The sequence below is a fragment of the Muscardinus avellanarius genome (assembly GCF_963383645.1).
Source record: "Muscardinus avellanarius genome assembly, chromosome: 3".
Classification (NCBI taxonomy): Eukaryota; Metazoa; Chordata; class Mammalia; order Rodentia; family Gliridae; genus Muscardinus; species Muscardinus avellanarius.
Window position 1 is genome coordinate 13,347,416 of NC_137788.1, and position 282,050 is coordinate 13,629,465.

The window sequence follows — 282,050 nt, forward strand, 5'->3', positions numbered from 1 at the left end:
CTCTAGCATCTAGCAAGAGCCACATCTCCAGCCCAGAAGCTCCTCCTCCTCCTCCTCCTCCTCCTCCTCCTCCTCCCCCTCCTCCTCCTCCTCCTCCCCATCCTCCTCCCCATCCTCTTCCTCCTCCCCCTCCTCCTCCTCCTCCTTTTCCTCCTTTTTTTCTTTGTGGTACTGGGGATGGAACCCAGAGCATTCGACCTCCGAGCTACACCCTCTGCCCTATTTTTTATTCTTTATTTTGAAGCAGGGTCTCGCTGAGTTGCAGAGGGCCTCACTGAGTAGCTGAGGCTGTCCGCAAACTGTGATCCTCAGGTCTCAGCCTCCGCAGTACTGGGGTTACAAGCGTGGCCACCACGCTGGCCAGAAGCTGCGTCTTTAAGGGTCCCTCCAAGGAGGTTTTTCTGCATCTGAATGTATGAGAGGTGCTGCTCAGGCAAACACTTTCCTGGAGGAAGGCCCGTGTGCTCCGAGAGAGCTGCTGGTCCATGCACCTAGGGAGGAGGGCAGGATGCAGGACACTCCGTGGCCGAGCCGGCCCAATGAAGACTGAGAATTAGGGAAATTCAACAAACATCTGCTGAGCCTTTGCCCCGCCTGTGGCAGCCAGTGCACCGCCTCTTCCTGAGGGCCTCGGAGCCTGGGTGATTCAGTCAGTCCCCGACCCTCAAGAGGCCAAAAACCACTTCCTGATTTTGCCTCCAGCTGGCTCCACGGTTCCTCCTTTGGTATAAGAGAGGCCGGAGAGCTGGGCGTGGTGGCACAGGCTTGAAATCCCAGTACTTAGGAGGTGAGACAGGCTACTTAGCCAGGCCCTCTGCAATTCAGTGAGGCCCTCTTTCAAAATAAAGAAAAAAAAAAAAAAAAGGCTATGGGTGTGTGGGGGTGTGACTTGGAGGTAGAATGCCCCTGGGTTCCATCCCTAGTACTGCAAAAAAAAAAAAAAAAAAAAAAGCTGGTCATGGTGACCCTAGCTTTTGTAATCCCAGCATTTGGGAGGCTGAGACAGGATAACCCAGGTCTGCAGCCAGCTTCAGCTACTTAGGCCCTTTGCAACTCAGTGAGACCCTGCTTCAAAATAAAGAATAAAATATAGGTCTGGGGGTGCAACTCAGAGGTAGAATGCCCTGGGTTCCATCCCCAATACCCAGAGAGAGAGAGAGACCGAGAGACCAGAGGAGATGTGAAAAGAGAACGGGCACATCTTGGGAGTTAAATCTAATTTTTCAGACCCAGGGAAGAGGGGATGGAAATCATTTTCATCTTCGTCTCTGTGTTAGATGCGACCACCAGCCTCCTCCAATTCTGCACGAGGATTTGCATTCACGTTGCGTCCTGACTTGGGATGGAGGCACAGATTCTAGGATCGGTCTCCAATCGATGCACCGATGGCTCGCCAGTCGTTTTCTAAGACTTGCTTATCCAAGCTTGGAAATAAAAGCTACATTCTACAGAGTCTGTTTATTTTTATTTTTTTATTGTTTATTTTATTTATTTATTTATTTATTTATTTTTGCAGTACTGAGGTTGGAACCCAGGGGCATTCTACCTCCGAGCTACACCCTCAGCCCTATTTTTTTTATTATTATTATTCTTTATTTTGAAACCGTCTCACTGAGTTGCAAAGGGCCTCACTAAGTACCTGTCTCAGCCTCCCGAATGCTGGGATTACAAGAGTGTGCTACCACGCCCAGCTTATTTTTTATTTATTTTGACTTTACTCTTTTTTTTTTTTTTTTTTTTGGTGGTACGGGGTTCCTGGAAACCCTTCTACTTCTGGGCTATACTCCCAGACCTATTTTTATACGTTTTTATTTGGAAACAGGGTCTCTTAAGCCAGTGCGGCTGGCTTCGAACCTGCAAGATCCTCCTGTCTCTGCCTGCCAAGTGCGGGGGATTACAAGTGTGCGCCACCACGCCCGGCTGACTTTACTCTTTTTAAATTTTTTTGCAGTGCTGGGGATGGAACCCGGGGCATTCTGCCCTCCCCAGTGCTGGATAACAAGCATGCACCATGGTTTTTTATTTATTGTGTGTTTGTATATGTGTGTATGTGTGTGTGTGTGTGTGTGTGTGTGTGTGTGTGTGTGTGATACTGGATATTGATCCCAGAGGCATTCTATCTCTGAACTATACTCCTAGAACTATTTATTTTATTTTTGTTTTGAAACAGGGTTGCATTAAATTGCTGAGGCTATCCTCAAACCTGCAATAGCCTCGTGTCTCAGCCTCCCAAGTACTGGCATTACAGGCATGCAGCACCACTCCCAGCCGTTGGGGTTTTTTTTTGTTTTATTTTGTTTTTTTCTGGCAGTGGGCAGTCTGGATGTGTTTTTTGTTTGTTTTTGGTCTTGGGGATGGAACCCAGGGGGGGCGTTCTACCTCTGAGCTACACTCCCAGCCCTATTTTTTATTCTTTATTACACCCCGGCCCTATTTTTTATTCTTTATTTTGAAACAGGGTCTCACTGAGTTACAAAGGGCCTCACTAAGTAGCTGAGACTGTCTGCGAACTGCGATCCTCTGGTCTCAGCCTCCCAAATTCTGAGATGACAAGCATGCGCCACCATGACTGGCTTCCCAGTTACCTTTTTTTTTTCCCCCCCTTGGTGGTACTGAGGGTGGAACCCAGGGGCTTTCTACCTCCGGGGTATACTCCCAGACCCATTTTTTTTGTATTTTATTAGAAACAGGGTCTCATTAAGTTGCTGAGAGCCTCACTAAGTAGCTGAGGGTGGTTTCAAACCCGTGTAATCCTCTTGTCTCAGCCTCCCAAACTCAGGGATTACTAGCGTGCGCCACCATGCCCAGCTTCCCAGTTCCCTTTTTAAGGACTCTGTTTCCAGATACAGTCATCAGTCTGTGGTTGCAGGACCCCCATGGGTGCTCAAGTTCCTTATAGAAAGTGGCATTAGCTGGGTGTGGTGTCACATGCCTATAATCCCAGTGCTTGGGAGCCTGGGACAGGACTGCAGGTTCAAGACCAGTCTCAGCAATTTAGCAAGACTGTTTCCAAAAACACAGGGCCAGGGGTGTAGCTTGAAGGCAGAATGCCCCTAGGTTCAATCCCAGCACCCACAAAACTAATTAATTAATTAATTAAAGATACTCAGGTGCTGTCCAGGCCTTGCAAAGGTGGAGGAAGGAAGGCCACACCGAGCCTTGCCTTCTGTCTGCCGCCTTCCCCAGCTCAGTTCTTCAGCCTTTGGTGGGCTGTGACCTCTGACTGTCTAGAAAAATCCCCTGTGAAGGGAAATGAGGGGCCAGGGCAGGAAGTAAGCCCATCTGCCTGCGTGCACACATCGGGTTGAGTAAGTGGGGAGGTAGCCGGACATGGTGGCGCATGCCGTGGATCCCAGTACCTGGGGGGGGCTGAGACAGATGGACTCAGGTTCGAGGCCAGCCTCAGCAACTTAGTGAGATTCTCGGCAAGACCCTGTTTCAAACTACAAAAAAAAAAAAGGCTGGGGGTATAGCTTGGCGGCAGAATGCCCCTGTGTCCCTGGGTGTTCCATCCCCAGTAAAACAAAACAAAAAAGAATACCAGTGGGGAAGTGATTCTGGGCCCCAGAAGCGGGAAGCTGGCAGCCAGAAGACGAGCCTTGCCAGCGAGAACTCGACCTTGGCTCCCCTCTCTGGTCCATGTGTAGGAAATCTGGAAGGTCGTTTGTGTGACCAATAGGCACCGAGGGAAGCTGCCTCTTCTAGCTGTAATCTGACCCAGAAAGCCCGGCTGGACGCAGGAAGGGCGGTGTGCAGCCCCTCGGCCCGCGGCTCCTCCCCACCGCCACCCGGAGCCTTCTGACATCCAGACCACTCATTACTTTTTATCTTCCGGGTAGTTTAAATCACTATAATTAGCTACACGTTTTCCCAAAGAGTCCGTTTGTTACCAAACCTCATTAAACTGCTGGAGACTGGGGCTTGCTCCCCTTCCTCGTCTGCCTTGAGGGAAGGGAGGGACTTGGCGCTGCTAGAATCCCCCCCACCCCACCCCCAATCCACATAGGGCTACCCAGCGCCCTGCCTCCCAAACGGGGTACTGGGGTGGCCGGGCTACTGCTCCCATAGGGAGGGGGTTTCCAGACGACTCCAGGAGCGGGGGTGAGTGCCCGTGACCTTGAGACCACAGCAGGGTCCTTCTGCGGAGGCTGAGACTGAGCGAGACTGTTGGGGGGACATGGGGAGAGTTCTGCCACTTGCTGTGTGATCACAGGTGAGAAACTGCCTCTCTGTGCCTCGCTCCCCTCCTCTGTAATGGGAATGGTGACAGCCTGGAATGATTCTGCTAGTCTCAGAATGGTGAATGGTGCTTAGCAGGGTACGTGCTGTGATCAGGGCCCTTAAGAGGACGGCCCCTCCAGTCCTTGGAAGGCTGAGTCAGGAGGGTCGCAGGTTCAAGGCCAGTCTCAGCAATGTAGCAAGACGCTCAGAGAGACCTTGGCAAAACAAAAAATAAAGGCTGAGGTGTGGCTCTGAGGGAGAATCCCACACCTGAAAGGAAGGCGGGGGCGATGTATGTGGACACCTGTAATCCCAGCACTTGGGAGGTGAGACAGGAGGGGGGAAGGCTTGAGGCCAGCCTCAGCACCTTGGCTCACAGCAACTTCAGTGATGCCGTGTTTCCAAATAAAATATAAAAATAGGACTGTGGGTGTAGCTTGGAGGTAAAACCCCCAGGGTTCAGTCTTCAGCACCACAGATACACACAAAAAGGACAGCCCCTGGATGCAGAGACAGGGCTAAAAGCTCGGCTCCAACTTCGTCAGCCCACCTGGGGCCGCTGCCTGCACCCCTCTGGACCTCGGTCTATCTCGGGCCTGAATCCGGGCCTATTCACAGATTGTTTTAAGGAGCCAAGAACTTGGAGCCAGCGCCCAGCAGAGAAAGAGCCCTGGAGTAAGAGCCAAGACTATTGTTCATTCATGAACCATGGGAATCCTGTTGGTCTCACACAATTTATTACTCTCAGAAAATACCTGAGGCGAGGGAACTTTTCTGAAGAAAAGGTTTTTTTGGCTCACACTTCTGGAGGTTCAAGGGCTGCATATGGTGATGGCCTTTTTGCTAACAGAGTGAGTCCCAAGTCAGCGCAGGGCATCAGTGGCAAGACACGGGGTGCGCACAAGTCTGTCCTCTGGCTTCTCTCTCTCCTTATGAAGCCATCAGGAGTTAATCATGGGGCGCCACCTGGAAGATCTCACTTAACTCTAAGCATTGCCCAAAGGTTTTTACCTCTAAACAACAGCCGGCTGAGGGTTCTACCCCTTTTTGAGAGGAAGGGTACTGGGGATGGAACCCAGGGGCATTCTACCTCTAAATTACACCCCCAGTGCTTTTTTATTTTTCACTTTGAAACAGTCTCACTAAGTTGCTGAGGGTCTGAGTTGCTGAGGCTGGCCTCAAACCTGTGATCCTCCTGTGTCTGCCTCTCAAATACTGGAATTATAGGTACACACCACCGTGCCCGGGTTCTCCTAGGCTTTCTCCTGGGTTATACTGTGTGTTTTACATTCAGCTTCCCGGTCCATTTTGAGTTTGTTTTTATATAAGGTATCAGGTTGAGGTCCAGTTCGTATTTAGGTCACTGTCCTTGCTGAGGAGTCTGGCCTTCCAACCACAGCAGGCTGCCACCTCTAAGCCTTAGTTGCTCCTGTTCTCTGCAGGATATTTTTTGAAGCAAACGGCCCACTGCTAAAATAGTTTGAAACCCGCTGAGCTCTTCTTGAAAGTGCGGACCGTCATTGTCGAGGGGCTCCGGGCTCAGCAGCAGCCCTGTAGGGGCTGCTGATTCCGCCCCCAGGCTCCAGGTTCAGCTGGCCAGGCCCCTGGGGCCACTCTCCTCACATCTGGAGCCTCCTCCCTAGACCCGCCTCTCAGCGAGGGAGAGGGTCCTCCAGAGAGGCTCTTTAATGGTACAAACAGCGTCCCTGGCGAGGGCCCAGGGCCTGCGGGAAGCTAGCAGCCCCCTGGCTCGGCCCAATTACCAGCCCACATCTAGGAGGAGGGGGCGGAGATCAAGGAGGAGCTGAGCCTCCGAGGTAGGCCTTGAGGGCTTCCAAGTGAGCCTTGAAAATTAGAATTTAAACAGTTGCCTCCGCCCACTGGGCTCCTCTGGGCCCTTTGAAGCCAAGAGAGGACTCAGCCCCTCGGAAGACCTTGAGAATGCAGAGCCTGCCAAGAGCAGAAGGGGAGCCGGGAGCCGTCCTCCACCCCAAAAGCATGTGTAGCCTGTTCCACCGCCCAGATTCCGCCACTACCTGAGGACTCCTTCCGCCTCCCCCCTCAACCACCTGCAGCAAGCCCCAAAGGTCACCTATCAAAATCCCTTTGTTTCAGACAAAAAGGGGCCACTGTAGAGAATGCACTGAAGCCAGGCGTGGGGGCGCTCACCGGTCTGTCATGCCAGTACCCGGGAGACTGAGACCAGAGGCCCGCAGGTTCGAGGCCAGCCTCAACAACCTAGTGAGACCTTCAGCAACTTTAGCAAGACCTGGTGGTTTCCAAAGAAAAGACAAAGTAGGAGCTGGGAATAGTGGCTCAGGCCTCTTAATACCAGTACTTATGAAACGGGGGGTTTCTTCTGAGCCCCCAAGATGAAGCGGGGGTTTCTTGAGAAGAAACTCGGCATTTCCTTACCGGGTTCTTGTCTAGGGTGAGCGAAGAATGACACCCGCAGACTGCAGGAAGGGGAGTAAATGGTTTATTGGAAGCAGCAGGGAATAAGGAAGATGGCTGAGCACCCCAAAGGGAATGTCGGAACTCTGGTGTCCAGTAGTTGCCTTTAGGTCACTACCCGAGTGTTGCCCGAGCCAAGTGCCGTCAGTTGCAAACTACTTTCTCCCAGAGTCCACGTGATCTGCCAGAAAAGAGGAGTAGGTCACCCCTAGGGACCCTGGTCAGCCTTGATGTCCAGCAGAGGCCTTCAGGCCACTACCTGAGTGTAGCCCGGGCCACGTGCCCTCAATTGCACTCTGCCTTCTCTCAGGGCTAACATGATCTGTGAGAGAGAGAACAGCTCCCCAAAAGGGGAGGGGAGGGGGTCCCCGAGAGGGAAAAACCCCAATTTGGTGGCCGGTCTGAGCTTTTACCCGATGTCTGCGTGTCCTCTGTTTGGTTGTGATGAGTTTGGGATCCTGGGAATTCTGGGAAGCAACTCTCAGAATTTGCATAGGGTACTTGCAAGTCCTTTGAAGAGTCTCCTTTCAGTAGTGTCAGACTTGCTCCAGTGATGGCTCCTGGGTTTGTTGATTAGTAACCAGATGGCTTTGTGAAGCTTTGGTCCTTCTTATCTCTGAACTTGGAACAGCTGATCTCAAAAGCCTTGGAAGTTAGTATTCCTGGCCCCTCAGGAAATTGACTTTTTTTCTACCCAGGCCTCTTCCCTATCTGCCTATTTCCTTTCTATCTCCTCACTTAGGAGGCTGAGACTGGGAGGATCTCGGGTTCAAGGACAGCCTCAGTCACTTAGTGAAACCCTCAGCAATGTAGCAAAACCCTGTTTTAAAACAAAAATTAGAAAACAAGGGATGGGGGTGTAGCTTGGAGGTAGAATGCCCCTGGGTTCCATCTCAGAACCAAGAGAGAAGAAAGAAAAGAATATCATTCTGCTCATTAGTGAACTTATATTACAAAAACTTTCCACTTGGAGTTTGGGGTGTATCTCAGTGGTAAAATATGTGGTTTGCATGCCTGAGGCCCTGGGTCTGACCCCCAGTGCACACACATACAAATATCCACATAATTATTATTATTTAATTTATTTTTTTGTGGAACCCAGAGGTATTCTACCTCCGAGATAGACCCCCAGCCCTATTTTTATTTATTTATTTATTTATTTATTTATTTATTTATTTATTTTTGCTGGTCTGGGGATGGAACCCAGGGGCATTCAACCTCCGAGCTACACCCACTGCCCTATTTTTTATTCTTTATTTTGAAACCGGGTCTCACTGAGTTGCAGAGGGCCTCACTAAGTAGCTGAGGCTATTCACAAACCGCGATCCTCCAGTCTCAGCCTCCCGAATGCTGGGATTACAAGCGTGTGCCACCACGCCCGGCTCAATTCTTTTTTATTTTTATTTATTTATTTTATTTTTTGCAGGTCTGGGGATGGAACCCAGGGACATTTGACCTCCAAGCTACACCTTGCCCTATTGAAATGGTGGTTTCTTGAGAAGAAACTCGGCGTTTCCTTACCAGGTTCTTGTCTATGGTGAGCGAAGAATGACACCCGCAGGAAGGGGAGTAAAAGGTTTATTGGAAGCAGCAGGGAATAGGGAAAAGTGGCCGAACACCCCGAAGGGGCTGTCGGAACTCTGAAGTCCAGCAGCTGCCTTCAGGACAATACTTGAGGGTAGCCCAAGCCAAATGCCTTCAGTTGCAAGCTGCTTTCTCCCAGAGTCCACACGATCTGCCAGAAAGGAAGTACAGGTCACCCCTAGGGGCCCTGGTCGGCCTTGATGTCCAGCAGAGGCCTTTAGGTCACTACCCCAGTGTAGCCCAGGCCAAGTGCCTTCAGTTGCACCCCACCTTCTCTCAAAGCTAACGCAACCTGCGAGAGAGAAAAAAAGCTCCCCAACGGGGAGGGGTTCCCAGAGTGGGTAACCGTCCTGGTGACTGGTCTAGGGGTTTATATATCTCTGTATGCCCCTGGAGGTACAATGCTCCTGAGTTAAATTTTCAATGCCACAATAAATAAGTTAATTTTTGTGGTACTGGGGATGGAATCCAGGGGCATTCTACCTCTGAGCTATACCCCCGGCCCTATTTTTTTATTCTTTTTTTTTTTTTTTTGCTGGTCTGGGGATGGAACCCAGGGACATTCGACCTCCGAGCTACACCCTCTGCCCTATTTTTTATTCTTTATTTTGAAGTCAGGTCTCACTGAGTTGCGGAGGGCCTCACTAAGTAGCTGAGGCTGTCTGTGAACCACGATGCTCCGGTCTCAGCCTCCGGAATGCTGGGATTACAAACTTGCGCCACCACGCCCGGCTATTCTTTATTTTTGAAACAGTCTCACGGAGTTGCAAAGGGCCTCACTAAGTAGCTGAGGGTAGGTGGAAATCTGTGATCCTCCAGTCAGTCTTAGCCTCCCAAGTACTGGGATTACAAGCCTGCACCACTACACCTGACTATATTAATTAATTAATTAATTAAAATAAAAAAACAAAGGGCCGGGGGTTAGTGGGATGTGGTGACACAGGTTTGTAATCCCAGCATTTTGGAGACTGAGACAGAAGGATCTTGGTTCGCAGCCAGCCTCAGCTACTTAGTGAGGCCCTCTGCAACTCAGTGAGACCCTGTTTCAAAATAATCAGCATTAGAGCTGGGAGTGTAGCTCAGAGGTAGAAAGCCACTGGATTCCATCCCCAGTACCGAAAAAAAAAAAGGGGGGGTGGGTGCGGGCTGGGGATGCAGTTCAGGGGCAGAGCATCCCTGGCTTGAATCCTAGTAACACACACACACACACACACACACACACACACACACACACACATACACACACACTCACAGCCCAGAACCCACCTTGGGGGCTTTGGGAAGACACAGAGAAGAAAGTGAGTGGCCTGAAGAGGGGCCAGCAGCTCCCAGGGGAGAGAGGTGAGAGGTGAGAGGTGAGAGGTGAGAGGTGAGAGGTGAGAGGCAAGGCCACACATCTGTGCTGGTGACCAATCACCACTACAGGGTCTTTCACACCCAACATGAACGGGACCACCAGGAGCATCCTGCTTTTGAGGTGAGGGAAGCTCCTTCCCCTAGGAGAGGCAAAGCCAGGGTTGGAACCCAGGTGGCCCGCTGTCCAAGGCCAGGCCCACCCCAGCCCTGCGGACCGGCTCTGCGGTACATTGTGCAACAGCAGGCAAGTCCGGCTTGTCTGCCTGCTGCAGCAAAAGCCAGGAAGCTGTCCTGGCCCCACCTAGGCTGCTGGGAGCTGGGAGAGAGGAGGGAGGACTGGGAAGGGGCCCCCTGGGGTGTGGAGGTTGAGGGTGGTTTGTTTCTGAATCTGGGTGGCCTTGAGTTTGTGAAAATTCATTTTGTTGTATAGGTAGCAAACCGTGAAAAGTTTAACCCAAGCCAGGTGTGGTGGCGCATGCCCCCACTTGATCTCAGTACTTAGGAGGCTGAATCAGGAGGAGCGCAAGCCTGAGGCCGGCCTCAGCAAGTAGTCAGACTCTCATTAACTTTCCAAGACCCTGTTTCAAAATATAAATAAAACAGGGCTGAGGATGGAGCTCAGAGGCAGAGGTAGAATGCCTCTGCTTTCAATCCCCAGTGCCACAAATACCACCCCCAACACACACACACACACACACACACACACACACACACACACACACACGGAAAAAAGTTTAATGTGAGCCAGGTGTGGTGGCGCACGCTTGTAATCCCAGCATTCAGGAGGCTGAGACTGGAGGACTGAGGTTCGCAGACAGCCTCAGCTACTTAATGAGGCCCTTCGCAACTCAGTGAGACCCTGTTTCAAAAAAAAAGAGTAAAAAATAGGGCTGGGGTGTCTCTGGGGGTAGAATGCCCCTGGGCTCAATCCCCAGCACCACCAAAATAAATAAATACATAAATACATAAAATAAATAAATAAATAAATTTTAAAAATAGGAGGGCTGAGCGTGTAGCTTGAAGGTAGAAGGCCCTTGGGTTCCATCCCCAGTACCGCAAAAAAAAAAAAAAAAAAAAAAAAAAAGTTTAACAGAAAATTAAACATCTGCCTGGGGGGAGCTTCTGCTGCAGAGGCAGCTTCTGTTCCCTGCAGAACCTTCACAAGGTGAAGGCCCCTACATTTATCAGCCCCCAGCCTTCTTACAACCCAGCCACCCTAAATGTCGATTTTCAGCAGGGCGTGGGGCGCAGATTTATAATCCCAGCATTCAGGAGGCTGAGACCATAGGATTGTGGTTCACGGACAGCCTCAGCTACTTAGTGAGGCCCTCTGCAACTCAGTGAGACCTGGTTTCAAAATAAAGAAAAATAGGGCAGTGGGTATAGCTCAGAGGTTGAATGCCCCTGGGTTCCATCTCCAGACCCGCAAAAAAAAAAAAAAAAATTAATGTCGATTTTCCCCACCCACACCAAATGCACACTCCAAACACCACCCCATGGCAAGCCTGTATGTCTAGAACATATGTTCGCCATCCGCCAAACTCCTATTCACGCTTCAGAGTCCTTTCCAAGGTTGCCCAGAGGAATCCTGGGTATGCCAATGAGGAGAACAGTTTTCCAAGTATGTTTGTATTTAATGCTCACCATCACTTTCCTGATCAGACCTCACTGTTACTGGCAGTCATTTACCGAAGGGGAAACTGAGGCTCAGAAGTCAAAAGCCCAAAGTTGAACAGTAGTAATGGCAGCCAGGTGTGGTGCCGCACACTTATAATCCCGGTACTCGAGAGGCTGAGACAGCAGGGTCACAAGTTCACAGCCAGCCTCAGCAGCTTAGTGACGGTCTCTGCAACTCAGTGAGACCATGTGTCAAAATAAGGAATAAAAATAGGGCTGGGGGCAGAGCTCGGAGGTAGGATACCGGGGCTTCCATCCCCAGTACCAAAAATAAAATAAAAATAAATGAATAAATAACTAGTAAAGCAGGGTTTGAACACAGGTAAAACTGATTTCTAAGTGGACAGTCTCAACTGCGTGTCCTGTTTCTTTCAGAGTAAGAGCTAACCCTTTCACAGATCTGTGTTCAAAATTTGTGTGTGTGTGTGTGTGTGTGTGTGTGTGTGTTTTGTTTTTTGGGTTTTTTTTTTTTGGTGGTGCTGGGGGTGGAACTCAGGGGTTTTTCTGCCTCTGGGCTATACTCCCAGACCCATTTTATATTTTATTTGGAAACAGGGTCTCACTAAGTTGCTGAGAGCCTCACTAAGTAGCTGAGGCTGGCTTCGAACCTGTGCGATCCTCCTGTCTCAGCCTCCCAAGCATGGGGATTACAAGCATGCGCCACCACACCCGGTATGTGTGGTTTTGTTTGTTTTGTTTTGGTCCTGGGAGTTGAAGCCAGGGGCATTCTACCCCAGAGCTACCCCCCAAGCCCTATTTTATTTTTAGTTTGAAACAGGATCTTGCTAGACTGCTGAGCCTGGTCTTGAACCTGCGATCCTCCTGTCTCAGCCTCCCAAGTACTGGGAGGACAGGCGTGTGCCACCATGCCCGCCCGGCTCTCCCAATACAGGAATTTGCTTTTGACAGTGCCGGTGGCTCCTTCCGGTCAGGTAGGTGAGCAAAGCTCCACCTGGTGTTAATCATGGCTGAGTGAGCGCTCTTGTGCCAGGCAGGCAGCGAGTTCAGTGCTTCCCAGATAGATCTCATTTGTAACTTGAGATACTATCTCATTTAATAAGCCTTTCAGGTTGGGGATTTATTATACTCATTTTTTGTATCTGGTCATGTATCTGGGGAAGTGAGCTGTCCTGTTACTGAAAATGTATTTGCTAGCCGGACATGGTGGCACGCTTGTAATCCCAGCATTCGGGAAGCAGAGACCAGAGGATGGTGGTTCACAGGCAGCCTCAGTTACTTAGTGAGGCCCTCTGCAACTCAGTGAGACCCTGTTTCAAAAATTAAAGGACTAGCAGGGCGTGTTGGCGCGCGCTTGTAATCCCAATATTTGGGAGGCTGAAACAGGAGGATCGCGGTTCACAGGCAGCCTCAGCTTCTTAGTGAGGCCCTCCACAGCTTAGTGAGACCTTGTTTCAAAATAAAGAATAAAATCGGGCAGGGGATGTAGCTCAGAGGTAAATGCCCCTGGGTTCAATCTTTGGTACTACAATAAAAAAAAATTAAATAAAAAAAATTTTAAATAGACTAAAAAATAGGGCTGGGGGTGTAGCTCGGAGGTACAGTGCCCCTGGATTCCATCCCCAGTACCGCAAAAATAAATAAATAAATAAATAAAATAAATAAATAAAAGTATTTTCTCTTTGTCGAGATGCTTGTATCTGCCCAATCACTCCTTTGATGACTCATGTCTGACACTGGGCTCCTTCCTGTACTAGGTGCCATGCAGATACCAATAAACTTCTATTTATTTTCTCTTCTTAATCTGTGTTTTGTTCCTCTCAGTTTCAGGTTCCAGCTTATGACTGAGATGGGCCTCTGGCTCACCTGCCTTCTCCTCCCATCCCCATCACTGGTACCCAACCACCCTGGCCTGGTGGTCCCCTTAGATGCACACTGTCTGGGCCGAGCCTCCCTAGTCTGTGCCATTGTTTTTTTTTTTTTTAATCTGTAAAATGGAATTTTTTTGTGTGTGTGTGGTACTAGGGATGGAACTCAGGAGCCTTCTACCTCTGAGCTACACCTCAGCCCTATTTTTTATTCTTCATTTTGAAACGGGGTCTCACTGAGTTGCAAAGGGCCTCACTAAGTAGTAGCTGAGACTGTCCTTGAACCAAGATCCTCCTGATCCTCCCGTCTCAGCCTCCCAAATGCTGGGATTACAAGCATTCGCTACCATGCCCGGCTCTAAAATGGAAATTTTTAAGTCTGGCATGGTGACGCCGCCTGTAATACCAGTACTTGGGAGGCTGAGATGGGAGGATTGCAGGTTCAAGGACAGCCTCAACAATTTAGGCCCTTGGCAACTTAGTGAGACCTTATTTCTTGTGTGTGTGTGTGTGTGTGTGTGTGTGTGTGTGTGTGTGTTACTGGGGATTGAACCCAGGGCCATTCTACCTCTAAGCTACACCCCCAGCCCTATTTTTTTATTCTTTATTTTGAAACAGGGTCTCACTGAGTTGCAAAGGGCCTCTCTAAGTAACTGAGGCGGTCCTTGAACTGCAATCCTCCTGTCTCAGCCTCTCAAATGCAAGGATTACAAGTGTGAGCCACCACGCCCAGCTTTTTATTCTTTATTTTGAAACAGGGTCTCACTAGGTTGTGGAGTACCTCACTAAATAGCTGGGGCTGGCTCCAACCTGCGATTTCTAGGTACTTGGATTACAAGCATTCACCATCACGCCCAGCTTATGAGAACCTATTTCAAAATAAAAAAATAAAAAATAGGAATAGGGGTAGCTCAGGGGTAGAATGTCCCTGGTTCAATCCTAAGTACCACCATAAATAATTTTTTTTAATGGGGACTTTAAAGGGCCCACTTGTTGGGTGTAGTGGTGCCCACCTATAATCCCAGTGTTTGAGACATTGAGATAGTAGGGTCACAGGTTTGAGGACAGCCTCAGCAACTTAGGGAAATTCTTTTCAAAATAAAAAAGGGCTGACATGTATCTCAGAGGTAGAATGCCCCTGGATTCAATCCCCAGCACATTATATATATATATATATATATATATATATATATATATATATATATATATATATATTTAGGAACATGCTAAGGGCCACATGTATTCAGTAAAGATGGGTATGCTGGGCCTGGTAGCGCACACCTATAATTCCAGTACTTGGGAGGCTGAGACAGGAGTATTGCAGGCTTGAGGACAACCTCAGCAAGCAGTGAGACTCTCATCAACCTCGTGAGACCCTGTTTCAAAATTAAAAATTGGGCTAAGAGTGTATTTCAGAGGTAGAATCCCCCGGGGTTCAATCCTTAGTACCCAGTAGCACTAAAAAAAAAAAGGGGGGGGGTTTGAGGCTAGCTGAGGCAACTTAGTGAGCCCCTGTGTTAAAATTTTCATGTAAGTAAAAAGAGTTGAGTTGGGGGTGTAGCTCAGTGGTAGAACACCCGTGGGTTCAGTACCCGGAGTACCCCACCGCTCAAAAAACCCTTAAAAATAGTCATGGCCTTTACCCCAGAGATTCTACTTCTGGCAGTCAAGTCTGGAAAAAGAAAGAATACTTCTAAATACAGAAAAGCGCTGATTTGTTCAGTCATTGATTCACAAGTTGTTCCAGCCCACGCGCCAAGCTTGGAGGGGAGCCAGTTTCTAGGGCAAGGTGTGTCAGGATGGTGGCCCAGGGCGTTTCCAGGCGGTCCCCAGGCCTTGGAGCACAGGGCCGTCACCTGCTGCCCTGTAGGAGCCCTGGGACCAACCTTGGGCATGGGGGGTTTTGCTCGCAGGGGGCGCAGGTGGCTGCTGGGAAGCCGGGCGGCCCAGCCCAAAGCCCGGCAAAGCAGGTCTGAGCCTGGAGGAGCCGCGGAGGCCCCGCCCTCACGACCACGCCCCTCAGGCTCCTCCCAGGTGCCCAGGCCCTTAAGGGAATCTGATTGGGTGGCAGAGGAGGCAGCAACCCCAAAGACGCACCAATGCCGTGGCAGAGCCCGGGATGCTCTGCCTTTTTTGTTTTTCCGTAGTACTGGGAATGAAACCTGGGCTTCACCTGTACTAAGGAAGCACTCGTTGTCATCGTAAAGAGTTTTCTGGTGTGTGTGTGTGTGTGTGTGTGTGTGTGTGTGTGTGTGTGTGTGTGTTTTAGTTGACTGAACCCTGGATGGATGGATGAATGGATTTGTGGTATGGTAGATTGTTGAACCCTTCTATCTCTAAACTATACTCCCAGCCCTTTTTATTTTACTTTTAAATTTTATTTATTTATTTATTTTTGTGGTACTGGAGATGGAACCCAGGGGCTTTTTACCTCCGGGATATACTCCCAGACCTATTTTCTATTTTATTTGGAAACAGGGTCTAAGTTGCTGAGAGCCTCACTAAGTAGCTGAGGCTGGCTTCAAACCTGTGCAATTCTCCTGTCTCAGCCTCCCAAGCACAGGGATTACAATCGCGTGCCGCCACGCCTCGCCACTTTTTATTTTATTTTATTATTATTATTATTTTTTATTTGCAGTACTGGTATTTAACTCAGGGGTATTCTACCTCCAACCTACACCCCAACCCTATTTTTAATAGCCCGGCTCCGGCGCTATTTTTTATTTTTGAAAAAAGGTCTCACTAAGTAGGTGAGGATGGCCGCAGTCTCCCAAGCACTATGACACTGGGATTAAGAGTGTGCACTAACACTCAGCTGTTCTGTCCCTTTTTTTTTTTTTTTTGCGGTACTGGGAATGGAACCTAGGAGCATTCTACCTCCAACTTACACCCCAGCCCTATTTTTTATTCTCTATTTTGAAACTTAGTCTCACTAAGTAGTAGCTGAGGTTGTCCATGAACTGCGATCCTCCTGTCTCAGCCTCTCAAATGCTGGGATTACAAGCATGCATCCAGCTGTTCTCCTATCCCTTTTGAAGTATTTTATTTTTATTTTTTGCAGTCTTGCGGTTTGAACCCGGGACATTCTACCTACCTCTGAGCTACACTCCCTAGACCTATTTTTTATTCTTTATTTTGAAACAGGGTCTCACTAAGTTGCAGAGGGGCCTCACTAAGTAGCCAGGCTGACTTCAAACCTGCAATCCTCCTGTCTCAGCCTCCCAAGTACTGGGATTACAAGCCTGCGCCACCACGCCCAGCCTAGCAGGAACCTTCCTGCTACCTCAGCTGGGTGCTGCCTGTTGACAAGCACTGGGGAGGGGGCTCTCCATTTGGGCATGGTGGGGATTCTCTGATCTGTTCATTTAACTTGTAGCAGGGGCTCTCGGGGGCCTGGGTCATCTTCCTCCGTGCACCCCTCCCTCCCCTGCCTTCTCCCCCAGATCTTGGGTCTCCCTCACAGACCCTCCTCTGTGCCACCACTTCCAGCCATCTCTGCTGCTCCAAAGCTGATCTCTGCCTTCTTAGCTCTGTAGGACCCCCAGCTCACTGCGGGTTGCTTAGGCAACGCCCCAGGAAGCAGGTAGACAGGGGCCAAAGGGCAGGGGTTACCCTCAGTGTCTCTCAGGCCACAGTCTTGTGCTTCAAGACCCGAGGACCGAAGGCGGCTGCCTGTTTTATGTAGTATTATTGTTGACTAGGATTTGAGGGTTTCCCTGTGACACCAGATTGTCAGGACAACCCTAGTGTTAGATCTTTCTTGGGATGTCCTTCCTTCCTTCCTTCCTTCCTTCCTTCCTTCCTTCCTTCCTTCCTTCGTGGCACTAGGAATTGAACCTAGATACATTCTACCTCTGATCTAAACCCCTAGTCCAATTTTATTTCTTTCTTTCTTTTTTTTTTTTTTTTTTCGGGTCTAGGGGTGGAACCCCAGGGGCATTTGACCTCCGAGCTACACCTCCTGCCCTATTTTTTTATTCTTTATTTTGAAACTGGGTCTCACTGAGTTGCAGAGGGCCTCACTAAGTAGCTGAGGCTGTCGGCGAACCGTGATCCTCCTGTCTCAGCCTCCCAAATGCTGGGATTACAAGCGTGTGTCACCACGCCCGGCTATTTCTTATTTATTTATTTTGCAGTACTGGGGATGGAACTTAGGGGCATTTAACCTCCGAGCTATAACCCCAGCTCTATTTTTTATTCTTTATTTGGAAACAGGGTCTCACTGAGTTGCAAAGGGCCTCACTAAGTAGCTGAGGCTGGCTTTGAACCTGCAACATCCTCCTGTTTCCGCCTCCCAAATGCTGGGATTACAAGCATGCGCCACCACACCCAGCTCTAATTTTATTTCTTATTTGGAAACAGGGTCTCACTAAGTTGCAGAGGGCCTTGCTAAGTTGTTGAGGCTGGCTTCAAACTTGAGATCCTCCTGTCTCAGCCTCCCAAGTACTGGGATTACAAGCGTGCACCACCATGTCTGGCTCGTGGGATGATATTTCTTTTTTCTCTTTTGAAGTACAGGGGGTAGAACCCAGGGGCATTCAACCTCTGAGCTACACCCCGAGCCCTGTTTTTTATTCTTTATTTTGAAACAGAGTCTCACTGAGTTGCAAAGGGCCTCACTAAGTAGCTGAGGCTGTCTGCAAAATGCGATCTTCCTGTCTCAGCCTCCCAAGTACTGGGATTACAAGCGTGTGCCACAATGCCTGGCTCGTGGGATAATATTTTTCTTTTCTTTCTTTTTTTTTTTTTTTGGTGGTACTGGGGTTCCTGGAAGCCCTTCTATGTCCGGGCTACACTCCCAGACCTATTTTTATATTTTTATTTGGAAACAGGGTCTCTTAAACCAGCGAGACTGGCTTCGAACCAGTGCCATCCTCCTGTCTCCACCTCCCAAGCGCAGGGATTACAAGCGTGCGCCACCACGCCCGGCTTGGGATAATATTTCTTAAACCGTCTTTTTTTCTTTTCAGGTGCTGAGGATTGAACCCAGGGCATTCTACCTCCCAGCTACACCCCTAGTCCTATTTTTTATTCTTTATTTTGAAACCAGGCCTCACTAAGTTGCAGAGGGCCTCACTAAGTAGCTGAGGCTGGCCGCGAACCCATGATCCTGTTGTCTCAGCCTCCCAAGTACTGAGATACAAGCGTGCGCCACCACGCCCGGCCTATCCTTCCGTCCTTTTTAATTTTTATTAGAAACAGTTTCTCACTAAGTTGTTGAGCCTGGCCTCGAACCTGATATCTTGCCTCAGCCTCCCAAGTACTGGGATTACAGACAGGCACACACCATCCTTCCTGGCTCTTGAAAAATCTTTCTGAAATGTGAAAACAGTTCGGCTCACCACAGAAGGAGGAGTAGCAAAATACAGGAAAGGTGATTGTGTGGGAGAAATGCCTTCTGCGGACACATGGCTCTGTAAAATGTTTTCCCCTTTAAAGCAACATTTACTCAGAGACATCAAGCCGGAGTGCTGGGAAGCAGGACGTGGTTGCACACACCTGTGATCCTGGTCCTTGGGAGGCTACCGGAGGATCATGGGTCCAAGGACAGCCTCAGCAACTTAGCAAGACCCTCAGAAACTTGGTGAGACCCTGTCACAAAATAAAAATATAAGCACCGGTGCACGCTTGTCATCCCAGCATCTGGGGGGCTGAGATAGGAGGATCATAGTTCGCAGACAGCCTCAGCTACTTAGTGAGGCCCTTTGCAATTCAGTAAGAAACTGTTTCAAAATAAAGAATAAAAAATAGGACTAGGGGTGTAGCTTGGAGATAGAATGCTCCTAGGTGTACCAGTATTGGGAACAGCCTAGGAAGATTTGGGAAAGCACTGATTATTAATATATTTCAAAAGAAGATGATTAGCCGGGCGTGGTGGCGCACGCTTGTAATCCCAGCATTCGGGAGGCTGAGACCAGAGGATCACGGTTCGCGGACAGCCTCAGCTACTTAGTGAGGCCCTCCGCAACTCAGTGAGACCTGGTTTCAAAATAAAGAATAAAAAATAGGGCAGGGGGTGTAGCTCAGAGGTCAACTGCCCCTGGGTTCCATCCCCAGACCCGCAAAAAAAAAAAAAAGATGATAGATATTTCAAAAATAGACATGGGTGAGGGGCAGATCTGTGCAAGGACTTGATTTCTGCCTAAAACAGGCAGCTATTCCAATGTAAATTAACCTAGCTCAAAGTAATTAACCAGTCAATAGGAGAGGAGAACTAGGCCTGTCTCTATCTAAAGACAGGTCTTAAGAGAGGAGAACTAGGCTTTTATTTAAAGACAGATCTACAAGATGATCCAGGGAGGATGGAGCAGGGTTTGACCTTGCCCTTCATGAAAGGAGACACCTCACCACGCCTTGCTGGGGGAGGGACATTCACTACGTCAGTCACGCAAACAAGATGGAGGTCGTGGGTATAAAAGGCCGAGTCCACGTGTAATTCCTTTGGTGTACTCATTCGAGTCACCCCTCCAGGTCAGTCTGGTATGGAGCTGTATTTCTATTTTCTGTATTTCTATCTTTCTAATAAAGTTCTTTAAATCTTCAGCAACTGTCCAAGCTATACATATTTATTCTTAGCTTAGGACAAGCATCCACGGGTTTTTCTTCTTTTTGGGGTCGTTTTGGGTTTTGTTAGGGGTTGGGGGAAAGTGTGTCCGGGACCCTCGCAGGGGTTCCCGGGGAACAGTTTCCACAAACCATATTCTCCCAATCCGTAACACTAGGTCCCATCTCCAGTCCTGCAAAATTAAATAAATAATAAATAAACACCGGGCATGGTTGTGCAGGCTTGTAATCCTAGTGCTTGGGAGACTGAGTCAGGAGGAGCACAGGTTTGAGGACAGCTTTAGCAAGTAGTAAGGTTGTCATCAACCAAGGAGATCCTGTTTCTAAATAAAATATAAAATAGGGCTGGGGTGTAGCTCAGAGGTAGAATGCCCCTGAGTTCAATTCCCAGTGCCACAATAAATAAATAAGTCAATTTATTTTTTCTGTACCGGGGATTGAACCCAGGGGCATTCTACCTCGCAGCTATACCCGAGCCCTATTTTTTTATTCTTTTTTTTTCAGTGCTGGGGATGGAACCCAGGGCCATTCTGCCTCCAAGCTACACCTCCATCCCTATTTTTTATTCTTTATTTTGAAACAGGGTCTCACTGAGTTGTGAAGGGCCTAAGTAGCTGTGGCTGGCTGCGAACCTGGATCTTCCTGTCTCTGCCTCCCATATGCTGGGATTACAAGCGTGCGCCACCACACCCGGCTTATTCTTCATTTTTGAAACTGGGTCTCACTAAATTGTGGAGGGCCTCACTCAGTAGCTGAGGCCGTCCGAGAACCACGATCCTCCTGTCTCAGCCTCCCAAGTACTGGGATAACAAGCGTGTGCACCACCACGTCTGGCTAAGTTAATTAATTAATTAAAATTCAAAAATAAGGGTTGGGGGTATAGGTATAGCTCAGAGGTAGAATGCCTCTGGGTTCAATCCCTAGCACCCAATACAATAGATAGAGAGAGAGAATAGATAGATGTAGATAGACAGACAGACAGACAGATAAAGCGAGGTGCTGTGTCTCACTGACCCCAAAGACATGAGCTTGGATTGGCAGGTCCTAGACCCTTCTTGGACCTACTAAGCGCATCTGTGGTCGGGCACCACTGTGCACACCACTAAGGGCTCTTTCATTCCTCTACTGGCTCTGGTTTTCCAGGCCTTTTTCCCACACGCCCCCAAACCCGAGCCCCCAACTCTACCCTCTGGAAGGGGCTCCTCTGCAGCCTGTGTTCCCTCTAGACCAGCTACATCTTTGCTCTGGTGGCCTTAATTTCTGTTTCATTTGTGGTGGTGGAAACTGAACCCAGGGCTCCCACCAAGCTAAGCAAGTGCTCTACCACAGAGCAACGTCCCCCATCCTTTTAATTTCCTATCTTGGGATGGGGTCTAGCTGTACATTACCCAGGTTGGCCTTGAACTTGAGATCCTCCAGCCTCCAGAGTAGCTGGGATTACAGGTTTGGCCAGCCCAGTCGGCCTTAATGTTCTTTAACCTAAACCCAACAATCTTGGCTTATCCCGTTCTGCGTTGCCCTCTGGGAGCAGGATGTAAGCACAGTTGTTAAACCTCTTATTACCACGCAGCCCAGGGTCTGGGCGCTTGGAATGCAGTTTAGCTCCCACCCTTTAGGATTCAAAATGCTAAACACAGGCTGATTTGGGGGAATTCCTTGCAAACAAAGGCCTGTTGTTTAGAGAAATCATCATAATTAAGCTCCCATTTTCCTAGGGACAGTAGGGTACTTTACACACATAATTTGATCTCTTCTTGGGTGGTAGGCTTGCTACTTCTAACAGGAGGAAGCTCAGAGAAGGGATTGATCAGCTTTAGTTTATATAGTTGGCATATGCTAAAAGCTATAGTTCTATTATTATTATTATTATTAGTAAATATGAGCACTTAGTAGGTGCTACCAAGTTTTAAGTACTACAAATACACAGAGCATATATGTGTGTGTATATATACAGACAGAAATATATGTGGTTGGGGTGTAGCCTTGTAGGGGTGCTGGAAAGCAGGCTGGAAGAAGTGCTTTCCCCCCCTATATGAGAAGTTAACTAGAGAAGTCTTCTCCCATATTAGGATTAGAAATAAGGTATTAAAATATAGTTAAGATAGAAGTAGGGTAGGATTGGAAATAAAATCAAGATCCATCCAAGGACAAGGGTAGGGGACCCACAAGGTCAAAGCCTCTAATCTCCAGCTTGCCGGCCAAGGTCTTTTAAATGGGACCCCCATCCCCATATCTCTGAGCTAGATCAGCAAACAAAGCCAGGCTAATCTGTTCTCCAGTGCAGAGATAATCTGTTCTTCAGTGCAGAGATAAGCCTGGCCCAGCCAAGGTGGGTGGGAAAGGCAGAGCAGGCTCTGACGTGTGTGGATGCATGTTTTAAAATTATTGGTTGTACTTGTTTGTCCTTGTATCTGATTGGTTGTATTCTAAGGTTGGCGGGCTCTGACTTGTGTAACCACTCCCTCGTGTGTAACCACTCCCTCCTAGGGTTATAAATTCAGAGCGTGGAGTGGGGAGGGGTCGAACCTCGGCCATAGTGTCTTGGGTGACCCCTGGCTAGCCGGGACAATAAACCTCGCTTGCATTCTTACATCTCTTGTGAGTCCTTGGATATTTGGGTTGGTGGGCAATTCTTGGACCCTTCAGCCTAGTGGAGACCCTGGGTCCCATCTCCATCATGGCCAGAAAAAGATATATAGGCTATTTTCCATTCCTGGTAATGAATCATTTCAGGCTTTTTTTTTGGTGGTACTGGGGTTCCTGGAAACCCATCTACCTCCGGGCTACACTCCCAGACCTATTATTATTTTTGGTACTGGGGTTCCTGGAAGCCCTTCTACCTCCGGGCTACGCTCCCAGACCTATTTTTACATTTTTATTTGGAAACAGGGTCTCGTAGGCCAGCGTGCGCGGCTGGCTTAGAACCTGTGCGATCCTCCTGTCTCCGCCTCCCAAGCGCGGGGATTACAAGTGTGCGCCACCACGCCCAGCTCATTTCAGGCTTTTCTCTGGAGTGTACACCCCTTTATCACAGGTGTGTGTGTGTCTGTAGGGGGTACTGGGGATTGAACCCATGGGTATTCTATCTCTGATCTACACCCTCAGCTCTTTCTGGTTTTTTTTTTTTTTTTTGGTTTGTTTGTTTTGAAACTGAGTCTCACTAGTTGCTGAGGCTGGACTTGAACCTGTGATCCTCCTATCTCAGACTCCCAAGTGGAACACACCTGTAACTGTGGAATGTGTGTGTGTCTGTGTGTGTGTGTGTGAGACTGGGAACTGAACCCAAGGGCATTCTACCACTGAGCCACATCCCCAGCCCCATTTTATTTTTATTTAAAGACAGGGTCTGGCCAGGTTGATGAGAGTCTCACTACTTGCCAAGGCTGTCCTCAAACCTGTGACCCTTCCTCCAGTCTCAGCTTCCCAAGTACTGGGATTATAGGCATGAGCCGCTACATCTGGTTGTTTTAATTAATTAATTAATTAATTAATTTTTTTTTTGTGGTACTGGGATTGAGCCCAGGGGCATTCTACCACTGAGCTATACCCCCAGCCCAATTTTTTTTTTTTTTTTTTTTTTTGCAGTCTTGGGGATTGAACCCAGCAGCATATTGCTTCTGAACTATACCCCCAGCCCATTTTATTCTTTTTTCTGAAACAGGATCTCACTAAGTTGCGGAGGGCTTCACTAAGTGGCTGAGGTGAGGCTATCCTCAAACCAGTGATCCTCCTGTCTCAGCCTCCCAAGTACTGAGATTACAAGCATGCGCCACCATGCCTGGTTCATTATTTTTGAAACAGCTTCTCACTAGACTGTGGAGGGCCTAAGTAAGTAGCTGAGGCTGGTCACAAATCTGTGATCTTCCTGTCTCCCAGTCTCCCAAGTACTGAGGAGATAGAAAGGAAATAGGCAGATAGGGAAAAGGCCTTGGTAGAAAAAAGTTAATTTCCTGAGTTTCCTGAGAGGCGACAAATACCTGAAACTCCAAAGGCTCAGAGATAAGAAGGCCAGAGCTTCACAAAGCCATCAGTTTACTAATCAGCAAACCGGGGAGCCCAAACCCAGGAGCAAGGCTGACACTTCACTGAAGGGAGATTCTTCAAGGACTTGCAAATACCCTATGCAAATTCTGAGAGCTACTTCCCAGAATTCTCCTTGGAAGTCACCCTAACCAGGAACGGACTTGCAAGCAATCAGGCCTTTGCCTTCCTCGATGGCAAAGGGGGGGATTTTCCCTCTCACTACCCCTCCCCCTTTTGGGGAGGGCCTCTGCTGGCCATCAAGGCTGACCAGGTCCCTAGGGGGTGACCTGTACCTCTTTTCTGGCAGATCGCGTGGACTCTGGGAGAAAGTAGTTTGCAACTGATGGGCACTTGGCTCGGGCAACACTCGGGTAGTGACCCTGAAGGCAGCTACTGGACCCTGGAGTTCTGTTCAGCCATTTTTGTCTATTCTCTTCTGGCAGATCGCGTGGACTCTGGAAGAAAGCAGCCTGCACCTGAAGGCAATTCGGCTTGGGCTACTCTCAAGTATTGTCCTGAAGGCAGCTGCTGGACCCAGAGTTCCAGCCCCTTTGGGGTGTTCAGCCACTCTCCCCCCCCATTCCCTGCTGCTTCCAATAAACCTTTTACTCCCCTTCCTGAGGTCTACGGGTGTCATTCTTTGCTCACCCGGTTTCCTCTCAAGAAACCCCCGTTTCAGTACTGGGGTTACAAGTGTATGCCACCATGCCTTCAGTACTGGGGTTACAAGTGCATGCCACCATGCCTGGCTTGTTTTTTTTTTTTTTTTTCAGCATTGGGCATGGGACCCAGGGGCATTGTACCTCTGAGCTACACCCTTATTTTTTTTTGTCTTTTTATTTTTTTATTTTTTTATTTTTTATTTTTGGTGGTACTGGGGGTGGAACCCAGAGGCTTCCTACCTCTGGGTTATACTCCCAGCCCTATTTTCTATTTTATTTGGAAACAGGGTCTCACTAAGTTTCTGAGAGCCTCACTAAGTAGCTGAGGCTGGCTTTGAACCTGTGTGATCCTCCTGTCTCAGCCTCCCAAGCGCGGGGATTACAAGTGTGCGCCACCATACCCGGCTTTAGTCTTTTTATTTTTGAAACAGGGCCTCACTACATTGCAGAGGGCATTACTTAGTAGCTGAGACCAGCCATGAATCTGCGATCCTCCTGTCTCAGCCTCCCAAGCACGGGGATTACAAGCGTGCGCCCCCACGCCCAGCTTCTCCCCATTTCTTTTATTTCTCCTATCCTTCCTCACTGGGGTTCTCAGGTATGGTGGACATGAGGGCTGGAGCATCCTTTTTGAGCTCCGTTCTGTGGTCCTATGTGCTGCAAAATGTTTAGCAATGTTTAGCCTCTCCAGATGCCAGGAGCATCCCTTTCTTCCAGCTGTGAAAACCAAAAATACCTCCTGACTTTGACAGAGGTTCCCTGGGGGCAAACTCGCTGCCCCCTTGTCGTTGACAACCATCAAGTTACTGGGGAAACTGTTTTCAGCTGTGTTGGCAGGAGCCGGGGCACCACGCGGGCTCCGCAGGGGGCGGCAGAGCCGTGGTGCTGAGGTCCTGAGCCGCCACTCGAGAGTCCTATCTCCAGGGGCCTCACACACCCGCTTCTTTTTCCAGGGTTATCAACCATCCTGGAAGTTGGGCAGGAGTGAGCAGGGAATGTCCAGGCTCCCTCAGGGCCAGTGGGAGGTGACAGGCACACAGATGTCTTGGCTAATAAAGAAAAGTCTAATTTGTGTGTGTGTGTGTGTGTGTGTGTGTGTGTGTGTGTGTGTGTTTGTGTTACTGGGAATTGAACTCAGGGGCATTCTACCTCTGAGTGACGATTCAGGCCCCATTTAACATTTAAAAAAAAATTCTTTATTTTGAAACAGGGTCTCATTAAGTTGTAGGGGGCCTCACTAAGTAGCTGCGGATGGCCGCAAACCTGCGATCTTCCGGTCCTAGCCTCCCAAGTATTGGGATTACAAGTGGATATAAGTGTGCGCCATCATACCTGGCTGGAAAGGTCTAATTCTATAGAGGGAGAGAGAGAGATTCTAGGATTGGCGCATGGCCCGCTCAAATGGCCTTGTGATTCCAGGCCAGTAATTTCTTTCCTTCCTTCCTTCCTTCCTTCCTTCCTTCCTTCCTTCCTTCCTTCCTTCCTTCCTTCCTTTCTTTCTTTCTTTCTTTCTTTCTTTCTTTCTTTCTTTCTTTCTTTCTTTCTTTCTTTTTTTGTGCTACTAGAGATTGAACCCAAGGGGGCATTCTACCTCCAAACTACATCTCCACTTTTACTCTGGACCAAGACGCCAGGCTTGATTGCTGCGTGGATTCCTGCTAGATGGCCTCGAGATGCTGGGCTTTCTGGAAGTAAAACCAAATGTGGGCTGGCCCACCCGGCGGGATTAGTGTCAGGTGATTACGCACTGCCAACCACAGTGAAGGCCAGGACAGTGCCCGTTTCTAGAAAGGATGGGAATGGAGTGGTTGGAAGGAAGCCTGGAATGGGGGGAGTGTCCCTAATGGCTTTAATGGCCTGCCCAACTGGTTCAAATGTTCTCAAAAAGTCTGATGTTTTCGTAAAAGTGTCCAGGACGTTAAAGAAACCTGTGCATACACACTGTGCTCTCTCTCCTCTCCCCTCCTCCCCCTCCTCCTCCTCCTCCTTTTTCTTCTTCCTCTCTCTCTCTCTACCTACCTCCCCCAGCCCCTGACTTTTAAAGAAAAGAGGCTTAGCTGCTGTTTAATACAGATTGCAGGCGGCTCTTGTTTTGGACTGAGCTTCTGCGTAGGCCCCAGCAGACCAGGCTGGACATCAGCGCTGCGTCCCTCCACATCATGGGCCTGAGGCTCGGCCATTTATCTGGCCTCGGAGAAACCAGCCAGGGAGCTATGACAGCCATTTCCCAGTCAGGCCATTTCAGGTAGCCTAGTAATGATGGTTCCTCAATCCTCACACGAAAGGGGCAACCCGGTGCTACCCAGTCGGTGACATGTTACTTTCTATGGATCTGTTCCCACAGAACAGTATAAAAGTAACTGTGAATGATCATTTTGATTCTAGTTTTGTTTTAGTTTGTCTAGTTTTTGGCTGAAACCCAGGGGCATTCTATCCCTGAGCTACAACCCCAGCCCTATTTTTTTATTCTTTATTTTGAAACAAGGTCTCATTAAGTTGGGAAGGGCCTCACTAAGTAGCTGAGGCTGGCCGCGAACCCTGATCCTCCTGTCTCAGCCTCCCAAGTACTGGGATTACAGGCGTGTGACTCCGTGCCCAGCTCATAGGCTCCTCGCTTGGGCCTACAACCCTTAGTGGGGAACTAGAAGCAGGATTAAGAGCTTGGCATCTCGGCCTCCCTTTGCTCCAGTCTTGGTCCCCTCGGGTTCTGGGAAGAAAATGTCTGCAGGATGAACATGGTGTGATGAAGGAAACAGCCCCACCCCCACACCCTGTGATACCTACTTTCTTAGGGTGCGGAGCCCTGCTTGGCAGTCCTGAGGGCGGGGTGGGCCAGACGGCATTGGGTGGAGATCGGCTGTTTTGGCAGCTGGGCAGACTCTCCAGCTGTGCAGCCCCCACCCTTGTCCTACAAAACTTCAAAGTCATACAGGGGTAATCTCAGCCTGGGCAATGTCATAAGATCCTTGTTTCAAAATAAAAAAAAGAAGGGTGTACTCATTCGAGTCATCCCCTCATGCCATTTTGGCATGGGGCTGTATTTCTATCTTTCTAATAAACTTATTTAAATCTTCAAAAAAATAAAAAATAAAAAAAGAAGAAGGGCTGGGGACAGAGCTGAGTGTTAGAAGGTCCCTAGCTCCAACGCCTGTGCTAACACACACACGTGCACACGCACACTCCCCAACCATTTTAAAATTTATTTATTTATTTTTGTGTGGAACTGGGTGTTAAACTTAGGGGCATTCTACCTCCAAGTGATACCCCCCAACTGTATTTGTTTAATTTTTGTGGTACTAGGGATGAAATCCAGGGACATTCTACCTCTAAGCTACACCCCCAGCCCTGTGTTTTATTCTTTATTTTTATTTATTTATTTATTTATTTTGTGGGTCTGGGGATGGAACCCAGGGGCATTCTACCTCCGAGATACACCCCCTGCCCTATTTTGTATTCTTCATTTTGAAACGGGGTTCCATTGAGTTGCAGAGGGCCTCACTAAGTAGCTGAGGCTGTCTGCGAACTGTGATCCTCCTGTCTCAGCCTCCCGAAGGCCCTTCGTGGCCTACCAATACCGTCTCATCCTTTAAGATGCAGCTCAGACACCATCCTCCATTTTTCTTCTATTTTTTGTGGTGCTAAGAATGGAACAAGCACTATCACTAAGCTGAGTTTGCAGCCGGGCTCACGTGTGTGTGTGTGTGTGTGTGTGTGTGTGTGTGTGTGTGCGCGCGCGCGCGCGCGCGCGCACATGTGTCTACAGCTCATCTTTTCTTGACATCATGGAAGATGGCTTGTGCCAATGGTCCCGGTCACTTAAACCCAAGTTAGTTTGGCCTCAGAGAATTGAAGTTCTGCGTCAGGCGACCCATCATGCAATGCAAATCACCTCCTCCAGGAAGCCTTCTAAGACACTCCAGACTCGGCCAGGCATTCCTCCTCAGTTCTGTGCTCCGCGGCCCTTTCATAAGTGTCCCATTTCCTCCGAGGGGAAGGTGAGCCCTGCAGGGATGATGTCTTGCTCATCTCAGCGGCTCCCTTGCTAGAAGAGGCACAGGGGAAGTGCCCAGTGAGCTGGTCCAGGCTGGACGCCAACCAAGTGCTCTCGGTGCTCTATCCACTTCCACCAGCAGAGGGCGCCGCAGCACCAGGCTTCCGCCCAGGTGGGTGTGGTGCCCGGGCTGGACGCAGCCTGAAGCCAGGCGACGCTTCCCTTGCTCTTTGAGAGCCAGGTCTCCTGGTGGTCAGGGGCCCAGGACGTGGACACAGATGTTCCAACTGTGTGAAATATAATATGAGAGAGGGAGAAAAATATAATTTTTTCTTTTTGGGGGTACTAGGAATGGAACTCAGGTATTCCACCTCCAAGCTATACTCCCAGCCCATTTTTTTTTTTTTTTTTAATTTTGAAATAGGGTCTTGCTAAGTTGCTGAGGCTGTCCTTGAACCTGTGATCCTCCTGTCTCAGCCTCCCAAATACTGGGATTACAAGCATGCCTGGCCTTTCTTTCTTTCTTTCTTTCTTTCTTTCTTTCTTTTTTCTTTCTTTCTTTCTTTCTTTTTTGTGGTACTAGGGATGGAACCCAGGGGCATTCTATCTCCGGGCTACACTTCCAGACCTATTTTATACTTTATTTTGAAAGAAGGTCTCACTAAGTTGCTGAGAGCCTCACTAAGTAGCTGAGGCTGGCTTTGAACCTACGTGATCCTCCTGTCTCAGCCTCCCAAGCACTGGGATTACAAGTTTGCGCTACCACGCCTGACCCAGCCCTATTTAAAAAAAATTTTTTTTATTGGTGCACTGTATTCATACATCATAACAGGATTAAAAAAAAAAAAACTTTTGTAGACATACATGCGCACATCGCCCAATTAGCCCCTACCCGATCCCCACTCTGTTCCCTCCCCATCCCTCCTTCCCATGCTTGGCTTAGTGGTTGACATCTAGTATTATAGCAATTTATCCAAAATTAACAATGATAATCTCACAGAACAGTTTCATTTGTCTGAAACCAAGCTTTTGATGACTTAAAGATAACATTTCAGTATTTCTTTTTGCTTTCTTTTTTACCAGAGAATATTTTTTTCTTTTTTTTTAGATGAAACTATCATACATTTATTTACTTATTTTTCAGAAAAAATCTATCCTAATGTGGAATATGGACTCTAGATACCCAAAACGATCTCGAAAAAGAACAAAGCTAGAAGATGTATATTTTCTGATTTCAAACCATATAAAGCTACAATAACTGAAACAGTATAGTACTGTTATAAAGGCAGATATATAAACCATTGGAGTTAAATAAAAGCCTAGAGATAAATTCTTCCATATATTATCAAGTTATTTTTGACAAGGTTTCCACAAACATTTGGTGGAGGAAATAATAATCTTTTAACTAAATTTTTTTTTTGTGGTACTGGGGGTGGAACCCAGAGGCTTTCTACCTCCGGGCTATATTCCCAGACCTTTTTTATATTTTATTTGGAAACAAGGTCTCACTAGGTTGCTGAAAGCCTCACTAAGTAGCTGAGGCTGACTTCGAACCCGTGTGATCCTCCTGTCTCAGCCTCCCAAGCGCGGGGATTACAAGCGTGTGCCACCACGCCCGGCATTAACTAAATATTGTTGAAAAATAATAATTACATGGAAAAGAATAAAATTGGACCCTTACCTAACACCATATACAAATATTAACTCAAAATAGATAAAAGACCTAAGTATAAATCTTAATACTATAAACTTTTAGAAGAAAATCTGGGTCATTAAACCTCACAACATTGAAATTGGCAGTGATTTCTTGGATATGATTTCAATGGTACAGGCAACAGAAGGGTAAACAAACTCCCTAAAAATTAAAAAAATATTGTATATCCAAAGACAATGTAAACAGAGTTAAAAGTTACTGATAGAATGGGATAAAAATACTTCCAAATGCTATATCTGAAGGTATATTAATATTCCAACTAGAAATACTAAAAATTAGCAACAATAAAAGCAAACAATACAATTTAGAAATAGGTTAAAGACTAACATAAATAATGAATCTCCAAAGATAACCAATCTTAGTTGTCTGTTGGATGGAAAATCTTGTTTCTCTGGTTCTGGTGTGTGTTACCTAATTCTTCTTTGTAGTTAATCTCTTTGAGTATTTTCTCTAGTGCTGGTCTTGAAGACATAAATTCCTTCAGTTTCTGTTTGTCATGGAAGCTTCTTATTTTTCCATCTAATTTGATAGAAAGTTTTGCTGGGTAGGAAACTTTTGGCTGGAAGTTGTTTTCTTTCAGAGTTTGGAATATGTTACTCCAAGCCCTTCTGGCTCTCATGACTTGGTTTGGGAAGTCTGGAGTGATTCTAATTGGTTTGCCTCTGAATGTCACTTGGCCCTTTGCTTTTGTTGCCTTTAAGATTCTCTGCTTGGCTTCCACATTGGTCATTTTGACAATTATGTGGCGTGGGGATCCTCTTCTCCGATCCTGTCTAAAGGGAGTTCTATAAGTTTCCTGGACCTGTGTATCGACCTCTTGGTCTATGTTTGGAAAATTTTCTGCTATTACTTCCTTGAAGAGATTGTTGATCCCTTTGGTTTCACTTTCTTTTCTCTCCTCTATTCCAATTATTCTTAAGTTAGCTCTCTTAAAATGGGCCCATATTTCTTCAATGTCAGATTCCTGCTGTCGGATTTTTTTTTTCTAATTTAGAAACTATGCGTTCATTTTTGGAGTGATCATCTTCTAAGAGTGAGATTCTATTTTCCATGTAGTCTAATCGGTTGTTTGTACTTTGAATTGAGGACTTTACTTCATTAATTTCATCCTTTATCTCTTTTTGGCTCTCTCTGAATTCTTTTCTAAACATTTCTATTATTTCTACAGTTATTTTCCTGATTTGATCTTCTAGAAATCTCTGAATTTCTGTTTTATCGGGTTCTGATGTTGTGGGGTTGTGGGCATTCATTGCTCCATTGTTATTCCTCTTTCCCATGATTTTGGAAGTTTGTGCCTTCTCTGGGTTCTTCCCTGGGTCACTACGACTTCAATTAAGGTGCTCTGGATCTTGAGTCTGTGGTATCTCGGTCCCCACTACTCCTTTACTGGGTTGTATCACAGAGTCTCAGACCCTGGGAGTCAATCGAGGCTGCTTTAGACCATGGGAGGTGCCAGGTTGGGCGTTCTCCTATGGTGTGATATCTCTGCCACCGCCACTCCCCCACTGGGTCAAGTCCCTGGGAGTACAGTACTGGGATTTCTCCTCTAGGGCCACAATTTGACTCACTGTTGTTGAGTGCGCAGATGAAGCTGTACTGGACTTGGTGAATTCGCTGCTGCCACGCCCTCGGCCGTGAGGCTGACGTATTTCTTCTCTGTTTTGAGCTCTGCTCTGAGTCCCTGCAGGGTGTGCTGAGCCCAGCCCCTGGGAGCTTTAGCTGTTCCCTGCATTGAAAAATCTGCTGAATCCCACCCAGCTGATCCGCAGCGGCTCACCTTGGCTTGCTGTCTGCCGTTCCTCTCTGGAGCCTGGTGGGCTGTTGAGCACGTTGGTCTGGTGCCATCTGGTGAACTCGCCACTGCCGCCAGCAGTAAGGCGCTGCTGCTGCTGTTGCGTCCTCGGCCGTGAGGCCGGCGTATCTCCTCTGTGGCTCTGAGCTTCGTTCTGAGACCCCCTCCTCTTTGGGACCTGGTGCTGCAAGAAAAGATGGCGCCCGCCGCTCCGTGCTGTGGCTCCAGCCGCAGCACTGCGATCTGGTTTCTTTCTGGTGTCTCGTTTTTTCCAGCCCTCTTTTTCTCTGTCCCTTGTAATTACACTTTTTGTTTCTCTGCTGATGGTGTTTTCTGCCTATGAAAGGCGCTGATTTTGTAGTAATAGAGATTGGTTGTTGGCGGGGCTCGTAAGCCCTGCTTTTCTCCGTCGCCATCTTCCCCCAGCCCTATTTTTTATTTTTCATTTTGAAATGGTCTCACTGAGTTGCAAAGGGCCTCACTAAGTAGCTGAGGCTGTCTTCAAACTGCGATCCTCCTTTCTCAGCTTCCCAGATGCTGGGATGACAATGTGTGCCACCATGCCTGGCTCTGGCTTCTGTTCTATAAGTTGGTTCTAATATCATGTCTGGGGTATTTACATATTTAATACAGTGATCACTAGGAGTGTCTGACCCAGAGCTTGGCCAGGATAGCACATCCAGCACTTACTAGCTGGCTGGCTGTTGGCCAGTGATTTTACCTTGCCGTGCCTCAATTAAGAGGTTGAGACAGGAGGATCTCAGGATCTGTGGGTGGCTATAATTTCAACTGCCTTCTAGGGCTGTCATGGGAATTAAATGGGTTAATATACAAAAACACTAAGAACAGTGCTGGGTTATGCCATTATTACACTTTATCTTTTTTGGGGAAGGTACCGGGGACTGAACCTAGGGGTATTCTACTTTTGAGCTACAACCCCAGCCCTATTTTTTATTTTTAATTTGAAACAGGGTCTCGCTAAGTTGATGAAAGTCTTAATACTTGCTGAAGCCGTCCTGGAACCTGTGATCCTCCTGTCTCAGCCTCCCAAGTACTGTGATTACAGGCATGTATCATCAAGTCTGGCTGTGTTTTATCTTTTAATTTTTTATTTATTTTTTGTGGTCCTGGGGATTGAACCTAGGGGCATTCTACCTCTGAGCTGTAATCCCAACCCTGTGCTATTTATTTTATTTTATCTTTTGTGGTGCTGGGGATTGAACCCAGAGACATTCTGCCTTCAAGCTAAACAGGGTCTCACTAGGTTGATGAGAGTCTCACTTCTTGCTAAGGCTGTCCTCGAGCCTGAGATCCTCCTGTCTCAGCCTCCTAAATACTGGAATTATAGGCGTGAGCCACACTGTGCCTGGCTTATCATCACCCTTTATTGTTATTATTATTGGTGGTGGCGGTCATGGCTAAGCTCCAGTTCCCGCCTGTCATACTGTAGGCGATTGTAGGTCCAGAGTAAGGCTGCCGCACCTTTGACTCCCAGGTCCCCTGATAGGGGAGGGTTAGAGTCCAGTTTTCCCTAGAGGCACTGGAGGAGGCCCTTGGTGCGAGCTGGGGTACCGGGAGGCCTCTGGAGGGTTGGCTCATCTAAGCTGGCTGCAGCTCATGGGCAGGAACAGGAATCCAGGGTTTCGCCACGGCCACACCACAGACACCTGGACTGCATGTGTCCCTGGGCAGCTCTGCCGATCACTGCAGGCAAGGGGCTGGAGTTTCAGGACAGCTGCTTTCTCTGTTTCTCCATCCACGTAATGGTGATGATTAGACTCTTGTTTTTTTCTCCATGGGTTGGTAGAGCGATTGTTCCATCCAGTAAAATTGGATGCAGGGAAAAGTCCACATTTTGCAGCCAATTTGGCTTTGAATCCTGACTCAGCTTCCTGCTAGGCCTGGGGCAGTGAGCACAAGGCTTCAACTCTCTGAAGCTCAATTTCCTCATCGCGATGCTGGGGGGAGGGGGCCGGAAATGTTATATCTAAAGTGGGTGCAACGGTGCGCACCTTAATCCTGGCTGCTCAGGAGGCCTGGCAGGAGGTCTGCAAGTTTGAGGCCAGCTTTGGTATTTTTATTCTTTTTTTTTTTTTGGTGGTACTGGGGGTGGAAGCCAGAGGCTTTCTACCTCCGGGCTATACTCCCAGACCTTTTTTATATTTTATTTGGAAACAGGGTCTCACTAAGTTGCTGAGAGCCTCACTAAGTAGCTGAGGCTGGCTTTGAACCCGTGCGATCCTCCTGTCTCAGCCTCCTAAGCGCAGGGATTACAAGCGTGCGCCACCACGCCCGGCCAGCTTTGGTATTTAGCAAGACCCTGTCTCAAAATAAAACAAAGGGCTTATTGGTGGAGCACCCCAGATTCAATCCCCAGTACTAATAAGCAAATTAAAAGAGTATCTGGGTAAGGTGGCACAGGAAGATAACAGGTTTACAGCCAGCCCCAGCAACATAATGAAGCCCTCCACAACTTTGTGAGGCCCTGTTTCAGAAATAAAATAAAATAAAAAATAAAATAAAATAAAATAAAATATGGCTGGGGTATATTTCAGAGGGAGAATGCTCCTGGGTTCCATTCCTAGTACCACAACACACTCAAAAAATGATTAAAAAATAAAATAGGGCTGGATGTAGCTTAGAGGTAGACTATCCCTGGGTTTAATCCCCAGTGTCTCAATAAAATAAAAAAGTTAAAAAAGTGTTAGATATATGTTCTGTATGTGTATTTGTTTTACTCTTGTGGTCATTATTTCATTTTATTATTTTGGTCCTGGGGATTGGACCCAGAGGCATTCTACCTCCAGGCTCCACCCCCAGTCTGATTTTATTTCTTATTTGGAAGCAGGGTCTCTCTCTCTCTTTGAACCTTCGATCCTCCTGTCTCAGCCTCCCAAGTACTAGGATTACAAGTGGGCACCACCACATCTGTTTTGTGGCCATTATTATTTTTCATTTTTTATTTTTTTGCGGTACTGAGGATGGAACCCCAGGGTATTCTATCTCTGATCAACACCCCCAGCCCTATTATTATTATTGTTATTGTTTTGAGGTACTAGGGATGGAACCCAGAGGCATTATACCTCTGAGCTGCACCTCCAGCCCTATTTTTTTTTTTTTTTTATGGGTCTGGGAATGGAACCCAGAGGCATTTGACCTCCGAGCTACACTCCCTGCCCTATTTTTTATTCTTTATTTTGAAACAGGGTCTCACTGAATTGCAGAGGGCCTCACTAAGTAGCTGAGGCTGTCTGCGAACCGGGATCCTCCGGTCTCAGCCTCCCGAATGCTGGGATTACAAGCATGCACCACTATGCCCGGCTTTATCCCCATATTTTTTATTCTTTATTTTGAAACAGGGTCTCGCTAAGTTGCAGAGGGCCTCACTAAGTAGCCGAGGCTGGCTGCAAACCGTGATCTTCTTTCAGCCTCCCAAATGCTGGGATTACAAGTGTGTGCCACCATACCTGGCTCCCAGCCCTATTTTATTTATTTATTTATTTATTTATTTATTTATTTATTTATTGGCGGTACTGGGGGTGGAACCCAGGGGCTCTACCTCTGGGATATACTCCCAGACCGATTTTTAAAATATTTTATTTGCAAACAGGGTCTCACTAAGTTGCTGAGAGCCTCACTAAGTAGCCAAGACTGGCTTCGAACCTGTGCGATCCTCCTGTCTCAGCCTCCCATGCACGGGGATTACAAGCGTGCGCCACCACGCCCGGCTCCAGCCGTATTTTTCATTTTTTATTTTGAAACTGAATCTCACTGAGTTGCGGAGCCTAAGTATTGCGGTCATTATTAATGATAGAAGTCAAATGGGTTTTTGCATAATCTCGAGACAAGATCATATTGTCAAGGCCAATTCTACACGAACTAGCGGTGGGACTCCGCCCTGAGCTTGGCAGAGAACAGACACAGTAGGAATCTCATCGGCCCATGGGTGGCCAGGCAAAAAGGTGTGAATAAGCGGGGCCTCCGAGCCTCTCAGCGGAGTAGCTCATCCTCTGGAGAATGTTTAAGGCCAGAGCTGTAAAGGGAAGAGACCTCCACGCCAGGCACAGTGCCTGTTGGTGACCTGAGCTGGCACTGGAGACAGGGTGACCTTGCAGTCAAGTGGCAGGTCTGTCCTCCAATCCTGGCCTGGCCACCTCCCTGTAAAATGGGGTGGCTTCCAAGTCAGGGCCACAAGAGGCCACAAGAGGCCCTACCCACTTCCTGTTCTCTTCCTGGACCGCTGTAACCATGATAGTACATGAACCTCAGTTAGGATGCTGAGGGACGAGAGACCCCATGGAGGAGAGCGCCCCAGGCCCGGCCGCCCCAGACCAGCCTGTTCTGAGCTGACCTTCCAGCTGCCAGCAGAGGCTAGAGCAGGCCAAGTCCCAGCCGGGCGTGGGGGCGCACGCTTGTGATCCCAGTACTTGGGAGGCTGAGACAGGAGGATCATGGGTTCACGGCCAGCCTCAGCTACTTAGTGAGGCCCTCTGCAGTTTAGTGAGGCCCTGTTTCAAAAATAAAGAATAAAATATAGGGCAGGGGGTGTAGCTTGGAGATTGAATGCCCCTGGGTTCCAACCCCAGTATTCCTCGCCCCCTAAAAGAGAGCAGGCCAAGTCCAGTTGAGATCAGCCTAGTCCAGCACAGTCAGAAAAACCAGTCAGCTGAACTATACGTCCATGAACCACATGAACCATAACAGATGCTCATGGTCTTCTAAGCCATTACGTTTGGATTGCTTTTTTTTTTTTTTTTTTTTTTTTGGTACTGGGGATTTAACGCAGGAGCAATCTACCTCCAGGCTACCAAAGCCCCAGCTCTTTTTATTTTTTATTTTGAAACAAGATTTCACTATTGGGGCTCTCACGGACGGACGCTGCTTGTTCCTAGTTCCGCCACAGAGGGTTGCAGCTCCCCCCAAATTGTTTCCTGGTTCCTGCTATGGCAGGTCGCAGCTCCCTGAAAATCGTCCCGTGGTTCCTACCACGGAGGTGGCTGGTCTCGGGAAGCATCCTGACACTCGTCTTTCTTGCACGACAACTGACATGAAGCCTGATATAGTGATTTTAAGAGAATTTAATACTTGGGGGGTCAGGGAGGGGATAGATGGCAATTCTCCCAGCCTCCTGTAGCCAGGGCCTTATTTTTATAGAAACTGTAGACAAGGCACGATAAAAGTTAATCAAACACAGAAGCTAACAATTGTCAACCGGAGAGAAGCTAACAATTACAATTGTCAACCGGGTTACAATAAAGATTAGCGAGACGCCGGGCGTGGTGGCGCACGCTTGTAATCCCTGCGCTTGGGAGGCGGAGACAGGAGGATCGCGCTGGTTCGGAGCCAGCCTCGCTGGTTTAAGAGATTCTGTTTCCACATAAAAAAAAATGTTAAAAAAATAGGTCTGGGAGTGTAGCCCGTGCGAGTGTATACCGGAGGTAGAAGGGCTTCCGGGAACCCCAGTACCACCACCAAAAAAAAAAAAAAAAAAAAAAAAAAAAAAAAAAAGATTAGCGAGGCAGGCCTGTGATCAGGCTCGGATTAGACATTACTGGGTGGAGACCACATCAAAACCACACCTCAGAGATGACACCGTCCGGGAATTTGTCTGCTTGATGACTAATCCCACCCAGCCAAATACCATGTATTCAAATGAGCTGGTCCAAGGTGATAATCTCAATGTCCATTCTAAGATGGTCCGCAACACCTCACTAAGTTACGGATGGCCTCGCTAGGTTGCTGAGGCTGGCCTCGAACCTCTGTTCCTCCTATCTCAGCTTCCCAAGTCTCAGTGGGATTACAGGCATTTGCCACTGCTCCCAGCTTCCCCCTCAGCCATTACAGAACAGAGACAGGCTGTCCCCATTGGACTGTGTCCAAAGTCCTGTATCTGCTAGCATCACACAATTGTGTGTTCTGTGCCGTGATGTTTTGGGGTGGTTTGTTATGAAGCAATAGGTGATCAGAACATCACCCACCTATGCGTCCTTCTGAACTCCCCTCAGTTCAATCCCCAGTACAACAAAAATAAATAAATTAACTAAATAAAGGCTGAGGGCGACTGAGTAGCTGGAATCATCTAGGAGCGTCCTCTCTCACATATTCATGCTGGCTGTGCCACGAATGCAGTGGGGCTGTTGACCAGAGCTCCTGCACGGGGCCTGTTTGGTAGCTTGGGCTTCCTTGTGTCATGGTGGCCTCAGAGCAGTCATTCTTTAAATGGTAATGCCACAGCCAGGCGTGGTGGCGCACGCTTGTAATCCACGCGCTTGGGAGGCTGAGACAGGAGGATCGCACAGATACGAAGCCAGCCTCAGCTATTTAGTGAGGCTCTCAGCAACTTAGTGAGACGCTGTTTCCAAATAAAAATATAAAATAGGCCTGGGAGTATAGCCCGGAGGTAGAAAGCCCCTGGGTTCCATGGACTCCAGTACCACCAAAAAAAAAAAAAAAGTTTACGCCACAGGTGAGCATCCCAGTTAATGGAACGGGATGACATGGCCTTCTCTGAGTTAGCCTTCACACAGCATTACATTTATAGCCTTTTGTTGATTAAAACTAGCCATCAGCTGGGCAGGGTGGCACATGCCTATAACCCCAGCTACTTGGGAGGCAGAGGCAGGAGAATAGCAAGGTCAAGGCCAGCCTCCACAATGCAGCCAGGCTCTGCCTCAAAATAAAAAATAAAATGAGCTGGTGGTGTGTAGCTCAGTGGTAGGGTACTTCTGGGGTTGATCTCCAGTATCACAAAAATAATTAATTAAACAAGCTGGATATGGCAGTGTATTCCTGTAATCCCAGTACTTGGGAGATTGACACAGGAGGATAGTAGGCTTGAGGACAGCCTCAGCAAGTAGTGAGACCCTGTTTAAAAATAATAATAATAATAAAAAGTTTGGCTGGGCGTGGTGGCACACGCTTGTAATCCCAGCATTTGGGAGGCTGAGACCGGAGGATCGCGATTCGCGGACAGCCTCAGCTACTTAGTGAGGCCCTCTGCAACTCAGTGAGACCCGGTTTCAAAATAAAGAATAAAAAATATTTAGCTTGGAGGTCAAATGCCCCTGGGTTCCATCCCCAGACCCACAAAAAAAAAAAAAAAGAAAGAAAAAGGTTTGGGGTGCATCTTGGAGGTAGAATGTCCCTGGGTTAAACCATGGATAATAATAAAAAAAGTAAATAAAACTAGCCACAGCCTGTCTGGATCCAGGCATTATCTCTATTTCTCAATGAGAGGAGAGTCAATGAATTTGTGGACATCTTTAAAAACTGCTCTAGCTAGAGGGGCATGACAGCGCACGCCTATAATCCCACCACTTGGGAGGCTGAGACGGGAGGACCACAGATTCTAGGCCGCCGCAGTAACTTAGCAAGATCCTAGCAACGTACCGGGATCCTATCTGAAAATAAAAACAAGCCCCCACAACTTCGTGAGATCCTGTTTCTAAATAAAGAATAAAATAGGGCTGGGGGTATAGCTGGGAGGTAGAATGACCCTGGGTTTAATCTCCGGTACCACAAATAAATAAGTGAGTAAATAAATAACTAAATAAAATAAAAAGAGCTAAGGGTATCACTCAGAGGTAGAGTGCCTCTGGGGTCAATGCCCAATACTACAAAAATAAATAGAAAGAGAGAAAGAAAGAAAAGAAAAAATTGCTACAGGTGGGCAGCATCAATACCTGACTGGCCCTGTGGCCGTGAAAAGCTGGGACCAAGAGCGTGGAGCCTCACGGGACAGTTCAGAGCCTGGGGTAGCATCCTTCTCAGCATCCCATCCCTGCCTCTCGGTAAACAGAGCGCTTGGTCCTCCGTAGCCCTGGCCCCACCTGACCAACAGGGGGCAGCAGATACCTCGAGGCCCATGGATGGAGGGGACAGGGGTGGACACGGTAGCCTCTCTGGACAGTCACCTTCCCTGCCAGCAGGGGGCTCTTGAGGGGTCTCCAGCTGTGCCCCCTGGCCCCAGAGGCACTGGGCGGGGTCCAGGGCTAGCTTTGCGGCTAGACAGATGGGGACTTTGGGTGATGACTTCTCTAGTTTGTTAAAGGGTGGGGGAGGGAAGAGAGAACAAGGGTGAGGGACCTAGGGCAGAACAGGCTTTATTAAGATAAAACCTGTGTGTGTGTGTGTGTGTGTGTGTGTGTGTGTGTATGTGGTGTGTATGTGTGTGTGTGTGGTGTGTGTGTGTATATGTGTGTGTGTGGTGTGTATGTGTATGTGTGTGGTGTGTGTATGTGTGGTGTGTGTGTGGTGTGTGTGTGGTGTGTGTATGTGTGGTGTGTGTGTATGTGTGTGTGTGGTGTGTGTATGTGTGGTGTGTGTGTGGTGTGTGTATGTGTGTGTGGTGTGTGTGGTGTGTGTATGTGTGTGTATGTGTGTGTGGTGTGTGTGTGGTGTGTGTGTGATGTGTGTGTGGTGGTGTGTATGTGTGTGTATGTGTGTGGTGTGTGTGTGGTATGTGTGTGTGGTGTGTGTATGTGTGTGTTTATGTGTGTGTGTGGTGTGTATGTGTGTGTGGTGTGTGTGTATATGTGTGTGGTGTGTATGTGTGTGTATGTGTGTGTGGTGTGTATGTGTGTGGTATGTGTGTATGTGTGTGTGATGTGTGTATGTGTGTGTATGTGTGTGTATGTGTGTGTATGTGTGTGTGGTGTGTATGTGTGTGTGGTGTGTGTGTGTGGTGTGTGTGTATGTGTGTGTATGTGTGTGTGTGGTGTGTGTATGGTGTGTGTATGTGTGTGTGGTGTGTGTATGTGTGTGTGGTGTGTGTGTATGTGTGTGTGGTGTGTATGTGTGTGTGGTGTGTGTGTATGTGTGTGTGGGGTATGTATATGTGTGTGTATGTGTGTGTGTGTGGTGTGTGTGTATGTTTGTGTGTGGTGTGTGTGGTGTGTGTATGTGTGTGTGTGGTGTGTGTGTGGTGTGTGTATGTGTGTGTGTGGTGTGTGTGGTGTGTGTATGTGTATGTGTGTGTGGTGTGTGTGTATGTGGTGTGTGTGTGTGGTGTGTGTGTGTGGTGTGTGTGTGTGTGTGTGGTGTGTGTGTGGTGTGTGTATGTGTGTGTGGTGTGTGTGGTGTGTGTATGTGTATGTGTGTGTGGTGTGTGTGTATGTGGTGTGTGTGTGTGTGGTGTGTGTGTGGTGTGTGTGTGTGTGGTGTGTGTGTGGTGTGTGTATGTGTGTGTGTGGTGTGTGTGGTGTGTGTATGTGTATGTGTGTGTGGTGTGTGTGTATGTGGTGTGTGTGTGTGGTGTGTGTGTGTGGTGTGTGTGTGTGTGTGGTGTGTGTGTGGTGTGTATGTGTGTGTGTGGTGTGTGTGGTGTGTGTATGTGTATGTGTGTGTGGTGTGTGTGTATGTGGTGTGTGTGTGTGTGGTGTGTGTGTGTGGTGTGTGTGTGTGTGTGTGTGTGTGTGTGTGTGTGTGGTCTCCAGGAAAGGATGGATCCATGTCCACTTATGGGCTGAGGGTTTATATAAATCAATTTGGAGGGAAATTCAACGTCCGACAGGTGGTTCTTAAGGCAGGAGAGCGGGGATGCTTGAGGCGGGGAAGGAGTAATCTAAAGGTCCCCTGCCGCTCGTGCCAAGCCAGGCATGGGGGAGTTCCAGTAATAAGATGGGGGTGCTTTTTCCATGAAGTGGAAAGCCTTTAGAAGTGGAGCTGCTTCTGTTCTGGGCCAACCAACAGTCTGAACATTGGAATTCCTAGGAGTAAACGAGGAGGTTGGAGTACCTGGTCCTCCAGTTTCCAGAATCCCTTCAGGAGCGCCCAGGCTCGCCCCCTTGGTGACTGCCATGCCCCGGAGCAGGCCAGGTCTTCTTGACCCTAGATGGCGCGAACAGAGCGGGCCCCCTCGCGAGGGCCTGGCTGGGATGCGCGGACTTACAAAAGCACGTGTGCTCAGTTGGTGGTCCGAGACAGCTTCTTGCTTTGCTCTGCTGGGGGGTTTACCAGAGCCACGGAGGCGGGCGCAGGGATCATCGGCCCCTGTGGTCTCCTGGGGTAGCATCCTTCTCAACATCCCATCTCTGCTTCTTGGTAAAAGTGGATGGTGGAGTGCAGTCCACCATGGCTCCTTGGATGCAGTTCCAGGGGCGGGCTCTTGGGCTCCCTCCTGTGGCTGCAGAGGGGGCTGAACAAGGTCTCTGAAAATGTTCTGTACAAAATGGCCTGTACAAAACGGCGCCATGGTGGATTGCAGGTGGCTTTTGGCCCAGGTGCACAGGGGCGTTGTGAACCCAGGAAGAGGCTAGAGACAGCGTAGGGACAGGAACAGCAGCCCCTCCTGGGAACAGAACGGGGCGAGCCTGCCACTTTGTTTTGGGGGAATCTTCCCAGCGACCCTCCAGCTCCTGCCTTGGGGTGAGCAACCTGAGGTCGCCCACTTTTCCTGATCCCCCATCTTGCCTTCACTGCTCTGCCACACGTGAGCTCTGAGACCCGCAGCATCGTAGCCTCCCTGGGACCCCCCATCACACCTGCGCCTTTCCTCCCCTCCTCTTCCCTCCCCCGGCCGCCCACCCCTCAGCTGGCCCCGAGGGTCTCCCTTGGGCCCTACCTCCCCAGGACAAGGACAGCCCCAGCCCCGGGAGCGAGGGCTGCTGCGGGCCGCTTTGGTTAGTGACATTTGTCTGATGAATAGAGGGCTGGCTGTTGTGTGGCCTCCTCTGACAACCTCTCTTGGCAGTAGCTCACTCTTTCCTTCCTTCCTTCCTTCCTTCCTTCCTTCCTTCCTTCCTTCCTTTCCTCCTCCTCCTCCTCCTCCTCCTCCTCCTCCTCCTCCTCCTCCTCCTCCTCCTCCTCCTCCTCTTCTTCTTCTTCTTCTTCTTCTTCTTCTTCTTCTTCTTCTTCTTCATCTGGTACTGGGGATGGAACCCTGGGACATTCTACCTCCAGCCCTATTTTTTTCTTTTATTCTGAAACAGGGTCTCACTAAGCTGCGGAGGGCCTCACCAAGTGGCCGAGGCTGGCTGCGAACCTGAGATCCTTTCTCAGCCTCCCAAGTACCGGGATTACAAGCGTGCGCCACCAGGCCCAGCCACCACCAGCACCAGCGCCACCACAACCACCACCACTACACTACTACTATTATTATTTGCAGGTTTTATTTGTTTCTGAAGTACTGGGGATTGAATCCAGGCCCTCCAGCATGCTAGGCGAGCGCCCACTACTGGTGGTCACTCTCTTCTGCACTTTTTTTTTTTTGGTACTAGGGATTGAACCCTGGGGCATTTTACTCCCCCCCCCCCCCCAGGTATCCCCTAGCTTTTTTAAAAAATTTAGAAACAGGGTCTTGCTAAGTTACTGAGGCTAGACTCACTTCTGCGATCCTCCTGTTTCAGCCTCCCTTGTGCTGAGCTCACACCACCATGCCTGGTTCCTATTTTATTTTTTATTTTGAGACAGGGCCTCATCAAGTGGCTGAGGAACTTGCTAAATGGCTGAGGCTGGCCTCGAATTTGCGATCCTCCTGTCTCAGCCTCTCAAGTACTGGGATACGCCACCACGCCTGGCTTCTGCACGTTTTTGATAAATTGACTTGGCCTGGCAGGGGTTTTGACAGGTCTGATTAACTGACAGATGAGAGTCTTCTGCTGTTAGCCCGGCCATCACGAATATAAATGGGGCTTCTCTATATGGCATCCACTTTTGCTTTCTTGAATGTATGACATTTGTTCATCGGTTCAGTCCATCTTTATTAACCTCCTACAGCGTGTCGGCATTGGGTCAGACAGCGAGGCTGCCCTGAATGAGACTCGAGGCTCCCACTTGTGTGGAGATTAGGACGGTGGAGGGTGCAGATAAAATCTAAGCAAACATACACATCTACCACATAATTATGAGTTGCAACGAGCGCTTTGGGGGAAACAAATTCATTGCTTATTAGAACTTGACACGAAAGTAAGCCCGAGCCATCCCCATGACAGCTGAGGCTTTTCCTAGAATGCTCAAACAACAACAACATCCTCAATAAATAACCAGCGCCCCCATAAATGGCCTGCTGAGGCTGCATCCAAGGGCTTTACGTGAGTGAGTAGCCTTCCGGTGGCCTGCACAGCTCACTCCTATTTTACAGGTCAGCAGACGGAGGTCAAGGGGCCAAATGGCTTGTCCCAGGTGGCAAGACTTGCTGATGGAGCTGGATTCCAGCTCGGGTTTGTTTGATCCGTCCCCCTAATTACAGGCCTTGTCCCGGAGGCCCCGGCTACCGTATTTATCGTGAAGCTTCCATCCTGGGCTGGCAGAGTGCTAGGCCTGTGGGCATCGCCTCCCAACAGGGCCAGGCTCCCAGCTAAACTTGAAGAGGGGCTGGAGGGCCGTGAGAACCTGGGCTGGGCCAGTCCAGCTGCTTGGCTCCTGTCAAACAGGAGCACGAGGTGTCTGTCTCCAAGATGCGTTGGCGGGCTGGCCCGGAGCGGAGCCTCTGGCCTCCGCCTTGTTGACAAGTCTGGATGTGGGCGATGGGGCAGGGGTGGGAGTCCCCTCCTGAATCCAGCAGCACCCAGCGCCCTGCATGTCTCCTGGCCTTGGCGGTGGACGCAGGCAAGCTGCAAGTCGGGGCTTAGGTGGGTAGGAGCCAATTAGAGGACCCCAAGCCCAGAATCCGACTCCCAGCCTCCCTGCCACGGGCAGCCCCAGTCCTGTGTCCATGGAGACCAGCTTCAAGGGCCTTGGTTCAAATACCACCCCCCCCCCTCACTTGCTAGCTATGTGACTTTTGGCAGGTTACTTAACCTCTCTGAGGCTCCGTTTCCTCATCTTCCAAATGGGCATCGAGTCTGTGTCCTGGGCTATCTGGGAGATTAAAGAAGAGTTATTAGCTGGACGTGGTGGCGCACGCTTGTAATCCCAGCATTCGGGAGGCTGAGACAGGAGGATCGCGGTTCACAGACAGCCTCAGCTACTTAGTGAGGTCCTTTGCAACTCAGAGAGACCCTGTTTCAAAATAAAGAATAAAAATAGGGCTGGGGGTATAGCTCGGAGGTAGAATACCCCCGGGTTCCATCTCCAGTAATGCAAAAAAAAAAAAAAAAGATTTATGTAGAGCGCTTTGCCCAGTTCCGGGATGATCATACGGCTCTCTCGATGACGGTAAAATCAATCTCTTTCTTCCGGAAGTTGGGGTGTGGGCATCATGTCCCCAGCTGACATGAAGAGGCTGTAAAACTGGGCGTGACCAGTAAATGTCTCTCCTCTGAGGTGGTCCTAACCGCCGGAGCACTTATCCTCGCAAAGGATCATGGTCTATTCTGAGGAGCCTCCGCAGCATCCCTGGACACACCTGAGCCCTGACCCTTCGGGGAACTTTGCTCTTGAAGTGACTTCAAAGCCTGGGGCCCAGCCAAGCTCTGAGGGTGGGTCCGGTGTTTGGAACTAACAAAGAATCTTCTGGATCCAATGCTGCTGCTAACTCTGGGTTCTGACAGGAAAAAAATGGAAATAAAATGCAGGGGTGAGGGCAGAGGAAGATTTTTTTCTACCACGGAAGGTCATGGGTCGGCTTTAAGCGTTTAAGAAATAAATGTGAAGCCGGGCACGGTGGCGCATGTCGGTAATCTGGGTACTTGGGAGGCTGAAACAAGATCACAGGTGAGCTGGGCGCGGTGGGGCACGCTTGTAATGCCGGCATTTGGGAGGCTGAGGCAGGAGGATCACAGTTCGAGAACAGCCTCAACTACTTAGTGAGGCCCTTTGCAACTCAGTGAGACCCTTTTTCAGAATAAAAAACAGGGCTGAGGGTGTAGCTTGGAGGTAGAATGGCCCTGGGTTCTATCCCCAGTACCAAAAAAAAAAAAAAAAAACCCACAGGTTTTCTCCCTCCCCCCCTCCCTCCCGCCCTCCCTCCCTCTCTCTCTTTTTTGCATTACTGGGGATTGATTTTTTTTTTTTTTTTTGGTGGTGGTGGTATTGGGGTGCCTGGAAACCCTTCTACCTCTGGGCTACACTCCCAGATCTATCTTACATTTTTATTTGGAAACAGGGTCTCTTAAGCCAGAGAGGCTGGCTTCGAACCTGCTCCATCCTCCTGTCTCTGCCTCCCAAGCGCGGGGATTACAAGTGTGCGCCACCACGCCCGGCTTGCATTACTGGGGATTGAGCCCAGGGGCATTCTACTTCCAAGCTACACCCTCAGCCCTATTTTTTTTTTTTTATTCTTTATTTGGGAACAGTTATAAGTTGCAGAGGGCCTCACTGAGCAGCTGAGGCTGACCATGAACCTTTGACCTTCCTGTCTCAGTCTCCCAAGTATCGGGATTAACAAGTGTGCACTGTCATGTCTGGCTTATTTTTTTATTTTTAATAAAAACTTAAACTTTTTATTTTAAGTTGCTGAGGGCCTCACTACGTAGTTGAAATTGGCTGAGAATTTGTGATCCTCCTGTCTCAGCCTCTCAAGTACTGGGATTATAAACTGAGCCACCATACCTGGGTCAAAATCACGGGTTGAGGACAGTCGCAGCAACCTAGCGGGGCCCTCCGCCACTTAGTGAGACCCTGCTTCAAAATAAAAGATAAAAATAGGGTTGGAGGTATAGCTCAGAGGTAGAATAATCCCAGACAGACAGACAGACAGACAGACACACACACACACACACACACACACACACACACACACACACACACACACTGCAGGCCAGGCATGGCGCTGCATGCCTGTAATCTGTAATCCAGTGCTTGGGAGACTGAGTTAGGAGGATCTCCGGCTCATGGCCAGCCTCCGCAATTTAGCAAGACCCTGAAAACTTAGCAAGATCCCATCCCCAAATAAAAAGTAAAATAGAGCTGGAGGTATAGCTCAGGGGTAGAATATCCCACTGCCAGCAACAACAACAACAAAAGCACATTCGCAATGCTGTGTGGCGATCGCCTCCCTTCAGGTCGAGAACTTTCCCATCATTCTAACAGAAACTTCATACCCATTAAACACTGAGCCCTCACCCTCCCTTCCTCAGGCCCTGGGAGCCATTGTGTGACTTTCCATCAGTACGATTAGAGGTCCTCTAAGTACTTTATGCCAATGGAATTACATAAAAGTGCCCTTTGGGTGGGCTTAGTGCACAGTTTTCAAGGTGGATCTATTTTGTAAAATGGATCGGAATTGACTTCCTTTTTGAGGCTGTCGAGGATCCCGTTTTATATATATATTAATATATATATTAATATATATATATATGTGTGTGTGTGTGTGTGTGTGTGTGTGTGTGTGTGTGTATGTATATATATATATATATGGATGCCCTGTCTTATCTCTGCCTCTCTCTTTGCACCGGGAACTGGGTTTCTCAGCCTCTGCCGAGGCGTGGCAGGGGGCAGACCCTCCGCGGCTTCCGAGCTCTGCTCACACTCAGTTCCGGCCACCGCAGAGTCCCAGCTCCAAATGTCCAAGGCAGAGGACAGGATGTCCTGTGCGTAGCCACGGGATGGTCACACGGCATCGATGGGGCACCTGGGATCCAACCCTGGGAATGGTCTTCAGGAAGGGGCAAGGAGACGGTTTGGGATTCGGCAACACCCCACAGTAAGTGAAGTGGGGCGGGGGCACCCCAATATGAGAACCTTCCCATTTTGATGAACCTCTGTGGAATCAATCTTCCTTCCTTCCTTCCTTCCTTCCTTCCTTCCTTCCTTCCTTCCCTCCTTCCTTCCTTCCTCCTCTTTTTTTTCTTTTTTTTTTGCAGTACTGAGGATGGAACCCAGGGGCATTGTAGCTCCAAGCTACACCTTCAGCCCTAGTTTTTAGTCTTTTTTTTTTGGTGTGTGGTTCTGGGGATGGAACCTAGAGGCTTTCTACCTTCAGGCTACACTCCCAGACCTATTTTTATTTTATTTGGAAACAGGGTCTCACTAAGTTGCTGAGAGCCTCACTAAGTATCTGAGACTGGCTTTGAACCTGCGTAATCCTCCTGTCTCAGCCTCCCAAGTACTGGGATTACAGGCATGCATCACCATGCCCAACTAGTCTTTTTATTTAATTTTTAATTTTTTAATTTTTAGTTTTCGGTGGTACTGGGGTTCCTGTAAACCCTTCTACCTCCGGGCTATACTCCCAGACCTAATATATATATATATATTGGAAACAGGGTCTCTTAAACCAGTGAGGCTGACTTCGAACCTGTGCGATCCTCCTGTCTCAGCCTCCCAAGCGTTTGGATTACAAGCGTGCACCACCATGCCCAGCTAGTCTTTTTATTTTTGAAACAGGGTCTCACTGACTTGGAAAGGGCCTCGCTAAGTAGCTGAGGCTGTCTGTGAACCTCGATCCTCCTGTCTCAGCCTCCCAAATGCTATTACAAGCATGTGCCACAACGCCTGGGTTTATTTTTATTTTGAACAGGGTCTTGCTAGGTTGATAAAGAGTCTCACTACTTGCCGAGGCTGTCCTTGAACCTGCAGTCATCCTGTCTCAACCTCCCCAAGTACTGGGATTACAGGTCTGCGCCACCATGCCTGGCCTCCTATATTTTTATTTTGAGACAAGGTCTCTCTAGGTTTATGAAGCTGGCTCCCAACTTGCGACCCTCCTGCTTTGGCCCCTTGGGCCATGCTCCTGACCTGGCTTGGAGACCTGCGGGCGTGGGGCCAGCTGGCTGGAGGTGGAGGAGGGGGCTTTGCAGCTGCCTCTGGAGAGTCTCTGTGGCTGGCGGTCCCCGGTCCTGGCCACCTCCACCCCACCATCCTCTCTCTGTAGAGCAACTGGTCGGCTCCCAGCTTCTGCTTGGTGAGCAGGAACCACTAATCACGAGATGTGGGCTCATCTCTTCTATTTTTAAACCTGGATTTTCTCATTCATAAAATGGTAAATAATACCCATTCTGCTTTCTTTGGAAAGTTGGGGTAAGGATCCCCTGAAATTGATGGCAGTGAGCAGGGGTCCTATCTGGGGCAGCGTGCCTCCTGGAGGGCATTTGGCAGTGTCTGGAGACATTGCAGGGGTGGGAGTTCTACTGACATCCAGTGTTCAGAGGCTGGGGTGCTTCCAGCACCTTATGGAGCTCAGAACCCTCCTGAAGCATAGTTCCCTTTCCGCCAAGTCGGCCAAGCTGAGGTTGACCCACCCTGGGCTAGACAGCAGGTTCGTTCATCCAGCTGATGTTTACTGAGCATCTTTGGGTGCTGGGTGTGGGCGAAGAGGGCTCGGTAAAGACACAGGGTGGAAAGGACTCAGCCCTCCTCTGTGGTCTGGCACACCCTGGGTACTTAGACATGATTTCTGCATCAAGGGTGGCCTCAGTTGGTGGGAAGTCCTGTCACTGCTTCTAGCCCCGTACAGATGGCCAAGAAGCCCAACTGGTGAGGCTTGGTGACTGGGGGCTCTTTGGGGCGCTGGCTCAATGGATAAGTAGGTGTGGGTGCACACAGCTCCTGTCCCGAACTGGTGTCCTCCGGCTACTTCCTGAGCAGAGCATTGCTTAGGAGACGCTTTTGCTAGGAGAATAGAAAAGGAAGAGCCGGGCGTGGTGGCGCAAGCTTGTAATCCCAGCATTTGGGAGGCTGAGACCTGGAGGATCGCGGTTCGCAGACAGCCTCAGCTACTTAGTGAGGCCCTCTGCAACTCAGTGAGACCCGGTTTCAAAATAAAGAAAAAAAAAATAGGGCAGGGGGTGTAGCTCGGAGGTCAATGCTCCTGGGTTCCATCCCCAGACCCACGCAAAAAAAAAAAAAAAAAAAAAAAAGAAAAGGAAGTTACTGCCTGAAGTGACCAGCCCCCACTCTCGGCTCACGACCACCCTTTAAAAAAAAAAGAATAAATAAATAAGCCAAGGGTGGTGGTACACACACTGGTAATCCCAGCATTTGGGAGGCTGAGACAGGAGGATCTTGGTTTGCAGACAGCCTCAGCTACTTGATGAGGCCCTTTGCAACTCAGTGGGACCCTATTTCAAAATAAAAAATAAAAAATAGGATTGGATATAGCTCGGAGGTAGAATGCCCCTGGGTTCCATCCCCAGTACTGCCATAAATAAATAAACAAACAAAAAAATAAATATAGACATGGGACATGGAGGTGGATTTTCTGATTTTGATTTTAAACTGGCAGCTCTTCAAATATTCAATCCTTCCCTGGCCACCTGGCGTTGGGATGGGATGGTGAGAGAGGAAGGGGAAGAGAGGACTTCAGGCCTCAGAGGGCAGTAGAGGAGATTCCAGAGGCCTCTGTACCCTTTGCAAGATGGGGTCAGGTAGCTGAGTGCGGTGTGTGTCTGTAATCCTAGTACTTGGGAGGCTGAGACAGGAGGACAACAGGTTCAAAGCCAGCCTCTGCTATTTAGCAGGGCCCTCCCTTACTTAGTGAGACCCTGTTTCAAAATAAAAAATAAATAGGGTTGGGGGCATAGCTCAGGGGAAGAATGCCCCTGGGTGCAATCCCCAGGACACACACACACACACACACACACACACACACACACACACACGAAGTTTGGCTGCCTCCCAGGAAGGGACTCCAGTAACCCAGGTTTATGTTTACTCTCCCAGGCTGCAGAACTTTTCAACCCTGCAAGAACTAGCTCATTTGGGTAACTAGTGGAGACAGAATCTTTGGATTGGGGATCTAGTGGTACACACCTATCATCCTCGTGGCTCCGGAGGCTAAGGAGGGAGGATTCCAAGTTTGAGGCCAACCTGGGAAACTAAGCAAGGGCCTGTTTCAAAATAAAACAGCAATTAAAAGGCTGGGAATGTGCCTCAGTGGTAGAGCGCTTGCCTAACACCTGCAAAGGTCTGGGTTCAGTCCCAAGTACCACACCAAAAACAACAAAACAAAACAAAACATCCACCCACTCTAGGCTCTCCTTGTGACCTGGGGCAAGTTACTGTTTCAGAAGCCTCAATTCTCCTCTATAAGAAAAGGAGGAAAACTTTGTTGTGAGCTTTCTATGAAATCATGCCTGCAGTGGCTTCTCGTCATAAAGCAGAGGTGCCTATATGGGGTATTCATCATCCTTGGACCAGGGCGTGGACCATCAGCTTTGCGTGTTCTGCAGTCTGGTCTCCACTCCAAAGCAGCTATGGAGATTAACTAGCAATTTTAAACTTGATTTATGAAAACCAGCGGTGGGCTGGATTTGGCCAGGGGCCGTAGCTTGCTGACCCAGAACTAAGAGCCTGGGGCTTTGACTACTGGGGTTCGGTGGGAAATTCAAGCGCCCACGTGCGCGCTGCTGTTTTGAGGGCATAGCCCGTCTGCCTTTGAGCCCCATCCCGGCTCCTCTGGGGCACAGAGGACAGGCTGGGCATTTTGGGTTAAATTTCCTGATGTTCAGATCACTCTTTTTGTTGTGGGGATGGAACCCAAGGGATTCTACCCCCACGCTACGTCCCCCAGCCCTTTTTATTTTTTCTGTTGAAGCAGGGTCTTGCTACACTGCTGAGGTTAGCCTCAAACCTGTGATCCTTCTGCCCGCCTGAGTACTGGGATTATAGGTGTACACCACCACGCCTGGCTGGATAACTTTGCTTGTGTGTGTGTGTGTGTGTGTGTGTGTGTGTGTGTGCGCGCGCGCGCACACGTGCGTGCGTTAGTGGGAATGGAACCCAGGGGCATTCTACCTCTGATCTATACTCCAGCCCATTTATTTATTTATTTATATTAATTTACATATGTATGTATGTGTTTATTTTTATGTATTTATTTATTGTGGTACTGAGGGTTGAACCCAGGGGTATTCTGTCTTTGAGCTCTACCCCCAGCCCTGTTTATTTTTTATTTATTTATTTATTTATTTATTTATTTATTTATTTATTTATTTATTGGTGGTACTGGGGTTCCTGGAAGCCCTTCTACCTCCGGGCTACACTCCCAGACCTATTTTTATATTTTTTATTTGGAAATGGGGTCTCCTAAGCCAGCGAGACTGGCTTCGAACCTGCGCGATCCTCCTGTCTCCGCCTCCCAAGAGCGGGGATTACAAGCCTGGGCCACCACGCCAGGCCCTGTTTTATTTTTTATTTATTTATTTATTTATTTTATTTTTGTGGTATGAGGATTGAATTCAGGGGCATTTTACCTCTGAGCTATACCCCCAGACCGATTTTATTTTTTATTGGAAACGGGGTCTAAGTTGTGGAAGGACTTGCTAAGTTGCTGAGGCTGGTCACAGACCTGCCATCCTCCTGTCTCAGCCTCCCAAGTACTGGGATTATGGGAGTATGCCATCACTTGTGGCTAGATACTTTTGCTTTTAATCAACTCAGATGTTGGCTAAAATATAGGGGTGATTAACACTGACGACAGGAACACAGACCAGGCCGGAGTCCTCCAAGCGTGGCCCTGTTGACTTGAAGCGGCATTTTGTAATCTTAGCCCCTGTTACCGCCTGACACTTAGGAGTCAGTGGCCCTCCTGTACACGGTCTCGCTTCATTCCCACGACAACTGTGTTATTACCTAGTTTAACAAGAGGTAACTGAGGTTCAGAGAGGGCGGACCACCTGCCTGAGGTCACACAGCTGCCTCGGATAGCACAGGGATTTAAAATGGATTCTTTCAGCCCGGCGTGGTGGCGCATGCTTCTAATCCATGCATCTGGGAGTCAGTGACCAGAGGACGGCGGTTCGTGGCCAGCCTCAGCTACTTAGTGAGGCCTTCTACAACTTAGTAAGACCCTGTTTCAAAAATAAAAGAATAAGAAATCCAGCTGGGGGTGTAGCTCCTGGGTAGAATGCTCCTGGGTTCCAGCCCTCAGTACTGGAAAAAAAAAAAAAAAATGGCGTTTTTTCCAACTTCAATACACGTGAGTTCTTTTCTACGGCCAGCGCTGGTTAAAAGCGCCCTCACTCACCGTGGACCACCCCCGGGGCCTGTGTCCTGTGTCCCATCCCAGGCAGCAGGCAGCGGGCAGAGCTCGGGCCTGCTGCTCAGCACGCCCTTAGAAACCTGGCCTTGGTTCATACTTTGCCTTCCTTGCTGGGCTTACCAGGTGGAGCTGATGGACAGCCCAGCCCAGCCCTGCCCAGCCCTGCCCAGCCCGGCCAGGCCTGACTCAGTTGAGCCCTCGTGGGCTGCCAGGGCCACCTCCTGTCCTCCCGCCCTCCTCCCCGTCCAGCAGGTCTGGCAGGTGCGTGACTCACACAGCTGGGAGTGCTGCACGCCGGGCCGGGCCTGCCAGCCAGATATCCACCCGGGCTCCTGCCCGCTCTGCCAGCTGCTTCGACCCGGGAGACCCTTCCCGCGGTGGGCCCTGTCCCGCTCACGGGCCCTGCCTCCCCCTAGGCAATCGAAGGCCTAGGACGCAGGTCAGTTGTTCTTCTTTTAAACCCTCTTTCTCTTGCTAAGCAGGAAGAGGATTCTTCTGAGGTCACCGGGGTGGGACCGTGGGGGTCCTGACGCCGCCTGCTGACACCCTTGGGCTTTGGACACCGCCAAATCCTGCTGCTTCCCAGATGGCAGGGGTGTGGGGGACACCTCGGGACAGCTTGGGGAAACTGCGGGCTGCGGCCTCCGTGGCATGCCGCTGACCCCATGGCTGGCAGGGAGACGAGCGCGTGGGACGGGGACTGCCGAGCGAGGGAGCCTGGAGGGCGTGCTCTGTGGCTCGCGGGGATTGTCCCCAGTCCCTCTTTAGGGCCACAGGGTTTGAGGGATGCAGCTTGAGGTAACCCCAGAACACCCAGCTGAGGAACATCATTTTGCAGCTGGGGAAACTGAGGCTCTGGGGATGGGAGGACGTCGGGGTCACTGGTGAGTTGATGGTGGAGCCCGGGCTGGAGGCAGACGGCCTCCAGGGAGCTCCTGGCTCCTCCAGCTCCTGTCCCCTCCCCCCTGCCGCACGGTCCCACCCTGACGCCCCTCTCCCAGGCCCACCCAGCTCCATCCTGGCTGCATCCCAGCGAGGAAGGCAGCCACTAAGGCTCCCCACCGGCAGGGCTTCGGTGGGCCCACAGCTGGGAGGCATCCTAAGGGTTCTGGTTGTAGATTCCTGACAGGTGGCTGGTCAGTCACAACCAGAATAGCTCCGGTGATGGAGAACTCATTACCTCTGGAGGCAAGCTCCTTCACCTGTGTGGCCGGTGTCCAGTGAGGGATGATGGAATACTTGCTGGGTGCTCTGTGCCAAGTATTTTTCTAACAAAACTTGGTGTGTATTTTTTTAAATTTATTATTTTTTTTTTAAATTTTAAACTGAAAATGGAAAAAAGTCTCTGGGGATCGAACCCAGAGACTTACAGCACTCTAGTCCCGAGCTATGCCCCCAGCCCTTTGTTACATAAGTCAATTCATTTAACCCTCAGGAGCTAAGTACTAGTCCCATCACTCCTAATTGACAGCAGAGAAACCAGGCACAGAAAGGTTAAAGGATTTAAGATTTCCCAGCTTGAGAAGAGCTGGGACTTGAACCCAGGCGTATCCGGGCCCGCCACTGCTTGCCAGGGCTGCATCCTGCCGGGCCTGGCGAGGCCCAGACTTTACGGAGACTGCTGCGGCTGGCCGGCCTCCCAGGGACCTGGGTCGCTGTAAATGTCACCGCTAAGGCTCCTCTTGCCTTTCCCACATTCACTCCTCGGCAGATCATTCCTGGACCCCTGCCCGGGTCCAGGCCTACGACACTGTAGGTACGTGAGGAGCAGCGGGGTTAGGGGCAGCTGGCCCGGGGGGCTCACACATGGCCGGGCGGTTTTCGTGGAGTCCCCTGGGCAAAGGAGAGGAGGTGGGGGGCGAGGCAGAGGGATGGGAGGGGCCCGGGCTTGAGGGCTCCCTGGCTTGCCTGTCTATCAAGGGGCTCTTGGTGAGACAAGGGAAACATCTCATCCCAAGGCACTTCACAGTTTACGGAGCAAACTGAAAGGTGCTTGCGGAGCTGGGCACAGTAAGAACAGCCACCCCCATGATGACTATTCCCAGAATTGAGTGGCAGAGGCTCAGAGAGGTCACACAGCCGAGAGATGGCACGGAGTCAGACCCTCCCTCCCGGCTCCTAACAGAGCGCGCTCCACACCCAGGCTGGCTCTTCCTCTCTGTGTTTTTCTCTCTGGAGGATCCTGGGACATCTAGGCAGCAATGTCAGAGGCGAGGCTGGGTCAGGGTCTCCCGATGCTGCACTGGAGCCTGGACACCACCTCTCTTCTGCCCCCTGAGGGCCGAGGTCCTCCGAGTGGACTCTTTTTGACTGTGTTTCCTCAGTTGGTAGACTTCGAGGATTTTGGGGGTGACTGGTCTGCCCCTGCTCATGTTCCCACCAGCTGGAAGGCCAGGGAAGAGTCTCCCGTGTCTTCCTTCAGGACAGCTGGGAGAGCAGGAGGTCACTGAGGGCCCCCGACCCCTCTGCTAGTGACAGTGCGGTAATAACAGTGGGCCAGTACCAGCCCCAGCGCTGGGGCCGCATTCCCGTCTATTGGACCTTACCGCATGCCAGGCCCGGTGCCCGGCATCCTGTAGCCACATCCTGTGTGGTCCTCTGACGACCCCCATTTCACAGATGAGGATACTGAGGCTCAGAGGGGTGATGTCTCTTGCCCAGGGTCACTCAGCAGGCCAGTGACCCTGACACGATAGTCACAGCGGCCACGGCCCAAGGTCATACACCCTGTGTCAGAGCTGCCGGGTCAGGGCCGGGCTCCAACCTCTGATTTCATCTCTTCCCACCCGGGGCCTCTGGGCTGAGCTAAGTGGGACTCGAGAACCATGGGTTCTGGTCTTGTTTCTAGATGCCGGGCCATGGGCAAGCTGTTCCACCTTTTGGGGCCTGGGTCGCTCCCGCTGGGTGCAGGGGCTGATTCTTCCTTCCCTTCATCTCAGGGAGGGCTGGGACGGTGGCTGGGAATGCATTTAGAACCTGGACGCTCATGCACGGGGAGGTGACGCCCAAGCCATGTCTCCAGGCCCTCCGGCGGCTGTGAGGGCCGTGACATTCACCCCTTGCAGCCACCTGGGCATGTGGGGACACAAGCCGTGACAGAGGGTGGGGAAGTTAAGACCCCAGGGCCAGAAAGTGGGGAGTAGGGATTGGAAGCCAGGCACCCCCAAAAGTGAGCACTGCTCTACACACCACAATGACAGTTCTCTGGGGAATGGGGGTCTCCCAGGGTACCCAGCTGCCGAGCAGGTTTGGAAACACAAACCCCTTGGGTTCCAAGAGGCCAGACTCTTGGGGAGAGGTCCAGGAGCTTAGCGGGTAGATCTGAGGCAGGTGGCCCGGTGCTGCCAAGAAATGGCAGAACCTCAGCTGCGAGCTCCGGCCTCCTCCCACCTCGCCCAGCCACGGCATGGGGGAGTCCCCTCCCCATCCTTCCTGGTCTCAGGAACAGAGGCAGCTCTTGTTCAAGGGGACCAGGGACACAGGGAGCCATCTCCCCTGGCCACACCACAACCTGCTCTGCGGGGAGCCCTATCCCTCCTCCTGGCCCAGGCAAGCCCAGCCCAGCCCAGCCAGGCGGGGACATCTGATGCCCCAGCAGAGGGAGGGAACTGGCAGGGTTAGGGAGCCCCCCTCCTTTCTCCCATCCCCCCATCTCTAGTTCTGAGCAGTTAAACCTGATAAGCATTCCTTCTATCTGATAAAAGGGGTTGCAATGTCAGGGCTTGTTGGAGCCCGGGCCTTAGTTTCCTGCTCTGGGAAAGAAGGGGCGCTGGCTTGGGTCATTCCTAAGGGCCCTTTCAGCTCCGTAAGTCTCTGGGTTGCTCCAGGGTATGCGCCTTCCCCTGCCCCAGGGCTTCCTGCCAGCTCTCCCTCCCTCTCTCTGCCCCTTTGCCACAAAGCCCAGGAAGTCTGGGGATTTGGCTTCTGGTCTGTGGGGGACGGGCAAAGCCGCAGTGGTCAGTGATCACATCTATTCTAGAACCAGTGTTTGGGGTATACTCAGGGTACCAGTGCCTGGCCCATTGTGGGAGAGATGCTACCTTGGTCCTTTCTGTCTCGTCAGCAGAAACAGGATGGACTTTGGGGTCAGGCTGGGGTTCAGATGCCGGCTCTGTGCCTGCCGCTGCTGTGAACTCTGAGTCACCGTCTTAGTTCGTGCACCTGCAAAGGAGGGTGCCAGTCCTGAGCTCACTGAGTTCTCCCAGGTGGGTCAGCCTGCTGCATAGTAGGTGTGCTCATTAAAAGGGAGGGCACGCCCTGGCACCGGTGGCATCCCAATGCACTGGTTTTGGCACACGCACAAGACCCTGGGTGGCAGGACACCTCATGGCGCTGTCTTGAATTGCAATGACATGGTCCCTTCGGACGAGCGGACGTCTCTAAGAGGGGTTAGTCAGGCTGACACTCTACCTTCTAGCTTTTTGTTCTTCCCCGACTTAAAATTGTTCTGGAAGCTAGTGGGCCGCGTGCCTGGATGCCTGCTCTCCTGGGGCCACTGTTTTGTTTTATCTCTGAGTCTTGCCTCCCCCACAGGAAACTGGGGACCCGAGGCCAGGGGTGGGAGCCTGCTTCACACTGATCTCACCCCAGAATTCGGGTCGGGATCCACGAGGTAGGAGGACTTGCAGGCCAGCATGAAGTCTCTGAAATAAACCCAAGGGCAAACCCTTACGGCCCTGGGCTCCTGGAGAAGTTCTAGGCGTGAGGGAGCCCATAGTTTGAAAGTGTTGGCTCCATCCAAACCCGCAGCTCAGTTCCCAGGCCCCGCCCCGGCCCACCAGGCAGGGGCTTGCTCTCTGGGCACAGCTTATGTGCCCCTCCGTTGGGAGACATGGGCGCAGGGGCTGAGTGCCTGTAGTTCCCTGGCAAAGTGCTGGTGTCTGAGACCAGGAGATGCCGGGTCAGCCTCTGAACGCCGCTGCTTTCAGAAGCTGTCTCAAAGTCCGTCACCCACATAACATTCCTTTCCTGTCCCTAAAAACATCCAACATACTCCATTCTGTTTTCCCTAGATCCTTGCCAGGAGATTTTCCAATTAGCAGAGGAACCATGTCCAACTTCTTCCCTCTCTACTGAGGGCTGGGAGTTAGAGTTATCATCACTAGTTCTCCTCCTCCTATTTTCCAATTACATTTATTTCTTCTTATTTATCATCTATCTATCTAATCTATCATCATCTACCATCTACTCTTTTAATTTTCCTTTCTTTCATCTATCCACCAGTTTGTCCATCTATCCATCCATCCATCCATCCATCCATCCATCCATCCATCCACCATCTACTCTTCCATTCTCCTTCCTTCTTTCCTTCCTTCCTTCCTTCCTTCCTTCCTTCCTTCCTTCCATCAGTTTTGCCTGCCATCCATCCATCCATCTATCCTTCCTTCCAAAGACTGTTTATTGAGTGCCTACTCTGTGCTGGGCCCTGTATTCTGAAGATCTGTCTCTTCAAAGCAGGCCTGATCCTGGTCTCAGGGGGTTGTTAGATAGTAGAGATGACAGATAATGCATATATATTTGTTTGCTTTGGTACTAGGGATTGAACCCAGGGGCATTCTACCTCCGAGCTCTACCCTGTCCTGTTTTATTTTGTATTTTATTATTATTATTATTATTATTATTATTATTATTAATTATTATTATTTTGGTGGTACTGGAGTTTCTGGAAACCCTTCTACCTCTGGGCTATACTCCCAGACCTATTTTATATTTTATTTGGAAACAGGGTCTCTTAAGCCAGTGAGGCTGGCTTCAAAACTACGCGATCCTCCTGTCTCCACCTCCCTAGCTTGGGGATTACAAGCGTGTGCCACCACGCCTGGCTCCCTTTTTATTTTTCTATTTTGAAATAAGGTCTTGCTAAGTTCCTCTCTGAGCCTCCCAAGTACTGGGATTATAGGCAATACCACCCACATCAGGCCAATGGCAGATAACCTAACACTCGTACCTTGTGCTGTGGGCCAATAGCACCTGATTCGTGGGCTTACTGTGACTTGCTGAGATAACACGGGGCAGGTTTCGTACCCGGCACGTCTCGGGTGCTCAGTGAGTGTTGGCCAGGAGGGTGGCCATGATGATGAAGTGGGTAAGATTGCCTGGTCCGGGGCTTGGCTCTAAGTCACCACTGTGCCCCTGGGTTGTTCTGGGCTGGCTGCTCATCCGTGGTGGCAGCAGGAGGTCACAGGAGGCAGGTGACAGGCACACCCAAGCCAGCTTCTCAGGGTGGGGCAGTCTAGGAGCAAATCACTGCACAAAGGGGCCGTGGGTGCCGGCGGTGTGGGCTGATTGGTCGTGGGTGGGCCGGTCCCAGGGCTGCTGTGGGGCGGGGCCTCTGTGCTGTCTACCTGGTTCGCCCAGGGAGGAGTCAGGCATCAGGGCGAGAGGAAGAGCCTCACAGTCTTCGAGGGATGTTGGGGAAGCTTCCAGAAGCTGAGCAGAAAATGGTGGTGCCAGGGCCAGGGGGTGGCTATGGATGGGGCTCTAGGGGGAGAAGCCAGGATGGCTCCTGGCAAGCGCCCTAGGGCTGAGGGGCTTGGGGCACTTTGGCCTTATTTGCTGGGGGTCAGCATGCTCTGCACACCTGGGGATTCTTTCTTTCTTTCTTTCTTTCTTTCTTTCTTTCTTTCTTTTTCTTTCTCTCTCTCTCTCTCTCTCTCTTTCTTTTTTGTGGTGCTCTGAACTATATCATGTACATACACACATATATTACAATTTTATGTATACCTATAAATTTTATATATAACATTTATATATATACCTTCAGTCCTATTTTACTTTATTTTTTGGCACTGGGGATTGAACTCAGAGGTATTCTTTCTCCAAGCCACACCCCAGACCCATTTTTTTTTCTTTTTCTTATTTGGAACCAAGTTTCACCAGGCTGCTGAGAGCCTTGCAAAGCTGTTGAGTCTGGCTTTGAAGCTGTGATCCTCCTGTCTCAACCTCCCAAGTACTGGGCTTACAAGCATGCACCACCATGCCGGCTTATTTTTTATTTGAAAACTCTCCCAAGCACTGGGATTACAAGCATGCATCATCATGCCGGCTTATATTTTATTTGAAAACAGGGTCTTGCTAAGTTGCAGAAGGCCTCACTAAGTTGCTGAGCCTGGCTTTGAACCCGTGGTCTTCCTGTCGCAGCCTCCCAAGTACTGGGATTGCAAGTGTGCATCACTACGCCTGGCTGATTTTTCCCTTTTCTGAGCTTTGGTTTTCTCATCTGCAAAATAGGAAGTGTAAGCCAGGCGTAGCGGTGCACACCTGTAATCCCAGAACGTGGGAGGCTGAGATGGGAGGATCACAGGTTTGAGGCCAGTCATGGCAACTTCATGAGATTCTGTTTTGAAATAAAAAAAATACAGAGGGCTGGGGGTGTGGCCCTGGGTTCAGTCCCCAGCACCCTCTACCCCCTCCCCCAAGTAAAGATCCGTCGTCATGTTTACCATCTACACAACTGGGTCCGGTAGCTGGGGATGGCTGGGGATGGAGTGTTGGCTGAACCCACATTGTGAAGTTTTGGAGAGGCTTGGGGTGGGGGTCGAGTCAGAGAGAACTGAAATGTCTACTTGTGTGTGGCTCTGGCGGGCTACTTACCTCTCTGTGTCTCAGCTCCTTGTGTTGAAAGGGAGTTCGGAAGCAGCGGGCCTGTAGAATCCTTACAGAGGGAATGGGCTGTCTCTGGAGAGGGCCTTCCACCTTTCCACCAGGCAACAGGGTGGAAAAGGGGGCTGTTATGGGAGCCTTCGGGGGGGAAACGGGGTGATAGGACTGTGTGGGTGTGCCTGTGGGACCCAGGGAGGGGCTGGGATCCCCCGTGTTATTTCCCTGATGTGCTGTGTCCCCCAAGTGAGCACCCCACTGTGCCTCTGCTGGCCTGCGGGGGCCCATTTCCAGGAGTTTCACCTCCTGTGTTCTGTCGGCGCGGAAGGAGGACGCGCTCATCCTAACCGGAGGTCACGCGGTCTGGGGGCAGGAGCATCGGCTTTGAATTTCAACCCCGGGCTCTTGCTGTGTGACCTTGGGCAAGGCACCAAGCCTCTCTGGGCCTCAGTCTCTTTATTCATAAAGCAGGGCAAAGCCACCTTCCTGGCAGGGCTGCCGGGGGCCCCCGCAGAGTGGGCCTCTGTGGATGGGAGGAGGGCTGTGGCCTCCGCAGAGGGCCCAGGGAGATGTTAATGAGCGCTGGGGCTGGTCCAAAAATCCAGTCTATAAAACTCCTGGCCCAGCTTCTGGTGCTTTGCTAATGGGAGTTTATGTGAAGGACACGGCGGATAAGGGACCATTGTTCTGAGTGGGGACGGTTTTATGACTCTTAGAAAGCGTCTTTCATCTGGGAAACCAGGGAACTGATGGAGCCTCCCAGCCCTGGGCGGCGAAACTGGGGGACGGTGAAGGTTTCTGGGGCTGGTGCCAGGCTACGGCCTGGCCAGGCCCTCGCGCCGCAGCCCGGCCCAACTGGCGGGAGCTGAGCCCCTCCTCCGGTGCCGCTGTTGCCTCTGGGCTGGCAGCGGCTGGGCATCGGGTGGTTCCCCAGGCCCAGGCCCTTCCCTCCTGGCACCTCCCATGCAGCCCCCGTCCCTGTTCATATGGCAACTTCTAGAACAGGCCCTGAGCTCTGCCCGCGGTCAGCTGGTCAGCAGCTCTCATGCCTGGCAGCCTGGCCCTGCGCTCTGAGCCCGATCAGGCAGTAATCTGAAACCAGGAAGGGAAGACCTTGTCTGCTTGTCCTTTCTGGCTCCTTGGCGCGGCCCCAGGCTGAGAAACCCTCTTCGGGCTCAGCAGACAGCCCCGGGCGCTCGGCCCTCTTCTTCCCAGACCTGGCTGCAGAAGCCCCCCAGGTGTGGGCGAGCTGGCTTCCTGGGGCAGACAGGGCATGTGCACTCGGGCCTGTGGGGCTGGGCCGCCGGGGAGGGGGTCTCGTGTGTTCGCAGCTGTCTTCGATGCTACTGACGCTCATTTGCCCAGCGATGGCCTTTCATTTAAGACACACAGGAAGGATACAGTGCAGGATGCTGGGAAATGTGTCTTAGCTGGCTTCCTCGCAAGAGATTCTGGAGCCCACCCCCTTGGTACTGCACTGGACAGGGGCCAGGGAGGGGAGGGCCTCCCCCGAGCGCTGAGCCTTCCCCTGCCAGAGAAACCTTACTATCAAGAACTAAGAAGGTGCCCGGAGGAGTCCCAGTGGAGGGGCTGTGTGAGGACAGTGCAGTCTGGTGGGCAGTCAAGGCTTGGACAGTGTCTTTGTGCCTCAGTTTCCATTTTATATGGTTGCCATGGGGATGAAATGAGTTTATCTGGGGAAATGTTCACAGAGCCCAGTGCAGAGTGAATATCATATATAAGCATTTGCTATTATTTTATTTTATTTTAGTGCTGGGGATCGATTCCAGGGGTGTTCTACCTCTAAGCTATACCCCCAGCCCTATTTATTTATTTATTTATTTATTTATTTATTTATTTATTTATTATTTTGTGGTATGGGGGATTAAACCCAGAGACATTCTACCTCCATGCTATAACCCTGCCCCCTTTCTTTCTTTCTTTCTTTCTTTCTTTCTTTCTTTCTTTCTTTCTTTTTCTTCCTTTTTTCTCTTTTCTCTTCCTTCCTTCCTTCCTTCCTTCCTTCCTTCCTTCCTTCCTTCCTTCCTGCAGTATTGGGGATGGAACCCAGGGGTGTTCTACCTCCGAGCTTCACCCCCAGCCCTATTTTTTATTCTTTATTTTGAAACCAGGTCTCACTGAATTGCAAAGGGCCTCACTAAGTAGCTGAAGCTGTCTGCAAACCGCCACCCTCCTGTCTCAGCCTCCCGAATGCTGATATTACAAGTGTGTGCTGCCACACTGAGCTGTATTCTTTATTTTGAAACAGGGCCTCATTAAGTTGCAGAGGGTCTCACTGAGTAACTGAGGCTGGCCTCAAACCTACAATCTTCCTGGGATTACAAGCATATGCCACCATGCCCGGCTTTATTTTTTATATTTATTTATTTGTTTATTTATTTTTGCAGATCTGTGGATGGAGCCCAGGGGCAATTGACCTCCGAGCTTCACCCCCTGCCCTATTTTTTATTCTTATTTTGAAACCGGGTCTCACAGAGTTGCAGAGGGCCTCACTAAGTAGCTGAGGCTGTCTGCGAACCGCGATCCTCTGGTCTCAGCCTCCCGAATGCTGGGATTACAAGTGTGTGCCATCATGCCTGGCTTATTTTTTATTTTGAAACAGGATCTCGACAGGTTGCTGATAGTCTTGCTACATTGCTGAGGCTTTCCTCAACCCTGAGAGCCCCCTAGCTCAGCTCCCAAGTACTGGCGTTATACGTGTGTGCCACCGCCCCCAGCCATTTGCTATCATTATTACTGGTATTTAATTTTGAGCATTGAGCCTGGACCTTCCAGGCTCACAGGTTCTCTGCCTTCCTTCTCTCTCACTTTACTCTGCACCCCTGGCTCCCTGCCTTTTGCTTTTCTATGGCGTTTCTGACCGCAGAACCTTAGTCTGGGTGTGACTGTATAGTATAGACCGTGGCAGCACGGATGCTGGTCGTGTCCAGCACTATCTTTCAGAGGCTGATTGCAATCACTCACTCAACTGGGAGAAATGAGCCGCTGGGCCCAGTGTGGGTCAGATGTCCGCCTTCTGGGGAGAGGAGCTCCTGCGGCCAGCGGGGACGTGCGGAGGCAGGGCCACCCCACCTCGTGGGAGGGTCTCTCTGTGGCAGAGGAGCTATGAACGGGGTCTGGTGCTCTCTCTGCTGGATCCCAGGAATGCTCCTGTGTCTAAGTGTTCTGAGCAAGCTGGCAGGACCCCCTGATGGCACTTGGAGCCCATCTGGTCCGCACAAATGACTGGTTGCTGGTGTTGAAACGGGGGTTTCTTCTGAGCCCCCAAGATGAAGCAGGGGGTTTCCTGAGAAGAAACCTGGAGTTTCATCACAGGTGAAACAGCACTTCCTTACAGGGTTCTTGTCTACGGTGAGCGAAGAATGACACCCGCAGACCTCAGGAAGGGGAGGAAAAGGTTTATTGGAAGCAGCAGGGAATAAGGAAGATGGCTGAACACCCCAAAGGGGCTGTCAGGTCTCTGATGTCCAGCTGCTGCCTTCAGGAGATTACTTGGGAGTAGCCCAAGCCTAATACCTTCAATTACAGGCTGCTTTCTTCCAGAGTCCACGCGATCTGCCAGAAGGGAATAGGAAAAGAGGCAGAACGCCACTCGGGCTGTCGGATCTTCTGGTGTCCAGTAGTTGCCTTTAGGTCACTACTCGAGTGTCACCGGAGCCAAGTGTCGTCAGTTGCAAACTACCTTCTTCCAGAGTCCACGCAATCTGCCAGAAAAGAGGATCAGGTCACCCCTAGGGGCCCTGGTCAGCCTTGATGTCCAGTAGAGGCCTTCAGGTCACTACCCAAGAGTAGCCTGAGCCACTCAAGAGTGCCCTCAGTTGCACTCTACCTTCTCTCAGGGGTAACACGACCTGCGAGAGAGAGAGAACAGCTACCCAAAAGGGGAGGGGGTCCCAAGAGGGAAAAACCCCATTTGCTGGCTGACTAGGACCTTTGCCCGACTATTTGCAAGTCCTCTTTTGGTTAGGGTGATTTTGGGAATTCTGGGAAGCAGCTCTCAGGATTTGCATAGGGTATTTGCAAGTCCTTGAAGAATCTCCTTTCAGGAGTGCCAGACTTGCTCCTGGGTTTGTTGATTAGTAAACAGATGGCTTTGTGAAGCTCTGGTCCTTCTTATCTCTGAGCCTTTGGAATTTCAGATATTCATCTCCCCTCAGGAAACTCAGGAAACTCAGGAAATTTCCCTATCTGCCTATTTCCTTTCTATCTCCTCAGTGTGGTGGTGCACGCCTGTGATCCCAGTACTTGGGAGGCTGGGACAGGAGGATGCAGGCCTGACACCAGCTTCAGGGACTTAATGATATTCTGTTTCAAAATTAAAAGAATTAAAAAGGGCTGGGAGTATAGCTCAGAGGTAGAATGCCTCTGGGTCCAATCCCCAGTGCCCCTCCCCAAAGACTTTATTTTTAATTTTTATTTTTTGTGGTACTAGGGGTGGAACCCAGGGGCTTTTCTGCCTCTGGGCTATACTCCAGACCTTATTTTATACTTTCTTTGGAAACAGGATCTCACTAAGTTGCTGAGAGCCTCATTAAATAGCTGAGGCTGGCTTCAAACCTGTGGAATCCTCCTATCTCAGCCTCCCAAGCACTGGGATTACAAGCGTGTACCACCATGCGGGCACTCCCAGACTTATTTTATACTTTATTTAGAAACAGGGTCTCACTTAGTTGCCGAGAGCTTCACTAAATTGCCGAGGCTGGCTTCGAACCTGTGTGATCCTCCTGTCTCAGCCTCCCCAAGCACTGGAATTATAAGCCTGCGCCACCACGCCCAACTCCAAAGACTTCAAAATTGCAGAAAAGTTCAAGCACAATGCAACAGCCTTCCCATGACCTGCTCCTCCCAGCCATTTGAGGGGAAATGGAGGGGACTTGCTGGTCCTTCACCCTGGACATGGTAACGTGTATTTCCTAGGTACGAGGAAATGTTCTACAAAACCACCAGACACCATCCAGACCAAGAAGCTCACACCATACACGGCTGCGGTCCAATTCTCGGCGCCCATTCGAGTTTCGCCAATTGTCTCAACCATGTCCTTTACGGGGAAAGGGTGGGCTTCGGGACCACAAGTTGTATTTAGTTGTCCTGTCTCTTCATTTCTTTCCATCTGGAAAAGTTTCTTAGATGTTCCTTGATGTTCGTGACCTTGACACTTTATGTTTTTATTTTATTTGGCACTGGAAGTTGAACCTAGGGGCATTCACTGTTTCACTATATTGTTGAGGCTGGCTTCGAATCTGTGATCCTCCTGTCTCAGCCTCCCAAGTACTGAGATTACAGGTATAAGCCACCACGTCCAGTGGGCCTTGACACTTTTAGCAGGCAAACAGAGGAATATTCCATAGTCTTGATATCTGCTCTTAATTTTGTGTTATGTAAATATTGTGAGGTGATGTGGGCTCTGTGGATCACTTCAGGTGACTCTGTGTGTGTGTGTGTGTGTGTGTGTGTGTGTGTGTGTGTGTTACTAGGGATTGAACCCAGGAGTGTTCTACCTCCAAACTACATTCCTAGCCCTATTGTTTGTTTGTTTACTTATTTATTTTGGTGCCGGGAATTGAACCCAGAGGCATTCTACCTCCAAGCCACACTCCTAGTCTGATTTATTTCTTATTTGGAAAAAGGGCCTCATTAGGTTGCTGAGATCTTCGCTCAGTTGCTGAAGGCTGGCTTTGAACCTGCGATCCTCCTGTCTCAGCCTCCCAAGTACTGGGAGTACAGGGTGCACCACCACGCCCGGCTCATTGCTACATATTAGTACAGGCACAAGCATAATTTAATCAACTTAATTCCCGGGTACCTCTCCTCCTCCCTCCCCCTGGTCCCGTCCTCTAGTTTTGGGGAGAACTTGGACACTGCATCCCTGGGAGAACAGTGGCTCAGACTGGCCTCTCCCTGACGCTAAAGGCCTTAGAGTGGGCTCTCAGGGCCTTCCCGCCCTCTAGGGCTCAGCCGTGCCCCTCCCCACAGCCTGTTTCCCCAGGACTGTGGGTCTCGGGATGCCCAGTGAGTCTCAGCCGCCACAGGGTGTCTGTCCCACTGAACAGGGTCAGGAACATTCTGGACAGATGGTTTCATCTTGGTAAGACAGACTTTATCAATGTAGACCAGCTTCTTTAGCTTATCATGGTTATTTTTAATTTTTTAATTTTTTTGAGATATTGGGGATGGAACCCATGGGCATTCTACCTCCAAACTACACTCCCAGCTCTATGTTTTATTCTTTATTTTGAAACAGGATCTCACTGACGTGTAAAGGGCCTTGCTAAGTATTAGCTGAGGCTGGCTGTGAACCGCGATCTTCCTGTCTCAGCCTCCCGAATGCTGGGATTACAAGCGTGCGCCACCATGTCCGGCTTACCATTGTTATTTGACTCTGGGAGCTGAACTCAGAGTCAATCACTGCTAAGCTATACCCCCAGCCACTCTTATTTATTTATGTATATATGTATGTATGTATGTATTTATGTATTTATTTTTTGTGGTACTAGGAATGGAACTCAGGGGCATCTGCCTCTGAGCTAGACCCTCAGCCCTATTTTTTTTTTTATACTTTATTTGGAAACAGAGTCTCACTGAGTTGCAGAAGTCCTTACTAAGTAGCTGAGGTTGAATGCAAACCTGCGATCCTCCTGTCTCAGCGTCCCAAGTACTGGGATTACAAGCATGCACCACTGCACCCGGCTTTATTTATTTATTTATTTTAATTTTTTATTTTTTGGCGGTACTGGGGATGGAACCCAGGGGCATTCTACCTCTGAGCTATACCCCTAAACCCATTTTGTATTCTGTATTTTGAAACAGGGTCTCACTGAGTTGCAAAGGGCCTCACTAAGTAGCTGAGGCTGTCTGTGAACCGTGATCCTCCTGTCTCAGCCTCCCGAATGCTGGGATCACAAGCGTGCCCACCATGCCCGGCTTATTTTTATTTTGAAACAGGGTCTTGCTAAGTTGCTAAGTCTGGCCTCAAACCTTCCATCCTTCTGTCACAGTCTGGGAGTACAGGCCTGAACCACCACACCCAGTTTTCATAATAGTAATAATAATAATAATAATAATAATAATAATAATAATAATTTGCTTGCAGTACTGGAGATTGAACCCAGGGGTGCTCTACCATGAAGCCACACCTCCATCCTTTTTTTATTTTTATTTTTTGTGTTATTGAGGATGAAACCCAGGGGCCTTCTACCTCCAGGCTACACTCCCAGACCTATTTTATATTTTATTTGGAAACAGAGTCTCACTAAGTTGCTGAGAGCCTACTGAGTTGCTGAGGCTGGCTTCCAACCTGTGCGACCCTCCTGTCTCAGCCTCCCACGCATTGGGATTGCAAGCGTGCGCCACCATGATGTCGGGCTTCTATTTTTTTGAGTCAGGATCTCCCTAAGTTGCCCAGGCTGGCCTTAAATTTATAATTCCCCTGCCTCCGCCTCCTGAGTTGCTGGGGTTAAAGGTGTGCATCACCACACCCGGCTGACCCAGCCTCTCTACACAGAGCCTGTTCACGATTGGGCGGATGGTATGGCGGGTGATGAGGACCGGTGGCTTCGGGTGCACGCTCTAATCTGGCCCTGTGCGAGGATGCTCTCTGGGTCTGAAGCCCGCTCTCCCATCCACCCCCTTTCTTTTTGGGCCACTATGGGGCTGGGCTGGGGGCTGAGGGGTGGGTAGGAGGCAGAGGCAGCAGTCTGGCTTCTCATCCTGGCTTTGCCACCATCTTGCTGAGCAACCCTGGGCAATGCACTTAGCTCCTCTGGCCAGTGGAAAATACCACCCCTTCCCTTCCTCACCCCTCTTTGCCAGGTCAGTGTAGAAATGCGGCAAAACAGATTCCTGAACCTCATCCAGACGCAATGCATCATTAATGATGTGCTTGCACGATAAGTCCTGCTCTCCCCGCAACGCTCGGCGAGTGGCTGGTTCTGGTTAATTGAATGTTCTGGGACGTGGAAACGTTCCCAGAAATCATGTTTGTTCCTTTTGTGGCTATTGAAACCTATGCACTCATCTACTCAGCAAATATTTGTTTCCACCGTACCAGCTTCTGGACCAGGTGCTGGACCAGCGCGGCAGCGGGGCCAGGCCTCCCAAAGCTCTGTCTGTGGGTGTGGGGGGCAAAGGTTACCATACCTGGTAGGTGCGGTGCGGGACTGAAGGATGCTCTGGGAGTCCAGCCTGGGAGAATGAGGGAGCGCTCCTTGAGAGCTCTGCAGAGCACCTGCTGTCAGGTCAGGTGGATTCCAGGCAGAGGGGGCAGTGTGAGCAGAGGTCCAGAGAAACACTGCGGGCATTCAGTTGTGCAGCGAGCTTCCCATACGGAGCTGGGAGGTGGGAGAGAAGAGGCAGGCGGATGTCAAGCAGGCAAGCTGGCGGAGAGGGGTGAGCAGGAGGCCTGGGGGGAGGCTGCAGGATCATTTATTTTCAAGAACATATTAGTAGCTGGACACGCTTGTAATCCTAGTCCTTGGGAGGCTGATTGCAAATTCAAGGCTGACCCAGGCAACTTAGTGAAGCTTTGACTCAAAATAAAAAATAAAAAGTGCTGAGGGTGTGGCTTAGTGGTAGAGTGCCCCTGGGTTCAATGTCCAGTATAGCAAAAAAAAAAAAAAAAAATCCAGATGTGGTGGTGCATGCTTATAATTCCAGTACTTGGGAGGCTGAGACAGGAGGATCGCAGGTTCAAAGCCAGCCTTAGCTACTTAGTGATCTGTTTCCAGCTGAAAAATAGGTTTGAAGGGTAGCTCAGAGGTAGAATATTCCTGGTTTCATCCCAGCAACACACACACACACACACACACACACACACACACACACACACACAGCATTCATGATGTGATTACCACAATAGAAAATAGAAGGACAATGAAATAAAACACTAAATGGCAGAGGAGGGCCTCCACATCGGAGGCCTCACAGAGCTGAGCGCCGGCGACAGGCAGAGCAGGCCTGCGCTCCGGGACCGTGGGCCCAGCATGAGCAGACCTCCATCTCTTTCAGGCAAGCCACAATCTGGCTTTTTGTGGGCGATCTCCCAATTATCAAATGTTGGCGACTAATTAACAACAACAAAATGATTGTGGGCAAACAGAATGCTTCTGCAGGCTCAGTTTTATTTATTTATTTACTTATTTATTCTTTTATTTATTTTTTTGTGGCATTGGGGATGAAACCCAGGGGCGTTCTACAGCCAAGCTACACCCCCAGCCCTATTTTTCCTTCTTTGTTTTGAAACCGGGTCTCGCTGAGCTGCAAAGGACCTCATTAAGTAGCTGAGGCTGTCCTCGAACCACGATCCTCCTGTCTCAGCCTCCCAAATGCTGGGATTATAAGCGGGCGCCACCACGCCTGGCTTTGTTTTGTTTTATGAATTGGTGACTTGCAACCCCGAACCAGAGGGTGCCATGGATGTAGGTCTGAAGGGTGTCTACCTGGAGCCCGTCATGATGCTCTGATGTGCTTCTCTTCTGCACTGGGCTCCCGGGTCACAGTGAGGATCCGGGCCATGGCCATTGCCCTCCAGCCGGGATTAAAGCTGTCCTCAAGCAAGATATAGTCCTAGTCAGTGCAGATTCAGAGCCACTTGTTACAAAAGCCTACGTACGCTGGAGTCTAGAGGACAGAGGCCCTGTGGGGAGGCTTCTTGGGGATGCTGGGCCTGGTCATAGTTCTAGGAGGGGAGGTGAAGACTCAGGACAGCTCAGGGAGGGCAAAGGCGTCCCCAGCTGGTGTTCTGAGGAGGGATCAGTCAGTACCAGGAACAAAAGGAGGTGGTCCAGAGGGGCATTGGAGCAGATTCTGAAAGGCGGTGACTGAGTGGGGCCCATGGGCTCCCATTCTGGTCCAAGGCTTCATGCACGAGTCCTCAATCACTCGGTGGACGTCGGAAGATGGTCCTTTGGTCTTCGCTGGTGTTTTAGAAAGTTTTCTCGTTGCTTCGTGTCAGGGTTTATTTGCCCCTGGAGAATAAAGGGGAAGCTCCCCCGGGGCAGGGACCGTGGCTGTGTGTTCACTCGGAGCCTGGATCGTAGTAAGCACTCAAAACATTATGTATTGGCTCCTTATTGTGAGCGGGCGTTCCCGGAGCCTGGGGCTCAGGGTAAATCTCTGTCTGGGCTCTGTGGTGCTTATATTCTGGCGCAGAGACAGACAATGAACAAGTGTAAGTCAATGAATAAGATGATTTCAGAGCGCGGGGTGGTGGTGGTGGTGGTGGTGGGGTCCCTGCCTGGCTTGTCTGGCCTCACTGAGGTGGCTGTGTATTTGTGTCTCCTAGACTCTGGAGCCCAGGGGGCAGGGCGGGGGGGTGTCCACCCAGCTCCTTGCTTCTTTGGTAGCCCCTAGGATCGTTGCCTGACAAATAGGGAGAGCTAAAAATATTAAAAGAAAATGTCTCTGCTTCTCAAGCGAGTAAACACCAGCTGACAATGATTTGAACCTAGCATACCTGAACCTGCGGAGGTTGCAAAACTTGTTATTATCAACCTGGGAGTAATTGCTGATAAGCCCAAGTGTGAATTTCCTTGCACACAGGAGAGGGGAGTGTATAATAACAACGGGGATAATCTTAATTAATGACCCTGATAACTGTAATTAATTGCATCATATCCGTAGGACCTCTTTGGAATTCTGGGAGGGAGTAACCGCGCTTGGCAGCTTTAGGGCTGGAAGGGAGGGCGGCAAGAGGAGCGTGGTTACACCTCTTCCTTGCTGGTGGAGGATTAGCAGGGCGCTGAGCCTCAGTTTGTCCGGGGAAAATGGGGCTGCGTCCCAGGGCGATTGCCAGTTTAGGGAGACAAGGTCAAAGCCCCTAGCTCAGCGGGGCCTCCAGGGTGCTGCTAGGATTCAGGACTGCAAAGGAGCCCCTTGTTGACCCAGGGGGCTTCAGAGCCGGGATGGGGGACACATCCCAAGTCCCTGGAACGGACCTGGGACCTCTCCCCCTCAGAGGGAACCCCAGATCACACTGGGGGAATTGATGGAGAAGGGGCAGCCAGGCAGTACCTTCGGGCTCTTTCCAGTGGGAGCGTGCTGGCAGAAGCCGGGAGGTGAGCGAGTGCGGAGGCCGGGGCGCTCCCCGCAGGCCTCAGTTTCCCCGCCCGGTGCATGGGCGTGCCGAGCCCCTCCCCTCGGTGGCGCCCGGCCGGGGCGGCGGTTCGGGGAGCCGGCCCCCCCTCCCCCCGCGCGGCCCCGGCCACCAGGGGTTAAGCGGTGACCTCAGCGCGGCGCCCCGGGACCGGCGGGCGGGGCTGGCCAGGCGGGCGGGCGGGCGGCGCGGCCATTGGCTCGGGGGCCATGGGCGCCCGCGGCGGCCGGGGGAGCTGCAGGCGCGGCGCCGGCCGCCGGGCGCCTTTGTGAGCGGCGAGGACGCAGCGCGGCCGGGCGGCCAGCCGGTGAGTGAGTGGGGGGCCGGTGTGTCGCCATCGTGGGGGTGGGCGTCCCTGCGCCCCGGGGCCAGCGAGCCCAGCCCGGCTGCCCTCCCCGGGTTGCCCGGGTGATTGTCTCACTCGTGAGTGCGTGGCCCCTCCCCCAGCCTCCATCTCCCCAGCCCCCTTCCCGCCGGGCCTCCTTGTCCCGCCTGGCCCTGGGCAGGACCCCTGGCCAGTCTTTGTGTGTGTGTGTGTGTGTGTGTGTGTGTGTGTGTGTGTGTGTGTGTGTCTGAGACCTCAGGCCGCTGGGAAAGCGGCATCCCACGCGGACCCTCACTTCAACCACCCTGTGAAGACATCCACGCCCCTCCTAGCTGGGTCTTGGGTAGGGGTCCCCTGGATTGCATGAAGCCCAGGAAAGCTCCTGCTGCCTATGTTCTGGGTCAGCCTCTCCCACGCTGGGTCCTTGCCCAGATGGACCGGGACTGGGACAGGGACAGCCTCCTAGACAGGACGGGGGAGTGGGAGGGAGGATGCCGTGTCAGCTGCAGGCCGCAGCCACAGAGCCGGGTCATCCTGGAGACTCCCTGGGGCAGGGAGAAGTGTCCGAGGGCCCTCCAGGGAATGAAGACCAGCCTCCTGCCCCTGGCTGGCCTCTGAGCCTGGCCCAGTGTAGGAGAAGGGAGGCCGCTTCCCCTAGTCTCCAAGGGTGGGGACCTGGGCAGGGTCAGGAATCTCCCATTGACCCTAAGACCCCGAGGGTCTGGCCTCAGCCCAGAGCAGGGCGGCCATGGCAGGTGGGTGGCACTTCCTTGGGCTGTGGAACTTGGGCTGTGGAGCAGTGTACCTCAAAGTCCTTGGCCGCCCCAGGGCAGCCCCACCCACCGGCCTGCCTGCCCGCAGCTCCATCTGCTGCTGCTCGGATGCTGGGAGAGAGGGCAGGTTGTGTGGGCTCATTAATAAGCCCACACTTGCCGGACTGACATGGGCTGTGGCGTCCATCTGCTCTCCCTCCGTGTGTCCATCCAGCCAGCGGTGGGCCCTGCAGTGTCCAGGCCCTGGGTGTGCGGAGGAGAAAGGGCAACTGCCTTACCCTCCCTCCTGCTCTTGGGGTGAAGCTCAGAACCCCGGTGTCATTTGTAAGGCCTCACGGTGTCGATTCTCACCGTTCCACCAACTTGCTGAGTCCTCAGGCCCCTGAACTTTCCCTTCTGCCAGGAGACCTTTGCCCTGCTGACCACTCTATCCAGAAAGTAGGTTCTGTTCTTCGTCTCTTTATTATTATTATTATTATTATTATTATTATTATTATTATTTGCGGTGTCAGGGATTGAACTCAGGGACATTCTACCTCCAAGCTACATCCCCAGCCCTATTTTTAACTTTTTATTTTTATTTTATTTATTTCGGTTTTTCAGTATTAGGAATGGAACCCAGGGGCATTCTACCTCTGAGTGACACCCCCAGCCCTATTTTTAACTCTTTATCTTTATTTTATTTATTTAGTTTTTGCGGTATTAGGAATGGAACCCAGGGGCATCCTACCTCTGAGCAACACCCCCAGCCCTATTTTTTAATCCTTTATTTTTTCAAAACAGGGTCTCATTGAGTTGCAGAGGGCCTCACTAAGTAGCTGAGGCTGTCTGCGAACCAGGATCCTCTGGTCTCAGCCTCATGAATGTTGGGATTACAAGTGTGCGCCATCATGCCCAATTTAACTCTTTATTTTGAAGCAGGGCCTCACTAAGTTGTAGAGGGCTTCACTAAGTAGCTGATACTGGCCGTGAACCCATACTCCTCTTGTCTCAATCCTCCCAAATACTGGGATGACAAGCGTGTGCCACCACGCCTGGTTCCCTTCACCTCTTTAAACAATTCTCTTTTAGGGCCCTTTCCTCTCCAGCCAGTGTAGGGTCCTCTCCCTAGCAGTGGTGGGTCTGAGTGCAGGAGCCATGTCTGTTCATGGTCACCAACCTAGAGCAGTGCTGGGTGCTGAGTGGCTGTTCAGTAAATAGTTGCTGGGAATGGTAGTCCTCTGTTTCAAGTTTTAACTTTGGAGGAGGCTGGGGATGGCAAAAGCTGGGGCGTGCCTTGAGAAAATGGGAGTAGATTAATATAAGAGGAAGGCCCACTATCAGTTGGAGAAATAGTTAAGTTCATTAAGAGACATTTATAGTGTCTTCTAGTACCAGGAGCCTGGCCAGGTTCCTGAGGCTTGTGACCTTTATACTACCAGAAGTTGCAGAGTGGGAAGAGGACAGTCTTCACAGATAACACTTGAAAAGATAAAGTGGGTGATATGTTCGATATAATAATATGATAATAACCTGGATTTTTATGGCACTTTCGTATACCGCTATCTCTGTTTTGACAACAGTCCTGATAATTAGGCAGGGAAGATAGGCTCATACCCATTTTACAGATGAGAAAAACAAGCAAGGCAGCAGTTACGTGCCTGCCTGAGGGCACAGCCAGTGGTGAAGGAGCCAGAGTGCCAGCCGAGCCCGGCTCTCTCCACCTGCCCCTTGTCTTTGGTGCCCTGTTTCTGACACCTGGCCCAGCAATGGCGCCGAGGTCCAGGAGAATCAAATTCATAAGCAATGGAGTGTGTCAAAGTTTTCTTTTCGCCTTGCTGTGCCTCGTTGGGCCCAGCTCAGCCCCTTGTAGGCCTGGTGTTAGCAGAGGGTTCCTGGGAGCTCTTTGCCTTGGCGGAGGGCATCAGGGCAGTTTCCTTTAGGGTCTGAGAAAGTTCTGGGGAGTGATGTGTTCTTACGAGGCCCATGCTGGGCCCTGGGGGTAGCATGCTTGAGTCAGCTTGTGTTGAGATACAAAAGCTGGTTGCTAACTTTTAAGAATTTTGTGAGCTGGTTGTTTAATACAGCTATTATAAAAATTGTGAGATATAATTTATAATGAAATAAATCACATTAAAAACAAAGATGGCCGAAAGCTGTGACGCAGACCTGTAACCCTAGTACTTGGGAGGCTGAGACAGGAGGGTTGCAAGTTGAAGGCCAACTTCAGCATCTTAAGGAGACCCTGTTTCAAAATAAATAAATAAATAAATAAAAATAAATAAAAGCAGGGCGTGGTGGCACACGCTTGTAATCCCAGCATTCGGGAGGCTGAGACAGGAGAATCGTGGTTTGCGGACAGCCCCAGCTACTTAGTGGGGCCCTTTGCAACTCAGTGAGATCCTGTTTCAAAATAAAGAATAAAAAAATAGGGCTGGGAGTGTAGCTCAGAGGTAGAATGCCCCTGGGTTCCATTCCTAGTACCACAGGGGGGGAAAAAAAAAACAGACACGATGGTGCGCACCTTTAATTCCATTACTTGAGAGTCTGAGACTGAAGGATTGTAGGTTCAAGGCCAGACTTGGCAATTTAGGGAGACCCTCGTCAACTTACTGAGATCCTGTTTCAAAATAAAAAAATAAAATAGGGCTGAGGGTTTCAGCCTGGGGTTCGATTCCTAGTACCGCAAAAAAAACCAAACCAAACAAAAACAACAAGAACAACAAAAATAAAACAAGCCCCAAAAGGTCATAAATACCTAAAAATTAGTTCTTAATTGTTTTACTGTATTTTACTATTATTTGTGCCTTTGAGTTTGCATAAGTGTGTAGTGTGTGTGTATATATGTGCATATATGTGTGTGTAGTGGGTCTGTGTGTGTCACATAATTAATGGTGTGCTAATGGACGTCTCCTTCCAGCTCTGTGTTGAGTTATGTCATGTTTACTTGAAATTGGCCTTGGTGGGAGCATTCTCACCGTGGAAGTCGGCAGACGCCGCGGACCTGGGGCTTTTCCTTGGGGGATCCAGCAGAAAACACTTGGGGCGCAACTCCTCTCCCATGACTTAGGTTCTGGCTGATTTTAGGTCCTCATGGGTCCAGAGCGGGGGGCTGCTGCTGGGCTGGGCCTGCTGGGGTGGTTGGTGGAGAATGTAAATTGTCCCCAAAGCAGATGAGCACCGCACTCCAGCAAGTGAGCCGGGCCTTGCACGAAAGAGATTCTGTTCACTGTTGAACGGCCACCCTCAGGATGCCCCAGGCAGCCGGGAGGCCGAGCGGCGGTGTCTGAGGGCACACTGGACAGGCGGAGTGGCTTGGCATGCACGGGGTGTGATGCTCAGGATAGGGGTGGCTGGCGCCGTCTGGGTGGCTTAGGCAGCTGTAGGCACTGCAGAGCGGCGTAGAGAGGAGGAATGCTCAGAGCGTAGCTGGGGAGCGGAGTGGCCAGGGAAGGGGCCCGGACAGGAGGGAGAGCTCATCAGAGGCCCAGGGGCCCGGGCTAGGGGACGGTTAGTCTGGCCCGGGGCCCCAGGTGACCAGGAATCTGCAGACGGAGGCAGAGCAGGGGGATGCTGGGTCTTCTACAGCCAGCAGCGTGGCATCCAGGACCGGCAGGGATCCCCGTAGACTCGCCTTCCCACCCTGGGCTCTGCAGATCTCCTCCTTCCCCGTCCCCGCAAACTGGTGCGGTCTCTTGGAAGTTTCCTGCTGTCCGTCCTGCAGGCTTTCTGCGCCTCCAGCCTCTATATCAGTGGCTGATGGATTCTCAGAAGAGGTTTCCATTTTCTTCATTTATTTTTGGTACTGGGGATGGAACCCAGAGACATTCTACCTTCAAGTTATAAACCCCAACCTGATTTTATTTATTTATTTATTTAGCATTACTGGAGATGGAACCCAGGAGCAGTCTACTTTTAGCTATACCCCCAGCCCTGTTTTATTCTTTATTTTATTTTATTTGCAGTACTGGAGATGGAACCCAGGGGCATTCTACCTCTGAGCTAGATTCCCAGCCCTATTTTTATTCTTTATTTTGAAACAGGGTCTCACTGAGTTGCAAAGGACCTCACTAAGTAGCTGAGGCTGTCCCTGAACAGCGATCCTCCTGTCTCAGCCTCTCAAAGCTGGGATTACAAGCGTGTGCCACCACGCCTGGCTTATTCTTTTACTTTGAAATAATGTCTTACTAAGTTGCGGAGGGCCTCACTAAGTAGCTGAGGCTGGCTTTGAACCTGGGATCCTCCTGTCTTAGCCTCCCATGTACTGGGATTATAAGTATGTGCCACTATGCCTAGCTAACCTGATTTATTTTCTTTCTTTCTTTCTTTCTTTCTTTCTTTCTTTCTTTCTTTCTTTCTTTCTTTCTTTCTTTCTTTCTGTGGTACTGGAGATGGAACCCAAGGGCATTCTACCTCTAAGCTATTTTTTATTCTTTATTTTGAAACAGGGTCTCACTGAGTTGTAAAGAGCCTCACTAAGTAGCTGAGGCTGTCCACAAACCTCTAGTCTCAGCCTCCCAAATGCTGGGATTACAAGTATACACCAGCCACGACTGGCTTTATATTTTGTTTTGAAATGGGGTCTCACTAAGTTGCAAAGGGCCTCACTAAGTACCTGATTCTGGCTGCGAACCTGGGATCCTCCTGTCTTAGCCTCCAAGTACTGGAATTACAAGTATGTGCCACTGTCTGGCTTCTATTTTATTTTGCTTATTTTTTTGGGGGGGGGCATTGGGAATTGAACCCAGTAGTATTCTACCTCCAAGCTATGCCCCTGGCCCTCTATTATATTTTATTTTGAAACAAGGTCCCACTAAGTTGCTAATGGCCTCTCAAAATTGCTGAGGCTAGCCTCAAACCTGTAGCCCTTTTGTCTCAGCCTCCCAAGTACCAGGATCACAAGTGTGTGCCACCATGCTGGGTGAGATTTCCATTTTGACATCAGGCCCCTAGTTGGGAAGGTGGGTCTCCTGCCTTCCGCCCATCTCTCTCAATACCAGAAAAGCTAACGAAAGAAATTCCTGCTTTTACTTCTATCCTTCATTTCGGCAGGTAATGGCGAACCTACTTGTTTAAAGGCACTCAAGCTGACTTCCTGCGTCGTATGTCTGGCTGTTCCTCACGCGGTGGTCTGTTTAATACCGCCCTGAGCCTGCACTCGGGTGCTCCTACCCCACCTTACAGCTGAGGGAGCTGCAGAGGAGGCCGGGAGACGTATCCAAAATGCCGGCGGCACTCCGCACACTCTTTGCCATTGTTTCTTTGTTTGAAGCTAACGTGTGTTTTCTCGCCCGATGTTGGCGAGGCCCGGCCTGGTCGTGGCGAGGTTTCTCACCCTGTGTCCGAGATGGGATCCAGTGCCGTGCGGGCCCCAGGCTCGGTGCCAGGAGAGAGCTAGAGGGATGGAGCGGCTGGTCCCGGGGCTCCTGTTTGTGGGGTGGGGGAGCCGGGCTGGCACACGCTGGGGAGCTCGTTAGTCTTCCAGGAGATGGGGGCGTCGTCATCTCTGTTTTGCCGCCACTCTCTGAGGCCAGTGTGGAAGCCACATGGAGCCCCCTTCTACTTGCCCCCGGCTCTGCCCGGCGACCCTACGTCCTGGAGGGGTGTCAGCCCTCCCTGGGCCCCTGGCTGTGCTTCGGACACCCAGCAGGCCCACTGCTGCGGAAACAGTGCGAGGGGCGCAGGTCTTACCGCTGCCTGCCCGCCTCCCCTCTTAGTGCCAAGGATTTAACCCAGGGGCCGCCTCCTCCTCCTCCTCCTCCTCCTCCTCCTCCTCCTCTTCCTCCTCCTCCTCCTCCTCCTCATTATTATTATTAATTATTATTACTACTGTTAGATACTATTGGGGATGGAACCCAGGGGCCTTCTACCTCTGGGCTACACTCCCAGACCTATTTTTATATTTTATTTGGAAACAGGGTCTCACTAAGTTGCTGAGAGCCTCACTCAGTAGCTGAGGCTGGCTTCGAACCTGTGCCATCCTCCTGTCTCAGCCTCCCAAAGAACTGGGATTACAACCATGCACCACCACACCTGGCTCTATTATTTATTTATTTATTTATTTGTTTGTTTGTTTTCTTGTTTATTTATTTATAGTACTGGGGATTGAACCCAGGGTCATTCTACCGCGGAGCTACAGCCCCAGCCTTATTTTTAACTCTTTATTTTGAAACAGGGTCTCACTAAGTTGCAAAGGGCCTCACTAAGTAGCTGAGGCCGAATGCGGAACCTACGATCCTTCTGTCTCATCCTCCCAAATACTGGGATTACAGGCGTGTGCCACCACGCCCGGCTTAGCATTGTACTTCTGAGCTACACCTGCGGCCCTATTTTTTAATTTTAATTTTGAAACAGGTTCTCGATAGGTGGCTGAGAACCTCGCCAAGTTTCTGTGGCTGTCCTTGAACCTGTGGGCCTCCTGTCTCAGCCTCCCAAGGACTGGGATTCCAGGTGCAGGCCGCCACGGCTGGCTTAGGTCCACCTCTCTGTTGGAGCCTGGCCTGCGCTCCCTGCCCTGGGCTCATCTCCCCGGCCTGTCAGGGTCCAGATGGTCCAGGGTGGCCCACACCACCTCCTCGTAGCTGCATCCCCAGCACAGCCGGTGTGCAGGTGGTTCATGGTAGCACTTGCCTTGATGATGTGTAGGACCCAGGCCAGGTGGGTTTGGGATCCCTGCTTCTCCGGGGAGCCTGTTTCCAGTGCCTTCCCTCCTGTAAAAATGCCCTTCTGCCTGACTAGTATGCTCCGGAATCCCAGCCGTTAGCATAGAAGGCGCAGTGCCTCTGCCGCCTCTCCTTCCTTCCCTCTCTTCATTCTTTGAAGCGGGCAGACTTGGAGTGAGCTTTAGAAATACGAGCTTTTTATTCAATTTCCCTGGAATAACAATGGCTAAATGAAGTAGGAAAACAAGTGTCTGGAAATTGAAGAAAAAACATCCCTGAACTTAGATGTTACCCAGACTCTTTGAATTTTTTTTTTAAAAGAAGGATTTATTTAGCTTTGAATTATACATGTATTACATGACCGTGGAAGAAGGCCTAGGAAGTACAGAGAGAAGAGACCGGGATACCTCCGCCTTCACGGCCGCTCAGCGGGGTGGTGTGTGACCTCCATAGATTCAGGGGTTCATTGCCCATCTGGCCGGCAGCCCCAAGAGGGCCCGGCCAGTGTGGGGGCTCCGGGAGGGCCGCACCCTGCTTCCTGCTGAGCCTTTCTTTTTTTTTTTCTTTTTGGTACTGGGGATTGAACCCAGGGCATTCTACTTTCGAGTTACACCCCCAGCCTTATTTTATTTTTTATTTTAGAAACAGGGTCTCATGTTCAGGCGAGGTGGCGCACGGTTGTAAATCCCAGGACTTGGGAGACTGAGACAAGAGGATCGCAGGTTTGAGGCCAGTCTCAGCAAGTAGTGAGACTCTCATCAACCTAGTGAGGCCCTGTTTCAAAAACACTCCTATTTTTTATACTGGAGTTCCACCATATGTGTGTGTGTGTGTGTGTGTGTGTGTGTGTGTATATGTGTATATATATGTTTATGTTTATGTATATATATATATATATATATATATATATATATATATCCCAAAACAAAACAGACTCTCACTAAGTAACTGAGGGTGTTACTAAGTGGCTGAGGCTGGCCTTGAACCTGCAATTCTCCTGTCTTAGCCTCCCAAGTACCGGGATCACAGGCCCAGCTTTTATTTCCCATTTTAATAAAAAGTGGCAAGTTGTGGGGTGACTAGACAAAGGAAAGTGGGCTGGACTCCTAGGGGCAGTAAATTCTGGGAAAGTGTGTAGGAATTTATGGCAGATAAGGGGTTGTTTGGTAAGGATTGCCATGCAGATGAGAAATACTTTTCTTTCTGGTAAAGGAGAGGGACCTTTGTGTCCTGCTTTTAGGCAGAGAGGGGGAGGACAGAGAGTTATCTCTGTACTTGCCAGTGCTCAGGCGCCTTTAGCCCAAAACAATTCTTATACTATTGGAATATTTTGGGGTGAAGTATTCTGATCCTCTTTAGTTACAACCCCAAGATGGCAGGTAGTTTAGGGCAATTTTCTGTTACTATAATGCAATACCTGAAGCTTGACAGTGTTATAGTGAAAAGAGGTTCATAGCACACAGTTCTGGAGACTCAAGGGCCTGGTGTTGCCAGCAGCCCAGTATTTACTTCACATGAGTATGTTTTCTGATTAAATACAACTCCAGGATTACAGCTGTTACTAATCTATTAAGAAATTAAGTGCCGGGTGTGGTGGCGCACACTTGTCATCCCAATACTTGGGAGGCTGAGACAGGAGGATCACGTAGGTTTGAAGCCAGCCTCAGCTACTTAGTGAGGCTCTCAGCAACTTTGTGAGACTCTGTTTCTAAATAAAGTATAAAATAGGTCTGGGAGTGTAGCCAGGAGGTGGAAAGCCCCTGGGTTCCACCCTCAGTACCACACACACACACAAAAAAAAAAAAAAGAAAAGAAAAGAAAAAAAAGAAATTCACCTTTATCCTACTAGGTGCAGTGGCACACACCTGTAATCCCAGTGGAGTAGGGAGGCTGAGACAGAAAGATTGAAAGTTCAAGGCCAGCTCGGGTAACTTATGGAGACCTTGTCTAAAATAAAACCCCCAAAGGGCTGAAGGTGTAGCTCAGAAGTAGAATGCCTCCGGGTTCAATCCCCAAGACCACTACCAAAAGAAAAAAAATTACCTTTTCAGATAATGTATTAAGAAATAATTAACTGAGTGCCCACAATGTAGACACACTTGGCTTAGTGTTTAGGGCCCAGAGAACACACAGAGATAAGCAAATTGAGTCTCACACTCAGCTACCCCCACTCCAGCGGAGAAAACCAGCAGGCGACTGCAATGTAACCTCAGAAAAATGCGGACTCAGCCAGGCGTGGTGGCGCACACTTATAATCCCGGTACTTGGGAGGCTGAGACAGGAGGTTCAACCTCTGTCTGCAGGTCCGTGGCCAGCCTTACCTACTTAGTGAGGTCCCTCTGCCCCTTAGTGAGACCCTGTTTCAAAATAAAGAATAAAAAAATAGGAGCTGGGCGTGGTGGCGCACGCTTGTAATCCCAGCATTTGGGAGGCTGAGACCGGAGGATTGCGGTTTGCAGATAGCCTAGCTACTTAGTGAGGCCCTCTACAATTTAGTGAGATCCGGTTTCAAAATAAAGAATAAAAAATAGGGCAGGAGGTGTAGCTTGGAGGTTGAATCCCCTTGGGTTCCACCCCACACCTGAAAAAAAAAAAATAGGGCTGGGAGTATATCTTGGAGGTAGAATATCCCTGGGTTCAATCCCCGGTACTGTAAAAAAAAAGGGGGGGGGCTCCTGGCATTTTGTGAAGACAGTGCTGATTAAGTGCCCAGGGTCTGCTTTAAACCTGCTGGGGGTGACAGACAGGAAGGGACCCATTCACCTCCTGGTCCTCCTGAGGGGGACCAGGAGGGCAGCCTGGCACTGGCGGGGAGCGGGTGCCGGGGACTCACCTGTCTGCAGTGATGCCCACTCCGCAGCAGGGCAGGGAAGTGCCCCAGCAGCACCCGCTGCGCCGAGGGAGGAGCAAGCGTGGTCCAGCCTCCCCAGCAGCTCGTGGATTGGTCAATTTATTTTCATCCATCTGTATCTCTTTCTAACACATATTTACTGAGTACCTACGAGGTGCCGTGCAAGGAGCTGGAGATTCCGGGATGGGTAAGAGATTGGTCCCCTGTCGGGGTCCAGCCCTAGCAGGAGTCGGTGAGAGGAGACTCTGACACAGGAGACCAGATGGCAGCTTCTCCAACTTTATTCAGGATTTGTTAAAATCTTTATATTTTCTTTTCTTGGCAGAGTAGACAAAACCACAGTCATGCAAGCAGAAACTTCAAGGACAGAAAAAGTCTTTAATAGACTTCAGGGCAGGGTGCTAGACAGTTAATAAATCATAGAAAGTACGCTTTGCCTCATCACAAGGCCAGCTTGGACTTAATTTTATACGTTGGCCCAAACTAAGGTCAGCTTGAACTTATTCTTTTTTTTTTTTTTTGGTGGTACTGGGGTTCCTGAAAGCCCTTCTACCTCCGGGGTACACTCCCAGACCTATTTTATATTTTTTTATTTGGAAACAGGGTCTCCTAAGCCAGCGCGCGCGGCTGGCTTCGAACCTGCGCGATCCTCCCGTCTCCGCCTCCCAAGCGCGGGGATTACAAGCGTGCGCCACCACGCCCGGCTATCTTAATCTTATACATTGGCCCAAACTAAGCTGAGCTTAATCTTTGGCCGAAACTTTATCCTTGGGAAAAAAAGATCCTTGCTGACTCAGTCTCTCACATGTCGCTGCCCATCAAATTTAGTTATAATGTTTATATATAAAATTCTAATTATACATATGAATCCAAATGATCTTAAAATACTTTTTTGAAGAAGGAGATGCTATTCATACTTCATGGGGGACTTAGGCTCTTGCGGTCCCCTGACCGAACTTTGGCTCAAGGTCAGCATGGGATGCTGTAGCAGTTTCCCCTCGGCCTGTGGGGGAGGCGGCTGGTGACCAGCTGAAGGGTGGGACGCTGAGCCAGGCCAGAGGAGCAGAGTGAGCTCCGGAGGAGGGGGGTTCCCAGGCCGGGGTGACCCCACATTGGCGGGGGGGGGGCAGCGGGGAGGGTGCTCAGGAGCTCTGCACGGCTCACCGGGAGCTGGCGCTCTGTCTTACCCATGGGGACCTAGCAAAGCTTCCAGCCAAGAAGCCACACAACTGGAATGTTTTGCTCTGGGCGCGGCCTGCATTGAAAGGGGCAGCGGACCCCAGGGAGGCCTTTCTAAGCTGTTAACAGGCTGACTCCTAGGGTGTTCTCTGAGCCCCTCTGCTTCCCGGCTGTTTCCCCAACTCTGCTTACGTCCTGTTTTCAAAAGGAGTTCTGAGACTTGGAGAGGTCGAGCAGCCTGCCTGAGGTCACATGGCACAGCAGCTAAGCTAGGACTGACTTTTTTTTTCAGTACTGGGGATAGAATCAGGGGCATTCTACCTCCGAGCTACACCCCCAGCCCTATTTTTATTCTTTATTTTGCAGCAGGTCTCACTAAGTTGCAGAGGGTCTCACAAGTTGCCAAGGCTGGCTGCGAGCCAGCGATCCTCCTGTCTCAGCCTCCCAAGTACTGGGATGACGAGCGTGTGCCGCCACGCCTGGCTTGGGACTGATGTCTCAATTGAAACAGTGGGAGCCTCAGGTGGAAGCAGGTGGCAGCGGCTGAGGAAGGGGCTCCCCGGAGGCTCCAGCTGAAGGTTACTGTCCCTGGATCCTCCAGTGGCCTCAGGGAATGGCTGGTGCCTGTGGGTGGGAGGAGCCGGATGAGGTCCTTGAGCAGCCTCTCGGCATGTGCTTCCTCCCGGGTGAGTGTCTGTGGAGGCCGAGGATTCCACTGATACAGGTTACACAGGCCCCTGAGGGAGCCCTCAGGAGGGCAGCTTCATTTTATGGGCACCAGGCAGCAGCTTTGTTCTCATTGGCTGGGAGAGGTGAAGGGCAGCTCTGCCCTCTCAGAGCCTCGCCCTGGCTGGGCAGGTGTTGCCGCTCTAAGGTCAGGTTAGCTCATCTGAACGCAGGGTAATATTAAGCATGGCCCACAGGGCTGGACTTCCAGCCATGTTTACCGAGGGCTCGGAGAGAGCTGGGCGCCATGAGTTCATTGTCTTGTTTCTTTGTGGTGATCTTGAGGTGTGCACGATTATTATCTTTGTTTTACAGATGAGGTTGCTAAAGAAACAGAGAGGGTTAGTAATTTGCCAGAGTCGCATAGCAAGTAGCGGGCCGGCCTCAGAGCTGATCCGTCTGATTGTGGCACCCCCCCTTTAAGCCCTTTGCTGTCTGTCCGACTGTGTTCTTCTGAGCGTCAGTCCCTTCTTTGGGAAATCATGTGAAGTCCCAACCTTGCGGGACTTGGCATTCTGCCCACCCCACCTTGGCCTAGTCTGATCCCTTAATTGTGTGTGTGTGTGTGTGTGTGTGTGTGTGTGTGTGTGTGTGTGTGTGTGTCTGGGGATTGAACCCAGGGCTTTGCACATGCTGGGCCACATCTCCCTTCCAACCCCTTAAGTTTGGGCAGGAAGCCTTGGCCCTCTGCTGGGCCCAGCCCCTCGCTCAGAGCTGTGCGGGGCAGACCCGGCCCCAGAATCTCAGCATCATGAACTCCTCCTACTCTGGGGGGACAGCATGGGGAGCTGGGCTGGGCTCAGATCCCACTTCTTCCTCCAGCCTGCCAGGCGAGCGTGGGCAGCATGGCGCCCCTCCCCAACTTTACCCCAAGCCTCAGCTCCCTCTTCTGAAAGAGAATCTGGGGTCTTGTGCCGGACATGGTGGTGCACGCTTGTAATCCCAGTACTTGGGAGGCTGAGACTGGAGGATCACAGGTTTGTGGTCAGCCGCAGCTACTTAGTGAGGCCTTCTGCAATTTAATGAAACCCTGTTTCAAAATAAAGAATAAAAAATAAGGCTGGGGATGTAGCTCAGAGGTAGAATGCTCCTGGGTTCAATCTCCAGTGCCACAAAAAAAAAAGAAAGAAAGAAAGGAAGGAAGGAAGGAAGGAAGGAAGGAAGGAAGAGAGCTGAGGTCTCTGTCAATCCAAATACCGATTTTTTCAACTTTTGATGGGGCTGTGTTCTGAGATGCCTGCTAGAATTTGAAAATACATCACAGGTTGAAAATGCTCTGTGTGTGTGTGTGTGTGTGTGTGTGTGTGTGTATTTATGTGTGTGTATATTTGCATGTGTGTGTATATGTGTATGCATGTGTGTGTTTGTGTGTGTGTATGTGTGTGTTTATGTATGTGTGTGTGTGGGGGGGGGGTGCTGGGGATTGAACCCAGGGACGTTCAACCACTGAACTGCACCTCAGCCCTTTTTATTTTGAAACAGAGTCTCACTAAGTTATGCGTCCTGGCCTTGAACTTGTGATCCTCCTGTCTCGGCCTCTCAACTACAGGGATAATAGACATCTGGTCCCCCAGCCCTTTCTATATTTTTGAGGCGGGGCCTCACTAAGTTGCCCAGGCTGGCTTTGACTTGCTGGCCTCCTGCCTCAGCCTCGAGCACTAACGGCATCTACCCCGACAACGCGCTCGCCGCGCTGGACCTCAGCCTAGCTGGGCCTACGCTAGATACTGTCAGAACACTGCCATTGGCCTACAGTGGTTAAAATCATAGCACACAAAGACTGTTTTATAATAAAATGTCGAATATTGAACATCTCTACTGATCACCAGCATGAAGTCAAAACCCCCCAAACCCCCAAGTCATGAGCTGGGACCACCTGTGACCTCAAGTGTCAGGTTTCTGGTTTCTAGGGGTCTCCAAGAATCTGACTTCGCCATTTTTTCCTACTTCCTGTCCTGCTGCTGGGGGGTGAAGGGAGATTGAAGGAGGAGACAAATCCGGGGGCTGTTGCTCATTCCCTGCTGGCGGTAACGGCCGCTTGGGTCTTTTCTTTTACTGTCCATTCATCTGGGAGGAGAGTTTTATCAGGTCCACGTTATATGCGGGAACTGAGGCAGGAAAAGTTTATCTGACTCTTTTTTTTTTTTTTTTGTACAAGGATTGAACCCAGGGGCACTCAAGCTATACCCCCAGCCCTTTTTATTTTGAAACAAAGTCTCACTAAATTGCTGAGGCTGGCCTCAAACCTACAATCCTCCTGTCTCAGTCTCTCAAATCCTGGATTACAGGTACACACCACTGTCCTCGGCTTCTCTGGTTCTTCTAAGGGTTGATCCATCAAATCGTCATCTTTAAGGACTGCTGGATTTTTTTTTTTTTCATAGTGCTGGAGCTGGAACCCAGGGCTTTCCATGTGCCAGTCAAACATTGCTCCCTGTCCCAGCCCTGAGAGCTGGACCTAAGAACCCAGGGCACACAGAGGATGTGCTTCCTGCGTGCTTGCTGAGGGTGGACCTCCTGCTTCACCTGCCCTTACATGGAGCTCTTGGCAAAACCAATTCCCCAGGTGCCCAGGTGGAGGATTGGCCCAGGTCAGCCTGGGGCGGTGGTGAGGGGAGTCCGCAGAGTGAGGACCGCGAAGGCTGTTTTCTTCTGTAAACAGAGCGCAGACCAGGGACCAGGCAGAGGGCGTGGCTTGTAGGAGGGAGACAGAGGAGCTGAGGAAAAGGGTGATGGAGCCAGAGACCCATTTAGACCCGGAAAGGTCTTCCAGGACCATCCAAGCTCCTATTTTTACGAGTGGGACATCCGAGTCCCGGAGAGGGGCGGTGACTTGCTCTGGATCACGCAGCTGAGGGCAGCAGGCCCCGGAGCCCTAGAGGACCAGGATGCTGCGTCCCCAGCTCACCTGCTGGCTGCCGTCATGGCGGGACTTCCCTTCCAGCCCGCAGCTGCGTGCCGTCTCTTCCTTCCAAGCAAGAACAGGGGCAACAGCTATAATAATAAGGGTATCAGCTTGCTGAGCGTTGCGGCAGCCAGCTTTCCGTTGCTGTGACGCAGTACCCGAGACAGTCAAAGGAGGAATGGCTGACTTAGGTTCCCAGTTTCAGAAGGTGTCTGTCCGTGGCCACTTGGCTCTGTTGCTTTGGGACTGTGGTGACGCGGGGCATCACGGCGGCGGAGCGTGTGGTGCAGAGAGGAATGGGGAGGGGCTGGGGTCCCAAGGTCCCCTTCAAGGACACACCCCAACAGCCCAGCTTCCTCCCAGTAGGGCCACCCCCTAAGGGTTCTACCACCCCCCCCAGCCACAGACCGGGAGCCAAGCCTTGAACACACGAGACGGGGGACTTTACAGATCCAGACTACGGGAGATACTGCGCACATCAGCTGCCAGCGTGGACGCTGGAGGCGGCCGGGCTCGAGTCCCGTCTCCATCGCTTTCTGAATGGATGACTGTGGGAGAGGCTCACGGCTCCTTTTAGACACGCAGCTCCTCTTAGACATCAAGCTCCTCTGGCTTGTTTTAAGCAGATTCTGAAATTGCAGGACTTCTCAGGGCCTTTAGCGTGCTGAGTACTTTCCTCTCCAGCGGGAGCTCTCTGTTGTGTTTCTCCTCTTGTTCTTCACCTCTGACCCCCATTCCCATAGTGAGCACCTGGTAACATTTTTCAGGACACAGGTTTCCTCTCAAATGGGCGGATTGAGAAACACTGACGTGGGTGGTCCCTGGGACTACTGACATTTTCAAAGTCAGATATACCTGAGGACTGGTGGTGGAGTTTTAGGGCTCATCCCCCCTGAGCTGCGGCAGTCGGACCCTCCTGGGGTCAGCAGAACCATAATCTCCAGCTGGATTTTGCCTCGTCTGTACCGTGAAGGGCTGCGCTTAGCAATCTGTCGGCTCCCCCAGGCCAGCATCTGTGGTCTGTGTGATGGGGCACAGGTGCGTGTGGCGTCTCCTGACCTGGCCCTGGCTGGCTGGTTTTCTTGGAGTCCCCCGAGTCCTCTGAGATTTCCTACCAGAAGGTCTCCTTCAGTAGGCCGGGTGTGCAGGAAGGTGATGGTCATGAGCAGGTGGTCTCGGCACCCTGTGGAGCCCAAGAGCCAGGACTTGTCAGACCGCAGTGTGTGTCAGGGTTGCCAGGCAGCCAGCGAAGGATGCAGGTTCCTGGGCCTCACCCCAGGACACTGAATTTGTAACTTGAGATCAAGTCTTCAGAGTCTTTGTGTGTGTGTGTGTGTGTGTGTGTGTGTGTGTGTGTGTGCTGCTGGGGATCAAGCCCAGCTACAGTCCTCGCCCCAAATCTGTGATTTAAAAGCAAAGGCTCTTTGTGTGCTCAGATAGTGGGTGTATTAGGGATTAAACCCAGGGACATTCTGCCTCTGAGTTACACCTCCAGCCCAGCCCTATTTTATTTTTGAAACAGGGTCTCACTAAGTTGCGGAGGGCTGAAGTTGCTGAGGCTGGCCTCGAAACTGTGATTCTTTTGTCTCAGCCTCCGAAGTACTAGGATAACAGGTGTGCGCCACCACACCCAGCTCCTGGACCAGCTTGGAGAAGACCACAGACTCCATCTGAGCCAGAAGTGCCCTAGAGGGGGGTGGGCCACGTTGCTGGCGGAGGCGCCATGGGCCCTGCTCTGAAATGCCCTGTCTGCAGCAGCTGGCTGAGACTCCTCTTGCTGGCACACCCCAGACCTGGCTGGTGACTGGAAGCCCAGGATGCTTCTGAACAAAATATGAATTCCTGGGCCTGTCTCGTAGGGATTCTGAAACAAGCAGACCTCAGCCAAGCCCAGGGACATCCCCAGGACTTTTTTTTTTGGGCCTTTCTGGGGATGGAATCCAGGGACATTCAACCTCTGAGCTACACCCCCTGCCCTATTTTTTATTCTTTATTTTGAAACAGGGTCTCACTGAGTTGCAGAGGGCCTCACTAAGTAGCTGAGGCTGTCCATGAACTGCGATCCTCCGGTCTCAGCCTCCCAAATGCTGGGATTACAAGTGTGCGCCACCACGCCTGGCCCTCCAGGTCTTCTGATCATTTGTCATTCAACAACGATTACTGGGGGCTGCAGTGGTGTGGCTGAGACCCAGGGAGGGCCCTGGGAAGGAACATAATTGTAAGGCCAGACGCAGTCTCAGACATGACATCACGTGCACTGCAGCCGGTGAGGAGGCAGTGATTACCCTGGGGGTGGGTGCTAAGTCAGAATGGGAAACCAGGAGTCTACAGAATGGCTGAGTCAGGCTGTATGCTGGGGGCAAAGCTGGGATTCCTGGGTGGCTGAGCTCCAGTGCATCCGGGATTGGAGCAGTGTCCTGCGCACGCTACTGATGGCTTCCTGCTGTCCATCCCGCTGTCCATCCACTCTTCTTCCATTTCCTTATCCATCCTGGCATCGTGCGTCCATTTTCTTTTCCATCCTTCTGTCTATCCATCCATCTGTGCAGCCAGTCTCTCATCCTTCCATTCTTGCATTCTTCTACCTATCTTTCTATCCATCCATCCATCCATCCATCCATCCATCTATCCAGTCATCCATCCATCTATTCACCCATTTTTCTATCCATCCATTCATCCATCTTCCAATCCATCTTTCCATTTGTCCATCTGTCCATCCATCCATCCATCCATCCATCCATCTATATATCCACCATCCTTTCATTCATTCATTCATCCATCTGCCTTCCCATCTATCCTTCCATTCATTTGCCTATCCATTCAGTCATCCATCCATCCTTCAACCCATCTCCACATTCATCCAGTCTCCCATCCATCCATCCATCCATCCATCCGTCCATCCGTCCATCCGGATTCCCATCTATCCTTCAACCCATCTCCACATCCATCCACTCTCTCATCCTCCCATCCTCCCATCCATCCATCCATCCATCCATCCATCCATCCATGCATGCATGCATCCATCCATCCTCTCTGGAATCTCTTCAGTGTTCTGAGGACTGCTGTGGAGACTAAAGAGACGCCAGTGACAGACCTTGGTGGGGCAGTCTGAAAACAAAGCGAATGACCCCGTGCAGCGTGTCAGGTGCTCATGGGTGGGCGGTGGCTGTCCCAGTGCTCACCACAGAAGGACTCCCAGGCCAGCCTGAGCTGAGGCCCAGGATGTATGTGGGAATGTTCTAGAGGAACGAGGTGGGGGAGGGTCTTGCTCTTGGCGGGTAAGGTGCTCTGGTCAAGGCAGGTGGAGGCTATTACCCTCCCAAGATCAAGTTCCCTATTATTTTCCTTTTGCTCCCTGAGGCCGGGTCCACAGGAGATGCCCTGCAGTCTGGAGGGGAGAGGAGGGGTCCCTGGGGCTGTTGCTGAGGAGCTTGGGGTTCTGCGAGGCCACAGCGGGTGCAGACCGGAGCCTGACACCATCACCTGGCTCCCTGGGCTGGGGAGGGGCAGGGACAACTGAGGGGCCTCCCCAGCCCCACCCTCAGCCTTTTCATGGTGCAGATTGGAGCCAAGTGCATTCATGAGAACTCAGGGATCCTGACACCCCCTTTCCACAGTGGGGCCCAGGCTCAGTTTGGGGTTTTGGGGAGCAGAGGAAAGAAGGGGTAGAGGGTTGGTATAGTGATAGCCGAGAAGCTTGGCCTCTGGAATCCAGCTGCCTGGTTTGGATTCTTGCATCTGCCCTGCTAGCTGTGTGTCCTGGTCTAAGCATCTCAACCTCCCTGAGTTCCAGTTTCTCCAGTTGGGAATGCTAACGGCCCCCACCACGTGCAGTTGTTGGAACGGTGACGAGAGCTGTGTTGGGCCTGAGCCCGGCCTGGAAGAGCATCCCGGAGCCGTAGTCATGCCACGGGGGTATTTATTAGTCTTGGAGATAGAAGAGCGGGCTCGAATCCTGCCTCTACCTTGGACTCGTCGTATAGACCGTGGCGAGCAGATCAGCACCCCAAGCTCAGGGTCCTGGCTGTGTAGTGGGGATCGACACCCCAACAGGCTGCCGGCCAGAGTCGCTGAGTGCTGGCTCATTCTCTGTCACGCTTTGCCAATGAGGTCAGAAAACTTGTGTTTAAACAAGGAGAGGGAACTTTTGGTTTGGTGAGGGTAGTATGGGCGGCCACCCCATAGGCCCCAGAGCCCAGGGGTCAGCTCTGGGCTGTGGGGGACCTCCTTCCTCCTCCCGTGCCCCCACTATCCCGGGTCCTGTGAAAATGAGCCATCACGTGACTGGGCGTAGGGTCTTTAGAGCAGATGCTACTGGGGGGAGGACCAGTCTGGGGCCGTTTAGTCCTCAGGGGCAGCGGGGGCAGGGGACTGCCCTCCCCAGCCAGATGGGGGCTGGATGCCCTGCTCACCAGGATTTCTGCCCCCCCCCCCCCCCCCCCCCCCCGGGCTCAGCACCGGCTCCTCCCTCGCCCTCACGCCTGGCTCCAGCTCCCAGGGTTGGTCGACTCGGGCATGCCTGATGCCTGAGATTTAGGTCACAAGATGGCAAATATTAACCCCGCGGACCTCGCTCCCAACGCAGACCTGTTTGGACTGGCTGCCCGGGGCCTGCGGGCTCTGAGCCTGGTGACCAGATGAGCGGCGCCCTCCGGGGAGGACGGGACTCCTGCTGCTGCCAGGTGACTGCGTGAGTTCCCACCGCCTTCCGGTGGTCTGGGGCTGCAGTTTTACAGCACGGGAGGGAATGGGAGCTGAGAGAGGGCAGGAGGCCGGAGCAGGTCGCAGGGCAGTGGAGTGGCCCTGTGCCAGGGACCCGGAGTGTCGTCTTCCCTCCCCACCTGGGTTCCAGCGGTCTCCCCTTCTGTTTGGGTCACACCCACCGCGGGTGCCGGAGGGACCCGAGAGTTTGCTTTCCGTCTCCTCTTTGCCCGACCTGCATGTTCCTCTCTTGCAAAGTAAGGTCAGGCAGGTTGGGGGGCCCCTGGCAAGCAGGCCCCCGGCCCAGGACACCTGAGTGCTGCGATGTGGGCTCTCCTGGGCTGGGATTTGGGATAATCACATGGCCAGCCAAGCGCCTCTGTAAGACCATGTTCAGGGCACCGTGGGGGCCCAGGGCGGAGCCACCTTCCTGTCCAGTGGGAGCTGGCACAGGAGCCCAGTGAGCGGGCACCCTGGTTTTGTTAGCTGGGTGCCCTTGGGTGGGCGCCTTGGCCTTGCTCAGCCCCGGGCCCCCTGGAAGATGACAACAGGGAGTCATGAGGGTGGAGTGAGGTCTCCAAAACATTTATTTTTTCAGTACTGGGGATTGAACCTATTACTACTGACCCACATCTCCCTTCTTCCCTCTCTCCTATCCATTTGTCTGTCTGCCTGTCTGTCTGTCTATCTATCTATCTATCTGTCATCTCTTATCTATCGTGGTACTGGGGATGGAACCCAGGAGCATTCTACCTCTGAGCTATACTCCCAGCCCTATTTTATTCTTTATTTTGAAACAAGGTCTCACTAAGAGGGCCTCACCAAGTTGCTGAGGCTGGTTGCAAACCTGAAATCCTCCTGTCTCAGCCTCCCAACTACTGGGATTACAAGCATGCGCCACCATGCCCGGCTTTACTTTTTATTTTTGAGATAGGGTCTCGCCAGGTTTCTGAGGCTGGTCTCAAACTTGCTATCCTCCTGCCTTGGCCTCCCGGGTTCCTGGGCCCGGCTGAGAATAGGCGCTTGGGAAGGTGCCTCCCCTCCGGGGGGTTCTCAGATGAGTCCCCAAAGCTGGGAGTGACCAGAGTGTGTACGCGCAAGGCAGGGCTGCTTCCCCCATGACGTGGGCCACTGGAGATGGGCACAGAGGGCGTCAGCTCCGCAGTGGGGGGCAGGCGTGTCTGGAGAGAGAGAGGGAGGAAGGTCCTGGCTTTGACTGAGCCCTGCACTGGGGCCAGGCCACCTCACTGGGCCCTCCCCAGTTCTGAGTGCCCTCCCTGCCCCTGTCCCAGAGAAAGGAGATTAGAACCCCTCCCTGAAAGAATGTAGGGGAGTTGCTGGGAGGTGGTTACAGAGCCAGGCTGCCCCCAGCCCCAGACCACCCCATCCTGAGCCGTAGTGAGTGGGGGTAGGTCCCTGGGGCATCAGGCTCCTTGAGCCAGCTACCAGTAGTATATTCTGGGACACATGACTCACGAGGTGGCCTTTTCTCTGCCAGGACACTATTTTCTCCTCTGTCATTTTCCCCTAATATGGCCTCGGGCGGCTCTCACCTCTTCTTCCTTGGGGTCATGGGCGGTGCCCTGGGCTCCTGGGAGCCTGGCCTGGTGCTGACCCAGGTGCTGGGGAGAAGGCTCTGAGGCTGGCCCACAGCGGCAGTGGAGCCCCAGGCACCCGAGCTTGGCTCTGCTGGCCTGCTCCCTGGGTGTGTGGCCCTGGGTAAGTCACTTTGCCTCTCTGGGCTTTACTTTTCTTATTCAATTCAACTCAACCAACATTCATTGGAGACCTGTTAGGTGCCAGGTGTGGTGCTGGAGTCGTGGGTAAAGTGGCAAATGGACTCAGCCGCTGTCCTGGAGAGGACCCTGGGTGGAGTGGGAGTCAGCGGGGACCGGGGTCAACGTTCAGGGTCCCTGCAGCTGACACACGAAGCATCCTTGGGTTCCTGGTTTTAGCAGAGGCTCAGAATGGCTGGCGAGCGCCTGGTTCATTCCGGCTCACGAGTGCAGTGGCTGGGTTGGCTGGGCTTTGGGGGAATTGCTGTCACTTTGATGCATACCGTGTGTGAGGCTGCTTTTGCGGGGACAGGGTTGCTTTTCTGACTAAATCACCATGCCGGTGAGTCCTGGGTTGCTGGTTCCCACGTGTGCCCTGACCTTCACGAGGAGGAAGCCAGCCCTATGCACCTTGCATGGGTGGGCACCCCTGGCATTGTGCAGGCACCCAAGAGGTGTCTGCTGTGCTACTGAGAGGGACAGGCCCCGCCTGGGCCACTGGCAGGGGCAAGATTGGCACCGGAAGGGAGGAATCAGAGCAAGCAGCCAGCAGGTGAGGGGCCTGGGGCCCTCTGGCCAGGGCTAGAGAGAGCCTGGGGAGGAGCCTGGTGCTGAGCAGCCCCGAGGATGCAAAATGCTTGGCTCAGAAGGAGAGTGTGGACCCGCCATTAGTTCTTGCTCTGGTGGACGCTGGTTGAGGGAGCCAGGTCATAAGGGAGATGGATGCTGCCAGCCCCTGGGGGCTGATGTCGTCAACACGTCCTCAGCCCTAGCAGGGCAGGCTGCTTGCTCTAGCCTGCTTTGCTCAGATGCACCTGTCCGGATCCATCTCTAGGGTGGTGGCTGGATTGGCCTGGGTGAGCCCAGGTGTTCACAGGAACACGTGTCCTCTTTCAGCCCCAGGTGGTTCCAGACCAAGACGGCCAGTGAGACTTTCTATGCGTGTGTTCAACTGTTCCAGGAGCAGGGCAGGGACCCTGTATCAGTCAGCTTTCCGTTACTGTCATAAAATAGCCGAGATAACCAACTCAAAACGTGAAAGGTTTATTTGGCTCGTGGTTTTGGAGCTTACGTCCACGGTTGGTTGGCCCAGTGCCTTTGGGCCTGTGGCTGCCCGTCACAGCGGAGTGTGTGCTTATCTCTTGGTGGCCAGGAAGCAAAACAAGAGATGGGGGATGCACATTGCAACAGACCTGGAAGTGGGGGGCTGCCTCTGGAGGCTGTGTTGGGAGGTGCTGCTGGAACACCCCCTGGGAGCCTCTGGCCGGAGCGCTGTGTCTGCTCACCCCCTAAGTTCCCCACCTGCCATGCCACCACAGGATCCTGTTCAAGCCAGCCCCTGGTGGCCTGCAAGTGCCCGAGGCTTATACTCACATATACCGCAGGGGCACCCAGCGGCCTGGCTGCAAACCCCAGCTCTCTATTTATTGACCATGTGAACCTGAGCAATTTCTTTCCTGCCTTCTTCCCTCCCTCCATCTTTCTAGAATTGGGAACAAACCAAGGGACGGTTTACCACTGAGTTATACCCCAGCCTCTTTTTAAAAGATTTTGAGATGGGGTCTCCATAAGTTGCCTAGGTTGGCCTTGAACTTGCCACCTCCTGCTCTGGCCAGCATTTTTGAGCACCTTCTGCATGCCTCGGGAGTAGCTGGGTTTATAGGCATGCATCACCGCGCCTGGCAGGGGTTTGGTTGTTGATTCATCGGCTCAGGAGACATTTGCCAAATAGCTCCTTGGATCCAGAACAGAAAGAGGCATGAGGTTGGTCCCCACCTTGAAGAGGCTTCAGCACCTCTGCCCTCCTGCCTGCCCGCCCCACTCCACCATCTGCATTCCAGGTGCAGAGCCAGGTGTGGAGGTGCAGAAAAGAGTACGTGGTGGTCTCTGCTCCCACAGCCTGGTGGGGGCGAGCCACAGAAAGAAGCCACGTAGCAGGACATAGTTCCTTCAGACGCGTGTGGCCCTGTATTTATCTGCCATGGAAACCAGTGGCGCTGGTTTTGGTCTTTGCATCCCTGTGACTAACAGTGGTAACGCTCGCCTGCACTGGGAGCCAGTGTCTGCTTTAGGTTCTCAGGGGACCTGACCAGACACCTGCAGATCCGGGCGCCTCCACCTTGGCAGGGAGGACACCTATCTGGGTACCTCTTTGTCGCAGGGCTTTCCTCTTCACGGAGGGATGCTTGGTGCCAGGAACATCTCTCTCCTCCACCCAGCCGCAACAGTCAATGTTGCTTCCAGATGTTGTCAAATATCCTGGGGACCCCTGCCTCGGATGGACCAGGAAAGATGCAATTGTGAATTGAGGTGGGGTGGAGATTTTGAAATCCCATGCTGTCCCCCATCCCCATTATTTGGGTGTATGTGTGATCTGGTTTGGCATATAACACAGACATCTGTTTATTTGTTTTGGTTTTGTGTTGCTTGGAATCGAACCAGGGGACATTTTACATCTGAGCTACACCCCCAGCGCTATTTTATTTTTTATTTGGAAACAGGGTCTTGCTAAGTTGCTGAGGCAAGGCTTGAACTTTGGTCTTCCTGGTTCAGCCTCCTAAGTACTGGGATTACAGGTGTGTGTCACCGTGCCCGGCTCTGGCCGGCATTTTTAAGCACCTTCTGCGTGCCTGTGGCATTCTGGGAAGGAGCTCCTGACCCCGCCTTCCCAGGCCATGGATCTGTTTGCAGGTCACCGGGGAAGCTCCCGTGTTAAGCAACAATGGGTGCGTGCTGCGGGATCCCTACAAGCTTGCTGCCTGGAGGGGGCTTGTCCTTCACTTCAGCAGGATATATAAAAGGTGTAGCCAGGAAGTGGGGTCTCCATCCCCCACCCCGATATTTGCTGCTCTCCCCAGATGGTTCTTCAGCCATGGTGGGTGCTGGTTTACAGCTTGGGGCTGTCCCTGTGCAGCGCGCACCGACACAGGGAATTGGATGCCCCTGGCCCCGCACACAGAGCCTTGGTCCACGGTATGTTTCACACCAAGGGAATCCAGCCTTGCTGTCTTGGTTTCAGGTCCCCTGTTGCTATTGTGACCCCTTTTCTGGCGTCTTGACTCTGAAGGGGACAGGCAGTGTTGGAGGTCTTGGGGTTTTAGGTTGCTGGGTAGCTGTGACTTCCCAGAGGACTTCTCGGGAGGGTTCTTCCTGGTCAGACCCTGCAGGAGGGGCTCCCCTGCACCCTGCCCGCACTGCCTCAGGAAGGCCCTGGAGGGCAGCAGTTGGGGGCTCTGGGACCCTCCGCTCTGGCCTGGGACCCACTCCTTCTTGTCGGCCAGGACTGCTGTCCCGTGAGGAAGACGGAGGCATTTGTTCACTCAGCAAACACAGTCGAGCACTTAATGTCTTAGCAAGGCGCTTTATGTGAACCATTATTACCTCATTTAATTTTTTTTTTGTGGTGCTGGAGATGAAACGCAGGGGTATTCAAAACTGGGGTACACCTCCAGCCCTTTATATTTTTCATTTTGAAATAGGGTCTCACTAAATTACCATGTTCTGGACTCGAACCCGTGTTACTCCTATCTCAGCCTAAGTTCTAGGATTCTAGGCACAAGCCCAGCTTTAATTCTTTCCTGTGGTGCTGGAGATGGAACCCCGGGCCTTGCATGTGCTGGGTGGACACCTCATTAATCCCTGTGAGGCCCTCTGCGGTGGGGATCCTCGGGAGGGGAAGCCAAGGAGCAGAGCAGGGGCACTGGGTCTCTGTGTCACAGACAGGACCCTGCTGGGTTTGGTCGTCATTGTCACTCGCCTAAAAACCCGACCCAGGGCTTGATATGGGCACAAAGGGGCCCCGAGGCACCTGGGAGGACCAGAGGCGGCTTCAGAGCATCCCCTGTGCAGTGGCCCCGTTTCCCAGGTGCAGGCGGGACTTGGGCGGGGTGGCCTCCCAGTGCAAGGCGCCCCTGCAGACTCTGCCACGGGAGAGGAAGGGCGTGGAGCAATGGCTTGTGGGCAGCGTCTCACTGTCCACCTCCTTGCAGGGGGATCCAGGTCATTTGAAATCGGTAAGGACAGAAGCCAGCGTTGGGGAAGCTTCCTGTGTGGGGCGAGGGTGTGCGCCTGACCCTACTCCAGGAGAGCAGGACTGGGGCAAACCCCTGCTGTGGTTGAAGGGCCCTCCCCAGCCCGCCCCTCAGTAGATCTCCTGGGCTTCCCACGCCCTGGCCTTCACCTCCCTCCTGGAGTCAGGTGTGAGGCACTAGGGTGGGTCCACTGGCCTGGTCCCTTCCTGGCTTTGGGCTTTGGAGTCAGACAGACCTCGGGTGAAATCAAGGGTCGGCCATGGATGATTTTTTTTTTCCAGTACTGGGGATGGAACCCAGGGGCATTCTACCTCCAAGCTACACCCCCAGCCTTATTTTTTTTTTATTCTTTATTTTGAAACAGTATCACAAAGTTGCAGAGGGCCTCACTAAGTAGCTGAGGCTGTCCATGAACAGAGATCTTCCTGTTTTAGCCTCCCAAATGCTGGGATTACAAGCCGCGCCACCACGTCCAGCTACGGATGAACTTCTTGACTATGGATGGCTCAGTTTCCACCTCTGTGCCGAGGGCAGCGGTCGAGTCTGAGTGCTGGCTGCTTGGGGGAGGTGAGCCGAGCCCTCCCGAGCTGGTGGCCAGACCCCGGGCAGCACACTGGGCTTGTGTTTCTGGAGACTTTGATACGTGCTTGCTTACCCTGCCTTGCTTGGGTGGGTTGAGCTGGTTTAGTTCTGAGCTTTGCAAAGGCGGTTTCTTTCCTGTCCAGAGGTTCCCGTGGGATGGAGTGGACCGCCCCTTCCCCGACAACTGAGGCTAAACACCGAGATTGCAGCCAGATGGGCCCCTGCGGGCTTTGAAAGGGCCCCTCTGCTCTGATGGCCTGTCAGCCCTGCCCCAGACCCACCTTGCCCCTTCCCTGGGAAGCCCACCTGCCAGGGCGCACCTGCCTGCTGCTGCGACTGGCGATGGCGGCGTGGGCTCTCGGGTCCCAGCCACATGCTTCTGACTCACTAGACAAAGAATGTGGTCTTTTGGGGAGTGAGTTTTTAAAAATAGCCCCAGTCCTGCCTCGGCCCTGCCCTGCCCTCCCTCCCGGTCGCTCCCTGGCCTGGCCCCAGGCCTCTTCCCACACTGGTTTTGGGGCGCCGCCTCTGTGGCTGTTGTGCTGGTTGTTGGCCGGCTCACGTAGGAGGAGGCGCAGTCAGGCCTGGGGTGTGGCCACCTTCTCCGCAGTGGCCGACATGGGACCAGGGATCCTCACTCCTTCCACAAGTGCGTCCAGAGGTCTGCTGGGTGCCAGGCCCTGTCCCCGGGCTGCAGACAGAGCCACGCGCCGCAGCCGGCACTCCCCTGCCTTTGTGGAGACCACATGTGCCAGAGGAAAGCCACGGAAACAGATGACTGAAAGATGTCACTGCAGCCAGGGCTGGTGGCGCACGCCTGTAATCCCAATCCTGGGAAGGCTGAGACAGGAAGATCACAGGTTCGAGGCCAGCCTCAGCAACTTTGCCGGGTTTTCAGCAACTTAGTGAGACCCTCTTGAAATAAAAAATAAAATAGGGCTGAGGGCATAGCTCAGGGGTAGAACCCCAGTGTTTTTCCCCCTTAAAAAATGGTGTGGTGCAGATCTGGGGAGGTGATAAATGCTTCAGGGACAGGGAACAGTGGGTCAGAGGTTAGAGAGCAAGGGTCGTGAGTGTGTGCTGTGCAGAGAAATCCTCTCTAGTTGAAGACTTCTGAGCAGAGCCCTGAAAATGAGGGGCCAGCCCCATGGAGAGCTGTGGGAAGAGCATCCCAGGCAGAGGGAACAGTGGTGCAAAGGCCCTGTGGTAGGAATATTGTGGGGTTTTGGGGAACAGCAAGAGTCCAGGACCAGAGGGGATAAAGCTAAAGGAGGGAAGTAGGAATGGAATGGGGGGGCTCAGAGGCCAAGGCAAGGGCCCTGGCCTCCCTCTTGAGGTAGGAAGACACACAGGCTCCAAGCAGAGGATTAACTTGGCTGCTGCTGCCTGGAAAGTGGGGAGTACCCAGCAGGAGCAGGAGACCAGCGAGAGGCGGCTGTGATAATAGTCCGGGTGACGGTGCTGGCGGTTTGCAGCAGCAGCAGCAGCACGTAGCCAGCCACAGAGGTGGTGAGACGCGCTGACTGGGCGGGTGTGTGTCGAAGGCAGAGCCCGCAAGTTTGTGGATGGACGGCCTGTGGGCGTGGGGGAGAGAGGTGCCCAGGACAAAGGCGCCCAGGGTTTGGGCCGGAGCAGTGACCAGGATGGAGCTGTCCTCAGGTGAGAGGGGAGGTTCGGGCGCCACAAGGCTTGGGTGTTCGACAGGCTGGTGTTGAGGAGTTCGGTGATGGAGAGTTGGGTGAAGATTCAGAAGCCTGATGTACCGCGGAGGGCAGGCGCCGGGCGGCAGGAAGGTCAGGCTCGGGTATCGCTGTGGACAGGGTGTTAGAAGCCACCAGCCGGGCGAGGCCGCCCAGGGGTGCAGTGGGGCAGTCTGGCTGGGCCTGGGAGCGCCAGGTTCAGGGTTGGAGGTGGGGAAGGAGAAATGGAGAAGGAAAGGAAGGAGAAATGGAGAAGGAAAGGGATCGGACAGGGGCAGGAGCGGCTGGGGGTAAGGGGCTGGAGAGAGGTCAGAAGGCAGCTGCGGACGGGTGGGCCAGACGGGCCCCAGTGTGTCCATTGGACCCGGCATCTTGGGGCCTTGGTGACCTCAGAGCTGGCTTGTGGGGAGCGGGCAGACCCTGCAGCTAACTAGTTTGGGGGAGCGTGATAGGCAACCCAGGCCTCCCTTCTGAGGAGTAAGGGGGAAAGAGAAATGGGTGGTAGGAGCTGGTTGTGGTGGTGCAGGTTTATAATCCCAGTACTGGGGAGTCTGAGACAGGAGGATCACGGTTCACAGCCAGCCTCAGCTACTTAGTGAGGCCTTCTGCACTTAGTGAGATCCAGTTTCAAAATAAAGAATAAAAAATAGGGCTGGGAGTGTAGCTCAGAGGTAGAATGCCCCTGGGTTCCCTCCCTAGTACCACACATACACACACAAAAAAATAGAAATGGTGGTAGGATCTGGGCACCTGTAATCCTAGTACCTGGGAGGCTGAGGCAGGAAGATTGCAGGTTTGAGGCCAGCACCAGCAACTTAATAAGGCTCTTAGCAACTTAGCAAGACCCTGTTTCCAAAACAAAACAAAAACATAAACAAAAGGCTGGGAGTATAGCTCGGAGGTAGAATGCCACCGGGTTCAATCCTGGCACCACCAATAAATAAACAAAATGAAAATGAAGAAATGGGGAGGTGGGTAGAGGGAGTTTTTGCGTTCTCCCAGGGTGAGCAGTAGTGTGGCCTCTTTATATTTGCTGGGATTTATTCAGAGGACAGGAACCAGGGCGTGTCTTGGAGGCCTCAGCTTCTCCCCCTGAGATGCCTCCGTAGTACCTGAAATACATTCCTCCCTCCCGCCACATCCCCACAGAGGCCAGGTGAGCGGGTGACCGCTCCATCAGGATGTGGGCTAGCCAGGCATGGTGGCATAGGCCTCTAATCCCAGTACCTGGGAAGTTGAGACAGGAGGATCCCAGGTTCTAGGCCAGCCTCAGCAACGTAGTGAGACTTTCAACAACCTAGTAAGACCTCGCTTCAAACTAAGAAAAAGGGGCGGGGGTGGGGTGGGAGTGTGGCTCAGAGGTAGAATGCCCCTGCATTCAATCCCCAGCACCACAAAATAGATGTGGACATACTGTTGAAACGGGGGTTTCTTGAGAGAAAACCCCAGCGAGTTCTTGTCTACGGTGAGCGAAGAATGACACCCGCAGACCTCAGGAAGGGGAGGAAAAGGTTTATTGGAAGCACAGGGAATAGGGCAAGGGTGGCTGAACACCCCCAAAGGGGCTGGAACTCTGGGTCCAGCAGCTGCCTTCAGGACAATACTTGAGAGTAGCCCAAGCCGAATTGCCTTCAGGTGCAGGCTGCTTTCTTCCGGAGTCCGCACGATCTGCCAGAAGGGAATAGAGAAAAGTGGCCGAACACCCCATAGGGGCGGTCGGAACTCCGGGGTCCAGTAGCTGCCTTCAGGGTCACTACCCGAGTGTCGCCCGAGCCAAGTGCCCATCAGTTGCAAACTACTTTCTCCCAGAGTCCGTGCGATCTGCCAGAAAAGAGGTACAGGTCATCCCTAGGGGTCTGGCCAGCCTTGATGTCCAGCAGAGGCCTTCAGGTCACTACTCGAGAGTCGCCCGAGCCACGTGCCCTCAGATGCACTCTGCCTTCTCTCAAGGCCAACACGACCTGCGAGAGAGAACAGCTCCCCAAAAGGGGAGGGGGTCCCGAGTGGGAAAGTCCCCGCTTTGCCATCCGACTGGCCAATGCCTGACTGCTTGCAAGTCCGTTTGTGGTTAGGGTGACTTTTGGGACTCCAAGGAGAACTTGCATAGGACATTTGCAAGTCCTTTGAAGGGTCTCCTTTCAGGAATGCCAGACTTGCTCGGTGGGTTTGTTGATTAGGAAATTCAGGATGGCTTTGTGAAACTCTGATCCTTCTTATCTCTGAGCCTTTGGAGTTTCAGACATTTGTCGCCCCTCAGGAAACTCAGGAAATTAACTTTTTTTCTACCAAGGCCTTTCCCCTATCTGCCTATTTCCTTTCTATCTCCTCACCATGATGGGACAAGAGGGGCAAATGTCACGAGCTCTGCTACCCACAGTCCAGAGGCATGAGGGACACAGGGTCACCCGTGTGGGGCGGCTCCGAAATCCAGCTACAAAACCATCTCCCTGACCAAACCCGAATTCTTTGCTTATAGAAGTCAGTCCAGACAACCCTGAGGTGGGGCTGGAGGCAGAGACGCAGGGAGCCCCCCTGGGAAGCAGGGCCCTTGTCCCTGGGCATGCTGGGTGCCCCGGATGCTCAGCAGGGCCTGGGTCGAGCTTGGAAGCTCTGCAGTGACGGCCCAGGGGCTCCCCGCAGATCGGCTCCCACCTGAGATGGGGCCGTGCGCCCTAAGCCTCCCCAGCCCGTTGGCCCGTGTGTGGCCCTGCCGGGTTGATTACCTTCTTTACCCTCCTCCCAGACACTCACCCCTTTCACCTAACCTGCAGCCGGAGCCCTTGCACTAGGTTCTGGACTAGAAGTGGGACGCTGTGTCCATCTGTCCTGCCAGGGCCTGCCTGCCCCGCCGCAGAGCCTGCACCCCCAGCCGCTGCTGTCTGCGGCCGAGGACCTGGTGGACCTCGGGTGCTCTTGGGGCTCAGGGCTGATGTTTGAAGCTTTAGTTCGGCAGGTGGGTGCAGCAGCGGGTGGTGGGGTGTACCTTAACTTGTGCCTGCCCCTCCAGCTCCAGACTTCTGTCTACTGCTCCCCAGGTTGCCCTTCCCTGAGCCCCAGTTCTTTCCCGCTGGCGGCACCCCCCCTGCAAGTCTGTAGCGTAAGGTGCCACAGAAAATCCACTCCTGCCTCGTCCTCCCGGGTGACATGGGGCCGGCAGAGAGTGTGGCTCTCAGGGCCTAGGAGGTGACCCCCGATCTGTAGTGGAGGAGCCGAGGCTCAGACAGACGGCGTGACAGCAAAGTCTCCATCTCATGTCTCAGTCCCCTCTGGGATGTGGCTGGGGATCTGGGGTCCCCCCAAAGCAGAGGGAGGCCCCGTCAGTGCACAGGCAGCGCAAGGCTTTTCATATACACCGTGGCTTTTCCTTCTTTTTTCTTTTTGTGGTCCTGGGAGGTGAAACTCAGGGGCTTTCTACTTCTGGGCTATACTCCCAGACCTATCTATTTTGTACTTTATTTGGAAACAGGGTCTCACTAAGTTGCTGAGAGCCTCACTAAGTAGCTGAGGCTGGCTTTGAACCTGTGCGATCCTCCTGTCTCAGCCTCCCAAGCGCGGGGATTACAAGCATGAGCCATCATGCCCGGCTTACACCGTGGCTTCTAACTCCCTGCTTTGCTGGATCCTGGGGACAAAGGGGTTAATGTGTCTGCAGGCTGGGACATTCTGGTGGCTGTCCCCTTTCCTGGCTGGGTCCAGCAACTTCTGGGGCTGGTTTCCCAGGCAACAGCCCCCAGGGGTCCCCTCTGCCTGCTCCTTCCCACAGGGGTCTGGGGGGCGGCAGTGGCTGCCCCTTGCCATTTCTGCCTGTGGGTCATTGACCAGGGGCTGGCCCGGGAGGTCACGGAGGGGGCCTACTCTGAGCTTGGGACAGAGCGGCCATTGTGAGAGGCTCCAGCCATTGACCAGCCTGTGCCGGGCCCTGCTCCTGCGAGGAGGCTGGCCCTCCCCCTGGAGCCTCCCTCTCCCTTCCCTACAAAGAGAAAAGGAAGTTTCAGCTGCCCCCACCCCCAGGAATCACTTGGAGTGGAGCAGAGCTCCAGGCCAGGGAGGGGCAGGGCCCTGCTGGCCCTTTGGCTTCATGCCCACCTTCTGGGGACTCCCAGGGGGCAGCCACCTCATCCGCTCAGACCAGCTGGAGTGCCCGCTCCCCAGTGCCTGCCTGCCTGCGTGCTCAGTGGCAGTGACCTCCAGGACGTCCCTCTGTCCCTCTGGGCCTCCTGCTTCTCATCTGGCATGAGAATTCAATTAGGAAAAATCTAAAGCGTCCACCATGGGGCCTGGAGTCGCCCGGGGATGAGAGCTGCCGTCATTTTGAATGTCGTGGGCCCAGGGCTGGTGCTCTGCTGGAAGGATCCCAGCCTGGACTTGGTTTAGCAGTCTGTAAAGTGGGGCGCTGCGGGAGCCCTGGGCAGCGCACTGTTAAGAAGGAGAGCATTGCACTTCGCCTCTGCCAACCTCTGCCGAGGAGCACGGGGGGGGGGGGGGTGGGGAAGGCCAAGGAGCTGCGTGGAATCAGGCTTCTTGGTGTAGCCCAGCCTGAGCCCGAGCCCCTTCCCACGCACCAGTCCGGCTGCACTCCCCGAGCTCCACCTGCTTTCCTGGGTAAGGCACTGGCCTCGCTCCAGAGCCCCTGGGAGCCATCGGCGCCTCCTGTCTCCACCTGGTGGCTTGGGCACCTCGTGCAGGCACTGGTCCCTCCACAGGCTCCTGCCCTCTGGCTTCCTGTTCCAGCCCCCTGTCATTTGCATCTGTTCTGTCTCCCCAGAGTCCATCTGCCTCCATCCTCTGCTCTCCCCTCCCCTGGGCAGAAGCCCCACACCTCCAGGTCCAGGCACACCAGCCTCCCTAGTCCGCAGTCCTGGTCTGTGCCCTTGTTCTCAGGCAGGGGAGGTTCCAGGCTTACTGATCGGTTTGGTAGCTGTTACCAAGAGGGTGCCCAGTGCCAGAACCTGGGCCAGTGCTGCTGACCCCGAAGTGCCAAGAAGCCCAGTGGCCAGGCGTGGTGGCTTATGCTTGTAATCTTAACCCTTGGGAGGCTGAGACAGGAGGACCACAGGTTCGAAGCTACCTTCAGCTGCTTAGTGAGGCTCTTTGCAACTCTGTGAGACCCCTGTTTCAAGATAAATAATTTAAAAAAATAGGGCTGCGGATGCAGCTTGGAGGTAGAATGCCCCTGGGTTCCAGTACGGCAAAAACAAAAAACAAAAACAAACAAAAAAAACTTTACAACCAGACTTGGGGATCACTATGTGAAGGTTGTCAGAGGAGAAACTGGGCCTGGGTTTTGAAGGCTGAGTAGGAGTTTGTTGGTTGAGAGAGAATTCTGCCTGGAGGAAACAGTTTGAGCAGAGGCCCAGAGATGAGAAGCAGGTTCACAGGGTCAGAGGGCTGTGGCAGAATTCCAGACCAGGTCGGCAGCTGCTGAGACCAGAGAGGCCAAGGGAGGGGAGAATCTTGTCTGCTTGGGACCTGGGCTCTCCATTCTGAAGCTGAAGGGGAAGGAGGGTCTGCTGTGGACTGTCTGAGCTGGGGGACAGGTTGGCCAAGTGCGCATCTGATGAGAGCCGGCAGCCCGAGACTCCTCAGGGAGGATGCGGGAACAGCCCCATGGCCGCGGGCAAGTCCTTCCCCCTCCAGACTCAGTTTCCACAGCGCCACCTTGGATTCCCAAGGTGAAGTTTTGACAGTTCTTGCTTCAAAAATGCAGATGAAGCCAGGTGTGGATGACCTTTGTCATCTCAGTACTCGGGAGGCTGAGACAGGAGGATTGTGGGTTTGAGGACAGCCTCAGCAAGTAGTGAGATTCTCATCGACCTCGTGAGATCTTGTCTCAAAATAAAAATAAAAAATAGGGCTGGCGGTGCAGCTCAGAGGTAGAATGCCCCTGGGTTCAATCCCCAGTAACACACACACACATGCGTGTATACACACACACACACACACACCCCTCTGGGTTTCATTCCCAGCATTACAAAAACACAAAACAAAGTACAGATGGTTGTATTTTATTTTCTTTCCCCTGATGCTCACTGTCTGGGGTCTGGGAAATTCAGAAGGAGAAGGTCAGAGGCCACCTTTGTGGTCCAGCCTCCGCCAGCATGACTGCTCCGTCAACCCCTTGCGTCTGCGCTTCTGAAACAGAGCTGGGATCCCCGAGTGGTTAGACTTCCCAGCTCACCAGGGCCTCCCGTTCTGTGGACGCTCCGCATCAGAGCCTCTTGAGCCAGCCACGGTCCTGGCCATGGCCATGGGGATGGATGACTTGGGGAGGTCCGAGTGGCTTTCCAGAGAGCGGCTGTGTTCCAGGGCATCACAGCCCAGTGCTTTGGGTTCAAGGTCCCACCCCGAAGCTCGAGGCCACACCCAGCTCGGGGAGGATGTTAAAGGCGCCCGGGAAGCGGCAGTGTGTCTCTGTTTCTCTTTGCCTGGGTCTTCACCCTGTTCCCTTGCTGGTTCTTTGGCTGCGAGGCCCTTTGCACACCAGGGTCTGCAGAGGTGGCAGCCGGCTATTCTGAGCCATCCGTCCCCCCACCACGTCCTGCGGAGGCTGGTGGCCTGTGTGCCAAGTGGTGGCCGCTGGCCGGTGGCCAGGCTCTTACCCAGGGACTGCAGGTTACCCTGCAACAGGCGCCTCCCAGATTCCAGCCCCAAAGTCCAGGGCACAGCGTGGTCTGAGGATGGCGACCAGGCTCTGGGTCAGGGCTCCCTGGTGTGGATTCTTGTACCTCCACCTGGTCCTCTTGCCTCTGTGAGCTGGGGCAGATCCTTACCTGACTGCACCTCTGTTTCTTCATCTGTAAAACGGGATGTTCTGAGATTAGATGGGATAGTGCAGCTAACGGCCGAGGCTCCACAATTACCGCATCTCTCTCCTGGCTGGGGAAGCCTTCGGCTTGCAGCAGGTGGTGGGAATCTGCCCCGCAGGGCGCAGGGTAAGGAGAGGAGACTGGGGTCTTTAGCCTGGGAGGGAAGGGCCCTGAACTCAGCCCAGGATGGAGTGGTACCTGCTTTCTGCATCACTACATCTCATTTAAGAAGCAGCTTACCCATGAGGCTTGGGGGGTCACCTCTCTTTTGCCTTTGTAAAATGGGTGTGCCTCCCTGCTCCTTCCCTCCTGGAGGCTTTTGGCGCCCTCAGAGGAAGGCTGAGCAGGGCCGGGGGGTCGTGCAGCAGCCCGCAGGGAGGCCACGCAGGGGGACTTCTGTGCCGTCGTCTGATCTACCAGCTTGCAAAGCGGTTTGCAGGTGCTTGAGTCTGCTCCGCCGACCTGCCGAAGATGGAATTGTTGTCCCGAGAGTTTTCAGCGCGGGTCTGAGAGGCACAGGTGCACGCGGCATCCATCAGATGGAGCAGCGCGCCTCTCTTTGGGGACGCGGCAGTGTTTCTAGGAGGGGCCTTGCAGGCTCGCCCACCTGCGCCAGGCCTGGGGTGCGGAAGGTGCCCTTCGCTGCATTGTTTATGATGCCCAAAGACCAAGGCAGCCTTCTCGTACGCGACAGACATTGTATCATCATGGGATGTCCAAAATAAAATAAAATGCAGCGCTGCCCTTAACAGTGAGGTGTGGTGGCCGGCGCCTGCAATCCCAGTGCTTGGGGGGCTGAGGCGAGAGGCTGCCAGGTTTGAGGCCAGCTTAGCAACAGAGGGAGATGCTGAGCAGCCTGGCAAAACCCTCTTTCTAAGTAAAAGATAGAAAGGGCTGGTGGTGTGGCTTGGAGGTAGAATGCCCCTGGTTCAACTCCCAGTACCAAATAAATAAATGAATAAAAAAAAAAAAAGAAAGAAAGAAAAGAAAGAAAGAAACAAACTAGAAGCCAGCAAAGCTGCCAGGCAGCACATCCCTAAAGTTCTAATACTTGCCTGAGACAGGAGGATCGCAGGTTCAAGGCCAGCCTCGGCAGCATAGACTCTCAACTACCTAGGGCGATCCTGTTTCCAAACAAAAAAATAAAAAGGGCTGGGGGGTGTAGCTTGGAGGTAGAATACCCCTTAGTTCAATTTCCAGTATCATAAACACAAAGCAAAACAAGCAAACAAACAAACAAACAAAAAACCCAGTGAGGCCGATATCTACGTCGTGTTCTGAAATTATCATTGGGATTTAAGCAAAAAAAAAAAAAAAAAAAACAAAAAACCAACAAAACCCAAAAAACCAACAAACAAAAAAACAAGTAGTTTCAGCACGGGCCTTGCTCCGCTGCCTCCTGTACACAAAGCTATGTGCACAGTTTCCCCGGTTCTGCAGGGAATATGTTCCGAGTATGGAACCCTAGGCATATGCCCTATGCTCAGGCCTGTGATAAAGTTTAACTTCTAAAGGGGTCAAGGTAAAAAAATTAGCAACAACAAATAATCCAGCTTGGCGTCAGTAACTGACACAGACCACTTCTAACTCCGAGCTGTAAGGCGTGTGAAGGGAGTGAGGTCTCCCCCTCTTTCCCACCCCGTCTCGCGGCTCTGAGCTCCGTTTCCTGGGAAGCCGTGCGGTGGCGGGAGCGCGGGGTGACGTGCGCCCAGCGCCCCGGTGTGGACGCGGCGTCAGGCTCCCGGCCTGGGGAAGGCTGTGACGGGAGGATGGCGGGCAGCTGGACCTGGGCAGCTGGAACCGTGTACAGCAAGACCGCCAACGAGGAGGCTTTGCACAGATAGGAGAGTTGGTAAATGCATGGATTGTTTGGGAGGGATTCTTACTTTTTAAAAATATTTTTGGTACTTGGTATTGAACCCAGGGGCGTTCTACCTTCGAGCTATACCTGCATCCCTATTTTATTTTGAAACAGGGTCTCGCTAAGTTCCTAAGCCTGGCCTTGAACCTGCCATCCTCCGGTCTCAGCCTCCTCAGTACTAGGATTACAGGGGTGCAATACCACACCTGGCTTGGGAAGGATTTTTTTGTTTGTTCTTAGCTTATTATTTTTTTTTAGAGTTTTTTTTTTTTTTTTTTTTTTTTTTTTTTTTGTCTTTTTGGAACCGGGAATTGAACCCAGAATGCCACACCTGCAAAGCAGGCGCTTTGCCACTGAGCTAACATCCTGGCCCCATGGGAAGGGTTTTTTTTTTTTTTTTTTTTGGTGATACTGGGGATGGAACCCAGAGGCTTTCTACCTCCGGGCTATATTCCCAGACCTATTTTATACTTTACTTGGAAACAGGGTTTCCAAGTTGCTGAGAGCCTCACTAAGTAGCTGAGGCTGGCTTCGAACCTGTGCGATCCTCCTGTCTCAGCCTCCCAAGTGCTGGGATTACAAGTGTGCGCCACCACGCCCGGCTCCATGGGAAGGATTTTTGAGAGACCAGGATCAGTGGTTGCTTCTGGGGCATCAGGGCCTAGGGCGGGGGTGGGTGGGTGGATTTTTTATTGTACATCTCTCCCACTGTTTGAATTTTGAGGGGGTTGCGGTGACTGCAGTGGTTCCTGAAGGCGAGTCTGCTGTGCAGCTTCATGGCCTGGGTTTGAGCCCTGTCTGTCCCTTGCTGTGTGATCTCGGGCAAGTTACCTGCCTACTCTGGGTTCCGTCTTCCCATTTACAGTTTTGATTAATAGATATTCGTATCTGTGAAGTGCTTAGAATAACGCGTGGGACGTGGTAGACACTACCTGAATGTTTACTGTTCTTAGCATTACCATTTTTATGCATTCCATTTTTATTTGATCAGCCAGTTGAAAATAAAGCCGTGAGGAAAGCAGAGACACAGCCAGTTGGTGGCAGGGCAGATCGGACCAGAGGCCACTGCTCCCTGGCCCCGCGCTGGGTTGTCCCCAGGGAAGTCTAGGCAGCCCCAGCTCAGAGTCGGGTGGCAGCTGGGCATGAGGGGGACTGTCCCTGGCCCCTCGGCAGGGACCTGGCAGGGTTGCTCCAGGGCCCTCGAGGCCAGCGGAGGCACTGGCTTACAGACAGTGGTCCCCACTGTGATGTGAGGGGCGCTTCCTGGGCAGGGGCATCTGGGACTCTGCCCTGTCTCATACCACCCACCCCTGACTGACCCACAGACTGACTGACCTCCGGCAGGGCCACAGGAGGGGACTGCTGAGCCCCTGATGACCAGGCAGCCTGCAGGAGGAAGCGTCCAGCTGCGTCCGTGGCTGGTCCAGCTTCTGGAACGAGGGCCTTCCTTTAAACCAGAGGGCAGGGAAGGTCTGCGGCAGCGGAGGCTTCTGGGAAGATGGGGTTTTATGGCTCCTCGGCTGGCTTCTCTGCAGGTTAATGATTAATGCCCGGTGGAGGCTGGGCACTTGCTGGGGCTGCCCCACGCCCAGGAGCTGCTGGGAAGCCCATGGGAACTGCCCGGCCGGGGTGCGCACTGGGGCCAGGGATCTCTGTTGCTGAAGCTTCAGCCTCGAGTGCCATTTAATTGGATTTCTGGCCTTTTTTTTTTCTATAGGCGAGCAGCCGGGACGGCGCTGACCTGAGCTGGACCTTGTCTGATGGCTTCCTCCAACCCTCTTCCACGGCCTGCTATAGGTACTTGCCCAGGCACCCCTGCCCTGCTGGCTTTTCAAGGGACCCCGGGGCTGGCGGGTGGGGCTGCCTGGACGCGCGTAGAGTCCCCGCGTATGAGTCCAGCTTGACCGTCCGCCAGTCCCGTCCCTTCCCCGTCTGCCTAAGGCTCCTTGCCCACTAAATAATTTAGAAACAACTTTTCTTCTCTCAATAGGGACTGGGCAAGGGTTAATTCTTTTTTTCTGTTTTGGTAGAGGGGATGGAACCTAGGAGCATTTTACCTCCGAGCTACATCCCCAGTTCTTTTTATGTTTTGTTTTGAAACAGGGTCTTTTAGGTTGCTGAGTTTCTGAGCTGGCCTTGAGCACGCAGTCCTCCTGTTTCAGCCTTCTAAGTACTGGGATTGTAGGCATTTGCCACCATGCCTGCTGGCAAAGGCTATTTCTACCTGTCTTCCGTCTTTCAAAGATTGCCTAGGGGGGTGGACAGTTTGGGGTCTGGGCTGAGGGGCATTGAGGCAGATGCTTGCAGATCGAGGGTGGGGGCTAAGGCTGAGGGAAAGGCCAGGTGACAGTGTCCTACGGATACCAGATTTAGCGGGGGGGGGGGGAGAAGAGCCAGAAAGAAACACAAGCGTAAACTAACAAAATTATTCATTGTTTATCTGAAATTCAAGCCAGCATCCTGTATTTTATTTGGCGTCCTCAGTGCTGGGGCCTCAGAGCCTGCAGGTGGTCCAGGCCCACCCCGGAGCCCAGGGCCGTGGGTGGAACCGCCTCAGGAGGCGGGGTGGCAGAGTGGGCACGAGCGAGGGCTTCGTCGCCCGCCCAGTCTGGGTCTGGATCCCCGCCCTGCCACTTACCCTGTGGGCTCGCTGGAGTGACGTGGTGTCTCTGTGGCTCAGAGTCATCACCGATGAACACGGGGGGCGTAATGACACCCTCTCCCACGTTGCCACCCGCTGAAGTGTAGGTCAGGTGCTGGTGGGTGCTCACCAGTGACTCAGTGAATGGGGGCAGGCAGGCCGCCGTGGGTGTCGGCAGGACAGCCGTGTGCCGTGCCCTGAGGGGCCGCCTGTGCCCTGGCGGTGGGTGGCTTCTCGAGATCCCCAGAATCCCTCCTCCTGGACTTGGGTGGGTGTGGTCTTTGAGAGACAGGGCGTGTCCAGGAATATCAAAAGCATGGGCGATCAGCCCGTCAGGCCACCTGTCCAGGTGGTTAGGAAGGGCTCAGATCTGCTCCTAATTACCCTGGGCTAGGCCGCCGATTTTTCTGTCTGATTGCCTGGAGGGAGGGTGGCAAATGCACCTGCTGCCGTGGTGGCCAGGACTCGGGGTCCCAGGATGGCCCCCTGAGGCCGGCCCCTGCTGCTGATGGCACCCTGCCTACGGGGGGAGCCAGGAGAAAATGGACCTTACAGTCGAGATGGCTGGTTTTGTTCAGCAGACATCGGACAAGCATGCTCTGCTCCCTCTGTATTGACTGTTGCTGTCAGGCAGGACTGGCCCTTTGCTGTTTTCTGGGCCTCTGAGAGCCGCTCCATTGTTCCAGTTCCTGAGGAGGGCTCCCCGGCCCGCGTGAGCGGAGGCTCCTTCCCCTGCTCACCTCTGCAGCCCCCGGGCACCTGCTGCTGGCTCTCCCTCCTCCCTCTGCTCCTGCCTCGGCCCCATCCCTTTCAGCTTCAGCCCAGAGCCTTTCCTGAAGCCCAGAGAGCACCAGGTCCCCTCTCCCAGCCCATCTCTCTTCTGCTGTGAGCTCCTGGTCACCCGGGGCCAGGCCTTTCTTCCTCCTCAGCTCCCAGGCGGCCATCACAGGTGGCTGCATAGATGATGCTGATGGGGTGGCTGAGGCTCTTTGCTCCTAGAGGAAGGAGGCGCGGAAGTTGTGCCCCGAGTCCCTGACAGTGCCCGGGGCAGAAGGCAGGGCGGCTGCCTGGCCACCCACCCAGACACAGGCCCCGGCTCCGACAGGGCTGTAATAATAGTAATCCTGATGACAGGAGCCGAAGATGATGACACAATGACCCACAATAATAATCAGGAGGGTCATCGTGGTCAGAATAGCTGACGGCTGGCGGGCGCGGACCTGTGCCAGGTGCCGATCTCGTCTGTAGTTACCACTGTCGGCCTTGTCTGCAGACCAGAAGCTGAATGAAGCTTGGCGGGGGACAAGCAACTCCACGCTCGGGCCACTAGCGCCTGGACAGCGGGGTCCCGCTGAGCCCAGGTGGCACGGCCCCAAATCCTTAGTCACGGTGGCGGCACCATGAGTGTGCAGGGGAGCCTCGCCCACCGGGCAGGTCCAGTGGGCGGGAGAATCAAGGCACCGAAGGCTGGGCAAGCCCCGTAAGGCAGGTGGCCCGCACCCAAAAATAGAGGCGGGGAGTTTGTGGTCATTTATTTTAGTATTTGAAAAATATTTATAGCTGGGTGTGATGGCGAATGCCTGTACTTGGGAGGCTGAGCCAAGAGGATCGCAGGTTTAAGGTTAGCACGTGATAAGTTAGAGAGAGACAGGTGCTGGGCGTGGTGGCGCACGCTTGTAATCCCCGCGCTTCGGAGGCAGAGACAGGAGGATCGCGCAGGTTCGAAGCCAGCTGTGCTGGTTTACGAGACCCTGTTTCAAAATATATAAAATAAAAATAGGTCTGGGAGTGTAGCCCGGAGGTAGAAGGACTTCCAGGAACCCCAGTACCACCAAAAAAAAAAAAAAAAAGAGAGAGAGAGAGAGAGAGAGAGAGAGAGAGAGAGAGATTTCAAAATAAAAAATGAAAAGGGCTGGCAGGGTAGCTCAGTGGTAGGATGCCCCTAGGTTGAATCCCCAGTACAAACAAACAAGCAAACCCGAAGGCGGTATGTCAATGTATGGATGCCTGTAATCCCAGGACTTGGGAGGCTGAGACAGGAGGATTGCAGTTTGAGGCCAGCCTCAGCAATTTAACAAGACTCTTTTTTAAAAAATTAAAAAAAAAATAGCCAGGTGTGGTCACACACCGTTGTAAGCCCAGTACTTGGGAGGGTGAGACAGAAGGATCACAGTTCGTGGACAGCCTCAGCTACTTAGATTTGCAATGCAGACCCTGTTTCAAAATAAAGAATAAAATGCCAGGCGTGGTGGCGCACGTTTGTAATCCCAGCATGTGGGAGGCTGAGACAGGAGGATCTCAGTTCACCAACAGCCTCGGCTACTTAGTGAGGCCCTCTGCAACTCAGTGAGACCTGGTTTCAAAATAAGGAATAAAAAAAAAAAAAAAAAGGGCAGGGGTGTAGCTCGGAGCTTGAATGCCCCTGGGTTCCATCCCCAAACCCGCAAAAAAAAAAAAAAAAAAAAAAAAAGAACAAAAAGCTGGTGTGTACCTCAGAGGTAGAATGCCCCCTGGGTTCCATCTCCAGTAACACACACACACACACACACACACACACACACACACACACACACTAAATAAGTAAGTAAGTAAGTAAGAAAATAAATATAGCACAGGAGGTTGTAGCCTAGAGGTAGAATGTCTCTGCGTTAAATCCCCACTACTACCAAAGAAATAAAAATAAAACCACAACCCATAGCTGGGACAGCAGGCGTGTGTGTGTGCATGTGTTTGACAGATGTTTGTCGCCCGCCTGGCGCGTGCTGGGCACTGCACCAGTGGGGCACAAGAGTGGGAAACAGACAGCAGTGACCCCAAAACCCCTGTTGTCATCCTCCTAGAGGTGACATATACCCCCCCCCCCCAGTCCTACTTTATTGTTTATTTCAAAACAGAGTTGCATTAAGTTGCAGAGAGGGCCTTGTGCAGCTGAGGCCGGCTGTGAACTGGGGATCCTCCCGTCTCAGCCTCCCAAGTACTGGGGTTTCAAGCGTGTACCACCACGCCCAGCTTTATACAGTACTTTAAAATAGCTTAAACAAACAATTGAAATTCAAACAAAAATGCTGGCTGGGAATCCCTAACTGATAATATGAGCCGCCAGTGGGCTCGTCATTTGAACACCAGTGTCCCGCTTCCCTCCCAAGTCCTGTATTTTCCTTGGTTAATTTGTTACCACGGGCAAAATGTCCAAAGGCTCAAGCCTCTTTCTGGTGGAAAGCGTGCAGACCCGGAACTGGGCTGGTTCCCGCGGAGCCCGCTTGCGAGCTGCTGCGTTACCGCGGCTCCTCTCCTGCCCTGCCGTCTCCAGCCTCTTTGTATAAACGCTCTGGTCGTGAGGCTTTAGTTGCGGCTGTGCGCGTGCACCTCAGGCGCCAAGCACCTGCTTTTCCTCCACACCGGGGGATGGCGCCTGTGTCGCGGGCCCCGTCACTGCCCAGGGGAGGCCGTCCACTGGCCCCCCACCCCAGTGGACTCCACCTGTCCATCGCTCTTCACCCTGTGGCCAGCGGGGGAGGAAAGGGTGTCTTGAATTAGATTCATCTGCACCTAACATGTGCTGTTCTGGGAAGCTTGGGCCCCTGTGGAGAGAAGTTGAAATTTTCTGCTGCGCCAGCAGGGACTTTCTCCAGAGATTCTTGGGGGAAATGACTCGGGGACCCCTGGCGGTGCATCTGAGGCATTGTGGGCTGGCGCAGCCAGCTGTGACTGGCCTGCGGTGGGCGGGGTCAGAGAGGATGCTGGACATCCTGGGGGTGCGAGGTGGTCCCAGCAGAGCGTCCTGCATCCCGCAGCTCCGCCTGCGGGAGGGCTGGGTGGGCTGCCCACTGCCCAGAGGAGGAAGCCCAGGTGCCGAGACAGGCAGTGACTTGCCGAGCGGCAGCACCACTCAGCTGACCGGCCCTACTCAAGGAGGGCCGCTCAGCCATGTGCCTTTAAACCAGGCCGAGCCGCCTTTGGCCTTGGAGAGGGTTTTCAGGAGCAGAGGCAGATTCAGCCCCGGGTTCTAGGAGAGGAGTCTTGGAGGTGGGGGGCCAGGAGCCACCCGTGGAGGAATGGCCAGAGAGGCGAGGGGCTGTTAGGCTTTACAGCACAGGTCCGTTCGTTCCCGAGTTTAACAGAAGTTGTTGAGCCCTGACCACCATCCTCCTGCCTGGCAAGGAGGGTCTTTCTGTTTGAGTTCAGCTTTGAAGAATGAGGAGGGGCCAGGAGGCCTGAAGGCGACCTCCCCTGGAGACCTCAGCAGGGAGCAAGGCCCTGGCAGCTGACCTGCTGTGTGCTGGAGCTCCGGGCCCTGCCCGCACGCCAGCCAGCTGGGCCCTAGTACCTGAGCACTGTCTGTCCGTCTGTCCGTCCATCCGTCCGTCTGTCCATCTGTCTGTTAGTCCCAGGCATTGCCAGGCAGCCGAGTTTCCTACCAATTAAAGTGTCAAATGCAGCACAGACATTTGCACCTACATGACACTCACCGACACCTAAGCACACCCAGAGGTACACGTGAAGGCGTGAGCCCGTGTGCACACGTGTGCATAGGCACACTCGGAAGGGCTGCTTGCTCCCCAAAGACGGAAATGGCAAATGGGAGGGGAGACAAGTTGGAGCACGGATGTGCCCACTCGGCCCAGGAGCTCACCCGCCCGCCCCCTGCTGCCGCGTGCTCCGCCTGGGCACCTCAGGACCCCCGTCGGACCAGCTGGCCTGCGCTGGACCCCTGAGAAGGGCTCTCATTCCCCGCTGCCCGGCCAACTCCTCCTCTCCTCCAGGAGATCTGCTGGTTCCTGGAGCCCCAGGCCCCTCCCCCGAGGCAGAAGAGGACCCTGGAGAGGCCTTCGAGTTCGACGACAGTGATGAGGAGGACACCAGCTCAGGCCTCGGCGTTCCTGGCCTCGTCCCGGGGAGGGAGGCAGACGCCCCGCTGATCGACTTTGACTCTGCCCCCCACACTGGTAAGGTGTTTCTGGGAACCCCCCAGCTCCACGCATCTGGGGCTGCAGAGTGCAGAGAGGAAACTCAGGCTCCCAGGGATGCCTGGTGGCCCCTCCGCTGTCCCCAGAAAGCAGGAAGGGAGCCGCTGGGAAGACGCTGCATTCCGCAGCTTCCCTTGGGAAGGGAGATTCCTAGCATTCCCGCGACATCTGGCGCACTTTGGCACTTGGTAAATGGACAAGGTTGGCCTGGGTTTTGCTGTGGAGACAGTGGCTGCCCGGAGCTTGGTCTCCGAAGAAGCCTTCCTGGCAGCGCCCCCCGCCCCCAGAGCCCGCCCCGAGAGGAGCAGCTCCCAGGCCTCCCTCCATCTGCCTTGGGGAGCCTGGGACCCGGGTGGGCGGGTCCTGATAGGACTGGCCCTAAATGGTAGCTGCTGGACTCTTAGATACTGTCATCTGGGAGAGACTCTGGGGACCGGACCAGCCGGAACTTCCTGCAGGCTGGGGACAGGGAACTCCTGGTGGAGCCTGGGTGGGGGAGCCTGGGCTGCGGGCTGCGGTGCTGGTTCTGGGCGGCCTGTGGGTGGGGGCGGGGATGTGCAGGTGACAGGTAGGGAGCTTAATCACTGAGCGTCTGGGGGAAGGGAGACCGGAGCCCAGCAGGCACCCAGGCTGGCCGGGTCCCAGCACCCCAGGGAGGCGGGGAAGGGGCGGGAACAGGCCTTTGACTTTTCTCAGCTGGCCTGCCTCCTGCCTGACAGGCTCTCTCTCCCTCTGCTTCTCTTCAGCGGACCCGGACCCGGCGGCCACACAGCTCCAGACAGAGTAAGCGGGCCTCACTCCTGTGTTGTTGGGAAAAGAGGCGAGGCTGGTGTGGTGGTGATGGTGGTGGTGGTGGTGTAGTGTGTGTGTGTGCGTGAGGGAGGGAGGAAGGGAGAAGGACCGATAGAGAGAGAGAGAGAGAGCCTGAAAGAGAGCGCTCCAACAGGGTGGAGCCAAGGAAGAGGCCAGGGCAGGCCTTGGCTAAGGAGGACTCACTTCACTGAGACCCCGTGCCACGGGGGACGTCCCTTTGATTGACCGTGGCCTCTTCGGTCCCTCGGTCCCTCGGCCAGGAGCCTGTGAGATCACAGAGAGCAGGCCCGGCCCGCCCCGCCTCTGACCCGCGCTGGCCCGTGGCCTCGGCAGTCACCCAGCCCTCCACGTCCCCGTTTCTTTGCCGCACAGGCGGCCAGGGTGCTTCCTCCCGCTGGCCGTCGTGGTGACCCGAGTGTGCGTCTGTTGCGGACGTTTGGCCACGTCATTTCTTCTTCCAAGGCCGGCCCTTCCCGTCGTCATTGGGATGCTGCCCTCCTGCACCTGGCAGCCTGTGGGAGCTGGGAGGCCGGGTGCCCGCATCAGGACCCCAGCTCCGGCACTGATCCCAGGCCTTTTCTGGAAAACAGGCTGCTGCTTCTTCCCTGAACCGCCTAGCTTCAGGCCGGCGCTGAGGGCAGTTGCTTTCACCCAGCTCCCCCTCCCCATGCGCTCTCTGGGTTGGAAGCTGAGGATGCTGGTACCCAGGGCCTCCTCTTCTACACAGTGGGGCTCCAGGCCCCGGTTTAAGTCCTGGCTGTCAGCCAGGTTGGTGGCTCACGCCTGTGATCCCAGTCCTGGGGAGGCTGAGACGGGAGGATCACAGGTTCCCAGATAGCCTCAGCAATGTGGGGCAACTCTCATCAACCCCGAGCTGTTTAAACCCTGGCTCTAGCTGGGCGTGGTGGCGCACACTTGTAATCCCCGTGCTTGGGAGGCTGAGACAGGAGGATCGCATGGGTTCGAAGCCAGCCTCAGCTACTTAGTGAGGCTTTCGGCAACTTAAGGAGACCCTGTTTCCAAATAAAATATATATACATAAAAAGGTCTGGGAGTATAGTCCGGAGGTAGAAAGCTTCTGGGTTCCGCCCCTAGTACCACCAAAACAAAAACAAAAACAAAAACAAAAAAACCCTGGCTCTCCTGGTGGGGCTCTGATTCTCAGGCAGGCGTCGCGCAGCAGGAGGTCTCAGGTCTCTGAGATGCAGGTGGCAGCTGGACGGAGCCTGGGGATGGAGCCCGGGGATGGAGTTGGGGATGGAGCCCTCCTCTCTGCTCATTTGCTGCCCAGTGTGGGTGGACGTGGGAGGACTTCTGCTCTGCCCGGGCTGTGTAATTAAGTTCAGAACTAGGGCCAGCCTCTCCTCCCCGGGGATGTGAATCAGCAGCCAGTCGCCCTGTGCCCGGCTGGGGGTGGGCTGCGATGCGGGGATCCTCCGAGGGACCCAAGCCCTCCAGGAGTGAACTGCAGAGAAACAGTCCAGCGGGGCGGCAGACTCTCCCAGCAGGATGGGCAAGGATGCCCAGGGTTCACTGGAGAGGGCTGGCTGGGGGGTCTTGTGAGTATAAATTCATGATGGGCATGGGGCGGGCTGGCGTGGGTGTCCACACAGAGGCAGCCCCTAGCAGAGGCAGGGCTGGGAGCGGTGAGAGCTTGGGTGGGCAGCCAGGGCAGCTCTCCCGGGCCTGGCTCTTGGTTCTCTCCAGCGGCGCCCCCCATCCCGCCTGCCTTTTCCCTGTGCCCGTGACCCAGTGGCCCTGCTGAGTCTGGGGACCTGGCTTCTGCGCTCAGCCTCAGTGATTCTGCAGCCAGGTCACACGTCAGACTGGCGGCCGGCGCCACGCTGAGGCCGGGTGAGCAGTGGCCCCTGGAGCTGGTGTTCACTGCGTGTTGTCCGCCATCCCGTGGGGCAGGATGGCTCCCAGTGGGCTGTGGTTCAGGCAGGGAGAGGGGCCGCCACTCCACCCCGTCGCCACGTGTTCTAAACTCATCCTGGAGTTACCCTGCCTCCCTTGAACACCATCCCCGGGGGCCTCGAGGGCTGAGCTCATCAGCTCAGCCCCTCACTTGCTGTGTGGCTTTGGGCTGCCTGGGAACCTCTCTGAGCCCCAGTGTCCCCATCTGTTAGGCGGAGTAATAACACCCATCAGGAAGCGCCATGACGCGTAACTGAGATGGTGGTGGGGCTCCCGCCTGTCTTCAGTGTGCCTGTAAAGCCAGCAGCTGCTAGCCCGCAGTGATGGCACACACCTGTATTCCCTGCACTTGGGAGGCTGAGAAAGGAGGATTGCAGGTTCAAGGCCAGGCTCGACAATTTAGTGAGACTTTCAGCAACCTAGTGAGATCTTATTCCAGAACAAAAAGTAAAAAAGGGCTGGGGTATACTTGAAGGTAGAGTGTGCTTAGGTTCAGACCCCAGGACCCACCCACCAGCCAACAAGTCAGCAGCTGCTGCTGGAGGGAGGATCTGCCTGAGCGCTGGGGTGCTGGGGTCGGCTTCTCTCTAACCCAGTAATGAAGAGGCATGGCTTTTGAGTGCAAGGGCTTTTCTGTTTATGGGACACGCGCCCCTGGTGGAGCGCTGATTGGGGAGGAGCCCCGAGAGGCCCCTTAATATCCCAAGTGTGGAGGTTGTGGGGGTCATTTCACACAGTGAGATGCTGGGGCCACCGGACTCCCTCTCCAGTGCTCTCCACAAGGTTTTCAGCTTCACCTTTACCTAAGGGACAGCCGCTTCGCCGGGCAGTGATTTCCCACTCTGGAGTCGTCTGGAGGAGAATCCATCCAGTTCATTTTCTAAAACCCCTTTATCCAAGAGAAAAGGAAACAAAAATTTGATTTTTTTCTTCTTTTTTAAAACTGTCCCCAAAGGTGGTCACCAAGCAAACCCTGCTTTGAAAAACAAGAGCTCTGCTGGGCGCGGTGGTGCGTGCCTGCAGACCCAGCTACTTGGGAGGCTGAAGCAGGAGGATTGCAAGCTGGAGGCCGGCCTAAATAACTTAGTGAGACCCAGTCTCAAAATAAAAACAGGGCTGTGGATGTAGCTCAGTGATAGAGCGCCCCCTGGGTCCAATCCCCGGTACTGCAGAACGAAAAGCCAAACCCCTCAAAGCCAATCTCCAAGTAGAGGGTGTTGGGGCCCTCACTGCCTCTCTTCCCTGGTGGGGAGGTTTGGACCTGGTTGGGTCTTGCCTGGCCACCCGCCTGGACTCCAGCTTCCGATTCTTGAAGCTCCTGATAAAGTAGTTTAGCTGGGGGTGTTGTGGAGCGGAGCTGCCTGCAGAGGTGGAGCCAGGGACGGTGCCTGGGGCTCGGCCCGGGGCTCAGGTGGAGCCTGGATCAGCTCCCTGCTTGGCTCTGCCGCTGTCTGGCAAGCTGCGTGCTGTCCTGCTGTCCGCCAGTTCCTTCCTCGCTCCCTCCCTTCTCTTTCTTTCTTCATATCTCTCTCTCTCTTCCTCTCTCTCCCCCCCCCTCTCTCTCTCGTTGAACCCAGGGATATCCTACCTCTGATCTATACTCTGACCCTCAGCCCTTTTTATTTATTTATTTATTTTTAAATTTTGAGACAGTGGCTTCACTAAGTTAGAGCATGCTGGCCTACAAACCCGCGATCCTCCTGTCTCAGCCTCCCCAGTACTGGGCTCACTGGCGCGCCCCTCTACCGGCTTGGTGTGAATCTCCGAGTGGTCTGTGCATGTATCTCTATGTCTGCACATTCTCTGCTGTAGGGTGCAGAGAGCTGCGTATCGCCGGGTGCCTGCTGTGGCCGAGGCCTGGCGTGATATTGGGGTTGGGCCACCAGGCTCGAAAGTCCCAGGAAGTGCAATCGGCTGGGGGAAAAGTAAGCTTCAGAGACTGTCAGTGCCAGGGAAGGGAGGTGGTACGCCCGCGGTTACACAGTCCCCAAGGGGGCTGGCGTGTTCTCCTGTGTGGGGGGCGGGGGTGGGGGGAGCTATTTGGTCTGTTGCTATAACCTCCTGACCTAGCACAATCCCAGGCACAGGGCGGGTGCCGGAGGCATCCTCGTTGCAGGGATGATGGAGAGAAGGACCAGGGGCCTGAAAGGGACGTTCAGTGTCTCTGCGGAAACAAACCCTGTAGCTTAGACTCCCTCTGAGGCTGGACTGGACTTGGGCAGAGGCCAGGGGGAAGGGGGGGGACTTGGAGTGGCTCGGTGGCTCAAGGCCGCTCAGCTGAGGTGTCGCCCACTTACTTGGTTGCGTGGGGTACTTAGCGCACAATCCCTGTTTCACCGCTGGGAGCCATAGATGCAGGCACTGTTGATTCTACCATTTTGTTGATAAGCAGTTGAAGCCGAGAGACCTGAAGAAAGTCCCCCAAGATCTCATGGGGCTGGTTGATGGCAGGGCTGGGATTAGAGCCCTCTGTCCCCAAAGCCATCCACCGAAGCCTGCCTGCGGGACTTGCCTCTCCCGGAGGGCTTTGACCGGCCTCCACCCTGAGCGCTTGCTAAGGGTGTCTAGTTAAAGGACCAGCCCCAGCCGGGCGTGGTGGCGCACGCTTGTAACCCCATGCATGGGAGGCGGAGACAGGAGGATCACACGGGCTCGAAGCCAGCTGTGTTGTTTTAAGAGACCCTGTTTCAAATAGAAAATATAAAAAATAGGTCTGGGAGTGTAGCCCGGAGGTAGAAGGGTTTCCAGGAACCCTAGTACTACCAAAAAAATAAGTAAATAAAATAAAGGACCAGTCCTGAGCGTGCGGTGTGGGCTGGAAACGGGAGCACGGCGGGTCACTGGCCACCCGAGTTTCTCCTGGACTCAGGTCCCACCTGTCACCTCTGAGTGCCGCAGACTCCCCACCCCCCGCCGTGGAGCTCTTTGGTTTCCTGCCAGCTCCCAGGCATTTCTTAGCGGGTTAGGGGTTGGGCTAGGGAGCTGTGAGGTCTCCAGTTGACTGGAGGCACCTGGCCTCCCCTTCCTGGGCTTACCTGGACCGGCTGGAGTCTCTCGCCTGGAGCCGGAGCTCAGAGGAGGGATGGGAGTTGGATCCCTGGGGGCCGGGGAGGCCCTTCCTTCCTGAGAGGGTGGGGGCAGGAGGAGACCAGGTGAGCAGAATGGAAACGGGGTGCTGGGGGGCCGGCCTGCAGCCTGGCCATGGTCTGTGGCTTCTGAGGCTGTTGGGTGTGGGGAGAAAGGGGGCTCTTAGCCGAGGCGATCAGTAAGGCTGGAGCGCACACCCCCGCCCCCCAGCCCCTGCGGGACATTCTCAAGGTTTAAAGTTCCTGTGGACCTGGTCTGGAGCTCTTTGGAATCCTGGGCTTCTCCTTATACCTGATGTTTTTTGAATCTAGAGCATTTGACCTCCTGAGCCCTGTCCCACAGGGTCCATGTGAGACCTGAGGCCTGACAGAAATCAGCTACCCCCAAGGAGTCCCTCACAGGGGGTTTTGGGGCCCAGGGCCCTTTTTCCATTAAAGACCTCTCTGGCCTCTTGACAGTTCTTATATTAGAAGAGCTTGATTTTTTTTTTTTTTTTTGGTACTGGAATGGAACCCAGGGGCATTCTAGTTCTGAGCTACACCCTCAGTCCTATTTTTTATTCTTTATTTATTTATTTTTTTTTAAATTTATTTATTTATTTTTTTTGGTGGTACTGGGGTTCCTGGAAGCCCTCCTTCCTCCGGGCTACACTCCCAGACCTATTTTATATTTTTGAAACAGGGTCTCTTACGCCAGCACGGCTGAATTCGAACCTGCGCGATCCTCCTGTCTCCGCCTCCCAAGCGCGGGGATTACAAGCGTGCGCCACCACGCCCGGCTATTCTTTATTTTGAAACAGGGTCTCACTGAGTTGCAGAGGGCCTTACTCAGTAGCTGAGGCTGTCCTTGAACCTGCGATCCTCCAGTCTCAGCCTCCTGAATGCTGTGCGCCACCACGCCCGGCTTGTTCCCCCCCCCCCTTTCCTCTCTTCTTTACCCCAGGTTCCAAGGTTACAGGGTCTTAGTTTCAACCTCAGAGCCATGACCTCTGGACCCCGGGCCCTTTGAGGACCCAGCACGGAAGCTTCATAGCTTCTCCTCTGAAAAAGGTGCACAGGCGCACTCGTTCACGCCTTGCCCGATCCTCTCTGGGGCCCTGCAGCCGCACGTCTGCCCAGGTAGCCTTCACCCCTCGTGCCTGGAAAAACATCTCATTTTGATGCTTATAACAATGATGGAGGCGGAATAATGGCGCCCGCCATCATGGCTGCGGGGAGGGTCCAGGGCCTGGTTGGTGAGTGACGCCATGTCACATCCCCGAAGCATGTGGGCCTGTCCACGGCAGACCCTGGGCACTAGGGGCCCAGGCTGGCTGGTCCCCACCCTGCCCCATGATGCTGCGGATCGAGCCCAGGGCCTCCTGCGTGCTCAGCAGGGACACCGCCACCGAGCTACCCCCGGACCCTGGCCAACCCACTCTTTTATTCATTATTTATTGTTTTTGGTACTGGTACTGGTTGAACCCAGAGGCCTTCTGTCACTGAGCTATATCCACAGCCCTTTTTATTTTCATTTTGAGACAGCATCTCACTAAGTTGCCCGGGGTGCCCTTGAACTTGTGACCCTCTGGCCTCAGCACCGCCCGCTCCGCGGGAATCACAGGTGGGCACCCTGCACCTGGCTCCGATCCGTTCTTAACATCACCTGAGATAAGCTTCTTTGGCCCCTCCCTCCCTCCCTTCTTGTCCAAGTCACACGTGTTTACTGTAGAAAAATGAGTAAGTCCAGAAAATGACAGGCCGGAGCCTCCTTTAATCTGCTGCCGTGTGCACGGACCCGTTTACGTGATTTTTTTTCTTTATAGAATTGTGGTTTTATTGCACATGCTCTTTCATGGCTCACATTTTTTTTTAACCTAATTACAGATGGTGAGCATTTTCCCATGGGAACGTGTATTCTGAGGTGTCTACACAAATTCTTTATGCGTGTGTGTGTGTGTGTGTGTGTGTGTGTGTGTTTGTGTGTGGTACTGGGGACTAAGCTCAGAGATTCTGTCTCCCAATCTCCCAGCCACACCCCAGTCCTTATTGCTTTTTATTTTTTATTTTTTATTTTCTGCAGTTCTGGGGATGGAACCCAGGGCCTTCTACCTCTGATTGATACCCCAGTGCTATTTTTTTTTTTTAATTTTGTAACAGGGTCTCACTGAGTTGCAGAGGGCCTCACTAAGTAGCTGAGGCTGTCCACAAACTGCGATCCTCCTGTCTCAGCCTCCCGAATGCTGAGATTACAAGTTTGTGCCAGCATGCCCGGCTTTGTGTGTGTGTGTGTGTGTGTGTGTGTGTCTGTGTGGTACTGGGGATGGAACCCAAGGGTATTCTACTTCTGAGCTGCAGTCTCAGTTCTATTTATTTGTTGTTTGGAAACAGGGTCTCACTAAGTTGCGGAGGACCTTGCTAAGTTGCTGAGGCTGGCTATGAACCTGTGATCTTCCTGTCTCGACCTCCCAAGTACTGGGTTTACAGACATGTGTCACCATGCCTGGCCCCTTTTTTACATTTATGTACTAATTAAATATTTATTTAGGTACTGGAGGTTGACACAGGGGGCATTCTATCTCTTAGTTTTACCCCCAGCCCTATTTCATTTTTTATTTTATTAAAAAATTTGTTTTTGTGGTACTGGGGGTGGAACCCAGGGGCCTTGTACCTCCGGGCTATACTCCCAGTCTTATTTTTTAAAAAAATATTTTATTTGGAAACAGGTTCTTACTAAATTGCTGAGAGCCTCACTAAGTAGCTGAGGCTGGCTTTGAACCTGTGCGATCCTCCTGTCTCAGCCTCCCAAGCGCAGGGATTACAAGTGTGCACCACCATGCCCGGCTCATATTTTATTTTGAAACAGTATCTGACTACGTTGTTGAGGCTGGCCTGGATCCCGCGTCCTCCTGTCTCAGCCTCCCAGATACTGGGATCACAGGTGTGGACCACCGTGCTTGGCTTCCCCACATGATTTTGTTAAGTTACCTCTGGGGGTACCTTGCCCCACGGCCTTGCTGCTGGTTCCCTCCCTCCTGGACACCAGGGAGGGGGTGTGTGCACATGGGGAGAGGCCAGAGGCTGGGGTTGGGGTCTCCAGCTGTGCTTGGCGGGCCAGGCTGAACAGAGGTGGTTCCCTGGGTGCCCCTGATGTCGGCTGCACATTGAGGACTGTGTTACAGAGGCCACTTGAAGTGTGTGTGGCTCCCCTGACCTCCCAGCACGGCTCGCTACTGTTTTCACTCGTACAGTGGGTTTGTAAGCTGGGCGTGGTGACGCATGCTTGAAATCCCAGTACTTGGGAGGCTGAGACAGGAGGATTGCGGTTTGTGGGCAGCCTCAGCTACTTAGTGAGGCCCTTTGCAACTTAGTGAGACCCAGTTTCAAAATAAAGAATAAAAAATTGCCGGGTGTGGTGGCACACGCTTGTCATCTCAATGCTTGGGAGACTGAGACAGGGGATCACACAGGTTCGAAGCCAGCCTCAGCTACTTAGTGAGGCCCTCAGCAACTTAGTGTGACCCTGTTTCCAAATAAAATATAAAATAGGTCTGAGAGTATAGCCCGGAGGTAGAAAGCCTCTGGGTTCCACCCCCAGTGCCACACACACACACACACACACACACACACACACACGTGGGTTTGTGAACGTGGCGTGGGACAGACTGGAGGCCTCTGCCTGTGGGAGCCCCGTGGCCACAGTGTGGTGAGGCATGGTGGCGCACGCTTGTAATCCCAGCATTCAGGAGGCTGAGACAGGAGGATTGTGGTTCGCGGATAGCCTCAGCTACTTAGTGAGGCCCTCTGCAGCTTAGTGAGATCCTGTTTCAAAATAAAAATACAAAATACAGGGGGTGTAGCTCAGAGGTCAAATGCCCTGGGGTTCCATCACCAGACTCACCCCCCCACACACAAAAGAAATAGGCCAGGTGGACATTGGTCATTACTGCGTGGAGACTTTTGGCCAGGGGCTGAAGGTGTGGGGTGTCCAGAGAGTGCAGGGCCCAGCTGTCAGAATGAGGGTGTAAACAGAGCCCCGAGGACCAGGGCACGCCAGGCGGCCCTCTGCTGTGCCCTTGGACCAGGTCTGGTCGAAAGTGAGCTTTGATAGTTGGGGGGCTGAGGGGGCTCCTCTCCCCACCTCCTGTCTCCTTCCTTCTAGTCCAGCTCCTCAGCCCCCCTTCTTTTTTTATTCTCGGTACTGGGGATGGAACCCAGGGGCATTCAACCTCTGAGCCATACCCCCAGCCCTATTATTCACTCTTTATTTTGAAACCGGGTCTCACTGAGTTGCAAAGGGCCTCACTAAGTAGCTGAGGCTGTCCTCGAACCGTGATCCTCCTTTCTCAGTCTCCCAAATGCCGGGACTACAGGTGTGCGCCACCACGCCCGGCTTCTCATTTCTGTTTCCAGGCTCCCTCCTCTGCACCTGGCAGCCGCGGCCTCGCCTGGCACACCTGGGCGGTGTAGTCTCAGCTCTGGCCCTGCTGTCCTGTGTGGGCCAGAGGCGTTAGACGTACAGGAAGCTCAGATAAGGCCGAGGTCGTTGGCCTCCTACTGGCGCTGGTGGCTCTTTATTATCTGGAGCCTTTGAGGAGCCCGGGAGGAGTGTTTGCTCACGGGGAGAATGAAGCTTTGAGCTGGCGGGGCTGGCTTGGGCAGCAGCTGGAGGGGGTGCGTGAAGGGGCCAGGAGGGAGCGGCTCCCCGTTTCTCGCTGTGCCCGCTGCACACCTGCCTTGATCTGGGCCCCTCCAGGATTACTCCTCGTCCCTTGCCCGGGAAAGCCTTTTTCCCTTGTTGGAGTGGGGTGCACCTGCTCTGGGCTGAGGTCCACGGAGCCGGCCTCAGATCAGCGTGGGTCAAGTTCCAGTGGTCCGAGTGGCAACGCGAGCAGATGCAAAGTGGCTTCTCTGTGCCGTGTGGACCCCCACACCCAGCCCAGGACCCCAGGACCAGGACCGGGACCCGGCCGGCTGATCGATGAGCTTTGATAATGTATAACCCGGAGGCTCCTCTTCAGCCCCCTGGCATTTGATGGGCTCCTCCGGTGTGGTGTTTTCCAGGTCTCCTCTGAAGCTGCTGAGTCCGAGTCGTGCCTGGCTCCACCTGCGTGTCCTCTCCCAAGTTTGCACAGGGCCTTTTGCTGATCAGACTGCACCACAGTCTTGGAGCTGGGGGTTACAGATTCTTTTGGGCAGTGTCTCTCCGGCTGCTAAAAGGAAATACCAGCTGGGTAGGGTGGAACATAGCCATAATCCTAGCTGCTCAGGAGGCGGAGGCAGGAGGATCACAAGTTTGAGGCCGGCCTAGGAAACTTAGATGCTGCCTCAAATTAAAAACAAAAATGGACGGGGGCGGTGTGTGTAGCTCACTGGCACAGTGCCTGCCTAGGGTGCGTGAAGACCTGGGTTCAAGGCTCGGTACTGCAAAAAAGAAAAAAAAAGATACTATGGAGTTGGGGTGTAGCTCAGTGGTAGTGGCATGTACAAGGCCCTATGTTTGATCCCCAGCTTTGAAAAATATTAGGAATATACCATAGACTGGGGAAACAAACAACAGACATCAATTTCTCACAGTCCTGGAAAATCTAAGGTCAAGGCACCAGCAGATTCAGTCCGGTGAGGTCCTCTTTCCTGGGTTGTAGGTGGCCATCTTCATGCAGTGGAGGGGCGAAGGGTCTCTCTGGGTCTCTGTCTCCGCCTCCTTTTACTAAAGATTGAACCAGGGGCTTTCCACCTCTGAGCTACACCCTCAGCCCTTTTATTTTTTTCATTTTGAAACAGGGTCTCACTAAGTAGCTGAGGGTCTGTCAAGTCTGACTTTGAACCTGCGATCCTCCTGTCTCCGTCTCTCAGGTCCTGGGATTACACACGTGCACCTCTGCCTATCAAAGCTCCTCTGGGGCTTCTTTTATAAGGGCACTGATCCCTCGTGGGAGCGCTACCCTTCTGCCAGGCACCGCCTCCTAATACCATCGCTGTGGGGGGTGGGATTTCAGCATATGGCCGGGGGACAGTAGCTGGAGCTGAGTCTGCCCTGTGTTCCTTTCCTTAAACAACAACAACAACAACAAAAAAAAAACACAAAACAAACAACAAAAAAAAACAAAACAAGGTGGCTAAACAGGCCAGGGTAGGTGACCTAGGACACAGTGAGTCTGGGAAGCAGATAAATATTTAGATGTAAACTCTCATCGTTTGTGGACAGACAGACAGACTTTCCTAAAGCAAAATGTGGCATGTAGCGAGTGTGTCCTAAAGGTCCTAAAGGTCGCCGCTCGTCATGATTATGTGTCAAAGTGAAGAGGGTCTGTGGGCAGCGGCAGCCAAGTGAAACCCTGTAAGCGAACCGGGTTGTCCTGGTTCAGGCCTTGCAGCCGGAATTCAGGCCCCCTGGACACCTGCCGGTGAGCCGCCATTGGATATCAGAGCTGGTGTTCCTGGGCCGCCCGGTCCCAGCGCAGCCTTCATTTCCCACCAGCGGGAAGCGTGGCCCTGGGATACACCACCATCCCTGCTCCAGGACAAAGGCTGATTTTTGGTAGAAGCTGAAATGTGGTGCTCCAGCATCCGCCCCAGACCTGAGCGGCCCAGATTGGGGGCATCTAGCCACACGTGGCTATCCAAATGCCAGGACTTCAAATTAAATATATATATATATATATATATATATATATATATATATATATATATATATATATTGGTGGTACTGGGGTTTCTGGAAACCCTTCTACCTCAGGGCTACACTCCCAGACCTATTTTATATTTTTATTTGGAAACAGGGTCTCTTAAGCCAGCACGGCTGGCTTCGAACCTGCGTGATACTCCTGTCTCCGCCTCCCAAGTGCGGGGATTACAAGCGTGCGCCACCACACCCCGCAAATTAAATAGTAATTAATTAATTTTTTTGTGGGTCTGGGAATTGAGCCCAGAGGCATTTGACCTCTGAGCTACACCCCCTGCCCAATTTTTTATTCTTTATTTTGAAACAGGGCCTCACTAAGTAGCTGAGGCTGTCCACAAACCAGCCAGGATTACCGGGGAGGCCTTGTACATGCCACTAGCACTGAGCTACACCCCAACTCCATAGTATCTTTTTTCTTTTTTGTAGTACTGAGCATTGAACCCAGGTCTTTACGCACCCTAGGCAGGCACTCTGCCAGTGAGCTACACCCCCCGTCCATTTTTGTTTTTATTTATTTTTTATTTTTTATTTTTTTGGTAAAAATATTACTTCTACCCAAAATATATTAATTGTTTTTTTATATCAACTTTATTTTTTTTATTGGTGCACTGTATTCATACATCATAGTAGGATACATACTTTTGTAGACATACATGCACACTTTTCCCAGTCAGCCCCCACCCAATCCCCACCCCATTCTCTCCCTATCCCTCCCTCCCATGCTTGGCTTAGTAGTTGACATCTAGTATTATGGCAATTTATCTAAAATTAAAAATGATAATCTCACATAACAGTTTCATTTGTCTGATACCAAGCTTTTGATGACTTAAAGATAACATTTCAATATTTCTTTTTGCTTTTTTTCTTACCAGAGAATATTTTTTTTTATTTTTTAGGTGAAACTATCATATATTTATATATTTATTTTTCAGAAAAAAATCTATCCTAATATGGAATATGGACTCTAGGTACCCAAAATGATCTTGAAAAAGAACAAAGCTAGAAGATATATATTTTCTGATTTCAAACCATATAAAGCTACAATAATTGAAACAGTGTAGTACTATTCTAAAGGCAGATATATAAAACCATTGGAGTTAAATAAAAGCCTAGAGCTAAATTCTTCCCTATATTGTCAAGTTATTTTTGACAAGGTTTCCACGAACATTTGGTGGTGGAAATAGTAATCTTTTAACTAAATATTGTTAAAAATAATAATTACATGGAAAAGAATAAAATTGGACCCTTACCTAATCCCATATACAAATATTAACTCAAAATAGATAATAGACCTAAATATAAATCTTAAGATTATAAACTTTTAGGAGAAAATCTGGGTCATTAAACCTCACAACATTGAAATTGGCAGTGATTTCTTGGTTATGATTTCAATGGCACAGGCAACAGAAGAGTATACAAACTCTCTAAAAAATAAAAAAAATATTGTATATCCAAAGACAATGTAAACAGAGTTAACAGTTACTAATAGAATGGGATAAAATATTTCCAATTGCTATATCTGAAGGTATATTAATATTCCAACTAGAAATCCTAAAAATTAACAACAATAAAGGCAAACAATACCCTTTAGAGATAGGTAAAAGACTAACATAAATAATGAATCTCCACAGATAACCAATCTTAGTTGTCTGTTGGATGGAAAATCTTGTTTCTCTAGTTCTGGAGTGTGTTACCTATTTCTTCTTTGTAGTTAATCTCTTTGAGTATTTTCTCTAGTGCTGGTTTTGAAGACATAAATTCCTTCAGTTTCTGTTTGTCATGGAAGCTTCTTATTTCTCCATCTAATTTGATAGAAAGTTTTGCTGAGTAGGAAATTTTTGGCTGGAAGTTGTTTTCTTTCAGAATTGGGAATATGTTACTCCAAGCCCTTCTGGCTCTCATAACTTGGTTTGGGAAGTCTGAAGTGATTCTAATTGGTTTGCCTCTGAATGTCACTTGGCCCTTTGCTTTTGTTGCCTTTAAGATTCTCTGCTTGGCTTCCACATTGGTCATTTTGACAATTATGTGGCGTGGGGATCCTCTTCTCCGATCCTGTCTAAAGGGAGTTCTATAAGTTTCCTGGACCTGTGTATCAACCTCTTGCTCTATGTCTGGAAAATTTTCTGCTATTATTTCCTTTAAGAGATTGTTGATCCCTTTGGTTTCACTTTCTTTTCCCTCCTCTATTCCAATTATTCTTAAGTTAGCTCTCTTAAAATGGGCCCATATTTCTTCAATATCAGATTCCTGCTGTCGGATATTTTTTTCTAGATTAGAAACTATGCATTCATTTTTGGATTGCTCATCTTCTAAGAGCGAGATTCTGTTCTCCATGTGTTCTAATCGGTTGTTTGTGCTTTGAATTGAGGCCTTTACTTCATTAATTACATCCTTTATCTCTTTTTGGCTCTCTCTGAGTTCTTTTCGAAGCACCTCTATTATTTCTACAGTTATTTTCCTGATTTGATCTTCTAGAAATCTCTGATTTTCAGTTTTATCAGGTTCTGATGTTGTGGGGTTGTGGGCATTTATTGCTCCAGTATTATTCCTCTTTCCCATGATTTCGGAAGTTTGTGCCTTCTCTGGGTTCTTCCCTTGGGTCACTATGACTTCACTTAAGGTGTTCTGGATCTCGAGTCTGTAGTATCTCAGACCCCACTACTCCTTTACTGGGTTGTATCACAGAGTCTCCGACCCAGAGAGTCGATAGAGGCTGCTTTAGACTGTGGGGGGTGCCAGGTTGCACGTTCTCCTATGGTGTGATATCTCTGCCACCGCCACTCCCCCACTGGGTCAAGTCCCAGGGAGTACAGTACTGGGATTTCTCCTCTGTGGCCCGCAATTTGACTCACTGTTCTTGAGTACGCAGATGTAGCTGTACTGGCCTCGCTGAATTCGGTGCTGCTGCCGCCGGTGGCAATATGGCGCCGCTGCTACGCCCTCAGCTGTGGGGCTGGCATTTTTCTTCTTGGTTTTTATTTCCACTCTGAATCCCTGCAGCGTGTGCTGAACTCGGCCACTGGGAGCTTTAGATGCTCTCTGCGCGGAGAAATCCTGCCTGGCTGTTCCGCAGTGGCTCACCTCGGCTTGCTGTAGCCGTCCTGTGAATTCGCCAGTGCCGCCGGCAGTATGGCGCTGCTGCCGCGTCTGTCGCGTCCTCGGGCGTGAGGCCGGTGTATCTCCTCTGTGGCTCTGTTCTCAGTCCGCTTTCTCTCTGGAGCCTGGTGATTTTTTGTTTCACTGGTGATGGTGTTTTCTGGCTATGAAAGGCGCTGATTTTGTGGTAATGGAGATTTGTTGTTAGCGGGGCTCGTAAGCCCCGCTTTTCTCGGTCGCCATCTTCCCGGAAGTCCTGCATTTTTGTTTTTAATTTCTAAGTTTCCTCACTTATAATCCTGAATGGTGGGGTTACAAGCATGCACCACCACGCCCAGCTCAAATTAAATGGTATTCAAAAGTAAACTTCTTAGCCACACTAGCCATATTTCAGGTGCTTAGTAGTTACAGTGGCCGACGGCGACTGCCCTGGACAGCATGTGGGGACGGTCCCTGGTCTGGCTGCCTCTGCCTTATCACCTGACAGGCATGGGGGGCGTTGGCAAGAGCCCCCCATGGGCTTTGGAGCCCAGCAGGCTGATGTGAGGGCGGCTTGTCACACCCTTGGGAAGGTGTGATCCAGGGCTGGTTCCTCTACTCCCCTGCCAAGCTGGGGGGATGCTGATGGACAGGACCATCCTCTGCTGTCGCCGGGAAGGTGAGGCGGAGGGCCTGGCTTGCAGCGGGGGCTCCACAGCCCAGTTTCCCTCCTCGTGTGGAACGCTTTTGGAGTTATAGAGAAGTTGCAGAGGCCGTCCACAGAGCTCCGTGTGCTCGCTCAGCCGGTTCTCCCGTCATTAACACCTTACGCGGCCGGCCGTGGCGCGGTCATCAACACTAGGCACCTGCACTGCCCGTTATGCGCTCTCTGCTCTCGGTCCCCTTACCCCCTCTGGCCTGAGACAGTTTCTCCTGCTCCTTGGTTTCCGTGACCGTGGCAGTGGTGAGGAGTGGGCCCAGGGTGTTTGCAGGTCTCCCCCACCCCAAGGCTTGTTGGTGCTCTTCTCCTGACGGCTCTGGGGCTCTGGGATTTGGGAAGGGACACCGAGATGAGGTGTCCTCGTGACAGCGCCCAGGCTGGCGGCCCTGCAGGAGCTCTGGGGATGCCCGCCTGGACGGCTCTGGGTGGTTCCGGTGGCATCGCTGGGGCCTTGGAAAGCCGCTCACCGACTTCCCTGGTCTTCAGCTGTGTGGAGATTAAGCTCTTTTTCTCTGTGTGGACTCTCAAAGCTTTTTTTTTAAACAATTTCTTTTTTTGGTACTGGGAATTGAACCCAGGGACATTTTACCTCTGAGCTATATACCCCTAGCCTTTTAAAATTTAATATTAAATTTTTTTGGTACATGGGCTTGAACACAGAGGCCTTCTTCTTCCATGTTATATTCCCAGCCTTTTTTGTTTATTTTTATTTATTTTTGTGGTATACTGGGGATTGAAGCCAGGGGCATTCTACCTCTGAGCTACATCCCAGCCCAGCCCTATTTTTTGTTCTTTATTTTGAAGGAGGGCCTCACTAAGTAGCCGAGGCTGGCTGCGAACCTGTGATTCTCCTGTGTCAGCCTTGTTTTTTATTTTGAAACAGGGTCCCCCTAAGTTGCTGAGGCTGTCCTTGTACCTCCCGTCTCAGCCTCCCAAGTACTGGGATGATAGGCGTGCACTGCCATGCATGGCTTTTTCTTTTTTTTTAAACAGGCTTTCACTAAGTTGCTGAGGCTATCCTTGAACCTGTGGTCTTCCTGCCTCAGTAAGTACTGAGATGATAGGTGGGCACACCTAGCTCATGTTTTTTTAAACAGGTTTCACTCAGTTGCGGAGAGTCTCCCTAAACTGCTGAGGCTGTCCTCGAACCTGTGATCCTCCTGTCTCAGCTTCTCACATACTCAGATTCCAGGTGTGTGCCACTGTGCCCAGCCTTTCAAAGCTTTTGCGTCCTTATCTCTTGCATGAGATGGGGTGCCCCAGTCTGACCCTCATTTGCATGTGGGCCTCTCTGGGGGAAAGTAGCCCGGGCACAGAGAATGAGTTTGGTACTCATTGCCGTGAACACCTTGCTCTGCACGCTCTCGGGGAGCGGCAGGCAGGACCTGATTGGGCCTTCTGGAGGACAGAGGGCAGGTGGCCTCCGTGAGCCTCCCGGGGCCTGACTGGGGGCCGCCCTTGCCTCCCACACCCTGCGGCCGCTGGCTCATGGGCACCGTCTCTACCTGCAGGGTGCCGGCCGTGGTGCACAATGGAGATGCTGTGGACCCAGCCTTCTCTGGGGTTCGGTGCTCCAGCTGGAAGCGGAAGAGCTCCCGGTGCAGTAAGTCCCCCGCCGCCCAGCGCGGAGACAGCACCTGATGGGCTTGGGGTCGGATTGCTGGCCAAGGGGACAGACACCTTACGTGCCCAGGCTTGGTGGCTGTCATGAGACCGTGGCGGGGGGCAGATCAGACATCCCACCCTGTGTCTCCTCACATGCTTACAGGGTCCTAGCCCCAGGCTCGTGTGGCTGGGTGGTGGGAGCACCATGAAGATTCCGAGGAGGACCCTCTGGGAACAGAATCGCCCATAGAGGCAGGCCGTTCCCACGCAGTGCAGAAAGAGGGGCCCGCGAGAGTGGCCAGCTTGTGCAAAAGCCCAGCAGCTGGGGAGCTGGAGGGATGTTGGCGGGTCTGGGCCACCTGGGGAGCGAGTCAGAGTGGGAGTAGGAAGAGGGGGTCAGGGGCTGCGGGACTGAGGGGAGCGTCCCTTAGCGCAGCGGGTCAGGTCCTGTGGCTTCTTTGAGGGTCTGTGGGGCGAGGACAGGCTCCTGGGGTGGGGGCTGGTGTCAGAGTCCCAGCTCTGCCCGCTGGGGAGGGGCTGGCGGGGCCCTGGCTCAGGTGCACAGGGAGGCAGGTGGGAATCTGTGGGGTCACCGGGAGAGTGCCTTGGCAGGCAGAGGCAGGGAACAATGGGCTCCGTGTCCCCTGAGCGCCGCTGACAGCTCTGGGCTGGGCTGCGAGGACAGCCTGTGACGGCTGGTCAGCCCTTGGCCACTGCAACACTCCTGGCCCTCTCTTCCTGTCACTCCCAGTCGACAGGTTCACTTTCCCTGCCCTGGAGGAAGATGTGATTTACGACGACGTTCCCTGCGAGAGTCCAGACGCCCACCCGCCTGGTACGATGTCTTCCACACTTCTCTGGGTGGGAGGGTCTCCTTCCAGCACCTTCTGCCCCTGTCCCCCGTCCAGCACCCCTCCTTCTTGACTGTCACACCCTGCAGCTGTCCAGGGAGAGCCTGTTCCTGCACCTTTAGAGTCTGACCCCACTTTTTTGAGGTCTGTGCTGCTTCCCCAGGTGGCAGAGGGGGCAGCGAGGCTCAGGGGTGTGAGGGGCACCAAGGTCTCCTGGAACCCTCCTCCCGCCTGAGGACAGTGGCTTGCCCACCTCAGCCACAGGGCTGCATCTCACACGACAAGGGCCCCAGTGCCGGCCCTGGTGGGTTCCGCCCTCCAGGCAGGGGACTCTGCTCTTGTCCCCAGCTTTTCAGACCTAAGCATTTCCTGTGGGGCTTGGGAAGAAAAAGGAACACTCCCAGACTCTGGGCCAGGAGCGCCCCCTGCTGGACCGTCCCGGGCCCATGGGGAACTCAGACCTGGGGTGAGGGGCCCCAGCGGAAGGGCATGGCTGGCCTGTGCAGGGCCAGCCCCTCCCGCGTCTCACTCACACCGCAGTGGTCTCCACCGGGACCAGGATGTGGAGGGACAGGCCCCTGAGGTCTTCTCTTCCCCTGTGGCTCTGGGCCACAGGGAAGGGCTGCGGATGATGGAGCCCTTGTGTGTCTGGCTCATTTCTTGTGCCCGCCTCTCCCTGTGAGGTTTGGACAGCGCTTTCACTTTGTGGTTGAGGGAGTAGAACTGCGCCCAGGGCCAGGGCCCCGGCACTGCGTGCCCTTCTCTGCCCGCCGCCCGGGATGCGGGGATGAGGCCCGAGGTTGCAGGCCAGGTCCTCCTCCTCCCGGCGCCCGCTCACCCGCCCTGCCCCTGCCGGCAGGGGTGGACAGGACCCTGCTCTACGAGGATGTGCACCGGGACGGGGCGCCCCGGGAGGCGGAGGACCTAGGATGGAGCTCCAGTGAGTTTGAGAGCTACAGCGAGGACTCAGGGGAGGAGGCCAAGCCGGAGGTGGAGCCCGCCAAGCACCGAGTGTCCTTCCAGCCCAAGGTGAGGGGCCGGGTGTCTCCGGGGTGTCCCTCAAGGTGGGTCGGGAGGCCGCGGGGGGGTGGACGTGGTTAGTACCTGGCACACGGGCGAGCCCCACCTCATTGCTCTGCAGACCCAGTCAGTTGTTCACGATATCCACGGGCTCAGATTGGGCTTCGGAATCATTCTTAACACGGTGCTCCAGGTAGCCCAGCCAGCGGGTGAGAGTTGGCCCTTGGATCAGTCAGCTCGGTCACCCTGACATAAATAACTGGGTGCGTCCTGGACCAGTCATGGGGTCCACACAGCCCCCTCTGCGAGGGGAGAACGAAAAGGCCGCAGCTGCTGTTGCTGCAGCAGAGCACTCCTCCCGGCTCCTCGCCAAGCCCCATGCGGCCCACGCGGGCTTTTGGCATCTCCCCCTGGAGCTGGGCTTATTCTGTACTTCAGGGAGGGAGCCACTGAGGCCCGGAGGAAGGCAGAATAGCTCGCACCTCCCGTGTCTCCTATGGACGCCTCTAGAAGGCAGCCGCCACCTGTCTGGGCCGAGGCTCGAGATTTACTGGGGTGGCTTCTTACAGGCTGCCCGGCCAGAGGTGACCGAGTCCCTCTCCAGCTCCTTTAAGGAGGACACAGGCAGGAGAAGGCCGCCCGTGGTTCGGTCCTTGAGAGCAGGCCCCGGGGCCGGGATGGGGGCGGCTCCAGCTGGCCCTGCAGGCCCAGCTGAGGTTCCCAGCACGACTCCTGCTCAGCCCTGAGCTTGTGGGGTCCCCTCTGGGGAAGGGGTGCTGGCCAGAGCAGCACCCACAACATGATCTTCAGGCGGCCTTCCCTCAGCCCAGGACGGGTTCCCCAAGTCCCGAGCACGTTGGAGGCCGAGTGGGGCTGCTTGAGCCCCGGGCTTCGCAGGGATGGGCCTCCATGGCTGGGCGGAGGAATTGGCCCTAAGGTCTTGCTGACTGCGGGGAAAGCATTTAGGACATTGCTGTCATAAATCTCGGGTGGTGGGTTGGGATACCCGGGAACAGGAAGACCTGAACCCAGCTCTGAGTACCTTAGAGTCTAGAGGATACCACGTGTGAAGCAGTTTGTCAAAGACGAAGGCAAGCCAGGCAAGTAATCCCAGCACTTGGGAGGCTGAGATAGGAGGATCGAAGGCCAGCCTCGGCAATTTAGCGAGGCCCATGGCGACTTAGTGAGACCCTGTTTCAAAATAGAAAATAAAAAATAAAACAGAACTGGGGGTGTAGCTCAGAGGTAGAACACTCCTGGGGTTCATTCTTTAGTAAAACACACACACATGTACACACACACACACACACACACACGCAAAGAGCGCTTCTGTTAACAGGAGCAGGCCCAGCACTGCCGCACGCCTGGCCTGGGCGGGGACCATGTCCTTAACCCAGGGAGGCTGCAGAGGGAGGTGGGTTGGGTTGGGGCTGAGCCCAGGAGCCAGGGGAGGTGGCCAGGTGGTACAGCCTGGAGCTCCGGGCCCGGTCTGCTTCGTGTTTAGAACAGGGGCAGCTTGTCCTGGGTTACGAAGCTCGCCGACCCTCCCCGCCTTCCTGAAGCTGTGCTCTGATGGCAGGCAGGGGCTGGGTTTGCAGCCTCTGCTGGTCCTCCTGGTCTCTTCCCCAGGCCTGCCTTCTTGCTGGGGACCAGAGGGAGCTGTAGGCATCCCTCAGAGGGAGGGAGGAGGCAGATGCTGAGTTCGGGTGTTTCCTCAGACTTGATGGAATTGTGGGGTTGAAGTCACAGGTGCCTTGCTCTCCCCAGGGCCCCTGGTCCAGAGCTCAGGTGCAGTCCAACAATCCGCCCTTTAACCTGCTCTGTGCTCCAGTCTGGGCCTGGGGAGGGGCCTGGGGCTGCCTGGGAGCCCCCCTCCCTCCTGCCAGGCCCCCCTCCTCAGGAGGAGGACCACATGGCCAGTTCTTGGGATGTCTGAGACGCGGACCTTCTCTGATGGGCCCAGGTCTACCTGCTCCCTGATTGGTGCCACCCTGAGAGATGGGGGTATGGAGGAGCTTTTGCTCTGGTACCCACTTCTGCCAGGGGCCCTGCCGAGCCCCGCCTGCCGCTCCAGCGCCTATTCCCGTGCCTCACCTCGCAGCAGCTGCATGCTTCTGGGCGGCCGCTGGGTGGTGGTGTGCGTCCGTGTGCTGCGTGTGCTGTGGGGCACCGGGCAGCCGTGTCTCTGGAAGTGTTTGTCCTGTCCTTGGAGTTTGACTGTGGCCCTGGCACCCCGTCCAGCCGCAGGAAAGGGAGTAAACTTCCTCCTTCAGGTGTCTGGAGGGGCCACCCGCCCAGGAAAGTGACCAAGGGGCCTGCACGGATTTTATTTTTATTTTTCTAGCTGTGGACTGCCCCACCTTCTGCCTGTGGCCTTCTCGTAAGCAAAGTCACCATGGTCCAGCGGGGCGGGGCCTGGGCAGAACTGGCAGATTTATACCAGCAGTGCCAGCCTGGCCTCAGCCGCCTCCGGCCGGCAGAGGGCAGCTAGCAGTGACCTTTGACCCTCTGAGGCCCTCTGACCCTGAGGGAGGTTGAAGGGTGCCAGAAGGCCTAGGGGCTTTATGAATTTATTGTGTTGAGCTTTTTTATACATGAACAGGGCTCAATGTAGACCCCGGCATTCTGTTTTTTTTTTTTTCCCCCCAGAGTGTGGGTCACTCTGTCCTGGGTACTGGATCCCTGTCCTGGGTACTTCTTTGCATAGCAATAGAGACCATCTGCCCCGCGTGGTCGGGTTCACAGAGCAGTTTTATGGCTTCCTCTCCTACCCTAGAGTGGTCACTACTACGGATCAAAATCCATCCATCCTCTGTCCTCCATCCCACTCCCATCTCTCCACCCACCTCACAAATACTGAGCACTTGCAACTTAAAAGAGAACATGCTGGCGAACTTAGTAACCTCTGGGCTGCGCACGTCGTTTTCTCAGCAGCCCCATGAGGTAGCTATTACCAGGGCTGCTGCGGCAGCGAGGAAACCACAACTTAGAGCGATAAAGAGGCGATCCCAGCCAGGCTGCGGGAGCCACGGTTTGAACGTGGGCGAGCCCCCAGGCTCAGGCTGCGGGATCCTCCTGCCCGGCTTTTCTAGAGGCGCTTGTCTTGGGCTTCTGTGCCCCTTACCACATCTCCCAGTTGCTGAGACAGCTCATGTATTTGAACGTCTGTCTTCTCCTCTGCTCATCCATCCTCACACAGAGCTCGTCTGCAAGCCGGTCCTCCAGCCTTCCTTCCATCTGTCTTCTGACTCTCCCTCCCCCACCCGCCCCACCCCACCCCACCCTGCAGTGGAGCGCTGGTGTCGGCTCGTGCTGCTCACAAGGGCTCAGGAACTGCATGCATCTCTTTACAGACACGCATTTCTGGGCGTCACGTCGTAGCTTGAGATTGGCCAAGCCGGGCGTATCTGCTCCGTGGAAACTCCACAGAGCCTTTCCCTAGAGAACTGGTTGTTAAGTAACTTACGAGCGCAGCGCTGCCTCCGCCGGCCCATTCACCCACCTGGCATCTCCTCGTCCCCTCATCTGACTGTCTAACCATCTGCCCATCTGTCTATCTGCCCAGCTAGACGGGCACCCAACCAAATTTACCCAGCTGCTCACCCGCCCATCTATTTATTTGTCTGTCCATCTCCCCAGCCGGCTGTACGTTGTCCGCTCCCCTGTCCGATCATCCTGTATCCATCGTGTCTTCCTATGCATTTTCCCACTGATTCATTTACCCCTGCCCCACCCCACCATCCGGCCCCATTCACCGCCAGCCTCCGTCTCACCCGACTTACGACTTACGGAGAACCTCTTATGCTACGCACACTGTGCTAGACCCCGGGGTGGGAGGAGACGCGGCCCTTATCCTTAGGGCATCGTTCCTTTCGGGGAGCCTGGGTCCCTTCCGCTCCCTGCCTCTCCCAGCAGAGAGCCTCGCAGCTGCCTGGCGCGCTGGGCTGGACGCTGCTGGGGCAGACCCGAAGACGCTGGCGCCGCCGCGGCCCGCCCGCCGTCCATCCGCCACTTGACCTGAGTCTCCTCTTTCCTCTGTTGTCCGTGTTTTGTCTCCTCCCGTCCCGCCTGCTCCTCTCGCCTGCTCTCCTTCTGCCTGGCCGCTTGGGGGCTCCAGCTTTCTCCAGACCTGACTAGGCTAAAGGAGAGATACGCCAGGACTAAGAAAGACATCTTTGCTTTAAGAGTTGGGGGGAGAGACGTGCAGGAGCTGAAGCACAAGTACGATTGTAAGGTACTGTCCGCCGCCCTCCCCGCCCTGCGGGCCGCCGCCTCCTTTCCCCTGTGCTGGGCCCCTGGCACCTGCCACTGCACGCCGGCGCGGCAACAGGCGATGCCTTCAGTCAGACGTGCCTTCCAGATTCTGGCACCTCCTCCCCACCTGCAACTGAGACCCACGGTCCATGAGGATCCCAGGGGTGCGCCTGCGAGCTTTGGGGTACTCAGGAGCACCCGGGACGTTGGTTAGGAATGCACATTCCTGAGCCCCACCTGGGGGCTGCTTCCGTAGGTCTGGGGCAAGGCCTGGGAACCCGCATCTTCAATAATAACCGCAGTGGGCGGGCTTGGGTTACACAGAGAAAAAGAGGCCGGGGTGGGTGACCTTAGAAGTTCCTGCCTGTCATTGCTGTTGGAGAGGTCCGGGAGGAGGAGTCTCAGGGAGAAGTTGCAATATCCTCTTGAGTGGACCCAGCTTTTGGACACTGAAGGCGCTGACGACAGTAGCTGCCCTTAACGGGACACCTCACCCAAGCTGTGATGCTTGGGGCCTTGGGGGCCTGCAGACCCCGCTCCGAATCCCAGCCTCACCGCTAATGCACTGTGTGACCCCCCCCCCCAGGTCCTCAGCCACTTTGAGCCTCGTTTCACTGAGAAATGGGGCATCAACAGGTGTGGCCCCGGAGTGGACACCGAGGGTCAGGTCCGCAGGGAGCTTGGCGCTGTGCTCGGTTCTAAGAGCCTCTTACTTGGCGGCGGCTGCTCATGCCACTTTACGCCTGACTGGCTTGTTCCCGCGGCACCCTGGCAGCTGTCTTTCTGCCATCTTTAGGCATGAGGCAGCCAAACCCTGGCAGGGATGTCGCTGTCTGGGGCAGAGCTGGGTTCTAGTTGGGTCTGCCATGCGCCGAAGTCTGAACGCTGCCCATCCTGTAGCGAGTGCGGCCCGCTGCAGGAGAGCCGGGCCTCCAGGAGAGGGGGGAGCCTAGGCGCGCCCGTACTTTCTGGCCACGCCCACTTGGAGCTCCGGGGCCGTAGCTGCCTCGGGGTGCCTTCTGGGTATTTGCTACCTTTTTGTGTCCCCCAAAGCCAAGCGAAGAACCTCAGATGATCTCCCAAAGATTATTGAGACGTTCCTAGGACAGCCCCATTGATGGCTTTCTGCCAAGACAGGAACTAGGTTCAGACCCCCCAAGAGGATGTACCCCAAAAAAGATGAGCATCTCTGTGCCGTTTCTGGGGTCAACGCCCCGTTAGACTCTCAAAGGCGCTTATGATGGCTCCTGCTAAGATGCTGACCATGGAACCCCATAGATACTCAGGCCTGGGGAGGAGCTGGGGCCCACTTCCCTTTTTTCCTGCGGGCTATTTCCAGAAGGTCAGCCTTGTTCCTGAAAAGCCGCCACCCCGCCTCAGCAAGCCTTCCTCACTCAGGCCCCAGGAAGCCAGTGGCCCTGCTTCTGGGGACCCAGAGACTGTCGGAGGAGCTGGTGAGGGCAAAGGGGCCGGAGGACCCCGCCAGACAGCGCTCCCCGCTTCCAGCAGAGAGTTTGAGGAAGGAGAGGCTGTCCCGGAGCTGTGCTGTCCAGTGAAGGCCACGCGGCTGTTTACGTGGCGCTCATTAAAATGAAGCGCACTTGGGAATTTGGGTTCCGGTGGCCACCGTGCTGGGCCGTGTATATGGAGAACGTTTCTGTCCTTGCAGAATGTTCTAGCGGCTGATGCTGGTGACGTGTGGGAGAAAGTGCGAGGGCTGGGGCTGGGGGTGATACGGGAGCAGCTCTCCTCTCAGGCCCGGGGCTCCCCAGCACCCCAGCGCTCGCGGGGAAGCCCATCCGGCTCCCTCGGGCAGCCTCAGCTCCTCCCCTGAGCGGGCAGCGCTCAGGGGACCTGTCTATGGGGCACGGGACAGCCCCTCACCTGGCTCAGCCAGTGGCTGGAGTGTTTCCCTCCCTCCTCCTGGCTGCCCCCCGAAATAACCTCCAGCCGCGAGCACTCCAGAGGTCCTGCCCTAGTCTCGCAGACAGACCCTGGCCCGGGTGGTTCGCCTTGGTGTTGTCTAGGGAAACTGAGCTTGGCGAGGTGAAGTGGCCTGCTCACCTGCTGGGAGTGGCAGAGTGGGGATCGAGCCCAGGGATGTTCTGCCTCCAAGCTATACCACCACCTCTTCCCCCTGCCTTTATTTATTTATTTATTATTTATTTATTTATTTATTTATTTATTTATTTATTTATTTATTTATTTTTGTTTTGAAACAGGTTCTTGCTAAGTTGCTGAGGTTGGCCTCGAACCTGCGATCCTCCTGTCTCAGCCTCCCAAGTACTGGGATTAAAGGCACGTGCCATCATGCCCGGCCAGAGCAGGGATTCGAACTCCCCCTGTCTTTTTCCCATCAGACCATCTCTTGAAAACACACACACACACACACACACACACACACACACACACACACACTTTTCTGGCAATCAAACCCCGGATCTCGCACATGCTCGGCTCTACCACTCAGCGACATCCCAGCCTTTTAAAATTTTATTTTGAGACAGAGTCTCCCTAAGTCACCCAGGCTGGCCTCTAACTTGCCGTCCTCCTGCCTCAGCCTCCCCAGTAGCTGGGATTACAGCTGCGTGGTGCCACACTTGGCACCGTCTCCTAACTTGCCACCTGTTCCTACGGTTGGCTCTGAGGAAGGCAGCTGGGCCAGGGCCCCCCTTGCCCTGGGGGGGGGTGCAAGGGCACCGCCAGCTCCCACCATCGCCCCGACCGCTGTTGCCCGCCTGCCGAGGAGGGAGTGGGCTGTGTGGTTCTGATGTCTGCAGCCAGGCCGAGGCTGGATGCGGCTGGTGGCTCTTGGTGGCGGGGGTCTCAGGCCCCCGCGTCTCTCACGAGCCGCTTTGCCTTTGCTCAGATGACCCAGCTCATGAAGGCTGCCAAGAGCGGGACCAAGGATGGACTGGAGAAGACCAGGATGGCCGTCATGCGCAAAGTCTCCTTTCTGCACAGGAAGGACGTCCTCGGTGAGGCTGGGCGGGAGGGCCACTCGGCTCTGTGCAGCCGGGGTGTCCGGCCTCATCGGCAGTGGGGCTGGGGTTTGAGTCGGGAACGCCCTGGTCACCCCGTCTTGTTTCCGCTCGCCTGGTGGGTGTGAAGTGGAAGCCTCTCAGGTGCAGCGGGCCGTCCCTCCACGTCCTGGCCCCGCTCTTTGTCTCAGCCGTCTTGGCGTCCTGCCGCCTCTCCCGGCTTTATCTTTCAGTATCTCTGATCATCCCTTTATCTACCACCTACTACAGGGCTGTGCCCCATGCCGCTTGCAGGATGCCCAGATGGATTTCAGGGCGTTCCCTCTGGGGCTCCGGAGGGCGCGTGGGGCAGGGCGGGCAGGCTTGTAACCAGGGAAGACAGTGCAGATTGACAGGTGGTGCAGGGGGGTAGTGGAGGACCTGAGTGTGGGAATGGAGGGAGGAGGGTGAGGAGAGAGGAGGCCCAGGTCATCGTGTGTGTGTGTGTGTGTGTGTGTGTGTGTGTGTGTGTGTGTGTGTGTGTTCCAGGAAGTGGATGGAGCATGTGCAAAGGCCCGGTGGCAGGAAGGTGTGAGATGTGTTTTCATGATCGTCTGCATTCATTGAGTGTTTGTTGCATGCCAGCTGTTGTCCTCAGAGCTGGACGGTTCCTCATGTAATCATTATAAACACCAAACCTGAGTAGTCCCAGTACTTGGGAGGCTGAGACTGGAGGATCACAGGTTCACGGCCAGCCTCAGCTACTTAGTGAGGCCCTCTGCAACTTTAGTGAGACCCTGTTTCAAAATAAAGAATAAGAAATAGGGCTGGGGGTGTAGCTCGGAGGTGGAATGCCCCTGGGTTCAACCCTCAATACCGTAGAAAAACAAACAAACAAAAACACCGAACAAGGTGTGGAGGACTGTCACGTTCCCAGGATGCAGGGATCGGGCGCAGGGGGCTTCAGGGGCTTGCTGGCAGACCCAGGTCTGAAGAGGTGGTGGGCCTGGGGGCGGGGCCAGGCCCAGCAGGACCCAGCCCTTGCTGTAGATCATATCTTTGGGGTCAACCATTGAAGGAAGGGACGAGAAAAGTGAGGACAGTGGCTAGTGGCCCGTGACTGCTGGACCACATTCTGCGGGTCCAGTTCCTGGGCCCGAGAGGCTCCTCTGGGAATGCCCACCGCCTGCCCTGGGTGCACCTGGCATAGCGGGAGGGGCCCAGGCTTCAGGCCAGGGAGGTCGTGGAGAGCGTGTGCCCCTCTGGAGAGTTCTGTATTTTAACCTCTGCCTCAGTTTCCTCATCCGTATGATGGGGTGACAATGGCCGCAGGGAAGATGGCTGAGACAGCGTGTGGGGAGATCCCTGCGTGGCAGGCCTTGCTCTAGGTAGCAGTCGGCCTTCAGTGGAGGGGTTTGGTGCCAGGATGGTGTCATGCTGACCGGGGTCACGTCCCGGCTCTGCGGCCTCCCGGCTGTGACCTTGCCCAGTTCTTCCTCTAGGAGGGGCGGTTTCCTCAGCTGTGATATGGGTTGCCTCCCTCATGGATCTGGTCATGCAGAACAGTGGGCATGCGTGGCGCCAGGCAGTGCTGGGCACTCGGGGCTCCCCTCTTGGGAAGCTCTGGCCACCTCAAGGGGGGACAGGCGGGTGGCTGGGGACTGCTGCTGAGACCCCCCCCACCCCGCCCATTAACCCAGAGCCTTTCCTAAGTGGCCCTCCCACCAGAGGCGTTATAAATAGCCAGGCAGGGCTCGGATCTCAGGCCAAGAAATGTTACCCAGCAGCGCGCGGGGGAAGAGGAAGCCGCGGGGCCGGCCGCTGGGGTGGGTGCGGAGCGATGCCCGGGGCGTCATGTGGGCCAGGCAGGACAGCCTTCGCCGCCCCCACGCCCACCCCCACGCCGTCACCCGGTGCCCCTCCTCCTCCTCGTCCTCTGTGTCCTGCTCAGGTAAGGGCTGTTCTGGCCGTCCCTGCCCTTCTGCCCCCAGGACCACTGCCGCTTCTGTCTTCCCGACGTCCCCACAGCACCCACTTGCTGCAGCCCACGGCCGCCGCCGGGATCCCTCAACCTCGCTCATGGCAGGCCAGGACCTGCAGGGACAGGGCCTGCCACACGCTTCGCGGCCTCCCTTTCTTAGTCTCGGAGGCCTGGGCTGCATTCTGTCTGCACTCGAGCCTGGGCTCCCCGTGACTTCAAGGGAAACTCTTCCCTCCGGGGTCTTTGCACCCTTTTGTTCTTTTTTTTTAATGAAAGTGCAAAGCCTAGCCGGGCGTGGTGGTGCACGCCTGTAATCCCCGCACTTGGGAGGCTGAGACAGGAGGATCGCACAGGCTCGAAGCCAGCCTCAGCTACTGAGTGAGGCTCTCAGCAACTTAGTGAGACCCTGTTTCCAAATAAAATATAAAATGGGTCTGGAAGTGTAGCCCGGAGGTAGAAAGCCCCTGGGTTCCACCCCCAGTACCACAATAAATAAATAAATAAATAAATAAAATAAAAATCTTTATTAAAAAAAAAAAAGAAAGAAAGTGCAAAGCCGATCTGCCCTGTTCTTCTCGGGGCTCGTTTTCTTTCCCCTTTCAGGCGTCCAGAAGAAAATTATTTTTAGTTTCTGGTGATGGAGACATGGGCGGCTGCCGTTGCCAGGGCCTGAGCTGGGATGGTGGCTTCTGGCCAGGAGGATTCTCAAGCCCAGGCCCTGAGCGATACCCTGTTGTATTTGTTACCCTTGGCGCCTGGCTTTCTTGCTCCCTGGCCCTCTCCCTCACTCCGCCGGGCAGTGGTGGCCCTGGGCGTTGCAGTGAGCTCACAGCGATGAGCCGAGCGGCTGGCTCTGACCCCGCGCGTCCCCAGGGGCCGCTTCTCCTTGGACAGAGGCCACGGCGGCCCGCGGTGGCTCTCAGCTCCTGGGGCCTGGGCAGGGCTTGGTGTTCTCTCCTTCAGTGTATCATTGGGGTGTCTGAATTTTCCAGGTGACTCAGAAGAGGAAGACATGGGGCTCCTGGAGGTCAGTGTGACAGACATCAAGCCCCCGGCGCCAGAGCTGGGTCCCATGCCGGACGGCCTGAGCCCTCAGCAGGTGTGTGGGGGAGCAGGAGGTGGTGTCTGCAGAGGAAGGGAGGGATGGGGTCCCAGCCTTCTTTCTGGGGCCACTACTAGTCTGGGTCTTGAAGGGGAATGACAGCTGGGTGGGGGTTCCTGGGTTCTCTTCTTAGCTAGCCACTTACCAAAAGTTAGACCTGCGGGTTTCACACTGTTGTTTTGGGGGACAGAGACCCCAGCATTTGGAATTCCCCCCTAGCATCAAGAGCAGGTCCCATGAATGGTTTTTAACTGAGGTGTTATTTGGAAAAGAAGCTGCAGTAAAAAGGCAGAAAGCACCCAACCGTCTGATTTGGGGCGCCATCCCCCACCTTCCCACCACACTGGGGCCTTGGACTGTGAGTGAGATCTCAGCTCTTGCCCCTGGATGCACACACAGTCCTCCAGCAAGCCCTCTCCCACAGGACAGCTGTTGGGGCGCTCTCCCCCAGGTGGTCTCCAGTCAGGCCCTTCCCCTCCCTACATCGCCACTGATGTCTCGCTGAGCTGGGCGGCGCTGCTCTGCTTGGGATGGGGCTTGTGACTGACTTTCATTTTCTTTCCCTCTGCATCTGGGGCTTGCACAGCCAGGAACAAAGCTGCGAGTCCTCGCTCCCCTCTGTCCCTGCATCTGGCAGCACCTCAGTGGGAGGGTCCGCCTGTTGATTGGTTGGCAGAAAGCATGGCCTCCTCTGGAAGTCAGGTGGACCCACACTGGCTCACGCTTCTGCTGCAGCTGCCGGCTGGAGCTGGGGAGGATCCTGTCCCTTCCTGGGACACTTGTCCAGCGCATGTCCCTGTGCTCCTGACCACTGGGTGGCATTTGCGATCGCGAAGCCCCTCGTCCACCCCATGGCAGCGCTGTGCTGGCAGAGAGCCCGGGCTTCCATCTCCCACGCAGGCCCCCTCTCCTCTTGCCGAGAGCGGGTCTCTTTCCTCTGGGGCCTTTTGCTTTCCAGATTGGCCATTTTCAGTTACCTGGAGGTGACTTGTGCCCCCTGGGGGACATTTGATAATGTCTGGGACTTTTTTGGTTGTCATGACTCAGGACCGGGAGGGAGCAGGGCAGGGGATGGGGCCTGGTGGCCGTGGGAGCCTGGATCACTGTTCTCAGGAGATTAGAATGAGGGTTGCCCTTCCAGCCCTGGATCAAGGTGGGCAGGCCCTCCCCAGGGTACCTGTCAACTATGACACCTTGTGGACCTCTTCTCCAACTTTGCCCCCCCATGGCGAGATTGCCATGGCGAGATTTGCCCCACCTGGCGAGATTGCAGAGCCTGATGCCCAGGTTGTAGCTACGCTGAAGGGTTCACTGTCGGGGCTGGGAGCCAGGCGGCAGTTTGTTGTGAAGATCCCTGTGTGATTCCAGTGGGACCCACCACTCTGCCCCTTACAGAGGGAGTGGACACAAGTCACCCCTGCCTGACCGGGTGCTGGTCAGCTGCACTGAGCGGTGGTGGTCCCCTCTGTGGGTTGTGCTTCTGGGGGTGCTGATGCAGGCCGAGGAGAGATGGGGATGTGGAGAGAGAAAGGGGGACGAGGCTAGGGACGTTTAGCCTGACGTGGCGACCACCTGGGGGAGGGCTCCCATGGGCTGTCCTAAGGAAGAGGGCGCCCTGTGCAACCAGGGCGGGAGCTGAGATTTCGGTTCAATCTAAGAAAGAATAGTAGAGTTGTCAAAGACAGCAGTGGCCACTGGGCACCCTGGAGGAGAAGTGGCGAGACCCGCCCCTGGATGTATGCAAGAAGAGGCTGGCAGGAGCTCACACTGGGGGCCTGCTGCCTCCCCATTGCTGCAGTCCGGGCTGCACGAGTGTTTTTGGGCTGCACGAGTGTGTTTTTGGGTGGGCAGGGGCTCTGGAAGTGCGTGCAGCCTGGCGGGCCCCTCTGGTTCCAGGCATGGCTGAGGGAGGGCCCGGCCGCTCTGTCTTGTAGCGGTTGGCTCCAGGGCCTTGCACGTAGCAGATGCTGGGTATCCGCGGTGGGGAGCCGATGTACTGACCCTACTTTCTGGCTGAGCAGGTGGTCCGGCGGCACATCCTGGGCTCCATCGTTCAGAGCGAAGGCAGCTATGTGGAGTCCTTGAAGCGGATACTTCAGGTGCGACTTGAGAGGTTCTCAGGGGTCTTTGGGGCCAGGGCAGGTAGGGTCCCAGAGGAATATTTTACAAGGAGCTTCTGGGGACCACGGGCAGTTGTGAGGGGAAGGAGCCAGCAGCCAGCAGTATATTATGGGGACAGCAGGCTCTCCAGATGGGGGATATCAAGTATTTCTTAATCCTTGGTATTCAATGGGGTAAACATTTTCTGAAATGAAATTGTGGCTCTCTGAAATAAGGGCTATTCTGGAGAATTCAGGGCATGTGGTTTTTGACATGCTTAGAAGGGACCCTCTTCCTCCCATTCTGGGAGCCTCTGGGGCCCAGGTCCTGTCTCCCCATCATCCTGGGGTTCTCCAGGCAGGAGCAGATAGGACGCCTCCCTCTTTCTCAGGATGCCCAGGACCGTGGTGTGCCACCCGGTCTGCAGTTGGAACCCAAGACCATGAATTTTCTGGGGTGTTGGAGTGCGGCCCCCAGGGGAGGAGATGCTGGGGTGGGAAGATGCCTTCTCCCCCCCTTCTGAGTGTGGACCGCAGTGAGGGGCATGGGTGGCACCGGGGAGGCGGAGAGTGTCACCTGCTTGTGAAGCTTTTGCTTCCAGCACAGGGGGGAGGGTACAGTGGGCAAAGAGACACTGGAGTGCTGTGTTCATGGGAGTCTCCCCGAAAGACTCCCGAGGATCGAGGCTGCCTCTCCCCCGGCAGGAAGGCCCACCAAGGTCCCCCAGCTCCCGGACCTGGCCTGGGTTGCCCGAGGGGCTGTGGCCTTTGTCCTCACCGCCGCCCGCTCCCACAGGATTACCGCAACCCCCTGATAGAGATGGAGCCCAAGGTGCTGAGTGTCCGCAAGTGCCAGGTGGTGTTCTTCCGCGTCAAGGAGATCCTGAACTGCCACTCCATGTTCCAGATCGCCCTGTCGTCCCGCGTGGCCGAGTGGGACTCCACGGAGAAGATCGGGGACCTCTTTGTGGCTTCGGTAGGTATCCCCAAACTTTCCCTGGTCCACTTAGGTGAAACCACAGCCAGTCTGACCGTAGGGGTCGCCTCCCTCTGCCTGGTCACCTGGTCCAAGCCAGCAGAGTCCCACGCTGGCAAGGCCCCTGTGTCTTCTGGGCCTAAGCTGGGGGTGGCGTGACACCTTGACGTGCCCAGGATGTGTTGGAGGCATCTGTCAGGCCAGGGGGTCACGGGAGCCAGGGCACGGTTCTGGCTCTGCCCACGTGGCGGCAGCCCCAGGTGCCTGGCTGATGGCCAGCCACTGTGGGCCGCCACTGGGCAGGGCACAGGCTCCTTTACAGAGCCCTGGAGGAGTGACCAGCCACTGTTGGAAATGCTGGCCCAGACCACGCTTGTGGCCGCTGGAGGAGGCTCGAGGGTTGGGAAAGAGCCCTGGGTCTTGGTCCAGGAGGCCTGGCGCTGGTCTCAGCTCAGTTACACACCCATAGTCAGGCCTGGGGCGCCCTTCTGGGCTTGATCGGCAGCTATGGAATGATGGGGTGCATTGGGAATTCCTGGATTTCTCATTTTGAAATATGAGGCCCCCAGAGATTCAGGGGACCAGGTCAGAGGGACTCCATTTTAGGTCACTGGGTTATGCCTAAAGAAAAAAAAAATTGCCCTGAAAACCACAGTGCTCAGTAGATACACTAAATAGGGTGGGTGTGGCCAAAGGGCTCTGGCGAGAGGTGGGTGGGCCCTGGGCATCTGGTCCCAACCTCGGCAGGAGTGAGGGTCATTTTATTTCCTGGACACAGTGTAGAAATGAAGGTAATGAAAATAATGTCCCTCAGCCAGGCTTGGTGGCGCACGCTTATAATCCCAGCATCTGGGAGGCTGAGACAGGAAGATCACGGTTCTCAGACAGCCTCAGCTACTTAGCGAGGCCCTTTGAAATTCAATAAGACCCTGTTTCAAAATAAAAAGAGTAAAAAATAGGGCTGGGGGAGTAGCTCAGATTTGGAATGCCATTGGGTTTCATCCCCAGTACCACAAAAATAAATAAATAAATAAATAAGTAAATAAATAATAATATCTCTGCCCCCCTCCCCGACTCAGGCTGTGGATGGGCCCCCGGGCTCTCATGAGGCACCCCTGTCCCCGTGACCTCGGGACGGTCTCTTTACCTCTGAGCCCCGTTTCTCCCCCAGCTGGGGTGACAGGTCCGGCCACCTTGGACTCTTGAGGTCACTCGGGCCGAGCCCCCGGGCGTGGGGTGGGTGCTGACGGCGCCCGCACCTGCCGCCCGCAGTTCTCCAAGTCCATGGTGCTCGACGTGTACAGCGACTACGTGAACAATTTCACCAACGCCATGTCCATCATCAAGAAGGCCTGCCTCACCAAGCCGGCCTTCCTGGAGTTCCTCAAGGTGCCCGGGCGTGAGCGGCAGGGAGGCTGCCCCGGAGGGTGGGAGTAGCCTGGGGGCCGTAGCTGTGGCCCGGACACCTGCCCTGTTCCTTTGGGGCACCTCAGCCCCGTGGAAGAACGTGTTCCCTCCTGGCCCGGTGTGGGAGAGGGAGAGTTAAAGGGTTGGGAAGCAGCTGGGTGCGGAGCACAGACCTGTGGCGTCCCTCTGACCTGCACCCCCGTGCCGCGTGGGGGCCTGGGGTGCTGCAGGACGCCCAGCGTGCAGGCCCTGCCCTCGTGGGCTGCGGCCCGAGTCCCTGAGCGGCGAGGACAGGTCCTCCCAGTGTCAGGCATCACATGGGAGAACAGAGGGTAAAGGACTCTGGGCAGCTCTGGGCCCTTGAGTAACTGCAGCCAGGCTCCCCAGGTTGCCCTGGGAGTGTGGTCAGCAGAGGCAGACAGGGCCCCTGGCCGCGGGGTGCTTGCTGCCCAGCAGAGGACGCAGGGCGGCCGGTGCTTTCTCAGAGGTTGTGTTCTGGCATGGGTCCTGGCAGGGGGTGGTGGGAGAGGGTGTTCCAGGCGTGAGGATAGAGGGGGCAAAGGTCAGAGGCAGAGGATGGGCGTGGGAAGGTCTGTGTGGCTCTTGGGAGTACAGGGGCCCTTTGGGGAGACCTAGGAGACAAGGCCAAGGGGCAGCAGGGCTTAGTTTAGGTTGCTCCAGATTTGCAGACCCAGGGACTAGGACGGTATGTCAGGCCCTGGGGAGCCACGGAGGAGTTGTGAGCTGGTGCAGATGGGAGGAGAGGGTGGTGGAGAACCTGTAGCTTTGTGGGGTCGAAGGCTGAGACCCAGGCGACAGGTGTAGACAGAGGGGCGGGACGGGTGTCAGAAACAGGACAGTATGAGTCCCCTGTCCCCACCTCTCATTCCAGCTTTGAGTTTAAATCCCTCTGGCTTTTAGTTTAAATGGAGAGAATTTTTTTCCTCCTTTCTAGAAGTCTGACCTCATAAGTAAATTGCTGAGTTTTTCAGTTATACATTCAGTTCAGAGACCTACAGCGGCCCTGAGTCTCCATAGGGACCCAGCTGCAGACCCAAGGAATTCTCTCCGCTGTCTGCTCTACTCTTGGGCTGAGCAGGGTCCTGGGCCCAGCAGGAGGAGTCCGGGGTGGTGGGCGCCGTGTCTGGACCCCAGGGGCCCTCTCTGGGCCAGGTCACTGAGGGTGTGGCTGTCTCCCACAGCGGCGGCAGGTGTGCAGCCCGGACCGCGTCACCCTCTACGGGCTGATGGTGAAGCCCATCCAGAGGTTTCCACAGTTCATCCTCCTGCTCCAGGTAACTCGGGGGCTCCAGCCACCGCCCGCCCCCAGGGAGTGGCCGAGGCTGGGTGGGCACCTCGTGATGGGGGCCCCCATTTATAACTGCAGAGCCTCAAGTTCCTCCATGCCTAGGCAGAGATGAATAGGTGCACAGCTCCTCTCAGGGCTGGAAGGGGCTGAGGCCACGGGGCCTGGGGGTGCTGGCAAGAAATGTTAGGCGAGGCCTGGTCGTCAGCGCGGCCTCGGATGCCCGAGGGGTCCCACCCACTGCCGAGGGTCCTCAGTCGGTGATCTCCGGGGGGCTCAGAGGGGGGGCTCCCCTGCCGAGGGGTCCAGTGGCATTTCTCTCTTACCTGCAGAGACTCTGGGCTGTGGAGTGGGCTCTAATTTATCCATTAGTGATTATTGATCTGCGCATCGATGCATTTACTAGTTGAAGTGTGTGGCTCGGTGGCTTTAAGACCTGATACGTTGCCAGGTGTGGTGGCGCACGCTTGTAATCCCCGCGCTTGGGAGGCGGAGACAGGAGGATCGTGCAGGTTCGAAGCCAGCCGCGCTGGTTTATGAGACCCTGTTTCAAAAAAAAAAAAAATATATATATATAAAATAATAGGTCTGGGAGTGTAGCCCGGAGGTAGAAGGGCTTCCAGGAACCCCAGTACCACCAAAAAAAAAAAAAAAAAAAAAAGACCTGCTATGTTGTGCAGCATCGCCACCATCTCCAGGACCTTCTCTTCTTCTCCCACCGAACTTCGTACAATAATTCCCAATTTCCCCATCTTCCCAGTCCCAGCAGCAACCCTTCTATTTTTTTTTTTTTTTTTTAGTACTAGGGATTGATCCCAGGGGCATTTTACATCCAAGTTTCTACCTCCAGCTCCTTTTATTATTTTTATTTTGAAACAGGGTCTCGCTGGTTTGCTGAGAGTTGCTGAATTGCTGAGGCTGATTTGGAACCTGCGATCCTTCTGTCTCAGCCTCCCAGCACTGGGATTCCGGGCGTGCACCACCACGCTCGGTTCCATCCTGCTTTCTGCCTCTGTGCACCTGACTCCTCTTGGTGGAATTATGCAAGATTTGTCTTTTTGTGCCTGGCATAGCTCAATTACTTAGAGTTCATCCACGTAGTAACATGTGTCAGAATTTCCTTCCCTTTTTCAAAATTTTTGGTGGTACTGGGGTTCCTGGAAGCCCTTCTACCTCTGGGCTACACTCCCAGACCTATTTTATTTTTGGAAACAGGGTCTCTTAAGCCAGTGCGCTGGCTTCGAACCTGCACGATCCTCCTGTCTCCGTCTCCCAAGCGCGGGGATTACAAGCGTGCGCCACCACGCCCCGCTTTTCCTTCCCTTTTTTAAGACTGTGTAGTATTTTTTTTTGGATAGCCCACACTTTGCTTGACGATTTGTCCGCCATGGACACCTGGGCTGCCTCTTCATTCCCACGGCCGTGAACACGGGTGGACCAATATCGCTCTGTGACCCTGCTGTCAATTCTTTTGGGTATTTACCTAGCAGGAGCCACACAGTTATTGTATTTCTTTTCACCTGTTAGCTATTTCCTGGGGCCGTATTTGGTGTCCGGCACCGTCTGTGCCAGCCGTGAGCCCTCTGGGCCCTGCCGTGTGGTGGTGTGGAGGGTGCGCGGTGATCGCAGGCAGGGCAGGGTCTGCCGTGGGTTCCCAGTCTTGACTCTCTCTGGCCCTGGCAGGACATGCTGAAGAACACGCCCAGGGGCCACCCCGACAGGCTCTCGCTGCAGCTGGCCCTCACCGAGCTGGAGACGCTGGCCGAGGGACTGAACGAGCAGAAGCGGCTGGCTGACCAGGTGGCTGAAATCCAGCAGCTGACCAAGAGCGTCAGCGACCGCAGCAGCCTCAACAAGGTGGGTGCGGGGCCCGCGCCTTCCTCACCTGCCGCTGGAGCGCCCCCCCCAGAGCCGCCCAGGAGGGGTGTCCCTGTGCTGATCCGTGGCTGGACCCCACATTCATCACTGTTCGTGTTGTTTGGGGATAACAGTAGATTTTGTTCGTCAGTGTAATTGTCAGTCAAGACACCAGAAACGATGCTTAGTATTATAGTTCAGTGTGTTTAAAATGCAGGGGTCTTTTTAGCCGGGCGTGGTGGCCGCAAGCTTGTAAGCCCAGTACTTGGGAGGCGGAGACAGGAGAATCGCAGGTTCGCAGCCAGCCTCAGCTACTTAGTGAGGCCCTCTGCAACTTAGTGAGACCCTGTCTCAAAAAAAAAAAAAAAAAAATAGTACTGGGTGTGTAGCTTGGAGGTAGAATGTCCCTGGGTTCAATCCCCAGTTCCGCAAACGAAACAAAACGGTTCTTAATTTTTTTGAAAACATTTTTTCTGTACTAGGGATTGAACATAAGTCCTTGAGCACGCTCGGGAAGTAATCTACCTCCGAGCTACATCCCCAATCCTTTTTATATTTATTTTGAGACAGGGCCTTGCTAAGTGACTGCGTTGGCTGGGAGCCTGCCATCCTCCTGTCTTAGTCTCCCAAGTTCTGGAATTACAGGCACGCACCACGCATGCCCGTCTTAAGATCTGAGTTTTAATCTTTTTTAAATTTTGATTTTGTTGTGTTGCTGGGTATTGAACCCAAGGCCTTGGTGCATGCCAGGCAAGCACACTAGCGTTGAGCTGCGTCCCCGGCCAGTTTTATTTTATTTTGAGATAGGGCCTCACTAAGTTGCCCAGGCTGGCCTTGGACATCCAGTCCTCCCATCTTGGTCTCCTGAGTTGCTGGGCTACAGGTGTGGAACATTATGCTCAGGTTGGAATCTGGGTTTTTTATTTTTATTAATAATATTTTTTGTGGTACTGGGGGTGGAACCAGAGGCTTTCTACCTCTGGGCTATACTCCCAGACCTATTTTATACCTTATTTGGAAACAGGGTCTCACTAAGTTGCTGAGAGCCTCACTCAGTGGCTGAGGCTGGCTTCGAACCTGTGCGATCCTCCTGTCTCAGCCTCCCAAGCGCGGGGATTACAAGTGTGCACTACCACGCCCGGCGGAATCTGGGTTTAAATCCATATTTTTTCCACTGGTGCATGGTCTCAGGGCAGTCCTGCCTGCCCAATCCCCACTTGCCCCCCGTGAAACAAGGGTAGTTCAGCAGCACCCGGTTGGTACCAGGGCTGCTGGGGGGCCGGCGAGGGGGCTGGCATGGCTGCATCCCGGGGTCCTTCAGAGAACAAGGATGCACAAAATACGCTCTGCTTTGGGCGTTGGCACTTAGGAATATTTTAGTAAGTTTTTTTGTAAAACTTACAGATGAATTTGCAGAGAAGGCTGTTTTGAAGGCACAAGGTCACCTCCCTGAGTCACCGTAGCAAAAAATAGCCTCTGTTTCCCTGGCACTACACAGCAGGAGCCTCCCCTGCTGCTGGGCCGGGGCAGCCGGCACGCAGGCCCTGCCGTCTAACCGCTGAGGGTCCGAGGTGGGCCAGCGTGGCTCAGGATAGGTGACCTGCCCTGGCGTGTGAGAGGGCTCTGTTTTGGACAGGGGGTGTTACGTGGGACCCGAGGGAGGTGTTCAGATCTTCTCAGGAAAATCCCAGGAGCCTGTTGGCTCTACGGGGTTCCAGACACAGAATCGAGACTTGGGGCTGGCAGTTCCTGGGGTGGAGGGTGTTCCAGGGGGCGGGGGAGAACGTCCTAATGCCAGGAAGAACCACAGCAGAGAATGACAGCCTTTCCGGCCAGTACCGCCCTTTATGATCTAGAACGCTCCACAACCTGCGTTTCCCCTCCTCAGCCTCCCGCACAGGCTTGCAGAGTGGGCTCGGACAAGGTCACCTGCACGGTCCTCACAGTTCTGAGTTTCAGGCGTCCCCCACCTTTAGGGCCCTCAAATTCAGGCTACAGGTGCATCCTGGGGTCCACAGGGCTTTTTTTTTTTTTTTAAGAAGATGGAAATAGATAGCAACATTTAACAGCTGGGCAACGCACCAGGAAACCCAGGCTGCTCCTGGAAGGGTCAGAAGAGCCGGCACATTGGCTTCCCTGGGTGGCACTGCTCACCTGGGCCTCACTGCCCACCTCCCCTCGGTCCTCACCCACCTCTTCCCGCTGCTACCGGCCCAGAGCTGCTGGCCCCCAAAGCATCAGGGGGAAGAGCCCTGTTATGGGGAATGTACCCGCCCAGGATCGGCCTGCTAGTTCAGGATGTCTCTGGAGAAGAAGGCTTCAGGTCCTCCCCGGCCGCCTGTGCTGGGCTCTGTGCTTAGCGGGCTTCTCCCTCTGCCCCACCTCCAGCTCCCTGTTCTGAGGCCACGTGATCCCTCTCGTTTACCTCCCACACCTGCGCAGCCGCGGTGGACAGAGACTGCCAGGGGGCAGGAGACAGACCCACTGGCGTCGTCCTGGGAGGAGCTGTTCTCTCTGCCCCTGTGCCCCTGGAGACCCGGGCAGTAGTGTGGTGGGCACTGGCTGGAGGTCAGGGAGGCCCATTTGGTGTTGGGCAAGGGACTGACCACTCTGAACCTCCGTTTCAAGTGAGGGGTGAGCTGAACGGGTGTGGGGCGTGAAGAGGGCAGAGATGGCCGCCCACGGCACTCCCTGGCCCGCGGCCCTCCTTGGCCAGTCCTGGGCAGTTCGGAGACTTGCTGAGCGATGTTCCTCTCGCTGCCACCCGGGGAGAAGCAGAAACGAAACTGGGTGTCGCCCGAAACGGAACCGCGCCGGCTATTTCAAAACAGCCGACTCAGGAGCCTCCCGAGGGCGTTTGAGCAACAGCGGGGCTTTCTTTCCTTTCATCTGCCCGGGAGTGGGGGCAGTGCCGAAAGCCCAGGGGACTTTCCTCTTCGTAGTGTGGGTCCTGGCGCACTTGGCGCCTCGCCACGGCGACTCTGCTGCCCAAGGAGTGTTTTCTCGAGCTGGAGTGAGCCTGTGCGGCCAATGGCGGGGACGCCTGGCCTGAGCTGCTGCGGGGACGCCCGAGGGTCCCGAGGCCCCTGTGAGTGAGGGGCAGCGGGGCCTTCCCTGGCTCATGCCAGCATCCTGGCTCAGGCCTGCGCTCTCATGTAGCGGGCAGTGGCGCTGGACATGCCATTCTCCCCCTGGCATCCCAGCATCCTCGTGTGGGAAGCGGGGATCGCCTCCCGATCCGACTCAGGCGTGGAGTATCACGTGCCCCCCAGTGCCCGGCATGCGGTGTGTGTCCCGTACCGCCTGGACCTTTGGTTGTGCTAGCGTGACAGATGCCATTCTTGGGAGCAGAGCATCCTCTCCAGGGCAGGCTTTGGGCGCACTGTCCTTTCCTGACCAGAATGGAAGAAAGCACAGAATGGTGACTCTTAGCCACAGGTTTTGGGAATGGATTTTGCTGGATTCCTCGTCCCCCAAATCCCTGTTAGGATAAAAGATGTTTCTGGCGGGGGTCCCTGGCTGAGTTGGTGGCCCCGGTGCTAGTGGGGAGGCTTGGTGTCCAGCCTGTGATTGACGGATGCCTGAGAGGCCTGAGAGTCTTAGACCTCTTGGGGGGCATTGCTGACCAGCAGGTCTGTTCTCACCCCCCCAAGCCCCAAGGCCGTCCAAGAGGTGAGAGAGGGGTACGCCATGGGATATGGGGGCCAGGCCTCTCCATGGTGAAGGCCAGCAGACACACGGCCCCGCTCCCGGTGTGAGGTGCTGCCAACGCAGCCTGGAGACTTATAGTAAGACCTGAAATTCTTAATAACTTTGGAACAAGGGCCTGCATTTTCATGTCGTGCTTGGCTCCTGGATCGCGTTGCCTGACCTGCTCGCGGGTTCACGCGGGTGTGATCTGAACAGTTGGGGTTACTGCCCTGTGGGCAGCTGAGGAAGCTGGGGCTCGGGCAACCCCGATGTCCTGGGGACCCTAGGGAGGGGAGCAGAGGCGCGGCTCGGAGCTTGTCTCTGTGACTCCGGGGCTGGTGTCTCTGGTGACAGCTGTCCCAGTGGCCGGCTCGCCTGAGAAGGGGGTGCCGGGCCCTCCTTGTGCAGGGGTGGGTGGTCAGGCTCCTCAAGGCTGTCACCGAACAGACGACCCACTGTGTGTCCTCCTGGGCCTCCTGTCCAGGCATCGCATCCCCAGAGACGGAGGGTGGTTGCGTCTCCTTCCCGCCTCTCCCTGTCTCAGCCTCGCTTTCTGTGCGGAGGGAGAGTTCTGTAGTTTGGCGCTGTCGTAGCCGTGCGGGCCCCCGGGCCACGATGCCGGTGCTGACTTCCCCTGGCCTCCCCAGCTGTTGACTTCTGGCCAGCGGCAGCTGCTCCTGTGTGAGACGCTGACGGAGACGGTGTACGGCGACCGCGGGCAGCTCATCAAGTCCAAGGAGCGCAGGGTCTTCCTGCTCAATGACATGCTGGTCTGCGCCAACATCAACTTCAAGTAAGTGGGCCTGGGCCAGGGCTGGGTCGGGGAAGGCGCCTCTGGGTCCTAGAGCTAGAAAGTAGGTAGGAGGGGTGGGGCGCTGGGGGCGGCCCCCAGCCCTGGGCGCGTAGCTGTCCACCGAGCGGAGCTGTGTGTTCTGGGACGCCACACTGGGTGACTGAAGCCTCCTGGTCTTTGACGACTTTGAAATTGAAGAGGTTCTTCCTCGGGTCTAACCTGAATCCCCGCTGCTTTAACTCAAATCAGGTTTCCTCTGCCCAGACTCTAGTCTGCATTCTTTGCCTTCCCCCACAGCCACGTGGCTTCTGCCCGCAGTCACCTGGTTCCCCGGCTCTGGGCTGAGGTAGTGGTGAGGCCCAGAGCCAGGGTACTGGTGCAGCCTGGGAGAGCTGGCGCCCTGGGCAGGGGTGAGGGCGGCTCCTTAGACTGGATTCTGCAGAGCTGGCCCGTGGGCTTCACTGGGCCTCTGGGAACCTCATGTTTGGCTCACAGAGAGAGTTCATTCCAAAGGCTGAACTCTGTATTCCTCTGGAGATTCGGGGGCTCCCGCATGCTGGCCCCCTGGCCTGACTACTTGGGCCTGGAGCAGGGGCTGGCCCTCTACCATCTCTCCGCCTCCCCACCTGGTTCATGTCCATGAGGCCCCTGCTCGGCTCTGTGGGTGGCAGGTTGCTGACCCTCCCCAGATGTGCCCTGAGAACTCCGCTCTCAGTATCTGACAACACTTTAAAAATACCCGGGAGCTGGTAGTGCTGGCTCATGCCTGTAATTCCAGTACTTGGGAGGCTGGGATAGGAGGATAGTAGGTATGAGGCCAGCCTCAGTAACTTAGTGAGACCCTGTTTCAAAATAAAAAGGGTTGTGGGTAGAGACTGATGTAGAATGCTCCTGGGTTCAATCCCAGTACCAACCAACCTGCCTACTTACCTACCAACAAAAAAACAAAAGCAAGAACGAGAAAAAAAAAAAAAAAAAACCAGAACAATCTCATGGTAACAATAACAAAGACTCAGAAGAGGCGTGCAGTCCTCAGGGGTGTGCAAAGTGGGGCGCCAGCAGCCCGGTTTTGACAAGTCAGGCCGGTCGATTGGGATGAGTCTTTCAACCCTGCTGAGCGCCAGAGCCCTCGTCCGGGGTCACGCAGCTCCCTAGCAGGCTGTCGTCCCGGGGGGGCCCTCCGTATGGTCCTTCTGTCCACACCTGGCCACTGCTGCCGTGCCCCCCCGGGAGCTGTCCCTCCTTCCACTCCCGATGCGCCCGGGTCTCGGCCCCATAGAACCCGCTCAGCCGTGGTAACCACCTTCCTTCCCTTCCCGTCTTTTTCCTCAGGCCGGCCAACCACAGGTAGGTGGTTTGGGAAGTCAGGGGCATGTGATCCGGCTGCGGGGCTGGGGCTCCCTGGTGCTGAGGCCCAGCGAGGGCTCCCTGCTCCGCCCGCTTGGTTTGGGCTTGAGGTCTTGAGCTTGGCCTGCGCGAGCGGGAGCGGCTGGTGTGCTGGGCGGCGCTGTGCGGGGGGCGGGCGGGCGGCGGGCTCTGCAGGGCGCGTCCTCTCTGTCCTGGCAGGGGCCAGCTGGAGATCAGCAGCCTGGTGCCCCTGGGGCCCAAGTACGTGGTGAAGTGGAACACCGCGTTGCCGCAGGTGCAGGTGGTGGAGGTGGGCCAGGACGGCGGCGCCTACGACAAGGACTCGGTGCTCATCCAGCATGCCGGCGCCAAGAAGGCCTCGGCCGTGGGGCCGGCACAGAGTGAGTACCGACCTGGTGGGCCCAGGCGGGGGGACACACCCTGGGCCCACACATTCTTGTCGGCTTTGCTACCCCAGGCCGAGACTCTCTGCCTACCCTGTGCTTGGCGGTTGGCTCTACCCACGCCCAGAGCCCGGGCACAAGGGTGCCAAAGTGTGCGGTGGGCAGAAAGGGATGCTGGGCCAGAAGCACCTTCCACATCGGCAAAAGGTGCTTGGATTTGATTTCCTCTTCCTCCGCCCTCTGTCCCCTGAGACTCAGGAGGGGGCTGCAGGGGCTGCCTCAGGGCTAGAAACTCACAGAAGGATTGCACCACCCTCATCCTCCCACTGCCCAGCCTGGGAGGGCCGGGAAGACTCCTGGGCTCACTCACCTCCCGGGGAGGGGCCCTGGCTAGAGCGCCCTGCCACTCGGGGGGCTGATGCTCTGGCCCCTTCTATGACGGGCCTGTAGCTGCACTCCTCACACCGGAGCACGTGCTGCCAGACCCCTTGAAAGGGGAAAAGGAAGCCGTATTGAGTCCGGACAGTGCTGCACACCTGTAATCCTAGCTTCTGGGGAGGCTGAGGCAGGAGGACCGCAAGTTTGAGGCCCCATCTCCCAGTAAAAAGGCCTGGGGCCGTGGCTCGGTGGTGGGGCGCCTGCTGGCCTAGCCTGGGCGAGGCTCCACAAATCCTGCTGAACCTTCTTTGGCCTCAGATGATTTTTATGATACCGTTATTCAAAGCTGTACAAACGTAAAGCCCAACGTAATCAACTCCTTATGCTTATAGCCCTCGAACGACCGTGAAACCAAAACAGAGTCACAAATTGAATGAAAAGAAAGTTCGAGGGCAATAAACTTCCCATTAGCAGTATTAATTTAATGCGCTAGATGACGTCGTTTTGCTGAAACCAAATCGCTCACAACACAGACGTGGCGCGCGTGGAGCGGGCTCGCGAGTTCTTGGCTCCGGCCACCGGGTGCCTGCGCTGGGCCACGTTGCACGGGGTCCCCGTTTGGGGCGTCTGGTGTCAGTGTGTCCTTGGCACCCCAACCCACCTGTTCTTAGCCTGGTACCTTATGACTTTCTGGGTGGCCCTGCTCAGCACGGAAGTCCTCAGAGGCTCTGACACACTCTGCAGAATGTGGCCTTAAATATCTGCCGGGCACGGTGGCACAAGCCTGTAATCCCAGTACCTGGGAGGCTGAGACAGGAGGATCGTGGGTTCGAGCCCAGCCTTAGGGACTTTTTTTTTTGCCTGTTTTTTTTTTTAATTTTTTATTGGTGCATTGCAGTCATATATCTTAATGAGGTACGAGATGGGGCAGACATCCATGCACACATCACCCAGTTAGCCCTGACCCAGTTCCCGCCCCGTCCCTCTCCCTCCCCAGCCTTAGGGACTCAATGAGACCGTCAGCAACTTAGTGAGACCCTGCTTCAAAATAAAAAACATAATAAAAAGGGCCGGGGATGTAGCTTGGAGGTAGAGCACCGCTGGGTTCAATCCCCTTTACAACAAAAACAATAACAACAACAAAAGCTATTGGACGTGGATCTGATTTTAGATAATCACTTGAATTAAGATAATTTTAGATTTGGATAATCACTGATTATAGATAATCCCTTGAGGCTACCAGGCCTCAACTTGAGGTAGAGTGACAGGAGCCTGTGTTCCTAGCGTGGCATTTGAGGCCTCCCAGTCCAGTCCTGCTGGAGCCTCCGTGCCCCTTGGCATCATCACCGAGATCTGGGCTCCCTCCCCCACTGGCCCATCACCCTGCTCTCTCCCCAGCCTGCCCCAGGGTGTAAGAGCCATAAGGGCAGGGCCCTGTCTGACCTGTTTGCTGGTGTCTCTCCAGCACCTGGTGCAGAGCCTGGCACATAGTAGGTCTTCAGCATGTCTGGACACCTTGTGGCTGCCCTCCCGGAGCCCTCAGCCTCCCCAGGCACAGTCGGCTGTCGGCCTCTGGTCCCCTCCACCCTCTGTATAGAGCGTGTCCTGGATCCCAGGTGTTGCCCTTGACCTGTGAACCATCTGTCCTCTAGTTAGACTGGGACCCCCGTCGGGGGAGATGTCCCCTCCAGTGTCTTCGTTCCCCCTTCCCCAGGGTGCCAGCTCTCATTCCGCACCCTCTGCCAGTGCCTGGCTTCTTGTTAGCGCCCTCTTCACCCCTGAGTCTGAGCGGGGTCTCCTCTCTGCGCAGACAAGGTGTACCTGGGCCCGCCGCGCCTCTTCCAGGAGCTGCAGGATCTGCAGAAGGACATGGCCGTGGTGGAGCAGATCACGCTGCTCATTAGCACGCTGCACGGCACCTACCAGGTGAGTGCGGAGGCCGCAGGGCAGTGTGTGCCCCACCCTGCCCTGCCCAGCGGCCCTGAGCCCGAGGCCCTGCCCCGAAGCCCAGCCTGCCCGCTGCTCTGGGTTGAGCAGAGCTGGGCTGCAGGCTGTGACTGAATTCTCTGCACAGTGGCCGGTGGGTTGGCCTTGCAGCCCCTTCCTGGGCCTCTGTCCCAGGTTGGAGAGGACGTGGGCCGGGGCCGCGGGAGGGCACTGAAACCACGGCCTGGAGGGTGGAGCATGGGGGAGCCGGCCTCCCGCAGCCACAGCTGAGGCTCCCTCTCCCGTGCTGCATCTCTGTGGCTCCGGGGAGCCAGCGGGCCGGGGAGTGACCTCCTGGACCTTCCCTCTAGAACCTGAACATGACGGTGGCTCAAGACTGGTGCCTGGCGCTGCAGAGGCTGATGCGGGTGAAGGAGGAGGAGATCCACTCAGCCAACAAGTGCCGCCTGAGGCTCCTGCTTCCCGGGAAACCCGACAAGTGAGGGTGTTTGCGGGAGAGGGTACGGCCCTGGCTGGGGCCAGTGGAGGAGGGAGACTCAGGAAGGGGGTCTCTGCAGCCATCCTGCCTGTCAGGATTGTTGTGATGGGAGCCGGTCCTCACACCCGTGACGGGCCATACCTGGGATAGTACCCAGCACATGGTAGGGGTTCATGAAAAGACTGCTGAGTGAATGGATGGATGGATGGATGGATGGATGCCCTGTGGATGCCGTGGGCTAGCCTGGCTGTCTGTTAGAATACTCAGCCTGAGGCCGGATGCGGTGGCACAGGCTTGTAATTCAATATTTGGGAGGCTAGACAGGAGGATCTGGGTTTGAGGACAGCCTCAGCTACTTAGTGAGGCCCTCTTCAACTTAGTGAGACCCTGTTTCCAAATAAAGAATAAAAATTAGGGTTGGGGGTGTAGCTTGGAGGTAGAATGCCCCTGGGTTCCATCCCCAGCACCAACAAACAAACAAAAAACAAAACAAAACAAAACAAAAACAACAATAACAAAAAAAAACCAGCCTGTCTGCCATCGGTTGGTCTTGCTGGTGCTGTCTTTTCAGCTCATGCCAGACTGTGGTCCCCCAGGTCTCTCCAGAGACCCAGCCTCTCCCAGCACTACCCTAGCCCCAGAATGCCCACCGCAGGAACCTGTGCACAGTAGGTCCCCTGGTGTGTGTGGACTTGATGGGCTGGGGGGAGGCCCCAAATTGTCCTCCCATGTGTGCAGAGGAGGAGAAGGGGGCTCAGAGTCACCTTGCAGGCCCCAGGCTGCAGAGCAGGAGGCGGAGCCAGGTCTGATGGCGTCCAACTCTGAAGCCCGGGCCGTGTGGGAAGGGGCTCAGGTGCCAGAGGGGGCAGGTGGAGCCTCCTGTCTGAGGCAGGCCTCGGCGGCAGCCTGAACCACAGACCTGGTGGATTTGAGGCTTCCCAGTGGAGTGCCCTTGCCCAGCCCCTTCCCCTCTGTGCCCCACCCCCGGCACCTAGGGGTTTGGTGGCCGTGGCACCGCGGCCCACTCCTGGAGGGCTGGGATGGCTCATTGTGGAGAAAAGACCTCGGAGGACTCTGCCCTGCTGCTCCAAGGCGAGGGACAGTGTGCTGACACACTGGGGACAGAGGGACAGTTGAGCTGCCCTCCCGCGGCTCACGGACATCTCACAGAGTCTGTCCCGGGCTGGCTGCATGGAGTCGTAGCTCACAGAGGCTCTGCCGAGCACAAGGCCGGGGGTCCCTGGGACTGGGCTGGGGAACATGGCTCGGCCCCTCTGGCCAGGTCATGGCGAATGGAGGGAGGCCTCCCCCAGGGCAGAGCTTTGCCAGGCCGCCGGCCACGCGCTGAGCAGGCCTCCCTCCCTCTCCTGGGCGCGGGGGTTGGAGAAGAGCCAGGCGCGGTACTGGGCGCTTACTCTCCCCACCCTCCCCTGCAGATCCGGCCGCCCCATCAGCTTCATGGTGGTCTTCATTACCCCCAACCCCCTGAGCAAGATTTCCTGGGTCAACAGGTTGCACCTGGCCAAGATTGGACTCCGTGAGTAGCCCCGGGGAGGACACCTCGGGCAGGGTGCAGAGAAGTCTGTGTGTGTGTGTGTGGGGGGGTTGCTGGGCGTCTAGGGCCGGGAACTGGGAAGTTTCTGAGCTGGAGGGAGACGGCACAGTGGAAAAAGCTGGAGCCAGAACACCGGGTCGCTTCGTGAGCATGGACTGGTCACTCTCCCCAGCTGACCCTCGGTTTCCCGTTTATGCACAGTAAATTACTCGGTCCCAGGGAGCCTGGGCGGGGAGCGAGGTGGTGGAGAGGGACAACTAAGGGTTGATAAAAAGGTTCTAAAACTGGATGGTGGTGGTGGGTTGTGCATCCCTGGGTGTGTTAGAAACCAGGGAGATGTAGACTTCAGAAGGACCGCTTTTTATAGCCACTGAATCGTATCTCAGTAAAGCTGATGATTAGGTCGGACTCAACGGATGCTCAGCAGAGACCTCTTAGTTACTATTTTCCCTCTGCACCCCGTAATACTAATTCTGACCTACGAATGAGTATCTGGAGTGATTCCAGCGTGGCGAGGACTTTTCTAAGTATTTGCACGAGTCGGTCTCATTTTGCATTCCCAGTAACCCTGCGGTAGCTCTGCTGTGAGCCCCTTTTTGCCATCAAGGATTCTGAGGCCCAGATAGGTGCAGTGATTTGCATAAGGTCACACGGCACCTCTGGGATTCAGACGCAGGACAGTCTGCCTGCCCAGCCCCGCCCTGGTCCTGGTCAGTCCCGCTGTCTCAGGTCGGTGAGATTCTGTCTGCCCACCCGTATTTTTTTATATTGGGATGGCTGTAATTGTCCTTTTTTTTTTTTTTTTTTGGTGGTACTGGGGTTCCTGGAAACCCTTCTATCTCCGGGTTACACTCCCAGACCTATTTTATATTTTATTTGGAAACAGGGTCTCTTAAGCCAGCGAGGCTGGCTTCGAACCAGCGCGATCCTGTCCATTTTTTTGATGAAAGTCCCACGTTCCTGCCAATCAGAGCTATTAGTCTTTATGAATACTGGAATTCCTATTTTTCTGATTCCAGCCAGTGGCGGGGACGATTTCTGTTTCCCTTGTTTTTGTTTCTAATGGGGTCCTTTTATAGACAAGTCCATATCTCCAGTAGGTTTATTTGGCTTGTTATGCTAGGAACTAAACTCAGAACTTCACACATGCTAGGCAAGCACTCTGCCACTGAGCTGCACCCTCAGCTCGCTCTTTCTTCCTTCCTTCCTTCCTTCCTTCCTTCCTTCCTTTCTTTCTTTCTCTCTCTCTTTCTTTCTTTCTTTCTTTCTTTCTTTCTTTCTTTCTTTCTTTCTTTCTTTCTTTAATTTTTTTGCAGGTCTGGGGATGGAACCCAGGGGCATTCGACCTCCAATCTACCCCCCCCCCCTGCCCTATTTTTTATTCTTTTATTTTGAAACAGGGTCTCACTAAGTTACAGAGGGCCTCACTAAGTAGCTGAGGCTGTCCGCAAACCGCGATCCTCCGGTCTCAGCCTCCCGAATGCTGGGATGACAAGCGTGCGCCACCACGCCCGGCTTTTTTTTTTTTTTTTTTTAATTTTGAGACAAGGTCTCCCTAGATTTTGCCAACCCTGGCCTCAAACCTGTGATCCTCCTGCCTCAGCCCTCAGAGTAGCTGGGATTATATGTGTGCTCCATTGTGCCCAGATTCAATAGGTTTTAAAACATTTCTGCAAAGGAATCAGGCCCGTTGTTACTGGGCCTTAATCAACGGTTAGTTGAGTCTCTGCAGCCGTTTTCCTTGTGGGGAAAGAGCACTCAGAAGGGTTCCTGCTCTCTGGGAACTTAAGAGGGGCTGTTGGCCATTGGACGAGGCGCCCTTCAGCAGGGGAGGGGGGCTGTGCAGCAGGGGAGGCCGGTGGCTGTCACTGAGCATGGGGGCTGCTGCCAGGGAGGCTCCGAGGGGTGACATCCGGAGCCTGCAAAGGTGTGGGCAGAGTGATCCAGGCATGGGACTCTCGGGTGCAGATGTCCTCAAGTGGGGACAGAAGGAGTACCGGAGCAGCCAGGGCTGGTGAGCGGAGCGGGTGGGTCGGGGCTGGGGTTTTCTAGAGAGCCAGGGCGAGGCGCACGGGACTTGCTCTAGGTGGGCGGGGAGCTGGTCATCGTGGCCTGGAGAGTGGGCCGTGTCACCATTAGAGAGGTGTCCAGGTGGGCCATTCTGGATACTTTGTGGGGAAGGGATTGGAAGGCCAGGTGTGGATGGGGAGGGGACGGAGGAGCGGGGACCATGATGCTGCTGCCTCTGCCAGAGCTTCTGGGCAGCCAGGAGATGTCTGGAGGGTTAGAAAGGGCTTTAAGCAAAGCTGCCCCATCCTGGGCAGAGGACGTGGGGCAGTGGCCCTCAGGAGGGCCACGGTGGATCCCCTCCCCACCACGCGTGAGTGCTGTAGTGCGCTAGCGCCAGGCCCCTGTTTGTACACACGCTTTGGAGGCGGGTGAGTCTCCCCTGTGAATCGCACGCAAGCTCTGCTGAGCTTGGAGCTGGAGTGCCGGGGGCCGGCTCTCTGCAGCCCGTGGAAACGCACGTGGGCTGCCTTATCTCCACACGGCTTCACTGCGGCAAAAGTTTTAATGGAAGGAGAGTCATTTGAAATCGTATTTGAATGCCTGGGTTCCCCTGGGGCTTGGATAATCTGTTCCTTTATTTTGCCACTTTGTTTTTTATCTGCAGTGCCTGGTGGGGGAGACATAATATGGGCCTGTTAGAAGTAGAATATGTAAAAGGCATTTATTCACTAAGGATGTTATCCTTTATTGTATTATATTTTATTTTTTCTGTCTCTCCTTCCTTCCTTGACTACTACATACCAGGATCACAATCCGCTGAAGACTGAGAAAGGAGAGGGCTGGGCTGGGGGAGCGGGGGCGGGGTTCATTGGCAGGGCAGGGGATCACGAGGGAATCTGGGAATCTGGGGACCCACCTTGAACCCCAGGATGGCCGTGTAGTCCCGGGAGAGACGGGCCTCCCTCCTGCGCCCCGACCCTTTGCATTTTTGGTCACAGCCTCACGGGAAGGTTTGACAGAGGCGACGGGCTGGTCCTTAACGTCCCGTGACGTGGCACCAGTTTGTCCACGTCCAGTCCCCAGGCCCGGTCACCTCAGCACACACCCCTCCAGACACCTGGGACTTTGCAAAACAGGGACAAGGGCACAGGGGTCTTGCGCGAGGGCGCATATGAGATAAATGCCCAGGATGAGGTGTGTCCGTGCCTCGTGGAGGGGAGTGAGCGGCCCAGGCTCACTCTTAAGTTAGCACAGTGCTGGGCGGATTCTCTCACCCTCCTGGAACTGGAGCTTCAGGAGAAGGAGGCCGACCGAGGGCCTTCAGAGAAGGGAGAGGCGGGGCTGGACCCGATTGTGCTTGCTTCCCGGCTTCCCCAGCTCTCCGGCTCCGTATCCCTCACCCTGCCCCTCCCTGGGGCCTGGGGTCTCTCCCACTGGTGGCCCTCCTTGTCCCCACTCCCCGGAGGACCCACTCTCACAGGGACATACCTGAGGTCCAGGGCGGGGAGCCGAGGCCGCGCCGGGGGATTTGGTTTAGTTTTCCAGCCTGAGTTTTCACGGTGACGTGGATGATCCACCCACGGCGATCGCAGCCGTGCCCCAGGCTGAGCACACGCTAACCTCAGCTCCTCTAACCCGGGAGACATAGACGGCCCCCCGGTGGGAGCGGGGCGAGACCGAGGGCACTGGCTGTGAAGCTGGAGGCTGAGGCTTTTGCCCGGCCTCCCCGGGGGTGATGGTGAAGACGCCTGGGGGACCCTGCCCGGCCCGGCCTCCGAGGCTGGGAGGGCAGTGAGCCTTCAAGGCAGCCTTGGATTTGGGGCTTTTGAGAGAAGGGTCTGGGCTGTCTACTGGGGTGACTGGCAGCCAAGGCTTGCCACTGCGACTGACCACGGTAGGATTTGGAAGGCAGGTCGGGGTGGAGAAGCAGGGCAGGGCCCGAGGTGGACTCTACCACCCTCAGTGTTGGTGGGCCTTCTCGTGTGTGTACGAGCTCCTTTTTAGTTTTTATTTTGAAACAGGGTCTCACTAGGTTCCCAAGTGTGTCCCTGAGTTGCTGAGGCTGGCCTTGAACCTGCAACTCCCCTCTCCCAGCCTCTCAAGTACTGGGATTGCAGGGGTGCACTGTGCACATGTGTACACTTGACAGCTAGGACAGTGATGGTCATGGGCGCTATTTCTGAGGGCCCGGTAAACGCAAGGCATTTCTATATAGTCTCTGTGGTGCCGGTAGCAACTCCCAATGGTTGGGATTATTTCCTGTATTTTCTTTTGCGGTACTGGGACTGGAACCCCGGGGCATTCTACCTCTGGGCCACACCCCCAGCCCTAGTTTTTATTCTTTATTTTGAAACAGAGTCTCACTGAGTTGCAAAGGGCCTCACTAAGTAGCCGAGGCTGGTCATAAACCGCGATCCTCCTGTCTCAGCCTCCTACCGAATGCTGGGATTACAAGTGTGCGCCGCCACACCCGGCTTCCTATATTTTCTAGATGGGGCAGTAGCCTCAGGGAGGTTCCGCATCTGGCTCAGAGTCACACAGTGAGCTGGAGGCTGGGTTAGGATTCCCCCCGGGGCCCTTCTAGCAAACCGGGGGAGCTGCGACCCCAGCGCTGCCCCGTCTGCCCCCCTGGGGTGCTCTTCTGTTTCGTGGGTGCTGGCAAACACAGTCGGGCACTAAACGAGCCCCCACTTAACGTCAGTTGGGAGTCACAGCTTTGCGGTGGGTGCCAGTTCTTAATGTCACTCGTCCCAAGCGGGCTTTCGGTGATTCGTGGCTGCGGCCTTCTAATTTGGTCTCAGCCGCACTGCTTTTTGACAGGAACAATGGCAGCGGCAGATGGGGGACAGCAGCTCCATTTTCTTTTAACGTTCCCGATTGCAGGCAGGGAAGACACCATCTGGAAGGAGAAGGTCAGATCATTAAAAAATATATATGGTAATAAGTTGCCGGGACTTGACGGGCTGTGGACGTGCCGGGGGCCGAGGCGAGAGGAGCTCGGGCCACGTACAGGTCGGGGCGGCCCCAGGACCCCCCGGGCTCTGGCCGGGCAGACCGGGGTCTGCCCGATTGTAAGTTCCTCAAGGGCAGGGACCCTCTCCAGGCTTGGCACCTGTGTTTAGGGTGGGCCACGTTGAGGACACCAGCCAACAGCAGCACTGTCCCAGCACGGGCTGTCCAGATCCCGCAGGGGCAGGGTGCTGTGCTGAGTGCTTGGGCCTCCCTTATACTTCTCCTGCCTTTAGTGTCTCCAGTGTAGAAATGGGGGTGTAAATGTGGTGCCTGCGGGATGAAGGGAGATGTGCAGGCCATGAAGTGGGGTGCACGCGCGGCTCCCGTTACAGTGACACCCACCCGTGTGCGGCTGGCTCTTCTCTGATGGCAATGGTCCCTCAGCAGTTTCCTGCCTACCTTCCCCCCTTTTTCAGCACAAGGACTTTTGTTTGTTTGTTTTGGGGCCTCTGCTACTGAGCTGCGCCACCGAGCCCTTTTTACTTTTTATTTTGAGCTGGGCTTTCACTAAGTGACCCAGGCTGGCCTTAAATTTGTGATCCTCCTGCCTCAGCCTCCCGAGTTGCTGGATGACACTGTGCCTGGCTCAGGGGGCCTGTTTGATGTGACTGTTCCCAGGGCCCTGCGGGCTGGACGGAAGGCCTGACACGGATGCCACCTCAGGGCCTGTTTGGGGGATGCGCTCCACCCTTAGCGGCTCAGCTAGACGGCGGGACCCCCTATCCCCACCCCCCCGCGTGCCAGCCTTCACGTGATTAATGTGACACTGGCAAGAATATCTGACTTCCCCAAAGCACCCACACCAGCCACCACCTCCCTCCAGCCACTCTGGCAGAGGCCGACGCTCAGGCCACACCTTTGTCCACGGTAGAGACATTTTGCAAGTTTTTGTTGCCTACAGGGCAGCCAACCTGCATGGGACCGCCCTTGTGGAATACTACAGCAGAGGGGGCTGGCACACACAAAGGAAAAAAGGGACGGACCAGTGGGAGAGCAGCAGATGTTCACTTACAGTGGGGTGGTTCTGAGAAATCTCTTGTCAGTTGAAAAAAATCCTTAGAGCCGGGCGTGGTGGTGCATGTCTGGAGAGGCTGAGACAGGGTTGCAGGAGCAAGGCCAGCCCCAGCAACTTAAGAAGGCCCTCAGCAACTTAGCAATTTCAAAATAAATAAATAAAACGGGCTGACTGAGAGTGTAGCTCAGAGGTAGAGCGTACCGGCTTCAATTCCCAATACCCTTCCCCCTAAATATCATTAGGTCTAAATGCATTTTTTTTTGTGGTATTGGGGATGGAACCCAGGGGCATTCTACCTCAAAGCTACACCCCCAGATCTGTTTTATTCTTTTATTTGAAAACAGGGTCTCACTAAGTTGCAGATGGGCTCACTAAGTTGCCGAGGCTGGCTTTGAACCTGCGATCCTCCTGTCTCAGCCTCCCAAGTGCTGGGATCACAAGCAGGCGCCACCACGCCCGGCTAGGAAATGCATTTAATACACAGAGCCTTCTGAGTGTCAGAGCTCAGAACACTTCCACCAACCTAGCCCTGGACAAAAGCATCCAGAGCAAAGCCCATTCGTCACAGAGCGTTGCGTATCTCATACACACACACACACACACACACACACACACACACACACACACACACACACACACAGATGGGCTTTTGTAGATAGGATGGATTCCAAAGGCATAAGACATTATCCAAAGCAGCCTGGCAGCCCGGCACACTGCAAAGTCTCATTTCTCTCTATTGGTGCTGGCGGGGCCGACCAGGAGCTGCGGCTGCCGAGCATACGAGAGAGGGTCGCCACATACCACCAGCCCAGTGTGACCACGGACACAGCTTTCATACCACTGCGAAGTCAAAATATCCCAAGTCGGAGCAGACTCAGCCGGCGCTGGCTGTGGCCAAGGGCTGTGCCGTTTCTGATGGATGGAGACACCGCTGAGGCCAGGGAGGGGCAGAGAGACTGCCAGTTAAGCCTTCCGGAGAAGGTAGACACATGGCTGAGAGCCAGGGGGAGAGGAGCCAGCCTGCGGAGAGCATCTGGGCAGGGGGACATCCGGGTTCGTCCCGCTGTGTGTTATTTAGCGTGGTGGAGCCGGGCAACCAAGGCGTGCAGCTGGGGAGGGAGGGCGGTCCTTGGAGCCCTTGTGCCATGTGGCTTACTCCCTCCCTCCTTCTGCTCATCCATTTTCTCAGAGTAAAGGGGCCACCCTGGAGATTGTGGGTTGTTAAGAGAGGCTCATTGGCATAATGATCCCCAAGCCCCAGTCCTGGGGCTGGGCTCAGGCCCCTGACCCTGCATTCCCAGCAGGCCCTGGGGCAGGTGGCTCCCTAGGTTTTGGGTGGCCTTGGAGGAATCAGGACAGCGATTCTTCCTCTTTACCACTGTCCCCGCCAAGTGTAAAAGCGCCAGCGTGGTGCCATCGTGGTCAGAGCCCTCTGTCCATTTGCTGGTTTCTGATCTGCCTCCTGCTCTAGAATGTAGCGCCAAGGCACTGGCCTCTGGACTCGTGTTCAGCACAGCCCTTTCTCCTCCAGTGTGTCCCTTGGCCCTGGTCTCCGTGGTGTAGGTGAACAAACCGAGGCTGATGGGGTCACCCTGGAACTCCAGAGCTTCCTGGCTCTGCCTGGGGACCAAGTCCACGGGGCGAGGCTGGATCATCCCAGATGGGCAGGAGTGTGTGTGTGGGACTGTCTGGGCAGCCCAGGTCACTATGGGCTGGCTTCTGGCGCTTGCAGTGGCTCCGCTGGTCTGGAGGGCCACTTGCCGCCCTCAGCGACTCTGACCAGCGTCACTGTCTCCTTCCTCCTGTCGTAGGGGAGGAGAACCAGCCAGGCTGGCTGTGTCCAGACGAGGACAAGAAGAGCAAAGCCCCGTTCTGGTGCCCGATCCTGGCCTGCTGTGTCCCCGCCTTCTCCTCCCGGGCCCTCAACCTGCAGGTGAGTGGACCCCAGGGGAAGGTGGCCGTGGCCCCCCGGGCCTGGGAGAACCAGAGTGTCCAGGTAGTGCCCACGGTAGCCAGGAAGGTCCAGGTTCCATTTCCCGCCTCTCCTCTGCTTCTGGACAGGGCTGGTCAGGCCTTTTTTTGCTGTTCCCTGAGTCAGTTATCCCACCAAAGGAACCGGGTGAAGGACCAGCGTGGGTCACAGGAGTGGAAAATTTCACTATTTTAAATACCAATGATAAATAAATAGCAATGATCTCATCAGCTGACGGGCCGACTCTGGAATAAGCCCTTCGAAGCGGCTGTGCCAGATGCTGTGGGTTGGGCCCTTTTGCGATGCCGCCGGGCCGGAGCCAGCTGTGGTGTGGACAGCCCCCCATCATGGGTTTCCCCATGGCCACCATGTCTCCGTCTGCTGGGCACCCACTGTCCCGCTCCGGGGCCCCGTGACCCTGTTCTTGTCTTAATAGTCATACGAATCCTATGAGCAAATGTTTCTGTGTGCGTTTCGCAGACTAGGAAGCGAAGGCTCAGGTGACACGGTTTCCCCCAAGCAGCAGGTAGTGCAGGGAGGATCCAGGGACTTGGAGCTGCGCTGCCTCATCATGGCACCCGTGGTCTTGACCACTAGGACGCTCGGCCCCGCCCATCACTGCCCCTTGTGTCCTGGCAGAGCTCCCCCGCCACCTGAGCAACTCTTGTCCATCCTCTCCCAAGCAGACGAGGACATCTCAGCTCTGGGGACGGGAGAGCAAGCGTGGGACCCAGGCCAGATAAATAGTCCCAGGAGCCTTGCGGACTGGGCTGTAGACTGGGGCTCTAAGCAGCTGAAAGAACATCCCTTGAGATGTAAGTTCTTTGTTCATCCATTTGTTCATCTGTGCATTCACACACACACACACACACACACACACACACACACACAAACACACACACACATTTTTTGAGCCCCTACTGTGTGCTAAACACCAGGCATACAGTGGTGACTAAGACATCCAAATTCCCACTGCATGTAACTTCTTAGTCTAGCACAGAGAGACAGACCATGACCCAGAAAACAAAGGGAAATACAAAAGGGATGTGCGTTATAAAGAATATAAGTCAGTGAAACAACAGGTCCGTAGAAGGGCCCACGTCGTTAGCAGGTACAGAGAGGGCCCTTGGGCGGGGTGGCGTCTTCACCGAGACCTGAGTGGCATGGAGGACCAGCCCCGAGAGGGCCCAGGGGAGAAACATCCCAAGTAGACAGAACACCAGAGGGGCTGAGACGGAAGCCCTGGGGGTAGCTGGCGTGCCTGCCGCCCGGCGAGCGGGGAGCTGCGTCAGCCTGTTTTCTGTTGCTATAACGGACTACACGAGACCAGGTAACTTATGCAGAGCAGTAGTTATTCGGCTTAGGGTTCTGGAAGTGGAGAAGTCTGAACTGGTGCTGCATCTGGAGAGGGCTTTGTGGAAGGCGCAAGGTCAGGTGTGCATGTGAGACAGGAAATTGGGCCCAGTGCCTTTTTTTTTTTGATCCATGATAAGGCCATTAATCCACTCACAAGGGCAGAGCCCTCCTGGCCCAATTATCTCTTAAAGACCCCAGCTCTTCATACTAGCAATTACCCTAGCACATGCGTTTCGGAGGGGAGGCTCGGATCCGAGCAGGGGAGGCCAGTCGGCGGTCAGGCGGGGCGGGCTGGGACTTCCCTCTCAGAGGATGAAAAGCCCTGGACAGGCCCCCTCCTGCGGCTGCCGCCGTCTGACTTACGCTTTGGATCTTTCTTGCTGTTGTGTGTGAGAATGAACCACGGTCAGGAGACGGGCAAGGGTGGCTCATGCTGAGATGCGAGGGCCAGGGCTGGGACTGGGATCCGGCGAGTGAGGTCCACACAGCAGCTGCAAAATTAAAGCAGGTGGCCCAAATCCTAGGGATCCAGATAAATAATGCTTTATTTTATTTTATGTTTGGTACTGGGGATTGAAGCCAGGAGTGCTCTATCTCTAAGCTATCTCTCCCCCAACCTCCTTTTTATTTTGAAACAGGGTCTTGCTAAGTTGCTGGGGGGCTTGCTAAATTGCTGAGGCTGCCCCTGAACCTGCGGTCCTCCTGTCTCTATCACTGAGTGTCTATTTTTACTCTACCTTGTTTTTTATTTTGAAACCCGGCCTCACTAAGTTGCCCAGGCTGGCCTTGAACTTGTGATCCACCTGCCTCAGCCTCCCGAGTTGCTGGGATTACAGGCATAGACTACAATTTTTTCCCATCTTTTGTTCATTCAAACCTTTAGTCATGGATTTTTTTGCATTAATTTTGATTTTTAAAAATTGCCTTATGATATTTTTCCTCAATGATTGAGTTTTTTGGCATGCCCTTAAACTTTGCACTCACGCTAATGCCCTGACTGTCCCCCCAGCCCCTGTCCTGGTGTTGGCGGTGATGGGGCAGTGGGAACATGTTGGGTGTGTTGGGATGGGGCAGGCTGGACCAGTGATAGGTGGGGTGCACAGTGAGGGTCTTGGGAGGAGCCAGAGTCCCTGAAGAGGGCTTGTTTGGGTCCACCTGTCTGTGACTCATTTGACTTCAGTCATCCATGGAGGGGGTCGGCCAGGGGTGACTTCAGTGCTGGGGATGGGTTCTTCCGTCTCCCCCAGGGCCTTGGGTCTCTAGACTGCAGGCCACACCTGAAACCTGACAGGTCAGACCCAGCTGGTGGAATCACAGATAGGCCGCTACCTCCTGGGACTCCCCAGCAGAACCCCCATCGAGGTGGGGCGCCAGCTGCCACTTCAAACCTGGGGACGAGGGCCCACCAGTCTCCCCATTTGGGGCTCACAAGGCTCAGGAACGTGTCAGCCAGAAGCCCCCACGTTCCCAGCCAGGCCCCTGCTCATAGTCCTGCTGCTTCTCCCCTGCTGCCGGAGGGAACCGCCGCCGGTGAATCTCCCTGGGTCTGCAGGGCTCCTGGGGGCTGTTCCAGAGCCTGCACTGTCCCGTTCCCCCTCTGCCGTGCCCGCCTCCCACCCAAACCAGACAGATGTGCCCCATCAGCTGTGTGCCGGCAGCTGGATGAGCGAGGGCTTTGGAGTGCCAGGGCCCTGTCCAATACGCAGGAACAGATGTGATCAGTGGGCTGCTCCCTCCCAGCCCGCTGCCCGCTCCCCAGAGGCCTGACCAGAGTCAGCTGCGGAGCCTGTTCTCTGGGGGACCTTGCGCTGAGTCCAGGGAGTTGCTGGCCCCAGCCCCTTCCCCAGTGTAGACAGGACCAGGCCCTGTACTGGCTGGGTGGGGGCCGCTGTTGGGTTTCGTCCTTCAGGAAACAGGCTGCTGGGGACGGGAGGAGGAGCGGTGTATTCTCGGTGCTGGTAGGACCTGCCCACACCGGGCCATGCCAGGCCTTCTGACTCATAGGGGACTGTTTTTCGGGGAGGGAGCTTCAGCAGGGAGCCCCCCGCCCCGCCCTGCCCCGGGTCAAGTCCCAGCCGTGACTCAGGAAGGTGACCTCAGCTCGTGGTGTCGCTGCGTCTTCAAGTGTATGGACTGGGGTGGCCTCGTTTCCCTGGCCTGGGTTACAGCGAGGAATAATTGATATGACTTAGGTCAAAAGCTTAGCCAGCTGTGCTCGGGGTGTAGGAAATGGAAGCAAATACCTGAGGATGTTTTGGTCCCCATGAGAAAGAGGCCTCAGGGGGTCACTTTTGGGATGTTTCCAAACGTCTAGCTGCTCAGGGATTGGAGGGTCCTTCTTGGGCCTCCGGCCCCATCTAAGGGGCAGGCCTGTCCCTGGAGGGGCAGCAGGAGGCCACAGGGAGGGCTGAGGTCAGTCCCAGGGCCTGCGACGGGGCTGGATGCTGCACACTGAGTTGCCCTAAGACTTGAATGTGTTGGAGACTGAGGGGCTGTGGCTCCGACCTGCAGGGGGTCCATGGCCAGGCTTGCTTAGGATTCAGCTCTGCAGCCCAGTAGCCTTGTCCAGATCGTCGTGACCTCCATTGGCCAGAATTGCTATTGGCTGGTGTCTTAATCCATTTTCTGTTACTGTAATAAAATACTTGAAGCTGGGTACTTTATAAAGAAAAGAAGTTTATTTAACACAGTTTTGGGAGCTGAAGTCCAGGATGGATCAGGCTCCCCATAGTTTGGGATCTAGTAAAGGTCCAGGGTGAAGGTATTATAATGACGGCTGAGGATAACATCGTGAGACGGCAAGTCCGAGGGATGCGGGGCCAGACTGGCTCTCTCGATGACAGCCTGCAATCTTGGGAACTAACTGGGGTTCCACAAGGACTATGTTAATCTCTTCCAAGGGTGATGTCCCAGTGGCTGAATCGCCTCTGCCTACTCCCCACCTCTTAAAGGCTCCACCGCCTCTACCCTGGGGACCAAGCTTCCAGCACACGAGCCTCTGGGGGCACCCTCGACCGTATCCCTCCCATGGCAGCTGGGTGCCCTGTCCGCTGAGCGCACAGTTGCTGGTCCAGCGGCTCCTCCCCCGCAGTGCCCTCTGCTGATAGAGTGAGCGCCCGAGAAGGGCTGGGATGTCCTGAAGCCGTCGCGGCTGCCGGACACCTGGTGTCCAGCCCCGTGCCCTCTCCAGTCCCCATCACCACCCTGAGGCGCCAAGGCTCCCGCTTTATACACAAGGAACTGAGTTGCTTGGGACCTCCGCCTGTAGCCACTAAGCCACTAAGCCGCTGCATCTCAAGCCCGCTTCTCCCATTGGCTTGCACCGGCTCCTCTGCTTAGCCCTGAGTTTTGGAAAGTCGGCCTCCTTGCCCGGTAAAGAGCCACCTGAGGATTTATGCCAGCATCTTGGACCTGGTTCTGTTGATTCCGCTGACGTCAGGGCCCACTGGAGTTGCCATGAAATGCCTGAGCTGGGGCGCAGCGGCCCTCCCTCCCCGAGAGGAGAGCAGCCCCAGCGAGGCAGAAAGGGCCGGCAACCTTGGGAAGGCGGGAGGCCAGGGTGAGGGAGGGGACTAGTGTTCCCAGCTGGGTAGAGAGGGACCCCAAAGAGCCAAGGCCTCTGACCTGGCTTCTGGGAGCAATGCCACTAGACTAGAAAGAGCTTTACACCTGGAAAGTGCAGGTACTTCCAGTCCTGCCTCTGCCCCCAGCCTGCTGTGTGCCCCGAGCCAGTCACATCCCCCAAGCTCCAAGTTGGCCAGCTGCTGCCTGAGGAGGCCCCTCACCCATGCCCAGAAGTTTTGTTAGAATATACCAGAGGAGCGGGGGCTGCCTGGGCCTTCAGCGCCAGCAGAGGGCAGCACCATCCTGGAGAAGGGCAGCCCGGTGCCTCCTTCTGCCCCACCCGCCAGCTGCCTGGCTCCGACCTCGCATTGCCCTCCCGGCCAGAGAGACAGATGGCCAGGTCTAGCTCAGGAAACGGAGGCCTCCGAGGGGCTGCCCAACATGGAGTTTGGGGAGGAAGGTGCAGGAGTTGGGCCGAGCAGCTGGTGGCTCCTGGTGACAGCCGGTGAGAGCCAGAGCCCCGGCCTCCATGTGATGCCTCGCAGGCTCTGGTCCTGGGGGTTCTCTTACAGAGTGGAGGTGGGAGGAGCGCCAGCATCCCTCTTCCTGCCTCTGTTGCACTTCTCTGGACGGATGCAGGAGACCAAGCCCTGCGTCACTCCCCTGTGACGTCGGTGGTCCCCGCCCTCTGTGGCCCTCATCTTCTCCATCTGCAAAATAAGCGAGGGGGGGGGGCTTAGTGGTTTTCACTAAATTTTACCTGGAAGCTTCCCGGTGGCTTCAGAGACCCTGAGCTGACACAGAACACCACTCAGGCCCCTTTTCACCATAAAGCTATAGAAGAGAGTGATCTAGTACATCTTACCGGGTCTGCCTAGAGACTCCCGGCCCCGCCCGCAGGGGTTCCCAGGGTTCTTATGGGGGGGGGGCTGGATGGGCCCAGGAATCTGCCCATGTCGGCCTCTCGGTACTTCAATAATTAACCCCCTCCCTGTCTCTGTTTCCTGCAGCTTGGGGCCCTGGTCCACAGTCCTGTCAACTGTCCCCTGCTGGGATTCTCTGCAGTCAGCACTTCCCTTCCACAGGGCTACCTCTGGGTAAGTACCCTTGCCCAGCCAGGGATTGGGACTGTGGGGGTGGCGGTATGGGAGGGGGTGCTGGGGATGCTGCCTGAGAAACTTCAGGGCCGGTGGCCGGGCACTGTGCTGGGAGCAGGAGGTGCAACCTCACCTGGGGGGACAGAGCACCAGGGAGCGAATATGAGGGCGGGGCTCGTGCAAACGTCACAGGAGCCAAGAGGGATGCTCTTCCCCAGGGCAGGAAGCAGGGCTGCTCGTGCTCATCCCGGGCAGAGGTTCCAGCTCACCTTTCCACCTCTGGGTTCTTGGCAAAGCCTCTCTCAGTTCAAATGAACCCCCTTCCCCCACTCCTCATGGTACAGAGTGTCCGAGGGCCCAGCCCCAGAAGCCCTGGCCAGCCTTTTTCTCCTGCCTCCTCCTGTCCCCTGGGCAGCAGGACTCCGGCCTACTTACCCGAGTTCCGCCTGAATGTATCTCTCGAGATGGATTTGTTCCTTACTGTCTCCCCATCACCTAGCACATGGTCCATCTACGTATCCATCTAGCCTTCTATCCATCCATCTGTCCACTCACCCATCTATCCACCTATCCATCTACCCATTCATCCGCCCATCCCTTCACCCATTCATCTACCCACCCATCTATCCACCTGTCCATCCATTCTTCTGTCTGTCTACCTATCCATCTACCCACCCCATCCATCCCTGCATCCAACATCTATGCATCCATCCGTGCATCTATCCATCCGTGCATCCATCCATCCTCTGCCTATCCACCCATCCATGAATCCACCCACCTGCCTACCCACTCACCCACTTATCCACCTGTCCATCCATCTACACCCACCCAGGCATGCATGCATCCATCTATCCAACAAGTATATATCAAGTTTGCACCATGTGCTAGACCCGGGGTGTAACCGTGGTAAGACAGGGCAATTTTAACGAGGAGTGAATGTTCACTGAACGTTGGCTGAAAACGTCCCCCGCAGAGAAGGAAATAGAACGCCCACTGGATATCTGGTCTCTACTAGCTCCTTACTTGATTTCGTTTGGTCTCCAAAGCCATTTTGTTGCTGTGTAGCTGGAGATGAGTGACTTTTGCGGCCACAGGATGCGTGTGGGCAGGAGAGCGGACCTTCCTTCCCCTACCTGACTGCGGCGGGGAGGAGCTTGGGCCGTGGTCCCTGGGAAGAGAGGCTGGGCTCCGCTTCTGCCCCCGTGGGCCACACCTGACGGTCTCTCCTGGTCTCGGCCCGCAGGTCGGGGGTGGGCAGGAGGGCGCGGGGGGCCAGGTGGAGATCTTCTCCCTCAACCGGCCCTCGCCCCGCACCGTCAAGTCCTTCCCGCTGGCGGCCCCCGTGCTCTGCATGGAGTACATTCCGGAGCCAGAGGAAGACGCAGAGGGCGTCGATGAGAGCCGGGCAGCCGCCGACCCCTCTGCTGCAGCGCACCCCACCATCTGCCTGGGGCTCCAGGATGGCAGGTGCGCGGACATTCTCTCCCAGGGGTCACACACCGGCTTTGTTATCACGGGGTCTGGGTTCAAATCTCGGCCCTCACCCCCCTGGCTGGGGTGCTCAGGCACCCCATTCAAGCTCTCTGAACCCTGGTTTCTTGTCTGTGAAGGAGGGATCTGAATCTCCCCATGCAGGGCCACAGAGCGTCCCTGGAGAGTAGGACAGGCGAGCGCTTCAGCTCTCGGAGCTGTGACTGGGGGCTCAGCCATCTGGGGCCTCTCCCCTGCTGGGTGGGCTGAGGGTCCCAGGTGTTCCCAGGTTATGAGGTTCTATTTGGGGGGGTGGCTGGCCGGGGCACCCCACAATAAGACACTGGTGAGCCGGTGAGCCGGCCAAGCACCGTGTGGGAGGCAGCCACAGCCCGCCCCAGGGTTGGTGTAGCGGGAGAAGGAGTACGCATTAGTGCAGAGGCGGCGGTCACGATTAAGCAGTTCTGCAGGGCGGGTGCCCTCCAGAGCCCACAGCCCTGTCCTGGGGAGGGAGAGGTGGAGAGAGGGCATGATTGCTGTGCCCTGCACTGGGGTGGACAGAGCTTCTCAGAAGTCTCACTGTGCCGTGGAAGATGCTCCTCTTCCCCATTTCCCACACAGGGAAACTGAGGCAGGAGCCAGAGTTGCATTCCATGTGGAACCAACTCGGAGCCTCTCTAAGCTCCGTGAAGCCCAGGCTGGGTCTCGGCAGAGTGCGCAGCCAAGGCCCAGACTTGAGGGACCCAGGGAACACCTTTTATTTTTTATCAAGATAAAACTCACTTGAAAGTTTTTTTTTTTTTTTTTTTTGGTGGTGGTACTGGGGTTCCTGGAAACCCTTCTACCTCCGGGCTACACTCCCAGACCCATTTTTAAAAATACTTTTATATTTGGAAACAGGGTCTCTTAAGCCAGTGCAGGTGGCTTTGAACCTGTGCGATCCTCCTGTCTCCGCCTCGAGATGGATTTCCACCCACCTGCCTACCCACTCAGCGCTGGAATTACAAGCGTGCGCCACCACGCCCGGCTCATTTGAAAGTTTTAACCATCTTAAAGCAAACAGTTCAGTGGCTTCCAGTAACCCCGGTCTAGTTCCAGAACATTCTCAGTGTTCCTCAGAGGAACTCTGTACTCACTCATTAGTCACCGCCGTCCCCTCCCACCCCGGCCTGGACGCCGCGGGCCCTCTGTGGCTCTGTCCCTGGGCGCGTCCGCACTTTGTGGTCTCCCTTCCCTCAGCACACTCTCTAGGAGCACTCCTGTGGTGTGTGCGGCCTTTATTCCCTGGGGCCCTGAGGTGGCATCATGGCCCCGTTTTATGCAGAGAACGGGGGCTCAGAGGTCCAGGTCCACCGGCTGGGAGATGCCTGGACTTGAACGCAGGGCACCGCTGCTCTGAGAGCAGTTCTTGGCGATGCCTCCCCGCCCCGGCTCGTCCTCATTACGGGGGCTGGGGAAGGTGACGTTCTAATAATCACGGCAGGGGCTGGGCCCCGCAGGGAGCAGCGGTGGTCACACGGCTGGGCAGCGGTCACGTGGGGATGTGGGGTGTGGGTGCCCCTGACCCACGGCTGGCCTCGGCCTCTCCGCAGCATCCTGCTCTACGGCAGTGTGGACACGGGCACCCAGTGCCTGGCGACCTGCAGGAGCCCAGGCCTGCAGCCGGTGCTCTGCCTGCGACACAGCCCCTTCCACCTGCTTGCCGGCCTGCAGGACGGGACCCTCGCCGCCTACCCTCGGACCAGCGGTGAGGACGGGGGCCTGGGGCCTGGGGGCAATCCTGGGTGCTGGGTCCTCTGCCTAGGAGGCTGCGGGAGGCTGGCCAAGGAGGCAGGGCAGAAACAAATCAAGGTATCTCCATGCTGGAGGGACTTGGGGACCCCTGAGCCCCATGGGTCCCCGTATGTGAATCCCCACAGGAAGAGCGTGCTCGCTACCACACAGGCAGCAAAGGCCACGCTCAGGAGACTAGAGGGTAAGGGAGGGGCTGTGCAGCTGGAGAGACCTGGCTTCGCACCCAGACTCTGCCCCCATTACAGCTGTGGCCCTTGGCAAGGACATACTCAATTTTCTTCTGTACCTTGAGCCCCTTGGCTGCAAAATGGGATGATGGCCGTGCCCACTGCTCTGGGGGCCCTGGAGGGTTATCCAGATGCTGAGACTTACGGGAAGTCTGCGGCTACAGGAGTGCCATGGTCTCCGTGCACCTGTGGCTTGCCCGGCCCGTGGCTTGATGAGGAGGGCCGAGTGGCAAGTGTGACCATCCCTGGGGGCAGGGGATGGGACTTGAAGGAGCAGGCAGTGCCCCTCCCCACACGGCTCCAAGTGCCAGGCACCGTAGCCTGTTGCTGCACGGTTGTAAACGGATATTTGCACTGAGCTATCTTTTTTTTTTTTTTTTCTGGTGCCTCTTGGCACTGTGTTGGTATTTTTAATTAGCTTTTGATAAGGCATTTATAGTTTTTAATTAAAAGGGGAAGAAGGAGGGGAAAATATCCCTCTCACCGTCAGACAGAGCGTGCGTGTGAATGTAAATACGGGCTCAGATGTGTGGAGGTTCAGTCGAGGGGCTGTGAAGGGAGCGCCTGCCCTCTGACGCCCACTGCATACCCCGCACCCTGCCTGGCCCACCCTGGACCTTCCCGCCCCAGGTCGGGTCTCCTTTGGCCCTTCGCCTCCGGGTTCCTGACTCACCAGTTTGGGGTGTGAGTGGGGGTGCAGTTGGGTAGCCAAGTCCACAAGCAGCGGCTTTCACAACAGGACCTACCTACCTACCACAAGCCCGACCAGGTTGTCATGTGGCCATGCGCTTGGAGGCCCTAGGGAAGGCCCTGTTTTATTTTTTTGCGGGTCTAGGAATAGAACCCAGGGGCCTTCAACTTCTGAGCTATACCTCCAGTCCTATTTTTTTATTCTTTATTTTGAAAGAGGGTCTCAGTTGTAGAGGGCGTCACTAAGTAGCCGAGGCTGGCCACAAACTGCAATCCTCCTGTCTCAGCCTCCCGAATGCTGGGATTACAAGCGTGCACCACCATGCCCGGTGAAGGCCCTGTTTATAAGGACACCAGTCATGGATTAGGGCCTACCCTACTCCAGGGCCACCTCACCTGTACTAATTACACCTGCAAGCACACTGTTTCCAAAGGAGGTTCAGAGATTAGGTATTGGGGCTAGGGCTCCAATGGGCTTCGTGGGGGCCACAATTTTGTTCATGTAGACTTCTGGGTTCAACCACTGGCTTTCAGTCTGTGGTTGGGACCTGGTGGTTTGTCGGAATCAGACAAACTCTCATTGGGGACCTGGAACTTATATTCTCGTTTCCCAGTCGAGAGGGGACTTACCAGATCCCATGACCGAGTGAGATTTGAACCCAGGTCTCCTGCCTCCTGGGCTGGCGCCCTCTCCCAATGGGAGGGGACTTGGACTGTCCCAGAAGCACAGAAGCGGTGGGGCCTGAGGAGGAGGTCAAGAGGCCCCTTGAGCCCTTGTCTTGCCAGCACTAGCCCACCCAGTACTTACTGAACATCTACCCCACGCCCTGGACACAGTAGTGAGCAACGCGGGCGTGCTGCCTGCCCTCCTGGAATTGATAATCTGGTCTGGACAAGCAGGAGTGGCGCTGTCCTGAGGCATTTGAGGAATGGCCGGGCAAGTGAAGAGCGGGGCGTGGTGTTCTGAGCAGAGGGAACAGCATGTGCAAAGGCCGGGGCAGGAGAGCTGCTGGTCTGGTGGGGCCCTGGAGAGGAGGCTGCCGTGCTGGACAGAGCCAGAGCGTGGGGCAGACAGGGCTGGTGGGAGGACCTCGGGTTTGTCTCAGTACTGTGGGAGTACAGAGCAGCATTCGACGTGGCCGGACACTGGGCTCTCTGGCTGGAGGACAGGAGAGTCTGGCGGTCACACCCTCCCTGGGCCCACTCTGGGTGTTGGGCTTGGCTGGGAGGGGTCTTGTCTTTCCTCTTCCCCCCCATCCCCACCCTGTGCTGTCCTTTGGAGATGGCCGGGGCAGACAGCAGGGCCAACAGGACCTGCCCCACAGTGTGGCAGGGGGATTCTCCCCCCGCCATTGCCTTTCCCTGGGGCCATCTGTGCTGGGTCTGGAATCATCAGCCTGGCCCATAACCCTAGGGGACCGGCATCAGCCTTGGCCTCCCTGGATTAACAGAGGCCTCGGGTCCCTCAGTCCTCTGCCCATCCCAGCAGCAGAGCTGGAGCTCCCAGCTACGCCCTGCAGGACCAGGGTCCTGGTCCCTCAGGTGGCCAGAAGTGCCTGGACTGTGAACCACCAGGACCCCGGATCTTCATCTCAGAGCTGGTGGTCTGTGTCTAAATGTTTGTAGTGACAGGTTTACTGCCCTGCCCAGACCAAGACAGGAAAAAACTGACTCTTTGGCCCGCGGTTCAGCCCACCACAGAAGGGATGGCCACACAGGCGAAGTGCAATGGGTAGACGTGGTCTGTGGACTTAGCCTGCCTTGGGGGTCCTGCAGGGCAGCAGCTGGGACCACCTGTGAGGACCCCAGCCTGCCCAGGGCACACGGAGCTGCAGACCAAGGGCCCACGCCCCCTCCAGCTCACAGATGGGGAGACCAGGCCAAGAGCGATGTGTCTGCTGCCACTGGAGCCTCTGCTTATCCAAGCCCATCCCCTCATAGTACTTGTGGGGCGCCTGTAAGGTGCCAGGCATAGAGCAGGGGGTGCTGGGACCCAGGGCTGAGATGCGCGACCACTGCCCCTGCCATGTGTCTGACCCCAGCCGCCTGGGATTGCCCTGCCTTCCGCCCACACAGGGTCAGCATAGGCCTCAGGGGAGGGTGTGGGAGTGTCCCTGGCAGACAGGCTTGCCCCTCAAGGAGGGGGAAGGAGATGGGCGGGGCGCCTGGCTGCCTGCGACTGAACCCACCTGGGCAAAGCCGGGCCCACAGCTCCGCCCTTCCAAGCCTCAGCTTTCCTCTCCTGTGAGATGGGGGTGCAGGCAGCCCCACCTCATAGAGCGGTGTGGCCAGGCGAGCATTCCCACGGTGCTCACAGTGGAGCCGGTGTCCTTGGTCGTCGTCTTTGCTACTATCCTTATTTATTACTCTGCAGACAGGGGCTCCTGCTTGGGCCTCTAAGCCTCAATGACTTTCAGACTTGTCCTGCTTCCTGGCACCGGCTGGATCTAGACCCCGAGGGACTCTGTCCCCTGCGGGCTGGGGGAGGAGGGAGGCCCCGTTTTTTCGTTTGCTCCTGAAGGTGCCTTTGCCTTCCTGTCCCCGGACCAGATGAATGGGCTGTCACGCAGGGGAGGGGTGTGCCTGTGAGTGTGGCTTCTGGAACAGGTGTGCACGTGCCCAGAGCCGGCAGCAGAAAAAGAAGGGGTGGGGGGGGGGAGGCAGAGGGGAAGGAGCCCCCATGGCGTGTGTGGGGACAGCCCGCCCAGAGCTCATGGTGACGGCCTTTATGGTGGTGCACGAGGGCTGGCAAGAGCCTTAGGGAACAAAGCTTGTCCCCTTGTGGTGACAACAAGAAAACCAGTCCCCACAGGGCTGCCCCTGGCTCAGGGTGTCGCGTGGGCCTCTGGCCGGGACTCCTGGCCAGCAGCAGTGTGGACGTTGTGAAGCCTCCCATTCTGTCCTGTGCTCAGGACGTTGCAGAGGGTTTCCAGGGACCCCAGCACAGGGGGGAAGTGTACTTGGGATGGCCCGGCGGGACGGGCCTGCCTCCTACCTACGCAGGGCACCCACATGATGCTCTGTTCCCGGGCAGAGTGTGCGAGGGCTCTGCTGCCTACCTCTGCTGTGTCCGTGGAGTAGGGCCCCACTTCCCAGTTTTCAGGGTGTTTTCCCAGCCTCCTTAGCTGCTTCCTCCCTGGGAGGGGTCCCAGCCAAAGCTCCAGGTTCTGACCTCAAGCACTACTCATCTCTGGCCACTTGGGGGCGCTCAAAGCCTTGCGTCTCGGGGCTGTGGTGTCCAGGGGAGGTTGGTGTTGCCGGTGGGCTGGCTGCCTTCTGGTCACTCACCGTCCCTGACACCAGTTCTGGCTGCCAAGAGGCCACAGGGCTTGGAGGAGAAGGTTAGAGTAGAGCCGAGTTCAAAGGCCACTTGGCCTGGTCACCCCTTGGTGTCTTTGCACATGTCCTCAGCCCTGGGTCTCTGGTCACCTTAATTAAGTGGCTCCGACACCTGCTTCTGCAGACTGCTGTATCGTGGCAGACGATGCCCAAGAGTCGGAGCCAGGGAGCACGGACGGCTGCTGAGCTCTGACTTGGGGTGAACTCGCCACGTCTCAATTACAAACCAGGGGTGATGTTAGTTAGTACCCGCCACCCAGGCTTGTTGAGAGTTAAGGAAGGAATTCAGGAAAAGACCGCCCAGCACTGGGCTAAGTAGTGGTGCAGCCTTCAGCGCCCCTGACCGTGGGCCCAGCACCGCGCTCAGTACCCTGCACATGCTGGCTCCCAGCGGCATCCTGAAAGGCAGAGGTGTGGTCAGCACGGCTGCCCCACAGCTGAGCACACGGGGGCTCGCAGAGTCACTGGATGTCCAAATTTATGGAGCAGCCCACGTGGGTTCGTGCTCCTGGGCTGGAAGGAGTGGTCTGAGTTTTGGGAGGGATCCAGGCTCCTCAACTTCTCAGCTGAGCTGGGTGTCTGCCGATTCTCAGTCGGGTGGGAAGGCAGGAGGGTCATCGGGCCTCCAGGCCAAGGAAGGGAGGGAGAGAAGGAAGACTGCGCCAGGCCTGGCCCGGGGTGGGTGGGGATCACGCTGCTCCCTTGGCAGGGCCTAGCATGGGTGTTGCCTCTTCTGAGAAGCTCCCCCTCCCTGGGTTTCCTCCGTGCAGAGCTGGTTCCCGACGCCTCTGCGGTCCCCCTAGCTCTGTGTGCGCATGCTCAGCTGTGCCTGGTGCGTTGGAGGGTGCTTTCTCTGACAGTGGGGGCTCCTGGAGGGCAGGCCGTGCCTCAGATTGGTTCCCATCTTCCCAACAACACTTGGTCCTGGCCTGGCTTGGAGTAGGTGCTTCCAGAGTGTGTGTGGAAGGAATAAGTGAGAGAGAGAGAAAGAGAGGGAGAGGGAGAGGGAGAGGGAGAGGGAGAGAGAGAGAGAGAGGGAGGGAGGGAGGGAGGGAGGGAGAGAGGGAGAGGGAGAGGGAGAGGGAGAGGGAGAGGGAGAGAGAGAGAGAGAGAGAGAGAGAGAGAGAGAGAGAGAGAGAGAGAGGTGTGTGTGTGTGATGGGAAGAGCGGGAATGGTGGCACACACTTGTAATCCCAGCATTTGGGAGGCTGATACAGGAGGATCACGGTTCACTGACAGCCTCAGCTACTTAGTGAGGCCCTTTGCAACTCAGCGAGACCCTCTTTCTAAATAATAAAAATTAGGGCTGGGAGTGTTGTTTGGAGGTCTAATGCCTTTGGGTTCCATCCCTGGTACCACAAAAAAGGGGGGCGTTGGAGAGAGAGAGGGAGGGAAGGGAGAGGGAGAGAAGAGCTCAGTCGTGGTCCTAGGGGCCAGATCAAGGATGGTGGGAGTAGGAACAGCCTCCATCCAGCTGGAACAGGCAGCAGGGCCACAGAAAGGGGTAGAGGTGTGTACAGCCCAGCCGGCCCAGGCTGCTCCCGCTTCCTGAGTGCCTGAGCCTCAGCCCTGACCTGCACCCTCCCTCTCCCCCCAGGTGGAGTCCCGTGGGACCTGGAGAGCCCTCCTGTGTGCTTGACGGTGGGACCCGGGCCCATCCGCACCCTGCTGAGCCTGGAGGACGCCGTGTGGGCCAGCTGTGGGCCTTGGGTCACGGTCCTGGATGCCACCACCTTGCAGACTCAGGTACTGGCCCTCCCTGTGGCTCACGGCCCCTGGCCCGTGGTGCTGTCTGCCTGGCTCCCGCTTGCTGAGCCTCCTGCACGCTCTGGGCTCCTAGCTGTGTCTTGGGATAGATTGGACACCGTTTGTTGGGATGAAGAGGGGTCTGAGCTGGAGATGGCCCCTGCTCCTGGGGTCTGTGCTCTGCCACCCAAGTTGTGCTTGTTGCTGCCGTGTGGTGGGGTCGTCGGGGACCTGTCTTGGGCCCAATCTCGGGGCTGGCCTCTTTGGGGGACGTGGTGGTAGAGGGTCCCCGGGTCGTGCCTTGCCCCATCGCAAGCCCCACGGTGTCTCAGACCTGGACTGAGGAGGAGGGCCTGGTGCTGGGGCTGGTCCCTTGCACGGGCTGGGCCCAGGCCTCCTGCTGACCGTCCCGCCTGTAGCCACAGCCTGCTCTGTCCTGGGTGCTGGTGAGGCTCACGAGTGGCATTTGGTCGATTTACTTGGGTTATCGATTGGTAGGAGCTGCCACCAGGCCCAGAGTGGGGCTCTGGGTATGGTTCTGGATCACACAGGCAGGTTCCCCACACATACCTGCTGTGGGGAGTCTTAACTTGCCCACCGGCATATCTTAAATGACCCAGTTATAAATTGGCTACTTGGCCGGGCGTGGTGGCGCACGCTTGTAATCCCCGCGCTTGGGAGGCTGAGACAGGAGGATCGCACGGGTTCGAAGCTAGCCTCAGCTACTTAGTGAGGCTCTCAGCAACTTAGTGAGACCCTGTTTCCAAATAAAATATAAAAAAGGTCTGGGAGTATAGCCCAGAGGTAGAAAGCCTCTGGGTTCCACCCCCAGTACCACCACCAAAAATAAATAAATAAATAAATAAATAAATAGGCTACTTGACTTCTGAGCAGGAGCACTGGGCGGACTGGGAACTGTCAGATCACAGGTGATTAGGCCTGGGTCCCAGAGCACATGATCACTTAACACCCGGGGAAACCGAGGCACGGGCAGGGCTGAGGAGCTGGGGTTGGAGTCTCTGGCGGGTGTTGTGCAGAAGCCCAGAGGTGCGTCTTCAGGGTGGTGCACAGCGGGCCGTTTTCCAGCTGCCGGTCCTCGTGTGAGCGGCCAGTTTCCAGTCGGCAGAGGAGGAAGAAGCATCCCTTGGCTCCCGGTATAAGTCAGAACCCTCCCCAGAGAAATGCCATCTGTACATGTTGTCTGTGGGGATCCGTCACATGATGGGCGCACGTGGCCACGGAGGCCGAGGAGGCCCTGGGAGCTGGGGACTCGGGGCGCTGACGTGAGGCTTGGTCTGAATAAGAAGCCCGAGAAGCAGGAGGGCCAGTGGGGTAAGTTCCAGTTCCGAGCCAGCAGGCGTGACTCCCAGAGAGCTGGTGCTTCCGTCTGACCTGGAAGGCGGCTGGAAAGCAAACAGGCAGAGAGCAAATTCTCCTTTCTTGGCCTTTTTATTTAGTTCAGGCCTTCTATGCATTCTGCAAGGCCCACTAACATCTGTGTAAGCCCACGTGTAAGGATATTCACCGTATCCAGAAACACTCTCACAGCCGCGCCCAGAATGGCATTTGGCCAACTATCTGGGCACCCCATGGCTCAGTCAAGTTGACACAGAATCAGCCCTCATGCGAGCAAGGTGGTGCTTGGGGCATGGGGCGGGGCCTGCACTTCCTGGTCACTTCCTGGTTTTTGGTCAGTGGTTCTTCCTGGGTGCTGGGGAAGGGAGGTGGGGTTCCAGCAGCCAGCTTCTTACCGGGTAATGCATGTATAAAACAGGCTGAATTTTGAACGATGATGGTCCTTCGTGGAGGAGAGAAAAGGGCTGGGGGTTAATGAGGCTCCTGTTCTGGTTGGCCCCGTCCCTTCTGGGGTCTGTTGAGCAGCAACACCCCTCTGAAGCCCGAGACATGGAACTGAGGACCCCTGAGCTCCCCGGGGCTGCTGGGCCGGGTGGGCGGCTCTGGAGAGGGGCTGGGAGACACCACAGGAAGGGAGCCCAGTCTGATGGGGGAGACCCAGCCTGCCCATGGGGGATCCCACTCTGATGGGAGACCCAGCCTGCCCCCGAGGCCCCCAGTCTGATGGGGGAGACCCAGCCTGCCCCGGGGGCCCCCAGTCTGATGGGGGAGACCCAGCCTGCCCCGGGGGCCCCCAGTCTGATGGGAGACCCAGTCCACCCTGGGGGGGTTCCATTCTAATGGGGAGACCCAGCCTGCCCCAGGAGCGTCCAGTCAGATTGTGAAAGTCAAAATCTGTTCTTGACTTGCGGGATTTGAGCCTGAGACAGGAAGAAGCCTTCAGCAGAGAGGGGGACTCAGATTTGGGGGCCCAGAGCCCCCCGCTGACCTAAGGACTCTCAGCGCGGCCAGTAGAAGTGGGGCAGAGGGGGAAGGGGGCAGCTGGGAGCCCCGGGGGGCTGTGGACCCGAGACCTGTTTCCAAGGAGGACCTCTGATGGAAGGGTCTGGAGCCCATGGAACCTAGGTCTCTTGGAGCAGAGACGTGGTGTCGGCTGTGGAGGAAGGGGACACCCAGGCCCCTGCGCAGAGCTGGTGAGGCGGGTCTCACCCCTCTCCCGGAAGCCCCGGAGCGCTTGAGAGTTTGGGGTGGGGATTATGGTTCTCATCTAAAGCAGCAGTCCCCACCTCTGTCCTGGCCTCGACCGCTGCCAGTCCCCTGAGCGCTCCATCCCCCGGGAGAGATGCTGAGATGGGAGCCCGGTTCTCCCCGGCCGGGCCGTGTGACCCTGGGCAACCACCCAACCCTCCTGGGCCCAGTTCCTTCCTCTGTAAACATGAGTCAGGATGCACGTTGAACACCCTGGTGATTATCTGCCTAACTTGAATCCTTTTTGGGGTGCATGTAGTCTATTTGGAACACCAAGCTGGTCCCTTAGGGCCAGGGCCGTGAGCAGTGCACACCCGCCATCCTCTCTTCTCCCCTGGAGGAAGGCCTTCCTCCTGCCCACAGCGTCCAGGAGCATGAGCCAGGTGGATGGAGGGAAGGGCAGGGCGGGCCCTGACCACCTCACCTGCCTCTACCCCTCACCAGCCGCAACATGGTCCTGACCCAGCCTGTGTGGCTCAGCTCCCACCCACCATCCCCAGGGCCCCAGCACAAGGCTGCGGTGATTTAAGATTAGTTCTGGACCAGATGCTCTTAAGAAAGGGATCAATACGGCCTTTCACCTGCTTTGCACACCTGGAGGGGGGGGGCAGAAGGGCGGCTGGCAGGGGAGGGGTGGCCAGGAGCCTCTGCGGCGGGACCCAGAGGGAACGCCCAGGCGGTGGCCAAGGAAATGGAGAAGTTTCTGTGCTGGGCGCCATGAGGCAGCACACCTCCGGGCCTTCACACACACAATCACACAGCGGTAACAAGTTGATCGCCATGTATATTTAATAAAGCCCTGCCTGACTGCTCGGCGTGGAGGGCGGGCGGCCCGCTCTGGAGCGGCTCCCATCGCAGCTGCTAATGACTCTCCGACCCGCTCCTGGGCAGGCAGGCCGGCTGCACGCTCGCCTCCGCGTCCCCCCAGGCCAGCCAGGCCCGGAGGAGAGGGAGACCGGCTGCCTCGCCGCCGCCTCCTCCCCTGGTCTCGCATCTGCTCGGGCTCAGCACCCGCAGGTCCCTCCTTGGCTGCCATGTCTGCAGCAGAGTGCCTCGGCTTCTGAGGAGGGCATTCCTTCCCCAATGGCCCCTGTAGGGTTCTGGAGACTGAGAGCTGGTCAGCGCCCCAGGCCAGGGCCCCAGGGATGTACAAGTTGGCTGAGGGAATGGCCGTCAAGGCCCAGGCCCACGTGGAAAGGCGCCAGGATGATGGAGTGATTCTATTTTCCTGATAGCTCGCACCCCCAGGACATCATAATAACCCACACGTATCGAGGGTTCGGTGGACTGCGCACGGGCTTAAGCACGCTACCTGTTGAACTCTCTTGATGCTCAAATGAGCCAGTGCGATAAATATTATCATTTCCATTTTACAGATGAAAATAGGAGCACAGAGAGGTTGAGTGACTTGCCCAAAGCCACATAGCCAGAAAGAGGCAGAGCCGGGACTTGAACGCAGGCTTCCTGAGTCTTAACCCGCGTGTGGGCTGCCTTTGCAGGAAGGAGGCTCAGCTCCTTTGGGCTGCCCTGGCTCCAGTTTCCTGTCCCCATCAGAGGTCACGCGGGGCATCTCCTCAGGGTTCAGGAGCCACTTTTTATTTTTCCAACAATGTGTCTTCCCTATGTTCATCTTGGCATCTCCAAGTCTCATTCGTCGGGGGCAGATGCTCCTTGGCCCCTGGGGCTAGTGGTGGGGCACATCTCTGATTCCCAGGCCCCGAGTGTTTAAGGGGCTGGAGGGAGATGTGGTCTTGCCTTTTGGGGAGATCAGAGTCCAGTGTAAGAGACCCAGGCTGCCAGCCTCAGCTGTTGCAGTGAGACCTGGACTGGGCAGGTCCAGGTCCACCAGGAACCGGGAAGGTGGGAGGCGCCCCAGGCCCAGTGGAGGAGGGACCGTGTGGAGACCTTGGCTGGAGGTCTGGGTCCCTGAGGCAGCCTGGGAGTGCGAGAAGGTATGTTAATGGCTAAAAGAGGCAGAGAAGCGGGTTCTCCAGGCAGAAGAAAGCACCCAGGGCCAAGCCCAGGCCACTTAGAGTCAAATCATGAGCCCGCCCTGCCGTACCTCACCCACCAAGTCACGGCGCACATTCTCAAGGCCTGGCCCTCTGGCTTCTCTCGACCTGGCACCCACTAGAGCAGGGTGCAGGGGGCCTCTAAGCTGGACTGTCCCCGGCCCAGGTGGCCCCGCGCACCGCCCTGACCTTGCCCGCTGTCTCTGGGTTTTACCTCGTTCAGGTCCTTGATCCCAGTGGAGGCAGAGGCAGGGCCTGTTAAATAATAATGCGGCTCACCAGGGCCTGTGTCAACACGGCATCCTCTGTGTTCATTATCCAGGGCGCCACCTTCAAAGTCTAATCCAGTCGTCGGGAGTTCATTTCAAGCGATCGCTGGAGGGAGATGCCGGCTGTGGGATGACTGTTGCATCTTAATTAAAAAAAAAAAAAACCCGACAACAAAATAAAACTGGGGGCAGATTGACAGGAGGCCGTGGCATGCGGGGTGCACTCTGCTGGGCTGCAGACCTGCTGTGACTAGGACACCGGGCCAGGCTGACCCACCTGCATGGCCTGGGGTCCCCGCCTCCAGGCTTGCAGGACAGGGACAGGTGGTGGGGACCGGGCTGGGCTGTGGACATCTCCGCACCGTGTTATCCTTGCAATGCTGCAGAGAGATCAGCGCCCGGGTTCAGATGGGAAGAGGCCAGGGAGCCAGGCCCTTTCCCTCCACGTCTGCAGCCTGCTGGGCCCTCTGTTGGCTCTGGGATGCGCTGGCCGCCGCCTCTGTTGTCCCCTCTGCCTAGAACACTGTTGTGTTAGATTCTCAGCCTTTCTGCTGCCTCTGAGAGCGGCCACCTTGACCTGCTGCCTCCCCGTCATGGCTTAACACGTCACCGGCTCTGTGGCCATACGAGCACTTTCTGAGAATATCTTCTGGATTTTATTGTCATTGCCAGCACCATTGGGACCTGCGGGCTATGAAAACAGGCCATGGGTCTCGTGTGCTCTGCTCACCAGCGTGCCCCCGGGGCCGGGCACACGTACCTCCGGCCAGTTACGGGGTGTGTGTGGCCTCGCCTTGGTCACGGTGGGACCCCCTCTAGAGGGCGGGTCCAGGGTGCTCCGGGACCCCATGACGCAGCCACGAGCTTGCTCTCTGGGTGGAAGTGTGCGGGTCTGGGCGGCGGGAGGCTTGGAGCACCCTGGGCCCGCTGCGCAGCTGTCTTACGAGGAGCCCTGTGGTCAAGGACGTGGGTTGGGGAGGCCACCCCAGAGGAAGTGGGGAGGCATCCGGCTAAAGGGCTTGTCTGTGGGGCCCTGGCGGTGGGGACTGACCCTGCCTCTGGTGGCCAGGGCCACAGGGCAGGCAGCTTGGAAGAGGTGGATGGGGTGGCTGTCACTCGAGGGCCCAGGACCCGCCTTTTTCCTGCCCTGGCACTAGCTTTGATGTGTTTCCATGACAACCCGGCTCCAGGGCCCAGCCCAGTGGGTTTGGGCCCCTCAGATGTGGGGCGTGGGTGCAAGGCCCTGCCCTGCCCCCGCAGTACCCGAGCACAGGGGCGGCACAGACGCCGGGGCCAGTGTCGGCTGCCCTGTTGTGATGGCCAGCGGGGGCAGCCCTTGTCCTCTACAGGAGCGGTCTGGACGGCCTGGACTCCTCCACGCACTCTGGTCACAGAGGGGGCTTATAATGAGATTAAGCCGCCAGCGGGGCAGGCCTGGGGGACGCGCTGTGACTTGGTCGGCGAGGACTCTCACTGGCTTCAGAGCGCGAGGCCCTTCCCAGCGCGTCCCGCCGGTGCTTCCTGGGCTCAGCAGAGGGGCGGCCGCCCGGGCTCCTGCACACTCACAGCCCTCGGTGGCCCCCGGCCCTCCTCACGTGCCTGTGCCTTCACACCCTTAATTTTTACGTTTAGCGCCCAAACTTAGTTTGCATGTATTAGCTGTTGTAAATCCATCACTGCAGAGTGCCACCGCATGAATAATGCATCGCTGGGCTGTATTAGTTTTCTGTCTCCCATCTTATTTATGACACGAAACGGGTGGGAATTCGCCAAAGTGAGATCCAGGCGCAGGGCTTCTTGGGTAATGGTATGCAAATTGGCGCGAGGGTGGAGAGATTCACGGAGTCCTGGGTGTCCGGCCGAGCCTGCAGGGCTGGGGGGTCCCGTCTTTCCACGCAGTCAGCTCCGTTCAGCGGTTCTGAACGGAGCGGTTCTGAGTTTTTTTTTCCTAAATGTGTGTGTGTTCCTTGCTATCATCCTGTTATTTTCTTCTTAAATTAAAAGTTGGCAAGGGAAATGTGAGAGATTGATTTTGTAAAGATTGTGGTGATTCCCAGAAGGCTCCAACAATAGCTAGTGCAAGAGGGTGAGCAGACGTTTTCCGGCAGCAGGAAGGACTGAGGTTAGACATTTAGAGGGACCGCCTCTCAGGAAGCTTGTGAGGAGGGGGAGGCGAGGGTGGGGATCACAGGGTCCCCGCGCTCGCTCGGGGAGCCCTGGGAGCATGGAAGAGTCAGGAAGTCAGCCAGTGGGGAGCGGCTGGGCTGGGGCACAGCCTGGGCCTGGGGCCCGCGGTTGTGAGGGGCATCAAGGGGCGTCTTCTGGGGCAGGAGACAGCTCAGGGGCAGGGCTCTGGGCTCCTCTCCTTACTGGAAGAGTGCCACCGGAAGGTTTAGGCTGATAAAAGGATTTCTTTTCTTTACTTTTTTTTTTTTTTGGTATTGGGGATTGAACTCAGGGGCATTCCATTTCTGAGCAACACCCCCAGCCCTATTTTATTTTTTATTTTGAAACTGGGTCTCTCTAAGTTGCTGAAGCTGAAGCTGGCCTCGAACACGTGATTTTCCTGTCTTAGCCTCCCAAATACTAGGGTTATAGGCATGCACCACCACACCAGCTTGTTGTTGTTGTTGTTGTTGTTGTTGTTATTATTATTATTATTATTATTATTATTATTATTATTTGTACCAAGAATTGAATTTAGGGTCATTCTACCTCTGAGCTGCACCCTGAGCTCTTTTTATCATTATTATTTAAAACATTATTTTATATTTTGCAGTACTGGGGATAGAACCCAGAGGCATTCTACCTCTGAGCTACACCCCAGCCCTATTTTTTTATTCTTTATTTTTGAAACAGGGTCTCACTGAGTTGCAAAGGGTCTCACTAAGTAGCTGAGGCTATCCGTGAACTGTGATCCTCCTGTCTCAGCCTCCCAAATACTGGGATTACAAGTGTGCACCACTACACCAGGCTATTATTATTATTATTTAAAGTTTTTGTTTTTTTGTTTTATTTTTTGGTGGTACTGGGGTTCCTGGAAATCCTTCTACCTCCAGGCTACACTCTCAGACCTATTTTATACTTTTTTAAAAATTGGAAACAGGGTCTCTTAAGCCAGCGTGGCTGGCTTCGAACCTGCATGATCCTCCTGTCTCCGTCTCCCAAGCTTAGGGATTAGAAGCGTGCGCCACCATGCCTGGCCGTTATTTTAAATTTTGAAACAGGGTCTTGCTAATTTGCTGAGGCTGGCCTGAGACCTGCCATCCTCCTGCCTCAGCCTCCCAAGTGCAGGGATTACAGGTGTGCACCATCACGCGCTGCTCAGTGTCCTGGTTTCTGAAAGAAGAAGCGGGGAGCTGTGCGCCGAGGGCGTGGGCCCCGTGTCACCTCGCTGGACGTGGGGGCAGAAGCTGGAGGAGCAACGGGGATGGGGGGAGAGGCGGCAGGCACAGTCCTGGCCCCTGGGTCAGCCTCCACTGCTGTCAGGGTCCCGGGACCCTCCACACAGCTCCCCACACCCACCCTCTGAGCCGTGCAGTGGGAGGGAGGGACAGACACCGAGGAGCAGCGTCCAGCCCTCAGGGAGCAAACAGATCCGTCAGAGCCACAGACGTGGATCCGCTGAGTCCCCAGCCGGAGCCAGAGACATGACAGGCTTCCATCCCCTGGTGGTGGAGGACCATGTGAGACCATACGATGGGTGGGGACATCTCCAGGCCCGGCAGCTGGGCCCTCTGAGGTGTTTCTTGTAGGCCTCTATGCACTGGGCTTGGATGGTGGGCAGGGCAGCTCGGGAGCTGGGCCGAGGCCCCTGGCTCTACTGCTGATTGCCTCAGTTTCCCCACGAGGATAATTGCGGCGCTTGCCCCCGACCTAAGCCACTGCACGCACATACAGCTCTCGGGGCTGTGTCCAGTGGGGGCACAGGGGGAGGGTCACTCATGGTTTTGTGGTGGTCCCGAGACTTGCTCAGGATGCCGGGATCCTCCCCCCAGTAGGCGGTGCAGCCAGATATCCAGCTGCTTCTGATTCCAACTGGCGCCGCCATCCTCTGCCCGCCGGTGCCCATGTATCTGGTAGAGATGCAGCCCACACGGCCCTCCTGTGGGACTGCAGATGATTTGTGAATGGGGGCAGCGGCGTGTTCCTTTGTACTGCCCACGGCACAAGCACAGCTGTCGAGCTGACTTCTCTCTCTCCTTTTCTTTCTTTCCCCTCTGCCACTCCCTCCTCCCCACACCAGCTTTCCCCTCTGCCTGGTCCTCTGCCTCCTGGGGCTCCTGGCTCCCCCAGCCACTTGCCCCTGGTGTTTTCCTGGCTGCTGGCTGGCAGGTTGCTGAGCGGTTGGCTGCCCTGCAGGCCTGGGAGAGAGGGACTTCTTACAATAGGTGACGAGGCCAGTACAGAGCCAGCCTGGCACAGAGGAGGTGCCCAGAGTTGGTGGTCTTGCCCATTGGAGAGGATCCCAGTGGGCCCTGAGGTCAGCCCTGCAGTGTGCTGCCCACCCAAGGAGCCCAGGAGAGGCACCATTGTGGCGGGGTAGCGGGCCAGGCTCCTGGGTGTTCAGCAAGACTGGGTGGGAGCAGATGCCCGTGTGTGTACACACACGTGTGCAGGGAAACGGGTAGATGCGATTAACATCAGACGGACCCTGGCTGTGGCCACCGGGAGCTAGGAGCTTGGATCAAGCCAGGAAACCTCAGACTTCCACCCCTCTCGGCACCCTGCCCCTCCTGGTCCCCTGGACTGGACCTGGCTCTGTCTGGGCCACATTGATTCTGATCTTTCACGAGGCTGCCGCTGTCTGCTTAGCACCCTTGCCCGGGCCAGCGTCCCTGGCTGCTGTCACCACGGGGAATCTGCGGTGCCCCCTCTGGCTGTTCGCATGCAAGGGGTGCTGAGCAGATGCTGGGTATGGGTGTGGGCTGGTGGGGCCAGGCCAGGCGTGGCACGAGTCCTCTAGCAGATCTGGGAAGCAGAGCAGAGTGGGCAGCATGGCTGCAGGCTGCCGGGATGCTTTCTGGGTCACCTGCTCAGGCTTGCCTTAGAGTCTCCTGCCAGAACAGAGCTCCCCGCACTCCTGACCCCGCTCAGCACCCCCAGGCTGCCTGCGGCCCAAAGCCAAGGCTCCCAGGCTGCCCTTGGTCTCTGTCCCACGACCTTCTCCTTCTCCTGCACCTGCTGGGTTCCCATCTCCGGCAGCATCTGTCCCGGCCCCCAGGCCTTGGTGCCACCGCCGCCTCTGGGGAACCCTCCTTCCTGCCTTCTGATTTGGCCCAATCTCACTGGCTGTGCCATCTCCCCACCTCTCCAGGAGCCTGACCACCTCCCGCCAGCTGGGGGCTTCTCTTCGGGATTCCCACCCTCCCTCTGCCGTCACCAACAAGAGTCCATGCATCTCCTTGGGCTGCACTGCGCCCCGAGCGCCAGACCAGGAGCTGGCAGGCTCTGATGCCCCGGGGTGTGCAGAGGGAGCGGGCAGGCTGGGGGAAGGGAAGAGGTGGCCACAAGCTACGAAGTGACCATGTGCCGGAGATTCAACTAGGGCCTTGCTTGGCTTTTGCCGCTTTTCTGTTTGGGTGTTAAGTATTCAGAGAAACAGTTCCGAGCCCTCCCTCACACAAGGATGCATGTTCTCTTCTCTGTCTCTGCCTGTCTCCTCTCCCTTGATGGACTGGCTGCGTGTCCTCTCCCGTGGCCTCACTTCTGGTCTCTTGTTCTGTTTGACTGTCCGCCCTCGTCTTTCCCTTGGCGGCGCTCACCCTGCACCCTGTCAGCTCTCCCCGGCTCTTCTGGCCTCCTGGGCCCCTGCAGCAGCCCCTGCCCCTTTCACAGGTGGGCAGAGACCTTGGTCACACCACTGGGTTAACAGATGGAGGTCACTGCTTCCACAAGTGTTGCAAGCAGAAACTCGTGTCATTGTTACAACCTTACGTAGTAGTTATTATTACCTTCCTCTTCAAGTTGGAGAAATAGAGGCAGGAAGTGGAAGAGTGGTGACCTAGACCTGACATCCAGGCCACGGCACCACTGCCTCCCCTGAGCAGTCAACAGGTAACAAGACAACCCCGAGGCCGCAGTGCAGCGCGCAGCCGTTGAGCCACGCAGACCCCGGCTCAGCTCCGCCACTTCCTGCGTAGGTCAGTCCCCGCTGGGCGTTGGCACATTTCAAAATGGATAACTAAGGGGCAGTTTAGGTCTGGCTATCAGTCTTGGAGTTGGCCGGGATGTCTGTCCCTCTACCCCTTGGGGGCTCCCACAGTGGCCCTGGGCTAGGAGCATCCGGCCCCCAGAGAAGCCCTGTCAGCTGGTGGTGACCTGACACCCACCTTGCAGAGGAGCGGCCTGAGGCCCAGGTATGGTGACCAGCTTGCTGGCGGGAGGGGAGGGGCGAATGCCACCTCCTCAGACTCCCCAAGGGGGCAGATCTGCTTCCGGCTCACTGACCCTTGACCTTGAGGGGTCACCAAAGGCAGGACTGTAATGACATTACACGGAGCCTGCAGAAAGGCGTCCATCTGTGGCTTGAGTTTGGACATTGGTGTCCCGTGATCCAGGCACCCAGAGCTACACCTGGGCAAACTGAGACCAGTTGGGCAGCCTGGGCTCGAGCCTGGCTCTCCACCTTTTCCCAGCAGCGTGGCTTTGCAGGTGTCAGGTAGCTTCCGCACTCGCCCTCAGCTGTGATGGTAAAGAATAAGGTTGTGTTGGTAAGAATAAGGCAGGTATAGTACTTGGGAGGCCGAGACAGGAGGATCGCAGGCTTTGAGGCCAGCACACAGCAACTTAGCAAGGTCCTGTTTCACCATGAAAAAATAAAAGGGGCTGAGGGTGTAGCTCAGAGGTAGAATGCTCCTGTACCTAAATCCCCAGTACCTTAAAAAAAAAAAAAAAGAAAATGAAAAGTGAAAACTGAAAAGAAGAGGTTTATGCTAAATGTATTTTATGCCGGCCCCTCAGTACACCCGGGGTGCTCCGGCTTGTAGCGTGGCCTGACTCCTGGCTCAGCCCCCAGCCCAGCCTCTTGCTGGCTGAGAGACCCCACACCAGCTGGTCCTTGAAGCTCCCGGTCCTCCCTATTAGATGAGGATGGAATGGCGGCGCCTGCCCCTTGCGTGTGGTGAGGTGCAGACCAGCGCTTGGTGAGCGTTTCCAGGGCAGGATCCCTGTCCAGGCCTCTGGGGCCATCTCACTGGTGGTGACCCAGCAGGGAACGGTGCTGAGAGCCTGTAAGGCAGCGCTCACTGCTGGGCCTGGGGGTTTCCTCTATGTGGGCTGGGGTCCACAGGGGAGACTCAGGCTCTGCTCTGTCCTCGCCTGGCCCCCTTCCCTCTCCCTCCAGAACAGTTCTGGACAGTGAAGCTTTTTTTTTTTTTTTTTTGGTGGTACTGGGGTTCCTGGAAACCCTTCTACCTCTGGGCTATACTCCCAGACACCTATTTTTTATATTTTTATTTGGAAACAGGGACTCTTAAGCCAGAAAGGCTGGCTTTGAACCTGCGTGACCCTCCTGTCTCCGCCTCCCAAGCGCGGGGGATTACAAGTGTGCGCCACCACCCGGCTGGAGAGTGAAGCATTTTGCACGAGGTGCCCAGCCCAGCTTCAGCAGGTTCGAGCGCCGTCGGTGCCCAGGAAGTAGAAGCCCTGCCACCCTGCTGCCCTTCTCCGGATGGCTTGTGGCTCCTGAGTCTGGGGCTCCGGCTCCTCCGGGCTCCTCCCGGCTCCTTGGCATCATCTCGGCTGTAATGACTTTGAGTGCTGAGCTACTCCCCCTGGGGATTTATGGAAGTCGCACGCAGAAGCGTCACCTGGAGGCACATAAATATTGCAGGCCGGGAGGCCGGGCTGTGTCAGCACTCCTTGGAGGAGGGTCCCTCACCTGGAACCGCGGTGTGGGCGCCTGGAGCAGGGTGGCTGATGGGCTGCAGGGCTGGGCGCCGAGGTGGGAGCTGGACGCCTGCGTCATCTCACAGCCCCACATGCCAGCATGTTCCGCACCCCTGAGTCCTTGACACCCCCTGTCAGGCAGGTCCTCAGCGTCCCTGTCTATACAAGGGAGAGGGGACTGAGTTACTCAGGAGAGGAGAGGAGCTGTGAGCTGGAGCCCCGAGAAGAGCTGGGCCCACCCTTGGCTGCCAACCTTTTTATTGATATGTTTTATTTTTTATAATAATTTTGTCTTTTGTCCCACAAGTTTCTTTTTTTTTTTTTTTTGGTGGTACTGGGGTTCCTGGAAGCCCTTCTACCTCCGGGCTACACTCCCAGACCTATTTTTACACTTTTATTTGGAAACAGGGTCTCATAAGCCAGCGCGCTGGCTTCGAACCTGAGCGATCCTCCTGTCTCTGCCTCCCAAGCGCGGGGATTACAAGTGTGCGCCACCACACCCTGCGTCCCACAAATTTTTATTCTGAAGAATTTCTAATCTTAAGAAAGTTGAAAGAGTAACACAACAGACACACATGTATCCTTTACCTAGTTAAGCCCACTGTTAACATGTTGCTATAACCCATCACTACCCCTGGCCAAATTATAGACACAGCCCACTTTTTCTTGAGATGGGGTCTCACTAAGTTGCCCGGGCCAGCCTCCAACTTGTGACCCTTCCACTTCAGCCTCCCAAGTAGCTGGGATCTTTTTTGTGTGCGTGTGTGGTGTTGGGGATTGAATTCAGGAGCATTCTACCCCTGAGCTACACCCCTAGCCCTATTTTATTCTTTATTTGGAAACAGCGTCTCCCTAAGATGCTGAGGGCCTCATTAAGTTGCCGAAGCTGGCTGAGAGTCTGCACTCCTCCTGTCTCAGCCTCCCAAGTACTGGGATTATAATCATGCACCACACCCAGCTTAGTCTTTTTTTTTGGGGGGGGGTACTGGGTCATTCTACCCAGGGGCATTCTACCTTCGGTCTACACCCCCAGCCCTGTTTTTTTTTTTTTTTTTATTCTTCATTTTGAAACAGGGCCTCACTGAGTTGCAAAGGACTTCTCTAAGTAGCTGAGGCTGTTTGTGAACTGCGATCTTCCTGTCTCAGCCTCCCAAATGCTGGGATTACAAGTGTGCGCCACCACGCCCCACTAGTCTTTCTTTATCTGGAATAATCCCTTTGCCTGCCCCTTCCTTCCTTCCTCCCTCCCTCCCTCCCTCCCTTCCTTCCATGATACTGACTTTTTTTGAGAAGCCTGAGCCAGGATCTTATGAACAATCCTGTGGGTCAGAGCACGTGGCTGGGTCTTGTCTGGGGAAGCCGTGCACCCCTGGCGCTCATTTGGGCTTTTCCTTGCGAGCCTAAGGTGGAACTGCCAGGTGTCCCCATGGCAAAGGTGCTGGTTTCCCTTTGCAATCACCCAGGCCCGTGCAGGTGACTTTTGGAGTGTGTGTGCATAGCCGCCCATCAGGAAACCTCCTCCCAGGGTTTTAGCGTCCACCGAAGGCCCGAGGTGAGGGCGGGTTCACAGTTGTCTCATTCTGCCATCCCTCCACATTCACCAGCTGAGCTTCCCCTCTCCTGGGGTCTGCACGGCTCTTCCCTCTATCAGCAAGACACGTGACCAGATTCTTTTTAAAACTCAGTGTGCGCTAACCTCGGCCCACTGTCGTACTGGAATCCAGGCTGATCATGGCTACTTCTGATACTCACATTGTCTTGAATTTGGCCCGCGGGGCCCCTTCGTGCTGGCTCCTGGGACCTCTGGGCACGTCCCCGTTCTCCTTCAAGCACTTTCTTGATTTCCGGCATGGTGAGAAGTCTAGGGTCTGCTTTTGGCTCTGCCCCAACCAGCCATTGCCCCGGGATGCCCGGGCCGACCCCTCTGTGGGGAAAGGGGCGTTCAAATCGAGACGGGCAGTGTGCGCTGCCGCGGGGGTCGCGTAGCCCCAGGTCCTTGCGGGGGGCAGAACCTGGGGAAACTCAGGTTCACACTGGTACCTGCGGTTTGGCTCCAAGAGGCTGGACCCGAGTCGTCGCACACTTGTCTCTCCTCTGAATTTTCATAGCACCAGTGTATCCCAGTCACATTGTGTGAATCACACCCGCCCTGGGTGGGGCCGAGCAGGGCTTGATAGACTGGCGGAGTCCCTGATCAGTGAATTGCCGACTTACTTCTGGGTAAGCGGACACCTCGACACCTCGACACCTCGTTTGGAAAAGAAACCAGTCATTTGGCTGGTCTGCACCGCGCCCTGAGGGCAGCGAGGGCTGTCTTCAGCCCAACGTGCCAGGCTCGGCTCCCTCTGGGCCTGTGATGCTGGCGTGTCCCTCTGTTTCCCCTGCTCCAGGGGCTCAGCGAGGACTCCCAGGCTTGAGGAGGGGTCCCGGGTCTGGACAGCTGTCCGGGGCCCGGCGCTCACCGAGGTGCGAGGGCCGGAGCCCCAGCGGCTTCGCTGTTCTTCCCGCCTTCCCCGTCCACTGCACCCCTTCGGGTTGGCAGGTTTGCACAGGCCTGCGGAGCTCCTTGGGCCTAGAGACAGCCTTATTTTGCCTCTGGAGAAAGAAATGCGTCTGAAAGCTGCTGCCGACTTCTCTTTTAATTAACTTATGTTGCAGCAGGGCGGCCGGCTGTGGACCTGGGTGCAGCGTGCCGCAGCCCAGGCTACTCGGTTTCGGTGCATTTGGTTTTGTCCAGGGCAGGAAATGTTTCTGACCTTTCAGTAAGCGTCGGGCAGAAGCTGGTGGCGCGCAGGCGCCTCTCCGGGTGTGTGCATGTTTGTACAAGCACCTACGAGGATGGGCACGCTGTGCGTTGGGAGGTTACTTAGTCGAGGCATGCCCAGCCTCCCTTCCCTGCCGCTGCCGCCCTGCCAGGCTGTGGGCTGCAAAGATGGGTGATGGGCAGGAGAGATGGATTCCCGTGCCCCTCCTATGCTACACGGACAGGACCCTATTTTAGAGGCCGAGAGGAGGCTCAGCCTCCCCCAGAAGTCAGACTCCATGGCTCCTTCACCCGGGCCTCCACTCGGTGCAGGGGTGGCTAAGAAAAGAGGAACAACTCTCCCTCAGGAGCCTGCGCCCTAATCGGAGGCAGGAGACGCTCCTGCCCTGGTGGGGCCCGTGTCCTCCCCTGGTGGGTGGGGTGCCCAGTGGAGATCACACAGCCGCCTCAGGTGAACTGTCGGAGGGAGTCCGTCTTCTGCCTTCTTGACCCTGGCCGGGAGCACTGTGCAGGGAGTCCGCCTGAGCAGCCTGGGATCTGGGGCGACGAGGGCACTCTGCCTCCCCAGGCGGGCCTCAGCATCCCTCTGCTCCAGCCCTGCGGCTCCTTGCGCTGCTCGGCTCAGCCGTCAGAGGCTGGTCGCGACGTGCAGCCGCGGTGGATGCTTTCCAGTCTCGCTCTCCTGGGTCTCCTGGGCCAGACCTCTCCCCGCTCAGCTGTCAGACCTCACTCCTTAAAAAGTAAACCTGACCATGCCACCTACTAGCTCAGGCCCCTGCAGCGCATCAACAGAATCTACACACTCCGCTGGGGTCCCTAGGTGGCCCGGCACAGTCCCGGCCCTGCCCACCTCTGCTGCCTTCATCCCCACCACTAGGATCTGCACATGGGGCCTCGGTTATCATGCCCGCCACAGGGCCTTTGCACCTCCAGTGCCCCCTGCCTAGAATGCTCTCCTCCCTGCTCCCGATCATCTCGGGGCTGTTGCCTTCCTGTTTTTAAAGCCCGCCCTCCCTGAGAGACCTTCCCTGACCACCCATTCTTAGTGGCTTTCAGTATTTTTCTGTCCAGTGGTTCTCACTATTGGAAGCAATCTTTGTTTCAGGGGTCTTCTGCACTGGGGATGTTCCCTCCCTGCAAGCAGGCCCCACCATCGACTTGCCTGTCACTACAGTTTCAGCACTTATATCCATGTGCTGGGCACATAGTCGGGACCCGCTGAGTGAATTGAGGCTCTCCAAGGCACTGGGTCTGTGGCAAGGTCTCCTTTCCCAAGTCCCCTCATGACGACTTCTATCTACAAATGGGGAAACCAAGGCACAGGCCTGGGAAGCTTGGGGAAGTGAAATTTAATAGCAGGGCTGATTCCAAGTAAGCGTTCCCTCCAACATATCCTGTAGCCTCAGGCTTCTACCCAGCACACACTCTTTGTGGAAACTTGGAAAAAAGAGGCAGCCAGCTGACTCCGCTCTGGATATTACACCCTGCAGGTCTCTTCCCCGTCTCCCTTCCCCAGCTTGGATGCTCGGCCTTTGTCTGTTTGTTGGAGGGTTTTGTGTGTGTGTTTTTAATACACTTGCTGCTCTCGGACCCCCTTTCTTGGGTGTGCGTCTCACAGTTAAGCGTGATTTTCGGTGGAGATAGGGCGGGTTCTAGGAGAGCGGTCGCGCCCATCCCCAGTGGCTGGACACTTAGGTTGTTTCTAGTTTGTAATGCTTGAGTTGCCGGCACCTGAGTAACAATCAGGTGTCATCGATGAATTCAAGCTTCCATCCATCCATCCATCCATCCATCCATGACCAGCCGTGCCTGAGCCTTGTTCCCTTGCCGCACGGAGACCTGAGGGGCCGTGTGTCCACCTGGAGTGCCCTGTGGGAGCCGAGTGGAGCCGCAGAATGGGACGGGCACCCCCTGCTGGACAGCAGGAGGAGTTGTTCCGAAGGACAACCCAGTGTGTCAGGGTTGAGGCTGGAGCCCGGGATGGTGTCACCCTGCAGACACTGTCAGAGGTTGGCGGCGGCGGCAGCGGGTGCCTGTCACACAGGCTACAGGGCAGAGGTTGGCCGGGCGCGTCCGAGCCTCAGCCAGGCCCGGGCTTTGCTTGGCCTGGAACACCTGGTGCCTGTGCGGAAGGGGCCTCGAGTGCCCAGTTAGGGAACAGCGGGTGGGAGGCCTGACCATTTTTATCTTCTCTTAGAAAAAGAAAAAGGCTCCGTTCATTCAAAATCAAAATTATACATGTGCCTGTAAGAAAAAAATAGCGTGGAGCGGTTTATCCTGAAAGGTCTTCCCCTCCCCACCCTGGTCCTGCTTCCTGGAAGAAAGACTTTTCTCCTGCCCTGCCTTCAACCCCTGACTCTCTCCTCCCAAATCTCTTTCTCTGCTGCCTCTTGGCCTCTCAGTTTGGGGACCTTATCTGTGGAGCCTGGCCATGGAAGATGGGGACCCGGCTCACACGCCCGCCTCCCTTCTCTGGCAGTTCTCTGGGGTTGCTGTTGCCACGTTTAATAATCGACAGGAATGGCTCCTTCTTCCACTGACGGCCAGCTCTGTCTTTCCCTGATATTAAGTTGGGGACCAGAAAGCGGTCCCTGTGTGTGCCGGAGTCGAGTCCTCTGTGCTGGTGGCACGGAGCCGAGCGTGCACCTCTCTCTGCCTCTCCTCCAGGCTGCCTCTCGGTAGCTTAGTGTCAGCCATGTTAGCAACATTTGCACCAGGGGAATCGGCAGACACTGCGTTCTGGGCTTCCCGGCCCTGTGCTGGCCGTCTATGGCTTCCTCCCGGCCCTGACTGGTTCCGGTGGAGCCGGGTTAGCTTGCGCTCCTGAGGAGTGTGGGAATCTCAGGCGTGGGGACCCGGGAGGGGGTCTCGTAGGAGCCCGCAGCCCCCCACCCCCCAAGCCCTCAAGCCCTGACAGCCTCCCTCTGTGAACAGCAAAGCTTCGAGGCGCACCAGGACGAGGCGGTGAGCGTGACGCACATGGTGAAGGCGGGCAGCGGTGTCTGGATGGCCTTCTCCTCCGGCTCCTCCATCCGCCTCTTCCACACGGAGACCCTGGAACATCTGCAGGAGATCAACATCGCCACCAGGACCACCTTCCTCCTGCCAGGTGAGGCCGCTTGGGCTGAGCGGGCGCGGGCCAGGGGCTGGCGCTCGTGGGGCGTCTCCAGGCAGAGAACGGTGCTTCTTGGGAGGCCTGTGTCCTTGACCCTCCATCAGCCTTTGCTGAGCCTTGAAAACTGGGCTCTGAGCCAGGCCTGGTGGTGCACACCTGCAGTCTCAGTTCTTGGGAGGCTGAGATAGGCTCACAGGTTTGAGGTCAGCCTCAGCAACTTGGAGAGACTCTGTATAATAATAATAATAATAATAATAATAATAATAATAATAATAGCCAGTGTGGTGGTGCATGCTTGTAAACCCAGTACTTGGGAGGCTGAGACAGGAGGATCACAGGTTTGAGGCCAGCCTCAACTACTTAGTGAGATCTTCTGCAACTTAGTAAAACTCTGTTTCAAATGAAAGAATAAAAAATAGGGCTGGAGGTGTCACTCAGAGGTAGAATGGCCCTGGGTTCCATCCTCAGTACTTCTAAATAAGTAAACATTTAATTAATTAATTAAACATTTAAAAAAATAAAAAAGGGCTGGGGGTAGTTTAGAGTAAAATGCTTCTGGGTTTCATTCTTCCGACAAAAAAGAAAGAAAGAGGGAGGGAGGGGGAGAGGGAGAGGGAGAGAGAGAGAGAGAGAGAGAGAGAGAGAGAGAGAGAGAGAGAGAGAGAGAGAAAAGAAATAAAAGAAGGAAAAAGCTCGGCTCCGAGGGCAGGCAGCGCCACGGGGCTGGGTCTCGCACGCAGGCCTGTCCTTGCAGCCCCTCTTGCTGTCTCTGTGTGCCCCTGGCCACCGTGTCCCGCCTGGGGCGGGCTGTGGACGGGCTGTTGGGAGGCGGCCTCCAGGCCTAGCAGACTCTCCCAAGTCAGAAGCTTCTAGAAAGAGGACAAACTGGCCAGGAGCGTCAGACATGCGTCCTGCCCCGCTGCTCGCTGGGGTTGACTCCAGGCCCAGTCCTGCCCCAGGGAGCTCACCCTGAGGTCCCCGCAGGCTGAGTCGGGCAAGGGAGGAGGGCAAAGGAGGAGGCCAGACGGCAGGTGTCCCTGTTGTCTGCGGCCCTGGGGTTCGCCCCAGGCCGTACCTGGCGCCCCCTCGTGGCTGGTACTTCCTCCTTCCACGCTGTCAGAGCTGTCAGAGCTCAGCAAAGACCCTTGCCACCCCCCCCCCCCCGGCCTCGGCTCCAGCCCCTTACCATCGCTGCCTGAGATGCGGGGCAGACACAGCCCTCACCCTGCTGGCTTGGGAGCCACCGACAGCCCTGGCTCTCCTTGGTCCCCTCCTGGGTGCAGCGTCCCCCCGACCACCTGACCCGGGCTGCTTGGGAGGGCACAGTGGCTCTGTCCTGTCCATCAGCTAGGAGAGCAAAAGGGTCAGGGGTCAGGGATCAGGACACAGCCTGGGGTCATCAGTGGGCAGGGGTCAGGGGTCAGGACACAGCCTGGGGTCATCAGTGGGCGGGGGCTGCTCCGAGCTGCTGTGTGCTGAGCCGGGGGCTGATCTTCCTGGGCTCTGGGCTGGCCAAGGGCAGGCACAGGAGCCAGTTCTTAGGGGCCTGGGCGGCCTCTTCCCTCTCCCCCCACAGAGGGCAGGTCCCTAACTCCAGCCAGGGGACCCAGGAATCTCCCCCACAGCTGCTTCCTGTGGCCATCAGATCCACCCTTACGTCTGGGTGACGCTGAGTGAGGCCCCGGGCTTCGTGGGGAGGGAGGGTCTCAATTCCCCGCAACCCCATGGGCTGTGGACTGTTCACATGTCCCAGGTCCGCTCCGCGGGCGTAGCTGAGCCTCCATGGCCAGCCGCGGCCCCCAGCCTCGTGCTCTGGACTCAGAGTTGCACCGTGGGTACGTGGGTACGGGGGAGAGCAGGCCTCCCACCGCATGGCTTTGAGTAAGCCCCTGCCTCTCCTGGAGCCCCTGGTCCCTCTGGGCCTGGGCCTGGTGGGTGTAGGGAGGGAGCCTTCTCTACCCTTTCCTGGGAGGAGCAGCCTGGCCGCCTCTTCCTCCCCTCCCCTTCCCTTTCCCTCCTTTTCTCCTCCCTTCCCTCACTCCTTCCTTCTTTCCCTCCCCCTCCTTTGGTTTCGTGGTATTTCCTGGAGTTAGAAATCAGTTTCAACCATTATACAAATTTCATTCAACAACCATAAACATTTCTCTGAATCACAAAAATAGTTTCACATTTATTCTGATAGCTAAATTGTTTCAAGAAAATGAAACAACAGGGGGAAAAAAAAAAGGGTAGTCTTACCGGGCCTTTAAAAGTCTCCAGAATCTTATCTTGTGGGGCCGAAGGAGGCTCAGAGAGAGAGTGGGGTCTATCTGGTGGTGGGAGGCAGAGTCAGTGGAGAGACTCCTGAGAAGCCATGACAGGGGCTAGCCTCCCTGCGGGCTCCCCCTGCAGGTCGTGGTTGGTCTTTGCAGCCCCCCTTTAAGGAAGAAGGGACATCTGGATTAGTGTGATTGTTTAGGGCCCAGGGAGTGGACCCAGAGCTGAGGCCTCTGCCTGCCTGAGCCCCGCTGCTGGTAGAGCCAGCGAGGCAGGAGACCGGTCCCTGCTTCCCACAGGCTCACTGTGCGGCTGTGGGCAGTCGCGCCCTCTTTCTAGGCCTCAGTTTACCCCAAGTGTACAGTGAAGGGCCAAGATCCGAGTTCGAGATCTTGTGTCAGCCTGTGTCGGGCAGCCAAGGGCTTGGGGTCATTATTCCTACCGGCGTCCTGGCTCTGCCACCGTCCAGCGGTGACCAGGGGCGACAGAGAGCGCCTACAAACTCAGTCCCCATCGCGCCGGGCAGGTGCGAGCCCCACCTAGGAGAGGCCAGGACTGCACCCCACCGTCCCTGGTGTCTCAGTCCACGATGGCGAGGCCCAGTGTCACCCTCCTCCTCCTCATCTTTACAGCATCACCGTCTCCCCTCACATGAGCTCCTCAGCGGGGTGGGGTCCTGAGCCACCCTGCTGCCCCTCCAGGTTGCTGTCCAGCCTCGTACACCAACCAGCTCCATCAGAGCCAGCTGGATTTGACTTTTAGAGCTGAGCCCCCGGGCACTGAGGGTGAACACTGAGTCCCTAGGGGTGAGATTCCATCCTAGTCCTGGCCATTTATGAAGAAATATCGGGGATGCTGGGCCTGGGGCCCCATCAGGTCCACCTGGGACTCCTCAGAGCCGAGAGCGGCTCCTGAACCCCAGCTTGGGTCGGAGCTGCCCCCCGCCAGGGCGCTGGGGACCAGAGGGCGAGGGTGGCATCGGTCTAACCCACGTTGGGCCCTCAGACAAGAAAAAGGCAGGATTCTTAAATTCTTTATTAGAGATATTTCAAACAGGCTTTTAAGTATTTTCCCCCACACCACCAAATGAAATAATTGCATAATTAGTAATAAATTTGTTCCTTTTCTAAGTGTAGATTTTTTTAGGGCGTGTTAAAAATTGATCACGCTCCCTTCCCCCGACCCTTCCTCCCTTCCTTCCACTGGAATCCCCAACTGGTATTAATGCATTTTTTAACCTAAATTCCCTCCTCCTTTTAACTAGACAGGTCATTAATAAAATGTTCTCCGAGAGCCTGAGCTTTTTAAAGTTGTATATCTCCAGATAGATGGCTCGGGTGCACTGAACGCTGCCGCATTAAGTCTCGTGATAAAATATTTATCCACCATTAGAATTTTTTTCCCTCTCGGACTGTTTGTGAAGAGTCTTTCTCCTTCCTCCAGGCGGCGGGGAAGGGAAGGGCCCATGATGAGGTCTGCGGATGAAGCCATTTCTCAACTTGCCATCTCTGGGGCTCCTCTCCCTCCTTCTTTTTATTTGTTGGGGGTGGGGGGGGGACACGGCCTCCCTGGGAAGCGTCTCCTGCCATCCCCAGGCCCTGGGAGCTGCGGAGAGGAAGGCGAGGCCCTCACCACTGTCCCCTTTCTTGGCCTTATTATTCTCGTCGGTTTATGTCTCTGCTGAAGCTCATCGTACGATGCCAGAGCCTAGGACCTTTTAACAACCATCAACACGGGCTGAGCAGGATGGTACATGTCTATAATCCTAGTTACTCAGGAGCCAGAGACAGGAGGATTGCAGGTCAGAGACCAGCATGCACTTAACGCGACCCTGACTCAAAAATAAAGAGTCAAAAGGGCACGGGTTGGAGGACGGCCTCAGCAATTTTGCAAGATCCTCAGTGACCTATCAAGATCTTTTTTCAAAATAATAAATAAAGCTGGGCATTTTGGGACACGCTTGTAATCCCAGCATTTGGGAGGCTGAGACAGGAGGATCGCGGTTCACAGTCAGCCTCAGCTACTCATTGAGGCCCTTTGCAACTCAGTGAGACCCTGTTTTAAAACAAAGAATAAAAAACTGGGCTGAGCTGGGCATAGTGGCGCACCCTTGTAATCCCCGTGCTTGGGAGGCGGAGACAGGAGGATCGGGCAAGCCAGCCTTTGTGGCTTAGGAGACCCTGTTTAAAAAAAAAAAAAAAAAAAAATATATATATATATATATATATATATATATATATATATATATATGGAGAGAGAGAGAGAGAGAGAGAGAGAGAGAGAGAGAGAGAGAGAGAGAGAGAGAGAGATATCTGGGAGTGTAGCCCGGAGGTAGAAGCTTCTGCTCAGAAGCAGAAGACCCTTGGGTTCCATCCCCACCCAGTACCAGAAAAAAATAATAAATAAAATAGGGCTAGGGACATAGGGACATAGCTTGAAGGTAGAATGCTTCTGGCATCAATCTTCACTACCAAAGAAAAACAAACCAAACCCCCCCCCCAAAAAAAAAAAACAACGTGAATTCTCATCAGCGAGGTGTCCATGCTGTTGGAGCCAAGGGCCTGTAGGGTGCGCTGTGCCCTTGTGACAAGAAGTGCCCACCTCCGAGCTGGAAGAGGGGCACAGAAGACTGACAACACCCGCTTTCCCTGGATTTAGACACCCGCCCCTTCCGGTCTTCCCTGCGTTAGCGGCCCGGCGCGCTGGCTGTGACCTGGGTACGGCCGCCCTCGGCCAGCCCATTGTGCTGGGTAGCACAGCCACTGTGCATTGGGAGCCCACGAGGCCAGGCCGTGCCCTGTGGTGCCGCCCTGTACCCCTTCAGGGCAGCCCCACTTCACACAGGAAGAAACCAAGGCTCAGCGTGGGGTCCAGGGCCAGGCTCTGCACCCGTGGGCCACAGAGAGGTGCCAGGCCCTGCGGCTCCTTTCTCCCTGGGGCGCCAGGGGGCGCTGCTCACGCCAGCCTCTCTCTGTAGGCCAGAAACACCTGTGTGTGACCAGCCTCCTGATCTGCCAGGGTCTGCTCTGGGTGGGCACCGACCAGGGAGTCATAGTGCTGCTGCCTGTACCCCGGCTGGAAGGCATCCCCAAGATCACAGGTCAGCCCAGGGGACGCGGGGTGGGGCGGGGCAGGCCGGAAGGTTTACGCTTCCTTTTGGCATGGGGGTGGGGTCCTCTCATGGCGGCACAGAGGCCAGGGTGTGCGGTCATCCCACTCCTGTCTTCTTTCTGAGTCTCGGTTTTCCAGTCTGGCAAGTGGGTACGCTGGTGCCTCCCGGCCGGTTGGCTGAGAACTGGTTGAGATGCGAGGCTGATGGCAGAGGCCCCACGGGGAGGAGGCGAAGCCGGCCCTGGGCGCGGGCCAGCCCTTGAGGCCCTCTGCTAAGCGTCCTTCCAGATCCCAGGCGCCCTGTCTCTGCGCTTTCTGGCTTTGTTCTACTAAGGGAGTTCAGGGAAGGGGGTTCAGGGAGGGCTGTCCCTGGCCCAGGCCTGGGACGCAGGGATGAGGGAGCAGGGGGCTGCCCTTACTCTAGAGGGGCTCACAGGACAGTGACGGCCCAGGTGGCTGCACCGTGACAAGGGTGCTCTGGGGACCAAGGGGCACAGAGGTGGGCGGTCAGCCCCCGTGGGGGGAGTCAGGAGGGTATTGCCCTGTGGGGCTTGAGCTGGGCTTCAGAGGAGGGGAGCCCAGGAGATGGGAAAGGCTTTCCACGCAGAGACTACAGCCCGGGCAGATTCTTGGTCAGAGAATATCACATTCTCTGTAACCTCACCCCTGTTCTGCTCTCCCAAAGAAAGCGGCCCTGGAGCAGGAGATAGCGAGGCCCATGGGCCACTGGGGAGGTGCCAACATGGATCGCAGCTATCCCTCCTCTCCCCAAACACAACCCACCCAGAAGCTTCTCCAGGAGACATGGGTGCCTCCCTTCATCCTCTGGGCCTTCGGGCCTAACCTCTTCCCACAGGGAAAGGCATGGTGTCCCTCAACGGTCACTGCGGGTCTGTGGCCTTCCTGGCTGTGGCTACGAGCATCTTGGCTCCCGACATCCTCCGGAGCGACCAGGAGGAAGCAGAGGTGCCGCGGGCCAAGGACGACAAGCCAGACGGCGAGGCCCAGGAGCCGGTGCCCACGGCTGAGAGCCACGTGGGCCGCGAGCTGACCCGCAAGAAGGGTATCCTCCTGCAGTACCGCCTGCGATCCACGGCCCACCTCCCGGGGCCCCTGCTCTCCATGCGGGAGCCGGCGCCCGCAGACGGCTCGGCCCTGGAGCACAGCGAGGAAGACGGCTCCATCTACGAGATGGCGGACGACCCTGACGTGTGGGTGCGCAGCCGGCCCTGCGCCCGCGACGCCCACCGCAAGGAGATCTGCTCCGTGGCCATCATCTCCGGCGGGCAGGGCTACCGCAACTTTGGCAGTGCCCCGGGCGGCAGCGGAAGACCAGCCCCGTGTGGGGAGACAGACAGCACACTCCTAATATGGCAGGTGCCCTTGACACTATAGCCTTGTGCCTCCTGCGGATGCGCCCCCCCATCAGCCTGTCGGCAGCCACTCGGGGTCCCCCAGCCTCAGCGGGGGTCGCTCCCGGCCCACCCGGGGCCCCAGGAAACATGGGGTGGAATTTCCCTCTCCAGGGACCTGCACCGGATGTGCCATGGGCCTGGATTCTCCAGTAACTGCTTTAGCAGAACAGAACAACTTTTTTTTTTTCTTTTTTAAGAAAAAAATGTTTTTTCCAGATTTCAGAGTGTTTGGAGAAGGGTTTTAGGGTCTGGGGAGAGGGAGGACCTGTCTGGAAGAAATGGCCTTCTTTTGAAAAGCAAAAAACACATAACCTCATAGCTGCCTGGCAAGCCCAGTGCCACTCCTTGGTGCAAGCCGGGCTCCGGGCCAGCTGCGTGCCGCACGCTCCAGGAAGGGTGTACGCGTGCGTGCGCGAACGTGTGAGTGCGTGGGCTGGGGTGCGGATATATATAAATACGTCTATACGGTGTATATTATCTGTGTATAAATACAGTCTGTACATATCGGAGCTCTGGGAGAGGCTGGAATAAAAGGCGAGAGGGACGTCACCACTTGGATCGAGGGTTTTTTTGAGTTCTGCTGGGGAAGGAGGAGCAGAGACGACGGCTGCTGTAGAGAGGACACGGGGTGGGGGTCCCCGAGCTGTCTTGGTCTCAGCTGGACGGGTTGAGGTCAGGCCCAAGGCTGGAGCCCACCCAGGAATAGGGTGTAGAACTGCACTGAGACAGTCAGCTGTAGCCACACATGGCTAGGTAATTCCCAAATTAATTAAAACGGGGTCCAAGATGAGAACCTTGGTCCCTTGACCACCTTTGCCCCATTCCGGGCACGGCTCAGAGCCCCACAGGGCGAGCAGTGCTGGGCTGGACAACCCAGGTGCTCTGTTGCCACTGTCATGGAAAGTTCTCTTCTACGAGAAGGGCTCTTGGGAGCTGCTTTTCTGGACATGTTTTGGCGGAGGCCTGGGTCCCTCAGGAACGGCATGAAGGAGGGCTGTCCCCGCGACGACCAGTGAGAGCCAGGTGTGGGGAGGGAGGGTGAAGGGCTCCTCGGCGGCGGCTGGACACCATGTGCAAGGTGGGGTCTGGGGCGTTGCCATGGTAACAGGAGAGGGCAGCAAGGGGGCCGCCCCTGGGCCCGAGGGAGGACCGGTGGACTCCCAGTGGGTCCTGGGCAGCAGGGGCAGAGCCCAGGCTGCAGAGGACATTGGTGGGTGGGGCCGCTTCCTTCCTCTGGCTCAGTCCATCCTTAGATCTCAGAGCTGCCTGCTGGGGAACAAACCAAACCCAGAGCCACCTCCCCGGGGGGGGGGGTTCCTGTCTCCTCCAGCTTCACACCCACCTCCCTCAGTTCTCCATCTGCCCATCCGCTCGCCTGTCTGCCCTGCCATGTTTAGTGGCAACATCACCAGTAAACAGAAAAAGAAGGCAGCGCTCAGTAAAGGCCGGACGCAGACCGCTCACCACCCCGCCTGGGAAACTTGTGTCCAAAACACCTGGGATCCAGCCGCCAGGCAGAGCCCTTGCCCAGGACCTTGCTCTCCGGTTAACCCATTCATTCATTCATTCATTCATTCATTCCTTTCACACACCCCGGAGCGTGCCAGGGCCTGTGCCAGCTGCTGCGGCCATGGAGGTGACCTGCAGAAAGTACGTGGTCCTCAGGTGTGTGTATGGGGGGCGGCCAGGGCCAGTGAGCCGTGGAGGAGGGGAGGCGCCTGTGTGCAGGTGGAGACCTGCGGAGCTCGGCTTGCTCTCACAGGGCAGGGGTCCAGGGTGGGTCCCGGGAGGGGCGGAGAGATAGCCGATGCTCCGGAGGGCCTGACTGTGGCTCAGGTATGACCCATCTTCTCTGGGCCTCAGTTTCTTATTCTATCTACCGCTCATGGGATAAGGATTCCATTTTGTTGCTAGGGGTGGTTATTGAATGGCCTGCTTTGGTGGGGATCCCTGTGGGAACATTTATCCCATGGGCCAAATGCTGGCCAAAGCTTTTCCTGGGACAGAGGCCAGCACACGGAGGCCGTTTGGGACAGGGAGCCAGCTTGGCTTCTGGGTCCGGCAGGCCCGGAGTCAGGCCCAGCTCCGCTGAAGCCGGGCTGTGTGGCTCCCAGCATGCATCCTGATTCCTCATCTCTAAACCCAGCCAAATGGCGCCTCGCAGACTTGCCCGTGGAAAGCACCTGGAACGTTCCCCGATGGTGGTGGCTTTGTGACTGCTCCTTCTTGTTCTGAGCGATCGCCTGCTAAGTGTCCCCTTCCGTGCAGAAGCTGGCTTCTGAGGGCTTGCGGCTCTCAGATCCGGGACCTGAGGGTCACTCAGCTGGAGGAGACCCAGGAGATCTGTGGGTCTGAGGACGCCTCACACCGAGGACACGGCTGACTTTGCTACACGATGTCACTACACGTGATTTGCTACACGTGTCACGTGGTGACACGATCCTATCAGTCAACAGCTCATCCCAGGGCCTCTGGCAAAGAGGATGGGGGTGCAGTGGGGGTGTGGGAAGCCATGCCTGAGACGGGAGGACGGATGTGCCTTGTTGGGAGAAGACGCCTGCTTTAGATATCGATCAGAGTAATGCTAGCCACAGGACTGTGGATCCTTGGTGCAAACCTTAACAGTCACGACGGTCCTCTAACTAACTGCATTCGTTGGCGTGTTTTTGCAGGTGAGGGAGCCCAGGCTCGGGAGATGTGAGTCACTGGCCCAGGGAGCTTCAGGCCCTAAGTCAGGCTCAGGACTGAAGTCTCTCTCCTACCAAAGATACTTAACCTCCAGACTGCTGCATCTGCAGGAGGAAAGCTTTGCAGGCAGACCAGAACACCAGCTCTTTCCTCCCGGCTTCTAGCTGTGTGACTTCCGTCAAGAACTGCAGCCTCTCTGTGTCTCAGCGGGGGACAACACAGCAGTTTCCGGCCACAGGAACTGTGTCAGTCATGGTTTACTGGGCGCCTATTACGTGCCTTGCCAGGACCTGGTTTCAAATAGGCACTGGGTAGCAGGCGGTGAACAAGACAGCTGCCGCGCCCACCCGCTCTCTGCTCTGCTGGCGAGGGCAGGAAGCAGCAGACGATTAAAAAGTGTCAGATGGCGTTTGTGCTCTGGAGAGAAGTGTGTCCTGGAAACCGTGTTGGGGAGAAGGCTTGAGATGTCCACGGGGTGGCCGGGGGGCCCTCCACGGAGGTGGCATTTGAGTAAAGAGCCAAAGGAGGAGTGGGCAGGGCGGGAGAACCCTGCGGGCAGAAGACGTTAGAGGCAGGAGTGGGGCTGGCACAGGGAGGGGCCCGGGAGAGGGTCAGATCTTTGAGGGATGTGGCTTTTTAATTGGTGACAGCGGAAGTCACTGTGGGGTTCTGAGCAGAGGCATGGCACCATCTCTCCTAAATTTAAAAATCAATTTTGACCACTCTGCTGAGAATGTTCCATAGAAGATGGGGAAGTGTGGGACCAGGAGGTCTGTGAGGAGCCGTGTGAGGATCCGGGTGCAGAGATGTCTGGGCTAGGGACGTGTGAGCATCTTCAGCCACGAGCCTAGGTGAACTTGCTAGGAGCAGCCTTGATGGAGGGGAGGGGAGGGGATGAGTCCAGGGAAGATCAGCGTCCAGAGACCTGGGGGATGACCTGCACAAAGGAGGCTGGGAAGGCATGGCCCTGTGCTTTAGTCTAATATGTGTTGCTATAACAAAACACCCGAGGTTAGGTACTTTGTAAAGAAAAGAGGTTTATTTAGCACACATTTCCGGAGCATGGTGCCAGCATCCAGCTCTAGTGAGGGCCTCATGATGGACGGATCACATGCAGGGAGTGTATAGGAGGGGCTCCGGGGAGCTGCCAGGCTCACAACAACCTATTCCTGCAGAAAACAATCAGTCCCATAAGACCTGCCCCTTGCCCTTTAGGTAGCATTAACCCCTGCGTAATTGTGGAGCCTCCACTGAACCTCACCTCTTTTTTTTATATTAGGGATTGAATCCAGGGGCATTTTACCTCTGAGCTACACCCCCAGCCTGCCTGCCTGCCTGCTTTCTTTCTCTCTTTCTTTCTTTCTTTCTTTCTTTCTTTCTTTCTTTCTTTCTTTCTTTCTTTCTTTCTGTGGTACTGGGGATGGAACCCAGGGGCATTCTACCTCCAAGCTATATCCCCAACTCTATTTTTTTTTTTTTATTCTTTATTTTCAAACAGGGTCTCACTGAGTTGCAAGGGCCTCACTAAGTAGCTGAGGCTGGCCACGAACCTCGATCCTCCTGTTTCAGGCTCCTGAATGCTGGGATGACAAGTGTGCGCCACCACGCCCGGCTCCTATTTTTTATTCTTTATTTTTAAACAGGGTCTCACTAAGTTGCGGAGGGTCTCACTAAGGAGCTGAGGCTGGCTGTGAACCTCTGGTCCTCCTGTCTCGGCCTCCCAAGTACTGGGATTACAAGCGTGCGCCACCACGTCCGGCTTACCCTTATACATCTTGATGAGCTGATATCTGTCCAGCACCATCCCCACAGAAGCAAAGCCATTTAGCACAGTGTGTGTGTGTGTGTGTGTGTGTGTGTGTGTGTGTGTGTGTTACAGGAAGTGGGGTTATGATCCGAATGTTTGTGTCTCCCCAGTTTGTGTGTACGCTCTAATCTAATCCCCCATGTGACCATCTCTGGAGGGTTCGGAGGTGACTAGGTCATGAGGGTGGAGTCCCTGGTGCCCTTATAAGAAGAGGAGGGAGACCAGCACTCCCCCTCTCTGCCATGTTACATGGCGACGGAGCGGCCACCTGCAAGCCAGCAGAGCCAGAATCTGCTGGCGCCTTGTTTGTGGACTTCCAGCCTCTACAACTGTGAGCCGCAAAGTCTGTGGTGTGAGCCGCACGTCTGTGGCGTTTTGTTACAGCAGCTCAAGCTGACTGAGACAGGCGGATACAATCTAGAACCAACACTTCAAGTTCCCAAATGAGATATTTTGGGGTCTGTAGCTAGACTGTCCCCCTAAAAACCTGGCTTTGCCAGGGAAGGGGAAAATGCCAAGTGATAAAAGCCATAGCCCCCTCCCCAAGTCCCAGCACCTCTGGGAGAAGTCGGGTGTATGGAAGACTTGGCTGGTGAGCTGGAGGATGTGCCCGGGCTTTCTCACCGGGGAGTGCTCTGCACTGTCTCCCAGGGCCGCACGGGTGCCGGGCGTTACCTGTGGCTGTCTTCAGGTCCTGCATTCTGTCAGTGACTCCTCAAAGCTGACTGAAGGGAGACAGGTAAACGGAGGCCGTGGGTTCCAGAGTCTGGTAGGTGTGCTCAGAGCCTGGCTGGAGCAAGGGCGGTGTGTCTGGTCCTGGGAGGAGCTGGAGCCGGGGCTATTTCTGCCCCAGCTGGCCTGACCTGTCCAGACCCCGGGCTTAGGAGGAGCCCGAGCTAGCCTTCGCCCTCCTGCCACCAACATGCTTTATGGCCAGCTGCCTACTGTGGGACCTCAAGGTCAGGGTCTGAGCTTGGCTCACACAGTCCTAGGGCTCCGACAAGTGAGCCTGAGCCAGTATCTGCAACGCTCCCAGTCCGATGGGGGAGATTTCCTTGCTGGGCAGGAAGTGCAAGTCTGATGGCGGCGACATGACCCTATTGCCGGCTAGACTGAGAAGCCGCTAGTCTGGCAGGGATGCCTAGCTCTGCTCCCCCCAGGGAACACAGAGTTTCTGTCCAGCCGAGACTAGTCTGATGAAGGGAGAGATACCTCTGCTTTCGCAGGACGGCGGAGGTCCCCTGGGCTTCAGTGGGAGCTGGTCCTTTGTCCTGGGCGAGCGTCCAGTCCGAGGGGGGAGGCAGGGGCCTCCGCCGTGAAAGAAACCAGATAATATGATACACGACAGAAACTTTTCAACAACGCAGACCTAATTACCGTGTGCCGACTTCTCTAAACTCCTCATTTACACTTTCCCGGGGAAATGGCAAGTAGCAAGAACGTGCAAATTGAGGGAAATTAATATAATTACCTGAGCTAGTACTTGTCAGCTCTTCACATCAACAGAAGCCACCGAGTCTTCCCTGGTGAGCAGCAGCGTGGCCACCCTGGCTCTCCAGAGGCAGGCAGCTGGCCCTTCCTTATTAAGCACAGGTTCCGGTGGAGAAGGTCCAAGGCCCTGGGGCACAGGCCAGGCCCCGTGGTGCAGCAGGCATGGGGAGACAAGGCCTTGGATTCTGGCTCTGTGGCCTGTTTGCTGTGCGGCCCATAAGCCCCTGTGCCTGTGTGAGCCCGAGTCCTATCGGGTCCTTGTCCAGGCGTGCTGAACTCCCATTGGGTCCGGCCATTGTGCTGAGGGCATTATTGTACTGACTTGTGACCTCACGGCCACCCCCAAAGGGAGGCTCCGTTTTTGCTCCTGCTTTATAGAGGAAACGGAGGTCAGAGAGGTGAAGTCACTGGCCCAGGGTCACACAGCATGGAAGGATCCCAGGACTGCAGACTCAATCACTGCCCGAATCCTTAACCCTGCCCCCAAAATGCCCCTATCCTCAGCTGGGAAGCAAAGCCCATTCCGCAGCCCCACCCTCTCCACTTTGCTTCCCAAGAACCCAGGTGAGAACAGGTGCCCCGGTGCCGATCCAGGCGCGGCATGCTTGCAGACCCTTGACCTCGGCTGCTTCTTCCAGAATGTGGGGCTCGCAGCACCGGCCATATGGGCCGCCTCAGGGACGAACGAATTCATGGGAGATGGAACAACCTCATTGCCGGTGCTGACACCTCATGCAGGAGCCCCGCAGGTATTGCTGGCCTGTATTCCAAAGTCTTTTCAGCGTGTGAAGCCCTGACATTAGCTTGGAGAGCCCTGTAGTTTGTGTAGAAATGTCTATCCATCTCGCCAGCTTGGGACACATGACCACTGGTGCCACTTACCAGGCTTTGGGAAAACAAACTTGAATAGGTCTGTCCATCCCAGGAGAGACAGCCCAGGGGGCTGTCAGTGGCCCAGAAAGAGGATAGAATCCATTTGCAGAAACACTTACTGTGCTCTGGCAACGGCTAGCCAAGGCACAGGCCCCAGGGGCTCTGTAGTGTCCACCGCTGGCCGCTGGGCACAAGCTCTGGACCAGGGCCGTGAAGGAGAAAGATGGTCTCCCACCTCCTGGAGCTGGGCTGGCAGCCCCATGGGCAGCATGGGTTGGAAAGGGAAGGCTCCAGGAGACCCAACGCAGGAGGAAGAGGATGTAGCTTTAGGGTCCCCTCCTGGCCTCAGTTTCTCCCTCTGTAAGACGCTGATAACAAAGCTTATCCCGAGCTGCTGCCAAGATTAAAGGAGATGGCGCGCATGGAGCGTTCAGCAGAGGGCTGGCAAAGGGAAGCGTGCCATCCCTGTCAGCCAGTCTAGGTATTGTTATCAATAAGGCCTCATCTGCCGTGAGCAGCTGGCTGTTTGTGGGCGGGGCCTGGGAGCATCCCCTTCCAGGACCTTGTCTGGAAGGCAGGAAGACTAGGTGCTTAGCCATAGGGGGTTTAGGTGCCTCCGTGAGGCTGGACACAGTTGTAAGAGCCAGAGATACAGGGCTCTTGTTTGGGGAACCGGAGGGCTGAGGCCCAGGCAGCTAGGGCTTCCTCAGCTCCGTTCAGGAAGGTGTTTGGTGTGAGTTGTTTGTGGCCCAAGTCCAACTCTGATGGACAGACACAGTCTTCTCCCCCTGTTATTTCTGCTAAATTAGGTGACAAGTCTTTTCTCTTTGGCAAATCCAGGGACATGCATTTATAGGCGGTTTTGCATAAATCAGGGCCTCATTTGCATTCATTTGCATGTTTCTCTGGGCATGAGGTTCAAGAGGCCCAAACTCGATGCGTGTAAAATGAATTCGGTGCGCCGAGTCCACTCTCTGAGCGGGACGCACGAGCTCGGGGGGCCTCGGGTAGAGCCGGGAAGAACTCCGGAGCCAGCTCTCCCTCCGGGGCCTCCCAGTTTCCTGAGCTAATAATGTCCCTTTTTCCTTAAGTTAGAGTTGATTTCTGTCACTTGAACTGCTGGGATCCACTTCACGCCGACTCTATTTCTTTGCCTGATCAAAGTTAACCAGCACCGGCTGCGCTGTTCTCGGTCTCAGAGGCTCGGTTCTCTCGGGAACAGAAAGGAAACTCACGTGCTGAGCAGGAGGCCCCAGCGCAGCGCCGGGAGCGCGCCTGATCCCTGAGCCCTGGCAGCTGGTCCTCCGGGGCTTTGTAGGTGGAGCGGGTCAGAGGCTGGGAGGTGGGGTCCACGGCTCCAATCCCTGTCTTGGTGAGGGAGCTCTGCTCGGGGGCACGGCGGCTGGGGGTGGAGGAGGGGGATGCGAGGGAATCCCATTAATATTTCTTGTCCTAAATCAATTTAATGGGAGCCTCTGATGACTCCAATTTGATGTTTTTCATTCTCACTGTTACAATTATCCGCCCGCTGCTACCGGCAGCTCAAGCTTGAAATGGGACACCGTGGCCGAGGCTGTCAAAAAGGAAATAGTACCAGATTACACCAATTATCTAATATTTTGCTAATTAGACACCCAGCGCAGCGCTCCGGTGTACAGCAAGGTGGGGGAGAGTCTCCGCTCTCTTGCCGATATTCTCCTTGGCTGAGCAGCGGCGGTGACACGCTCAGCTCTGGGATTTTACATCCCAAGGAGAGCTCTGTCCCTGCGATGCTGCCTGGTGTCTGCCCTTGGTCTTTCTTGCTTTTCTCCAAGGAAAAGGGATGCAGATGGTTCCGGTGTGATCGGTCCCCGTGCACAGAAGTGGTGAGAAGTTTCAGGTAACCCCACAACTAAGACCAAGTGTCTCTGAGGGGAATCTGTGGAACAAGTCAGGTTAGAAAGATGCTCAGAGCTTGGAACCTTCCTTCCCCTTTACAGATGGGCGGCTACAAGGATGGGGAGGCCCAGGAGAGAGGATTTGGTACAGGTGCCGCAGACCATTATGGCCCAGCCCGGGCCTCCTGACTCCCCACACCCCTCAGCGTGAACTAGTTTAATTCTCTCCAGAAGCTAATAGTATTGGATCTGGATGAGAAGGAAAACAGAATCGTCCAAGGTGTGCGGGCCCCGGCCACCCGTTTGCCCACAGGCCCTCACATCTGTACAGCTGCCTCTCTTGCGCTCCAGGGTCAGAAGAACAGGGCTCAGTGTACATCCACAACTTACCAGCTGTGTGACCTTGAGTGAATTCTTCAGCAGAAGCAGAAGCCCCTGGACCAGAGCGGACGCATGAGAATCGGGAGTTAATGGTTTGGGCCAAAGAACCAGATACACATGAGGTGGGGGGAGGGACTTCCACTATTGTACTTTAGTCACAATGACTGCTGCTGCTTACGGAGGGGAGTGTGTCTGAAGCTTTACCTGTGTTATCTCATTTAATCCCTGCTAGGAGGCAGGATTGTCATGCCCATCTTAGTCCCCGAGGAAACCGAGGCTTCTCTGAAATCGGTGACTAGATTCTCTTCGCACGTGTGTGTCAAAAGCTCATTGTCAGAGACCTTTAGGACACGATGGATCCTGGGTTTTTCTGCCTCTGGCGAGATGGAGATGCGCCTGCCCAGGCGGCTGAACTCAGGCCCACCCGCCCCGCATCCCGTCCCCAGCTGGGGTCCGCAGAGCTCAGAGGGGCAGCTGCTGTTGGAAACATGGTCGGCTCTGCTCTGCTGAACTTCCTTATCTTTACCAAATTAATTTACACTGCTAGTGTGGTCACCTAATTAAGAAGCTTCCCAGTGCCCCTGGCCTGCTGCTTAATGAGGCAGGAGTGGCTGGACTCCATCCCCCGGGGTCCTGGTGTGTGTGTGGGGGAGTGCAGAGGTGTCAGAGCAGGGCAGTGACTGCTGTGGTCCACCATCCAGGGCTGCCTGGTCACTGCTGTCCTTAGCCATCAGCCTGCGGAGGCCCTGCTCAGGACCGCTAGGGACGGAGGGTGTAGTGGCCTGCAGGGCTCAGCCAATCAGAGGCCCCCCCTTGCTCGGTTCCTCCAGAAATAAGCTCTTCCTTCTCCCTCTTTCCTCTTCCCTCCTCCTCCTCCTCCTCCTTCCCCTCCTTTTGGTACTAGGGATTGAACTCAGGGGCATTCACCCTCCAAGCTACACCCCCAGCCCTATTTCATTTTTATTTAAAAACCGGGTCTTGATAAGTTGCTGAAAGCCTCACTAAATCTCAGAGGCTGCCCTGGAACCTGTGCTCTTCCTGGCTTAGCCTCTCAAGTCTGGGGGTTGCAGGTGCGTACCACCACACGTGGCTGTACGATTTCCTCTTGTGCCTGCAAAGGACATGTCCCGTGGCGGTGTCTCCAGTCCGGCTAACCAGCTTTCCTTTCTGCGGACGAGGTGTTTAGATGGAGGGAGGGCCGGCCAGCGGAAGGGCTCGGCGGGAAGCGCACCCAGCGCGTGCGACGGTGCGTCCCTCACTCTGAGCCCCGTTATGACGTACAATTACACGGCACCGATAACAGTCTATTAAAGAACCAGTCGGGAGGCCAGCTAGGAGGCTGAGGCTGCGACAGCTTTCCAGGTGGGTGAGGCGGCCATCCTCGCAGGGCAGGGAGGTGGGGGCTCACGGGGTGCTCCTTAGATGGGTGCAGTGGGTGGGGTGAGGAGGGTGACAGACGGCATCCTTGTCTCTGGCTTGAGCAACTGGATGGAGGATGGCCAGCTGGGCCCATTTACACATCTGTCCAACACACACACACACACATACACACACCTGTACACATATGCACACACACCTGCACACACATACCTGTATACACATGCATTCACAGCTATGCATACACGCATGTACACACCTGCACACACAGCTATGCACACACACATGCAAACACACCTGTACACACAGCTATGCATATACACATGCACACACATGTACACGCATGAGTATGCATACACACATACACATACATGCAACTATGCAAACATACACATACCTGTACACATATGCACACACAGCTACACATATACACATGCACACACAGCTATGCATACACACACAGCTGTACACAATACACACAGCTATGCAACACACACGTGCACACACATGCATATCCACACACCCACATACACGTGCATGCACCCCCACAGACACACACACACATTGCTCAGGTGTCTGGTACTGGGGATAAAACCTTATCTCTGTTCTCATAGAGCCCATGGCCTACTGAAAACTGAGTTCTATACTGGTAAATATTTAGAATCCCCCCCAAAGTTTTTTTTTTTTTTGGTACTGGGATTAACCCAGGGCATTCTATCTCTGATTTACATTCTCAGTCCTTTTTAATTTTCTCTTCTGAAACAAGATCTCATTAAGTTGCTGACAGCCTTGCTAAGTTGCTGAGGCTGGCCTCGAACCTGGGATCCTCCTGTCTCACCCTCCCAAGTCCTGGGATTTACAGGCCTGTGCTTCTGAGCCCGACTGCACAAAATCTTGAATCTTGGTGCAGTCTTATAACGAGACTCTCTGCCCTTCAACTTTATTGATTAGTGTCGAGAGCTGACTTCCTGCACGAACTCACCCAGTCCCCTCAGTGACCCTGTGAGGAGGATTCTCGGCTTGTCCCCATTTTGCAGCTGGTACCATTGAGGCTTAAGAAGGGCAGGTTATTTCAGCCAGTCCCACGGCTCCTAGGTGGCTGAAGCTGAGACCTCTCAGGCGTCCCTGCCCCCTCCTCTGCTGCCCCTCATCTGACAAACTGGGGTCCTTCCAACGGGCATGCTCGGGCATCCCAGAGGAGGCAGGATCATTGTATCCACTCCATGCTACATCCTGTGTATCTCTCCAGAGAGCTCCGTGGCCCCTGCTTGGCTTCATGTCTGTCCTGGGTTCATCCCTGAGTACCGAAGGACCTGCCACCCCCGTCGAGCCCCTTCCCCACCGCCCTCTGCATCTCCTCCGGTCTCAGCCAGGTTTCCGTTGCCTTCTGCCTTCCCCCTCCTCCCAACCTGCGGGGTGCCCCTACATCGGCTGTAGGGCCGCCTCCAGGAACAACAGAAAGAGAATGATAATTTTAAGCACATCGATAATCACTGCCCCTTACGGTGGGCTGGGGTCCACCCCCTGCCTCATTTAATCTTTTCAACAACTAGAACTCTCCAGGTACTATCATTAGTTCCATTCCACAAAATGGAAGTGAAGTCCAGGGAATTAGTGTCCTGCCCAGGGACACAGGGCTAGTCGTACCTTGCAGGGTAGGATTTGAACCCGGGGCTGCCGCTCCAGAGCTCCCCCTCCAGCCGGCGCTAGGGATGGAAGCCAGGGCCTTGCCATGCTGGGCACGTGCTCAGCCACTGAGCTGCACCCCCGGCGCCCCCAGAGCTTGCATTCTCCACCAGCCACGTGCAGAGTTGGGAAGCCGGGCTGCCGTGGGATGCCCCACGGATGTGGCTGCAGCCGAGGGGTGCAATCCTCAAGCAGCTATCAGCTTTCATCGGAGGGAGGCAGGATCAGAGAACTCTGCGGCCGCTGCCTCCCTCCTGATGGCGGAGGACACCGGGGCTCAGACAAGCATCACCAGAGCGCCCTTCCACGGGGACTCCCCCGTTTGGGGCGGGCTGCCCTCCCAGCCCTCCCAGCCCCGTCCACACAGCACCGCTCAGCGCTCCTGATCTATATGCCGACGTGTCTGGTTTTCCTTCTGGAGTATGGGCTTCAGGAGGGCAGGGACTGACCCTGGACAGTCCCCTGTCTAGCCCTTGCTCATCATCGCAGGGAGGACAGAGCTCTGTGGAAGCTGTACGACCTCCAATCCCCAGTGTCCCAGTGTGGGCTGCTCTCATGCCCCCCATCATCTCAGACCAAGTGACCACAGGGCAAGCAGACCTGGGCAGCCTTCCGCCGGGGCCAGATCGCTCCGTCCTGTCCTGCCCCAGCCTAATGCTGCCGGGGACGGCCTCCGCCCCTCCAGCCGTGGTGTCAGCGGGCTGCCCTGGGACCCCAGCCTGTTTGCCTTTAAATTTTACAGCCATGTTTATGCAGCTCAAGGCTTGTGTACTAAAGACCACACGCTCCACTGCGCTTTTATGGCTGCAAATGACTCCTTAGTGTGTACGAGGGAGGGGCTGTGTGTGGGGGCCCTCGGGCCACAGAGCCCTGGCGCTTGGCCTCCCCTGCTACCCCTTAGGATCTCTTCCTCATTGACTCTTTCATCTCGTTTTGTTTTGTTTTGTTTTGAAGTACTGGGGATGGAACCCAGGGGTGGATCTTTTTATTTTGAAACAGGGTCTCACTACGTTTCTGAGGGTCTTGCTAAGTTGTTAGGGCTGTCCTCCAGCATGTGATCCTCCTGTTTCAGCCTCCTAAGTACTGGGATTGCAAGAGTGCACTACCAAGCCCCGCCTCTGATTCCTCCATCTTTATCTTTGTGTGTGTGTGTGCTGGGGATTGAACCCAGGGCATTCTACCTCCAAGCTACACTCCCAGCCTGATTTTTTTCTTTTTATTTTCCCTTCCTTCCTTCCTTCCTTCCTTCCTTCCTTCCTTCCTTCCTTCCTTCCTTTTTGCAGTACTGTGGATGGAACCCAGGGGCATTCTACCTCTGAGCTATACCCTCAGTCCTATTTTTTATTCTTTATTTTGAAACAGGGTCTCACTGAGTTGCAGAGAGCTGCGCTAAGCAGCTGAGGCTGGCCACGCACTGTGATCCTCCTCTCTCAGCCTCCCAAATGCTGGGATTACAAGCGTGCACCACCGCGCCCGGCTTCCAGCCTGATTTTTTATTCTTCATTTTGAAACAGGATCTAAGTTGCGGAGGGCCTCACTAAATAGCCGAGGCTGGTCTTGAACCCTGAATCTCCTGTCTCAGCCTCCCCAGTACTGGGAGAACAAGCGTGCGCCACCACACCTGGCTCCCCATCTTACTCTTGGTGACACGACTCAGCTGGCCAGTTCACCTACTGTGGCTGGGCGTCCCCTGTGCAGGCACCGCTGGGCATAGAGATGAACAGACATCAGCCACCGTCCCCAGGGCCTGAGGGGACACGAGAATGGGGCTGTGGTCTGTGCGTCCAGGAGAAACAAGCAAGAGGGCCGAGCTGGACGGGGGTCGGGCAGCCAAGCGAGGTTTGGTTTGAGGTCACACACCATAGCGGGCTCCGAGGACCCCCCCGGGCATCCGTTATGCTTCAGAGCTGGGACCTGCCGGTCACTGGCCAAGGGTGGCTCCAGGCGGTAGACCCCCAGGTAGCTCAGCTCCCACAGATGTGGCCGAGGCGGCTGCAGCAGCTGGAACTCGGTCTGGGAAGAAGGTCCACAGGTAAGGCTGCTGGAGGGGAGGCACACAGAAATGGGCTCAGGATATGGGGAGATCCGAGCAGAACACAGACGATCTTCTCTGCAGGTGTCTCTGGCTCTGCAGGCAGGAGACAAGAGCCAGTCTGGTAAGTGAGCGCTTTCTGTGTGGCACCCGTGACCACTACTGTGGACGGCTTCTTCTGTGTGTGCCGGGATGCCGCTGGCCCCGGTCCCCTGCTGGCCGTGGCTCATGCCACCTCGCACGGTGCTACCTGCCAGACACTGTTACTGTTATACCCATTTTACAGGCGAGAATGTGGCGCACAGAGAGGTCCTGCCACCTGCCTGAAGGCACACGACAGTTCTGGGCACCTGGGTCTTCTCTGAGGGAAGCCTTCCTGGAGGGGGTTCCCAGTTTCAACCTGCTGGACCCTGGTGTTCCTGCTGCTGGATCAGGTGCTTGACTTTTATCTACTGAGCTCCCAGGGAACAAGGCACGGGGGTGGGGGTGGGGGTTGCTGAGGAAGAGGCCTGGGCTGTGGGAAGGCAGAGGGGAGATGAGGAGGGGAAGGGGCTTGCAGGCCCGAGGTGGCGTGGGCCTGGCCTTTGTCCGCTTTTTTTTCCAGGAAGAAAAATATTACTGAAGCTGGGCATGGCGGCACACACTTGGAATCCCAGCATTCGGGGGGGTTGAGACGGGAGGGTTGTGGTTTGCAGACAGCCTCAGCTATTAGTGAGGTCCTTTGCAACTCAGTGAGACCCTGTTTCAGAATAAAGAATAAAAAATAGGGCTGGGGGTGTAGCTTGGAGGCAGAATGCCTGGGTTCCAAACCCAGTACTATATTACTGAGCACTTGATGAAATCCCAGGAGCCACTCTGGAGACAGCCCTGTGGGGTGGAGTCACCCCCTGCAGTTTTGGGGGGTGGGCTGCCAAGGGGCTCAGCTCTTGGTGGCTGAGCGAGAGGAGGCTGCGGTGGATCGATCGCTGTGGGGAGAGAGAGGAAGGCTGAGGAGGGGAAGGAAAAGAAAGTTAAATGGCTTTTAGAGGCACAGGATGCCTGCAGAGATGGTTCCCCAACGTCCCCAAGGGCTTATCAATTGTCGCCTCTGTCTCCGCCAGCTGGGGAGAAGCCTTGCCTTTGAGAAACTGGGCTCATGTGGAGGCTCCTGGGCCTCCTCACCCTGTGAGGCTCTGACCCCTGCTGGGGACGTCTGCAGGGGAAGGTCAGAGTCACTCAGGGGGACCTGGAGGTGGGGACAGACCTGGGATGGAGCCTCTGTACCTCTCCACACCTGCTGGTCCTGTTCTCCTCTGAGCCGAGCCTCAGTTTTCTCCCTGTACAGTGGGTATCCTCAGCCAGGGCTGCCCAGGTTTTGCAGAGTGGAGAGGAGAGCAGGGTTTCTCATCTCAGGCCCTGAGATGGATGGGCAGATGCTGCCTGCCTGAGGGTGGGCAGCACCTCTGAAGGAGGGAGGAGGGGCCTGTGCTGCTGGTTCTGAGGATTGCGAGAGGAGGCTTCTGATGCCAGGAGACAGCCCCCGTTCTGCATCTTTGGGGTTTCAGAGCCCAGCTGTGTGTCCTCAGGCAAGCTGTGCTCTCTCTGAGACAGTTTCTCTAACATCACTGCCTAATCACAGAAAGTGTTGAGATGCTTGCTTCCTGGCGTCTGATGAGAGGTTACCTTCCTAATCTCTCATTTCGGAAACATTCCAGGTCTGTCTAGGCCTTCTCAGGCCTTAGGTGCTGCCCATCCCTTTTTCTTCCCCTTTAAGATGACTTTGAGGCCATGGTAAGGAACCCCAGGAGCCGGGCGTGGTGGCACCCAGGCTTTAATCTCAGTACCTGGGAGGCTGACACAGGAGGATGGTAGGTGTGTGGCCAGCCTCAGCAACTTAGTGAGGCCCTCCACAACTTAGTGAGACCTGGTTTCAAAATAAAGAATAAAAGTAGGGCTGGGAGTGTAGCTCAGAGGTAGAATGCCCCTGGGTTTCATCTCTAGTGCTGCAAAGAAAAAGAAAAAAAGAAAAAAAAGCAAAGCAAAAAAACCCCCTCCGGGCCCAGAGGCCTGCATTTTGAAAATTCCTAATCTCACCACCCATATCCCTTCTTAAGCAGGAGGCGCTGAGAGGTTTGTTCAAGGTCCCCCAGAGAGTCGGGCCCAGGCGAGTTTTCGGGGACGCAGGTGTCCCTGTTGTCCTCTGTATTTCTGGTGCTGAGCCCATCGAGCCACACTCAGCCCGATTCCCGAGGCAGGTGCCGCGGCGCCCAGCGCTGTGGAGGAGGGCTGCGCTCCCTCAGCCTTATCGCCGGAGCGGCTGCGTCTCCGCTGCCCCACCTGCTCCCCGGGCTGCGATAAGCGGCGGTATCTGTCGCAGAGAGCGGAGCCCCAGGAACAATGTAATAAATGAGGTTCTCCCATCAGCACTGTGTGCTGCTGAGTCTCCTTGAAGAAAAGACACACAATAGCTCAGCACCCCCAGGCCCTCCAAGGCCTGGCACCCCAGAGATGCGGGACGCCGGCACACCCCATCTGTTCTGGACCCCCTTTCTTCGTGGGATCCCCTCAGGTGACTCCCGACGGAGGCAGGACTGAGCTGGGTCTCTGGCAACCAGGATATGTACCCAGCAGCCCAGCAGCCTCCATCTGGCTGTGACCTGGTCGAGTCTGTATTCTGGGCTTCAGTTTCCCCATCTGTACCAGAAGCCATTGATCTAGTATGCTCTGGTGCCCCAGAGGCTCAGCATTCTCCCTCCCCAAAGCCCCATGCAGCCTCGGGCCCGTGGTCACAGGTGAGGCCTGTGGGCTTCCTTAGCCCGCACACCAGCTCCAGGCTGCAGGCTTCCCTACACCGCCTGTGGCTCCCACGTGCTCCCCTGCCAGAAGATTCCCTCCAAAGGTAGCCTGTCCTTGGTCAGCAGAGCCGCCTTGGCCTGCAAAGGGAATCTTTTTTTTTTTTTTTTTTTGCAGGTCTGGAGATGGAATCCAGGGGCATTTTACCTCCAAGCTACAGCCCCTGCCCTATTATTATTTTATTCTTTATTTTGAAACCGGGTCTCACTGAGTTGCAGAGGGCCTCACTAAGTAGCTGAGGCTGTCCGCGAACCGCGATTCTCCGGTCTCAGCCTCCCGAATGCTGGGATTACAAGTGTGCGCCACCACACCCGGCTGCAAAGGGACTCTTGACTGAATTAACAACCCCACCTTTCCAGCAGTCCCTGCTGCAACGCGTCCTGTGCAGTGAGACCCCTAGGGGCTGCACTCACTCAAAAGACAGAGGCTGCCCCCATCTGTCTGGCCTTGTGACTTGCTTTGGCCTCTAGAACATGGCAGAAGTGACCCCGGCAGAGACGACGACGCACGAGTTCCAGGTCCAGGCTGTGTTTGCACTCCTCTGCTCCTGCATGCCTGTCTTTGTCATGAGGATATTCCCAGGATGCCCTGCAGGGGGAGAGGAGCAGAGCGGCCAGCCCAGATCAGCCAATCCTCCCAGCCCAAACCAGAGCCACCTGCCAACCCTCCGACTCGTGAGCTAAGTAAATCCTTGTTGTTTTGTGATATTGACTTTCACGCGTGTTTGTTATATAGTATTTGTAAACGCCTATTGTTTTGTGATATTGACTTTTCGCCATGTTTGTTATATTAGGGCCCTAGATAACCGATGGAGACGTCTGTATGACTCAACTCACAGTGGCAGAGGAATCTTGCTTTCTGTGGCCTTGGGGGATGCTACATCTTCTTTGATGGAAGATTCTTTTTTGTTTTTCCTCTGATATTGGGGGTGAAACCCTGGGGGTGGTTTGCCTCTGAGCTATACCCCCAGCTTTATTTTATTTTATTTTATTTTTGAAGTAAGTTCTTGCTGAGTTGTTGAGGGTCTCGCTAAGTTACCGAAGCTGGCCACGAACCTGCGATCCTCCTGTCTCAGCCTCCCAAATATTGGGATTATAGATGTGTGCCACAATGCCTGGTGCTGGGGCTGAAGATTCTTATTTGCTAAAAGGCTGTAATAACACCCCAGCTTTTGATGCAACAATTGTGGAAGAGGAAGGTAAGCACAGATGCTGGAGTTAGCCCCAGCTTTGCACCTCAGCTCTAGTTATTTATTTATTTATCTTGTGGTACTGGGAACTTAATCCAGGAATGTTACACCTCTGAACTACATCCCCAGCCCTTTTAATTAAAAAAATTAAAAAAAAATTTTTTTTAAACAGGGTCTCACTAATTTTCTGATTCTGGCCTTAAACTTGTGATCCTCCTGTTTCAGCTTCCCAGGTACTGAGATTATTGGTGTGTGACACCAGGCCTAGCTCCGTTTGTCCGCCATCTTTCCCTTCCTCCTTCCCTTTCTTCTTCTATCTGTCCCTCCTTTGGAGTGCTGTGGATGGAACTCAGGGCCTCAACATACTAACACAGCCTTAGCCTCTGTACCACTTTTCTTGCACCTAACCATGAACCATCACCTGGCCCATTCGGACCTCATTTCCTTCCCTCCTTGGGCAATAAAACCATCATACAGGACTGTTGGGTGAGATGGAAATTCTTACATCCAGGGCTGAGTCCGGGGTGTGGCACACATCAGGGACTAGCTCTAGTTACCAGCCGCTGCAGAAGCACACCCCCCCACTGAGAGGTTGGACACAGCCGCTTCTCCTTTATTCTGTGGGCAGCTGTGGCCAGGTGATCTGTGATCACCTGGGTGGTGTGCATTCCTGGGAACTGGGATTTTTTGTGTGTTTACTCTGGGAGCTAAGCACATTGTATCTGGTAAGCTGAGACAATGGCTGTCCCTGGGTCACAGGGGCAGTGTCGGCCACTGTTGGGTGGCCGGGGCTGGGACATCCAGACCGGCTTCGGGCACACGTCAGCAGGTGGTGCTGTCTGTGGGCTGAGGGCTTAGTGAGGCTCTCCATCGGGGCTTCTTCTCCATGGCCGGGGCTTCCTTATAGCTTGGGGTCTCAGGCAGCATTCCGAGAGGGAGCGCCTGGAGAGGAGTGGCCTGTCATGGTTAGATATACAATGTCTCCTGAAAAGCACATGTTTTAATGTTCAGAGTTGATGTAGTTGAGTCATGAAGGCTCTAATCTCAGCAGCAGATGAATCCATTGTCATGGATTGACCGGCTGGTGACCAGGCAGGTGGGGTGTGGGCTGGAGAAGGTGGGTCCCTGGGGGCGGGGCTTGGGCACTGCTCTTGTCTCTGAATTCCCTGGCTCGTTTGCTCTCTGCTTCTGGCCTCTGTGATGTGAGAGCAGAACCCTTGCTCTCTCTCTTCCTCTGCTTCCTCTGCAGATCCCGATCTCATATGGACTGAGTCCCGAAATCTCCAAAAACTGTGAGCAAATAATTCTCCCTTTCTCTAAATTGCGTGTCGGTTGTTTTGGATTATAGTAGTGAGAATGTTAACTGAGGCTTCACCTTTAGAGATTCCACCCTCTCCTTCTTGCTCGTGTCCCACCAACCAGAGCACACAGCATGGCCGCCCCGGAGTTGATGCAGAGGGTGGAATTCTGGAAGCATGGGTCTGCGGGGCCACCGGCATGCTGGCCTACGCAGGCTCCGGGGCAGCCCAAGTCATACCGTGACTGCTCTCTAATTTTAAAAGAGCGGAATCGATGCTCTTCTCGGTCCCTCCCTCCAGCTCCTCTGCTCTGTGACGCAGGAGGATGAATGACTGGCCCAGGGCCACACAGGGCGGTGGGGCAGAGCCAGATAAATCACGGGGCTCACAGAAGCAGCTCTAATGATAAAACAATCGGTAGCTGAGAAACGACAGAAACATAAAACATTATACACCCGAGCATTTGTTCAGCGTTTTAAGTGTAGCAGGTGATCACGGGGCTGGCCAAGCCATCTCAGGCCTGCATGACAGCTGACAGCTGAGGAAGGCTTGCGAAAAAGGCAGGGGGTCACCTGGAACCCGGCCCCTTTTCCATGACCTCCTGAGGCCAAAGAGGCCATGTTTTCAAACTGAGAGTGAAGATTAGTTTCCAAACTTGAGCTCAGAGAGATTAAGCCACTTGCCTAAGGCCACACAGCTAGGACACAGCAGAGACGAGACTGGAATCGGGCCTGCTGGACGCAAACCCGAGGGCACACGTTTCAGGCCACAGTTGTCTTTAGTATTCAGAGCAGCAGCCCTTCACCAGCAGGCTCAGACCAGTGGGTTTATAAGTCAGGAAACCCTACTTCTCTGCATTCTTTGCCTAAAGCCCTGCCAGCAGGAGCCAGGTTAAGGTCAAATTTATTCAGGTAAGTAAGAGATCGAGAGCTGGGCGTGGTGGTGTAGCCCGTAATCCCAGTACTTGGGAGGATTAGACAGGAGGATCCTTGGATCCCTGGTTCGAGGTCAGGCTCAGCAACAACCCTGTTTCAAAAAAAAAAAAGGGCTGGGTATGTAGCTTGGAGTTAGAAATGCTACTGAGTTCAGTCTCCAGTACCAAAAAAAAAAAAAAAAAAAAAAAAAAAAAGGGAAAATACAAAAGAAAAGGGAATTGAGGCTCAGATAGATCCTTTACTGGCCGTGTGACTTTGGGCAAAAACACCGCTAACTCTCTGGGCCTCAGTTTCCCCAGAGAGCCACGAGCATGCACGGTGAGTGTCACGGGGCACTGGGTGCCTGGCGCGCCCTCCTCAGCCCACTGCTATCCTGCATGGAAGTTCTGTGGTCCATTTTGGCAGTAATAGCAGAGACAAGATGACAGGGGCCCCTCTAGCATCGCTCCCCACAACTCTTGGTGACGTGGGTGCAGATCCTCCCGCCTCCCACCCTCCAGCCCCTCGGCACCAGGAGGACCGAGAAGGAAACTCAAGCAAAGCGAACCGTTGGCTGGCGGCACCAGCTGTTGATTTATGTCTGGGCAGAACCCTCGTCTCCCAGAACGGCGACCTCTATTAATGTCAAGGTGTTCAAAGACACCTATTGGGATGCAGCGCGCCTCTCCTGTCCCTTTAAAGAACCCGCTGTTAAGTTTCAAAGACCCTCGCTGGGCATGAGGAGAAGCTCGATTCCTTGAGGAGGGATATTCCATCAAAGGCATGTGATAAATGGGGCTGGTGCGGCTGCAGACACCCGGCTGGACCGAGTGGCCCAGCGCGGGAGACCTCTCTCACCCGGATGAAAGAGATGCATTCCAAACGTAACACCTTGCACATCCTGGGGCCGCGCTAAAGCTGGTCCCGCGGCCTGGCCAGAGCTGGTCTGGGCTTACGGGGGTCCGGTTCCTTCCAGGGCACAGAACTGTCAGGTATGGGGGAGCCTCTGTGTCCCCAAGACCATGCTGGGCGCTTTGCAGAGACTGTCTTAATGCACGCCCACCATTTGTGACCAGGTGGGAGTTGTTCCCAATTCTGCAGAAGACTGTGAGGCCCAGGGCTTTGGGGAAACTTGTCCTAGGTCCCACAGCCCAGGAAGCTCAAGCCAGGAATTTGAGCCCTAAATAGTTCTCTTTGTTCCCCCCCACCCCCAAATGTTAGCACTGACAGAACCTTCAAGACAGGCTGGACTAACCATGGCATGTCTGGGAAACTAGAAACTAGGCCTGAAGGGGGAGAGTAACTTGCCTGAGCTCACACAGCAAACTCGGTGGAGAGAAATGTTCAAGAGAGCTGCACTTAGTAGGTCTGGGTTTCCTTCCCACCCCGCAGCCCAGGGGAGGCAACGATTACAGCGAAGGGCCCTGAAACCCAGCGGGTGGGGCTTCCCCTCCATGCCCACCATCCCCTCCCACTCTCACCGTGAGGGTCAGCCCTGGATGGCTCCGCTCTGTGGGCCTCTGTCCAGCTGTGGTCATGCAGCTTCTGGGAGGCCAGGCAGGCCCCCTAGGGCACCAGGGCTGCCTTGAACCTCACCGGAGCCTAAAGGACACCCTGCTCCCTCTCACCCTTCACGGGTCCAGGCCCTGCTTTGCAAAACCTGCCTAGAACTGTCTCCCCTTTGTCTTAAGAACCCAGGAGTGTCTTACTTCTGAGCTAAAACCCCAGCCCTTTTAAAATTCTTTATTTTGAAACAAGGTCTTCACTAAGTTGCTGAGTCTTGCTACATTTTGGAGGCTGATCTCCAACCTGTGATCCTTCTGTCTCAGCCTCCCAAGTACTAGGATTTCAGGTACTCGCCGCTGTGCCCGGCTAGACCTGACCCTTTGACAGAGCACAGGAGCCCTTCTGCCCCCCAGACTGGGCCTCCGGCAGGACCACCGCTCAGCCTTGCATGCACACCTCGCTTGGCATCTCAGCCTCTGACCTTCCCCTGCTGTCTGCTATCGTTCCCTCTGGTCAGGCCCCCTTTCCCTCCTTCCCCGCCGAACAAAGCCCTACCTCCCTCTAGGGCTCCGCACATGGGATCTCCTCCAGGAAGCCCGGCCAGCCTTTCTCCTGGCCTTGGGCCTCCTCTGGGCTCCAAAGCCTGGACTTGCTTCTCTTAGAGAACTCATCCCTGGAGAAGGGACCCCGAATGTGTCTCTCATTTGGTCAGTGCTCTGGGCCCAGGACATAGTAGGTGCTCTGTGAACAGCGCCTGCTGCCGTCTCTGCAGCATGAGCCTGGCTCTGGTGCGGGTGTGTCTAGGGAAGCCTCGCATGCTGGCTGCTCTGGCCAGGGAGTCGTGTTTCTGGCACCTTGTCACCACCCCTCAAAGGTCCCACAGGTCCCCGGGCTCTTCTGAGCCCCGCTGTGGGGAGCAGCCTTTGTGGGTGCAGCTGGGTCAAGGCCGGGTCTCCACAGCCTCCGTTCAGCATACCGCACCAGGGCCCGATCAATCCCTCTCCCAGCATGCCCAGGGATTGATGTTCTTACCTGGCCTGGCCAGGGCAGCATTGATTCCTGTCTTAAAGGCATAGGCCGCCTTTCCCAGCCCTCGCCGGGCATTGTGCAGGTGGTTGTTGTTTTTTTTCCCCCCAAAATTACAAAACACCTTTCACTTTGTTCTTGACTCAGAATTACCAGGAACTCTTCTTCATTGACCCTGGGCTGGGGGTAGGCGTGGGGCTTGGCGCTCAGTGTGGGTTATCGAGTGAGCATTTCAGCTGGGGCAGTAGATCTCCTTCCAGGGGAAGACTTGGGGCTCCAGTTGGTGTGGTAACTGGCCTAGGGCCACACAGCCCTTGAAGGGCAGAGCTGGGATGGAAAGCTACTTGTCTGATGCTGGGGTCCATGCATATTGTATTAGTTAGCTTTTTTTTTTTTTTCTCACTGTGACCAAAATACCCAAACAAACAGCTTAGAGAAGGAAAGATTTATTTGGCCCATGTTTTCAGACGTCCAGTCCGTGGTTGGACAGCTCCAAGGCAGAGACATCATGGTGGCAGGGCGATGGCAGAGGAAGGTTGCTCAGGGCAACCAGAAAACAAGAGAGAGAGACAGACAGACAGACAGACACACCAGGGACAGATACAGTCCCTAGGGCCACGCCCCCAGCGACCCATCTTCTCCAGCCACACCCCACCTGCCTACAGATACCACCCAGTAGGTCTGTCCAAATTATTAACGCACCAGTGGGCTTATCCACGGACACAACTAGAGCCCTGATTAGATGATTTCACCTCTGAACATTTCTCTATTGTTAGCGTAAGCTTTTCCAGGCGACGTTCCATAGTCAAACCATAGCATGTAAAACGGGAGACCCTGATTACAGCTTTGGTGACGCCCCCACTCGGGGCCTGGGGGTACCCCGAAGCCCAGTGCTCTGTTGCTTGCTGCCTTGGGGGTGGGGTCCTCCTCACGGGTCCCTCCTCTCCCCCTCATCTCCATCCTCTTCTCCTTCTGGCTTGATTGCAATTAAGGACCAAGATCTCTCAATCCACCGGCCAATTACTAACCTCATCTTGCCCCAGCCTAATCTGGGCCTTCGGCGGCTGCTTCATTGCAATGCTGGTCTCCCTCTTAGACAGGAGGTAACTGGGGGGGGGGTGCCCACGGGCCGAGCCCCTCCCCACCCCATGATGTTTCTGCTGCCGAAGGGCAGCTGGAATCTCCCCAGTGCTGGGGGCGGGAGCTGGGGGCTGGCTCTTGCCAAGGGGACTCCAGGGCTCTTGTCCCACAGGGTGATGTCACAACGTTTCTGCCTCCCTGGCTGTTATGCGCAGGTTTCCTTCTGTACTGGGAGACCTTTGTGTTCGACCGTGATACTGGAGGGACAGAGAAACAATGAGCTTTTAACTTGGACCCTGGCCCCAAGCATTCCTTTTTCTTTTCGTTGTGGGATGGAACCCAGGGCCTCGAGTGTGCCGGGCAAGTGCTCTACCTCTGAGCCACACCCTCTGCCCTCAAAGCTCTTGGAAAATGCAGTGTAAGGCCAGGTGTGGTGGTGCATGCAGTACTTGGGAGGCTGACACAGGAGGATCGCAGGTTTGAGGCCAGCCTCAGCAAGCAAGGAGAATCTCATCAACCTAGAGAGACCCTGAAATAAGGCTGTGGGTATAGCTCAGAGGTAGAATGCCCCTGGGTTCAATCTCCAGTACCCAGGAAAAAGAAAAGAAAAGAAAATACAGCGTAGAGAGTTTGGGGCATGAGGCAGCCCTCGAGGCTCTGCCACTTGAAGCCGGGGTCTGTGGTTAAGATTTGACTTCTGTGAGCCTTGGTTTCCTCTGTGGACTGGGAACACTTAGAACACAGACTTCCTAAGGTGATTTTGAAAAAAAAAAAAAAGGGGCAAGTCAAGTTGCATATAATGCCTTAGAATTGTTCCTGGCACAGAGTCATGGTTCATGGAGTGTTTGTGGTTGTTATTTTATTTGATCTGTGCGTGAGAACCTTCTGTGAAGTCGTCAGGAAACTGTGAGGATCTGCGAAGGGACACCGCGTGTCCATGTTCACAGGGCTGTAAAGGGAAAGCTGGGGTCTAACTTTGCACACCCTCCCACCCTGTATAGTATGGCCTCTCTTTAGCGGGCAGGGCCCAGGGCTGGCTCTCCCTTGGGCAAGTCATTTCACCTCTTTTGGCTTCGATGGCTGCATCTCTGAGAGGGCTGCCTTCGCAGGATGAAGGCAGAGGGCTGGGGAGGATGGAATGGGTGGGATTGGGATTGCAAGGGGCCTCAGGAACCGTCTGGTCTCGTTTGACCTTTTTAAGATGTGACCTCCAGCTGGGCGTGGTGGTGCACTCCTGTGATCCCAGGACTTGGGAGACTGAGACAGGAGGATCACAGGTTCCAGGCCAGCCTCCGCAACTTCACGGAACCCTGTTACAAAATTAAAAAATTAAAAAATAAAAAAGGGCTGGGGGTGTATCTCAGAGGGAGTATACTCCCGGGCCCAGTCCCTAGTACCGTGAGCACACGTGTATGTGTGCATACACACGCACATGTACGCATACACCTACAGGCACACACACACAAAACTGGGCCTGGGGGTACACACCTCTAATCCAAGTGCTTGGGAGGCCGAGACAGGAGGATCACAGGTTCAAAGCTAGCTTTGTCACCTTGGCGAGGCCCTCGGTAACTTAGTGAGACCATTTTAAAGTGAAAAATCAAGTCAGGTGTGGTGACACTTATCTATAATCCTAGTACTTGGGAGGCTGAGAAGGGAGAATCTCAGATTCCCAGCCAGCTTTAGCAACTTAGTGAGACCTGGTTTCTAATAAAAAATAAAATAGCCGGGCGTGGTGGCGCACGCTTGTAATCCCCGCGCTTGGGAGGCAGAGACAGGAGGATCGCGCAGGTTCGAAGCCAGCCACGTGCGCTGGCTTAGGAGACCCTGTTTCCAAATAAAAAAAATGTAAAAATAGGTCTGGGAGTGTAGCCCGGAGGTAGAAGGGCTTCCAGGAACCCCAATACCACCAAAAAATAAAATAAAATAAAATAGGGCTGGGGGTGCTGCTCAGAGGCATAATGCCCCAGTATCCCCTCCCTACACACACAAGGGAGACCTCATCTCAGGAATTGATCCCTGGAGTGGGCACCTTCCTTTCTGTCCCTTGGTCTCTGCCGCTGGCTTCCCCTGAGGTCCCTTTAGGCTGCAGGCCCTGCGTGGCTCCTTGTCTGGGGGTGGGGTAGACAGATGCTCTCGGAGCTGGGCTCGTGCTCCCCTGTGGGCGCCTGCTGTAGGTTCTCAGCCTCGCAGCCCGGGGTGTTGGGGCCAAGACTATATCTGTCATAGCTCCGAGGTTAGGGTCCGCTCTGCTCTGCAAAAACCACTGTTCTAGAATGTGGATGACAGGTTCTCAGCCTTGTAGGAGCTCACTAGGTTTCTGAGGCTGGCTTTGAACCCGTGGTCCTCCCATCTCAGCCTCCCAAGTGTTGGGATTTCAACTATGAACCACCACCACGCCTGGCTTCCTTGGGCTTTTAAAAACTTGACCAAGGCCCAGACTCACTCCCCCCCACCCCCCTAGAAATGGACTGCAGTGCTCTGGGATGGGGCAGGCCATTTCTGGGTGATTCTAGTTTGAGGTCAGGAGTTGGGAACCACAGGTCTCAGCCAAGCTCAGGGTGGGGTGAGTAAGCAGCTGTACCCTGCAGAGCTTCTGAGGGGGGTCTAGAGACTTACCCTGGATCTGTGGGGACACCCTGAAGCTTATTCCTGATGGGGCCACCCCCAGATGCCACGCTCAGGCAGCGGGGACCCTGCCCTTGGGAGCTCTGGAAGTGGTGCCTGCTGGAGCCTGGTACTGCTCAGGGGTTCGCTCATTCACCCCTCACCCCCATATTAAGAAGAAATGCATTTTGCAGAGAGTGAGGCCGTGCTCCCTGTCTCCCAAGCGCCTGCTCCAGTCCACAAAGCCAAGGTGCCAAAGCCTGACCAGAGGTGCCCTGGCACCCTGGCACCTGACCGAGGGCCAGGGTCCCTGATGGGCAGGCTCCGGCCGGGAAGCCCTGGTCCCCAAGACTGTCCGGGGCTGGGGCCGGTCCCTTCTCTGATACATCAATCCAGTGAATGTTTACTGCCTGCCTGTGGCGTTGCAGGAACTGGCGTAGAGAAAGAAAGCACGGCCCTGACTATGGAGTCAAGTGAGTCATACTTCCGGGTATCATTCATTCACTCATTCATTCATTCATCTGTCTGTCACTCATTCAACTCATCCAACACATGGCGATGGCCTACTGTGCACCTTCTCCATCAGGCCCAAGTCACTTGGGGATTCAGGAATAAACCCGAGCCAGTTTCTTCCCTGGAGGTGAAGACAGACAAATGGACAGTGGGGAGGGGGTCCTCAGCGGGGCCCAGGACTCTTCCTGAGCTGGGCGGGTGTGGAGCCGAGCCAGGGCGACCCCAGCAGCCTAGGCCCAGGTCCCACTCTGGGACAGGAAGGGGCCTTGGCTGGCGAGCCGGCAGGTCCCCCGAGCTGAGGGGCGTCGGGGCTGCAGCCCAGAGCCCACTGGGAGTGTCCCCTTTAGTGTCCTGATGATGTCGTGCATAAGAATTCAAAGTGTCTGCCATGGGGAAGCGGGGAGGGGGATCCATTTCCCAGCTAGGAAATTATTGAATATTTAGGAGCCGGAGCAGATCATTGAGAGGGGAAATGAATTTCTCCGGCTTCCTCTGGCTGAGATAAATCAGCTCGGATGCTCCGGGATTTTCATTCACCCCCGTGGAAGGGTCTGGATGGGTGTTTATGCAGCACGAAGATAATCGTTCTTCCAGAAGTGGTGGCAATCACTTCCAAAGCCATCAGCGGCCTCCGAATGCTGGCGGGGCGGACTCCGTGCACTTCCCTGGGGCTTGGAGCCCAGAAAGAGGGAAGCCAGCTGGCCGGCTGTTGGTTGTTCAGAGAGCTGAAGACTCATGGGCTTGGTGGGCACTGGGCAAGCTCCACGCTTCGGCCAATAACAGCGGGAGACCCAGCTACGTGGGTGGGTTGGGCCAAGGGTCTGAACTGAGAAACAGGAGGGCTGGGTTAAGTTAAGGTGCTGAGTTTAAGTCAGACTTTAAGGTGGTTGTGGCACTGCTCGCGATGGTTCATGGATGAGTGCCATGGAGGCCCTTAAGTCTGGGGAATGGAGGTAGGGGATGGACTGAATGAATGGCCACTGTGTCCCTGCTGCACTAGGATTCTGCAGATGTGTTAGAAGCTTCTGCGTTGACCCTGGAGCCTACCCGATCTTTCCTTCACCAAGTTATACTCTTCCAAACCAGGGCTCTGCAGGCTGTTTCTGTAAGGGGCCCAATAGTAAATATGTTCTGTTTGCTGGTTCCATGACCTTGTTATAATGACCCATCCGCACCTTTGTAGCACTGTAGCCGAGGACAGTATGTAAATGACAGGCGTGGCCGTGTTCTGCTGGGACACTGTCCGTGGGAGCAGACCGCAGCTGCACATGGTCTACTGCCCAGTTTGCCAACCCTGTTTTAGAGGCTGAGGACTCTGCGGATTTCTTTTGTTTTGGAGGGGGTTGATCCTGGGGATTGAACCCCCTGACCTTCTATTATGTTTGTTTTGAAATAGGCCTCGCTAAGTTGCCGAGGGTCTCGCTACATAGCTGGGGCTATTCTCAAATCTGTGATCCTCCTGTCTCAGGCTCCCAAGTACTGTGATTATAGGTGTGCGTCACCACACCCAGCTAGGGAGTTTCTTACAGGAATTGGTGTTTTTGGTTCTTGCTTATTTTTTGAACCAACTCTATGCCTTTATTTCCAAGTAACATTTGTTCACAGCAAAAAATTAAAATAATACAAAAGAAAGACATCAAATGTTGTGGGCATCGCTTTGAATCCCACTGTGATGTATAATTACAATCCACCAGAAAAGTATAAAAAAATCCAACAATACAGAAAGGCAGAAAGCGAAAGTCCTTGGCCAGCTTCTTTCTCCTTAAAGTTCACAGTTGAACGTCTGTGTGTATTTTTATCTTAACGCCGTGTTCTTTTTAAAGGCCGTCCTGTGCAGACCGTGTTTACTCAGGATGCCGTGTTTTGCGTCTCAAATGGACTCGGGCTCCAAGGAAATCTGGAGCCTCTGGGTAATTGGGCCCAGAGCGACAGGGGATGTACAAAGCCCGTTTTTCTTTCTTGGGGGCTCTGTGGATGCCCTGCGCCAACCAGGTGGGTAGAAATCTCAGGCTGCTCCCGATGGCCAACGGGAGGCAGACACTGCCAGGAAGAACTTTCCAAGCCCCACACGGGGGGACAGGAGCCCGGCACACACCCTGGAGGAGTCCTCCAAAGAGCCCCGATTCCAAAGCACCAGCGCGTTTTAGGAGTCCGCTATGGAGAAAACAGTGCTCCCAACAGTAACAGGATCAGAGAGGCGGAGGACAATGAGGCCCTGGACCTGCTGTCCACAGACACAGAGAGGAGAGGTGGGCACCGGAGTGGGGAGCAGCCCCCACCCAGGCCAGACTCCTGCACTCTGCGGCTCTGTCCCTTCCTCGACACCCGCCAGCCCTGCGCCATCTGAACCTCACTTTTTCGCCTGCAGAATGGGTAGGCTCTTAGCAGCTGCAGGGTTCCATTCAGTGTGAGCTCTGGGAGCCGGTCAGTCGGTCCTTCCCGCATCCCCGGGTCACGTGCCAGGAGGGACATTTGTGGCGTCTTGGACTCAATCTCATGCTGATGGGAGGCACTGGAGAAAGCTCCTTTTTATCGTTGTTGCTTTTTCTCTTGTGAATCTTAAGATTCTTCATGATGAAGCCGGCCAGCACCTAAGAGAGGAACCTTAGTGAGCGCTCCAAAGCAGCTGGGGCAGGAGCGGGTGCCGAGCCCCCACCTCGCCTCTGGCCTCTGGCTGAGCCCCGGCTTCACGGCCCTCCTTCCCCAGCAGCCCAAGAGCGCACGACCCTGTTTTCTGCACCGCCACGTTCATGCCACAAATTAATTTCACGTTGGCCTGATCCAATTTGATTCTCAAATTAAAAAAAAGAGGTGTAATTAAAAAACAATAGCAACGGCTCTGCTCTCAGAGCTGGTTTGCATGGGAGCCGGGGACGGGGCGGCCGGGCAGCCTGGCGTGGTTCTGGAAGCCACACCGGGCACAGGCAGGAGGGCGGTCCTGCCTCCAGCGCCTGGGTCCCCATCCCCGCAATCTGGCTCTCCTCTCAGCCCTTCTCCCCGTTTTCTGTGCGAGACTGAACGTCCAGGGAGATTCTGCAGCCACATCAGTCTGTGGCCGGGGCTGTCTCTCTCCTTTGGAGAGGTTCCCATCGCATCCTCCGATAGCATGGCGCCCGCCGCGTGGAGCTGGAGGGAGCTCCAAGGATGTAGGTTCCAACCCCTCACCGCTACCGAGGACAGATCGCCACTGATGGAGGCCTACTGTGTGCTCGCAGCCCCTCTTCACAGTCTGTGAAGTAGCTACCCTCCTCCTCTCTTACAGAGGTGGAGGGTCTTTTCAAGGTCAGAAGCCAGAAAGGGCTTACATTGAAAGCAACTGTGCTGGAAACCGTACTGTGTGTAGCTGGGAATAAAAAAAAAAAAAAAAAAAGTGTGATAAAGAGCCGGGCGTGGCGGCGCACACTTGTAAACCCAGCATGTGGGAGGCTGAGACAGGAGGATCGCGGTTCGCGGACAGCCTCAGGTACTCAGTGAGACCCTGTTTCAAAATGAAGAATAAAAAAATAGGGCTGGGGGTGTAGCTCGGAGGTTGAATGCCCCTGGGTTCACATCCTTAGTACCGCAAAAAAAAAAAAAAAAAAAAAGTATAGTGAAGCACCCAAGTTTATGGAATTCACCATTAGAGGAAACCACAAACCAGCCTGGATGGCTAGATGCACAGATGGACACATATACCCAAAGCCAAATTTGGAGGCACCTGTTTTGGAAAACAGGTAACGGAGAGGGGCCGCCCAGCAGATCACTGTGTCTTCTCTTGGGGGGCGTGACCAGTGAGCAGGTCTTGCTGGCCCCCGCACTAGCATGCTGCGTGATCTTGGTGACCCATGGAACCTCCCTGAGCTACTGAGTAGTGCCCTCCATAAAACGAGGCGTGGATGCCACAGCCTCCAAATTCCTGCTGGACTCCAGCGTTCTCGAGTTTTGTAAATCTCTAGACCCCGCACTCATGAGCCCGGCATCGGGCCTGCAAGGCAGCATTAACTGTGGGCGGCGGTGGTAAATGGACTCTTAATTCCGACTTGCCACAATCCTCCAAGAACAGCAATTATAAGCTGGCAGCTGGAAGTTAGACACAGGTATCTTTTGTGCATGTTCATAAATATTATTTTTCTTAATTAGCAGCCAGCGCTTAAACATCGGGTGAGTTTTCAATTTCCCTTGGAAAACAGAAAGGCTGGGCGGCCTGGGAGGCCCGGGAGCGCACTCCCAGTGCGGTAGCCAGAGCACAGGCTCCGCCTCCAGCCCCGCAGTTTAAGCCCACTGCAGCCTTTTCCAGCCGCGAGCCTTTGGAGAGAGGTACTTAACTCTCTGTGCCTCAGTCTCCTTATGGGTGAAATGGGGATGGCAGGAATGCCTCAGAGGTGGCAGTGAGGGTTGACTCAGTGAATCCATGTTGAGCTCTAGGCGGGCGCCTGAACACAGAGAGGGCCGTGAGCCCACACTTGCCGGCTTTGTCACTCGGATTTCTCCCCACACGTATTAGTCTGTTAGGGCTACGTAACAAAATACCACAGTTTAACTAACAGAAGCCTATTTTCCCACAGTTCTGGAGGCTGAAAGTCTAAGACAGAGGCGGGCAGGGTTAGTTTCTCCTGAGGCTTCTTCTTGGTTTGCAGACGGCTGCCTTCTGCCGTATCCCTCCACATCCTTGCTTCTTGGGTGGGCGTCCCTGACATCTCTTCTTGTTATAAGGACACCAGCCATGTTTGATTGGGCCCACCCCATGACTTCATTTAATATACATATTTTATTTATATAATTTTTATATAAATGAATAATTTTATATAAATATTTATATTTATATAATTATATATTATGAGTATATTTACACATATTATATATATGTGTGTGTATATATATATATATATATATATATATATATTTGTACTGGGAATTGAATGCTCTACCACTGAACTACACCCCCAGCCCTTTCATTTCTGTTTGAAACAGGGTCACGCTAAGTTGCCCAGGCAGGTCTTGAACTTGCACTTCTTTTGGCTCAGCCTCCCGAGTAGCTGGGATTACAGGTATGCACCACCCGGCCTGGCTTAATCGCTTCTTTCGAGGCTCTAGATCAGATACAGTCCCACTCTGGTTATCTAGAGCGGTGGTGGTGGCTGTCAGCCTCAGGCTGAGTAGCAGCTACTCTTTTGGGACACGGCATTGTTTATTTTCTGTTACAGTCCTCACTAGGGTGACCTGTCTTTGTGGCTTGCCAGGGACCAAACGGGTTCCTGGGACGTGTGACGTTTAGTTCTGGAACCTGCGGCCCAGGCTGGTTGGTCATTCTGATACTAACTGTGGCCCGTTTCCTTCATTGATTTCTCTGCCTGGCCCCTGAGTTTTGCCCCTGCTGTGGAGCGACAGGGAGATCCAGGAAGGCTGGAGGGAGAGGCAAAAGCAAGCGCCCTCTGAGCTGCCAGGCACCAGCCCGCAAGGGAGGGAGAGCCCCTGGCTGCAGGGACTCTGCGAAAGGCCGGGCCACCGAGGGTTAACCCAGCCTCGAGAGCGGCATCCCCGGAGCCAGCCGGAGCATTATCATGATTAATGTTATTTCGAAGACTTAATTTTCCCCCCTCTTTCAGAAATGTTTGCGTGCCGGGCGCCGAGTGCTATCTCTTGATTCCCAGTGTCCTTCCTCTGGAGTAATTTGGAACAAGGTCACTGTTCACCAGGCGGCCTCTGCACCTCCGATCCGCCCACCCACCCACGGCTGCCCGATGGAGGAGGTCACGCGCTCCACTGCTGCCCTCGCCCACCTGGGCCAGACCGGGCTCCAGCCCCAGGGCCGGGTGGGGCAGCTGGTGAGTGGGCACATTTCCCTCCTGTCTCTGTCCCCGTCAGCCTGGAAGTGTCCCCAAGCCTCAGGAGGATGGTTGTGATGGGCTCCTGGGCAGTGATCGCCTAGGGGTGGCAGGGAGGAGGGTGAGGTTGGCTGCTTTTCTAGCAAGCGCTCTGGCGATGCTCTTAAAACTAATTTGAAATTCCTTCTTTCCTCTCTTCCTTCCTTCCTTCCTTCCTTCCTTCCTTCCTTCCTTCTTCTCTCCCTCCCTCCCTCCCTCCCTTCCTTCCTATGATACCAAGGGTTGAACCTGGGGACATTCCACCTCTGAGCTCTGAGTTACACCCCTATTCTATTTTGAAACGGGGTCTCACTAAATTGCCGAGGCTGGCCTTGAACCTGTGACTCTTCTGTCCCAGTCTCTCAAGTACTGGGATGACAGGTGGGTGCCACCACACCTGGCTAACCTCTGGGACTTTCTACATAGAAAGGACCTTAAAGATTGTTCAGTGTACCTCCCTCCTCCAACACTGGGGGAGACTGAGGCCCGATGGGGAGAGGACACTGATCCGGGTGCAGATGTTGGAGCTGGGCAGTCCTGCGTTCAGAGGTCTCTCCGATCACTTGCTGGTCCTGTGACCGTGCGCAAGAGTCTCTGTCTTTGCATCTGTAAAATGGGCTGTGGCTGCCAGCTTCCAGACGGTCCCCATGGACCCTCCGCTCCTGGCATCCACGCCCTTAGTCGGCCTCCTCGTACACTGTGCCAGGGGCAGCGTGACCAGCGGATGGTGGTCGGACTGATGGGTTCGCTTCTGAGGCCAGGAGGTGAGGTCGCGAACGATGCTGTGGCTTGTGCCTTGGGTCCTTTCTGGTCACTCCCTCTGGGGGTCAGATGTCCCACCCTGAAGCCACTCGGGCAGCCTAGGGGGAGGCCTGCGGGTGACAGCCAGAGAGGGACCCAGGCCCGCTGAAAGCCACGTGGTGCGCCCAGTCGCTCTGGCCGGCAGGTGGCCAAGTCCTCCCCAGGGGACCCCAGCCTACCAGCTAAGCACTCTCAGACCCTGACCCCCGGAGAAGCAAGAGATAACGGTGTTCGTTGTTGCAAGCTGCGAAGTCTGGGGATAATTTGCTGGACCAGTAGCATATACGTGGAGACCCGCCCTTCCAGGTAAGGCTGAATTCACTTCGTCAGCAAATGGTGCATATGGGAAGCTATGTGACCGAGACGGCGACGGCGCGCAATAAACCACATCCTCCTGTCTGCAGTGCCCGGGACTGTGAGCCAGGATGTGATGGGCGGGTGATCCCGGGCCCCGGCTTTCAGGGTCAGCCATTGTGCCCCTAAGCTCTGGTGACCTGGACGGTCACTAAACACTTTGCTAAGGAGTGGACAACAGGTCAGAGGGCAGAGGGCAGAGGAGAGTGTGATGGTGAGGGTCAGGGGGCCCCGGGACAGGGAACAGCTGCAGGGCCCCGGGGAGGGGGCACGTGTAGGGCCTAGAGGAAGTTAGGGCAGTAGGGGTGTGCCCTGAAGACCCTTCCAGCCCGAGACCAGCTGATTATCAGATTTGCTGCCTGCTCTCTGTGGAAGGCTCTGAGAAACCATGGCAACGAGGGATAATTAATGAGCAGGGAGAGAGGAGGCCGGGCACCAGTGTCCCCGAGGCCACATGGAGAGAAGCTCGGGAGGAGGCCCCTGGCTCTTTCCCCTTGGGAGAGAAGTATCCCGTGGGCATAAGTCCCTAGACCTCCTGCCCAGTGTTTCAAGAGGCGCAGGGCTTACTGGGCCCTCTGGACAGCACCTTTGGGGGCCTGGGATGGCGAAATTAAAATATTATCCTTCAGAGGTTGTCCTTGGCTTCCACCAGGGTTTCAGATGGATCTGTGATCCATAGGATGGAGACGGATTAGCTATTACTTATAGTAGACACCGGGAAGTGGAGGCCCAGAGAGGCTCAGGGACCTGCCCGGGCCACACAGCAGTGTGTTTTTGCTGTACACTGTTCCAGTGGGGCCACTGGAGGGCAGACCAGGATGCTGTGGTTAGGAGGGCTCCCTGCCTGTGGGCTCTCTGGCTGGCAGATCTGCCAACGTAGCTCAATCCCCCCGTGCCTGGCTGGGACCAGGTGGCCAGCACCATCCTCCCTGCTTCCTCTACCCTTGTCTTTTCACAGAAAACTTTGAGCACAAAGTCTACCAAGCTTGAGCCCGGCACCAACCCAGACCCTGGATGTCAGGCAAGTTGGAAAAGGAACCGGGGAAGGGGATCCCTGGGGGTCAGGGGCTGGAAGCAGCTTACAATGGCCCCTTCTCACTCCCGTCAGACCTTGTATCCCAGGGATCCCCTTTCCTGCAAGAGCCTGCCCGCCATGTCCCCGGACGAGAGTGTTCTGGAAAGTTCCTAGGTGCAAAAGTAGGTTACAGGGGCCTCGGTCTCAGATCCCATCACTACACCTACCGAGGAAAGGGGCCCGGCGCATCTGCGGCACCTGGCCGTGCACGAGGCTGGGCAGGTGCCTGTCCACCCTTCCCTCCGCTTCTCACCGCTCTGTGATACGGGAATCCCCATTTTACAGGGGAGGACACCACGCTTTAGGATCTCTGGCTTGGTCATGGCTGCTCTGAGATTTGAACCCAGCCTCTGTGACTCCCAAACCGCCTCTCCCATGGTATCACTCTGTGTTCTCTCTACCACCTGTGTCCAAGTGCTGGGCACGCGGAGCTAAGGGAGACGTGACCCTAGCCCTCAAAGCATGCCTAAGTTAGTGAGCGCGTTAGCTATTGCTGCTGTTATGCTGTGGATCTGGAATGTTCCCAAAGGCCACGTGTTGCCGGCTTAGTTTCCAGCCCGTGGTGCCACTAGGAGGTGGTAGAACCTTTAGAGGGTGGAGCCTACTGGAGGAAGTTAGGTCATGGAGGTGTGTCCTCGAAGGGGATTTGGGGCCTTGGACCTCTTCCTCTCTCTGCTTCCTGGCTGGCTGCCACAAGGTGAATAGCTTTGCTCTACTACCTGATCCCTGTCATGACCTTGCTATAGGACCAAAAATCATGGAGCCAAGTGACCATGGGCTGACACCTCTGACACCATGAGCCCAGATAAATCTTTTCTCTTTGCTAACTTACCTCAGGTATTTTGTCACAGCAATGGAAAGCTGACTAACACGGCTACTACGTTAGTGCGGTGTAACACACAGGCCCTCCTTCAGCCAGCATTCTCAACACTGTAATCAAAACAACCGACCACACAACTTAGAAGGATGATTAATTTGCTCACAGTTTTTGGAGAATTCAGAGGTTCAGTCCAAGTCAGGCCGGGTCTGCAGAGTTCAGGGTATGGCGGTGGGAAGCAGAGAGGGAGAGAGCAAGAGGGAGAGAGACCTTATATATCCCAAGGCCACACCCCCAGGGATCCTTCCTTGGCAACAAGCCCCACCTCCAGCATGGCTGCCTGGTTTCCATGAGGGTTAGGTGGACATTCTAAATCCAAACCATTACAGCCCCCAAATCTCAGTTACTTACAACTGCAAACAGTTGCCCATCTTGCTCACAGGTGATGGGTCTCAGTGGGCTCAGCTTCAGGCTGCGGGCCGGGTTCAGGGGCTTCTCCTGTCTCACGCTCCTCATGAGTTTCTACTCAGGGCTTGTTTTCATGGCTGGGCAGAAACATGCACCGTCTCCTGTGTTCTCCTTAGGGTTGTGCTTTCCTGCTGTGCAAGTTCCCCGGCAAGTTTCAAGATCAAGTCCTCCATCACAGAGTGGGGAAACTCACATCAGCAGGAATCGCCAAGTCCTATGGCAAAGGCAGGGGCACCGAACCCTCTGCCAGGGAGGCAGGAAGACAGGAAGCAAACATCCAGAGGTCCACAGTGGGAACGAGACTTGCGATGATCATTCTGCATCGCATCTCATCAGGTCCAAGAACACATTAACTGCGAGACACACCATTAATTTAGGTACCACTGAGAAAGAAGAGTGGCCGGGGGGTAGCGAAGAACACGGTGGTTACTTAGCTGCCAGAGCCAGCCGGCAAAAGTACGGGTTCTGAAGAGAGGCGTGAGGATGAAGAATTCAACTCTAAGAATTTGATTCTCAGAATATTTAATTTATTCTAACATGGGGGGGGGCACCAGCCTACTGTCTCTACTGGCCGACCCCTGCTCCTGGGTCAATATTTCTACTGGTCGATGACTACTCCTGGGTCAGTATTCTCCATTGGGCCAACGCTGGGTTTGTTTTTCTAGAGGTATTTATACACTTACAGGTCAATCAACATCCTCATGCTACCACCACCAGAATACAATAAAGACCAATCCGAAGCACATATATCACAGATAGGTTAATCAGTACCCTCGTGCCATCACCATCTGATCTTCTCCCAGACCTTCCACTCTGAACTTCCCATGACCCCAAACCTTGTTGACTCTGGGTGAAGGAGTCAGCTGAGTCAGAAATATTAATTTAGGGGAAAGCCTTAATGGCTCCCCACACTTAGCCCGTTGCATTTGAATTTTTTTTTTTCCTTATGGAAAGAGCCATTTGACACTTAGGCATGAGTGTGACCACAGGGACAGCTTTGGCCAGGTCTGGTCATCCACATGCTGTCCACTGTCCAAAGGGACTGTGCGATGCCACCCACTCTTAAGACACATTCTGATCCTGGAGGGGCTGCGACGTGCACGTGGGCATGTCTTAGGATTGAGGACATCTGTTACTCACCTGCGGAGAGGCCTGCTCCGTGGACACCTGGCTCTGCATTCCATGTACCTCATACCCACCCGAGGGCAAAGTGTTGTTATCCCTGTCTCAAAGACAAGTGGGGCAGAATCAGTGGGATGAGTGAGGGAAGAGCTGAGACTTTAAGGTAAGTTCCGCATGTTGGACTTCTAGCAAGTTCCACGGGTATTCTTTACATGCCCCGAGTGGAGCCGTGACCTCTTCAGCAAGGTCTGATGTCCATCACCAAGGTCGGGGTGCTTCTTTGCCAGGGCCTTGCTTTGCCCATAGGCTTTCTCTTGGGAACTTTATGTCAACCTTTGCAGGGGACTTCTCCTTGGGGGCCCTACCTGGGGAGGGGGCTCTTCCTTGGGGTCTGTGTCTTGGCACTGGTTGAAGGCTCTCTCTTAGGGCCTCTGTCTCAGGTCTGGGCAGGGGCTCTTCCTTGGGGGTCTAGCTCACCCCTGATGTATGTATGGGGGGGCCTCTCCTTTGGGGTTCTACATCAGTCCTGGGGCAGAGGGGGGTATTGCTGAAGGCCTCTGCCACAGCCCTGGGGTGGGGAGATTTCTCTGGGTTCTTTCTTAGCTCTCAATTGGGGGGTATTTTCTTTTTTTTTGTGGTAGTGGGGTTCCTGGAAGCCCTTCTACCTCCGGGCTAAACTCCCAGACCTATTTTATATTTTGAAACAGGGTCTCGTAAGCCAGCGCGACTGGCTTCTAACCTGCGCGATCCTCCTGTCTCCGCCTCCCAAGCACGGAGATGACAAGCGTGCGCCACCACGCCCGGCTTGGGGGGCATTTTCTAGGGAGCATTACCTCAGCAATGGGGACTCTTTTTTGGAGACTTTATTTCACCTCCGGAATCATTCTTGGGGGGGGGAGTCCTACCAAAGCCCTAGGGGCTCTCTTTTTTCCCCCCGAGGATGCCTCAAGGGCTCCACCCAAGCCTCGGAGAGGTGGATGCTTGGTGGCTCTGTCTCACATGGGCTGCCTTCCTCCTCAGCTCTGCGGAGTGTGACTGTTACATCAATTGTCATTCCCTTTATTCTTTATTAGTCAGTGCCTTGTTAATTCAATTGCCCATTATAAGTTAATACTTCTCCCCACGAATCTCTCCTTGTTAAAATCACCGTGCAGCTGCCTTTTCTTGAACGGATTCACACGGGTACAGAATTGGTGTCAAGAGTCAGAGCAGGAGAGGGGCCTGTGCAGGTGGCCCTCGGGGAGGTTTCCTGGTGATAGGTTTGCGCAGGGGGTTGAGCCCCCTGCCGATGGGAAGTGGGGTGCTAGTAACCCCAGGCAGACAGCGGTGCTTAATTACTCGCCCTGTCCCCTGCGGCTGATGAGATGAAGTCAACTGAGGCATGTTCCTTGGGAGCCGCTGAGTTGCTACCCTTGACCATCATGGCAGTAACGAGTCCTTTGAGGACCGCAGGGCGTGTGGAATCCTCTGAGGGCTCTCCAGCACGTTCAGAGGGTATCAGCAAGCTCTGGCCTTGAGCCAGGGTCGTCGTCTTCTTCTTCTTCTTCTTCTTCTTCTTCTTCTTCTTCTTCTTCTTCTTCTTCTCCTCCTCCTCCTCCTCCTCCTCTTCCTCCTCCTCCTCCTCTTCCTCCTCCTCCTTCTTTTTTTTTGTTTTTGGTGGTACTGGGGTTCCTGGAAGCCCTTCTACCAGCACGGCTGACTACAAACCTGCACAATCCTCCTGTCTCTGCCTCCAAGCGCAGGGATTACAAGCGTGCGCCACCACGCCCGGCTTCCTGGACAGTTCTTGAGGAGGCTCCTGTGTCTCACAGCCACGGGTCCAGGATTTTGAAAATCAAACACAATATTTAATTGTGTTGGTGGTGGAACTACGATAGACAGATGAATTAATGTCTTGAAAAGTAGGGTGTTAGCCGGGTGTGGTGGCGTATGCTTCTAATCCTAGTACTTGGGAGGCTGAGACAGGAGGGTCTGGGTTTGAGGCCAGCCTCGCCACTTAGCGAGGCCCTCTGCAACTGAGTGAGACTCTGTTTCAAAATAAAGAATAAAAAAATCAGGTTTGGGGCATAGTTCAGAGGTAGAATGCCCCTGGGTTCAATCCCCAGTGCCACCACAAAAAAAAAAAAAAAAAAGAAAAGAAAAAGAAAAAGGAAAAGTCGAGTGTTAATCAGGAATGTGGAATGGGGCTGTCTGTCGGATGCAGGTGAAATTGTCAGTCCGAAAGGCCAAGCTTCTCTGAGCATCCTCTTTGTGTGGAGACAGCTCGCCCTGCAGCGTCTGAGGACTTGCCCCTCCTCTGCTAAAACCCCACAATAACCGGGCACGGTGGTACTGGTACATCTCAGTGCTTGGGAGGTTGAGACAGTTTGCGACAAGTCTCCGCAACCGAGCGAGAGATTCAGTAACTTACTGCAACCCTGTTTCAAATTAAAAAATAAAATAGGGCTGGGCTGTAGTTCAGAGGTAGAATGGCCCTGGGTTTCATCTCAGGTACTAAAAATGGCAGCAACGGCAACAGAAACTACAGAATCCCGGGTCAGACGCGAGGGATGCTGAGAGTTCAAATCAAGGGGGCGGGCAGAGGGTTGAATTCGCAGGTGAGTTGCGGGTATTAGAGATTCCGGATTTGACCATTAGCCTGTGGAGCTGGAGGCAGCTCTAACGGCTTACTTGAATGGTTGACTGAAACTCGGACTGACAGTAGCCTGCAGTTAATGAGAAGGTTGGGATGCCGGGATGTGACCGGGGACTCTGAGGCTTGGCCAGACAGCAATGTCGGACCGCGTGCGTCACGTGGAATCTGTCCCGTCCTCAGCTGTGTTCCACAAGAAAGACCGGACATTGAGCGATCTGTTTGTGAAGGACGCCTTCGCCCTCGGAAGGCATTGTGGCTGTGGTCTATCAGAATGACCGTAGAGGCCCCCCTCCGCTGAGATGGCCTCCCGGATTTCAGTGTGTTCCAGGACCCCTCCAATGTCCTATATGAGGCGGCTTTATAGAAAACGGTACGACATTTCATACAACCTACACAATCCTCTTGTATACTTTAAGTCACCTCTAGATTACTTATAATGCCTAATGCGATGTGAATATTATGCAAATGGCTGTCATACCGTATTGTTCAGGGAATCGAGACAAGAAAAATGAGTCTGTACATGTTCAGTACAGGCACATTTTTTTTTTCCCCCGTGATTGGTTGAATCCCCAGTGAGGAACCAGTGGATATAGAGGCCGACTGTATACAACATAAAAAGCTTTAGGTCTGGTAGAAAAAAACCTGACTTGAATTCTCACAATCACTGTAATCCTACTACTTGGGAGGCTGAAACAGGAGGATTGCAGGTTTAAGGGCAGCCTTAGAAACTCAGCAAGACCCTGTTTAAGAATAAAAAAAATAGGCCGGGCGTGGCGGCGCACGCTTGTAATCCCCGCGCTTGGGAGGCAGAGACAGGAGGATCGCGCAGGTTGGAAGCCAGCCGTGCGCGCTGGCTTAGGAGACCCTGTTTCCAAATAAAAATGTAAAAATAGGTCTGGGAGTGTAGCCTGGAGGTAGAAGGGCTTCCAGGAACCCCAGTTCCACCAAAAAAAAAAAAAAAAAGAATAAAAAAATAAAAATGGCTGAGGTTATAGCTCAGAGGTAGAATGCCTCTGAGTTCAATCCCTGGTACCACAACACAATTATAGAAAAGAATTCTCCTGATACATAGTTTCAGCCTTTCATCCCAGACCTGAGTCACACACCCACCCTGAAATCCTGGGAAAGCCGCCCTCCTCCACCTAAGGAAGGCGCTCACCTTGCTGCTGCAGGTGCTCGTGGTAAAATCTTTCCCTAAGCCTTCCTTAAAGAGACCTGCAGACACTTACCAGAACGATGGAGCATCGGAACGGTGGCAAGGAAATCCCTGCCAGTTCTGGGACTGAAGCTACCGGGCACTGGCTTTTGGCCGACATTAATTCCTGGAGGCCTAAGACACTTCTGATCCATAAGTCAAGGCGGGGTTTGTGACGGGTGACAGAGTCTCGGCTCTCATCTGACTGGCCGTGGCCCCAGTCACCCACGCTATTTCCCCACATCTGAATGAATCATTAGAATCCACAATTTTCGTAGCCACTTTCTTCTTTCCCCGCCTTCCCACTTTTATTTTACACATTTGGAAGTGCACGTTACAATTTAGTCTTTAGGTGATGGAATGTCCCATGGCCTGGTGCCCAAATTTGCGTAGTGATCCCCCGGGATGACTCCCAGGTTTGTAAAAACCTCATTCTGTAGAAAGAGTGAGAACTTTTCTTGTTAAGAATGACAGGTGCGTCCTCTTAGGTAGAACGCAGAGCTGGGCTGCTGTAAGGGCGTCCACCTGAGTGGGAGGGTTCACACAGGAGCTGAGGAATCGAAGGGATGGACTTCTTCGGCTACCCAAGGATCACCACTCAGCTCCAAATTCACCCTTCCTGTCTGCTTGGGGAAAAGGAAGCTGGGCCCTTTAAAGTTCTCCCTGGGCCCGGCCAGCAGAGGGCGCCGGGGAGCTCGGAGCCCTGCAGCAGCTTGCCCAGGCTCCTCCGGCTCCCGAGTGTGGGGAGGAGGCGGCAGCTTCCCCTGCCCCCTTTGGGTGGTTGTGCAGCAGGGTGCCTCTGGCGAGACGCCTGAGAACAGCTTCTGTGGCACCTTAGGGAGAAGATTTCTGGTAAGTTCCAAAGGTTGAATTTCTAGCAAGTTCCGCTGGTGAGGCACCAGACCAACTTTGGATTTCATGCGATGTCTGGTGATCTGGGTGTCGGTCCCAAGGGCATATAAGGGGGGTACTGTTTTTTTGGGGGCTCTTTCTTGGGTACTCTTCCAGCTCAGGTGGGGCCTTCTGGGGGGACTCTCCCGGCCCTGGGTTGGAGCCTCTCCCTGGGGGCTCTGTTGCAGCCCTGGGGCTGGCGACTCTTTCTTGGGGCTGTCTCTTGGCCCCAGCGGCTGCCCTTTCCATCCATAAATTTAAACATCCCAGAGGTCTCTTTTTTTCTAGCCCCTCTGGTTATTCAGGCCCCTGTTTTATTATCCTTGACATAAATGTTCCCTTTTCGTATTTCTTTCTTTTTTATTTTTTATTCTGGTGGTACTGGGGGTGGAATCCAGGAGCTTTCTACCTCCCAGCGACATCCCCAGCCCTATTTTATAATTTATTTGGAAACAGGGTCTCACTAAGTTGCCGAGAGCCTCACTCAGTAGCTGAGGCTGTGGCTTTGAACCTGTGCCATCCTCCTGTCTCAGCCTCCCAAGCACGGGGATTACAGGCCTGCTCCACCAGGCCCAGCACTCCTTTTCGTATTTCTGCACGGCCTCTCTGCCCTGATAGAACTCTCGGCCACACCACAGCTTGCCTCTCCCACATTAATAAATATCTCTGACGGGGGCCATGAGAATACCCTGTTCTCATCCTTGACGGGACGAGCCTTTCTGTGTGAGTTTCCAGGACTTTTGGGCAAACGCCTCCCACGGGCTTCCTCTGGGGGGGCCATGCTGGAGGGCGCCTGTTGTGTCGACAGGGAGCTTAGCAGCTGCTGGAAGTTTCTTGGCTGTTTTTTGGGGGGCAGTGGTGGGGTGCGGTGTGGATCTTGGAAGGATGACTCCACCTGTGCGTGTGGGAGGGGTTTACACACCTACCTTCATTTTCCAGGAGATACGGCAGCTCAATCCAGGGACTCTGGGCCTGTGGCTTGGCTCTGCCATCTATTTACCAGCTTATAAGATGGGAATTTTCACCTGTGGCCAGAGGTGGTTGGCAGGACTTGTGTGTCAGGGGGCACTGGCATGGGCTGGGAGACACTGGCCATGACGGTTATTACTAGCCTTTGAGCCCGGATCCCTCCTGGCACCTGCCACCATGCGTTCATGGTGGGGAGGTTCTGCCCCGGACACCTCTGGACCCAAAGGTGGACACAGCTGCCCACTGCTGCTCTGATGCCTTCTTGTGGTTCCCTCCAAGGAGGGACCCCGAGGTGGCTCTGTGTTCCTGGCCCCCCAACAGTCACCTCTGCAGGGACCCTGCCAGTCCAAGTCCCAAGCTGCCTCACCCCGACAAGTCAAACTGCCGTGATCAGTCAAGTAAAATGTCCATCTGTTGAGGAATTTATGGGAGTTATTACTGGCTATAAAAGCTGTTGGAGGAGAAGGACGGACTGGAGGGGTAAGTGCCTCTAATTATGCGCAGCAGTGACTTTTAAATAAGGAACACGTGTTGACATTAGAGGGAGCCCGGTCCCCGCCGGAGTCTGGGTCCCAGTGGTGGCCGGCTGGTGGGGTGCTTCGCTGCCGAAGGAGGCAAGAAAGAAGGGGCCGCCGGAGGTGAATGGGGTTCACCGTGGCGTTTAAAAGCATTCTGCATGCCGGGCGTGGTGGCGCACGCTTGTAATCCCCGCGCTTGGGAGGCAGAGACAGGAGGATCGCGCAGGTTCGAAGCTAGCCGCGCGCGCTGGCTTAGGAGACCCTGTTTCCAAATAAAAATGTAAAAATAGGTCTGGGAGTGTAGCCCGGAGATAGAAGGGCTTCCAGGAACCCCAGTACCACCAATAAATAAATAAATAAATAAATAAAAGCATTCTGCGTGCAAAGGAGCCCAGCACAGTTTCCGGCATGCTGTGGGTGCTTAATAAACGCACATTTCTGTTTTTCTTGCTTTCCTCTTTCAGGGGAGGGAGCCCGGCTGCTGGAAAGAGGCAGCGGTCTCTCTGGGGCAGGGTCTCGTTGGCTTCTCAGCCCACGCAAGCTTTGGGCCTCTGTAGTTTCATCCTTAAGACGGGACCGCTCACTTCCAGGTGTCCATCCACAAGGGAGAACAGGGAGGGGAGGTTTGGGATGACGGCCCACCTTGCTCTTAAAAATGCCTGACTGCCGGGCGTGGTGGCGCCCTCTAACAAGCCCCAACCAGCCCCCCAAACCCTGGGGCCTAAAGACAAAGGCACATGTACCCCATGCACCCCCACCCCCACCACTGCTGGCCGCTTGTTCAATTTCTTTTTGTTTTTTTTTTTTTTTGTGGTACTGGGGATGGAACCCAGGGGCATTCGACCTATGAGCTACACCCTCAGCCCTATTTTTAATTCTTTATTTTGAAACAGGGTCTCACTGAGTTGCAAAGGGCCTCACTAAGAAGCTGAGACTGTCCTCGTACCGTGATCTTCCTGTCTCAGCCTCCTAAATGCTGGGATTACAAGTGTACGCCACCACACCTGGCTTCAATTTCTTTCTTTTTTCTTTTGTTACTGAGGGTCAAACCCAGGGGCATTCTACCTCTGAGCTACCTTCAGCTCCTTTTGTCTTTTATTTTGAAACAAGGTCTTGCTAAGTTTCTGAGGCAGGCCCTTAAGCCCGTGATCCCCCAGGTACTGGGATTGCAGGTGTGAGCCGTGGCATCTGGCTCATTCAGCTGTTTAAGAGTCCGCTGCTGAAAATCCACACCTGCTGGGCGTGGTGGCGCACGCTTGTAATCCCAGCATTCGGGAGGCTGAGACCGAAGGATCGCGATTTGCAGACAGCTTTAGCTACTTAGTGAGGACCTTCACAACTCAGTAAGACCCTGTTTAAAAAAAAAAAAAGATTAAAGAATAGGGCTAGGGTTGTAGTTTGGAGGTACAATGCCCCTGGGTTCCATCCCAGTACCACACACACTCGCAGTCCACCCCTGTGGCAGGAGCCGTCCTGTCTCCCCTTGGCTTGGCTTGCCCCAGGGAGCTCGCTCTCAGCCGGGTGGCTTGAGTTTGACATTTTGGTAGGAGCTGGGCATTGTGTTTGGGGTTCCAGGTCCCCGATTCTGGAGCCAGGGGCTGGCCAGGCTGGGGGTTAGTATTTGCAGCAGCGTAGCTGGCAGGTTCCGCTGCCCTGCCTTGGCCCAGGAGGGACCTTTGGCCCAAGTGTCCTCGTGGTCCCCGTGGTGACTTGAGGCTTTGGGCCAGAGGTGATGGGAAGGAGACTGGGCTGATGTGCGGCTCTCAGCTCTACTGCTGGCTGAAGGGCCTCGGTTTCCTGTGTCAGGGCGGGCGACAAGGTTGCCTGGGGGGGGGGTCAGCCAACAATGGAAGGAGAGTGTATGTGAAGGAGGGACCCTGCCAGAGCAGGGCCCTGGTCCTCACTCACTTCACGGGGCCAGGAGCAGGATGGTGTGGCCCTGATGTCCCCCAGGCACCATGTCATACACCTGTAATCTTAGTACTTGGGAGCCCGAGACAGGAGGATCGCAGGTTCAAGACCAGCCTCGGCATTTTGGCAAGGTCCTCTGCAACTGAGCAAGACCCTGTTTTGGAGTAAAAAGATATAAGGGCTGTTACTCCTAGGTGGAATGCCCCTAGGTCCGCTCCTCAGTATCACTGTGTGTTGGGTGGCGGCAGCCCGGGCACCGTTGGTGCCCATGGGGAGGGGCAGGGTGGCTTTGATCTGGTGACTGTTTCTGCCCAGGTCTGTGGCACGCCTGCCGGGCCCTGTGCCGGTCCCTGGGCTGGGGCAGAGGTGCAGGTGGTTTCTGCCTTCCGAGAGCTCACAGGGCCTTGCTGTGTTCCCCACGCCTCCTGGCCTGCCTGAGCACTGTCCAGTGAGTCACCTGGGGCAGACCCCCCGAGTCTACACCTTGTCACAAGTTGCCCAGGGAATCCCTGCCAAGACCCTGATGCAGGAGCCGGGGAGGCATCCAGGGGCAGCCTTTGGGGCTACGCCTGGTGGAAGGGGTACTGTTGGGGCCCAGGGTAGGTGGGGGAGGGAGCCCGTGGGAGGTGCTTGGATGCTCCCCACCAGGGGACAAAGGGCTTGGCTCAGGGGGACCGTGGTCCTGGGAGATGATACCCCAGCGTGGCCGCCCAGCTCCTGTGCACAGAGAGCTCATTCCTCGAGGGCTGGGATTCTTGGCTGCTGTATCCCGGTGCCTGGGCGCATGGCTGGCACCAACAAGGGCGCAGATGCCAGCTCTTTCCTCCGAACCACCATGCCCGGCCCACTCCACCGCAGACCAGACCCTGAGCGGAGGGCTTTCTATGTATCACTCATCAAACGCTTGCAGTAACCGTATGAAGTAGGTGTGATCATTGTACCTGTTTGACAGACCAGGAAACCGAGGCCCAGGCCCCTCTCCACGGCTGCTCTTAGATATGATTCCACGGCTGCGGTCCCAACCCACTAGGCTTCCCTGCCACTCGGCTGACAAGAGCTGTGAGCTCGCTCAGTCTGATGTTGGCGTCGCTTCCCCGGGTCCCGGGCGGTGAGGTGTAGGTCTCCGGAGACCTCCCTCCACTCCCAGGGAGTCAGCTCTCACCCCGGGGTCTTGGATCAGCAAAAGTTCACGCGGCCAGCCCTCCCCCGGAGTAATTACTGTAATTTCCCCCCTGGTACCGGGGGCTCTCGGGGGGTATTGTGACGGCGATGTTGGGAGCAGTGACATTTCCAGCCCTTGTAATTGAGGCTTCGAACGCCCAGCTGCCACCTCTGAAGGGAGCCGGGTGCTCTGCGGCACGTGCCGGGAGCGGCGTCTCCGAACTATGGCTCTTTGACTTCGCGGCTGCTTTGTGAGCCTTAGAGCGGGGAGCGGAGATGCTAGGCTTATTGGAGCCAGGGATCATAGGACCCGACTTCCCCAGCTGGGGACAGGCAAAGCAGAGGCAGGAGGACCAGTGCGGGGGCCTTATGGTGGATCAGAGGAGAGAGGATGCTGCCAACTTAGATGGCGGTGCTTCTGAGGAGCCTTGCTTGGCCAATCCTCTTCCCCTTCCTCCCTGAGCATCCTCCCCTGCACTGCTGTGGAGGGGCCGGCATCCTCTGTGTCCACAGCCATCTCGACGTCCGTCTCTTGGTGCACGGTAGCAAGCCCTTTGCTCTTGGGTGTTGAATGAAGGTTCAGTGTCCCATGCTTATCTTCCTTAGGCATTCAATTTTTATTTTCAGCCTCTGCAGAAACGCCTGCTTTCTGTGTAATCTGCTCAATCACCCCTCATTGTTACCTTCATTTATTTCGAATAAGAGGCAACACCGTTGTTGCAGCTTGGCTTTTTCCTGCCAGCCCGAGGCCCAGTCTCTCTGGCTATGCGGACGTGGTGTTCGTGAGCTTGGGTCTCTGCGGGTTTGAGGACAGAGTGAGCGTGGCTGTCACAGGGGGCTTCAGAAACAGCCAGGGCTCTGTCTTTGGAAGCACTTGAAATGGGCTCTGGCCTACTTTGCTGGGAAGGAGTTGCTCAGAAGGAAATTCCTTGCTTCTTAGCAAGACCTGCTCCAGGCCCCCTGGTGTCTTCCCCGGGGTGGGTGGCCTCCGCCAGCTCTTGGGGATTTTGCAGGATTGAAATCGCACTTCTCCAGGGAGAGGAGACCTGGTTGGTGGGGTTTCTCTCGTGGCCAGGCCTGGCCTGTTGGGGCAGGGTTTGGGCCTCGTGATCGATGGTCCTGCCAAGTGAGGATCACTCCCGGAAAGGAATTTTTTGAGGGGGCTGATATCAGAAGAAGATGGAGCAGGTGGCTGGCCTACACATCCTCATGTCCCCTAAAGGGTCGCAAAGTCATGCGTGCTGGCCCTGGACTGGCCAGATACCAAAGACAGAGGGTCTCTACAGCAGAACATTCTCCAGGCCCTTGAAGGAGCTGGGCTCGGTGTGGAGAGAGGTTCCCCAGCCAGGGAGAAGTGGTTGCGCCGGGTCTGCTGGGCCTGGGGCTGGGTAGCTCTGGAGGAGGGGAGACGGAGCAGGTGGAGTGCTGGGCCAGCCTCCCACAGGGGCACAGGCCTGAGGCTGGTTCGGTGGGGGTGAGGAGGAGCGGCGGCTTTGCTGGTGGGGGGCAGCGCACCGGGCTGCGGCTACAGGCCAGAGAGCTGCGGCTGCAGGCCAGAGAGCAGCCGGACACTGGGCTGAGGGGTTTGGACTTGGGGCACAGAGAATGTGTTGGCCAGGTGTCCAGGGGCCAGCCTGTAGCACCACTGAGAGGGGAGGAGGGGGGGCACTGACATACTATGCTGCTTTGGCAGAGCACCTACTGTGTGCCAGAAGCCACACCAAGTGCCTTGTTGGAGGCTATTTACCTTTCAGAAGAACCTGCCAATCTCTAGGTGAAGAGACAGACTCAGAGAGGTTAAATGTCTTGGCCAAAGTCACACAGCGAGTAAGTAGCGGAGAGGGGACTGAACCCCAGGCCTGGCTACCGCCCCCCTCGCTGGGTTGTGAGCCTCAGCTGCTCCGGCTCAGCCTGCTGACCCGCCGTGTTCTTAGGCAGCCTTGGGCACGGCCGTGAGCGGGCAGGGGTGGCGGAGGACGGGGAGGGTCTGAGGACACTTTCTCCTTGTCCCTGAGAGCTCCTTCTCCTTCTCCTCCCTCCCCTTGAAAGGAGCTGGAATGAAGCTGACAAATTTGGAGTCAGCAGAAAAATCTAATTTTCACCTTAGACACGTTTGTCGCTGACAGATATTAGCCCAGCTTCCACCCGGGCCTGCGCCGAGTCCTCCCCGGGTGCGGGGGACCCGCTCCGTGCCGTGGCCCTGTGCATCTTAGGCAAGGCGTCCTCAGGGCCCCTAGGGCCTCAGTTTCTCCACCAGCACCATGTGTGTGGCAGGATTCTGGGTGTCACAGACTCATGTGCCCACGGGGACTTGGAGACTGAGCGGAGTGTAGGGCATAGGGCATGTGGGGGAGGCGGGCACAACCTGTGTTCACGGGCACAGGCAGATCTTTAGATTGCTTTTGGGTAACCCCAACAATCTAAATTGTGTTATAAGATACTCATATTTTTTGATCCGTTGTTAATCTAGGTGCCGGAGGATGCACCCAGGTGTGTTCTATCTCTCCCAGCCCTTTTTATTTTTTTGTTCAAATTTTCGAAACAAGGTCTTGATAAGTTGCTGAGGGTCTCATAAAATATTCACACTCTTAAAATGTTAACACCTTATTTAAGAATTTCAGAACGGTTTAATAGGCCAATAAAATAGCTCTGTGGGCTGAAGCCGGCCTGCGGGTCAGCAGTTGGCAGCGTTTGCGCCGGGTTACTGGGGCCTCTTCTGGCCGGATGAGATGCAGCTACGCTGCGGTTCACACACAAGTAGCAATCAAATATTTGCCCTCTGGATATATTGATTTGTATTTCTTGATGAGGTCTGTGGTTTACACTGTGCTTCTAAGCTCAGAGTTAATAACGGGGCCGAAGCCTCTTTGACAAACTTAAATCGCAGATGAGGAATCCAGGTGCCCCTGCCTCGCCTGCCGGATGACCCCCACTTTCTAAGGTCTATCTTTAATCCTTCCTGCTGCAGACTTAGCCTAGCCTAGTTTCTATGGCAACAGAGCATGCTACCTACCCCCACTCCATCTTCTACTCGGAGACAGAAAAGCAAGGAAGGGCGGTGTTGAGATTTCTGTAACCCATAGTTGTCCCAGGATGACTTTCTGATGCCCGGAAATGGCGGGACAGGTTTATCTGAAGTCTGTGGGCAGCCCAAGAGCAGGATATATTGACTCTCATAAGTTTGTGGGACCTCTGGCTAGAGCTATCCACTTTCTCATATTTGGGTCAATTTCTTCAGTATCCAGCGCACCTGGGGTTCACAGGCCCTTTGAAGGGAGAGTGTGGGAAAGGTCTGTAAGATCTTTGGGTCGGAAGAGAATCAGAGTCGTAGCGGCCGATGAACTGGTCCTTCTTGCCACGCACAGGGCAGGGCTTGGGAAAGACCTACACGAGGCGAGAGGGTAAGAGAAGAAAATCCAGAGGCCCCAGCGGCCAGTCAGCTCAATGTCTCTAAGCTTCTGGGAGATGCCTTGCACGTCACTGTAACTTGACAGCCGTTCCTTTCCGCTGGGTTCCTGTGAGGATGAAGATGATTCCTACGAAGCCAACTTTTCTGTGAAGGGCCAGGGTAAGCACTGTAGGCTTCGAAGGCTCTGGGTTTCCCTGAAACTTCAACTCCACCGCTGTTAACTTGAAGCAGCCATAGACCACATGCAAATGCACCAGTGTGGCTGTGCTCCAATAAAACTTTATTTATAGACACTGGAATTTGAATTTCATATACATTTTATGTGTCGCAAGATAGTCCTCTTTTTCTGGGTTTTCCCTAACTCCGTATAACTGCAAAACCACTCTAGCTCTCGGGCCATGGAAAAGCAGGCGGCGGGTGGGGTTGGGCCCAGGGACATAATTTGAGGCCCCAGGATATGGAGAGAGGCCCGCTACAGGTGCACTTACCATCAGTCACAGCGATTGGCTGATTTTTATTGTTAATCTTTTCATTGGAGGAGGGAGGCAATAAAATATTTGGTGCAGAAAGAGGGGGCCTGGGATGGTGGAGGGCATGGTGCCTGGCATGGGGAAGGGTGACATCCTGTTATCCCAGGCGTGGCCCCAGTATCGGTGGGTAGAATTGACAGGGCATGGAGCTGGGCTCTGAGACATCTAGCGGCTAGAGTTGCCCGCAGCGGGGCCAGGCTTCCTTGGGCATAGTGAGTGCCCATCCATGGCTGTGTTCAGAGCAAGCCCTGAAGCCGGGGGCATGTTCTATGGCTGAATTAGAGACCCCGAGCTGTGGGGCACAGCCTGGTTTTGCGGCACAAGTTGGGTAGCAGAAGGGGCCAGTTTTTTATTCTTCCAGAGTCCCGTACTCTCTTCCTGGCTTCTCAACTAGCCCAGCGCCGTCCTAGCCACTCTCTGCCCTTGAGCTGGTGAGGCAGCTGAGGCAGCTGAGGCCCGGGGAGAGGAGTGAGCAGGACACCTGGCCAGGCAGGGAGCCGTGGCTTGGTGGGGCACCTGAGTGTGGTCCCGGCCCAGGTTCAGATCCCAGCCCTGCAGCTTCTGTGACCCTGGGTAAAAGTCACGTGGTCTCTCTGGAAAGTCATCCCATCTGGAAAGCAGAGGCCTGTTATCTCCTTGGCAAACAGTTGTGAGGACGCACATGAAATGCCCAGCAAGGTGCGCGGTGCTCCGCACACAGTAGGGCTGCAGGCAGTGTTCATGCGCTCCCGCACTGCTTCTGGTCTCTGGTCCAGGGAGGCTGGGGAGGAGCCTGTCCACAAGGAGCTTGCTGAGTGGGGTCCTCCCCTGAGCAGACAACTCAGGGCCTGGGGAGAGGCAGGGCACATGGGGGCGCACAGGCAGCCAGCGGGCCGGGGAACCCTCTGTGCAGAGAGGACCCAGGCAGGCAGTCTGTGGTCCCGAGGTGGTCCCTGGATGGATACGCAGTTGAAACTGGTCTCTCTTATAGATGTGGGCTGCTGCCCTCTGGTACTGCGAGAAGGGGGGCTGTGGGAAGGGTAGCTGGGAGAAGAGTGGGGTTCTGAGAGAGGGCCTGGGATCCTGCACCCCATGCTTAGGGCTGCCTGCTCACAGGATCCCACACATCCTGACTTTAGCCTCTGAGGAGCGTGTGACCTCCCCAGTGTGCGTGAGCAGGGAAGGCTGAGAACCCAACTACCTGGCTGCAGAGTCGGGACTGGGACCCGAGGTGGAGACCGCACCCTGCACCGCCAGCCCAGTGCCCATTCCCCGAAACCTTTGGAGTTGCATTGGGCCCCCACTCTGAGCGGGGTTAGCCTGACCACGAGGGTGGACACCATTTTGGGTAGACTCTGGTGCTGTTGTAATTGTTCTGAATAAATAAATAAATATACTGGAGATTAAGCCCAGGGGCATTCTACCTCCAAGCTATACCCTTAGCCCTATTTTTTATTCTTTTGATTTGAAACAGTCTCATTAAGTTGCAGAGGGCCTCAATAAATAGCCGAGGCTGGCCGTGAACTTGTAACCCTCCCGTCTCGGCCTCCCAAGTACTGGGATTACAATGGTGCGTCACCATGCCTGGCTCAAATAAGCCCTTTTAGACGCATGAATTCTCTGCCCTTTTTTTTTTTTTTTGGTACTGGTGATTGAACCCAGGGATGTTCTACCTCTGAGCTATACCCTCAGCCCTATTTTATTTTTTTATTTTAAAACAGGGTCTTACCAAGTTGCCAGGGACCTTGCTAAGTTGCTGAGGCTGTATCCACTTTACAGATGAGAAACTCAGGGTACCGAAAGGTTACATAGCTTGCTGAGATCACAGAGCCAAGCTGGAGAGCTGAGAGGTGAGGCTGGGAATTCTTCTTCCAAAGCCTGTCATCTTAACCACTGGGCTCCCTGACCTTGAACTTGGCTGGGACGTGCTGAGCACAGAATCCAACACAGAAAAGGTGAGCCCCGAACACAGAAGTCCCAGACCCAAGGACCTCTCTGGACTTCACGTCCCTCCTTGTGTGTGGGGGGACAGAGACACCCCCTTGCAATGCCCTTCCCTGCAGGATTCCTTGCATGCCTGAAGACAGCCCGTTCCACTGTAGTGCGCCCTAGGCGTACCTCGAAACTACCGCGCTGTGCAAAGAGCACCATAAAACCCACAGGGTTTATGGGGAAACAGAGAAGTACTTTGTCAACAATGCACCAAAAAGATAGGAATCTAATAAAGTGGGAGCAGGATTTTATGCATGCCTAATGGTTAAGAAATGCATAAATATGACAATAAATACCGCACGTTATCTTGAGAGAGGCCGGGAGTTTGTCGCTCGGTCTGTGTGCCGGTGCCCGCCCCACTTTTCCTCCACCTGCCACCCGCCCAGAGAAGGGGAGACAGACAGACAGACAGACAGACAGGGAGAGGTAGGGTGTGGCGTTGACCCTGGTGAGTTTCTGCATAGGTGGAAGGCAGGTTGTGGGGGTGGGGGTGGGGCAGCCGCGGGAGGCTGTGGGCGGGCCCTGCATCCTGCCTGGTGTGTTTTCTGTGCCTTGGTGCAGTTTCTACGGGGATTACATCCTGCGCGAGTAGATGCGAATTCTTCGGGATGCTCAAATTATTCCCCGATATATAGACCGCGTTGGAACAGATTTGCAGTTTCCAAATTAGTGTCAGTGCGGAAGGGGCCGGGTTTTGAATCAGGAGCCGAGGGCGGTGCAGGGCGCCTCTTCTAAGTCAGGGACATCTTTGTCCTGTGCCTCGGCTCCAGAAAGCGCAACTCGGAGCCTAGGATGGTCTCTGGGACCGGGTCTGTCCCCTCCTCTGTCCCCAGTAGCTGTGATTTGGGATGTCAAGGCACCACAGTGAGCCCTCTAATAAATTCAGATTTTACCCATTATTTGGAAAGAGCCTACATTCAGGGTTTGGGGCAGGTTTATAGCTCTGGACACAGAACCAGCAAAGATAGAGTTCATATATGGGTTTATGCTGCGCCAGAAAAGGGGGGCTCACGGGGGGGGGGAGGAGAGGGACCTCCTTTGGAGGATTGGGCGTCAGTAGCATTTAGTTATTGTCGAAGCCTCTGCCATGCGGCCGGCAAGTCTACTCTGGCGCGATAGGACGTGGGGGTCTTTCTTGGATCAGACCTCTCTGGTCTAAGAAACCGCTTAAGACCAGAAACTGCTTTTGCCGTTTAGCCCCCAGCAGGGCCGCCACACGGGGAATGAGGCCTAGCGAACGGCTCCTCCTTGGAGCAAAGAGGGGAATAAAAACCAAAAAAAAAAAAAAAAAAAAAAGGATTGCCTGGAATTTATTAGTCTAATTACATTTTCCTAATGTGCTCGACCCCTGCTCACAGAAGCCAACTTATCAAAGCCTCAATCACACCAGCATTATTGGAGTTTTAATAAGAGTCAATTGCTTATTGTCCTTGCTGTGTGGGCCACTGTAGACGTAATCCCCGCAGCCCCTCAGGGAGCAGGGAGCTTGCTGTCTTTGCAGGAATATTATTTACATTAATAACAGGGATTAGAGACTCGCTTTATGTGTTTAGGGGAAGCAAAGCTTTTCTTTGTTCAGGCAGCTCCCGGCTCCCAGGCGGGTGTCTCCAGCGCCCCTCTGCAGTCGGGAGAGGGCAGGGCTAGAAGTCGGGACCCTGGTTTCTAGGGAACCAGCCCTCGCTGCTGTGTGAGCTTAGGTACACTGTCTCCCTTCTCTGGTCCCTCTAGAGGACACTAGTGCCCGACTGAGAAGGCACGGCAAGCAGTTTCTTAACATATAGAGAGTATTAATAGATGTTGCTGATTTCAGAAATAGCTACATAGCTGAGCGTGGTGGCGCGCGCTTGTCATCCCAGCATTTGGGAGGCTGAGACGGGAGGATCACAGTTGGCGGCCAGCCTCAGCTACTTAGTGAGGCCCTTTGCAACTCAGTGAGACCCTGTTTCAAAATAAAAAAAATAGGGCTGGGGGTGTAGTTTGGAGATAGAATGCCCCCGGGTTCCATCCTTAGTGCTGCAAAAAATAAAGAAAAGAGCTAAATAAAGGAGGAAACTGCACCCTCACATAAGTATTTCTGTGCCGAAGAGCCCAGGTATTTTGCCTCTGGAATGGTTTCTAGACTACCAGGGCCAGATAGAGCACTCAGCACAGAGTAGGTAGTCAGCAAATATCAGGCAGGCATACTGGTCCACGTGGAGCTTCAGATATGTTGGAGGGTGATAATAACATGGCAAGACAAAACAGGGGATGGGAACGGGAATATTTAGACAGACTTGCAATCTTAACTCCCAGGGGTTGAGAAGGCTTGTTGGGAAGGTATTATTGGAGCAGAGGCCTCAGACTTGAAAATAAGCAAGATGTACAGCGGCCTTGGTTGGGGAAATGTGGCAAGGCCATAGGAACAGCCGGTGCAAGGGTCCGGGGGTCAGCCCAGACCTGGAGGGCTGGAGGAGCAGCAGGAAGCTGGGAGCCAGGGTTAGGGTTAGAGGACAAGCTTAGGGCAGCCTCGGGGGCAGGCTCTGCGTTGAGGGTTCACCTACAGCACCTCTGCCTCTCACCTAGCTGGGGGTGTCTTCCCTGTGAGCCTCCCTCAACACCTCTAGTCCTCTTGGCCACTCGGTTCTTCAGATGCCTCTGGAGGCGGAGGACAGAGGCCTAGAGGGTCTCAACAGTGCTTTCTCCCCCAAGCCCTGCAAGGCACCCCTGCCACTCCGTTCCCTGGGCAGCCGGCTCCACGCTCTGAGAACTCAGTCTGACTCTCAGAATTACAGGAGGGAAACTGAGGCCAGAGGGGGCCGAGATCAGCCCAAGTTCACCCAGCCAATGAGCAAGCCAGGGCTGACGTCAGGCAGAGAGTCTGTGGCCCGACCCCGTTCCTGGGGTGGGGGGCAGGAACGGGGTCCCTGGGGGAGCCTGCAGGGGCCGCCCTCCCCAGTCCGGCTGGTTAACTTCTGAGTTATTTTGCTAGAAATGGGACAAGAGAGCGGCTCTGAGGATGGCAGTGGCTCAACAAGGTCATGACCGGAGCCCTGGGCTGGGGAATGAGCAAGGAGCTGGGGACCAGCATCCAGACACCGTGATATACTGTCACCTGAAAAGCTCAGGTGGACCCAGCGGTGATGTCAAGGGGAAACCACTGCCATCGAAGGGCTGCAGACGTTCACGGTCCCCTGCCAGGGTCACCCACGACCCTGACAGCTAAACCTAAGGGCCACTTGAGTCTGCATATGTGCTCAGCAGAGAGAGATGCTTTCTCTTTTCTGTCTTTCTAGAGATGCCCCCCTACCTCCGCATTCCCCTGCCCCCTGCACCTGTGGGAGTCTGCGGAGGTCCTGGGAGCTCCTGCCCCCCACCTCCCTCCCGGGATTCACCAGCCCTGGTGCTCCTGCCCCCAGGCGGGGGTCCTAGAGCCGGGACAGAGGATGCTCAGGACAGTGTGGGGGATGTTCCAGGTCCACCTGGAAGAGCCAGGGAGCGCCAGATCTTCCAGATGGCCGGAGCTTCTCTGCCCCGGTTCTCAAGGTCATTCTAGCCCTGCCTGTTATTTGTATCACAGCAATGCCACCTTCCCTGGCCAGTGATGACTGCCTGGCTGGCACCTCTTGCCTGGCAGAGCCACTTGACACCCTCTATCCCATGCCCCCAGCCCCAGCCCATATGCATGGTTTTCTGATGGTCTCTCTCTCCACCAGATAAACATGTGCCAGTGATTGAAGGCAGCCCTCTCCACTGAGATGAGAGTGGGTCTGGAGCATGGCACTGATCCTGGGCACCAATTCTGATGGACTGACTGGCTGTTGCTCACCAGAGCTCAGCGTGGAGAGATCCAGGCTGTGTTGGGAGAGAATTCTGTGATTGATTAGTGATGTCTGCCATGGCCGGGAGGGGGGAGAATGGCGGCGTGTGTGCTGGAAAACACCAGCGAGGCCTGTGGCCTTTTGCTTTTGCGTCCCTCGTCCTGCTGGTGTGTTCTGGAAGATGACTTTGCTGGGAAGTGGTGCCTGCTGGCTGCTTTGGGAGGCAGAGTTTGGGCCATGTGGGAGACAAGTTTTGCTATTCCCAGCTGGCTTTGAGGATAGTTGGGTCAGCTCTGTGCTGAGAGGTGTTTGTCCAAGGGCCGGTGCGTGGCCAGCAATAGGCCGTGGGCAGCCTCCTGTGTCGGGGTGGGCTGGGCAGCTTTAGGAGACCTTGGGAGCAGAGGGGTTGACCTGGCTTGCTCTTTCCCAGTGGCACCTCAGTGGCCCAGAAGCGCTGCGCGTCTTCGGCACTCCCATGGCACATCCCAGGATGTCCTACAGGCTCCTGAGGATGGGGTGAGAGCACGGGCCGGGGTTTTGCGGGAACCCACGAAGGGTTGAAGCTCAGCTGCTGAGGCTGTGAATCCTCGCTCCCCTCTGCACAAAAACTGTAGAGCTGGTGCCTCATTGGCTGGAAGGGGGTTGTTGGGCAACAATAATGGCTGCCCATTCAAAAAGGGGCCTGTTCTTGGCGAAACAGAAACCCCCAGGACCCTGGGATCCTATGAAGCAGAACCGTGAAAGAAAGAACAGTCTTCAGGGTGCCCAGGATGCATCCTAATGGCAAAGCTTTGCTGTGGCTTTTGCCGTGTGGCTTTAAGCGAGTTACTTGCCCATGCTGGGCCCAGCTTTCCTCTCTGTACAAGGAAGAGGAGTGCTGAGAGAGGCAAAGGGCCCGCGCTGCTCTGGCTGTGGAAGCGGGCTGTCCTGGGCCCGCTGCGGTGTCCGCTCTGCCTCTGATTGTGGGTACGGCTGGGGGTCACAGCCCTGCAGAGGTGCCAGGTCCCTGGAGGCTGCTGTCCTGCGTGTTGGTTGGACGCTGGTGTGTGAGGTCGTGGAGGTGCCCAGTGGTGGATGTAGAAGGAAGAGGGGGCAGGGGATGCTGGGCCCCAGCTGCTGCAGCCCGCTTCTCCCCGGGGCCATTTTGCTCAGAGGTGGGGTCTGCAGTGTTGGGGAGAAGCCCCTTGTCCCTGAGCCACTCCTCTGTGTCTCCAGCTCCCTCCGTCTCCACACCTGAGCTCCCTGATGTTCCAGCAGCTCCTAATGTGACTTCTTCTCTGGACATTTGTATCTGCAGGTCCCTCTCTGTGATCCCATTCCTTCCCCTCTGACCTCCATCAACACTCAGCCTCCTGGGCCTCCACAGACAGCCTTCTCTAACGTCGGCCTTGGACCTTGCACCTGGCTTGATTGGGGGCCAGCCAAGGCCGCCTTCTGCCTTTCAGTTCCTTTGCACCCTGCCTGGGCTTGGACCGCGTGAGGCTGTCTTTCTGCTTAGACTCTCCTGCGTGGGGCCCTCAGCAGGAGCTAGTCCTTGTGTTGGTCAGCACAGGCTAGGATCTGCTGCATTAACAAACGCGACCTGACGTCTCAGCGGCTTAAAACAGCCACAGGTCTTGCGAGGGAAGATTCTTCAGTGGGCTGAATGGCTGTCCAGGAATGACCCTTTCCAGGTGGCAACTCTGAGACCCAGGGCTGATCTAGGACTCCACACTCTCAGCCTGAGCCCCTTCCCCCTGGTCACTGCTGAAGGTGACGGAGTGTGGAGATGATACCTGTCTTTTAACTGCTGTAGCCCAGAAGCTATCTTTTCTGCCCACAAAGGATAGGCCAGAAATAGCCTCATGTTTGCCGGGCGTGGTAGCGCACGCTTGTAATCCCCACGCTTGGGAGGCAGAGACAGGAGGATCGCGCAGGTTCGAAGCCAGCCGCGCGCACTGGCTTAGGAGACCCTGTTTCCAAAATGAAAATGTAAAAATAGGTCTGGGAGTGTAGCCCGGAGGTAGAAGGGCTTCCAGGAACCCCAGTACCACCAAAAAAAAAAAAAAAAAGAAAAAAAAAAAAAAGAAATAGCCTCATGCCCCCATCCAGGGCTGGAAGGGAAGACCTAGATACATGAGCTCTAGGGACTCCACCTCTGGAGGACCAACATTCACCCACACAGAGTTTAAGATGGCTCCTGTCTAACAGGACAGAGCACCAGGGCCCAGAGAGGGCCGGGTCCGGCCCGGATGGCACCCAGGTCTGTGGAGGGGCCAGGGGAGGACCCCAGCTCTCTCGCTGCCCACATCCTGTCTTTTCCTCCTGGTTGTCCTTCACATGGCAGCCTGTCCTCTAGCTCTGGCAGGCAGGCAGGCAGGCAGGCAGGCAGGGGCTGAGAGGGGGCCATCTCTGGGGCTCTTGTGAAATTATTTTAAGACCTTGGAAAGCAAATTAGAATTTCAAACCATCCAACTCTCTTGAAAGCAGACTGGGGGTGTGTTAGAAGTAATTTAATTTTTTGCTTTGTTTTATTAATAGGCTGTGGGAGGTGGCAGAGGGCTGGCTCTGGGGCCTGGGCAGCAGGTTGCTGGTCCTGAGTCAGAAGATGGGAGGGTGAATGGAGTGGGTTGTGTTGGGAGCGTGAGATGAACCCAGCTGGGGATACAGCGGGGCTTCAGGGGTCCGAGACAGCTCCAGGAGCGTCCGGAGAGGCCCAGTCTCTGGAGACAGACTCAGGAAGAACTAGTTCATAGCAGGATGTTCTAACCTGGGGTCTGTGGGGCCTTTGGGATTAGGGGCTACATTAAGTTTTCTGCAGCTCTGTAGCAAATCACTATGCACCAGGTGGTCCCCGTCTCTCAGTTCAGGGGGCAGGGCCATTGTGGGTGTGTCTGGGCTGAGCGGAGGCACAGGCAGGGCTGTGCTCCCTCCTTCTGCCCTTCCGGCTTTCATGGTGGTCCCTGGCTCGCACAGCAGGGCTTCAGTCTCTGCCCATTCTCTCCTTAGACACTGGCCCAAGCTAAACCCATGAGGGTTTATTATAGGGTCCTGATTATGTTTACAAAGACCCACTCTCCAATTACGCTCACATTCCCCAGGCGTGGTGGCGCACGCTTGTAATCCCGCGCTTGGGAGGCTGAGACAGGAGGATCGCGCAGGTTCAAAGCCAGCCTCACCTACTGAGTTGGGCTCTCAGCAACTTAATGAGACCCTGTTTCAAAATAAAAATATAAAGTAGGGCTGGGAGTATAGCCTAGAGGTAGAAAGCCTCTGGGTTCCACCCCCAGTACCACCAAAAACAAAAAAATTAAAAAAAACCCCAACAATTACGGTCACATTCTGAGGTTCTGCATAGACATGGTTGTTGGGGGAACACTATTTAATACACTACAGGTGCCATTTATGGGTGAGCTTCAGGGTAGATCCATATATAAACTTCATATCTAGATCCATATATAAAATAAGCCCCACATATATCTAGATTCATTTAGAAAATAAGCCCCAGAAATATCTATATCCATCTATGAAAATAACCCATAAGTAGATCCATATATAAAAAGCCCATATCTAGATCCATGTATAGAACCCGATGTGCACATTTTCCCCTGGAAAGACACCTGGGTTTCTTGGATCGTCAGAGGCCCCAAAGATGGGAGGATCAGCTCTCTTGAAGGACCACGGCAGGCAGGTGGGATTCCTGGGGCAGAGGAGACAGTCAGGAAGCCGGGCGTGGTGGCGCACGTTTGCAATCCCAGTGCCTGGGAGGCTGAGACAGGAGGATCGCGCAGGTTCAAAGCCAGCCTCAGCTACTGAGTGAGGCTCTCAGCAACTTAGTGAGACCCTGTTTCCAAATAAAACATAAAAGAGGTCTGGGAGTGTCACGGACTAATCTCAGTTGGGTCGTTATTGTCCGTTCCCAGTCAAATCCTCAGAAAGATGGGACAAAAGGCAGGCGACGTTCTGCAGATTCTTATCTGCAGCGGTTCTTTTCCCTCTATGAATTCCTTAAGTTTTTAGTTACGACGCTTTGGAAAAGAACCTGAGGTGGACAAAGGCTTCTTGAGCCAATGACACTTTATTACAAAAACCCCAAGAAATTTATACACTTCACCAGTAAAGTTAAGAGAAAGGGGGGCGGTCTTTTAGCTGGCTGTTGGCCCTCGAAGAATTAACTTCTGTTTCTCTCCAAGGTCCCAAGGTCTTGTAGATAAGCAGTTCCAGGTGGCAGCCTCCCAGAATAGTCAAGGCTTGGGAGCTTCTCGGGAACTTTTCCTGGAACTTTTCATCTTTTGGGCTCAGTTCATATAGCAAGTGTGGGGAGATGTGGTGATTCAGGTGGATGTGATGGAGTTTCTTCAGGTGTTGGTACCTTGTCTTCTAAGTCTGAAAGCTTAAGCATACTCACAACACAGTTTGGCAGACAAAATATCACGAATAACACCACAAGGTTCTTAGTTCTAATTGTTAGATGTATTTTCTTAACTGCTGAGCACTCTTCTTTAGACAACAAGCCTATTAAAAGAATCCACTTTCCTGTCACAAACTCTCTGCAGTCTGCTTCTAACTTTCTAATTTCTTTCTTTCCCAGTTGGGACTTTCTTATGATAAGCTCTTTTTCATGCAAAAATGCTTTTCTTATTCTTACGGTATTTCTTTTCCTTCATACATATATATTTAAAATGTCTGTCCTTTATTTTGTAATATTTATTTCTAATTATGCGGCCAGTTTTTCTATCTCCTGGAATGCTCACACTGAGGTAAAAGTTAACAGTCTTTTTCTTTGGGTCTATTGTATTTGGGCAGCTAAGTTGTTTCTTTAAGGTTACACACAAGGTTTTTCTCTGTCTCTAGGCAGGATTTCAAGGGTGAATAATTATTTTGAACTGAGCTACTTTTGCCAGAGTTGATAGATAGTGATGAAGGTCGGAGGCCATTTGTGATTGCTGCAGCTGGGGTACTTATCACAGTACCTGAATTCTGGCCAGTTTCTCATTATTGTTGAGCAGAGCCAAGGACGTTTAGACAAATTATTAGAGAGTTTATTTCCACGGACTCAGTTTCTTTTTATATTTCTAATTTCACATCACTGGAGCAATTCGTGTAGAAAGTTAAAAGGAATAATAGTGAAGGGTATCTAAAAGTGGGGGGTACTTTAGCCAGAGACGACACCTCCTTCTCGGGGCGTTTTTGCCGATTTAACTATGTGGAGTGGGGGTCTCAACACATAGATGCCGAGGCAGCAGGATGTCTTGGCATGGGAGTCTAGCCCAGAGGTAGAAAGCTCCTGGGTTCCACTCCCAGTACCACAGAAAGAGGGGGGAAGATTTTCAGAAGGGCTCAGAATAGTGGGTTCTACTTCTAGCCATCATAAGCATCTTTATGACTCAATTTTTCAGCTGCACCCGCAGAAAGGATGTATGTAATGAAAGCTAGGCGTGGTGGTGCATGGCCATAATTCCGGGACTGGCGAGACTGAGATGGGAGGATTGCAGGTTCAAGGTCAGCCTCTGCAACTTAGCAAGACCTTGTTTTAAAGAAAAAAAAGGGAGGCTGGCTGGGGTATAGCTTGGAAGTAGAATGCTCCTGGGTTCAATCCCCAGTGCCAAAAATAAGCAAATAAAAAGTAGTGTGCCTAACACACACATACCTTTGGGGTGGGACTCCAGGGGTGTGTGCCTTTCCACGCAGAGCCCATCCCTGGAGCTCTGAGGACCCAGGTTGGGAGGCCCGTTAGAGAAGAGTTCACGGTGGACGGAGGGGAGGGAGCCGCGCTCCACGCGGCAGAAGGCTCAAGTGGGATTGCAGTTGTGGGCGACCTTCCTGAGGCCGTGGCACCCACTCCTGGCTCGAGGATTACAAGAGATAATACGGGTGAGAGTGCTCCCTGGTTTAAGGCAAATTATTCTACTTCTCTTGTCTCTTTTGGTGGTTGTTTTATTAAACTTTACAAAGCCGTGTCTGCGCACAGTTGGGAAACAGGAGGCAGATAAGCGTAATGAGGAAAATCCTCTAATCTCATCAGCCAGATACGCCTGGTGCCGGTGAGGCCTGCCGGCCTCCTCCCTGTGCATCTGACCTGCGCGGCCGGCATGTAAGAAGGCGCGGCTCAGGCTGGGGCCTGACGCGCTCAGGAGACTGACGGGCAGGAGGCCTCGGGGAGACATTCCTGCCAGGTGTGTAGGAGCCTGGGGCCCGAACGCACTGCACACAACCAGCCCTCTGGGTTTGGACAAACTGTTGTTTTGTTTCTTCCTCTTCCTTTTCCTCCTCCATTTCCTCTTCCTCCTCCTCCTTTTCTCTTTCCTCTTCCTCCATTTCCTCTTCCTCTTCCTCCTCCTCCATTCTTCTTCCTCCCCTTTTCTCTCTTCCTCCCCATCCTCTTCCTCCTCCCCCATTTCCTCCTCTTCCTCCCCCCATTTCTCTTCCTCCTTTTCCATTTCCTCTTCCTCCTCCTCCTTTTCTGTTTCCTCTCCCTCTTCTTTTCTCTCTTCCTCCACTTCCTTTTCTTCCTCCTCCTACATTTCCTCTTCCCCCTCCTCCTTTTCTTTTTTCCTCTTCCTCTTTTCTCTCTTCCTCCATTTCCTCTTCCTCTTTTCCCTCCTCCTCCATTTCCTCTTCTTCCTCCTCCTCCATTTCCTCTTCCCCCTCCTCCTTTTCTTTTTTCCTCTTCTTCTTTTCCCTCTTCCTCCATTTCCTCTTCCTCCTCCTCCATTTCCTCTTCCCCCTCCTCCTTTTCTTTTTTCCTCTTCTTCTTTTCCCTCTTCCTCCATTTCCTCTTCCTCCTCCTTCTCCATTTCCTCTTCCCCCTCCTCCTTTTCTTTTTCCTCTTCCTCTTTTCCCTCTTCTTCCATTTTCTCTTCCTCCTTCTCCTCCATTTCCTCTTCCCCTTCCTACATTTCCTCTTCCCCCTCCTCCTTTTCTTTTTTCCTCTTCCTCTTTTCTCTCTTCCTCCATTTCCTCTTCCTCTTTTCCCTCTTCCTCCATTTCCTCTTCCTCCTCCTTCTCCATTTCCTCTTCCCCCTCCTCCTTTTCTTTTCCCTCTTCCTCTTCTTTTCCCTCTTCCCCCACTTCCTCTTCCTCCATCTCCTTCACTGGGTCTGAACCCAGGAGTGTTCTGCCACCGAGCTACACGCCCAACCCTCTTTGCTAAGCTGCACGAGGGATGTGGGTCCCAGGGCTATTCTACCGTTAAACTACACCCCGAGCCATTATTATTTTATTTGTATTTTTATTTTTCGTACTAGAGATTGAATCCAGGGGCATTCTATCTCTGAACTACACTCCAGCCCCCCCTTTTTATCTTATTTGTAAGTTTTTGTTTTTATACTTTTTTGGCGCATTTTAATTATACATCATAGTGAGATGTGATACAGACCTACGTGCGCCCAGCGCCCGATATACCTCCCTCCACCCCACCCCGCTCCTCCCCCTCCCTAGAACACGCTTTATTCTTTTTTTTTTTTTTTTTGTGGTACTGGGGTTCCTGGAAGCCCTTCTACCTCCGGGCTACACTCCCAGACCTATTTTATATTTTTGAAACAGGGTCTCTTAAGCCAGCGTGGCTGGCTTTGAACCTGCGCGATCCTCCTGTCTCCGCCTCCCAAGCGCGGGGATTACAAGCGTGCGCCACCACGGCCGGCTATTCTTTTGTTTTGAAACAAGGTCTCACTAAGTTGCCAGGTTCTTACTAAGATGCTGAGGCTGGCCTTGAACCTGTGATCCTCCTGTCTCAGCCTCCCAAGTCCTGGGATTACAGGCCTGCATCACCACTCCCGGTTTTTATTTTTTATTTTGAGAAGGGGAGGTCTCACTAAGTTGCTGCGGCTGGCCTCGAACTTGCCATCCTCCCATCTCAGCCTCCCGAGTGCTGGGATTACAGTCGTTGGCCACCACACTGGCCCGCTTTCCTTCTTCATAAACAGTTCCGCAGTGAGCATCCTCAGAGCGTCTCTCGAGCGTCTGCTCTGAGGAGGGCCGTGCTGGGGGCTCAGACTTACACGCCTCTGCTGGACGCTGGCTCTGCTGTGCACGGCTCGTCTGAGCTGGCCCAGGTATAGGGAACGGCTTTTACGCCCTCTGTGACCCTGTGCCTGGGCAGCAGATTATGCCTGGAGTCTCTCTGGGAATGCGGGAGTCCTTATTTAAAGCATCTATTTCTCATCACCAGCCTTCATCCATTTTCTGTTTCTATAGCAGAATACACAGTGCAGTTAACACCTGTTTGGGGCTATTGTGAGTAGGCGGAGGGGCAGTCATCCCCAGCCATGGTCCAGGTGTCCGCATCCTCCTCCAGGACAGAGGGAACAGCTCAAATCCTCCCATTAAGAAGCCATAATAAGCCGGGCGTGGTGGCGCACGTTTGTAATCCCCGCGCTTGGGAGGCAGAGACAGGAGGACCCGGGTTCCTGGACAGCCTCAACTACTTAGTGAGACCCTGTTTCAAAATAAAAAATAAAATATAGGGCTGGGGGTATAGCTCAGAGGTAGGACGCCCCTGGGTTCCATTTCCCGGTACTGCAAAAAAAAAAAAAAAAAAAAAAAAAGAATAATAAGCCGGGCGTGGTGGCGCACACTTGTCTCGGTACTTGGGAGGCCGAGACAGGAGGATCGCGGTTTGCGGCCAGCCTCAGCTACTTAGTGAGACCCTGTTCCAAAATAAAGAATAAAAAATGGGGCTGGAGGTGTAGCTGAGAGGTCAAATGCCCCTGCGTTCAACCCCCAGCATGGCACACACACACACAGACGCACAAAGAATCAATAATAGATTGGGCGTGGCACAAGCCTGTAATCTCAGTACTTGGGAGGCTGAGACAGGAGGATCGCAGGTTCCAGGTCAGCCTCAGCAACTTAGCAAGACCCTGCTGCCAAACAAAAAGGGCTGGGAGTGTAGCTCGGGGGTAGAAGGCGCCTATGCTCAACCCTGGTAGCACAAACACACACACGGGAATGGTCACACACACACACACACACACACACGAATGGGTAGCAGTATGGGGGATGGGGCGCTCCAGCGAGCCAGGCCGGCTGCGTGCTTGTGGGCACAGCTGAGCACACGGGCGCTGAGCCACGCAGAGCGGGTGCTGCGTCCCCGCAGCGGGCGTGAGGATGGCGGTCCGCAGCAGCCCAGCCCCACGGCCCCCGCAGCCGCTGGCTAGTCCGTGTCTGCTGTCTCCTGGTTATTGGTGCATATTATTTCATCCACCCTTTTATTTCTTAACTTGAGGAGTGTATTTATTTCCTCTTGCTGTGTAACCAATGACCAGATTCAGAGCTGGAAGCAATGTGCACCTGTCACCTGCCCGTGTCCCTGGCCGGGAGCCGGGTCTTCAACCTGGGTCTCACGGGGCTGCGGTCACGGTGTCAGAGGTGTGTGGCCCCCACGGCTGGCCTGGGGGGCTGCGGTCCTCCCTTCCGCTGCAGGCCGAGCCGCCCTCTGCTCTGGGCCCTCTCGGTGGGCAGTTCCCATGGAGCCCCGCTGCTTCCAGGCCCACGGGAGCCGTCCCTGCGCAGCCCGCGAAGACGGAGTCCGGGATGGCGATGCCCGATCCCGGGAGGGACATTCTAGCACCCCTGACCTGTCCTCTGGGTTAGAAGGGAGCCGCGGGCCCCACTCACGCCCAGGGAGGGGACCCCGCGAGGACGTGACTTTAGGGTCACCTTCAGCTGTGTCTGCCACGTGGGTTTAATAAGCTGGCAGCTTATTAAAATGATATAAATTGAGAGTTATTAGCAGAGAGCACGATCTCTGGAGCAAAGCACGTATAATCCATTTTGGCGGCGGGACGTCTCCGGGCCCTGTGGGTCTAGGACCCTGCTCCGAGAGTGATGGGTACCAGGTGAGTAAGGTACGCAGTGGTTTCTTAGAATCGGTTGTTTTTCTGGTCTGAGTGGCCTGAGGGGACAGGCAGTGGTGAGGACAGGTGGACGTGGGCAGGAGGCTGAAGGGCCCGGGAGGGCGCACAGGTGTGTGCACATCCTTCCACGCACACGTGTGTCTCTAGAGATGATTTCACACCAGCACATGGATGCCATCTTGAAGTTGCCGTGGAATTTTTCCTTTCTTGTTTATCCCCAGCCGCCCTTCAGATACACCCGTCGCTCTCGCCTGTGAGCCCGTTAGGGATGTCACATAGGCCTTTCCCTGGCGTGCCCTGATACTGGTTCTGCATCCGTTGGTTCAACCAACCTTGGATCAAAAATAACCGGGAAAAAGAGGTGCGTCTGTACTGAGCATGTTCAGACTCTTTGCACGAGTCCCTAAACAGTGCAGTATAAGAACTGTGTGTGAGTGTGTGTGTGTGTGTGTATCATTTATTATTTTATATATCATTTATTATTATTATTTTATTATTTATTTTATTATTATTTATTATTAATTGTATTACTTATTATATATTATATTATATTATATATTATATATTATATATTATATATAATATTATAATTTTATTTAATATTATAATATAATATATAATATATAACATATATTATATATTACATATATTATATGTTATATATTATAATATTTATTATACTATTATATTTAATATATCATATTTATTATTCATTATTCATTATTATCATTATTAATTTATTTATTATTTTATTATTTTATTATTTATTATTTTATTATTTATTATTTTATATACCATTTATTATTATTATATATCATTTATTATTATATATCATTGATATATATCATTGATATATATATCATTTGCATTGTGTTAGGTATTATAAGCCGTTTAGAGATGACTTAAGTCATTCAGAAGGATGTGCATTATATACAAATACAGCACCATTGTGCATAAGGGACTTAGCCTCCTCAGAATTCAGCATTTGGGAGGGGTCCTGTAACCCACCCCATGTAGACATCGAGGGTGACTAAACACAGAGGGGCGTTTTTACATCCCCGTATCTTTTCTAATTAAACCACGCTTCTTCCATACCAATGGCTATAGTCCGGATGCATTCTTTGTAACAGCTGTATAATATTTCAAAGCAAGGATGTGTTGTAATTTAGCTAACAGTTCCCGACCGATTCTCATCTGCTTCATTCCCCCGTATTTTTAAACCACATCAAGCCACATAAAGATGGCCCCTGCCTACACACTTCTCCAGGTACCAGTCACTTTATTTCTCTGGAGTATAATCCCAGGAGTTGAATTGCTGGGTCAAAAGGTCTGTGTACTTTTAATTTTAATAGCTGTTGCCAGCCCAATTCCCCCCGCGGACCAAACCCGTTATGTTTACCCAGTAATTGGAGACTCGTCTCTTCCCCGTCTCCTGCCAGCAGGAGAGGTTATTGGTTCTGTTAGCTCTGACTGGGCCGAGAGATACAAAGTGATATCTGATTGTTCCTTTTAATTTGCATTTCCCTGATGCGCAGCGTGGCTGGGAAGCTTTTCCTCTGTTTGCCCATTTGGACCGCTTGCTTGTGAATTGCCTCTGCCAGTCCTCTGCTGGGATCTCCACGGGGCTGTTTGTCCCTTCGCGCGGTTTGCCAGATCCCTGTAGACAGGTATTCACTCTCCTTTGCCTTTGGTGTCGAACTTACTTAGCCAGAGGCGTTGAGTCGTCCGCCAACCCCCTTTGGGGTCGTTGTGGCCGTGCAGAAGTTCTGACTTGGCGTCTGGTTGGAAAGCCCATCTTTTCTGGGGCTTGGGGCCTTCGATGTTGACTAAGATTTGCTTTCTACAGTTTGGTCTAACAAGCATCTGACAAATGTAGGCTCTGGGCCACTGCAGACATGGGGTAGACTGAGTGTCCCCAAGGAGATCAGGGTCACCCAGGTGATTACAGCTCAAGGCTGGGACACGGGCCATGGAGGCCAGGGGTCTGGGAGGGCCATGGCCTCAGCTCAGAGCTTATCATCAGCCTCAAGCACCCGGGGGGGACAGAGACCCCAGGAAGGTCACTGGCTGCCACGACAGCCTCGTCCACTCGCCCACACGGGGATCATTATCTCTCCTGTGTGTCCTGGGGCTGTCGGAGCTGAGCCTTCAAGAACAAGGGCTGGGGTGACCTGGCGAGGGCAGAGGGTGGAGGAGGGCACTTGGAGATGAAGGCGCCGTAGGGGTTTTGGTGGGAGGCCCGTCCCAGCTGGAAGAGGTGGGCGCCTGGGGACACATCCCACCCGGCCGCAGAAGGGGACAGCCACGACTGGCACTGCGTGAGGCGCTGTGGGGCGGGCAGGGCTGGGCTTGGACCCCCTTCTTCCTCGTGCGGTGAGAGGGGCGTCCACGCCAGCCAGGCGGCCTCCTGACATCCCTCGGGCCACCTTGGGGGCTGCGGGCCGCTCTCGACCCATGGCTGCCCAAGCCCGGTGCACGCGTTCCCAGGAGCTTGCTGCCGGCAGATCCGCAGAGCACAGGAGACGGGATCAGAGCGGTGTTTCTATTTATGTCCTCGTCTCCTCCTCAAAGGTGTATTTTTGTGTATGTTTAATGATGTACATAATATTAGGAAGGCAGGGCATGTTCCTAATTATAAACAAATATATACGGGGATGTGAGCACAGGTGGAAGGAGGGGCCTTTTCCCTGAGTGGGATGAGCCGCGGCCGCGTTCGGT

At 54.5% G+C, this 282,050-nt stretch overlaps 1 protein-coding gene across 6 annotated transcripts; it reads left to right on the plus strand.

The window, feature by feature from the left end:
• Nucleotides 1-109,980: 109,980 nt before the first annotated feature.
• Nucleotides 109,981-212,832, plus strand: ARHGEF10L (Rho guanine nucleotide exchange factor 10 like; the record flags this gene model as incomplete). Of its 6 annotated transcripts, XM_080691100.1 has the most annotated exons (28): nucleotides 109,990-110,026; nucleotides 115,634-115,816; nucleotides 116,584-116,620; nucleotides 133,625-133,716; nucleotides 134,470-134,553; nucleotides 135,429-135,598; nucleotides 139,707-139,823; nucleotides 142,713-142,821; nucleotides 145,777-145,883; nucleotides 147,908-147,985; nucleotides 148,782-148,961; nucleotides 150,234-150,350; nucleotides 151,571-151,663; nucleotides 153,358-153,531; nucleotides 157,869-158,014; nucleotides 159,347-159,361; nucleotides 159,581-159,762; nucleotides 161,954-162,069; nucleotides 162,441-162,568; nucleotides 164,005-164,105; nucleotides 171,972-172,093; nucleotides 178,063-178,149; nucleotides 179,393-179,616; nucleotides 181,212-181,366; nucleotides 187,268-187,416; nucleotides 205,890-206,064; nucleotides 211,304-211,426; nucleotides 212,294-212,832. In XM_080691100.1, the coding sequence occupies 28 exons, from the start codon at nucleotides 109,990-109,992 to the stop codon at nucleotides 212,830-212,832; spliced, it is 3,840 nt and encodes a 1,279-aa protein (XP_080547226.1). The 6 variants fall into 6 exon arrangements, with proteins under 6 accessions (XP_080547229.1, XP_080547226.1, XP_080547227.1 ...); XM_080691103.1 differs by lacking the exon at nucleotides 159,347-159,361 and having other exon boundaries at nucleotides 109,981-110,026; XM_080691101.1 differs by lacking the exon at nucleotides 139,707-139,823.
• Between the last annotated feature and the right edge of the window lie 69,218 nt (nucleotides 212,833-282,050).